This window comes from Lepidochelys olivacea (genome assembly GCF_965140295.1).
Source record: "Lepidochelys olivacea isolate rLepOli2 genome assembly, chromosome: 6".
Taxonomy (NCBI): Eukaryota; Metazoa; Chordata; order Testudines; family Cheloniidae; genus Lepidochelys; species Lepidochelys olivacea.
Window position 1 is genome coordinate 64476922 of NC_140416.1, and position 288358 is coordinate 64765279.

At 43.8% G+C, this 288358-nt stretch overlaps 6 protein-coding genes and 1 long non-coding RNA gene across 15 annotated transcripts; 4 read left to right on the plus strand and 3 right to left on the minus strand.

Annotated features, from left to right (window-relative positions):
* Window positions 1-252: 252 nt before the first annotated feature.
* HEATR4 (HEAT repeat containing 4) lies at window positions 253-68924 on the minus strand (the record flags this gene model as incomplete). The annotated part of the gene is made up of 17 exons (XM_084629921.1): window positions 253-1798; window positions 8115-8173; window positions 10981-11152; window positions 14284-14362; window positions 15855-16044; window positions 18763-18832; window positions 22227-22407; window positions 23535-23653; window positions 28141-28245; window positions 30605-30765; window positions 38169-38351; window positions 39095-39238; window positions 39612-39812; window positions 46686-46829; window positions 48247-48434; window positions 50947-51919; window positions 68840-68924. The coding sequence occupies 17 exons, from the start codon at window positions 68922-68924 to the stop codon at window positions 1697-1699; spliced, it is 3156 nt and encodes a 1051-aa protein (XP_084486047.1). The 3' UTR covers window positions 253-1696.
* RIOX1 (ribosomal oxygenase 1) lies at window positions 5711-8237 on the plus strand. The gene has a single exon (XM_084629922.1). The coding sequence runs from the start codon at window positions 6288-6290 to the stop codon at window positions 8040-8042; it is 1755 nt and encodes a 584-aa protein (XP_084486048.1). The 5' UTR covers window positions 5711-6287; the 3' UTR covers window positions 8043-8237.
* Window positions 68918-79517, plus strand: LOC311521557 (acyl-coenzyme A thioesterase 1-like; the record flags this gene model as incomplete). The annotated part of the gene is made up of 3 exons (XM_084629923.1): window positions 68918-69515; window positions 75445-75647; window positions 78404-79517. 3 exons carry the CDS (start codon window positions 68918-68920, stop codon window positions 79019-79021), a joined length of 1419 nt encoding a protein of 472 aa, XP_084486049.1. The 3' UTR covers window positions 79022-79517.
* Window positions 72967-82913, minus strand: LOC311521558. 2 transcript variants are annotated; one of them, XR_014711910.1, is made up of 4 exons: window positions 82681-82913; window positions 81825-82038; window positions 74080-74174; window positions 72967-73491 (listed from the first exon to the last, which is right to left on the minus strand). It is a non-coding gene; the product is annotated as an uncharacterized lncRNA (long non-coding RNA). The 2 variants fall into 2 exon arrangements; XR_014711911.1 differs by having other exon boundaries at window positions 81825-82913.
* A 298-nt stretch (window positions 82914-83211) lies between these two features.
* Window positions 83212-121013, plus strand: LOC311522827 (dynein axonemal light chain 1). 3 transcript variants are annotated; one of them, XM_084632348.1, is made up of 10 exons: window positions 83212-83838; window positions 87875-88077; window positions 88525-88977; window positions 102091-102129; window positions 112053-112162; window positions 113222-113277; window positions 115265-115320; window positions 116831-116957; window positions 117396-117542; window positions 119281-121013. In XM_084632348.1, the coding sequence occupies exons 1-10, from the start codon at window positions 83283-83285 to the stop codon at window positions 119325-119327; spliced, it is 1794 nt and encodes a 597-aa protein (XP_084488474.1). In that variant the 5' UTR covers window positions 83212-83282; the 3' UTR covers window positions 119328-121013. The 3 variants fall into 3 exon arrangements, with proteins under 3 accessions (XP_084488474.1, XP_084488472.1, XP_084488473.1); XM_084632346.1 differs by lacking the exons at window positions 83212-83838; window positions 87875-88077; window positions 88525-88977 and adding an exon at window positions 98347-98416; XM_084632347.1 differs by lacking the exons at window positions 83212-83838; window positions 87875-88077; window positions 88525-88977 and adding an exon at window positions 98862-98988.
* An 8640-nt stretch (window positions 121014-129653) lies between these two features.
* On the minus strand, window positions 129654-219859 carry MIDEAS (mitotic deacetylase associated SANT domain protein). Of its 2 annotated transcripts, none has more exons than XM_084631447.1 (13): window positions 219774-219859; window positions 156723-158413; window positions 153951-154271; window positions 151988-152333; window positions 151413-151479; window positions 149910-150052; window positions 146379-146482; window positions 145030-145105; window positions 143901-143989; window positions 140153-140302; window positions 139362-139520; window positions 138736-138947; window positions 129654-137319 (listed from the first exon to the last, which is right to left on the minus strand). In XM_084631447.1, the coding sequence occupies exons 2-13, from the start codon at window positions 158178-158180 to the stop codon at window positions 137106-137108; spliced, it is 3339 nt and encodes a 1112-aa protein (XP_084487573.1). In that variant the 5' UTR covers window positions 158181-158413; window positions 219774-219859; the 3' UTR covers window positions 129654-137105. The 2 variants fall into 2 exon arrangements, with proteins under 2 accessions (XP_084487573.1, XP_084487574.1); XM_084631448.1 differs by lacking the exon at window positions 219774-219859 and adding an exon at window positions 183796-184259.
* Window positions 219860-240752: 20893 nt separating this feature from the next.
* On the plus strand, window positions 240753-275733 carry PTGR2 (prostaglandin reductase 2). 5 transcript variants are annotated; one of them, XM_084631964.1, is made up of 11 exons: window positions 240753-241582; window positions 250883-250921; window positions 261871-261947; window positions 264469-264587; window positions 266542-266733; window positions 267838-268008; window positions 269151-269360; window positions 270894-271015; window positions 273554-273641; window positions 274575-274614; window positions 275604-275733. In XM_084631964.1, the coding sequence occupies exons 3-11, from the start codon at window positions 261911-261913 to the stop codon at window positions 275666-275668; spliced, it is 1044 nt and encodes a 347-aa protein (XP_084488090.1). In that variant the 5' UTR covers window positions 240753-241582; window positions 250883-250921; window positions 261871-261910; the 3' UTR covers window positions 275669-275733. The 5 variants fall into 5 exon arrangements, with proteins under 5 accessions (XP_084488090.1, XP_084488089.1, XP_084488092.1 ...); XM_084631963.1 differs by lacking the exon at window positions 250883-250921 and having other exon boundaries at window positions 240755-241582; XM_084631966.1 differs by lacking the exons at window positions 240753-241582; window positions 250883-250921 and adding an exon at window positions 243884-244578.
* Window positions 275734-288358: the final 12625 nt, after the last annotated feature.

Here is a 288358-nt window from a genome sequence, read left to right on the forward strand (position 1 = left end):
ATTTGAGTTATGAATCTCTCTGCCACAGAATGTTTCAGCATGCCAAATTGAGTAGGGCTTCTGTGGTGTGGAACAATGGAGCCTATATCAGGCCTGCTAATTGTATTTAGATCCAAAATTGCACTGAGCTCTTCAAAAATACCAACCTAGTGCATTTGTCCTCTGCCTCACTGAGCTCCTCAAGAAACTGTTCTCGTAATAAAAATATGCCAGAGGGGTATTCTAATATTGAAATTTATTATTGACCAGAAGGGCTTTAATGATTCAGCAGAGTAACACTGAAATTTATTAAACTTGTTAGCCTTTTCCATCTGCAGTGAGTCTTGATGGCTGAAATAACAATTGAATTGGAGGATAAGAGAGTAAAGTTCCCTTAGCATAGAATTAACTTTGTGTAATTGACATTTCAGAACAGGCAGTATTCCCTAAACTTGTGTAAGTTTACAGTCATTTATATCATCATTCTGGGAGACCTGAAGTCCTTGGAGAGAATAGACAAGGATGAGTGGGGATGGGGGTACTTTAGTACATTTGGCATAAAATGCTATGCAAGTCCACAGTTTTTGGCTCTTGGAATTCCTTAAGAAGATATAGCTTGTCACCTGGTGTCTCCCATCTCCATTATAAGTAGAAGTTTGGGTCTGAATAGAAATATACTGGAACTTGGATCCTACCCAACTGAAATTCCATTCCTAGTGTAATATAACCTTGTAATGTAAGTCTGCCCACATCGGGCTCTGTTTGGATACAAAATAACTCAGCACAGCCCAAAATAACACCTGATGATACTTTGACAAACCTTTTGTAGAGCTCTTTGTAGCACATTAATAGGAAGGTGGTTCCCAGCCAGTGAATATATACTCCTTAAATACCTGAGATTGAGTCAAGTTTATGACTCATCTGCCTTAGCCTCTGTCTCTTAAATACCTTCCTCTGTTTTACATTATTGGTGGAGGTTATGGTAAGACATTACCCAAGATCAGACATGAAACCATACAAGGCACTATAAGCATAACAATTAGAATCTCTGTGTGATGCCCCATCGATTAAAGGGACCCATAAGTAGAAATGCAGTCATTCCAGCTACATACCAAGATGTTAGTATTCCTGGAAATCTTGTGTCTGGTGTTATATTAGGCTGATGATGTGCTTTTAATATTTTCCTGCTGAGCCTAATGCCACCTATCCATTTTAATTAAGACATATGCAGAAACGTAGCCCTTTTCATTCTCAAAGAAGGGTACTTGGTAGGTAATAATTCCTTTACACTGGACCACCATATTTTCAGATGAAAAAGGTTTGAGCAAATCTTTTTAGCTCCAAAGTTTGTGTCTTATATATATGTAAAAATCATTTGTTGGTCCAATATGAAATATCCCATTGTGTACCATCTCCAATGAGATGGGCACTGATAGCAGTAGTAAAAGAAAGTGTGTATATACTTCAACTGCAGAGCAGGGTTACTTTACAGATAAACTAGTCATTGAAAAAAAATTCCTGTTACTGAGACAGATTTCACGCTTCCAGCCAAAGGTCATACACAGCTCCCAAAGTCTAACAGGATGTCAGAATTCCTGTATCTTCTTCCCCACAAGGCATACGTGAGGTTAAGCTAAGTAATAATCTGGTCTCTTGTCACGGGCCAAACAGGTTGGATGGATTCTTCTCCTTGCAAAGTGATCCTTTCCATAGGATTTCACAGTTTATTCATATATGATGACACATCACTGTGGTGAGATCCCAGTGTTGATAAGATGGCTTCTCGTGTCCAGGGCCTTGAAGAGATTTTCACAAATGACTGAAATAAAATAATTGAAGTAAAATTTGAATTTAAGGCAAAGATGAAACCTTGGATAAGGGACTGAGTGGCTGCTTCTTTACACTATCACTTCAGAAGTATTTTAGATCAAATGCCCAGATACATATTTGGTATGAATTAAAGTCTGAGTTGATATAATTTGAGTTGCTCTTTTTACTGGAAAGTAATAACAATATAATAATACAAATAATAATACTTTGCCCTTCTGCAGCACTTTTTATCCGAGAATCTCAAAACACTTTCCATACATTAGATTTTAAGGTCAGAAGGTATCATTATGATCACCTAGTCTCACCTCCTGCATTGCACCAGCCATAGAATTGCACCAAAGTGATTCCTACAGGAGCAGTTTGGGAGCTCGTATCTTCTTTATCAGCTATACCATATATTTTAGAAAAAACATCCAATCTTGATTTAGAGACTTCAAGAATCCACCATGCCTTTAGATAAGTTGCTGCCATGGTTAGTTGCCCTCACTTTTCAAAATTTATGCCTTATTTCTACTCTGAATTTGTCTAGCTTCAGCTTCCAACCATTGGATCTCATTACACCTTTTTCTGCTAGATTAAATCTCTTTCCCAGGGAGAACTTTTAGGCTGTGATCAAGTCTCCTCTTAACCTTCTCTTGGATAAACTAAGTAGACTAAGCTTCTTAAGCCTCCCATTATATGGCATGTTTTCCAGACTTCCAGTCATTCTCGTAGCTCTTTGTTGAATGCTTCCAATCTTTTTAACATACTTTTTGACACAGCATTCCAGAATTGGACACAGTATTCCAGTATTGGTCCCACTAATTCACACGAGAGATCGAACTGAACCCAGTGGGTTTTCTCGTGTGAGTAAGGCAAGTAGGATTTGACCCAGTCATAGCAGAACTTTAAATAGAACCCAGAAGTTCTGATTCCCACTCCCCTACCCTACCCGTTAGATATTCCCAGGGCCGTCCTTACCCATATGCAAAGTACGCAGCTGTGTAGGGCACCAGGAAATTTGGGGCACCAAATTTCCTGATGCCCTGCATGGCTGCGTGCTCCTCCAGCCCCTGCTCCGCCTCTTCCCCATGGCCTCCGCTCCAGCCTGGCCTCTTCCTGCCCCCACTCAGCCCCAGCCCTGCCCCCACTCCACCCTGTTCCCAAATCCCCCACCCCTTCTCCACCTCTTCCTGCCCCTGCTCCACCCCCACTCCCCTGAGGACTGCAGCAGGGCTGGGCCTGCACTCACTGATGGCAGGAAGTGCAGCAGCCCAGCCCCAGCCATGTCGCTGGTGAGCGCTGAGGGGTGGTTCCCCTGTTCCCCAAGCCAGCCCTGCCTCCCCCGCGGAGGCCTGAGTCCCCCCACTTCCGCAGGGAAGCTGCGTAGGGCCCCAGAATAGCTAGGGACGGCCCTGGATATTCCTACCTCCATTCATGACAATAACATGATCTGATTTATTGTTTAGTGTCTTTCATACAAACATATCACAATATACTTCACAGCCAATTACAGTCTTTAGATCAAAGATGGGTAAACTATGGCCTGCGGGACCCTCCTGCCCAGCCCCTGAGCTCCGGGCCTGGGAGGCTAACCCCCGGCCCCTCCCCTGCTGTTCTCCCTCCCCCGCAGCCTCAGCTCACTGTGCTGCCAGCGCAATGCTCTGGGCAGCAGGGCTGCGAGCTCTTGCTGGGCAGCGCAGCTGCAGAGCCATGGCCTGACCCGGTGCTCAGTGCTGCTCAGGTGGCGTGGCTGGCTCCAGCCGGGCAGCACGGCGGCCTGTCCTGGTGCTTTGGGAGGTGCGGCTGTAGCGCTGCCAGCCACCAGTGCTCCGGCAGCGTGGTAAGGGGGCAGGGAGGGCGGGGGGGTTGGACAGAGAGCAGGGGAGTTCGAGGTGGTGGTCAGGGGTGGGGGTGTGGATAGGGATCGGGGCGGTCAGAGGGCGGGGAACAGGGAGGTTGAATGGGGGCAGGGGTTCCGGGAGAGGCAGTCAGGAAGGAAAGGGAGGTTGGATGGGGCAGCGGGGGGCACTCAGGGGCAGGAGTTCCAGGGGCGGTCAGGGAGAAGGGGTGGTTGGATGGGGCAAGGGTCCTGGGGGAGGGGGCAGTCAGGAATGAAAGAGGGGTTGGATGGGGTGGCAGGGAATCCAGGGGCAGTCAGGGGACAGAGAGGGGTGGAAGGGGCAGGGGTCCTGGGGGGGCCATCAGGGGACTGGGGGAGGGGTTGGATGGGGCAGGAGTCTCGGGGGAGGCCATCAGGGAGCGAGAAGCAGAGGAGGTCGGATGGGGACAGGGGCCAGGCCACGCCTGGCTGTTTGGGGAGGCACAGCCTCCCCTAACTGGCCCTCCATACAATTTCAGAAACCTGATGTGGCCCTCAGGCCAAAAAGTTTGCCCGCCCCTGCTTTAGATACTACTGTAAACAAACAATACAGATTTACAACTAGAACTGGTTGAATTATTAATTGAAAAGAACTGATTCAGTACATCCCCCCCCCACCCCCTCCGCTTTATTTTCTTTTTTCCAAATTACCCTAGAACAACACATGCATTTTATAAATTTGTTCACTAACTGCAATTGTTTGATGATTATTTGCTTCTAACAAATTTTAGTCTATGGTTTATTCATGAAGTAGTCACTATAGGTATTCACTAATTCACACTACATTATTGATCTCCTAAGTCACATGGTATTGTTTCCATTCCTCACTCAGCAGTATATCCAGGCTTTGTGGCAATGCCTTCTGTGGTAGTGTGGAAGGTTTCTTGGGTACAGGACAGGGAGTCCCAACCAATGGATACATGACTATGCAAATTTACTGGTCTCTTCTAGTCCCATATGGAGCAGTTGCAGTAGCCATGGATTGGTTCTCCTCATCTTCAGCAGCCCAGGGGAAGGATTCTGTTCCCTTAGCCTATGTGTAGAACCCCTGTTTAAATTAGTTCTGCACAGGAAAAGCTTTGGCCCTTAGTGATATTGTTTTGGTTTGCAAAAAGAAAAGGAGTACTTGTGGCACCTTAGAGACTAACCAATTTATTTGAGCATAAGCTTTCATGAGCTACAGCTCACTTCACAGACTAACACGACTGTTACTCTGAAACCTGTTTTGGTTTGTTTCCTCTAATCATAGAAGAATAGCGCCTCAAGTTAAAGGCTGCAAGTTTTCTTCACAGTTAGTATAACTAGAAATTTAATTTTCTTCAGTGACAATTTAGATTTTAGGGAAAGCAGTAAATTCATGGAAAGACTCTAAACCCACAGGATTTCTGGATTATTGTCCCTGCCCATGAGTGTAGGTGGGATTAATCATGCCTCACAGGCAGATCATTTTCAACTAATCACTTTCCTCTGCAGCACTGGGCACAGGTCACTTGGTAAGGTTATCTCATGTATTAATTCCCTGCCATTGCAAGGGCCTCAGACATTGATGCACCTTGGTCACTCCTGTTATTTGCCTGTGGCAGACAATAGTTTCATTTCCTGAGGACTTTACTACTTTGGTCTGTTTCTGGTTATTGGCTTGGTGCCTGGCCTGTGATATACAGGTGAGACTAGATGAACTAGGAGTCCCTTCTGGCCTTAAACTCCATGCCTCTGCATAAAGACATAATATTCCAGGCTAGAATTACAATAGGATTCACAAAGTGTTCACAATTCACAAGTAATGGTGTGCAAAAATGACAACCATTATACTGAAAAATTTCACAAAATAATGTTGGCCTACTAGTTCTGCACACTATTTCCCTGCTGCAGCAACACACTCTTGGGGGCCACCTCCCCCTCCCTTACCTGGGCTGGGCCTGCACCCCTCAGTGCCTACGGTCACAGGCTGACCAAGGCCAGCCACACCACCTGTTTTGTGTGGCTGCCTGAAGTTCAGATTTCAGAGCCACACAAACACACCCGGAGACGGCTGAGCTTTTCATATGGGCCATGCAGGTTCCGGGGCGGCGGAGGAGGCGGGATGTGCTACTCAGCTTCCAGGGTGCAGCAGTGACGTGCCCGGTCGGCCAGGGGCGATCCCTGAGGAAGCTGGCAGGTTTCAGAGGCGCACCCATGTTGTTCTGCATCCGCAAAAAGAACAGGAGGACTTGTGGCACCTTAGAAACTAACGAGTTTATTTGAGCATGAGCTTCCGCGAGCTGCAGCTCACTTCACCGGAGTAACGCACCCCGCCTCCTCGGCCGCCCCGCAATCTGCATGGTGCATAATAAGCAAAACTTCCAGGGGACGCCCCGCCCCGCCTCACCCCCGGCCGGGCCAAGCGGCAAAGCCCCACATGCAGCGGAGCTGGAAAAACAAGCCCCCGAGCCCGCGACGCTGCGGCATGCGAAGCCGCGTTTCAGCAAACCCCGCGATGCCGCTTCGCGCCGGGGCACTCGGAGCCCCGGGGGGCGGGGCCGGAGACCCGGCTCCCGGGCGCGGGCTGGAGCGGGGGCGGTGACGTTTCTGGCACGAGCGCGCGCAGGGCGACGGGAGAGGCGGCGGCAGCAGCAGCATGGAGGCCGCCGCACGTGTCTCCGCGCTCTGGGTCTATCGCTCCGCGGCGGGCCCCGGGCCCTCGGTCTCCCTGCGGAGCAGGCGCATAAAGAAGCGGCCTAAGCAGAGCAAGACGGGGGTGCCTGGGGATTGTCCCGCTCCAGCGGGGCCCGGGAAGGGGGAGCAGCTCGGAGCCCCTCTACCCGGCCGGGGCGCAGCAGGAGGAAAGCTGGGAAGGAGCCGGAAGGGGAAGCAGAGAGAGGGGTACTTGGCCCCCATGCAAAGCCAAACTTCGGGGCTGCAGGGAATCCCCAGACCGCAGCTGGCAGGGGTGGCACCAATGGGAGCAGTGAGGGGAACTAGCAGCCCAAGGCCCCAGGAGCCCATCACTGGCCCCTCTCTGCATGGCCTTCTCCAGGAGCTGGGTCGGGTCCAGCACAGCAGGCAGCGGGCAGCCAAGCTGTTTGAGTGGCTGATTGCACCCATCTCCCCACAGCAGTTCTTTGAGCAGAGCTGGGAAAAGAAACCTCTCCTGATCCAGAGACACAACCCAGGATACTACCAGGGGCTCTTCTCCACAGCCACCTTCGATGCAATCCTGCGGGACAATGATGTCCTGTTTGGGGTCAACTTGGATGTAACAAGCTATGTGGATGGGACAAGGGAAACCCACAATCCTGCTGGCAGAGCGCTGCCCGCTGTCGTATGGGATTTCTACAGGAATGGCTGTTCCCTGCGGATGCTGAACCCACAGGCCTTCTCCACCACAGTTTGGCACTTCCTCTCCATCCTTCAGGAGCAATTTGGGAGCATGGCTGGAGCAAACACATATCTGACACCCGCGGGCACACAGGGCTTTGCTCCACACTACGATGACATTGAAGCTTTTGTGATCCAGCTTGAAGGGAAGAAGCATTGGCGGGTTTATGGTCCTAGGAATGATACAGAGGTGTTGCCCCAGTTCTCGAGCTGTAACTTTGCTCAGGAGGTGATTGGAGAGCCCATTCTGGAGACAATACTCGAAGCTGGGGACCTGCTTTATTTCCCCCGTGGATTTATCCATCAGGGGGACTGTCTTCCTGATGCACACTCACTCCACATAACTGTTTCTTCATACCAGAGGAACTCCTGGGGAGATCTGCTGGAGAAACTCCTCCCAACGACCTTGCAGATGGCCATAGAGGAGGATGTGGAGTACAGGCAAGGGCTCCCTATAGATTACTTAGAATATATGGGGGTCCTGAACTCAGATGTGGTTGATTCTCGCCGAGGTGCTTTTATAGAGAGAGTACAGAATTTGATAAAGAAACTGGTGGACTATGCACCAATTGATGCTGCGGTGGATCAGAAAGCTAAGTTGTTTCTTCATGACTGCCTCCCTCCCATGCTAACTGAACATGAAAGGGCACTGAGTATACATGGTGTTCCAGCCAGGTGGGAAGATGGAGATGTTCGTGATGCTGATATACCGATAAAGAAAGGGACTCAGGTACGGCTGCTCCGTCAGGGCATCATTAGGTTGTGTAATGAAGGAAATGGTTTGCTGCTGTATTACACAACAGAAAACTCAAGAGTGTACCACAAGGAGGAGCCCAAGTACTTGGAGATAGATCCTGAGTTTACAGATGGTATTGAATTTCTGCTTTCTTCGTATCCAAAGTATGTCTGCGTGGAGACCCTTCCATGTGACACCTTGGATGATAAAATCTCCTTAGCTACCTTCTTGTTTGAAAAGGGCCTGCTGATTACCAAGAAACCTCTGGTGCCTATATAATTGTTAAATTATGATCAAAATAAATATATTGATTGTTTAGAAAAATTCTGTTGTTTGCTACCTTACACTTACTGGTAAATTTGAATCAGGGGTCCAGATCGGAGAATCCATCCTGGTGGAACAGCTTTGACCTGGGTAGACAGATTAAACACTTTCTAAAGGATACGTACACAAGAAGTAGGTATATAGCCTGTCCACAATAGCACAGAATTAAACTTTGTTTTCCCAGCCATATTAGTGCCTCTGTACGTTAGTTTTATATGTTCTTTACCTTTTATGCGATAAAATAAGGTGTAGCAGCCTATGATTCCTTTATAGCAGGGGTGGCCAAACCGTGGCTTGCGAGCCACATGAAGCTCTTACAGTTAAAGTAACGCTTGTGGAGCTCCCCCCTCCCATTCTCCGCCTACCAGACTGGGGTCAGGGGGAGCTCATGGCTTCTGCAGTGGGGTGGTGGGGCTAGGGGACAACTAGAGACAACTGGTGCTTCTCTCCCCACAACAGCTTGAGTCACACCCCTCCGTGCAACTTCCAGGTGTTAGCTCCGCATGGAGAGGCAGTGACAAACAGCTGGGAGCTGCAGGGAGGGGCCGCTGCTTTAGCTGCATGGGGAGAGGCAGCCGCTATTTTGCTGCAGCTCTCCGTGCAGCTCCCAGCTGTTTGCCCCTGCCTCTCCGTAGGATCCAGGATCCTCGCTTGCCAGCTCCAGCAGCTGCCATGCAGGGAGGGGGTCTGGCAGCAGCATGTGACCAAGTGGGGCCAGCAAACCCTGGTAAAAATCTGGGGTCACATTCCCCCCCCCAAACATGTTGCTTCTGGCTTCTGCCTAGTGTGGGGGGGAGGGTCTCGGCGCTGCAAGAAGTTTGCCGTATTGGATTACATATATTTTTACACCGACTTAGTCTCATTTACATCTACTGATTGACTTATGCATTCATCATCACATTACAAAGGACCTCTGAATTTCTCCTATGGTGTGTAGCAGACTATACTAAATATGCACAAGCTTGTAATCTTAGATGTTAGCCGGTAAGAGTAAGAAGATACTATTAGCTTTTTATTTTAGTCTTACTCTGCGTTATCTGTAAAACCTTACAAATTTGAAAAGTAACACCCTTGTTCCTGGTATCTCTCCTTTTTCTATTTAGTAAAGAAACACTCCTCTTCTCCCCCACACCATCGCTAAGAGTGGAGAATTTTTTCACATGGTAGCATCATCACTGATGTTTGTGTAGTACTGGAAATAAAGTAGCTGCTGCAACACCAGTAGAAAGTGCTCAAATATTTTGCTGGTGCTAAGACAATGATGGGTTCTGGAAATGACAGAAATTAATTTTGTGATGATGAAATATTTTGTAGCTTTTTTTTTTTTAATGATTAAGCATTTTGAATCCAGATAAACCTCCCCATTAGTTCAAATGTGGAGCCCAAAGTACTACACAGTTTATAAATTTCCTATTGTTGGGTGAATTGGTTAACCAATGTTTGCATCTAGCAAATGTGAGTGCAGTCAAATCTATTTCACATAAGGTAGAATTGAAACAGCTTAACATAAGCATTAATGTAATGTAAACACCTAGAACGTGCTGTTGATTATGATAATTTTAGTACTGAAATGACAAAGACCAATCCAAATTTTTCTCTCACTGTACTGCTGGTATTGTCCCAGCGTAATTCAGAGCACAGGGACACCCCGCATTTATCCAAATTTCATCTTTGTTTGCCCTCTAGCCCCCACATAAAGACTGTGTAAAGTGGGAGTGACAGGTTTCTCTGACTGATAGGTTTCTGGGTTCTGTTGATCTTGTAGTCAGTACTCTAATGGCAAGCCTAATACGATCATTGTAGGGAAAAGGGTCATTGGGATAGGGGAAGGAACCCACTTTTTATTGACTTGTTAGCACCATGAAAATTGTGGGACTTTGAGTTTGTCTCCTTCATGGTAGCACATCACTTGGGTCTTATCAGATGGCCTGATCCCTCTGACCATTCCCTGTCCACGCTGTCAACCTTGTCCTAATCCTCAAACCCACTTACTCAGCAATACTCAGATATGAGTGAGGGAACTCTTGACAGATCTGGGTTCTGTTCCAGCTTCTGTAAAGTGGGTGGATAGTGAAGAAGCCTCACTGTCAGCAACTTTTTTCTATAAAGAAGAGATTTATATGGATGGCTCCTTGTCTCCCTTCCTAATGACACTGGCAGTTTCCCTTCCACACACCAGAATCTTTTTACTCAGCACACGCTACTCTCCTGACTGAGAAGTGCTTCTGTATGTGTTCTACCCAACACTGCACTAACGAGTTGTAGTAGGAAGTCAGTGTTCTTGCACCAGTGGGTAGGGAAACAGCCGTGGGTCTCCACGCCTCTAGCTCCAGGTCTCTGTATGGAAACTGAACACTTCTGAATGACACCCGTTCCGTTGCAGATCCTTAATCCTTGGCCACAAGAAAGTTAGACTCGCAGGCAACCTACTCCTACTTGCACCACTGGGACAAGCTCCAGAACAGACTTCATGCCAGTGTGGAGTATCGTTCCCTGTCCATGCCAGAACATACCCGGGCATCCCCTATCACACCAAGGGTTGGATTGTGGGGAGCAGCTAGTGTAGTGTAGCTAGGAGGTGACGGAGAGTTTTCCCTATGCAAGGAGAATTCTCTACTGACTAGCTCCAGCCATTTGAAAGCCAAGCAGTGCAAGGTAGCCTTAGCAGCCCAGAGAATTTTTTAATGACTGAAATCAAGTTTTATATCCTTTGCATCTACAACTCTCCTATCCTTTGAATGATATGCAGTATCTTCTGGGAGAGCTATTGAATGCTATAACCTCCTCCCACCGAATAAGTAACTCAAAAGACTGGTATGATCTCTTCTGAAAGGAAGTGATCCATGTAACACATCCCTTCTAATCCATACACACACACACACACACACATTACCAGAGAAAGTGGATCCAAGGACAGCTATGAGGTTCTGCAGTATATCCTTGTGGGCAGAGCTATGCTCCTTTGCATGATAGATTCGGTTGGCTTCCTGCCACAAATGACCTATAATCTCTTCGAGTTTCAGCAGTTTCCGGGTCACCAAGTCCTTTTGGCTTAGCCTGGAAATCTGGATAAAAAATGCGGAACAGGAGACCAGTTAGTCTGATGATAAGTCTTCAAATTCTTAATTGCAAAATTCAACTCGAGTGGCATGAGCAATTTTGGGGGGGCAGGCAAATAGCAATTAGTTTTTTCCATTATAAATCATGGTAAAGGGGTGAACAAGCATATTTTTTGTCTGGACTGTTGAATCTTGCAAGGTTATTTTCATTAAGTCCTGGAGCCAGCAGCTTGTGAGTAAGCACAGTGGATAGTTCTGAGTATCTTTTGTGAAAGTGTGAGCGCCACATTTTCTTGCCCATAAGAAACTCAGTTGCTCAATCAGAAAAATAAAAGTGTATTAAATATGGGACAGAGGGCTGCTATAGTTGCCACTCCCTACAAGGAAAATCCACGAATGATACGTTTTTTGCTCGTTTGGATGGAAAAGCTAATTATGTAAGGCTTCATATATTGCACAGGAAACTAGATAAAAGTTTTGGCACACTGGGCCGCAGACTGGAATTTCTGGAGCAGCTCCAGATTAAATTAACAAGAATGTCCATTCAAAACATAACATGAAAATAAATGAAAACACATTGCTGTCATCCTTCTATTGTTTAGATATTAATTTCAGTTTTTTGCTTGGTCCTTAATTTTTCAATATGCAAATAGTGTTTGTATTGCCAAAGCACAGCTGCTTTGTAGAAGTTGTTAGGGGAAGCTGTGTATGGGACAACTGGGGTTTTTGACACTTTGGAGATTATGGAATAAGCACACTGGCACTTCTGCAATAACATCCTGCTAGACTGTGATACACTAAGGCTATCTCTACACTGGCACTTTTGTTAGTAAAACTTTTGTTGGTCGGGGTGTGAAAAAACACACACCCCTGACCAACAAAAGTTTCATGATAAAAGTGCCGGTGTGGACAGCCCTGTAACAGAATATCTCAATGGCTAGCGCACCCTCCTGAAACATGTGGCAGACTCCTGTTCAAATCCTCTCTCCTCTGGCGGAGGTGGGAAATGAACCTGGGTTTCCTACATCCCCGGAGAGTGCTCTAACTACTACTGGGCTGTTATAAGATGGACACCACCATTGCTGCCTACCGGATCAAAGCCCACAGGGGAGATATGCATTCCTCTGCCTATCTGGTTAGCTAGGAGATAGGATGCCTAGTGAGGTAGCAGTGTGCACGCCCAAAGACAGCTGGGGAACTTTTACAATGAGTTTAGATGCATACAGGGTTAGGCAGCAGCTGAGCAGGAGTTTGGTGGATCACGGTGGCACCAAAAACTGAGACTTAGGTGCCTAAATCTGGGGTTTAGGTGCCAAGTCCCTTCATGGATCTGGGCATTACTCCCCACTTAGTCTTGTTGACTTCTATAGACCTACTTATGCTGTAAGTGCAAGGTACTGTTCAGCATGGGTAAATTTATCACAATCTGGCCCAAACCGATCAGCAGTGAAACAGCCAAAAAAATGGTCATTTAAATGGTCAGCTTGAGGTTTCAGAGTCAATACCCTAATGAGATGAATGGGGCAGCTCAGATTTTTCTTAGAGCTATTTGTACAGGATGACTACAGACCCAGGAAGACAACACTGCATTGGGTACGTTCAGTAGATGTTTGAAAGGTTTTCATTGCAAGTTCAGATTTTAGAACACATCTGCAGAATACAGCAGTGCTGTAGCTAGGAGTGGAAATCTGGGTGGGCCCCAACTTTCGGGTGCACAGGCAATGACACACTGTGCTAGCTCAGCTTCTCCCCTGACACCACGCCCTCTTCCTAGCCCTGGTGCCCCCAGACACAGGCCTTCACCTGCCGAGCTGGGCACGCGCATGAGGCGGCTCAGAAAATGGCAAGGCAGAGCTGCCGAAGCGTAGATTTCTGAAGGGCGGGCGCATAGCTCTGTCCTGGATTTCAGGTGTCCATGTGACTCTCTGGACCGCTGTGGCAGCACTACACCCCTACTCAGATTTGGGTGGGCCTGGATGCTGAGTGGGTGGGCCGTGGCTCACCTAGCCCCACCTGTGGCTATGCCCCAGGGGGAAAAGATGGAATGATGAAGTACAGCCACATATTACACAGGGCCCTGAATATATGCTGGACTACATATAACTAGGAGAAAGCATTATTTGACAATTTAAAAAGAATCCCCATTTTTAAGGAGGAAAATGAGAAATATTTTATATTCAGTTCTTTCTGAATGTGGTTGTGCCTAATGTTAGATAGAATACTGTATAATGCACATAGTATGAGTGATCACATGCACCTGGGACAGAGACTTGAAATTCTTCTCTGTGCTGACTTCTCCCTGAAGCAATACTTAATATTCCAATTCTGAGAAGCGGTCAGTAAATTAATCCAAGGCTGCAGTGTGATATGATGATAAAAAAAGGCCAATGCAGTCTTGAGCTGCAGATGCTCATTATGTCACAGTGAGACTTTATCCACGTTAGATCTTATTCCCCCACCTAAGTGATGTCATTTACTATCTCTTGACCAAGCTCTAATGCAGGAGTGGCCAACCTGAGCCTGAGAAGGAGCCAGAATTCACCAATGTACATTGCCAAAGAGCCACAGTAATATGTCAGCAGCCCCCTAACTGCTCCCCCAACCCGCCCCCAGTGCCTCCCACCCACTGGCAGCCCCATTGATCAGCGCCTCCCTCTCCCTCCCCGCACCTCCCAATCAGCTGTCTCGTGGCATGCAGGAGGCTCGGGGGGAGGGGGGAAGAAAGAGGGGGAAGAAGCGAGGGCACTGCAGACTCAGGGAAGGGGGTGGGAAGGGGTGGAGTGGGGGCAGGGCCTGTGGCAGAGCCAGGGGTTGAGCAGTGAGCCCCCCCTGGCAAATTGGAAAGTTGGCGCCTGTAGCTCTAGCCCCAGAGTCGGTGCCTATACAAGGAGCCGCATATTAACTTCTGAAGAGCCGCATGTGGCTCCGGAGCCACAGGTTGGCCACCCCATGGAACATCCATCCTCTAGCTGAGATGGTGACACCTCCTTCCCCTCAAATTTATTAGCTCTGTGTGTGGGGGAGAGAGATCAGTTGCCTTCTAACCATCTCTAAATATGAAGTTGTATTCCCCTATCTTCCAACCAAAAGCCCTGAGCACATTTCCTCTATGAGCTGGGCTCTCAATGTCTCTTCACCTCATTCTTGATCTTCTGAATCATTTCCTGTTCCTCTGTATGTTGAAAATTGAGAACCTTCACAGCTTTATTCATTTCCCTAAACAGAAGTGATAAAAGACTTGTTACTTATGCACAGCAGAAGCTTGAAGAAAAAGCAAGAGCCACAAAAAGCAATGAAGTTCACATGCTACCTGGGAACCAGCCAAGTCTTCCAATCTGTGCTGCCTTCTCTCATTTGCCTCACATATACATGTGAAGCGGTACAAGCAGCAGCTATCACTGTGACCTGATGAAGGAAGGGATAGTGTTCCCACATTGGCATGGGTTGGCCCACCAGTTGGTCCGGGCTTCAGAGGATTGGCGGGGGAGTGAGTACAGAATTGCATAGAGGTAGTAGATGAGTGAGGGGAGCAAGGTGGTAAGATAACCAGCGTTAATGATTTGTTAAGTGCTGCTAGAAGCAGTGTTAGTAACTCAATACATATATATTTAAAAATGTGATTTAACAAACATATTTAAGGATCCCCCCTTTCTTTGCATTGGTACTGAAGCAAAGCCGTAGCATGTTAGGGGACATGATGCTGGGGCACACTTTCAGATGAGAAGTAAAACTGATGATCTTGACCACTTGTGGCCCTGATCTCAGTTACATAGGTATAGCTATGGTGTAACTATTGAAGCCAACAGAGTCACACTAATGTAAAACTGGCATCAATGAAAACAGAATAGGACCCTGGTCTTTAATGATCTGATAGCATCTTTTGTCAGCACAACTTAATAGAGAGATTTTCCTATACTTACCTTCCTGTTTGGGCCCTCAGAATATACCAGTGACTACTGTGACAATCATTTATATGAAAAAAAAATCAATATTGGGAAAATCTTTTTTGCTTCATTTAATGTTGGACAAAGACAATAGCTGACACCATATGACTTGCCAACTCTCCCCAAACCACTAGCAAGTGCTCCATGGACCACAGTTCAAGAATCATGGAATTGGAGTATTGATAGTCTGTCTCCCTTGAGAAGTTATGTTCAAATAGAAAAGTCTGCCCAATCCTCCCTACTTTAGTAAGACATCCAACATCAAGTGTGGAATGGGCTGGACAAGCTGAGTGAGAGGAGGGATTTAATTATGGTACCCATGGAACTATCTCCAGAAGTCTTGGCAGATATTGAGTCTAAGAGCTTCATGAAGTGGGTACGGGGAGTTGGAATAGTGGTGTGACAGAACACTTGTGCCTCCTTCAATCTTCCCCCAACCCCAGCTGACAAATGTCAGCTGCTTTGAAAGGTAGGTTTTAGAGACAGTAAGAGAAGGGTTAATGTGTGGGTCACTAAATTAGTCTTTAGAAACCCCTTAGCAATTGACTAAAGGAGCATCTTGGGAGGAAATTATATGTTGCACCATCCCTGCTATGTTGTGAGCATGCAGGGTTTATTAGGAAAGAAAGCAGCATCCCTCAGAAGGAAGGAGAGCACACTGCATATGCTTGGAGCCCTGGGGAGTATCCACTGACAAAACCATAATGAGAGAGGGGCTTTATTTTGCCCTGAGCATGTTTTCCTTTTGAAGCCTAGCTACTTACTCTCTGACCATCTCATTTGGCTCCAGAATCAACCTCTCCAATAAGATGGCCCGAACACTTTCATCCTGCAGCTGGAGGGTGACGATGCTACGACAGGCCTCTCTTCGTACTCCAGGTTCCTCCTCATGATGAACAGCCCAAAGAAGATGATGTTTCAGCTGGGGGGTCACATGGCCTATTTGGCCCAGTGCTGCCATAAAAGGGGAAATCAAGTGCTTTTCTTTGTTTTAATTTTTTCATGCCGGGGTTTGGTTGTGTTAACGGATGCGCTTCTCTCTATTTATTGGGATTGCTAATGGCTTCCTGCTTGTGGAATCTTAGGAACAGAGCATTTGTCAAACAGGGCAGAAGAAACCTCCAACAAGTAGCTAATAGATTGTGCTACAGACAAACATTAAAAAACAAAAACAAAAAAAACCCCAATGTGCTTTGTCAATTGTGCAGTGTTGCTTGGGAAAGGGGAAGAGGTGGGGACTCTTTGCTTACCTCTGTAACAACCAGCTTATATCCTGAAGCATGGAATTTGATTACACCTATTTTAGCCTTACACCCACCTACAAATATCACCATCATAATGTTATCCCATTCTTTTTAGAAATCCAGTCACAGTTTGATGTGTTCACATTCTATGGTTTCAAAATCTCCAAGAATCTAGGGTGCTGAAAGTAATATTTAAAAACATTTGTTCTAAATTTATTGCTTTCTAATTTTAAATTGAGTGGCTGCCTATGAGAAGGAAGTTCTAAGACAATAATACAATATGTAAATAATAGGCTGCCGAGATACAGAAAAATGAGGTGTTCAGGGATATGTAAAATACACCATTTTGACATTGAGTATAGTGGTCAAAAGGCTCAGCATCCTCCGTGTCTAAAAATTGCATCTAGTTGAAGCATAACATCATAGCTGTGTTATGTATTTCCCAGAGAGGAAGGATTTTCCAGTGGTTAGGGCACTAGACTGGGATTCAGGAGATCTGGGTTCAATTGCTTGCTCTGCCACAGACTTTGTGTCTAACTTTGAGCAAGATACTTAGCCTCTCTGTGTCTGTGTTGTGAGGATAAATACATTCAATATTGTGAGGCACTCAGACACTACGGTAATGGGGGATCACTACTTAGGACAGACAGATGTATGCACCCCAAATCACCACCAGCCCATGGAAAAACCCAAAGTTATCCTGGAATTGTCCTCTCTGGTTTGAAGGATTGTACATTTTTGTTCCCTCACAACTCTATGGATCTGGGGGGGGGGGCACATAAGGAAGGGACCCTGTTTCAGTGTGAAAATAGGAGGAGTTTGCCTGCAGGGTCTGCTGCTGCTGCTCTTCTGGCTCCCTCTCCCTGGCAGCTGCCATTGCCCCAGGGTGATATGCTTTTGATGGCTGGAGTTAGATAATCTGCAGCATTGAAGATTAACTGAAGTGTTGTTGGTTTTTTTAAAGGGTTGTGGGCTCATCTTGTATCTAACTGTAGTGACCTGCAGTAAATCCAACTTGCACTCTACATCACACAAATGTATGTATCATCATGGCCAAAGGATTGGGTGCAATCTTCTAACTAGCCTGAGGTGGAAGAAGGCATTTTTTGCAGCTGTAGCTCTTTGAGCCTCTGGTATCAATAAGGAGCCCAAGGCTGCAAACTGATTTGACAATCTAGTGGCAGACAGCCTCAATAGAGGGGGATGGGATACTAACTCTTCAAAATGTTTCCTTCTTCCATGCAATATCACCTCCATCGTGCCTGGGTTCAGCTTCAGCCAGCTGCCTTTTAGCCAGGCACTGGGATAGGTTGGTGTTATTTGCATCCAGGTGAAGGAGATGTAGAGCATGATTCTTTCTGTGTATTGTTGGCATTTGAGACCTGAGACATAGATCCTCATGCTTCCCCTCTTGGCTTCATGTAATGATGAAAAAAGAGAGGAGTGGGGAATAGAACTCTGAGGAACCCGACAGGTGAGCATTCTAGAAATGGAGGAATAATCACACATCACCATTTTCTGGGAGGTGTCTGGAACAAAAGGAAGCCACATAAGCTCTCTTTGTCTGTTTCCCCATCTACAATATGGAGATAGTACTTGCCGTAGGGTTGCAAGACTTAATGAATGTTTGTTGTGTACATTAAGGATTTGGGCCTTAAAGGTATTTAAGTTCCTAACTTCCATTGACTTTGATGGAAGTTAGGAGCCTAACTACCTTTGAGGATCTGGGCCAAAGCTCCACAGAGGAAAGCGGAGATAAAAGTATGAAGGATACTATCATTCATATGATTTTTTTTAGACTAATGCTTTCTGGCCCTGGCACATGCACAGTTTAGAATTCTCAGCCAGCAATAATATTGCTTCCTCAAGTCAATGTATTTTTAAAAACCAAAATAAATCTACCCAAGTCTTCTTCTGATGTTCTAAACCACTTAAAAACTTTCACAGAAGGGAGAGAGGGAGGATGCAAAGCAGACTGAGTTCATTTACTGAACTGGACCCTGATACTTAAATATTGGTTATTAAGGAATTTGGAGAATTGGAAGGATTGTTCCTCTTAGTGGATTGAGAAGTTTGGGGGTACCACTGTGCCCCATTTGCAAATCCACCAGTGAAGAAGCTTTTTCTCCTGGTATGGGATCCCTGGAAGTAGTTACATTTAAAATGTTAAAAGCTACTATTTGCTGGCCATGTAGCAGAGGTTCAGAATTTGTGTACTTTGTTAGACTAATATTCTATTTCAAAGATACTGCTGTAGTATTTCTATTACCGTTAGAATTGTTGTCTGTTCACATGTGCCATGTCTGACATTAAAGTTGCAAATTTTGAAACCTTAAATATTATTTAAAAAACTAAAATATTAAAATCCTCACAATAAACAAAAAATATCCTATTAAAGCAACAAGTCTTCACCAACTAACTACAATACCTTTGATGGCAAAAGCCTTGATTTTCCAGTGAGGGTCAGTCTGCATCATCTTAAAGAGGCACGTTAGCACCTGAGGTGGAAGGATATAGCTGTTAGGAGATATTATCATCATGCTTTATTATTTATATAGGATCATATAAATGTGTGATACTATATAGGATGTGACCCACACCAAATAATGAACAAGTCACTGTCCTAAAGAGCTAACAGCCTAAAGGCACAAGTGAAAACAATACCGGACAGAACACACATACAGTCATACAGGGTAGAGATGGTGATTTGGAGAGAAGAGCCAGAAGACCCCTCCAAATGGGTTGTATTCCAGGGGCATACCAGGTTTGTGTTCATGAGGGATGGCGAACAGTGTGACCTCATGAGTGTTTTAATTTCTACAGGCAGTCACTTATTCTAGTAAAAGCCTGCATGGCCCTCCAGATCCGGCACTGCTTCCTGCAGAATCCAGTACCTGCCTGAATAGTGCTAGAATTATCAGTCTGGTTTATTTTCCGTTTTAATTTGCAACTGAAGGACATCACCTGCATTTGACTTTACAGCGGGGCACACACATACTGTACCGAGAGCCTCACTTCCAGGCTTCTGCACCAGGTTCTAACCAGGGATTGCAGAAGTGAATGCAAACCTGAAAAAATGATGATTCTAAAAGTTAATCAAACTCTTCCAAGCCTTGAAGAAGTTCCTGTTTGATTAGTGTTCTGGGTGAAGGTTTGTGTAGGTGGGGTGAGAGGAGGCAGTTCTTTTTGGCACAAAGAGATTCATTGTCCACTAGATCCATTTTATGTACCTGTGGGCAGATTCCCAGCATGCATGTTCAGAACCAATATTTTGGAGATACATGGTTTCTCTATTCCATATGGGAGGAAATATTCACAACCCACAATAATTTGACTCTTCAGCACCCTCAGTCCCCATCATTTTGTAAGCTAGAAGCCTGCATCCCAAGAAAGTGGAAAAAATTCAAAGGCAGGAGTTGGAGACAAAGCTGGATGAGCAAGCATCTCAGAGAGGTGATTAAGAAAAAGCTGAAAGCATACAGGGAGTGGAAGATGGGAGGGATCAGCAAGGAAAGCTACCTTATTGAGGTCAGAACATGTAGGGATAAAGTGAGACAGGCTAAAAGTCAAGGAGAGTTGGACCTTGCAAAGGGAATTAAAACCAATAGTAAAAGGTTCTATAGCCATATAAATAAGAAGAAAACAAAGAAAGAAGAAGTGGGACCACTAAACACTGAGGATGGAGTGGAGGTTAAGGATAATCTAGGCATGGCCCAATATCTAAACAAATACTTTGCCTCAGTCTTTAACAAGGCTAATGAGGAGCTTAGGGATAATGGTAGGATGACAAATGGGAGTGAGGATATGGAGGTAGATATTACCACATCCGAGGTAGAAGCCAAACTTGAACAGCTTAATGGGACTAAATCGGGGGGCCTGGATAATCTTCATCCAAGAATGTTAAAGGAACTGGCTCATGAAATTGCAAGCCCATTAGCAAGAATTTTTAATGAATCTGTAAACTCAGGGGTTGTACCGTATGATTGGAGAATTGCTAACATAGTTCCTATTTTTAAGAAACGGGAAAAAAAGTGATCTGGGTAACTACAGGCCTGTTAGTTTGACATCTGTAGTATGCAAGGTCTTGGAAAAAATTTTGAAGGAGAAAGTAGTTAAGGACATTGAGGTCAACTGTAAATGGGACAAAATACAACATGGTTTTACAAAAGGTAGATCATGCCAAACCAACCTGATCTCCTTCTTTGAGAAAGTAACAGATTTTTTAGACAAAGGAAATATGGTGAACCTAATTTACCTAGATTTCAGTAAGGCATTTGATACTGTGCCACATGGGGAATTATTAGTTAAATTGGAAAAGATGGAGATCAATATGAAAATTGAAAGGTGGATAAGGAATTGGTTAACAGGGAGACTACAGCAGGTCATATTGAAAGGTGAACTGTCAGGCTGGAGGGAGGTTACCAGTGGAGTTCCTCAGGGATTGTTTTTGGGACCAATCTTATTTAATCTTTTTATTACTGACCTTGGCACAAAAAGTGGGAAGTGCGCTAATAAAGTTTGCGGACGATACAAAGCTGGGAGGTATTGCCAATTTAGAGAAGGACCGGGATATCATACAGGAGGATCTGAATGACCTTGTAAATTGGAGTAATAGTAATAGGATGAAATTTAATAGTAAGAAGTGTAAGGTCATGCATTTAGGGATTAATAACAAGAATTTTAGTTATAAACTGGGGACGCATCAATTAGAAGTAACGGAGGAGGAAAAGGATCTTGGAGTATTGGCTGATCACAGGATGACTATGAGCCGCCAGTGTGATGTGGCCGTGAAAAAAGCTAATGCAGTCTTGGGATGCATTAGGTGAGCTATTTCCAGTAGAGATAAGGAGGTTTTAGTATGGTTATACAAGGCACTGGTGAGACTTCACCTGGAATACTGTGTGTAGTTCTGGTCTCCCATGTTTAAGAAGGATGAATTCAAACTGGAACAGGCACAGAGAAGGGCTACTAGGATGATCCGAGGAATGGAAAACCTGTCTTATGAAAGGAGACTCAAGGAGCTTGGCTTGTTTAGCCTAACCAAAAGAAGGTTGCGGGGAGATATGATTGCTCTTTATAAATATATCAGAGAGATAAATACTGGAGAGAGAGAGGAATTATTTAAGCTCAGTACCAATGTGGACACAAGAACAAATGGATATAAACTGGTCTCGGGAAGTTTAGACTTGAAATTAGATGAAGGTTTCTAACCATCAGAGGAGTTAAGTTTTGGAATAGCCTTCCAAGGGAAGCAGTGGGGGCAAAAGATCTATCTGGCTTTAAGATTAGACTCAATAAGTTTATGGAGGAGATGGTATGATGGGATAACACGATTTTGGCAATTAATTGATCTTTAAATATTCATGGTAAATAGGCCCAATGGCCTGTGATGGGATGTTAGATGGGGTGGGATCTGAGTTACTACAGAGTGAATCTTGCCCATATGCTCAGGGTTCAGTTGATCGCCATATTTGGGGTCGGGAAGGAATTTTCCTCCAGGGCAGATTGGAAGAGGCCCTGAAGGTTTTCCGCCTTCCTCTGTAGCATGGGGCACGGGTCACTTGCTGGAGGATTCTCTGCTCCTTGAAGTCTTTAAGCCATGATTTGAGGACTTCAATAGCTCAGACATAGGTTAGAGGTTTATTGCAGGAGTGGGTGGGTGAGACTCTGTGGCCTGCATTATGCAGGAGGTCAGACTAGATGACCATAATGGTCCCTTCTGACCTTAATATCTATGAATCAAAAGTGAGTGATGCACGTAAGTACATCCCATCTTGAACAAGGGAACACAGAAATTAGAATTAGCATTAATAAAGGAAAGAAATCTTTTTTTCCTTTGGGTTCAGGATCTTTATCAGGCTTTTATTTTTATTTTTAAACACTCCTACTTACCATTTCATCTTTGATCCTGAGTGCTCCAGCGGTAAGGCAAGCTTCTCTCCGGACTGCAACAAAGTCATTGGAAAAGCAGTGAAGGAAGCCCGGAAGCAACTTCGCTGTCATAAGCCGTAGCCAGCCAATCAATGAGAGCGCTTCCACCTTCATCCGGCAATCTCCTCTGTTCAGCTTCACCCTGAGAGCGCAAAGGAGTTTTAAATAAGCAACTGCTGGGCCTGGTCTGCATGGTCCAGACGGATGCACACAAAAATGGGAGGATTATCCTGACTGGGCAAAGCCCCTGAGACTCATTACATCCCTATTCAAAGGTTCCTCTCCTGTTCACTGCTCATTTAAAAAAAAAAAAAAAAGACTCAGCCCTTTAGTCCCACTGTAATGAGTCCCAAAACTCCAGGGGTCACTCCATGTAACAGACCTATATTTAAACACTTCACATAGAATCAGGCCTGTTGTAGCATTGGTTATGCCCAGTGTGAGCATTCACAGGCTCCTTACTTCTGGCAAGTGTATTCTCTGAGTATAGAAGATCTGCCTGTGAATACTTACCAATATATTCACGTATAACCCACACATAAACTGGACAGAGCCCATCATTTTGTAAGATAGAATCTAACAAAAGTGAGTGATTCATGTTAGTGGGCTCCACAAAACTTGCCCACAAAACTTGCTCCTCTCTCTTTTCAGCTGCTGACCCATGACTTGTCTGACTTTCAATGTAGCCTTGGGTCCCATAGTTTTCTTTTCAGCCACTGGATTGGTTATTCCCCAACTCTACCATCACCTTGCTCTCTCATGCTTACCGATCAGGGTGGTAAGTGGATCAATGTAACTGATCTACAGTGCTAGGCCCCATTATAGGCTGAACCCATGTTAGTGGGCTGAAATTTTAATGTAAATATCTTATGCACAAGTATATACAGTAACTGCTTTCCCATGACAGTTTCTAGGTAAAGTCAGGAACAGATGTACACATGCAAAAGGATGCACTTGCAATTATTATGGCTGTAATTGTAAATAAAGAAGACCCTAAATACAGTATGTATTTGAAAGCCTGGTTACAGTCATAGATTAGGACTACAGAATATGCCATAATTCCAAATTATACAGTGCTGTATCAGCCCTGAGGGTAGTCCATTGCTAATCTAGTGTCTAACTAGGTTCCACCATTTAGCAAAGGAAATACTAGTGCAATTGTTGCTAGGTAGTGCTACACTGATGGCACAAGTGACCAAGAAATTTGGGTGATAATAATTCAGAACTCCACTTCCCCATAGCAAAGCTACCAAGATGGTTAACTCTTACCTGAGCTGGTCATGGACTTCTTTCCCAAGCTTCATCTGCCCCAGTGCCAGGGCAGCTGCCTGGCGCACCTCCATGTTCCAGTCATTCCACATCAGCTGCGCAAGCTTGTTCTTCAGGTCCTATACACAAGATCATCACAAGGGCTGAGGTTGACTCACTGCAGCATTAATCAACCATTTGCTTTGATTCCAAAGACACTACTTGAGGATGGAATTTTCCAAAGGGCTCGGCACGGACCTAATTCTGCTGCCATTGAAGTGAATGGTGGAACTCATATTGGCCTAACTTTGTTCCCATTGAAGTCAGTGGGAATTTTACCCTTGACTTCAGTGGAAGCAAAATTAGGCCAACACTGGGTACTTTACAAATCCCACCCTTAATGCACTGCCTTCCAACAGTATGTGGTGAAGTCTGAGTCTATCCATGCTCACACTGGCCAAGAACCCAAGGGCCACACTTGGAACTCAGTCTTGCAGGGTGGTGAATGTCCAGTTCCTATTGACATCAGCATTAGGTCTCAAGTTTGATTGTGTCAAAAATAAAACCCCAATATGTTGGGAAACATTAGGAAAGGAATAGACAATAAGATAGAAAATATCATATTGCCTCTATATAAATCCACAGTATGCCCACATCTTGAATATTGTATGCAGATCTGGTCGCCCGATCTCAAAAAAGATATTGGAATTGGAAAAGGTACAGAAAAGGGCAACAAAAATTATTAGGGGTATAGAACAGCTTCCATATGAGAAGAGATTAATAAGACTGAGACTTTTCAGCTTGGAAAAGAGACGACTAAGGAGGGATATGACAGAGGTCTATAAAATACTGACTGGTGTGGAGAAAGTAAATAAGTGTTATTTACTCCTTCTCATAACACAAGAATTAGGGGTCACCAAAGGAAATGAATAGGCAGCAGGTTTAAAACAAACAAAAAGGAAGTATTTCTTTACACAATGCACAGTCAACCTGTGGAACTCTTTGCCAGAGGATGTTGTGAAGGCCAAGACTAACTGGGTTAAAAAAAGAACAGGATAAGTTTATGGAGGATAGAGCCCATCAACAGCAATTAGCTAGGATAGACAGGGATGCAAAACCATGCTCTGAAGTGTCCCTAGTCCCTGTTTTCCAGAAGCTGGGAAGGGTGACAGGGGGATCACTTGATAATTATCTGTTCTGTTCATCCCCTCTGAATCATCTGGCATTGGCCACTGTCGGAAAACACAATACTGCTCTACATGGACCTTTGGTCTGATGTAGTATGCCCATTCGTATATTTGCTAGCACTTGGTTGATGACTAGAAACTTCTGGTTAAATTCCATTCCCCGCCCTGCCTCAAAAAACAAAAACAAACCCTCTGCAGTTGATTGCCTTGTTCTCAATTATACAGGCAGAATGGGTCCCTGGCCACATTTTATTTATCAATTTTGAAACTTGTGCCTACCACATAAGTCCCTAGGCATTGAGTAAAAGACGTAACAGCACTTTAACTAAGCTCCTGAAAATAGACTGTGCACACCTTTAACATTCGCTATAGCTGGTCAGAAATTTTCCAGCAGAACGTTGTTTAAATCTATAAGTAAACAGACTATTATTATTGAAAAAGCCATTATAACTTGCTTTAGCAACACAAGTCACTGTGTACCAAACACTGAAGAATTAATCACCATTCCTGTTATAATGAACATACTTTTATAAAATTAAATCTGAGTTATTCTAGTCAATGGATTGCATAAAAAATAAAAAGGGTTGGATGTACACATAGCTGTACCGGCTCAGGATGGAATAATTATTTATTTGTATTACCCTAGTGCCTAGGAGGCTTAGTCATGGACTAGGACCCCATTGTGCTAGGTGCTGTACAGATACAGATCTCTATTCCTTCATGCTAATGCAATCATTCAGTGCAGAACTGAAAAGCCTTTCTTATGCAATTAGTCCCGAAGTTGGAGGAAAAAACATCAACACTTTTTGTGAAGTTGTGTTGATGAAAGTCATAACAAGAAATGATGCCTATTTCATAACAAACAAGGAAAAAAATTGTTGGGTTGTTTTTTTGGGTGCTTCTGTTGCAGATTTTTTTGTCTTTGTTTTAAAATGCCAACAACAGTTTCTGAGCGGAAAACAGCATCCATATCTTGGCAATGAAGTAGGTGTTTTCCCTCCATATTTGATAACAGTAGCAAATTGGGTGTTGTTGGTTTGGCATCAGACATGTTGGCTTGTTGCCTGAATACACTAGGTGAGGTGATCCTTTAACAAGAGATAACATCACCATCATTTTGCTTAGATTAAAACACAATTTAGTTGATATTTTCTACTCTGCTATGTTTCAGAGTAGCAGCCGTGTTAGTCTGTATTCGCAAAAAGAAAAGGAGGACTTGTGGCACCTTAGAGACTAACCAATTTATTAGAGCATAAGCTTTCGTGAGCTACAGCTCACTTCCTCAGATGCATATCGTGGAAACTGCAGCAGGCTTTATATATACACAGAGAATATGAAACAATACCTATTCCCACCCCACTGTCCTGCTGGTAATAGCTTATCTAAAGTGATTTCCAGCACAAATCCAGGTTTTCTCACCCTCCACCCCCCCACACAAATTCACTCTCCTGCTGGTGATAGCCCATCCAAAGTGACAACTCTTTACACAATGTGCATGACAATCAAGCTGGGCTATTTCCTGCATAAATCCAGGTTCTCACATCCCCCCACCCCTCTCTGCTATGTAAACTCTTCCATTTATAGAACATAAAGAGAAAGCTGCTTCCTTTAGCAGCAGCTGTCATGAAGAGCAGCATCCTGACTGAACTGTGTTAGCTGCCGCTGAGAAGAAACTACTAGAAGCATGGGCAGTAAAAAGGCCCAGTCCTGCCCCTACTGAAGTCAGTGGGAGTCTTGCCACTGACTTTAAAAGGGAGCAGGATCAAGGCCATAAAAATCTGTGAGTAGTCAGTACAGGAGAGTCACGAGTGTGTATCTTTAACTTGCCCAGAAGGTGTCATTACAGGACAACTTCACGTTTGTGGAAGGTCAAAAAAAGGATCCATTTTTTCTATATCTAAAATACACTCTGGTCATAGCAAGCCAGTTCCATTAGGACCCAATCATGCAAGATATTGTGCACCTCTTGAGAGCAGCTGAGCACCCTCCACTTGACTGACTTCAGTAGGAGTGGAGGGCGCTCAGCCTCTTCCAGGATCAGCCCCTTCAAACCACCAGGAAGAATTAAACTTTCCTTTTTCTTCCAAAGATCTTTGGACAAAGGAATTATCTAATTTTATTTGATGTTCATATTTGTATATCCCGCATTCTAAGTCTTCTATGGAATCAACTGTACCCAACAATGGTGTGTTTTTAGTGAAACACAATGAGGAAGACGGCCCCAGGGAAAATATTGATCAGGAAAAAATATTAATTTGGTTGGGTTCAGCTATTTCCATTAACATGCCTTTCTCAAGCCTTCTAGGCCAATATGGAGATCCCCTCTTCCAGGTTACGGAGGACTAACTGGAGCTTCATAGATACTGTCCTTTGTGTGTGTGGTGTTGGCAGGGGTTGCAAAAGAAGGTATCAATGTGTATTTGGATAATCAGGAAGGCGCTTAATCAGGATAGGTCGTCCACTGGACCCTCCTGATTAGAGGCAAATCCAGCCCTTCTTCCATGAGTGTGGAGGGCTCCCAGGCTGTAGCGAAGCACGGCTGTGCAAGAGAGGGCTGGATGCACTGGCGGGGGGAGAGGTGTTGGAGGCACAACTGCCCCGCAGGAGCTCGGGGGGGTGGGGGGAGAGGTGTTGGAGGCACAACTGCCCCGCAGGAGCTCCCTGCATTCCAGCATAATGTGTAGTTATGTGTAGGAGGGGATGGGGCATGAGAAGCATGAGAAGCCCAGTGAAGTAGTAGAGTTGGAAGACCCACTACTACAAGATCCTTCCATTCCACCCTGGCAGAGCTGCATAAAAGGGTCAGAATCTACTGCACAGAATGTCTGTAGAGTTGTTCTGCAGACTGGGGAAGAGGAACCTTCTCCCCAGCTCCACATCTCACAGCAGCCACCTGTGTGTGAGAGGCCCCAGAAACAGGAATGGCCCAAATCTGGAGATAGTCCACGTGCATGAGGAGGCAGATTTAAGCACTAATGTTAACTCTTAGAGTTTGGAATTTTTTGTCTTGTGAGTCCTTGATTTCTTGTCCCTAATACTAGTTTTTGCATATAATTTAAGTTATAGATCAGCAGAGAGAGAAGCTGATCTGATTGGTTGAAATACATAACAAGTCTGTTCTCTCAGCTTAGTTCTAAGGGAAAAGCTGAGCCCTCACCTTGCTGCACTGAGTTCTTGATCTCCACAGCACAAGATTTGCAACACCCCAGTGTCTGAGGCCTCTTTGGAGACAGGTATTTGCTTCAGAAATTGACACTGTTACACAGATATAGGAGGCAGCCTCTCCAGCTTCTGAAGGGCAATTTGGGAAAGGCTTAGCCAGGTTGCTACTAGGAGGCACATTTTGTTGATGGAAAGGAGAGGAACTACTTTGAACAGCTGAAATATGCTAACAGACTTTGAAAGTCACTTATGTCTAGGGAGCTTGAGGCAAGACTTACCTGGCTTACATACCCACGGATACGAGAGAGCGCCCTGCAAGCCAAAATCCGATCTTTCCACTGGCAGCTGTTCAGTTTGGCTGCCAGTAGGGAGTAAACCAAGCTCTGGAAGAGGGGTAGGTTGTTTACAAACAGTGCAGGGTAAAACAAACACAGTATGAACTGGCATATCATCCAGATCACAAAGGAAGAGCTAGTGGCAAGGGCTCAGGCTCACCCAGAAGGGTCAAGGGTTGCCCACAGTATTTTATAGAAATGTTGCCTTATGCTACTTTGCCTAAGACTTTTGACTGACCCTTGGTTGGCTAGAGAGGGAAGGTTTTTATCATACACTGTATGGAAAAATCACCTAATAAAAAACCCCAATAAAGCCATCATGACAGATGAGAAGAGGATTTTGGCTTCTTTAGAAAGACCAAAGTGAGGGTGATGATAGAGGGTTAGAACTCTGCTAGAATCTCTTTTATTGTAAAGGAAGCATCATGGCCATGGCTCACAGACAGTTGGGGAAAGGAAATGATGAACCTTTGTACCTTTTAAGGCCTGGGAAATGAAAGCAGCAGAAACTTTTGCTGCGGGGAGTGACAGATGGATAAAGAACAAAATTGGTTTTTCAATTTAATTTACTTTTATTTTATTTTTTACTATATTTTCCTATCCAATAATAAATTACATTAAACGCAGAACCAAGAGACAAGTTGCTCCTGCTCTCAAATGACTGAGGCTATGTTCTACACTGCACACCTCTGCCTGCCCTCAGCCAGAGCCTTTCCCTGCTGCCAAAGTCTTTCACTATGGCAGGGAAAGGCTCTGACAGCTTCCTGGGTGGAGAAAGACTCAAGAAGTGGGAGATAGCAGGACACTACATTGCTAAAAATAGCAATGTAGACAGGGGAGGCACTCCTTGGGCAAGTAGAGAGCCCTGTAGGATACATACCCGGGAACTTACTTATAGGGTTCAGGTGTGTCTTTACTCGCCTAAACAGTGCCTCAGCATCTACACTGCTATTTATACTGGGGTGGATTTGATTTAAATTACTAGTCAGGAAGATTCGATTTAATCATGGATTTCTACACAAAACTGCATTCTTGTTGGTTGTTATAACCTTAATCCATATTCTTCACAACTCAGAGATAGATGTAGGCTTCATTTTTAGAAGATACACACTATACATTTTTAAACAGTGATTTATTTTGAAAACTTTTCAGATTAGTTCTACAGCTATATCAGAAAATAAATGACTGTTTGGTTATTTCATTTACCAAAGGTAATTGAAGCAGATATTATGAAGTCATTGGGAGGTGAACTATCTCCAATTCAACAGGTTAATCATTAATATTTGGAGGATTTTCTTGCCATGCTGTATTAGGAGGAGAACATCACCAGATAGACATTTAAATTGTTTTATTTAACTAAAACAACAACGTTAAGTATTCTGGATTTTTTCTTCAACAGCAAACATATAATATTTTAACAAAACAAGCATATGTCCCTCGCTTCTCACATTTATCTCCAGACTTCTTCTCCTTGTCCAGATCTATTCCGCCCCAACAATCTTCTATTCATTGAACTTTTTGAAACTTTGCACTTTTAGAGAGAGGTAAGGGATTGACTCTGTGTACACAAATTTGCAGAGGGACAATAGAGTTGAGGTGTGTTATTTCTCACCTCTATATAGTATTTATTTATTTTAAAACTTTTTTGCTGTTAACAAGCATGTTACCTCTGGAGACACAAATCCACAGTTTGAGAATGGCAAAACTAAGCATCTCTGATGGTATTTTCTAGACTGAGCACTGAGTCCCATTGGGTAGATAGAAAGATTAACCTAAATAATAATAACCTATACAGAAGCCTGTGGAACCCCATAAGATTGGGTCCCTAATCCATGAACTATTGGAACTAATTTACAAAACTTTTCTTAAACATTACATGAATATATTGTCTCATATTATAGAATTAGAATTTATAATCCCTATTCCATGATGAGATATCTTTGAGCTAAAGTGTATCTTAGTTTTTTCCTCAAAAAGTATTTTATCAAAAAAATCTGATTTAAATTAAAAAAAAATCCGATTATTAAAAAAAAATAATTGACTTTTATCCACCCTTATTTATACCCACGCTTGGGGAGGGCATGCAGCGCTTGTATTCTACACACCGCTGAAAGGAGCATGCAGTGTAGACATACCCTGAGAAGACCTGAGATAGAGCTTTGAATAAAGAAAGAAATAAACCATAGCAGAACAGACTCTGCCCAGTCATTTCTTGTTGAGTGTGAAAGTCAACCCTGTGCAGAGGTTCAGGACAAGGGGTTAAGTGGTGCACAGGTCTTGTGCTGGACCTCTGTATGGGGTGAATTTTACCCAGGGAGATAGAGCCAGAAGGCAGGGCTGATCCCAGCCACACAGATCCTTCCTGTCTTTCTGTGGTGCTTCTCTCCTCTCCAGCAATGGTACCTACCGAGCATTCACTGAGCTGAGTTAATAGAAGACATGCCTGCTCCTCTGTGGTGCTGTCATTCTTATCAAACATCTGGGAAAGGATCTTCTTTACTACAGGGAAAGTGGCAATGCCCTCCAATGCCAGGCACTGTGCTGCTGCCCAGCTGTCTGCAGAATTACCTACCAACAAGGGGAAAGAGAGAGAGGAAGTTATTGTACAGCAGGATATATGAAGTCAATGCTCTTCCCGTGGTGCTTTCTTTAGTACATCTCAAAGCACTGAGAGTTCAACCCCCCGCCTCCCCCTCAATGTTCCAAACTGCCTTGTACACCAAGTTTGGGCAAAGCCCCAGGCTCTCACAGCCCAGGTTCTGCGGAGCTGGCAAGCAAGTAGTGATGAGGACAGAGATAGCTTATGCCACTCAACAGTGACCCCTGAGGCTGACTAAGCAACTCTGATGTGCTCCCAAGGGAGATATGCCCCATGAGGTACAGTAAAGTGAGGCCTCTTATTGGGTGGCAGGAAGTGTCACTGGGGTTACAAAAAGTTGTGGTGTGGGTGAATTGTATGGGATCCTTTGTGACCCTGTTTCTGATGTGAAAGCTTACAGTAGGAGGGAGGGAAGGAGGGAATTAGGGCACTCAGCGTAAGGCCTGGTCTACACTACGAGTTTAGTACCTGGTCTACACTACGAGTTTAGGTCAAATTTAGCAGCATTATCTTGATTTAACCCTGCACCCGTCCACACGACGAAGCCCTTTTTTTTTTTTTTTTTACTTAAAGGGCTCTTAAAAATCGATTTCTTTACTCCACCCCCGACGAGGGGATTAGCACTGAAATCAGCCTTGCCAGGTCGAATTTGGGTACTGTGGATGCAATTCGATGGTATTGGCCTCCGGGAGCTATCCCAGAGTGCTCAGTTGTGACCGCTCTGGACAGCGCTCTCAACTCAGATGCACTGGCCAGGTATACAGGAAAAGGCCCACAAACTTTTGAATCTCATTTCCTGTTTGGCCAGCGTGGCGAGCTCACCTGCACAGGTCACCATGCAGAGCTCATCATCACAGGAGACCATGCTGCCCCAGAATCGCCAAAGAGCTCCAGCATAGACCAAACAGGAGATACGGGATCTGATCGCTGTATGGGGAGATAAATCTGTGCTGACAGAACTCCGTTCGAAAAGACGAAATGCCAAAATATTTGAAAAAAACTCCAATGGCATGAAGGACAGACACTATAACAGGGACCTGCAGCAGTGCCGCGTGAAAATTAAGGAGCTCAGGCAAGCCTCCTATAAAACCAGAGAGGCAAAAGCCGCTCCGCTTCAGAGCCCTAGACATGCCACTTCTATGATGAGCCGCATGCCATTCTAGGGGGTGTAGCCACCACTATGCTAACCCTGTGCTTTGACTCCGTCCAAGGAGTGGGAGGCAACACGGAAGAGGGTTTTGGGGGCGAGGAAGATGAGGAGGAGGAGGAGGAGGTTGTAGATAGCTCACAGCAAGGAAGCAAAGAAACTGGTTTCTCCAGCAGCCAGGATCTGTTTATCACCCTGGACCTAGACTCAGTAGCCCCTCAAACCCACCCAAGGCGGAGAAGGGACCTCTGGTGAGTGTACCTTTGTAAATATTATACACGGTTTAAAAGCAAGCGTGTTTAATGATTAATTTGCCCTGGCATTCACGGCCAGTACAGCTACTGGAAAAGTCTGTTAATGTGTCTGGGGATGGAGCAGAAATATGGAGCTCCATAAAGCTCTCCTGAATGTACTCCCAAAGCCTTTGCAAAAGGTTTCTGGGGAGGGCAGCCTTATTCCATCCTCCATAGTAGGACACTTTACCACGCCAGGCCAGTAGTACGTAGTCGGGAATCATTGCAGAACAAAGCATTGCAGCGTATGATCCCAGTGTTTGCTGGCATTCAAACAACATCCGTTCTTTCTCTCTCTGTGTAACCCTCAGGAGAGTGATATCATTCATGGTCACCTGGTTGAAATAGGGTGGTTGTAATAAGCGGACATTCAGAGGTGCCCATTCCTGCTGGGCTGTTTTCCTGTGGCTGAACAGAAATCTTCCCCACTGTTAGCCATGCAGTGGGGGGAGGGGTGAAGCCATCATCCCAGAGAATTGTGCGGGGGGAGGGGTAGTTGGGTTTCTGCTGCATGTGAACCCAGAAACTGCAGCCCCTCCTTTTAAATTGCCAAACTATTTTTAAATGGCCAACCCAACGGCTATTTCGTATGGGAAATGAGGGCGCTGCTGTTTGATGCCATTCCCACATGTTATGAAGGTTAAAAAAGCCAAAAGACTGTGGCTTACTATGGCTGCCTGCAAACCGAATTCTGTTGCCTGGCCCTGCGTGAGTGATCTCTCACACCAAACTGGCATATCCTCAATAAGAGGCAAAATGCAACCTTGTAATGAAAGCACATGTGCTATGTAATGTTAACAGCAAGGTTTACCGTAAAAGAGTGTACCCATTGTTCTATAAAATGTGTCTTTTTAACTACCACTCTCCCTTTTTTCCCCCCTCCACCAGCTGCATATGTTTCTCCTTCCCAGAGGCTAGTGAAGATTAGAAGGTGAAAAAAACAGCAGTCGTGATGAAATGTTCTCTGACCTCATGCTGTCCTCCCACACTGACAGAGCACAGCAAAATACATGGAGGCAGACAATCTCAGAGTGCAGGAAAACACAATATGACCGCGAGGAGAGGTGGCGGGCTGAAGATGGTAGGCGGCGTCAGCTTGCTGAAAGAAGGCAGGAGTCAATGCTCAGGCTGCTGGAAGATTAAACTCATATGCTCCAGCGTATGGTTGAGCTGCAGAAAAGGCAACAGGAGCACAGACCACTGCTACCACCCCTGTGTAACCAACCGCCCTCCTCCCCAAGTTCCATAGCCTCCTCACCCAGACGCCCAGGAACGCGGTGGAGGGGCCTCCGGCCACCCAGCCACTCCACCCCAGAGGATTGCCCAAGCAACAGAAGGCTGGCATTCAATAAGTTTTAAAGTGCTGTGTGGCCTTGTCCTTCCCTCCTCCACCACCCCTCCTGGGCTACCTTGGCAGTTATCCCCCTATTTGTGTGATGAATAAATAAAGAATGCATGAATGTGAAGCAACAATGACTTTATTGCCTCTGCAAGCGGTGATGGAAGAGAGGAGAGGAGGGTGCTTAGCTTACAGGAAAGTAGAGTGAACCCAGGTGGGGGGGGGGAATTTCCATCAAGGAGAAACAAACAGAACTTTCACACCGTAGCCTGGCCATTCCTGAAACTGGTTTTCAAAGCTTCGCTGATGCGCACCACGCCCTCCTGTACTCTTCTAACTGCCTTGGTGTCTGGCTGCGTGTAATCAGCGGCCAGGCGATTTGCCTCAACCTCCCACCCCATCATAAATGTCTCCCCCTTACTCTCAAAGATATTGTGGAGCACACAGCAAGCAGTAATAACAATGGGAATATTGGTTTCGCTGAGGTCTAACTGAGTCAGTAAACTGCGCCAGCGCACTTTTAAATGCCCAAATGCACATTCTACCACAATTCTGCACTTGCTCAGCCTATAGTTGAACAGCTTCTGACTACTGTCCAGGTTGGCTGTGAAGGGTTCATGAGCCATGGCATTAAGGGGTAGGCTGGGTCCCCAAGGATAATTATAGGCATTTCAACATCCCCAATGGTTATTTTCTGGTCTGGAAAGTAAGTCCCTTCCTGCAGCTTTTGAAACAGACCAGAGTTCCTGAAGATGCGAGCGTCATGTACCTTTCCCGGCCATCCCACGTTGATGTTGGTGAAATGTCCCTTGTGATCCACCAGTGCTTGCAGCACCATTGAAAAGTACCCCTTTCGGTTTATGTACTCGCTGCCTTGGTGCTCCGGTGCCAAGATAGGGATATGGGTTCCGTCTATGGCCCCACCACAGTTAGGGAGTCCCATTGCAGCAAAGCCATCCACTGTGACCTGCACATTTCCCAGAGTCACTACCCTTGATATCAGCAGCTCAGTGGTAATGTTGGCTACTTGCATCACAGCAGCCCCCAGAGTAGATTTGCCCACTCCAAACTGATTCCCAACTGACTGGTAGCTGTCTGGCGTTGCAAGCTTCCACAGGGCTATCGCCACTCACTTCTCAACTGTGAGGGCTGCTCTTGTCTTGGTATTCTTGTGCTTCAGGGCAGGGGAAAGCAAGTCAAAAAGTTCCATGAAAGTGCCCTTACGCACGCAAAAGTTTCGCAGCCACTGGGAATCGTCCCAGACCTGCAACACTTTGCGGTCCCACCACTCTGTGCTTGTTTCCCAGGCCCAGAATCATCGTTCTACACCATGAACCTGCCCAATTGACACCATGATGTGCACATTGCAGGGGCCCGTTCTTTGTGAGAAGTCTGTGTCCATGTCCTCATCACTCTCGTCACCGTGCTGCAGTCGCCTCCTCCTCGCCTGGTTTCACTTTTCTTGCAGGTTATGGTTCTGCATATCCTGCTGGATAATGCGCGCGGTATTTATAGTGCTCATAATTGCCACGGTGATCTGAGCGGGCTCCATGTTCCCAGTGCTATGGCGTCTGCACTGAAAAAAGGCGTGAAACAATTGTCTGCCGTTGCTCTGATAGAGGGAGGGGCAACTGACAACATGGCTTACAGGGTTGACTAACAGGGAATTAAAATCAACAAAGGGGGTGGCTTTGCATCAAGGAGAAACAGAATGGCTCCCTCAAGGATAGAACTCAAAACTCTGGGTTTAGCAGGCCATTGATTTCACGGAGGGAGGGAGGAAGGGGGGAGAAAATGAATACAAAACAAATCTGTTCTATTTTTTGTTTTGATCCACTTCATCTATCTTTATACATCTTGCTGGCAGCAGATGGTGCAGTACGACTGCTAGCCATCGTCGTCTCCTGGCTGCTCATTAGAAGACAGTGCAGTACGACTGCCAGCAGGACTGAATCACCATGAGACGAAACTTAAAAGGGAAATGACCTGGTTGAGTCACTCCCATGTTTGCCCAGGCACCCCGACCGGCCTCACTGAGGTTGGCTAAAAGAGCACCCTGGAGTATGGCAATGATGGCTACCAGTCATACTGCACTGTCTGCTGCCAAAAGGCAATGAGCTGCTGCTGTGTAGCAATGCAGCACCGCGTCTGCCAGCACCCAGGAGACATACGGTGATGATGAGCAGAGCAGGCTCCATGCTTGCCATGGTATGGCATCTGCACTGGTAACCCAGGAAAAAAGGAGCGAAACGATTGTTTGCTGTTGCTTTCACGGAGGGAGGGAGGCAGGGAAGGGGGGGGCCTGACGCGCAACAATGTTTTTGCCCCATCAGGCATTGGGATTTCTACCCCGAATTCAAATGGGCGGCAGAGACTGTGGGAACTGTGGGATAGCTACAATGCTCCGGAAATCGACAGTTGCCTCAGTACTGTGGACGCACTTCGCCGACTAAATGCACTTACAACATTTGTGTGGGAACACACACAATCGACTATATAAAAACGCTTTCTACAAAACTGACTTCTATAAATTTGACCTAATTTTGTAGTGAAGACATAGCCTAAGTCTAGCCTTCTAGCAGTGATGTCATGATTCCCAAGGTTAATCAGGACAAACTTTGAATGAATCCTTGTTGCTAAATTCTGTTGCAAATGATCAGTCCAGTAGTAGGTCTACATGTTAGGCCCATACACTAAGTCTCCCATCAATGTCAGGTGGTAAGCAGCATTAATGTTTAGTGGGGGAGATGCCTAATTCCTCTGCTCAGCACCAGGAAGGAGTGTTTAATGACTGCACTAGGGAACTGGTAGCCAGGATTTCCCATTTGTATTGCTGACTCTGCCAGTAACTTGGTCTGGGCCCTTGTACTCGATGATTAAGTTATGTGCCTCTGTTTACTCTTAAATAAAATGGGACTGATACTTACCAACCTCAGAGGGTATTGTAAACCGTAGTTCATTAATGTTTGTAAAGCACTGGGAGATCTTATGATTAAAGATACTAGGTAAATGCAAAGAGTTGCTATGGATTGGGCTAAATCTTCTTATGGGTCAGGCACTGCTGCTGCCTTCCATTCAGAATAAATGTACAGAAGCCATTGTAACCTGGTAACTGAAACAACAGCAGTAGCATCCAAAACACAGGCACACGGAAACACTAAGGAGAAGCTGAATCATGTAACCTAAGGATCTTAAAATGCCAGGATTAGGCTTTGATTGGTGAAATCGTATGTGTGCGTGCGCACATGCACACCAGAGCGAGACTCAAGATGAACTGAAGCAAGACAGACTGGGAGAGACAGAGACTGCATGGACAAGCACAATGTATGACCCTGGAAGAAGCCAGAGAGGGGGCTCCTGAGTCTGAGCAAAGAAACCATCTCCTTTAGTTTTTGGTTCTTCACATAGTCACCAACTCCATGGGTGCTCCAGGATTGGAGCACCCATGGAAAAAAATTAGTGGGTGCTTAGCACCCACCGGCAACCAGCTCCCCCCGCCCTAGCACCTACTGTCCGCCAGTCCCCACCGATCAACTCCTTCCCCTCCCTCCAAACGCCTCCTGCTCGCCACGATCAGCTGTTCCTCGGGGGGGCACCTTTGGGGGAGGGGGCAGAACTGGGTGGGAAAAGGTGGGGCCAGGAAGAGGTGGCATAGGGGTGGGGGCAGGGCCTGAGGCAGAGCGGGCAAGTTACCTGCCCTCTCTTTGCCTGTGTGCACCCTTGGGGCCTGGAGGAAGCCAGCGCCTGTGGTTCCTCGTCTGTTTGGAGAAGCAATTTCTACTCCCAAGTGGAACATCCTCAAGGCTCCAAACTGTGACTCATGCTTGGGTCAACAGAATTATGAATAAAACAGTCCAGAAAATGGCACCAAGCGAGTGCCACTGCTTCAACTAAGCCTCTTAGAAATGACAGAGCATTAACCACAATGTTGCCTTTGAAATGTGACATGTGTGATGCACCCAGGCTCCTGAGATAGCTAATTTAAAAGGAGGTTCCTCTTTTCGTAGAGCAAAACTAATAAATACCAGACACCTGTTTCTCTTCATAGGAAAGTCACAGAAAATATCTGCAGTTAGTTGCTGGGGCCACAAACTTCTTTCCAAAGTATCACTGCAGGGTGTCAGCTGGACACAGTATTCTTCACTTCCTGCCTAAAATGTAATGCAGTATTGCTGTGCACAGCTGAACAGCTGAGAAGCCCCAGCCCAGGAGGAACTGAATGTCTTTCAAGGATCAACCAGATCACCTCCCTTCGGTCTTGAATCAGAATGATATGAAATGGGTGCGTGGAAGCACTGGTGGTTTAGCACATTACACTATTTACAGAGGTTATCAGCTCCAGTACCAGGCTCCTTGGGGCTGGCAGGGCATGTAATTTTCAGAGGCAGCACACTCCAGACTGGGACAGGCCCCCTTCCCTCGCTTTCCAGTGACCCACTCTGCTACTAAACTGAATGGCTCTGGCTGGTTCTAGAGGGAGCTGCATCTAGCCGTCTCAGGCTGAAGTGTGTAGCTGCAAAGCAGGGATTTTGAAGTTGATGAAGGTGTAGGAGAAAAGTAAACAACAGAGGGAAGCAGCAGTAAAGCCCTTACCATGTACCAGAGCTTCCTTCATGATCATTTGTGCCTCATCGTTCCACATCCCTACGGTGTAGTGGCACACGGCAGCCGCCATTCTCACATGGGCATTCTCATCCCTCAGAGTCTTTCTAAGCAAAGGCTGTAGTTCCACAGGCACATCCTGAATAAGTGGGGCCTTTCCAATGCCATGTAGTCCTACAACTCAGGAAATAATGAGCTCTGAATAAGACAGCAGCTTCTCTCTCTCTACCTCTATTACCCATACAGAAACAGCAACATATTTTCTATGCATTTGCCATATGGAATGTTTGACTAAATGTTCAATTTACAAATATACTGCAGCAACAATACTCTGCCCTTCTCATACACACACCCTCCCCCCCCCCCGAGGATCTCAAAGCATTTCACACCAATAATGAATTAAGCTTCACAAGCCACGGAACGGTAGCAAAGCATGATCATCCCCATTTTACAGACAGACACACAGGCAAAGAGAGGGCATGTAACTTGCCCAAAGACACATCAAGAAGTCTGTGGCAAACCTGGGGAAGCAATCTCATCTCCTCACTCCCACCCATGTGCATTAACCACGAGACCATGGCGCCTCTCATATTTCAATATATGCAGGATATCACACCTGGAGCTGAGGGGATGTGTTCAGAATTCACATATATTTGAAAATAAGATTAATCAAATCATTTGAATTTAGGGTACTTAAAACATGGCATTTATGAAATGGCTTTAAAAAGACTAGGCCCAAATGGAGCGTTCTTATTGGCTGCCAGTGATGTCATATAACACTGCTTCCAATAATATTCAGTAACTTCAGAGGTCAGGCCAGTCCCCTTGTTTTCATCCATAAACTATATTTCATAACAACAATATGATTCCTCACATTAACAGTGTAAGTCAACAATGTCAAATTAGGCTTCTCTCACCTGACTCCTTACTGTCACTGTCTAGTCTGGGTCGCTCCAACACTGCAGTGGCACAGGTTATTAGAGCTGTGACCCGAATGACATCATGTATATCTGTAAGGGCCCTCATTAAGCCTTCAATAGTTGCATTCTGCCACCGGGGAGCTGAGCAGTAGAAAGGAAGGAGACAGAAGAAAATGTGTTCTGATAACAAAGAACGGGAATCTTTAACAGATCTATCAACTGTGAAAAAGTCTCCCAGGGGAATTGGTGGAAGCCTCACCTCTGGATTCATTTTAAACTGGACAGAGCATTGGAGAATACACAGGAGAGAACAATCCTACACTGAGGGGACTGGACTACATGACCTCTTGGAATCAAAGATATTATTTATTGTTAACCTATGAATAGGAAAGAGTTTTAGAGAGGTGATCAGAGACTGCCAGTTCTTCTTGCATGACCCACCAAGCAGACTAATGGCTACCTTCAACCACTATAGACTAGAAAGACTGGAATTTCAATAAACACATCTACTCACTCAGCTTCCAGGCGTTCTTCCATTGCTCCAGCATAGTTTTGAGGATATGTACATGCTGAGGCAGGACTTCTTTAGGTTCCTTGTGCTCATTTCTCCCTCTCCTGGCCTTTGCAGGAGATGACTCCTGGCCCCTTTGTGCAAAGTCATCAGCAAGGGTAGGCAGAGCAATCCAACGGAAGGCTCCCCTCACAGGCCTCCGAGCTGCTCAGGCAACATTATTAGAAACAGATTAGCACCAACCCACTTTATCCCTTGCCCAAAACAATCAGCTAAGAAAGACCACAAACCTCAGTGCTTTTGAAACAAGTTGTACAATCCACTTCTTGTACCTAGCCTTCTCTCAGTAGCCTCACTGACATTAAATATTTTAAAAACAAAAAAATCCCCTTCAGAATAGGGGGGAGGGGGAGAAAGAGAGAGATCTTGTGTTCACTTCAGTAAATCTGTAGGGTGATGAGACAAAAATCTAAGTGGATGGAGAGATATAAAGGCAGGACACGGGATACTTTAACACAGGAAATTTAAGGGTGGATGAAGACTTGGAAGTTGCCCCCTTTGAGTAGAATTAAGAGTTATATCTCAAACAGTGTGTTTTCCAAAAACATAGATAAGGCATTTTTCTAAGCAAAGAAAAGAAAAAGATGAATTTAGGGTTTGTTCAATAACTTGGAAGACTGAAGCTTCCATACACTCATAGAACAGGTGCAGCACAGGTCGAAGCAGTGCAAGGGATACTCATGTGATTAGAGAGATGTTTCCTCTGTCCCCATGAAACCTTGTCCATATTTGACCAAGTTTCAAGCCCCAGAAAATTGCCAGTTGCATATGTTTAGTAGACCTTGTTCAACACTTGTCCTTAATTTTATGAACATTCCAATTGCACTACTTGTGCTTCCAGGCTCCAATGAGCCTCATGCATCATTCTGGAGGGGTCTCAAAACACTATCTCCCTCCAAATACGACAGAAAAAAAAAACGGACCCTCCTCCTTCTCCTTTTACTATTTGTCCCCCTTGAAATATTCTTTGACATAGGAGAGGATACACTGAACTGTCCAGAACACCATAAGTTCTAGATCCACCTCTTCTACTGACTGATGTTAATAATTTTTCAAACTTCAGTTTTTACTGAGTATGGCCTCATACCTCTACTGTAAGAGAGAAGTCTGTATCAGTACCTTTTCATTTTACAGAGGGAATGTAAAAAATTGCAAAAGGTCACACAGCAGGGAAGGAATGGAACCCAGGTTTCTAATATGCAGATCCAAGTCACATCTACTTAGTCACACTGCCTCTCTGAAAGAATCTGCCAAATCTGCGTACTTGGGTATGCTGGCTGTAACAGGGAGCTATTTCTGCATATATAAACCATTCTTTCAGTGTGCTTAAATATCCTCCTCAAGTGGCTATTTCATGGAGGATAAAAGTCTACTGCTGTTTCCAGCTAAGGAGTTATTCCTTTAGCTCCAATTGTAGAGATCTAAAGTTCCTAGGGTCCAAAGTCTGCTGATGACTCTTGCGGGGATCATTACAGTTGCACATAATATAATTTATTGTGGGTTCCTCCTCCATCCTTTTTATTATTACATTAAAAGAACATTATTAAGGTTGCAAATTTAAGCACTCAAAAGTTAGGAAGTGTCTATGTAACCTTAATTCTGCCCCTTTGTGGGTGTGCATACAATTTTCAATTACACGATAACATATGATTACAGGACTTGATACAGGGACGGGGGTCTTGCTGTAAAACAGTGGATGAGTAAAAAACTCTTGCTGAAAGGAACCCTCCACTTCAACAGACTCTGGCTACAGAAAGCCAAATTCTCTGCTCAAAAGACTGTCACGGCAGGAATCTATATTTGACCTGTGGAGGTTCCTCAAAAATCAAATGGAGTTGAGAAGTCTAACCTACAGCAGGAGTACTCATCCTCTTTCATACCTTGATCCCACATTCAGCTCCTCTCAACTAATACTTCTCAAATGTACCCTAGAATCCTTGGCACTAGCTCGTCTGGCACTTCAAAGGCTATACCACAAAAGTCACCACATTGCTTTCTGTGGTACTGCTTAGGAGGACTCAGCCCTGGTCTACACTAGGACTTTAGGTCGAATTTAGCAGCATTAAATTGATGTAAACCTGCACCCGTCCACACGATGAAGCCCTTTATTTCGACTTAGAGGGCTCTTAAAATCGATTTCCTTACTCCACCCCTGACAAGTGGATTAGCGCTTAAATCGGCCTTGCCGGTTCAAATTTGGGGTACTGTGGACACAATTCGACGGTATTGGCCTCCAGGAGCTATCCCAGAGTGCTCCATTGTGACCGCTCTGGACAGCACTCTCAACTCAGATGCACTGGCCAGGTAGACAGGAAAAGAACCGCAAACTTTTGAATCTCATTTCCTGTTTGGCCAGCGTGGCAAGCTGCAGGTGACCATGCAGAGCTCATCAGCAGAGGTGATCATGATGGAGTCCCAGAATTGCAAAAGAGCTCCAGCATGGACCGAACGGGAGATACGGGATCTGATCGCTGTATGGGGAGAGGAATCCATGCTATCAGAACTCCGTTCCAGTTTTCAAAATGCCAAAACCTTTGTCAAAATCTCCCAGGGCATGAAGGACAGAGGCCATAACAGGGACCTGAAGCAGTGCCGCGTGAAACTGAAGGAGCTGAGGCAAGCCTACCAGAAAACCAGAGAGGCGAACGGCCGCTCCGGATCAGAGCCCCAAACATGCTGCTTCTATGATGAGCTGCATGCCATTTTAGGGGGTTCAGCCACCACTACCCCAGCCGTGTTGTTTGACTCCTTCAATGGAGATGGAGGCAATACGGAAGCAGGTTTTGGGGACGAAGAAGATGATGAGGAGGAGGAGGTTGTAGATAACTCACAGCAAGCAAGCAGAGAAACTGGTTTTCCCGACAGCCAGGAACTGTTTCTCACCCTGGACCTGGAGCCAGTACCCCCCGAACCCACCCAAGGCTGCCTCCTGGACCCAGCAGGCGGAGAAGGGACCTCCGGTGAGTGTACCTTTTAAAATACTATACATGGTTTAAAAGCAAGCATGTGAAAGGATTACTTTGCTCTGGCATTCGCGGTTCTCCTGGATGTACTCCCAAAGCCTTTGCAAAAGGTTTCTGGGGAGGGCAGCCTTACTGCGTCCTTCATGGTAGGACACTTTACCACTCCAGGCCAGTAACACGTACTCGGGAATCATTGTACAACAAAGCATTGCAGTGTATGTTTGCTGGTGTTCAAACAACATCCGTTCTTTATCTCTCTGTGTTATCCTCAGGAGAGTGAGATATAATTCATGGTCACCTGGTTGAAATAGACTGCTTTTCTTCAGGGGACACTCAGAGGAGCCCGTTCCTGCTGGGCTGTTTGCCTGTGGCTAAACAGAAATGTTCCCCGCTGTTAGCCACAGGGAGGGGGGAAGGTTGAGGGGGTAGCCACGCGGTGGGGGGAGGCAAAATGCAACCTTGTAACGAAAGCACATGTGCTATGTATGTAATGTTAACAGCAAGGATTACCCTGAAAGAGTGTAGCCACTGTTTTATAAAATGTGTCTTTTTAAATACCGCTGTCCCTTTTTTTTTCTCCACCAGCTGCATGTGTTTCAATGATCACAGGATCTTCTCCTTCCCAGAGGCTAGTGAAGCTTAGAAAGAAAAAAAAACACACTCGCGATGAAATGTTCTCCGAGCTCATGCTGTCCTCCCACACTGACAGAGCACAGACGAATGCGTGGAGGCAAATAATGTCAGAGTGCAGGAAAGCACAAAATGACCGGGAGGAGAGGTGGCGGGCTGAAGAGAGTAAGTGGTGGGCTGAAGAGAGTAAGTGGCGGGCTGAAGACAGGGCTGAAGCTCAAATGTGGCGGCAGCGTGATGAGAGGAGGCAGGATTCAATGCTGAGGCAGCTGGAGGACCAAACCAGTATGCTCCAGTGTATGGTTGAACTGCAGCAAAGGCAGCTGGAGCACAGACTGCCACTACAGCCCCTGTGTAACCAACCGCCCTCCTCCCCAAGTTCCATAGCCTCCACACCCAGACGCCCAAGAACGCGGTGGGGGGCCTCCGGCCAACCAGCCACTCCACCACAGAGGATTGCCCAAAAAAAAGAAGGCTGTCATTCAATAAATTTTAAAGTTGTAAACTTTTAAAGTGCTGTGTGGCATTTTCCTTCCCTCCTCCACCACCCCTCCTGGGCTACCTTGGTAGTCATCCCCCTATTTGTGTGATGAATGAATAAAGAATGCATGAATGTGAAGCAACAATGACTTTATTGCCTCTGCAAGCAGTGATTGAAGGGAGGAGGGGCGGGTGGTTAGCTTACAGGGAAGCAGAGTGAACCAAGGGGCGGGGGGTTTCATCAAGGAGAAACAAACAGAACTTTCACACCGTAGCCTGGCCAGTCATGAAATTGGTTTTCAAAGCTTCTCTGATGTGTACCGCGCCCTCCTGTGCTCTTCTAACCGCCCTGGTGTCTGGCTGCGCGTAACCAGCAGCCAGGCGATTTGCCTCAACCTCCCACCCCGCCATAAACGTTTCCCCCTTATTCTCACAGATATTGTGGAGCACACAGCAAGCAGTAATAACAATGGGAATATTGGTTTCGCTGAGGTCTAAGTGAGTCAGTAAACTGCACCAGCGCGCCTTTAAACGTCCAAATGCACATTCTACCAACATTCTGCACTTGGTCAGCCTGTAGTTGAACAGCTCCTGACTACTGTCCAGGCTGCCTGTGTACGGCTTCATGAGCCATGGCATTAAGGGGTAGGCTGGGTCCCCAAGGATACATATAGGCATTTCAACATCCCCAACAGTTATTTTCTGGTCTGGGAATAAAGTCCCTTCCTGCAGCTTTTGAAACAGACCAGAGTTCCTGAAGATGCGAGCGTCATGTACCTTTCCGGCCATCCCACGTTGATGTTGGTGAAACGTCCCTTGTGATCCACCAGAGCTTGCAGCACTATTGAAAAGTACCCCTTGCGGTTTATGTACTCGGCGGCTTGGTGCTCCGGTGCCAAGATAGGGATATGGGTTCCGTCTATGGCCCCACCACAGTTAGGGAGTCCCATTGCAGCAAAGCCATCCACTGTGACCTGCACATTTCCCAGGGTCACTACCCTTGATATCAGCAGATCTTTGATTGCGTGGGCTACTTGCAACACAGCAGCCCCCACAGTAGATTTGCCCACTCCAAATTGATTCCCAACTGACCGGTAGCTGTCTGGCATTGCAAGCTTCCACAGGGCTATCGCCACTCGCTTCTCAACTGTGAGGGCTGCTCTCATCTTGGTATTCATGTGCCTCAGGGCAGGGGAAAGCAAGTCACAAAGTTCCATGAAAGTGCCCTTACGCATGCGAAAGTTTCGCAGCCACTGGGAATCGTCCCAGACCTGCAACACTATGTGGTCCCACCAGTCTGTGCTTGTTTCCCGAGCCCAGAATCGGCGTTCCACAGCATGAACCTGCCCCATTAGCACCATGATGCATGCATTGGCAGGGCCCATGCTTTCAGAAAAATCTGTGTCCATATCCTGATCACTCACGTGACCGCGCTGACGTCGCCTCCTCGCCCGGTATCGCTTTGCCAGGTTCTGGTGCTGCATATACTGCTGGATAATGCGTGTGGTGTTTAATGTGCTCCTAATTGCCAAAGTGAGCTGAGCGGCCTCCATGCTTGCCTTGGTATGGCGTCCGCACAGAAAAAAGGCGCAGAACGATTGTCTGCCGTTGCTCTGACGGAGGGAGGGGCGACTGAGGACACGGCTTACAGGGTTGGCTTCAGGGAGCTAAAATAAACAAAGGGGGTGTCTTTACATCAAGGAGTATTTCAGGCAGGACTTCACGGAGGGTTCCAATAAGAAATGGTGCACCTAACTTATTGTTCTTATTGGAACAAGGAGGTTAGCCTGGCCTCTGATTGATACATGGCTAGATTTACCTCGCTGCACCTTCTCTGTGAGTGATTGCAGTGTGACCTAGAGGAATGAGTCCCCTAGACGGGGGAGGGAGGGGAAGCAAATGAATACAGAACAAATCTGGTCTATTTCTTGTTTTGATCCACTCCATCTATCTTTTACATCTTTGCCTGGCAGCAGACGGTGCAGAAGGACTGCATGCCATCCACATCTCATGGCTGCTCGGCAGAAGATGGTACAGTACGACTGCTAGCCATCCTCATCTCTTGCCTGCCCGGCAGAAGATGGTACAGTAAGACTGCTAGCAATCCATATCGCCTGCCTGCTCACCATAAGACGGTTCAATAGGACTGACTGCAGGACTAAAGAGAATGACCTGGTCAAGTCACTCCAAATTTAGTCCCAGCGCCCATGTCTGCCCAGGCGCTCCCAGCCGACGTGGCCAGGAGCACCTCGGACATGACGATGATGGCTACCAGTTGCACTGTACCGTCTGCTGCCACAAGGTAATGGGTTGCTGCTACTGTGTAGCAATGCCGTACCATGTCTGCCAGCACCCAGGAGACATACGGTGACGGTTACCTGAGCGGGATCCATGCTTGCCGTGGTATGGTGTCTGCACAGGTAACTCAGAAAAAAAGGCGCGAAACGATTGTCTGCCCTTGCTTTCACGGAGGGAGGGAGGGAACGGGGGCCTGACGATATGTACCCAGAACCACCCACGACAATGTTTTAGCCCCATCAGGCATTGGGATCTCAACCCAGAATTCCAATGGGCAGCGGAGACTGCGGGAACTGTGGGATAGCTATCACAGTGCAATGCTCCAGAAGTCGACTCTAGCCTCGGTACTGTGGAAGCACTCCGCCGAGTTAATGCACTTAATGCACTTAGAGCATTTTCTGTGGGGACACACACACTCCAATATATAAAACCGATTTCTAAAAAAACGACTTCTATAAATTCGACCTTATTCCGTAGTGTAGACATACCCTCAGTTACAAGTAACCATGCAAGTCTACTTCAATAGAAAGCCAGAGACAAGAAATGGGAGTGATTGCCCCTAAACAATCTCCTTTGAGAGTCATGGTCTATTTGTTAAGAAGCAGTTCTCTATTCAGTGTCCCCCAGACTGGCACAGGTCTCTTACCTGCCCCTTTCTGTGCCTTGAAACTCCAATGCTCTGGAGGTCTCGGGAAGTGCTGCTGGAGGTGTTTGTAGTACTCATCATGATTCTCCAGGATAAAGTGATCCTTCCCCCTGTCATCTACCTGATGGACAATCTTGACTGTCCCTAAATGTACACAGGCACAAATAACTACATCAGAGAGCTTCACTGTCAGGCTTTGTAGATTAGAAACATATAGCAAGAGAGGGATAAATCCATTATTTCTCCCAGTACTTCTGAGAATGCTCTGGAACAGCTATTGTTGCTGCTGAGAGGGCCCTCACAATGTAGCCTAGGAAGAGTTGTAGGAATCAAATACAATGTAGCTGTGGCTTTGGAGCTGTTGGGTCCATTTCAGCAATGAATTTTACAACTTTGACCAGCATATCAACTTTGCAACAAAGCCAGTTCAGAGGTCAGTTGACCAGGGGTCACTCCTGAAGCTAGATCTCTCTCCAGCAACACACAACCGGTAGGCTAGCTACCCACTATTTTGTCTCCTTTAAATATGGATGAAGGTCTTTTCCCACTGAATTCTTTTATCCCATGGATGATGGGGCAGATCACAACTTTGCAGGGTCTACACAGATAAGAGCATAGGGCTCATATGTTAGCAATACCAAAAATAGTTTCAGGGACTGCCCCAGTGCCCCGCCCTCGCCAATTTCTTTGGCTTTACAACCACATTTTTCTTGTTTCTTTAAAATGCTTTTCTCCCCTCTGTAGCCGTGTGAAAGACCCATACAAGCTGCAGGGGGAAACTGACTAAACATCCTGAGGAAACAGTGGATCGGACTATTCACAAAATGCTGCCAAATACACACAGTGAACAAACTGAAGAGAGAAAACATTTTCTTTAATCTCTTTTTGTTATAGTGGTCTTCAGTATTACTTGTGACCATAATAGAGAGATTTTGGACAGAAGTCTGGTTAAATTGATGGTGCCCCTTTAATAACTTCCTACCTCAAGCTCTAGGCACTTGTTCAATTATTTAAAATTCACACAAGGACAAATAAACATCCAAACAAACAACTTGTCCATTCAAATCTGCCTCAATTGCCAAATGATAGAATACCAAGGAATATAAGATTATCCAGATTCTTAATACTTTCTTCTCCCATCCCCATAAGCCCAGGAAAATAGACAGACCTTTCAATGTATCCCAAAAAAGTCATCTGTAGGACCAATGAAGCATGTGAGTTCCAGAGTCAAGGATCCCTCACGGTGCAGAGAGCTCTCTGCGTGCAGCAGCAAACAAGCAGGCTGCAGCATTCTGCACTAACGAGTTTTCCAGATGGGCTCTAGCTGTGGCCCACATAGAGTGCACTTCATTATGAGGCACTAGTCCTTTGGAATTAAAAGTGTTAATATAGTTAAATCAAGAAACTCCTATAGATTTTACAACAGTTGCCCATATTTCTTAGTTCATAACACTTGATTCAAAGTCACTAATCTTGTGGTTCCAGGCTGCTTCCTGTGTACTCGGGCCTGGCCAGATCATCCATCCACCATATAAAACCATGCACAGGAATTGGACATTACCAAAGTAGAGCTCCTGCTCAAAGGCGTTCTTAGTGGTATAGAAGTATTTCCCAACATGGGAGTTCAGCTGTTCCTGGTTCTTCAAAAGAGATGTTGGTCTGAGACACTTCTTTCCTATTATATGAGCTGTACTGTTTGTACCAACTGGGTCATCTGTCCAAAGCACCCTCGGGCAGTAAGCTGGTACCCTGACAGAAAAGAAACATGCTGTTAGCCTAGCATAGGCTTATAGTGGGAGCAATTAGTGGGAAAAGGGGACCATATGGGCAAGAGTGCCCTTTTGCTGTATTTATCAAAAATTGCATTTAATATCGATTGTATGCTGTTCTAAAAATATTCAAATAGCTCTCAACTCAGCATTCCAGGAATATTTACATTACCTATCTCATCTTGATATGCTGCTTCATTACATAAACACTCTTTTTTGCCACAGCACACCTCCCCTGTGCTTCATTCAGCACAGTTTGGCTGGTGTGCAACAATCTGATATTTTTTGCTCACTGTTTAATGTGTGTTCCACAACCTCATTCCCTGCACTCACTTCCTTGCCTTCTCACAAAGAAAAAAAAAGTCGCTGATGTCTTGGGAGGAGAGATGGGGATACATTTATCTTTGTGCGCACTTCACAATTTTGGGAGATGCTCAGATAGGTGATAGGCATCATATCAAATATAAGGCCATGCTAGCCACTCTGTGGGGAACAAAGAGATCTCTTTAAGATGAATTTTAAATTGAATACTTACCAGGATACCTATGCATGTCAGGGGGGTGGGGATGGGAAATGATCACCATAAACAGCTGGTCAGGATGGCTTCTTGTGAGTGTGCATGGTCACTACACCAGATGAAAGGCCATCTTGTCTCAAAGACCAAGAGTATCGCTTTAAACATTTCTGTTCCCTGGAGCAATTTGAAGATCATCTGCATCACTCCATTGGCTATCTGCCATCATAGCACTTTAGCATCATCTGGGTGGGTAGAATCAGTGAATCCATTTCCCTCTGCAGAGTACCTCTGCATGGAACTGCCAGCCAGGCTGAAAGCACCTCTCGGAGGAGGCTAGCTGAGCATCTGTAACAGACCTGGTCCTCAGTAAGCCACCCAAACCCACTAGAATTATGTGTGTCAGAGCAATAACCAAGTTATATGATTCACCTGAGACCCCATTCCTTGACTGAGGATCTATGGAGTAGCACTTATATAATGGCATCAGAAGAAGCCATGTTTTACCCCTCCATCTCCCAAAGCAAGGAAAGATACTGTGCTGGCAGTCACTATTAAATGAGAAGTCTTGCATCTCAGTTATTGCAACATGCTCTTCTCTGGCCTGGACAAATGAAAACTTCCCCTGCTCATATCCATTCAGAATGCTGCTATAAAGATCATTTTCCTAACCTGTCACTTTGACCACATCACCCCTCTCTTTGCATCCCTACACTGGCTCCCCCTTCTCTATTGAATCAAACATAAGCTACTTGTCCTCACTTTCAAAGCCCTTCAGTCAATCCCACCCTTTCTATCATCTCTTATTCATTATTGAGATGTTGATGCTTGCTTCCGATTGGCCTGTGAAGCCAGCCTCCACTGCCCACTTATTAAATTTTCAAACAAACATCTTTGTGCTTTTTCCCATGCTGCCCCTCACATCTGGAAGAAACTCCCCATCAACATCTGCAAAATTCTCTCATTGTCATCTGTCAAGACTCTCCTCAAAACTTTCCTTTGCCACAATGCTTACAAAAAAACTTGCCCGCAGGTAGGCTGTTGGTGTGCTGAGACCACTGCCTACCATGCTGGCCAATATTGTCTTATTGTTTCCTCACAGTCCTCCTTCCCCCCTGCCCTCATCTGTCTATATCTATCTGTTGTCTCTTGTCTTATATTTAGATTATAAGCTCTTTGGGATGGGGCTCATCTTTATGTTCTGTGTTTGTGCAGTGCCTAGCACAACAGGTCTCGGTGCATGACTGGGGCTCCTAGGCGCTATGGCAATATAAATAATAACATAAGGATAATGTTAGTCTGACAATGAAAGATGTGGGTATTAGCTCACCTTGAAAAGCCTATGTAGAGCTGACTGGGAATTTTCCAGTGGAACATTTTTCTGTCAAAAAATGCTGATTTATCAAAACATTTTGTGGAAATGTGTCAATTTTGATGAAACTTTCCCAGAAATCTGTCTGTTCCCTCCCAGCTAGCCTGCCTCCCTGGTTCCTGGACAGTCTAACTGGATGACAGTTGGGCAGCCTGGGCTCCTAAAGTCCTTGGCTTTGCAGCAGCCTGCTTGGTGGCTGCCAGACAGACAGACAAATTCCAGGGCTTTCAGGACTTCCTGGCTCCTGGACAGTCCCCCAAGCAGGCAGCTGTGGAGCTGGGAAGCCCTGGGAGCCTTGGCTACCAAGCTCCCAGGTGCCTTGGCAGCTTACTTGGTAGACTGCCACAAAGCCACAGCTCCCAGGGAGCTTGGGGAACATATTTCGTTTCGGAAAAACCAATACATTCCTGTTTCAGTGTTTCTGAAACAAAACAAAATGCACTCCCAGTTCCTCAAAGAATTTCTTGGTTTTGGATCTTCAAAGCATTTTCCAAAACCTTGTATGTTTTCCTACAGAACTGGGAATGTATTTGCCACGCAGTTCTAAGCCAAAAGAGGGAATTGCATGTACTGCGCTATTACACCTGTTGAATGAGTCCTTCTCACCTGTAATAAACTGGAAGCAGAGTCTCTGGTTTCTTCTCCACATGGCTCTGGGGACTGACTTCCACGACATCTTCTTCTGCTTGAATTGCATCCAATAATCTCAACTCGCTTTCAGAAGAGAGTTCATCCCTGATTCTGTTCCAGTCAAACTTTTGTTTCTTGAAGCCATGGACATTCCCCTGAATCCAACCACCCCAGGCAGACTGCTGATTCACAATCCACTGAGCTGTGGACCTATTCAGCTTCTCCAACAGCATTTGCTCCCATCCCCGGGCCTCGCTCTTTGATGCTTGAATGTTATCCATGGGTACTCTCTTTGCCTGTCTTCTGGTCATGGAGGATGATAACATTTCATAGGATTCTGTCAGGAATGTCTGTGTGGCAGGAGATTCACAAGGAAGAGAAGGAGAAATAGGTGGCAGAGATGACTCTTTGAGTGAGCTGTCCAGTTTGGTTCTCTGCAGTCTCTCTTCCATGGGGACTTTAACCCTGGTGTCCTTAGGTGAGGAAAAATCCAATTTCATATGGCGAGGTGGTTGCTTCAGAGGGCTAAGCTTGAATGGTTGTTGCCCTACTTTCTTAGCAATGGGTTCTTTCCTTTTTGGCTTTTGGATGATGTCAGAAGCATTGTAGAGATCCTTGAAATCATACTCTTTATATGGCAGGCTTTGCAGTCCTCTGTGCTTCACAACTTCCTTGGAGAATCTCAGGTCTGTGGCTATCTTCAAGAAGTACTTTTTCTGGTAGAGCTTATAGTGCTGCTTGGAAAGGCAAAAGTCTTGCAAGGGCGTGGAGGCCTTTGTAGTCTGACAGCTCACAGTAGAGCCGCTGCGCAACACCAAGCGCCCGGCTGGATCATTGCTGTCCTCAGAAACTGTGACCCTCAGTTCAGCATCAAGAGGGAATGGATTATTGCTGTTGTAAAAGGCTGATATTTTCATCCTGCCAGCAACAGTGAAACACCTCAGTGCGGCTGCAGACAAAACACTTTAAAACATAAAGATCAGTTTGAAGAGCTATGTTAATACATCAGCGTCTCATGGTTCTCCAAGGGATTGCTGGAGTCCATCAAAATAATGAATGTTACAAAGAAGAAGGTCACCCCAGTTTATCCCATTCCATCATGCAGGAAAGGGGAGCTCCACCATAGCAACTTCCCCTATTGCTAGTTGAAGCATCTTTTAACACTGAAGATGCATTCAGTTTGCATTTCTAGAAGACACACTTCCCTAGCACCAGCTGGTGTGAAACTGATTTGGCATGGGAATAGGACAGCAGGTCAGCAATGGTGCTGACAGAGCTGGTACAATTAACTCCTTACCCAGGTTCAGCGAAGCAATTAAATACATGCTTAAACTCCACTGAAAAGGGACTTAAGCATGTGCTTAAGTGCTTTGTTGAACTGAAGCCTACATTTCTGTGAATGGTAAAGGAAGGACAAAGGAGAAAAAGAATGGAGAATGGGACAAAGAGTGAGAAAGAGAAAAAGAAAATAAGCAAAGATCCACTCTCTTTCCCATTAACTTGTTCTCTTTATTCTTTGATACAGCCATTCCACACCACAGGCAAAGCATAGGCAGATGAAATTCACACTACTCCCACATCATCCTACCCTGACAGAGAGGAGCGCCCATCTACGAGTGAAAAAGACTAGTTCTATTTACTTTATTCATTCAGTCCTACCATATTTTATCACCCTTCCTTCCGTTCCACCCCTCAATCAATACTGCTCTTCCATGCTGTAAGAGTCACACAGATATATCTTTTGACCTTTTTAGACCTTTTATAGGGAGTTGTTCCTGCTTACAAAAGTTGCTGGATTGATAGCCTTGGAAAATGAAGGGCTCCCTTTGTCCAGAGAACAGGTGGGAGTCATGGAAGCTTTCCCACCCCATCAGGATGCCTCACCCAGACCTGAAGGGACCTTTAAGTATCCCTACTCTGTCAGCCTTTCTGCCTATACTTCCATTTAGAAAGGTGGTTTTGTAACAGACAGTTGTCCAATAGGATCTCTGGCCTCCAAATTCATTTAATAAAGTTCACTTCATCCACCCAGTGGGAACAACAACTTTTGTTCACTACTACTCTCAGCGGGATTTGAACCAGAAACATTGAGATGAAACACTCAGTGCATAACCAATTCCCTGAACCATCATATCCCACCTAATTTACTTTTCCTATCAGTCAGCACTTGCTGTTTGGCTCATATGATGTCGGATTCCACTGATATTATATATGAACTCTACTGAAGCTAGCAAAAAACAAAAAATCACCACCTAGAAAGGCAGGAAAGACTTTGTATTTACCTTACAGACTGGATCCTACAAGTCTTGGTCTTGTACAAACAGGCACAATCAACTATTCCTTGCATGCTAAATCTCAGTTTCTTTGGATCTCAAAGGCCCAACCCCAAACTGTTTACAGTAGTTGCCTGGCAACTGGTGATGTACCTCAATTCCACCAAGTGTCATTTGTCCCTATAGACAATCAGTAATTCATTTTTAAATAAAGCTCCCTATTTTTAAATAACGGCAACACTTACTTATGATTGAGAGCTACCTCATTTTGTTAGGGATTTTTTTTTAAATCTTCAATTTTACATTATCTTTTATTAATTGCTGTTAGAGCCTTTTATGCAACACTATATAAGGTCTAATCAGCATTCCTACATAAATCTGATTTTTTATGGGACAAATATTTGTGCTTAGCATAAACACAGTGTAGAAGTTTTCATTCAGAGAACATTATTTTTTGCTCCCCACAGTATTGTGTTAAATTTTGATCCTATGATAGATTGTGAGTTCTTCAGGGGAGAGATTTCTTATATTATGTATCTTGTGTAGTGCTGAACATGTTGTCAGCCCTTAACAAGTGAAAAAATAAGATAGGAATAACTTTGAATTTTTTTAGACTAATTTCAAAATGGGCCTACTTTATTTTACAACAAAACTTGCCTCACTTTTGTTATTACTTCTTATTTGTGAAGTTTCAACAATTTGCAAACATTTACAAATAGAGATAGTCCCCTGCCTTAAGTAGGTTACAGTCCAAAAGATGAACAGAAAGAAGACAAAAGCACATTGGGAAACCCAGAGGACAGCAATAACTTATCTAAGAGAGATAATACTGGAAGAGATTTGTCCAGAATGAATACAACTATATAATCCCCTTTCATTGCAAAGGCGCTGACCTCTCACTTACACGCTTATTGCAATTGCAATGGCCTGACAGTCCGTTCACTGTCTGTAAATAGCCTGAGAACAACATGCTCCAGTAACAGCCCCAGTATGCCCCACTTCACACGCCCAACACACACTAGGCTTGTGGAGGTATCAGCACAGAGATATTCTAGCAGATCTACTCAAATCAGGCAACCTCCTTATGCCGGTTTCTGCTCCCTTTATGCCACCCAAGAAGTGTAAAGGGGGATGGGGCAGAACAGAGAATCAGGCCTTCAACCTTCAAATCTTTCCTTTAAAAAGCACATTTCTTTCAATTAGCTGACCTCCACTTCAGTGCTATTCATTTCTCCTTCTTTGCCTTGCCTTGTTCTCCAGCGTAAAAATGTGTTCATTCATTCAAAACATTTCACCTTGTTTGTTGGTACTTTCACTCCTTCCTTCATTTGTTCTTCTTCTTTGTCTGTTGTAATTTAATTTAGGCTGTAAGATCTTTGGGACATGAACAGTGACTTTACTTCTGGAGAGCACCATGCAAGCTTTTGTAGTGCTATATAGATATTTCATCCTCCTCATGCAGGCTGACTAGCTCTGTTTCTAATAGAGCAATGAATACATAGCACCAGGAAATCTCTTCCCCACCTTAACCTGGGCCCCAGTCTACAAGAGATTTATTTTCAGCCATGATCAACTGGAAGAAGTTTGCTTGAGCAGAATACAGTAAGGATAGAGCCAGGGTGGAAAGGAGAACAAGGCAATTAATGCCTTCCTACACACTCTACCCTCCCAGGGAAACTCTGAGGGCTTGTCTACATGGTCAGTTAGGTCAGTTTGCCATGCACTGTAATTTACAGTGTGTTGCAGGCTAGAGCACTATGTCGCCATGTGAACCCTGCTACTCACACTAAAAGTTCTAGTGTGCTTTGATCAACAGCTGCTTTACACAGTAGTACATCAAAGTGCACTGAGGAACTTTTAGTGCACACCCTGCCTTGGTGCGTACTAAGTTCCTGTGTGGACAAGCTCTGAGTTTTTCTAACTCAGCAGTCCTTCCTGTGTTTTTCCCAATCTGATGTGGTGAAGGGCTCCTTCCCAGTGTAATACAACCACTAATCTACCAATCAACAACAAGATGTTTATTTGCCATTTTAGTTTCTTTATTAAGCCTATTGGTAAGTGCTTTGGAAACAACCTGTTTCAAAACCATCAGGACACTGCAGTCTACAATTAACTCAATTGTTTTATAAACTTTGGTCCAATACTTGCCAATATGGAAACGAACCCAGAAATGGGTCGGGCAAGCTACAACCTCTTCAGCATATGCAAGAGGAAGCATGGTTTACAGTATCTAAATTTTGATAGTGTTCCACAATTTCAATCAGCATTTTGTTTTGTTTCTGAACAGGAAAGAAAGACAGCATTCTTCTTAGCAGCCCATGCACGTGTCTAAACCCAGTTTGAAAGTCAACCCCCCCGGTTATCACCACATAAGAGATGCAGAGCCTTGAGGTAGGTATTTGGAGACTAGAGCTGCTCCCGCTCACTGAGTACATTGAGGGTATGTTTACACTGCAATTAAAAACCTGCAGTTGGCCCATGTCAGCTGACTCAGGCTCGTGAGGCTTGGGCTAAGGGGCTGTTTAATTGCAGTTTAGATGTTCAGGCTTGAGCTGAAGCCTGAGGTCTGCGTCCCTCCCCCCTTGCGGGGTCCTAGAGCTCTGGCCTGAACATCTACACAGCTGTTACAAAGCAAGTCCAACTTGACCCCTGTAGCCCTAGGCAGGATCATGCTTAGTCATTCTGTGGGGATGGTGCAAGCGCAGTACGGTCACACTTAGGATATAGAGGAGGGGTGTGAGAGGATATGTGAGAGGATATAGAGCATGCTCAGTGGGGATGGGATTTTAGGAGATTTAGCTGCTAAATCTCTAAGAAATCTCTACTGAGCATATGCAAACTGATTTTTTCAAAGGCTGTTAACATGACCAAAGTGAGGCAGATTTTCACAGCAAAAGACCCATCCCCGATAAAAAGGCCATCCATCCCCTTACCACAGGGGTTCTGAAACAGGGGGTCCCCTCATGGGGTAGCAAGGTTCCTACGTGGAGGGGGGGGTCACAAACTGTCATCCTCCACTCCAAGTCTCGCCTTGCCGCCATCATTTATAATGGTGCTAAATATATTAAAAAGTGTTTTTAATATATAAGGGGGGTTGCACTCAGAAGCTTGCTATGCGAAAGGATCACCAGTACCAAAGTTTGAAAACCACTCTGCCTTTTCAGATTTCATGTTCCTGCTCCAAAGACTGGAGGCACTAGAGCTTTTCAAGGAAAGGTCACTACAATATTTTAACATGGGCAAAACAACATATTTTTTCCCTAGTCCAGTTCTTTAAAAAAAACTGACTTCTTTTGGCTTAAATTAAAAAAAAAATTCAGCCTGATGGAGACATTTGGCATGGAAAATTTTAACCCAAATGCTGAACGCTGGATAAAGTTATAAGCAACTGAAAACAGAGTCTTATAATGGGAAGTCTCTGGCATCCTTCATAATAGGCAGTGCTCCCAGCCCCACCTATAATATTTGATGCGGTATAATATTTGAGCCCTTCTTTACACAACATGGAGAAGCCCAATATCCCGATGATTAGTGCACTCACATACGATGTGGGAGATTGGGGTTCAAGTCCCCATGTAGAATTAGGCAGAATGGGTAATTGACTGGGTCTCCCACAGCCTGGTGAGCATTCAGACTGTTGAGCGTAAGCAGATGCACCTCTCAGAGCCAGCAGGTCTTGGATAGCTTTATGCAGAGCCACCAGCATAAAAGTTGGCACTTACGAGGTTAGATGGGTGTTTTGAGGATCTAAACTTTTGAGAAGGTTCCTTCTCCACTCTGAATTCTAGGGTACAGATGTGGGGATCCGCATGATAGACCCCCTAAGCCTATTTCTACCAATATAGGTTAAAACTTCCCCAAAGCACAAAGTCTTTGCCCTTGGATTAGGTAAAACGCTGCCACCACCAAGTGATTTAACGATCAGGGAAAGGACCACTTGGAGTTCCTATTTCCCCAAAGTATCCCCCCAAGCCGTTACACCCCCTTTCCTGGGGAGATGTGAGAATAAACAAGATGAGCACAAACCAGCCTTGGATTTTTAAGACCCAAAAAACCCAGTCAGATTCTTAAAAAACAGAACTTTGTTAGAAGAACAAAAAAAGATAAGAGAACAACTCTGTAAGATCAGAATGGAAGATAATCTTACAGGCAATCAGATTCAAAACATAGAGAATCCCTCTAGGCAAAACCTTAAGTTACAAAAAGACACAAAAACAGGAATACACATTTCCTCCACCACAACGAATTTACAAGCCAAAACAAAGAAAACCTAACGCATTTTCTAGCTAGATTACTTACTAACTTTACAGGAATTGGAGGGCTTACATCCTTGATCTGTTCCCAGCAAAGGTATCGCACAGCCAGACAAAAGCCTTTTTCCCCCCCTCCAGATTTGAAAGTATCTTGTCTCCTCATTGGTCATTTTGGGTCAGGTGCCAGCCAGGTTACCTTAGCTTCTTAACCCTTTACAGATGAAAGGATTTTGCCTCTGGCCAGGAGGGATTTTATAGCACTGTATACAGAAAGGTGGTTACCCTTCCCTTTATATTTATGACAACTTAGGTACCTGACCCCCTTTGTGGTTCTAGCCCTGAGTGTCTTTCACTGAGTTCATGAAGATTTAAGGAACCGTGTAGCTATTTCTTAAAATTGTACAAGGTGAATTGAAATGGTGAATTTGAAAGGGATAATTTTAAAGTAAGGCTTCCTTTGATATCTTTATGAACTAGCCCATTTTCTGAGATCACCAATACATATGGGACTGATGAGGGCCTATCTGAATGTAAAGCAAGTCTGCTGGCCAATCATGGCTCTGTCATGTCAGTTCTGGCTTATTAGGGCTATAAAGAGCTCCCTAAAGATATAATTGAATTCAACTTGGAGTATTCTGAAGAAGCTGTAAACTACATGCCGTGACACACACAGATAGGTTGTTCATTGATGTTCCCTTTTACACAGAGAGCTTTCATTATAAGGCTGTTGTAGAGCTGGGATTCCAAACACAATCACCATACAAAAATAGCCGACTAAACTACTTGTTCCCACCTAACTCAGTCCCATGTTAGCAATTATCCATGACTGGCTATTTGATCTTTTTCTCTCTGAAAATCCCACACCTTTGTGATGACCTAATGATCCACAGCCGTCCATCCAGGCTTCCTATTCTGGCAGGAGCAGCAAAGCTATATGAAATCAATGTTTTTGAAACAAATATCTGAGAAGGAAACCTATAGAAATTATTAGAAGCCCAGTAGACTGACACTTGAGTCCTTAAACCAAATTTGGAAGGGACATAAACGGTAGTTTAGGTTGCTTGCACTTCAGAAATAGGCTAGCCAGCAAACATGTTTAAGTGGCAAAGAAGTGTAACATGCTCTGATTTTGCATTCAGTGAGTGTACCAAATGGATGCAACTTTCACAGACTTAGTATTTCCAAGAACTAAACTCAGGCCCTGGTGGAAGTGGTACAAATCTCACTGCATTGAATGGGAATTGTGGGTATTTATAACAGGGTGAATTTAGCTCTGGAATATTTGTGACGATGCAATATGTAGGAGGATGTGGGAGAATTCCATTTTTTACTTAGACTCTCAATTTTTTTCTGCTATACCCTCTTTCCCGTTCAGGATGAAAGTTACATTAATTAGACCAAGCCCTATCCCCATCAAAGTCAATGAGAGTTTTGCAATGGACTTCAATTATATACGGATTTCACTGGTTTTGCACTCCTATGGAATGCCAGATCATTGCAAATTGTACTACTTTATCCCTAACATGTTATGTAAAATTTACAACACTGCTTGCATAACAGATTATTGTGGCCCAAAGGTTTCACCCTTACACCAAGTTGAATTTGGCTTCCAGGGCAGATCCAAGCCTTTTTCCACAAACACCTCAAAGGCAAACAGGGGGAACACACTGAAAGCAGAAACATGATGCATTGCTGAGTCTGTCTGGTTTGGGTTTTGTACATAAAGTGTCAAATTCTGCTCTCTGCTATGCTGGCTCAACCACACTGAAGGTCCTGTGTTTGCACAGCCATATCTGAGCAGCAGGTGGTTCAATTAATTTGCATTGTCAGGGGATTATTTTCTTTTAAAAATCTAAGAGAGGGGCTAGGAGGTACTTCTGGAGAAAGTGACTGGCAAATCCTAACACTGATTTTATTTTACAGGAAAATAACTTTATTTCTGCCTTGATGGTTAAACCACTTGTTCACAGCCTAATTGCCTCCTTCCCAAATTAATACAACACTTGCTCTCATGAATTTTTTATACATGCATCACCACCTTCCATTCTGCCCCAAATTCTACAGCTATAATCATCTTCCTTGGCCAATCCTCGGATCCTGCTCCCTATTGGCTCCCTTTTGCCACCCATATCAAATTCAACTGTTTTGTTCTCACCTTTGAGGCCTTACACCACTGTGCCCCAGACTACATTTCTGATCTCATTGCTGACCATGTTTTTTCCACCTCCTCTGCTCCGTCAATTACAGTAGTTTCAACATCTCTTTGGCATTCTTATCCCACAGCCTTCTCTGCCCCTTTCTCTATGCTGCCTCCCATGCATGAAACACTCTCCCAATCAGTTCACCTGGTCACCGAGCTCCTCATTCAAAATGCTCCTAAAAAGTCACTTCTGCCATGTTACCTGCAGTGAGTTAATTCAAACATGCACAAACAAAAGAAAATCCATCATTACATATGTGTAGAGTGGAACTATGCAGATGTGCACATGCCAACACTGAGCAACGGTGTGATTTTTATGTCACCTTTCTCCCACTCCCTTCATTATTAGTTTATCATAACTTGCCACAGAACTTCTATACATTGAGTAAAGTACCTATCACTTTAAAAGTAGCACTGAAAAAATGTGTTTGTTAGGCTCCATATAGTGCATATGAATCTAATAGCTAACAATTTTCCATACTGCATTTTCAGTGTTCCCACTTTCTTTCACGGTGACCAGTCATAGGAAAATGGATGAGAGGAGTGCCCATTAGAACTAGCCCAAACTTAATCTTCATATAATTAGCCACACAGTACAGGAGGGAAATGCAGTAAGTCGAGTTATTTACAGAAGCGATGCTCTGATAGCCTTAGAAGAAAAAGATCATAAGGATATACACTGGAAAGATATGGATCCAAAACTTTAGTTCCTTATTTTTTTTTTTAAAAAAAGGGTTAGCTCCCTGATCTCAGCAAACAACTTAAAAAAATTCCCCCAAAATTTCTCTTAGCAAATTTCAGACTAGAATAGGATCTCATGAGAAAGATGAGGACTATGTCCATTTTAAATAAAAGGTATCTGGATTTGGATCATTTACATGTTGAAAGAAATCAGGGAGAGGGATGACTTTGAAATGGCTCACTGGAAGAGCTATTACATACCACACTGATTTCATATGAAACCTCCCTGAGAGAACCCTCAGTCTGGCAAAAGATGCACTAGACGTGTGCTTTACTTGCCCTGTAAAAAGGGACAAACCTCTGTGGCGTATTGAGAAAATAAAACAGTGGATGGAGCAACATCTGCTGTGTAGATAAAGAGAATTAGGGGTAGATTTAGACCTTCCCTCACGATACTCTGAGGATTCTAATGATCCTACAACAATAACCCTATACACCTTCACCCTTCACATGGGAAAAAGGAAGCACATCCACAGCCAGCATCCTCACACACTCTCTGGTCTGTTTTACAGCCACAGCATTCATAGATTTTCCCACTCTGACCATACTTCACTATGCTCTGTGATGCTGCTGGACTGAGCTGACAAAGTCATGAAAAGCGTTGGTGGTGTCACACTCAACCTTTGCTCTGTAGTACACTCAGGACCTGTTTCCACACGGTTGATCTGGGCGCGGTGGCATTGGGGATCAGTGAGCTCCTTTATGGGTTCAGTCATCTCTTAGTCCTGTGACCCTGGACAAGGGGAGAGTCTTGCCCATATGGGGTTCAAGCAAAAGCTCTTCAAAATTCTTCTTGGTCCTGTGACCTTGGCTGAGGTCAGAGGCTGCCTGAGGGGGCTTGGCCAGCTCTTCTAAGTTCTGTGGCCCTGGATGAGGAGAGTGTATTTCTGCAGGGGCTCAGCAAGCTCTGGGGATCCACTGTCCCACATAGTGACCTCAGTTTTATATATCCTGATTTCAGGACTCATTGGAAGGGGCCACCGTCTGATTTCTCAGTTGCTTCTTTCAATATTGAGTAGATGGCAAGTTTCTTTGATGCTTCTTTTAGTCAGACTTTTAATTCATTTCATGGATTGTATTTCGGAATTAGCTCCAATTATTAATTGAAATGCCCCCGTAGAAGCATATTATCTTAATATTCCAAAGTTATACCCTGGCTAGGTGCTTATATCTTTCAATGTTCCTTTTTGTGCCACAGAATACTTATGGTTTCTAAAGTGCAACAGTCATTTTAGAAAGAAAACAAACAAAATCTCATATAAGTAGGTCAAATAACCTAGTTGGCACCTGACCAGAAGGACCAATGAGGAAAGAAGATACTTTCAATCTGGGGGGGAAGGTTTTACACCTACTCCTACTCCAATATACAAAACTTATTTATAATACTCATAACACCCTTAAATAGACTCGAGAAAGCATCCCTTTGTATCCCTTATTAACTCAATTCATTGGTTACATTAATACAACAGTCCCATATAGTCTTTAGAGGGAGTGCTTCCTCCCTCAGCTACTCATGACCAAATGAGCAATGTCAGTCTATTCACTGGTCAATATGGGCAACCACCGAAAGGAGAGCCTGTTACCAATGTAGTCCCACACAGTTGCCCTAGTTGAACCTATGTCAATGGCACAGTCCAGAGGAGCTCACTCAAGACTGCCTCTCAGAGAGACTTCTGGTCTGTAGGTGGGTGCCAGGCCATATGCTACTGCTTACTCAATTCTATCTGGTATCGAGTTCTCATGTCACAATATACCCTTTTAACATTTAAAGGAAAATGACTAGTCAATTGTATTTCAGTCTTACTCCACAAGAAGGCATCCACACCCTTTGTATTCAAGCTCATAGAATCAACACTCAAAAGAAGACGTAAACAAAAGGCAGAAACAGAAGACAGAAAATGCTATGCTCCAAGTAAATTACGGTCTGACACTTTGTCTTGCTAAGGGTCAGAGGGTAACAATGATTCTATCTTTGGACTTTTAGTGAAGGTGGGCTTTGAACCTTCCTTTTACACACAAGATGGTTTCTGTGTTCTCTTGCGCTCCACACTGGGTGCCAAATCTGTAGCCCAATCTGTAGTTTAAAGTTAACTTTAAATTGGCATGTAGTGGTCTGAAAGGGTTCAACCCCCAGATCAGCTACAGCAGTGAAATTGTCATTAGAATGAGGACCCCCAGAAGCACATGAGAAACAAAAACAATACCTTTATTCTTATTAGCAAGACAAACAACAGCATACACACTGCAATATGGCAAAGGAGAGAGAAGATAATACAGAACATCCAGCATTAGCATTAACCGCTAATACAGCTGGGACTAGAGCTGCTTGGAGAATGAAATGTCTACCCCACAAAGAATTTCTAGGTCTCAGGAAAAAAAAAAATTGTTCTCATTTGGGATGAAAAGAAAAAAACCCACATTTTTTACCTGGGATAGAAATTTCAAATTTCATTTGGGGTCTTGGGGAGAATCAAAATGGGATTTTTCAGTTTCCCAGCTGCCTGACTCAAAGACTCATCAATTTCATTTTTGCCATGCTTGCAGAAAGAAAAATGGACAAGAGCCTTCCAGGCAGGCTACCAGATGCCCAGTGTCCAGCATCTGGAGAGGCTGGAAGCTCAGCCCCCTCAAACACTCAGCCCACCCAGTTGCCTGCCTGGAAGGCTCTTGTCAATTTCACTTTCTCTGGCAGGGAGAAGATAACATTTACTAGAGCCTTCCAGGTGGGTAACTCCTCTGCTGTCATTTCAATTTTCCTGACAGAAACTAGAATTTTTTGGAAAAATTTACATTTTTGCAAAAAGGACATTTCCCATTAGAAAATCATTCCAGTGGAAGATTCCCAACTAGCTCTCTCAAGACACTCATCTAAGTCTCCACTATGTTCAAAATAGAAGCTGAACCGGTATTTGCCAGCATCAATGCTGCTGTTTCCCCTTCCTCTTACATTCCAAAGGTTAGTTCTAAGCAATTAATTATATTGACTCAACAGGGAATAGTTATGAGGCTGTCTCAGATTTTATATATACTTGTGCAGTACAATCTTCAGGTCAAGGACTGTCTTCGTCTGTGTTTGGAAAGAACCCACACATGTTGGGCACTACTACAATTTAAATAATTTAGAAAATAGTTATAATGAGCTGCATTTAGCCAACATCAAACTTCTTATCATCCCCATGCTATGTAACCTGCAGGACTCCAGAAGATGCTGCAGATTAACATATCCTAGATGCCTCTAGCATGATGATTCTTAGAGAACTTAACTGCACTTTGTTGGCAATGATGACACACTTTTCTCATATACTATCTGACAATTTGGAGATTGATCTCCCACACTAAATTAGTCTGGAGTCCAGGGTTTAGGATGTTGTAACTGTGAGATGCTAAGTGAAAAGTTGCTAAACTGTGTGGTAACACTATGGATATCACAAGAGGTAAGTGAATCTACTTCCGAGCTTCCTGATAGCATCCAGTCATTTGCAAAAACTTTCAGTTTTGCAACACTGGAAGGACTAACACTAATTGCATATTAACATATCTTCCAGGACACTTAAGCCATCAAATGACCTCATGGGCCAATAAAAAGGGAAATTTCCAATTCTGTAGTGAAAGTTCAGATAGAGAGAGAAGCTTGCAAGACCCACCATGGGTCTGACCATGGAATTGTGATTGTCAAAATCTAGAGAATTTCTAGTATTAGAGCTAGGATCCCTTTTGCTTTTGGAGAAATCAGAATACTTTTGACCAATGTAGAACCCAAGAACCTTCTCTCAGACATTGTTTACACCTCAATTATGTATAGTTGCCAGACAAAGTCACAGATTGACAGCAATGATAAAGAGGTAGCTAAGAAGAATCACACACCGCAAATGAAAAAAGAATTTCAACTTCTCAGTGTCATCCAGCTACCTTCTTTATACATAGGAATTCTGAGAACATTTTTTCTATCTCCTTAAGAATACATCCAGGGATATTCAGTGGCACCATATCAAACCAATAATTTATCTTGGCATTATGGTCATTTCTACAGTGTTAACAAATCCCCACAGAAAAAGGTTTGAAAATGTTTACGTATTTTGAAAGAGTCTCACGCTACATCTAACGTCAGTATAGTTTGTGGGGTAGAAAGGGGTGGTTTAAATTGTTGAGCCAAGTAATTTTATGCCTAAAAAAATTATAATCTAAAGAGACAGAAAATGGTTAGACAAATCTTAATAATTACCTCTCAATGTCCATTTAGGGAGGTGATGTACTCTGTTTTAGTAATGAAAAAGCAAAAGGATCTCAATTTAACTATCTTCTTGTTAAAGAACAAAAAGAAAATAAAAACAAACAAACAATGGCTACTTTGGTTACAACATCTTTTGTAAATCTCTCTGTGGAGAGCTTTTAACAGAGACTACTCAGAGACTTTTGACAGTGAGCCCACCTTTGGTAGAGGTGTTCCTCCCTAGATAAATTAAGACCAAAGTATATTATTTCCAAAATGAGTAACGAGCCCTGCTTTATCACAAATAACTAAAATAGTTCATAGATGCAGAAGGACATTTCATTTAATGGTAGGTGAGTCTTGTTTGGTTTATCATGGATAACCTAAATAGTTCATTAATGAGCAAAGGTGAGTGATCTTAACTGAGTCTTTTGAAACAAAGATGATATTTAAATTCAGTTACTTAAAGGAAACCATTCCAGGATCCACCTTGAGACAGGCAAGTTAAAGGATATTAAGAATCTTCATATTAAAATTAGATCCACTATTTCTTTGGCTATGTCTATATCACAGCTGTACCGTTGCAGCTGCACCACTGTAAGGTCTTCCGTGTAGCTACTATATGCCAAGGGGAGAGAGCTCTCCTGTCAGCATAATTAAACCATCCCCAACGAGCAGCGGCAGTATGTCGGTGACAGAGCATCTCCCTTCTACATAGCACTGTCCACACTGGCTCTTCTTTCGGTGAAACTTATGTCGGTCAGGGGTGTGCTTATTTCACACCCTGACTGACAAAAGTGCTAGTGTAGACCTAGGCTTTGTTTACAAAGATTAGCAAATGTCTCCTTTTCAGCAATATATTCTGGTGTTTTAAATCACAATAGCATTTCAATATCCTACTTATATCATTACAAGAAAATTTATAAACTGCATTCCAGTCTATAATTGAACTTGGAAAAGATAACTTATTGGCAAGGAAGAGGTATTCTCCCTGAAGTTTCTGTACCTGTCACTTATTGGGAGAAAGAGGACATTTTCTGTTTCTCTAATTAGCCTGAATATTTCATTTAATAAATCAAGTAACTAAGACAAATATGTAAGCTATTATTCTTCAAGTACCATGTATATACAAATATTTAAGTATTTAAATTTTAATAAAGGCACAGGCAAGTTTATAAAAACTTAACATAAGACTTCATTACAACAATTTTATTAATAACCATTTTTGCATCAATATTAGGAATCAACCCCTACAAATTACTATAATTTTCATCAGTATAAATGAGATCAAACTCTAGCCCAGTGGTCTGATATTGCAGATTTTACACTGAGGGTGTGTTGACACAGCAATTAAACACCCACAGCTGGCCTTGGTCAGCTGACTCGGGCTCATGGTTGGGCTGCAGAGCTGTAAAATTGCTGTCCAGACATTCGGGCTCAGGCTGGAGCCCGATCTGTGGGATTGTCCCAGAGTCCAGGCTCTAGCCCAGGGATCTCAAACTCAAATCACCACGAGGGCCACATGAGGACTAGTACATTGGCCCGAGGGCCACATCACTGAAACCTTTTCATACAACGATACGAAAGTATCGTCAAAAATGAAAAAAATGAAGAGTAATATAGTATGCTGTTAAAAGTCAATGTATTAACTTTTTTAAAAACTGTAATGCGAAGAGGGGTTTTAATAAAATATAAGCACTCAGTAATGCACCTCACTCAAATGACAAAACACACATTTACTTTTAGAATTACTTTGGTTAAAGCCCCCTCCTCTGCCCCGGCCCCGCCCCCACTTCACCCCTTTGATGAGGCCCCGCCCCTGCCTCACCTCTTCCCACCCCCATTCCAATCCTGTCCCCAAAGTCCCTGCCCCAACTCCGCCCCGCCCCTCCACCCTCTCCCTTCCCCAAATCTCCGCCCCAGACCCACCTCTTCTCTGCCTCCTCCCAGGAGCGTGCTGTGTCCCTGCTCCTCTCCCCTCCCTCCTGGAAAGTCCTAAGCGCTGGGAGGTAGGCGGAGGAGAGGGGGTAGCAGGGTGGGAGGGGAGCTTGGCTGCCATTGGAGTCAGCGCCTATGGCGGGCCGCAGAAAATAACTCCATGGGCTGCGTGTTTGAGACCCCTGCATTAGCCCAAGCCCAATTTTTAGCCCTATAGCCCAAGCCCCGTGAGCCTGAGTTAGCTGACCCCGGCCTGCAGCAGCCATGCTGCAGGTCTTTTAGTCCAGTGTAGGTGTACCATGAAAAGCCTCAGGTCAAATATCTTATGTATTGTTTTTATAGTTATGTATGTTAATAGGCCATGTTCAGTTCTGGTGTAAATGGTTGTGATTCCACTGAAGTCCACAGAGTTGCACTTGCTTGAATTTGGTCCCAGTGTTGTCTTTGGAGTTATTCGGATTTTGTTTATCTGGCAGATATATAAGTTAAAAGTGGGACTGCTTAGTTGAGGTAGTTATACGGTGTAAGACTGTAGATTTCTGGGTATATGTTTAATAGTTTGTTATGTTATGTGGAATCCAATACTCCAGACTTTTTATCTTGACTGCACTTTACGTTTGGTTTATACTCTATTCCAGAGGTTCTCAAACTGTGGGTCAGGACCCCGAAGTGGGTCATGAGCCCGTTTTAAAGGGGTCACCAGGGCTGGGGCCCAAGACCAAAGCCCAAACCCGAGGGCTTTAGCCCTGGGCAGCAGGGCTCAGGTTACAGGCCACATGATTGGGGCTGAAGCTGGGCTTTGGTTTTATCCCCCACCCCCACCCGGGGTGGCAGAGCTTGGGCGGGCTCAGGCTTCGGTCCCCCCTCATGGGGTCCTGTAGTAATTTTTGTTGGGAGAAGGGAGTCATGATGCAATGAAGTTTGAGAACCCCTGCTATAGTCTATTTGGTCCACATAAGAAGGATGTACTAAGGCTAATGACTCTGTGCTCTTGGCCAATTTCTGGCCAAACCATCCTGTAAATCATTTTGATGGAATGGTAGGTTGATACTTCTTCAATCATAGCTTACCACAATAATGCAGTGCCTTATTGCTATTTTTCCATTTGAGGCAAAAAATATAAAATAAAATGAATCTGTGACCATACTGCGGATCATGGGTTTTAATTACTATATTTAGATTTGTTGGTAGTATTTCTGTTAAAAGGTCTAGTCTCATTGTCTCAGAAATACTGTGTTACCCCAACTACTGTATTGCCATGAGCTTCACATAGGCCTGGTCAAACTCAAGAGTTTGCAGATTGGGAGAGATTATCAAAATTGACCTTGCTGATGCCAAACCTGGCCCCTCTCTCACATGCAACAAGTTCTGGAACTTTTTAAAACTTTTTAGTGACCCTTCTGTTAAGGTCGATTCCTAGACACCCGGGAGCCCCTGACAAAATCCTCATCAGGACTGAATTGCTTGCTGGAGAGTGTCACCCTGGAATAACATATGTAGGTGGGTGTTAACTCTTGGGATGTATGCTGGAGAGCACACCTGCACCCCAGACAAAAAAGTCTGAATTTTCAGATACAGACAGAACAGCTACTGGGCAAACTACAGAGATAGTTATTTGAGGTATTGGAAACAAAGAAATATATATATACAATTTTTAAAAATTCAAAGCAGACCATCCTGACACTTTTTCAGTATTTCCATAACCACAAATGCAGGTGGACTCTCTCAGGAGAAACTGTCTCTATTGATCTTTCCCCAGGAAGCTCTCACAATTTGGAATGCATCAGAGGGGCAAGAAAGAATGAGGTGTAGTTACTTACTACATTATATAAAGACCTTTTCAAAGGACAGATTTAATTCAGTGTTTAAACTACTTATGTTAATTCATTTTAATACTATAACACACTTTAAAACAAAACTTTTTACACGTGTTAAAGAAAGAAAATAATGCAATGTAATTCAGAACAGATCAGAATGACATGGTGCCACAACAACCGGAAGAGAAATAAATAACAGTCCACCGAACAGCCAAGGGTGGCACGGGGCCCAGTTGTAAAAGAAAGATCCTGTTGTGACCAACCAAAAACCTCCTCCATGCTGGCTCTTCCACAGCGGAGACTGGTCCTGCTTTGAGCGGGGGGTTGGACTAGATGACCTCCTGAGGTCTCTTCCAACCCTGATATTCTATGAGAGGAAGGAGTCTGACGTCCCTGCTGTACTAGAGCCAGTCCCCGCCCCACCCACCAGCACTCACCCAAGCACCGCCCCTGCGCGGAAAGTGGTCGGGGAGTCAGTCCTCTCGCGCTGCCGGCGGGGCGGCCTGACATTAGCCATGGCATTAGCCGCCCGGCGCACGCTGCGCGGCGCTGGGACGTTGTGCGCGCAAGGGATGCTGCAGAGTGTGCTGCACCGATCCTGCCACCACGTGCTCAGGCGCAGCCTAGCCCAGGCACTGGGAGCCGCCACCACCATGGCGCCCAGTGTTCAGTTCTCGCCCGCCCCACGCAGCCTGTTCGATGAGCCGCTGGCTATCACCGTGCACGGGCTGTGCCCGCAGCAGGAGGTCACTCTCCGTCTGTCTCTGCAGGACGAGGGGGGCGAGCTCTTCCAGTCCTGCGCCCTCTACCAGGCAGAGAGCAGCGGGGAGCTGGAGCTCACCCGCTCCCCAGCGCTGCCGGGAGGCAGCTTCTCCGGCCTGGACCCCATGGGGCTGCTCTGGTCCCTGCAGCCCCAGAACCCCTTCAAACGGCTGGTGAAGCGGGATGTGCAAAGCCCCTTCTGCCTGGAGCTGGAGGTATTCGAGGGCCACGGGCCTCTCCCCAGCCGGCTGCTGGCCAGGGGTGCCCACGAGCGGAGCTTCCTGCGGGAAGGAGTGAGGAGGATCCCGGTGCGAGAGGGGAGGATCCGGGCCACACTCTTCCTGCCTCCTGGTGAGTAACCGAGTACTGCCCCTACACCTCCCTCCTCGGGGCTTCCACCGGCAGCCGGGCAGGGCGCGGCCCCTCAGCCTGCTGAGTCCCACGCTCCACAGGACGTCGGGATTTCCCGCCTAATTTCCAGACAGAGTCCCGGGGAGCCCCTCTCCCCCCTGCTGAATGTTCCAAACAACCCTGCCCCCCGCCAGAAGCGAGTGGCCCAGAGCCATCCAAAAACATGCTTCGCGTTAAAGTGCCGCCCCAAAGCAGCCCCCTCCCGCGTCCAGAAGCAGAGCCCCAGCCCCCCCACCCCCGCAAAGCCGCACATAATGTCACTCTACTAGAGTATAAACACCACACGCGCAGGAGTTTTCAGCAGCCAGCTTCCAAAATAAAATGTTTATACTGATGTGGAATGGACGGTAGAGGTCTAGTCGGCTTCACTCACTCCATACTGTGAGCATGGCTAACGCCATACAAAACAACGGGGAAAGGAGGTGGCAGGGGCATCTGCAGTGGTCTCCTTCATAAATCTTTATCCTGTGGTTACCTATGATGTGGGAGACCCTGGTTCAGTTCACCCTTCTGCCTGATAAGGGATTTCAATGGGGAATCTGTCATCTCTCCAATGAGCGTCCTAACCACTGACTATGGCAGAGGTCCTCAAAGTGTGGGGCACTTTACCTTTACTACAACCTTCGCTGGTGACTGTAATGTTTTGCACCAAGGAGGGCTGCCCCAGCTGGGCAGGACATCCCGGCAGGGGACAGGCGGGTGGAGGTGTTCACGAGGTTAGTGAGGAAGTATGGGGGATAAAGAGGGTTGAGCTATGTCTTCAATAACTAGTTTTCTATATATTTACATCTCTTTTTGACTTGTTAGTTTGGTGAAGTATCCTAGGCCATGATTAACAAAGACTGTGGCAAAGATGAGGGATGGACTGAAACTCAATCCAGCCAAGATGGTGCCAGAAATTATATTAGTACCCTTGACGGGTGGGGTCTCACTCTTTATTTCTCAGATTCTTAACTTTGGGGTCTTTCTGAGGTCTACAGTTGCTCTTCACATGCCATGGGAAGTCCACTTTTTAATCATTTATACTTGATGAGGAGACTGCATCCTTTTCTTTTGCACGCAGACCTCTCCAGTGATATCCAGAAATTTATCTAACATAAAAATTATCTGAATACAGCAGGTCTTTCTGTGTAAGGCTGTACTTAATGGTTTGGGATATAGAGTATATAAGATACCAACTCTTCCCATGTCGTACCATGGCCACTGCTGGAATGTGTTGTGTGTTCGAATTTAATAATTTGAGATTGTCAAATAGGCTCAAATGGAATTATTTAATCAAAGATTATAAATCAGATTAGTACAGCACTACACAGAATACAGGAAGACGTACTTTACCACCCCACAGATGGTGAAGAGAAGGTAATTTGGTCCCTTCCTGTGTACTCAGTGGAATGCTGGCATTGTTAGTTCCCAATCCAAGTCCCCAAACATCTGTCATTTTATGGAGTGTGAGACAAAAACTCCTTTTTGGAGGAAAAATACTTTTCCACAATTAATTGCACTATGCGTTCTGTTTTGACATTTTCATTGTACCTAATTACTTATGAGCTTTCTTTTATGGTATCTTTAGGTTACATGATCAGTAAGCCAAAGGGAATTCTAATTCAGTCATTATTACTGAGAGCTGTGACAACCAGCAGTTCTTACTAAGTTTATAAACGTCTTTCAGTGGATCCTTATTTCCTCCATTACATGAAACATGTGCAATAACAAATATCCCTTATCAATCATCCAGTTTTGTTTATAACCTACTTCTGTAGACACTTAGTAGTTTGAGGGCTATTTTCCCTGGACACCTGGACTATATTAGTAAAGGCAGGGTAAAAACTAGTGTTAAAAGATTACACACATTCCATTATAAAGTTCATTTTCCCTTCATCCATTATGTTTAATTGAAGGACAAAGAACTTTTTAATTTAAATATATGTAGGGCAATAAATAGATACCCAGAATAAAAATGCATATAATAGAATTAAGTGTTTAACATACAAAAATGATAAAAGTTAATATTTAATAACACATGAGGGACTCCAGCTAACACTCACCACCTGATTATAAAAGGGAGGTAATGGCATGTTCTCAGTGAAGTCCAAGTCTCTGAAACCTGTCTTCTGTCTTGGTGTACTAGATCTTGGATTTGATTACCCATTGCAAGAACCATCTGTTTCTGAGGCCTTTTCTAAGGATGGGGCAAAGGGGTGTCAACTAAGGGTATGTCTACACCATGAAATTTATAGAAGTAGTTTTTTTAGAAATCGTTTTTAAATACTCGATTGTGTGTGTCCCCACACAAAATGCTCTAAGTGCATTAACTCGGCGGAGTGCTTCCACAGTACCGAGGCTAGCGTCGACTTCTGGAGTGTTGCACTGTGGGTAGCTATCCCACAGTTCCTGCAGTCTCCACTGCCCATTGGAGTTCTGGGTTGAGATCCCAATGCCTGATGGGGCAAAAAACGTTGTCGCGGGTGGTTCTGGGTCTCCTCCCCTCCCTCCCTCTGTGAAAGCAACGACAGACAGGCCCTCCTTCCCTCCCTCCCTCTGTGAAAGCAACGACAGACAATCGTTCCGCGCCTTTTTTCTGTGCAGACGCCATACCACGGCAAGCATGGAGCCCGCTCAGATCACTCTGGCAATTAGGAGCACATTAAACACCACACGCATTATCCAGCAGTATATGCAGCACCAGAACCTGGCAAAGCGAAACCGGGCGAGTAGGCGATGTCAGCACGGTGACGAGAGTGATGAGGACATGGACACAGACTTCTCTCAAAGCATGGGCCCTGGCAATGCAGGCATCATGGTGCTAATGGGGCAGGTTCATGCCGTGGAATGCCAATTCTGGGCCTGGCAAGCACAAGACTGGTGGGACCGTGTAGTGTTGCAGGTCTGGGACGATCCCCGGTGGCTGCGAAACTTTCGCATGCGTAAGGGCACTTTCATGGAACTTTGTGACTTGCTTTCCCCTGCCTTGAAGCACAAGAATACCAAGATGAGAGCAGCCCTCATAGTTGAGAAGCGAGTGGCGATAGCCCTGTGGAAGCTTGCAACGCCAGACAGCTACCGGTCAGTTGGGAATCAATTTGGAGTGGGCAAATCTACTGTGGGGGCTGCTGTGATGCAAGTAGCCCATGCAATGAAAGATCTGCTGAAATCAAGGGTAGTGACCCTGGGAAATGTGCAGCCTCATAGTGGATGGCTTTGCTATAATAGGATTCCCTAACTGTGGTGGGGCCATAGACAGAACCCATATCCCTATCTTGGCACCGGAGCACCAAGCCGGCGAGTACATAAACTGCAAGGGGTACTTTTCAATAGTGCTGCAAGCACTGGTGGATCACAAGGGTAGCCTGGGAGGGGTGGTGGAGGAGGGAAGGACAAAGACACACCGCGCTTTAAAAGTTTAAAATTTTAAAACTTATTGAATGCCAGCCTTTTGTTGCTTGGGCAATCCTCTGGGGTGGAGTTGCTGGGTGGCCGGAGGCCCCCCACCGCGTTCTTGGGCGTCTGGGTGAGGAGGCTATGGAACTTGGGGAGGAGGGCGGTTGGTTACACAGGGGCTGTAGCGGCGGTCTGTGCTCCTGCTGCCTTTCCTGCAGCTCAGCCATATGCTGGAGCGCATTAGTTTGATCCTCCAGAAGCCTCAGCATTGAATCCTGCCTCCTCTCATCATGCTGCCACCACCTTTCAGCTTCAGCCCTCCACTTACTCTCTTCAGCCCACCACCTCTCCTCCCGGTCATTTTGTGCTTTCCTGCACTCTGACATTGTCTGCCTCCACGCATTCGTCTGTGCTCTGTCAGTGTGGGAGGACAGCATGAGCTCAGAGAACATTTAATCACAAGTGTGTTTTTTTTGCCTTCTCATCTTCACTAGCCTCTGGGAAGGAGAAGATCCTGTGATCCTTGAAACACATGCAGCTGGTGGAGGAAAAAAAAAGGGACAGTGGTATTTAAAAAGACACATTTTATAGAACAATCGGTACACTCTTTCACGGTAAACCTTGCTGTTAACATTACATACACAGCACATGTGCTTTCGTTCCAAGGTCGCATTTTGCCTCCCCCCCCACCACGTGGCTAGCCCCTCGCCCTTCCCCCCTCCCCATGGCTAAGAGCGGGGAACATTTCTGTTCAGCCACAGGCAAACAGCCCACCACGAATGGGCACCTCTGAATGTCCCCTTAAGAAAAGCACCCTATTTCAACCAGGTGACCATGAATGATATCACATTGCTGAGGATAACACAGAGAGATAAAGAATGGATGTTGTTTGAACGCCAGCAAAAATACACTGCAGTGCTTTGTTCTACGATGATTCCCGAGTATGTGCTACTGGCCTGGTGTGGTAAAGTGTCCTGCCATGGTGGACGGAATAAGCTGCCCTCCTCAGAAACCTTTTGCAAAGGCTTTGGGAGTACATCCAGGAGAGCCGCAAATGCCAGGGCAAATTAATCATTAAACATGCTTGCTTTTAAACCATGTATAGTATTTTAAAAGGTACACTCACCAGAGGTCCCTTCTCCGCCTGGCGGGTCCGGGAGGCAGCCTTGGGTGGGTTCGGGGGGTACTGGCTCCAGGTCCAGGGTGAGAAACAGTTTCTGGCTGTCGGGAAAACCGGTTTCTCCGTTTGCTTGCTGTGAGCTATCTACAACTTCATCATCATCATCTTCCTCGTCCCCAAAACCTGCTTTCGTGTTGCCTCCATCTCCATTGAAGGAGTCAAACAACACGGCTGGGGTAGTGGTGGCTGAACCCCCTAAAATGGCATGCAGCTCATCATAGAAGCAGCATGTTTGGGGCTCTGACCCGGAGTGGCCGTTCGCCTCTCTGGTTTTCTGGTAGGCTTGCCTCAGCTCCTTACATTTCACATGGCACTGCTTCAGGTCCCTGTTATGGCCTCTGTCCTTCATGCCCTGGGAGATTTTGACAAATGTTTTGGCATTTTGAAAACTGGAACGGAGTTCTGATAGCACGGATTCCTCTCCCCATACAGCGATCAGATCCCATACCTCCCGTTCAGTCCATGCTGGGGCTCTTTTGTGATTCTGGGACTCCATCATGGTCACCTCTGCTGATGAGCTCTGGCCAGCGTGGAAAGCTGCAGGTGACCATGCAAACAGGAAATTGAAATTCAAAAGTTTGCGGGCTTTTTCCTGTCTACCTGGCCAGTGCATCTGAGTTGAGAGTGCTGGCCAGAGCGGTCACAATAGAGCACTCTGGGATAGCTCCCGGAGGCCAATACTGTCTAATTGCATCCACAGTACCCCAAATTCGACCCGGCAAGGCCGATTTAAGCGCTAATCCCCTTGTCAGAGGTGGAGTAAGGAAATCGATTTTAAGAGCCCTTTAAGTTAAAAAAAAAGGGCTTCATCGTCTGGACGAGTGCAGGGTTAAATCGATTTAACGCTGCTAAATTTGACCTCAACTCCTAGTGTAGACCAGGGCCTAGAGACAAATGAAGGTTTAAAGGAATTGGAGACTTGTGTCTGCGATATGGTTGATTTTTTTTTTCGGTAATTTTATTGAATAATAAAGATTTCTGGTTTTTAACAATGTATGGCACCTAAATCATAGGATAGACATGTGGGGGAAATCACAATCAGTAATGGCTTTTGTCAAATAATCCTTGGTTTCTTCAGTAATTGCAAGAATATGTATTATTATCCAGACCTGCACATGACATAGCAGGCTTTCTATTATAATCTCTGAAGTATTTAGTAGTTTATGGAGAACCTAGTGAACCTTAATCTTCTAGCTTTCTTTTAAAAAAAATAAAAAATTTTAGAGCAAGGTAAAGACCAAATGGTATGAAATTTGAAATGTAAAGGAAGAATTTTGAGCTAATTACATCCCTTTATTTGGTCTCCTACAGAAGATGGTCCCTTTCCTGGAATCATTGACCTATATGGTACTGGGGGCGGGCTTCCTGAATATCGGGCAAGCCTTCTGGCCAATCATGGCTTTGCCACACTGGCTCTGGCTTACTATGGCTATGAAGATCTCCCCAAAGATATGAAGGAATTCCATCTAGAGTATTTTGAGGAAGCTGTGAACTATATGTTGCAACACTCACAGGTCAGTTTATTCATGGGTGTCCCCATGATACAGGGAGCGCTCATCATAAGACTGTTGTAAAGCAATATATGATACATAACTGCTGTGCTTAAAATCTCAGCTCTATCAAAGTCCATTGTAAACAACTTGTATTGGTAATCCTCTATGACTGGTCAGTTTGAACTTTGCATTTTAAGCTGGTACCATTTCCTGGAGGGTGTCTTACTGACGCCCACCCCCCAACTCACCCACCCACACGTTGATATCAAATTCTACTGAAGTTGTGTCTGTTTCTTTTGAGGGCTGTTGCCAGAGATTCTCAAGCTTCCAAAAGGAGTTTAATTTTTATTTTTTTGTAGATTGGCCATGACACAGTGTTTTTATGCATGGCAAGCTTCTGTGATCCCAGTTCAAGGAAGTCCACAAACACCAAGTTATTGCCTTTTAGTTTAAGAAGCTGTTACGGTCACTACTAAATGTTAAAATTTTGTATTCTGGGACTGCATTTGTTTCCAGTACCTGGTGATTGATATTTTGAGGCCTTGTCTTTGTACGATTCATAATAGCCACAACCACTAGAGCCATTCTAATCTACCCAGTCTATTGGTGAAATCCCATTTCTCTCCCACCATACTGAGCACAGGATGCTCCACCCTCTTTGAATACCGTCAGTGCCTTCCTCCCCCATTATATTTTCTATCATGTTAAAATTCCATGCCCTTCATCTTTTGAAGGCCCTGCATAATTTAACCCCTTCCTCCAGTTCGTTGAAACCAGTGGAGTTGCGGCCAGTTATGCTGGTGGTGAAACAGGTGGTGAAGGAGCGTAATCTTAGTAAACTATGGCACAGTCTTTAGTTAAGGGTTCATATTTGAGTGTCTTACACTTGATGACCACTCTGGAATCATTATGGAGTTAGATTAAACCTTTTACAAATATTTTAACCAGGATGGCTATCTTCCAAGATCATGCTGTTTTTTACTCTTGTGAATTTGCATTTATAAATGGAAAAGTTTATATAGGAAAGTACCCTAGAAGCACCAGTTACAGTTCCATAATTATGGTTGAGTATTTTGCACTAAAAGCAGGAATTCAGCTATTCTAAAGAAAATTGCAGTGTATCCTTTCCAAAATTACAGCACTTATTCTTTGAGTAAATTCTCATAAATTTCTTTCTTTACAAGTACATTGTGAGTAGTTTGAGATAAAAATTAATTACAAATGGGCCATTTTAAGAATTTTTTTTCTGTGCCAAATTATCTTAATGGAATAATGCGGATTCTTCAAACTTCCTGAGTAGTTAAAACTCACTGAAATCTTGTGCATCAGCTACAGTTGAAGAAACATTCTTGGGATTAATGTTCATTTTTAGCATTATTATTAACTGAACATTTCTCCTTCAGAAGCAGTAGAATAATAATGATGTTCTACAGAGAATTCCATGAAAAACTGGCCCCTTTTAAAATGGCTGCCATCTCTCATTTTCCCAATGAGAGTGAAGCCAAGCTGCCTTCAGCAGTCACCTTGCTGGCCAGGACGGAAAACATTTTTGGTGCCTTCTCCCAAGCAGCTGTGAAAGGAGGGGGGGGAAAAAGGCCAACCAATCAGCAAAGCAAAAATGGCCAACCAGTTGGAATGGAGGGGGGAAAAAAGCCAATCTGTGCCAGCACCCCCGGAAGAAGGTGCCTAGGGCAACTGCCCTTCCTACCCACCCCTAGAACCAGTCATGGGTGGCTTCCACCAATGACACTATGAGGGAGGACAAATTGAATGTACAGTATCTTTAAAAATCTCATCTGGGGCTGCAAACCCTATTGTACACTAATTATAATTGTATGGTTATTGTATTGCATCAATATAGACTGGAGTTAAAGTTGATTGGGTGCCTAACTGTGTTTTACTTTTTCTTAATATGTTTGGATTTCTTTAAGTAGAACCCTAACTCTGAATTTCCTGGGCTTGTAATACTTGGTGTGAGGATAATTAGGGTGACAATTGCCATCTTGCTTGACACCAGGATTCAACTAGGGACCTCCAGAGTTCTAAGTACAAATCTATCTACCGATTGAGCGAAAGAGCCAGGTTCCATAGCTGGGAGTTGTAAACAACTTGCATCCTCTTTCCCTTAGGCACAGTGTGGGACGTATAACACACATGTCCAGTGGGTTACAACAGTATCTCTGAAATGTATTTTCTTTAAAATACCAATATGTACTCAGTCTTAACATCACTTTATCATAGTTTTTATCTGGGAATTAATATTCAGTATAGATGTCCTCCTCTTCCCCAACACACTAGATCTGAAGAAAACCTAGAATATAGTTGTATGTGTTTTTTGTTTTTTGATGGTAAGCTCAAACCCAGCTAAAATGCAAGGGACCCCCTCTACCTTAGAAGTGAGGTTGAAGCCATTCCTCAAGCTGTGGTGATCTCATAAACTATGCTGAATTGGGTTGAGCTAATACTTGGATGGAAGAATTATAATGAAAACCTAGGCTACTACAGGAAAGAGTATTGCTGATTCAATAAGTGACTTTTCTCCTGGGAGTTAATATTAATTAGTTATCTGTAATATCATCACTTTGCAATGTAAAAACAGTCACTCTACCCCACTCCAGATGTGGCAGCATTCACTAGAGGGTGAGTAGATTTCTATGAAGTTCATACAGTTATCAGAGTTTGAGTCCTTAGAGATCCAAATGGATATAGGTGCTATAGAAATGTAAGATTATTAATTTCCATTCAGTGCTAATGACCTCTCTTTCTCTCCCACTCAGGTTAAAGGTCCTGGAATTGGGTTACTTGGAATCTCCAAAGGTGGTGACCTATGTATCTCCATGGCTTCCTTCTTAAAAGGCATTACTGCCACTGTCACCATCAATGGCTCTGTGGCCAATGTGGGTGCAGTGCTTCGTTACAAGGATATCACCATTCCACCTCTTGGCGTCAATCCGAAACGCATTAAGTTTGATAAGTCTGGGATTGCAGATATTGTGGATGTCTTGAATAACCCACTAGAGGGGCCTGACCGTCAAAGCTTCATCCCACTGGAGAAAGCTGAGGGGCACTTCTTGTTCATTGTTGGCAAGGATGATCATAACTGGAAGAGCGAATTCTTAGCTACTGAAGCCTCCAATCGTTTGCAGGCTCATGGAAAGGAAAAGCCTGAGATAGTCTGTTACCCTGGAGCAGGGCATTATATTGAACCCCCCTTTTCCCCAATGTGCTCAGCCTCAATGCACCTGTTGGTTGGCAGTCCTGTGATCTGGGGAGGTGAGCCCAAAGCTCATTCTGTGGCACAAGTGGATGCTTGGCAGCAAATCCAAGCCTTCTTCCACAAACATCTCAATGGTAAACAAGGTGTAACAACCAAGCTGGGAGATCCAAGGCTATAAGGTGCATTTTACAGATAAAATTACTAGTTGTTAAAGTTTACTTGGGTAAAAGAATCTTTCAGTGAGTATGAAAGGGAATTTGAGTGAATAAATCTTTAAGCTGAATTTTTTTGTTCCTCCTCTCCACTGCCCAAGTTGCTGCTGGACCTTCGGGGACCAGAGGGTTTTCTGTTTTCTCAGTCCATTGGACATGACCCCCTTGTAAGTCACATCCCACCAGTTGAGGATTAGTGCACAGTAGAGTTAACTTTCAGCCTACTCTGTGGGGATTTAGCCATTATATATGATTCTCATTATAGTCTCATGGCTTGGATTATAAGAAACTGAATTGAAATATTGTCACTGTTGCTTCTGAATTAAATTTACTTAAACTGTTCGTTAGTTTGATAAATTTCAAAATCCAGTGCCTTGCAAATCCAAGCTAAAATTGACTGTAAGACCAACTTAGTGTTTTATGGAGATTTTTTTCATTATCATTAAAATTAAATAAAACATGTTTGAGGATTTTTGTGCAATTGTATTATAGGAAGTGCTGGCAGCAACATAGGTTAAGGTTGCCAAATATATTCCATTATAAGGCCCTATATTCAACAGATTGTAACTTTGCCAGACTTAAACTGTTTGGGCTGAAATTTTCTGTGCCAGTCATCTGCCTCAGTCTGATTTTTTGTTTTGGGGTTTTTTTTGTTTCAGCTAAAATGAATCAGCCATTTCCAAGAAAAAGAGTAGTGAAATTTTTGTTTTTCCTGTGTTAAAATATTACAACTACTTTATTCAGAAGTTGTAGTGCCTCAGTGGTTTGGAGCAGGGACTCAAAATTTGGCAGGTGGATCACCTTAGTATTGGGGATATGACTCTTGTTGATTTGTATATATCTGCCCAAATTTAGCTAAATTATAAGCCTCTAGAAATTGAAGTTTGCACATGTTCATTAGAGGTTTGTTAGAGGCTGACAGTATTAATATTTAAAGATTCCATCTGCAATGAGCACACTCCTACCCCATACAGCTCCTGGTGCTGACCAGACTGAGCATGATCCATTCCAAGATTGCATGGGTTGAGCAGGACTTTTCCTAAAATTGCTCCTCCTACCTGCTGTAGCACTAAACACCAGAACAGAGAGCAGGGAGTTTCTGTCCTTGGATTTCAGGAACCCCACTGCTGGGGCTTTGGCTGTGTAGAGGGAAAGGAAGGTTCAGCCTGAGTTGCTCAAATGCAGAGGGATGAGAAGAGAACACAAACAGTCTGTGGGAGGACATGGAAGCAGGGGAGATAGAAACAGAAGGGGTCAGGCTGGGGGAGATGGAGCAGAAGGGTCTATAACCATTAGAGAGACACTCATTTCCAGAACATAGAATACAGTCCAGAATTCCCGAGTCCCAACAAAACTCTGCTGTCACCAAATAGCTGTCAAACCCATTAACAAAGAGTGTGTTTCATGCACCTCTAGTGATTGGTCCACCTACAGGATAATAGCCTACTACTGCAACCAGTTAATTAGTGCAAGTGATAGAGATCTGTGCTGTGGTGGATCTAAAAGTTATAATCCTGTTGATGACCTATGTTTGGGTCAATATGGCTTCACATGATGGATTTTTTTGTTTTAGTACTTTGCTTTAAAAAAAACCTCAGGAAATTATATAGGAAAAACACCACATTACAAGAACATTAAGGCTGCAAGATGGAGCACTCGGAAGTTATAAAATGTCAGAAGTAGTGTTGCCCATGCATAGATTATGATCATACTGTTTTTTCTTCTGGACTTCTGCCTCATTTCCTAACTTCTGAGTGCTTGACTTTGCGACTTATTACTCTATTAATGTCATCTTATATGTAAGTTTGTATTCAGTGTAGTAAGCTGTTATATTAAATGACATGAGGGGCCTATCAGTCCCTTAACAAACAAGCAGCACAAGCAAGATGCACTCCCTCAAAAAGCCTGTACATAGAAATAGATAAAAAGGAGCTGGAGAAAAGATTCACTCACATGTGTCAGTCCAAGTTAGCATGAATCCTGAGCATATTTGCTTCTTAGGGTACATCTACGTAGCAAAAAAACCCAACAAGACAGTAGTGAGTCTCTGAGCTCTGGTCAACTGACTTGGGTTCATGCTATGGGGCTAAAAATAATAGTGTGGGTATTTGGGCTTGGATTGGAGCCTGGGCTTTGAAACCTGGCATGAGGGGAAGGACTCAGAGCCTGGGCTCCAACACAAGCAGGAATGTCTATGTTGGTATTTTTAGTCCCATAGCGTGAAACTAAGTCAGTTGAACCGGGCTCTGAGCCTTGCTGCCACTGGGGTTTTTTGCTGTATGTACCCCTACTGTTTCTTTTGAGGTGCCTGTCTCACATTCACTCCCATTACTGTGGCTGCAAATACCACCACTGTCTTCAAATGGGCCCAATCATCTGCAGAACTTGGAGATGTGTTGAAAATCAGGAAAAACTATTAAAGGTGACCTGGCTGGATATGGGCTTTGCTCCTGTGAGAGCTTGAAGTATATGCTGAGAATGGACCATGTGAAGTTTAAATGTGGGCAGTCTGGTTGGTAGTAATCTCTTCTAGCCTATCCATCGCCATTCTTAAATATTAATATTGTCTACTAATCAGCAGGCAAAGCTTTGTCAGTCAGCTGCAATATTTAAGCCTCGATCTGCCCTCTTTCCCTCAGAGATTTTCTAAGCAGGACAGAGTGGAACAAGTAAAGAGAGGAATAAACAACCTAGTTTAAATGAAACTCCCTGAGGGGAAATGGAAGGCATGTAGGTGGAAGCAGAGAGAACTAGAACAAACTGGTATACCTGTTTGTGATCTTCCAGTGGTTGCAGATGTCTTGGAGTGAGCAGCCGAAAACTTGGGAGAAGGGCTTAACCTGTAGTGGAGTTTGGAGGGCTGCTCTTCCAAATCTGTGGCAGACCCAAGTAAAGGTGCTGGATGAGTATGAGAAGGAAGGTCCAATAGTTCCTAAATAGTTCAATGCTCCAGTGGTGAAAGAATGCATATGTCCAAATGGCTCTGGAGTCAAAGTTCATGGAGAAGTTAAACATTTAAAAACAATTACACACTTAACCAAGATTTTTTTCTGCTTTTTCTAAATCTTAGAAATATCAGGAATATCAAGTCTGGGATTCTCCTTAGGGTGCTGTCCCTGGACCGTGCATGTAAGCACCATCTTTCATAATAGCCTCCAGCTATTTCTAAAAGTTCATACACCTGTCTTCCCTCTTAATGAGACACCGGAGCCAAAGATTATAGGCTGAAAGTGAGAGAAAAGATGGCTCAAGGCCTCTCCCTACATTAGATTTCCTCCTTTTGCCCTATTTCCACTTCCTACAATATGAAAGTTGAGTTTTGTTCACATCCTTATATATTTGGTTATTTACAGATATAAACTGAGTTCTTAAAATATTGGTAAGGTAAGACCTTTCTCCATCCTAAATTGTCTGCTATGCTGATCACTGGGTTTTTGGATTTCAGTGCTGAACGTTTCTAGGTGTCAGTTCCTTCTAAGAGGAATATTCTTTTTCTTAGAAACCTAAGCAGCTCAACTGCTTCCCTCTCAGCGCTCCGGGTGAGGACGCGCACTGCCAACACAGGGAGCCAATAGTGCACACTCACAAGTGATGTAATAACTGCGGCAGCTGTATACTGGCCTACCTTAGGTCAACATAGTCTTCTAGTGTAGCCATGACCTAAGAAGGTTTTGCCTGAGCAGTGCTTAATTTGTAATTAAACAGGTGCTGGCCCTCAAGCAATTTTTTACTTTAATAGCTGACATGGCAAGCTTGGAGGTACCAGAGCACCTAGAGGTGCCTGGGCTCAGCCCGGGCACAAATTAAGCGCTGTTCCCTAAGCTCCTAGCAGTTGTGGAGGAGGTGGGCTACTCTGGGCGCCTGGCTGGGGGCTTTTTTTCCCCCCTTCCCTCTTCTTCAACCCCCCCACAAAGATCTTCCCGCCCCATCCGGCGGGTTATCCAGGCTGCGGCTCCCCCCCGCCCTCTCCTCATTCCAGGGGCTGGGCGCGACCGCGCCCCCCGGCTGCACGAAGCGGCTTTCCGGGCCGGCAGAAGGGAGCGGCGTCCCTGGAAGGGCCTCTCTGGCGGGCCGGAGGCGGCGCTGTGTCTCTGCGATCGATTGAGGCTGCCTTGGAGGTCTCCGGGCCCGGCCGGGGCGCGAGCTGGTGTGTAGTGGCCGGCTCCGAGCCGCCCAGTGGCTGGGGGAGCGGAGAGGGGCGGCGAGCGGGGTTGCCCGTACCCCGCCATGTGGCGCGTGGCCCGGGCCTGGACCGCCTGCTTGCGGCCTCCCAGGCAGTGCCGCCCCCCGGGGCCGCGCTCTGGCACCAGGGGGGCGGCGACCGTGGCGGTGGAGCCCGCGGCGGGGCTGGCGGACGAGCCGGTGGCGACCAAGGTGCTGGGGCTCGCCCCGGGGCAGCGGGTGACGCTGAGGGGACTCGTGGCGAACGAGCAGGGCTGCCTCTTCGACTCCTGCGCCCACTACCTGGCGGACAGCCTCGGGGAGCTGGACCTATCCAGGGACACTGCCCAGGGAGGGGACTACACTGGGGTGGAGCCCATGGGGCTGTTCTGGAGCCTCTCCCCCGCCGGCATGGAGAGACCCTACCAGAGGCTCGTGCCGAAGCAGATTAAGACCCCCATGAAGGTGGAGGTATCAGTTCACCAAGGGCACAGTCAGCCTGGCAGCATCCCAGGGCAGGTCCTCGCCAAGGCCAATGTAGAGAGATGGTTCACTGCCCCCGGGGTGCGAAGGATTAGGCTGAAAGAGGGCAGCGTGAGGGGGAGCCTGTTCCTACCCTCAGGTGAGTGAGGGAAGCTCTGCCTTTTGGGGGCTGACGCATTGAATCTCCGGTGGCTTCCCTTTTCCTACATGTAAGGTGTGATGGTGACAATCACTTGCCTCTGTAAAGGGCTTTGGCAGAAGCCACTGACAGAAGGTGCCTATAAGTGCAAAGTGTTATGCACAGTACTGTCTCATCTGATTAGTGCATATAGGGAAGAATGAAAGCATATTTCTTCTGTCAATGGAAGTTTATAAGATTGGGCCCTTTCATTGTGTAAAAATAAATACTCTAGAAATTGCCCTAAAGCCTTTACGGTTATTCCAAAAAGCTGCTTTAAATAATTGGAAGAGACGATATAAGTGCAAAATATAATTTATTATCTGAACACAATCACACAGGATTTCTGCTTGCAGAAAACAAGACTGAAAAATAGTCCATGTCCTCCCACACATATTGCAGCAAGTTTTTTTGTTTTTTTTAAAGTTCACAAGAATAAGATGAATGCTGAAAATGAAAAGGCCTAACCCATGGTATATACTACTATAAATAATCCTGCTGTGTATCTTAGAAGTTTATTATAAGACAGTGGTAAAAGCAAAAGATGACAATTTATTAATGCATAACAGAGCAAGAGAAAGGCAGTTGTTATAGATCAGCTCATCACTCCGTCTGCATCTGGGATTCCCCATAACTCTGAAGTAAGGTAAAGTGTGGTGGAGTTTCCAAAATTTGTAGAAGGGTGACTGAATTAGTGAGAAGTCATATTTTCTTCTTAACAGGAGATAGTTATGGGCCCAATTCTTTTACCATGCTAAACAGGGGGAAATCCCCCATGGATTCCAGTGGGAGTAGGATTGTGCCCTATCGGACACTTTCTCTTCATCAAATGCATATAAATATGCAGGCCATCTGAAGAGATTATAGCAAATACATGCATACCAACTCTCTCTCATATATCTCAGAACCAAAACTACTCATGAGTTTTATACTATAAAGGAAGTATTTTGCTAGATTGAGGCCTAAATCATGATCTCTGGTTAATTTAGAGGGCGATCCAAGGTCCCTTGAAGTCGGCAGAAAGCCTCAGATTGATCTGAATGGACTTTGGAGGCCCTTAGTCAGCACTCTTGATTCACCATTATTGAAGCCAGGGTATTTTGCTAAGAGCTACATCCACTTTACAGGCATGTACAGGGTTTTCACTGAACTTAGTGGTATCCACAAGTCTGCAACCTAGAACTAAATTTGTCTCTTTAAACATTCCTGTTTTTTGATGCTACCATATGTAGCCTAGATAGTACCTTTGCTTGAATTACATAGTGGCCTCAGTCACAAGCAGTGGAGATGGTGTATCTTATTCATATACTCAGAACTTCAAGAGTTTCCAAAATTTATAATAAAAAACATAATGCATCTAAAATGTTTGTTTTACTATATCCTTCATCTTCCCCCCCTCCCACACACACAATAGGAATATTCTGTTATATTTCACAAGACACACTTCATCTTTAACTTCTGTTTTTATTAAATTTGTCATTAGTACCATTGTGGAATAGAAAAAAATCTTGCATTTAACAGTTGTTCACAGAAGCAAAGTGTTTGCCAGCCCTCCTGAAAACTGCATCCAAATGTACAGGTTTACTATTCTATTTTGATTCCTCATTTTCTGCACCCAGATGGAGCAAGGAAGTCAGATATACATTTTATAAAAAGGTCTGCCTCTCCTGCAATTTGTCCTGCTGTTGTCAATGTTGTCAATTCCTTAAAGCACCAATTTTGCCCATTGAAATAATTATGATTTTTTTGCCATTGAATTCAATTTGAGCAAGATCAGGACCTAAGATCCTTGTTTTTTTCTCCTGTATTTTCTGCAGTCTGTATGTGGCAAATTGGCAATTCTTTAACTGAAGAAGAGCTATGTTTCTTTGCTGCTATCAATAAAATTGGAGATAAATATATTTTGTTTTAAGTTGTGTTCCATTCAGTTTGGTACACAACCCAATCTAATGACACATATCAGGGCCAAAGCAGATTCCATCTGCAACCTGTGCTTTCTTTAAAGAAATCCATGGCCAAGATTTTCATTAACTGATGCCTGAATTTAGGCTCCTAATTCCATACTTAAGTACCTATATGGGGGCTTGGCTACACAGGCAAATTGACTGACAGAATTCCCTGTGTGGGCACCGTTATGGAATAAAAGTCACTTTATTCCAGAATAATTAGGGTGTATCCAAATCAGTGTAATAAATTTTGGAATCAAAACACTTTTATTCCGGAATAGAGAGTGTCCACACAGGGAGCTATGCTGGAATAGCTGTTCTGGTCCATTTCCTTAAGTGGCCTAACTTTCAAAAGAACTGAGCACTCAGAAGCTCCCATTAAAGTTACAGTAAAATTGATGTTTGAGTCAGAGAGCTGCTTCGTGCTCAGTGTTTCAGAAAGTCAGGACGTTTATATAGGCCTCAGAAGCCTCAGTTTTGGCTCCCATTTATGAAAATCTTGGCCTGTAATTTTGGGCCAGAAGCTATGTAAATTTGCCATTATGCTGCTGCATTCCTCTCATGCAGCCTACAAAAAAAAATAATGTTCCTTTTGGTTAGACAGAAGCCACCTAAAACTTACTCACCAAAAAAAAAAAAAAAAAAAAGGTTTCTGTTAAGGCTTCTGTGATTACCCATGGCTTGCACTGTGAGAATCCCAGAGGAGTTGGACAGAATACGTGACCTTAAAATGAATTAGACTTCTGTTAGAAGGCTAAATTTACTGGCAAGAGGCTACTATAAAACACAGGGGGGAGGTTCAGGGGGAAAACATCTGTAGAGCCTTAGCTGTTTATAGTTTCCTCAAGTAGTGCCATGGTGAAATTTACATAATACTTGTCTGTTTCACAGCTGCTCAAAAGGGCTGTTAGTAGCAGCAATGAAACTGTTCAGTGATTTCCATTTCAATCTGCTGCTTTCATTAATAACTTTATTGCTGAGGAAAAATGAGGACTGTTAGAATCACAGAAGTTGGAAATGAAAGAGAGAACTAGCTGATCTAGTCCATCCCTTGCACTGCCTGATTTTTCCTTACAATATATTTTCAAAAACAACAAAGAGTCCTTGTGGCACCTTAGAGACACATCTTTTCATGTATTTATACCTGCTCCTGTATTTTCCACTCCATGCATCTGCTAAAGTGGGTTCTAGCCCACGAAAGCTTATGCCCAACTAAATTTATTAGTCTCTAAGGTGCCACAAGGACTCCTCATTGTTTTTGCTGATATAGACTAACACGGCTACCACTCTGAAATATATTTTCAGTGCTTTGTCTAATTTTAACCGTTCCAAGCAATGGAGCTTCACTGTTCAGTAGTCTAACGAGTCTTGCTCAGAGCTTCCATTTCCAAAAATCCCTTAAGCGCCAAGACTTCCATCAGTGCATTATGTGTAACTCTTATTAATGTTAAGGTACATTCACATGAGAATAGACCTTTCCCTCTCCCAATTGCAGATCATTGCAGCTACCTGGATTTGAATGGATCAGCCATGCCATCTGATGGTCAGTCAGAAAAATAACAAGATTGCTTGTGCTTCTCACAGACCTAGAGGACAGTATTCTCAAACCCTAGGTCAAAGTCCAAACTCATCAGGTATCCACTCTCTGCCATACTGGCAACATACCACTGTGCAGTAATTGTGACCCAGATCCACAAAGGCATTCAGACTCCTAACTTCCATTGATTGCCTTTTACTTTTGAGGATCTGGGCCAAAATGAGACTGGCTGCAACAACACATTGGTTTAACGTATGATCTGCTTCTTCAGGATGAGAAGGCAAAGCGTTTGGAAAGCATATTGGGTGCAGTTAAAAAGTATGTTTACTTGTTTGAGCAGGTGTTCCATATAGCTGTAATGGGAAATATTACTAGTACTGATAATATCTTGCCAGTGAAAACGTAATAAGTTTTCTAGTAATCATGCCTACTGTATGTTGCAGTTCATTTTTTACTATATTACCTCTAATATCTTGGCCTGATAACAATATTATTCTTTTTCTCATTTTTGTAGGGGACGGCCCCTTTCCAGGAGTGATCGACATGTTTGGTGATGAAGGTGGATTGATGGAGTTCAGATCCAGTCTCCTAGCAACCCGTGGCTTTGCTGCTCTTTCTCTGCCCTATTTTGACTTTGAGGATCTGCCCACGGTCATGAAGGATTTGCATCTCGAATACTTTGAGGAGGCAGCTAGATTTCTACAGCGTCACCCAAAAGTGAGTGTAATGAGATAAATTCATGCAGACACATTCCTTTGGATGTGGGGATTGGAGAGAAGACTCATCAACAGTTCTGTGTTGGTGGCAATGTGCGGGGGGGGGGCGGAGGGGGAACAATAGTACATTAGTTTCCTTGGTACTCTAGGAAATAGCAATTTCTGCTAGCCAGGTCTGAATGGTTGTATTATAGAGTGCAAGAGTTCACAATATTTTACATGAGTTGGCACCTTTTGTGTTCTCTGAAAAATCGGACAAACAGGGGAAACAGAATTATGATCCTGGTCTGCATTAAGAGTTCCCATTTGTAATTTTCCAAGAGGAAAATAATTTTGTACAATGTTCCTGGAAGAATCCACTCCAAATATATATGATGTCAGTGTCTCATTAACACATGTGCTTCTCTTTGCCTCCACTCCCTTTCTCCCTCTCTTTGTTCATCTGCAGGTGAAAGGGCCAGGGATTGGAGTGATTGGGACAGGAAAAGGGGCAGAATTGGCATTTTCCATGATTACTTTCCTGCCACAGGTGGTAGCTGCTGTCTGTATCTCTGGCTGCAGCTCCAATACGATCACTGCTCTTCACTATGGTGAGCTAACTCTGCCTGGGCTGCACTTTGACATGAGCAAGATCAGCATTTCTGAGACTGGTGTGTTTGATATTTTTGATGCTCTGGATGACCCAATGGATCCAGCTAATTCCCACTGCCTCATCCCCATAGAAGAAGCAGAAGGTAATTTTCTCTTGGTGGTAGGAGAAGATGATCGCAATTGGAAGAGCTCTTTATTCGCCAAGATGGCAATTGAACGCTTGCGCCAACATGGGAAGGACAACTTTAAACTCTTGAGTTATCCAGGAGCAGGCCACCGAATCGATCCACCCTTTTTGCCATTTTGCTCAGTAGCCCTGGACCGTGTCCTAGGGTTGCCCGTTCTGGGTGGTGGGGAGAGAAGAGCACATGCCCATGCACAGGAACACTCCTGGGGGAAGATCCAGGAGTTTCTGCGGTTTCATTTGGGATGAACACCTCACTACCTGAAAGCTGCCACTAAATTGCAGGGAGCTGAGAGATGAGCCACCCAAGGGAGTAGAGGACTGGAGGGACTGACTTAGAAAGATGGAAAAGTTAAATATGCATTTCTTGATCAAATGACAACTCAGTGGCAGGTGTAAATACTGAGGAGGGTGAGGATTTGTTAACAGTGGTGGAAGGGGCTTTAGGTAGGAGTATTGGGGAGAAATGGAACAATGGAAAACTTCAGGGTTCATGTTAGTAAAGGTTTCCTGATGCCAAGATCACTTTAGACTGGAAAATAATCACCCAAGGAAGGTGGTAGAAGTCCCCTCGCTTACAGCATGTGAAGGAGCCCAGCAACCTGGCCAGGCCTGCAGAGAATGGCAGTCAAGGAGCCTGGCCTGCACCTAGTGGAATGATGGCAGCCCAAGATGATAAGATTTTGAAACAGCTATGCCCTGTGAGCTGGACATGTTTGGCTCACTCTTTGGGACTTGAATCCAGCTAGTTCAGCCCAGATGTCTTCCACTAGTGTCCACCCCCACCCCACAGAGCATTCTATTTTAAAGCTGTGACTGTTTGCTGTGCCTACTTTGGAAATCTTTCTATTTGAACTTTATCTGGGATGCATACATGTGTCTGACATCTTGATGTTGGTTATCAGCTTTCAGCAAGCACAGCCAATGGTTCCTTACACTGCCAGTCAGTTGCAGAGAAGAAAGATCAAGTGTTTTCAATGCCTGCTAATGGAGAGGGGTAGTGCCGGCAGTGATTTACTAGTGGGGTATTCAAGAGGGACTCATTTCTATCTGTGGTGTCACAGGCTGGCAGCTAATACTTGGTTAGTGTATATTACAGTTCCACTGGATAGCTTGGTTAAATGCAGTTTTGTTATATGCATTGATATATTTCCTTCTTTCTTCCTGCAGTTAAGTCTAATTGCCTGTTTTTAAAGTAGTAATGATAGTTAAATGAAGGTTGTGAGGAACTGAGTTTTTGGAATTGCCTAGTAATGGATAGTGACCATCAGTAGCCATTGGATACTGAATGGCTTATACTGAATGGCTTATACTGATAGCCACTATTGAGGGAGCAGAGGAGCAGATGGGTGATTTGAAAGGGAGGGAGCCTGGCCAACAGGAGGCAGTAGAGTCATACATTAAATGGCTGTCGTAAACAGCGACCAGCTTAAGTATCAGACAATTAAAAACGAAAAAAATCCTGGGATAATTCTCCCATAGGTGTCCAGGAATGAGGGAGCAACTGTGCCCACAGCTGCCAGGGGATTGTTTCCATTCTGATTAATTGTAGGCTAGTGCCTCCCCTCTTGCCTGCTTAGGAGACCTGCTCCCTCCCATCATCTTGAGGGAAAGGAATCACAATTTCTTCTTTAATATTTCAGACTTCAGCTAGTTCTCTGAAACAGCGATAGTGCTGGAAGCCTGGTTCCCAAGTGCCACTGTGAACATAATTCCCTTTCCAGGGTTCCTGTTGTCAGAGCATCTTAAAAGAGCTGCCCAGGAGGAAATGGAGCTTTGGCTTGTGACCTTGACTTTTATTTAGTGTTATGGAAACTCCTGGTCAACGTGCTGGTGCTTGATGCTCATTAACTTCATGTCATCAAACGTGCTCCGGGCACGTCGTCAGTGCCAGTCTCATTCATGCTCAGTCCACAGACATCATCCAACCATACTCCACAACAGACAACTTCACTTGGGTTCACTTCCCCCATACCACCTACACAACTGGCATGTCACTCTCTCCCAAGTTGGTTATGGTTGAATGGGTCCTGGAGGGGGTTCTGGTGCCTAAACCTTCCCTGAAAATAGATAACAGTAATACAGGCCTGCAGCTAGCTTTGATAAGCACAGTAGTGCTTCCTGCACCTATGTTACTTCCTCTTCACCAAAGCTACTCCAGGTTGTGACCAGAGAAGGAGAGGCTGGCCATTAGTTTCCCCGTTTGCACTTTCTAACCCTCCTTCTCGCATGTACCTCCACCAATTTGAGCCAGATGCCTGAGTGCCTTAGGTTGGGCAGTGCTTCCTACCAACCTGTTTTTTTGCCCTCTCAGCATTGCCTACTGAATCTCCATTGTGTTGTCTTACCTCTGCAGATCCACTACTGCAAGTTCCTCGGACAGGTTTCTAAAATCCAGTGCAATTCTAGTCAAACTGGGCCAGTTAGAGGTACAAGTCCAATCAAACTTCTGGGTTCATGTATAAATAGATTCTGAATGTAGATTGTTAGATTTCTCTAATTTTAAATATCACATTTTTCATTAATTACCCAAAAGGCAATGTCAACAGTTGTAAAACAAAAACCAAAACCAGGTGGTTTAAAATGCCCTCACTTTATTCATAAAGCAAAATCCTTTAACATTTCATTTTAAAAACAAAAAATGGGCAGGAAAACTGTTTATTAAAACATTTAATATTGTGTAGAAAATTGGCTGCTGCTTTGTTTTTTTAAAAATGGTTCAGATTTTTCAAAATGGAGAGAGAAAAAACCTAAAAGCACTTAATACTGCAATCTGATTGTGTAAATACATCTCACACTCAGAAGATACTAATGACCAAAGAAAACACACACAATGATCTGTAGCAAATTGGTTGTTTATATAATTAAATATTAATTAACAACAACTCAAATTCTAAAATGCATCTTATTTACACTGCTGATGGAATACCATTATAAACATGCAGTATGCCTTAAAACAGAGTGCCTGGTTGTGGACATATTTAAGGTCTTATTTTTAGGCCGAGTCTACATTCTTTACTCAGAAAAAACTCTCGAAGAATTTCAGTGGAAGTAGTGTCTGAGTAATGAATGCATGATCAGAGATTTTGGGATCCCCAGATCAAGGTAAAATTAGTACTGGTGTTGCAGAATTGTTTCAGAAATTCGTTCTGTGCAAGAGTGGCTATGGTTCAACCTTTGCACTAGGCTGATAATGCCATAAGTATAACTTCAGCAGAGCTGAAGCAGGAGTGGCCAAATTCCTATTGACTTCAAAAGGGAGCAAGATCAATCCCAAAGTGTCATATCAGCTCAGCTGATGGTTATGCAGTCCATGACAAATAAATGACATTGTTCCAAAAAGGAAGTTTGTTCTGCAAATTAATAGCAATATATACGTTTGCAAGTGGGATGATGGAGCTAGTTTGTGTGAACTGACTTTATTTGCAATATTTTATCCTTTTGCCTGTTTTCATGAATAGCTTACAATAAATTTCTAAAATGTGTTGCTAATTTTTTTTTTCCCTTTTAAAACACAGGTTTGTGGGGAGGAGGCAGTGAAGGTACTCTGCTCATGATCCTATACCAAATAGGTTTCTGCTAAAAAGGTCAGCAGTGAAATAGTTAAATGTGACATTAATTTTGCCCCCACAAGGCTTCAGAGATGAATGAAGCAGTTTATACTTCTTGGAGCTTTTGCATTTCTCTTGTCAGTCTCCAGACCAAGATAACACTACCTCAGTTACAGTTCTGTTCCCTTTTGCGAGATTTTCCACTTTCCAGTTTCTTCCAAACTTACACAAATCCATCTTGCTTTCTGCCTCAGAAGATTCTGTGGGATCCAAGCAAAGGTCCCTAGTTTCTGTACTACTTCATCTGTGTTACAATGGCTGATTTTTATGGAGATGAGTTTTACTCTTGCCAGTGTAAGATATCCCTTTACTGTTAGATGTCTGTAAAGTGCTTTAAACATGAAATGTGCTGTAAGTATAACCACTACAGAGAAAGAAAAGGAGTACTTGTGGCACCTTAGAGACTAACCAATTTATTTGGGCATGAGCTTTCGTGAGCTACAGCTCACTTCATCGGATGCATGTAGCTCACGAAAGCTCATGCCCAAATAAATTGGTTAGTCTCTAAGGTGCCACAAGTACTCCTTTTCTTTTTGCGAATACAGACTAACACGGCTGTTACTCTGAAACCTGTCACTACAGAGAAAGCGTAACTTGCATGACAATAGGATACTCTATTTACTTTGAAGTGATGACACGCAGAGGGAATGTCACCAGACCATCAAATTCTGCTGCAGCAAAAGAGCTGAAGTAGAGCCTTGCATGTCTCCCCCACTAAAGAAACCAGAAGTCAACCAAATGAGTCATTCTGTCACGGGCAGCACATGTATTATGGGACAGACAACCTTGTTCTCTCCTTTCTACCCGCTGTAAGACATAGCGCCTGAAACTGCTGCCAACCCAACGGCCGTACCTGCTAGCATGCCATCTTGGCCACTAGACACGGTAGCGATGTCAGCTAAGCTGGGTGGGGGTCGCTGGCCTGTCCCCCAGAGCAGCTGCAAGTGTCAGACTGAAGGGGGCCCAGCAAAGTGCACAGGGCCTGTCAGGATGGGCAGATAGCAGCCCTCTGACACCTACTGCACACTCACCACGGATCACAGCAGAGAACTGGAAAGACAATACCCGGTATCCCACAATGCACTGACCATGACTGGAGAGCATTGCCAAGTCTCACAAGAAAAAAAAGTGGCACTACATTTCAAAACAAGCCCAACCCATTTCAGAGGGAGTGTTTTTATACAAATGCCATGATTTTTTTTTTAAGTAATAATGTAAGAACACACAAATGTATGTAACCCTTGTACCAGGTGGAGTCGGCAGCAACCAGGGCCAGGTTCAGTATGTAGGGGTTTTTCCTTTAACAATACAACACAAAAGTGGCTCAAGCCCTCACCCAGTACCTGGGACAATTGCAGGCTGCTGCTCCTGATGCGGTGTTACCTTGGTTTGGAGATAGAGAAGAGAGATGCAAAAGCTTAAACAAAGTAAAGTAACTGGAGAAGTAGCAAAAAGAAAATGCGCTAAACTCTCCCTTACATTAATATGAACTGTAATCAGTTAAAATAGTAGGCAAACAATTTTCAGAAAAAGTTTTTTTTTTAAGTTCATAATGCCCCTTTAAATGTGTTTGTTAAAAAATAAAACCAAACTCTTCTCTTGGGAATACTAACAGTAAGCGAGTATGAATGTGAATCTTGTGTTATCTTAACAGGGAGATTTGTGAAGGGGGATGAGGGGTGAGTGTATGACTAAGCAGTTGTCTGTGTTTAACCAGCTATGCTATGGCAAGGAAGAGAGTATCTCTAACTTTGAGATTGTGGGAAATAGCTGTTCGTCTGTGCAGAAAAGCAGTTTTTATATAGAAGGAATTTCTGAATGTCCAGCTAATATCTCAGAAGTGAATGTGGAATTAGATGAAGCACAGGAAGAACTCATTGCTCAGGAAAATGTTTCTTTAGATCAGATTAAAGTTAATAGTCAGGTTAAAGCCCTAATTGAGGAAGGGAAGAGCAGATTTTTTGTGGGTGGTGGATTGCTGACAAGTAAAGTTTGTGCAAGTAAGCCAGAACAAAATAGAAGCAATTCACTTAAAGTAGCTCAGTATGATGAGCCACTGTTTGTGGTAAACAGCTGTTTACCTGTTGAGGGAGAAACTGTAGCCAATTGTTTGTCTGTTGGGAGTGGCAACTTGCCTGTTAAGGAACCCTTCCTACTCTCCCAGTATTTGTCTGTAGTCAGCCAGGGGTGCTGGGATAAGGAAGAAAATTTAGGCGAGTCTAGGCAGCCTTGTGAGCCAATGGCTTTGGGCATGGCTACACTTCGATGTAGAGCGCTTTGAGTTAAACCAGCCTTCATAGAGCGCAGTAGGGAAAGTGCTGCAATCTCTCCACACTGACAGCCACATTAGCAGCTCTTGCAGTGGCCACAGAGAGCAGTGTATTGTGGTAGCTATCCCAGCATGCAAGTGGATGCAACGTGCTTCTCAAATGGGGGTGGTGAGAGACAGGGAGTGTGTTGTGTGTATGTGTGGGGAGAGAGAGTGGGGTTTTCTTTGGGGGGGGGGGTCTGAGAGCATGTCAGCATGGTGTCTTCTAAGTTCAGACAGCAGCAGGACCCCCCCCCCAGCATTCTACAGTAATGATTGCTTTGTCTCAGAGCAGATAAGCATGCCAGATGTCAGAAACAGAGCTTTCAAAGGGCATATCCGCATTCCTCCAGCAAGTTCAAAACAATGGGAAGAGTGGCCACTTGACTTAAGGGGATTTTGGGACGTTTCCAGAGGCTGATCAGAGCACAGTAATGCAACACCTCGTTCACACCGATGCCTAGGTTTTTCAGCCAACGCGCAACAAGTGTTAATCTTCTCACCGAGGTGGAGTACCAGAAGCGCTCTAGCCATCGAGTCAGAGCACTCTACGTGCCTTGCCTGTGTGGATGCGTAGTGAGTGAGGGCATCCGGGGCTGCTTTAATGTGCTCTAACTCGCAAGTGTAGCTTGAGTCTAATCAGCAGTTTGGGAAGGCAAGGTTAGTGAAACATGAGTATCTCTATGCCTTACCTGTTACCATTGTGAAGAGTTGTGACCATGAAGGAAATGTTCTCGTGTCTGTTAGTGGTAATGACTCGCCTATGGAGGGAGCTACCCCAATCTCCAAGCAGTTATCTGTGAACTGCCAAGTGTGCTGGGACAAGGGAAAGGAAATCCAAAATTGTTTGTCTGTTGAGAATAGCAGCATGTTTGTCTCCATCCAGTCTTTTGTTTGTGGAGTAGACAGAAAGTGCCTCTCAGCTTATGTTGGTTGTGGAGTTGTCAGTTGTCCCAGAGTTGGTTCTGGACTTAAATGTCTACTTCCCTCCTGGGTTTCAATTGCCTGTGGTCCCAGAATTGGTTCTGGACATAACTGAAGCACAGAAAGATCCTTAACAGCAACATTCTTTTAGAGAGGGAAGATTTGGTAGCTAGTTTTGCAGAGCAGAGCAGTCTTATTTTTGAACCCTCAAGAATACAGGGCAGAGAAGCCAGAATCTCATCTCTAGATCCTTTGCGTATGTCCTGTAGTACCCTAGTGGGCTCAGGCACAGCTGTTCCTATGTGGAACCAAGAGTTGAAAGTGGGGAATAAGCAGAATTCTGATTCTGGCTTGTTGGTAGGAATTGAATTGAATTACATTACGTTCCTGTAAAACGGAGTCCAGTCCCTAAGCTCATGGTGGATCCAAAAGCAAGCATGGGGGTGAGGTGGGGTGGGGGGGGAGAGGAAGGGAAATTACATCTGCGTTGTGCCACACCAGTCCTCTCGGGAAGAAATAAAAAAGAATCACAATCCTGGGGGTGGGAAAGGGACTGGGAGAGGGTGCTACTCAATGTCATCATGGGGGAAGGAGAGATGTAGGCTGCTCCCAGCCTCCCCACTCCTTGATGCTATCCTGGTATTGGGCATGGGGCAATTGATCCCCCACACACACAGCAGGACTATGGTGGAACAGCACTGGGGTGGGTAGAGAACAGCCCCTCCCCCACAGTGCAGCAAGGAGCCTAGTGCCATGCGTGTGTCAAGGCAGACACCCCCTGCCAGAATCCCAGACGGGGGGGGGAAGCATAGGGGACCCCCATCATGCCAGGGGACAGCAGACCCATGGAGGAGATGTGCAGGAGACTAAGACAAGGAGTTGATGCTAATGAAAAACCCTGTGAAAATGTGTAACATGCCTGATTTTTGGAGAAAAAAATTGTACATGTTAGGGATGGTGACAAGACAATCCCACAAGCATGTTGCTTTTCAGCTTACACCTGTAAACAATCTGGAAGCTTGGCACAGCAGCAAAAAGCATAACAGGCCTACACTGCTGTGTGGAAGGGAAAACTGAGGCACATCGCCTCATGGCATTGGTGGCTAAATACCAAGACACCTACACTTTAACAGATATTGCTATCCGCATTCTGTTAGCAATGCTACACCCCAGCACATTTTCAGGCACCTGGGGATCAGGAACCCAGAACTTTGCAAGTACCCCTACGTACAGCATTATAGTGTTTAAGAACGTTGGATAGGGGTATGACCACAGCTGAACCGGAACTGGCAGTAAGTTCAGGAGGAGGGTGTGATGTTGCACTCCAGATGCTTTATGGAAATATGCTTATGAATGACATAACTGGAATATGCTTTATGCTAAATACCCCTTGCATGGTGTCATTAGAAAGCCTGTAATCTACTAAGTGTGTTCATCCTATTTGCTTGCATGTATTATTTCTATATCTGTAGTTAAGAGAATAAGATATAAACTTGTATCACTGATGTAAACATATTAGGTGGAGGCCATTAAAGATGCTCCAGAAACAATCAGTTGTAAATGGCCTTAGTTACTTGAAAACCTTCCTTTGTATGTGTGGGCCAGGCCATGGGGAATGGAGACTAGGAGTCTTGCACTGACATGTGACCATGTCACCTGATAATGAAATCCAACTTAAACCTGGCACTTTTCCACTTAGAAGGAAGGGCGGGGACAAGGACAGACAAAAGATTCCCACCTTGTGCCAAAGCTATAAAAGGGGGTGGAGCAGGCCAAAGGGGGCTGCCAGTCATGAGAAGACCCCTGTTTACCACCCCAGATGTCTGCTGGAACTAACATGGACTATACCAGGGGAAAGGATTGGGCCCAGACTAGGGAAGAGTCCCACAAAGTGTCCCACAATGCCCTCCCTGGTCAGCGTAGCAGGGCACGATCCGCCCAAAGCCCTGCCCCCCCCGGCCCCCAGCAGCGCAGGCATGCAGCCCCAAACCAGCGCCCAGCCGTGCCGCCCCGCCTGCTGCAGCAGAGCAGTTCCCCTCCCCTCACAAATCCTAAACCAGACGGCAATCGACCAACAAACACAACCGTGCTGCCCCACACCCACAACCGCCCCCCCAGCCGTGCCGCTGCTCCCCGCACAGCCCCGGGACGGGGGGCGCCGCCGCCTCAGGGTGGGGCGGCTGTCACGCGGCCCTCCACGAACCCCCACAGTCCCTCCTGCAGCCCCCAACCCAGCTGTGCCGCTTCACACAACCCCCCTCCCCACGCCATGTTGTCCCCCCTCGCGGCGCCCAGCTATGCCGCTGCCCCTCATAGCCCCCATCCGTGCCATCGGCCCCTCCGCCACTGCACACACAGACCCCTCCACCTCCCAGCTGCGCCACCCGCCCCCGGCGTAGCACCACACACGGAGCCGCGGTCACCGACCGTGCCGTGCCGTGCCGTGCCGTGCGTGCGGCGCCCAGTCCGCGAGAGACAGAGACCCCGGCCATGTCCTCCAGGGCACCGCTGCGCTCAGCGACACAGCGGCGCTCTGCCCAGCGGACGAGAAGAAGAGTGAGCGAGGAGTGGGCGGGAAAGGTCACGTGATTTCCGGGCTCGGGACTGTCTAGTTGCCGTGGTGTCTCTATGATCCCCGGCTCCTCGCCTTTACTGCAGCTGAGCATGCGCAGGAGACTTGCGTGCCATAGCAACCGGATCAGCGACAGTAGCAACCGTAATGGTGAGTCTGTTCAAAGGCGAAGCGGGGAGCTGGGGGAGGGGGCGGTGAGGGGCTGGGGGTAAGGGGAGAGGCGGGACCTGGCCGGCTGGGGTGACTGAAGGGGAGAGGAGGTGACTCTGCTGGCGGGGGCAGCAAGGCGGGATTGAGGAGACCTGGTTGGGGGGGGGGAGGAGCTGGGGGACCTAGTGGGCCCCCCTGGCTGTGGGAAAGGGAGGGAAAGGGGCCTGGGGAGCCTGGCTTGGCCATTGGAGCATATTTCACTGAACGTGGCAAAGTTGGGCCCGACTCTCCGTGTTTCTCGACACAGAGAGGAGGAGCCTTTGCCCCTCCTATGTTCTGAGCCCTGCGAGGAACCCATCTGGCCCCCAGCATAAGTTAGAGCAGCCTCAGGGTTGTTCTAACTGGCTCTCAGCTGCAACAGCATCCTAGAGGGTGTTTTGCAGTCCAGAATAGCCAGAGAGCAACTTGCTGTCCTTGTTCCCCCTTTCTCCTTGACAGGCCCCTACAACGGGAGCTGCAAGGGGTGTTGGTGTGGAGTGAACTGCTTGGTAGCAGAGCCAACTCCTGGAGAGGTATAAATGGTGGGCCACAGGGCAACACATAAACTGGCCTGCTATCTAGGGCCCTGGGGTTATTTCCTGCAATTGTGAATGGTTGTTATAAAGAAACAAATAAACCAGAAAAAGGTTGTGTCTTGGAAAGAGAATTATTCCAGGGCTAGATCAGAATAGCAGGAGCAAATGATCTTATGCCTCCTCCTGGAGCTGCTTGAGTGCCAGGAATCACCATCATTAAAATGCTGAATTAATAGATGTTTTGAAGACTAGTAAATACACAGTCTATTTTAACTAGCCTGATTACAGCTCCCTTTCCTGTGAAATTCCATGTGGTTTTATTTGACTGAAACGACCAAGAAGAATTAAATGCATAAAAATGAGGATGAACCGCACTTATCTATTTTTCCCCTGGGAACATTGCTGTATGTGTTGAATTTTTGTAAATGTTCTGTAACGATCCCTTGTAAGAAATGATTCCATTGAGGGGGCAGAGCATGGATTATTTAATATTTTTCTATTATATTTTACCAATCTTCTGTGTGTGCAGATTTCTATTTTTTCCTTAGATTATTTGTTGTTGTTCTTGTTCCTGTAACATCAATGTGAGCTGTCAAGGGTGACATTTTCAGCCCTTGATCATTTGGCATAATCAGCAGCAACATTTTGATTACTTGTCATTCCTTTCAGCAATCTAATCTCCTTTAACCTGAGTCACTCTGGGAAAGCAGCCAGTTCCCAGGTGAAGGAAGCCTAGTATTGGGCTGGTTCATGTGAGATTTATAGCAAGGCTAGTTGGTGCACCATGCGTGGGATCAGTGAAGCCTTCCAGTAGGAAGAAGGCAGGCCATATTGGTATTCTTGCTGGAGTGAATTTGAACCCACTCCAAGAAACCCTGATCTCTGATCTGTGCTACCCAGGTGACCTATTTCCCTGTTTCTGGTTTTCATCCTCACCATCAGCATCAAGCCAGGTGTCAGCAGTGGGAGAGGCAGGATGGTTAGGGGTGCAAATCTGAAGAAGTCAGGAAAGAAACTGGTCACTATATTTAAATTATATCACATGGATTATTTAAATTTAAAATGCAGTCAGCTTTTAGGCTAGAGTATGGGAAAGAAACTGTACTAGTCATCTTTTTGTTTAATGGTGAGTGATACAGATCAAGAGTTCAGGCTGATTTGATTATATCTGTCACCTCCCTTTGAACCAGTTATTTAATATTTATTATTGCAGTTGCATTTGAATGCTGCAGTCAAGTTGGGCCCATTGTGTTAGGCATCGAACAAGCATATAATAAATGACAGATCATGTCCCAAAGAGCTGAAAATCTAAAAGACATGTACTTTTGTTGGCTCATCTGTGGTCCTTCACAGGGACTGATAGAGTTGTGAGAGTTAGTGAGGGAGGGATGCAGTGTTCTTAATTCAGGAATGATTCTCAGCTCTATGATGCTCTTGGTGTTTGATTCAGCTAGTGTGGTGGAACAAATTACCAAATGTCTTTTAGGTGATTAGACATTGATAAAGGCTAGATGGCAGTAGCTTAATCTCGATAAGATTGTGTTGATGGTGGTAGGTTGGGGAAGCAACTGGAAGAATTGGTGAAGTTTATATCTGCATCCCCAAATGAAGGAACATACCTGCCAGTTGAGACACAGGTTCACAAGTTTGGAATTTTGTTAGATTCTGGATCACTTTGACCACTCAGCAGTTTTAGCCATGCATATGTTCTGTAGTCTGACAAAAAGCGCATGTACTTTCCTTTTGTATCTAGAGCTGCTGCTGCTGTTGTTGTTGTTATTGTTATCATTATTAGTTATTTGTATTACCATAATGCCTAGGAGTCCTAATCATGACAGGGACCTTGTTGTGCAAGGCTCTGTACAAACACAGAACAAAAAGATGGATCTTGACCCAAGGGTCTTAAAATCTAATCTTTCTACTATTATAGATGCTTTGCACTAGCATAATTATAGAGCATAATAATAGCATACTATTATAGAGATTGCATTAGCATAATATGCTCTACATGAGGGTTACATGATGAGACCATTCAGAAACTAAAGTTAGTGAGAATGGGATGCCTGTTGCTGAGTGGAGCATTGGACATAAAGTACATAACATTAGTGTTCTCTGATCTGTTCAGCTACCAGAAAATCTCTCCCTGTGCTGTACTGTACAGTTAAGATTAGCAGAGGTGTTCAAGCTGGAGTCCTCTTGATTTTTAAAGTGAGGAAGCAGTTGACAGGTTGTTTTCTCTGAGAGATCCTTGACTCTGAAACATTTCTCCCTCCTTTGTCCTTTAGAGCCTTGATTTTTTTAAACTTTTTGGGCATGCTACCTTTCTTCACTGGCATTAGGATAGAAATAGGTAGAGGATTTAGTGGGGTTTTGCAATGGGCCTCAATATGGTGGTTGGGGTATTTCAGTCAGGTATACCAAGTTTCTGCTGTTATTGTGGGTCAGTCCATTAAATGAATATTGTATGGTAGCTTTCACACTTCTTTTTTTAATTGAACACAGTGTGACTTCCAATAATTTGAGGTGCCTAGAAGCATAGGATAGTTGATGGAGAAATAAAAATAAAATAAGAAAATCCCACAGGCTACACCTGACCCTGTGCAGAAAGGACAAAGTATTCCTTAGTATGTTTCAAAAAGGCTTAGCAAATTTCCACATGGGAAAGCTCTGTGATAAGTGTGATCTCCTAAGGCATTAAGCCAAATTCATCAGCAGAAACTTGGTATACCTTACTGCAATACCCCAACCACTTTGGCTTCAGTAGAGATTCACCAGAGATGCAGAGAACTTGGTCCTGTATTCCAAGCCCTGTACTACCCATGCCTACAGAGAGCAGGCAAGATCAAGAAGATGATGTGCTTGGTCTCCTGGGGAAATTGTGCATGTATGTTCAAACTTATTGCACCACTTCTAAAATTGCTATTGAACGACTCACTGAATGAAATGAAAAGTAGCTTTTGGAAGGGGGTTCTTCATTTCTGCTTCTTAGGATCAGTTGTAGGAAGAGAGACCATGGAACTTAAGGGGAAAAAACTAGCTCTGCAATGAACAATTCAGCCAAACAAAATTATAATGATTCTTCTTTTGATTTTTGTTTAGGCAAAAGCAACAACTATTAAAGAAGCTCTAGCCAGATGGGTAAGTACAAGAGAAGTATCTGTGGTTGTCTCAGTAGTACTCTGTGGTTTGGATCTCAGTTGTAAATAGGATGGTTTCATCCAGTTTGATAAATTCATTACAATAATGTAGAAAAGGTAATTTCCTTGAAACATCTGCCACTAAAAGAAGCTTCATGAAACAACATTATTTTATTAGTGTCTCACTGAAATCAATTTCATATGAACCCATGTGTGCTATTCCTATTAAATTGTCCTGACCATGAAAACTGTATTTTAGTATCTGGCCTAACACTGCCAGATTGTACATTGACAGAAGATCTGATACTACAAAGAGGTTTTTCTCTGCAGTATGTCTTTTGATTTTCTCTGTCTAATTATACTCTGTTCAATTTTGATCACCTAATTAGAATTTACCCCTAGCACAAAATAATCAAGGATGAAAACCTGGCCCCATTTAAGTCAATTGGAGTTTTGCCATTGACATAGTTGAGCCAAGATTTTATCTGAACAGTGCATGAAGCAAAAACTCCCATAAGTAACTTTAAAAAAAGTCTGAATTCAAAACTAAGTCTCTGTTTATAATGTTTTAACAGTGTAAAGGTTAAAGATGACTTACATCAGTATCATCCATAAGTGTTTTTCCCCATGCATGCAGATCCACTGCATTATCCGCTCTGCAAAGTCTAAATGAGCAACAAGTTTATTATATATTATTCTTTTTCTATTAGACTTAGTATAGATCTCCATTTCGTGGGATGTGCCTATGGACTAAGTGCCTTCACACTAAGCCAGGAACCCTCTAGAAAGTTCTGTTTGTTGGAGATCACACAGTTGTGATATCAGACAATGGTATGGAAAATAGTCCAGAGACCTGATCCAAAATCCATGGGAATTTTTGCACTGACCTCAATGTGGAAATCATGGGTGTGACACACATGCTCAATTCCTTCCAGATACTAGAGAAGTTATTTATACTGTTTTACTTTCTAGAACAGTGGTTTTCAAACTTTTTTTCTGACCCAGTTGAAGAAAATTGTTGATGCCCGCGACCCAACGGAGCTGGGGATGAGGGGTTTGGGATGTGGGAGGGGCTCAGGGCTGGGGCACAAGTTCGGAGTGTGGGGGTGAGGGCTGCAGAGTGGGGCTGGTAATGAGGGCTTCAGGGTTTGGGGGGGCTCTGGGCTGAGCAGGGGGTTGGGATGCAGGAGGGGGTCAGGGCTCTGGGCTGGGGTGCAGGCTCTGGGGTGGGGCTGGGGATGAGGGGTTTGGGGTACAGGAAGGGGCTCTGGGTTGGGGGGGCTCAAGGCTGGGGCAGGGAATTGGGGCACGGGGTTGGAGTGCAGGTTTAACTTGGGCAGCTCCCTGTCAGCAGCGCAGTGTGGGGGTTAAGGCAGGCTTCCTGCCTGTTCTGGCACTGCAGACCATGCTGCGCCCCAGAAGTGGCCAGCAGCAGGTCCAGCTCCTAGGCGGAGGCTCACAAGCGGCTCCGCGCTTCTCTCACCCCCCAGGCACTGCCCCCTTTAGCTCCCATTGGCCAGTTCCCGGCCAGTGGGAGTGTGGAGCCGGTGCTTGGGGCGGGGACACCACGCGGAGCCTCATGGCCCCCTCACTTTGGAGCCAGACCTGCTGCTGGCCGCTTCTGGGGCACAGCGTGGTGTCAGAACAGGTAGGAACTAGACTGCCTTACCCAGGCAGCACCGCCAAAAGGACTTTTAACGGCCTGGTTGGTGGTGCTGACCAGAGTCACCGTGACCCAGTGCTTTACATTCCGTGACCAAATACTGGGTCATGACCCACCGCTTGAAAACCATTGTTCTAGAAGGTTCAGGGCTTGGTGTGGAGTGTATAGGCACAACCTAAGAGTAGGATAGTAGAGCTTTGTTACCATGTTTGGATTTTCAGTTCAGGATACTCCTTTTTCTTAACTATTCTTCTCTCTACTCCCAATCTATGTCCTTGGGAGATGTGATAGAATCTGACTGAGTCCCTCCTGGTTTCAACCTGTTTCTCCTTCTATATGCAAGTTTATTTTGTTTACAGTATAAACTCTTCAGAACAGGGACACTGTCAAAATAATAGCTAAGCACATGAACGTTCTGATACTGGGCTAACATCACCATAGTAGCAACAGCAGAGACCTTTTACAGCAAACACCCAGCTAGAGCAGTAGAAGGAGGGAAAAAGAGACAGCCTGGGTTTTCTCACACCCGAGGACCTGGCATGTGGACCAAGTGGCCAATATACCTTTCTGGAGGCACCCATGAGAGAGGAAACATGCCAGGCTCCCCCCTCCATACATGCTTACCCAGCAGCCCTAGCACATGGCCCAGCATCCCTTTCCAACCTCTCAGGGCACTACATGGACCTGGAGCTCCCCACAACTCCTGGAGGAGAGTGGTGGGAGAGAGCTGGGTTAGTCTATCCTCTGTCTGCTCCCCTTGACCTACCCCCAAGACCTAGTACTTGGACCCAGTGGTCCTTCTTCCTCTGGAATAAATGCCTTCTCCTGCTTCTAGTATGTAGTTAGTTCAGTAAGTCAAGTGGTGAAGGTCTGTGATTCAAATCGTGATGCTGATGGCATTTATAACTTCTTGTTGCATATAATTAAACTTGATTTTACCTTTTCCCTAATACCCCCACCCATTACCACCACCACCAAACCCTAGGAAATTACATAGAAAAAAATTACATTAGAGGAACATTACTTTGGTTGCAAAGTCAAGCACTTGAAAGTTAGGAAATACCAGTTTTTTATGGTTGCCTACACAGCCTAAATCCAGCCCCCTTCTTCATATGCTTTAAGATAGTCTTTAATGATGTGATCACATACTATTTTCTCAAAGACCCCTGCCTTATTTAGTGCACAGGATCAGACCTCCCAATAGTCTTGGGTGTCATGGGACCTAATTTCCCTCTAAGCTGTGCGGCCGTGCAGCAGGCTATAAAGGACCGCGCAACTGCACAGCCACAGGGGTGTGGAGAGGGGAGCAAGTTGGGGCATGCAGGGCTGCCTCAGGGAAAGGAGCCTCTCCCCTGGCCCCGTAGCTCCTGCTGGTGGGGAGAAGCATCTCTCTCCAAGAGCTGCTGCCGGTGGAGAGAGGGCTGGGGCGAGTCCTCTGGCCCCAGCCCCGGGGCAGCCTCCAACCCAAACTCCTCATCCCCGGCCCCGCCCCAGAGCCCTAACCCCCAGCTGGAGCCCTCACCCCTGCACCCCAACCCTCTGCCCCAGTCCTGAGCCCCCTCCCACACCTCAAACCCCTCAACCTCAACCCAGAACCCTCATCCCCCTGTACTCCAACTCTCTGCCCCAGTCCTGAGCCCCTCCACACACACTCTGAACCCCTCGGGCCCACCCCCGCTACATGTCACCTTCATATGGGTGCACATAACAAAATTAATTCGGCACATGGATATAAAAATTAGAGGGAACACTGCATGGGACTGCCCTGCTTTGACCCCCCCAAACTCACAGACCTGGTTGAAATGGCTCCTGTCCCATAGGGCTGGCTGGGCTTGGCACCCCTCTCTGATTTGGGCCATCTGATCCTCTGTCTCCATCTACAGTGGGTCAGACAGGCCAAACCTGAACGGTGCTGCAACCTCAAGCACCAGGGACCAGGTCACAACACCAAGAGCAGGGAGCCAAGCCCAGGCAGCCCCATGAGACAGGAGTCACTGCTGCAGGGTGAATGCTGGGCAGGCTCACTCTGCAACACACACCCTGGGCCCCTCCTCTCCTTTCCCCCCTTCTCCCCAGGGCAGCACCTGTCCTATGTTAGCTATTTCAAATGCTGGGAGATACACGAGGTGGATGCAGAAGGAAGCAGAATTAAGTCTACAGAAGCATTCATAAATCTGGCATTTCCTAACTTTTGAGTGCTTGTCTTCATTGTAAATAATGACAGGTTTCAGAGTAGCAGCTGTGTTAGTCTGTATTCGCAAAAAGAAAAGGAGTACTTGTGGCACCTTAGAGACTAACCAATTTATTTGAGCATAAGGTTTCGTGAGCTACAGCTCACTTCATCGGATACATAAAGTGAAAAGTACAGTGAGGAGATTTTATATAAACACAGACCATGAAAAAATATACATTGTAAGGAGAGTGATCACTTAAGATGAGCTATTACCAGCAGGAGAGTGGGGTGGGGAGAGAGAAAACCTTTTGAAGTGATAATCAAGGTGGGCCATTTCCAGCACATTTCCAGGAGTTAACAAGAATGTCTGAGGGTATGTCTACACTACGAAATTAGGTCGAATTTATAGAAGTCGGTTTTTTTGAAATCGGTTTTATATATTCGAGTGTGTGTGTCCCCACAGAAAATGCTCTAAGTGCATTAAGTGCATTAACTCGGCGGAGCGCTTCCACAGTACCGAGGCAAGCGTCGACTTCCGGAGCGTTGCACTGTGGGTAGCTATCCCACAGTTCCCGCAGTCTCCGCTGCCCATTGGAATTCTGGGTTGATATCCCAATGCCTGATGGGGCTAAAACATTGTCGCGGGTGGTTCTGGGTACATATCGTCAGGACCCCGTTCCCACCCTCCCTCCCCCCGTGAAAGCAAGGGCAGACAATCATTTCGCGCCTTTTTTGTCTGCTGCCAGCCAAAGATGTAAAGGATAGATGGAGTGGGTCAGAACAAGAAATAGACCAGATTTGTTTTGTACTCATTTTCCTCCTCCCCTGTCTAGATCACACTGCAGTCAGTCACAGAGAAGGCGCAGCGAGGTTAATCTAGCCATGTATCAATCAGAGGCCAGGCTAACCTCCTTGTTCCAATAACAACGATAACTTTGGTGCACCATTTCTTATTGGAACCCTCCGTGCAGTCCTGCCTGAAATACTCCTTGATGTACAGGCACACCCTTTGTTGATTTTAGCTCCCTGAAGCCAACCCTGTAAGCCGTGTCGTCAGTCGCCCCTCCCTCCGTCAGAGCAACGGCAGACAATCGTTCCGCGCCTTTTTTCTGTGCGGACGCCATACCAAGGCAAGCATGGAGGCCGCTGAGCTCATTTTGGCAATTAGGAGCACATCAACCACCACACGCATTATCCAGCAGTATATGCAGCACCAGAACATGGCAACGCGATACCGGGCGAGGAGGCGACGTCAGCGCGGTCCCGTGAGCGATCAGGACATGGACACAGATTTCTCTGAAAGCATGGGCCCTGCCAATGCATGCATCATGGTGCTAATGGGGCAGGTTCATGCTGTGGAACGCCGATTCTGGGCTCGGGAAACAAGCACAGACTGGTGGGACCGCATAGTGTTGCAGGTCTGGGACGATTCCCAGTGGCTGCGAAACTTTCGCATGCGTAAGGGCACTTTCATGGAACTTTGTGACTTGCTTTCCCCTGCCCTGAAGCGCATGAATACCAGGATGAGAGCAGCCCTCACAGTTGAGAAGCGAGTGGCGATAGCCCTGTGGAAGCTTGCAACGCCAGACAGCTACCGGTCAGTTGGGAATCAATTTGGAGTGGGCAAATCTACTGTGGGGGCTGCTGTGATGCAAGTAGCTCACGCAATCAAAGATCTGCTGATATCAAGGGTAGTGACCCTGGGAAATGTGCAGGTCATAGTGGATGGCTTTGCTGCAATGGGATTCCCTAACTGTGGTGGGGCTATAGACGGAACCCATATCCCTATCTTGGCACCGGAGCACCAAGCCGGCGAGTACATAAACCGCAAGGGGTACTTTTCGATAGTGCTGCAAGCTCTGGTGGATCACAAGGGACGTTTCACCAACATCAACGTGGGATGGCCGGGAAAGGTGCATGACGCTTGCATCTTCAGGAACTCTGGTCTGTTTCAAAAGCTGCAGGAAGGGACTTTCTTCCCAGACCAGAAAATAACTGTTGGGGATGTTGAAATGCCTATATGTATCCTTGGGGACCCAGCCTACCCCTTAATGCCATGGCTCATGAAGCCGTACACTGGCAGCCTGGACAGTGGTCAGGAGCTATTCAACTACAGGCTGAGCAAGTGCAGAATGGTGGTAGAATGTGCATTTGGACGTTTAAAGGCGCGCTGGCGCAGTTTACTGACTCGCTTAGACCTCAGCGAAACCAATATTCCCACTGTTATTACTGCTTGCTGTGTGCTCCACAATATCTGTGAGAGTAAGGGGGAGACGTTTATGGCGGGGTGGGAGGTTGAGGCAAATCGCCTAGCTGCTGGTTACGCGCAGCCAGACACCAGGGCGGTTAGAAGAGCTCAGGAGGGCGCGGTACGCATCAGAGAAGCTTTGAAAACCAGTTTCATGACTGGCCAGGCTACAGTGTGAAAGTTCTGTTTGTTTCTCCTTGATGAAACCCCCCGCCCCTTGGTTCACTCTACTTCCCTATAAGCTAACCACCCTCCCCTCCTCCCTTTAATCACCGCTTGCAGAGGCAATAAAGTCATTGCTGCTTCACAGTCATGCATTCGTTATTCATTCATCACACAAATAGGGAGATGACTACCAAGGTATCCCAGGAGGGGTGGTGGAGGAGGGAAGGAAAATGCCACACAGCACTTTAAGCACAGCACTTTAAAAGTTTACAACTTTAAAATTTATTGAATGACAGCCTTCTTTTTTTTGGGCAATCCTCTGTTGTGGAGTGGCTGGTTGGCTGGAGGCCCCCCCACCGCGTTCTTGGGCGTCTGGGTGTGGAGGCTATGGAACTTGGGGAGGAGGGCGGTTGGTTACAGAGGGGCAGCAGTGGCAGTCTGTGCTCCAGCTGCCTTTGCTGCAGCTCAACCATACACTGGAGCATTCTGGTTTGGTCCTGCAGCAGCCTCAGCATTGAATCCTGCCTCCTCTCATCACGCTGCCGCCACATTTCAGCTTCAGCCCTGTCTTCAGCCCGCCACTTACTCTCTTCAGCCCTCCACCTCTCCTCCCGGTCATTTTGTGCTTTCCTGCACTCTGACATTATTTGCCTCCACGCATTCGTCTGTGCTCTGTCAGTGTGGGAGGACAGCATGAGCTCGGAGAACATTTCATCGCGAGTGCGTTTTTTTTTCTTTCTAAGCTTCACTAGCCTCTGGGAAGGAGAAGATCCTGTGATCATTGAAACACATGCAGCTGGTGGAGAAAAAAAAAGGGACAGCGGTATTTAAAAAGACACATTTTATAAAACAGTCGCTACACTCTTTCAGGGTAAACCTTGCTGTTAACATTACATACATAGCACATGTGCTTTCGTTACAAGGTCGCATTTTGCCTCCTCCCACCGCGTGACTACCCCCTCAACCTTCCCCCCTCCCTGTGGCTAACAGCGGGGAACATTTCTGTTCAGCCACAGGCAAACAGCCCAGCAGGAATGGGCTATACTGAGTGTCCCTGAAGAAAAGCACCCTATTTCAACCAGGTGACCATGAATTATATCTCACTCTCCTGAGGATAACACAGAGAGAGAAAGAACGGATTTTGGTTGAATGCCAGCAAACATACACTGCAATGCTTTGTTCTACAGTGATTCCCGAGTATGTGTTACTGGCCTGGAGTGATAAAAGTGTCCTACCATGAAGGACGAAATAAGGCTGCCCTCCCCAGAAACCTTTTGCAAAGGCTTTAGGACTACATCTAGGAGAACCGCAAATGCCAGGGCAAAGTAATCCTTTCACATGCTTGCTTTTAAACCATGTATAGCATTTTAAAAGGTACACTCACCAGAGGTCCCTTCTCCGCCTGCTGGGTCCAGGAGGCAGCTTTGGGTGGGTTCGGGGGGTACTGGCTCCAGGTCTAGGGTGAGAAACAGTTCCTGGCTGTCGGGAAAACCGGTTTCTCCGCTTGCTTGCTGTGAGCTATCTACAACCTCCTCCTCATCATCATCTTCTTCGTCCCCAAAACCTGCTTCCGTATTGCCTCCATCTCCATTGAAGGAGTCAAACAACACGGCTGGGGTAGTGGTGGCTGAACCCCCTAAAATGGCATGCAGCTCATCATAGAAGCGGCATGTTTGGGGCTCTGACCCAGAGCGGCTGTTCGCCTCTCTGGTTTTCTGTTGCCTCAGCTCCTTCAGTTTTACGTGGCAGTGCTTCGGGTCCCTGTTATGGCCTCTGTCCTTCATGCCCTGGGAGATTTTCACAAAGGTTTTGGCATTTCGAAAACTGGAACGGAGTTCTGATAGCACGGATTCCTCTCCCCAAACAGCGATCAGATCCCGTACCTCCCGTTCGGTCCATGCTGGAGCTCTTTTGCGATTCTGGGACTCCATCATGGTCACCTGTGCTGATGAGCTCTGCATGGTCACCTGCAGCTTGCCACGCTGGCCAAACAGGAAATGAGATTCAAAAGTTCGCGGTTCTTTTCCTGTCTACCTGGCCAGTGCATCTGAGTTGAGAGTGCTGTCCAGAGCGGTCAGAATGGAGCACTCTGGGATAGCTCCCGGAGGCCAATACCATCGAATTGTGTCCACAGTACCCCAAATTCGAGCTGGGAACGTCGATTTAAGCGCTAATCCACTTGTCAGGGGTGGAGTAAGGAAATCGATTTTAAGAGCCCTTTAAGTCGAAATAAAGGGCTTCACTGTGTGGACGGGTGCAGGTTTAAATCGATTTAACGTTGCTAAATTCGACCTAAAGTCCTAGTGTAGACCAGGGCTGAGGAACAGTTGGAGGGGGGGTGGGGGTGGGGAGGAATAAACAAGGGGAAATAGTTTCACTTAGTATAATGACTCAACCACTCCCAGTCCCCATTCAAGACTAAATTAATTGTATCCAATTTGCAAATTAATTCCAATTCAGCAGTCTCTCGTTGGAGTCTGTTTTCGAAGTTTTTTTGTTGAAGGATAGTCACTCTGAGGTCAGAAATCGAGTGACCAGAGAGATTGAAGTGTTCTCCGACTGGTTTATGAATGTTATAATTCTTGACATCTGATTTTTGTCCATTTATTCTTTTACGTAGAGACTGTCCAGTTTGCCCAATGTACATGGCAGAGGGGCATTGCTGGCACATGATGGCATATATCACATTGGTAAATGTGCAGGTGAACGAGCCTCTGATAGTGTGGCTGATGTGATTAGGCCCTATGATGGTGTCCCCTGAATAGATATGTGGGCACAGTTGAATATTCCTTTAACACTGGGGGGGTTTTTTGTTTAATTTTTTTTAGTACCAAAAGTGAATGTTCTTCAGTTTACTGTTTAACAATTTCATCTATGCTTTGAGACTTACTGATTTCAGATTGTGATATGAGACTTTTGTGCCTTACACCTAGACCTTTTGGTAGCTGATTTGTCACTGATCTGGAAATATGCATTCCTCAGAACTATGACAGGTTTCAGAGTAGCAGCCATATTAGTCTGTATTCACAAAAAGAAAAGGAGTACTTGTGGCACCTTAGAGACTAACAAATTTATTTGAGCATAAGCTTCGTGAGCTTTCTTTTTTCAGAACTATGAGGAGCCCAGATCAATAATACAGTTTAAGTCTGAGTTCCCCTGAAACTGATGTAGTGGGAAGTAGGTTTTCTACAACCTAGCGCTATTGTTAGGTATATATTTTTGCTGTGTCTGGCCCCTAATTCAGACTGAGATGAGTAGGTGTAAAGGGCAGAGAGGAAGAATAGATGCTAAGGGAAACAACTGAGTTTGCTGGAGACTTAAAATCCTGAATCTGATCTAGGGATCCTCCCTGTAAATTTTTTTAAAAATACATGCATTGATAAGCATTTTTATATCCTGGAAATAAGCCAGTCTTCTCTCTTTTTTTTCTTTAAATTAAAGGGTTTTTGTGTGTGTGTCTGTTCTCATCCCTGTTAATTACACAGTTGAGTGAGGGTCTGGGTTGCTGGAAGTGAGGTGTAATTCAGATGAACCACAACACCAGGAAATACAAACAAGATTTTAAACCCTTTTTCTTCTGTTTTCTTGAAGATTAGGAATAATTTTTATAACAACTGCAGATTCCAATCAGTGTCTCATTTTTTGCCCTTCCTTTTCATTCTTTGTTTTCTTCAGGAAGAAAAAAATGGCCAGAAGGCATCGGAGGCCAAGGAGGTGAAACTATATGCCCAGATTCCTCCTGTAGAGAAGATGGATGCATCTCTGTCCACACTTGTTAACTGCGAGTAAGTTCTGTTAAACAAACAAACAAACCTGGAAACAGTCAATTTTTAATCATCACTTCTGGTTTTTTTAAGTCTAGGTTTTCTCTCCTCTACCTCTACTACCTCTAGTTGTGAGCAAAATATCTCTTCAGTCCAACACCGCTCCTTTCTCCTAAGCTCTCTTCTTTCTCCCACAGAAACATGGATCTGTTCTTCTGCTTAGTAATATCATTGCCACTTACTTGAGAAGGCAGAACCTAGTTCTCTCAGACATTAATGCGAACTCAGCATTAATATCAGTCCATTGAATGGCTGGTAGATGGCATTGAAGTGAATAATTTCTGTCCCATGTCTGGAGTCTATCAGGCCATGGACAATCATGTGGTCCCTTTGAAGACTCCTGAACTGTTGTGGCTGCATAACCTTTTTGTGTGAAATTGTGAGCCAAAGTCTACACTACCACATCCAGATGCTCAGGCTTTCTCTAGGAACTGCTGTTCAGAAATAGAAGTCTTGAGATTCAATCTCATATGGTAATAGTACCGGAATTCATTTGCTGCAGTATTACCTTCTTAACAGCTTAATGACTGACTTGTGCTGAGGTCCTGGTTCTCCAAAGGAGTAGGAATCCTAGTATTAAGGCCTAGAGCATCCATGACAGCTCATAGTGCTGCTGCTCCTGGCATTGCTCTTGACCAAAATATGTCCAAGAGAAACATTTGACTCCATATGAATGAGGAAGGAGGAGGACAAAATAGAGCTAATTGGTAGCGTCAGAAAGAAAAATTTGGGAAATATTGTAACCTGTCTTTGGTTTGAGTCAGGCACACAAAGGAGGATGCCACACATATGGTATAAAAATGGTGGTGGAATCCCAAAAAAGTGAAATTTAAATCTTCTAGAGATGGATGATTTGAGGAGAACAGGATTGTGCTTGTATCCAGTGGTTTATTACATAATAAGAGAAGAGTAAAATGTGATTTCATTCGAACAAGTGTTATTTGTAAGAGGGCCTTCTTCTGATCCAGTGATTCCTGTTGCTCTGTTAATATAAGCTGTTAATTATTCTTGCTTTTAAAGGAAGTTGTCTCTGTCTACAAACTGCATTGAAAAAATCGCCAACCTGAACGGCCTAAGTAAGTGATATGTCAATGACTGATTGTGCTTATATTCTAACTGCTTGGATTAGATATGTTCCATAGCTTGTGACACATGGCCAACTGTTGACATCCTGTTCTGATATCACCTTTCATTACCCCGCTTCCAAATGAAATAAATAAATAAAGGGGACTCACCAGGAAGGTGGGAGACCTTGGTTCCAGTCCCCATTTCACATCAGGCAAAATGGGGATTTGAACCCACATCTTCCCACGTCCTGGTTGAGTGCTTTAACCAATGGGCCACTGGCTATAGGGAGGCACTGTTGCCTCCATTTTCCTTAAGAAAGTGCCAACCTGGCTGAGGCACCTAACTCTATGGGAGAGTTCAGGACTGTACATCCTGAGTGGTGGGGAGTTGCCTCCCTCCAGCCTGGACTTAGGTGCCTAGCTCCCTTTGAGGGATGAGGCTTAGGCCAGGTTGAATCATTTAATTGTGTTTTACTTAATGTCAATATTACATTGGGGAAAATCTTGCTTCCTGCAACGTTTGGGATTTCTGAGTACAAGAATATTTAAGGAGTAATATTTTCCCCAGTTGGACGTCATTTCAGGTAACATCAGTTCACCAATTTTATATTTTAAGGTTTATAATAACTGAAGAGATACTCAAAAGGTCAATGTTAAGTGCTTTTGGAAAACATACCCATAGTTTTTCATCGTGGTTTCAGAGAAGATGAGGATAATTTGGCTAGATCTAGAGTCTTTTTCCATGGGATGGGGAGTTTGGGAAATTCAAGGTAACATGGTTCCAATAGGCTTCAGGTTTGCTGTATTATGAGTGGCATTTACTTTTTCCCTTCCAAAGACGTCACCTAACCACCTTTTGACATTACACCCTATCGTATTCTTCTCACAGAAAGTAATATGTCCAGAATTTGTACAGATCCTGGGATTTCATTAAGAATTCCAGTTGCACCTGGATTTCTTCATGAAAGCCCATCTATTTCCCCTTTTCTTCCACCTCCTGTATATAGGCCTTCTGTCATCACAACCTTCCTTTACTTACAGGTGTGGCTGGCCAGGACAGGTCACTGTTGACCAACCCAAAGCCCATCCCAACCACTCTAAACAACTGCTGTGCTTTCTCTGCAGCAGCCATTGGTACATGAGTGGAATATTCATTTGCCTCGTCATTGAATAGTACATACTGTACTTCTCATCATTGAATAGTACTTCTCATCATTGTGCAAACAGGAGAAAAACAAGATCATTAGGTAATTAATGCCTAGTTCAAATGCACATTGTGAGAAAGGGCTTGAACTAGCTGTGGAAACCATTGATTAGAGGTTAACCTAACTAGACACTATAGAATGTTTTTGTGCATATCTGGAAGAACAGCTGGAAATTAAGTTTCATGAAAAAGACTCTTTGTTTTTGATAGCTTCAGGTGTTCTGGCACATCACAAGAACAATTTGTGACTGAACAAGAATAGGCAATTTGAAAATAAATCTCATCAGAGTGGCTGTATTACTACTAGAATCTCACGGGCCAAAATAGTTGACCTCTTTCTAATCAGACACAAGTTGCTATAAAGTAACACCAGGTATTGCCTCCTATTCAGGAATTGAGTCTGCCTCCTTAGTAGTGGTCCCAATCCCTCCTGGCCTGGGAAGTAAGATCAGGACCAAAAATTTAATCTTGCTTCACGCACATGAGCACTAGAACACCAGAATGGCAGCCTGTTTTGTTCAATCCCTACCTGGACTGGATGTGAACAGGCAGCCTACAGATGAGACTTTCTAATACCCATACTTGAGCCATCCACTCCACCCATTCATTACAATCTATATATAGAACAGTATGTAGTTTGCTTCTGATATGTCATTCTTCCTTAATATAGCCTGTTCAGAATACAAACCTCTCTTGTCTGTGGTATACAGGATGTTGTCAGATTTCCAACCGCTCTTTATATTTTAAGTACCAGTCATTTGTTAATAAGAAGCTGTTCTCCCTCCATTGCAGAAAACTTGCGGATTCTTTCATTGGGGAGAAACAACATAAAGAATCTGAATGGGCTGGTATGTCCCTTTTTGTAGTTTACATTTATTAAATTGAGCAATGAAGTGCTACGTAATTCTTGCATCAAGGCATAGGGGAAGAGTGATTTCCCTACCCTTGCATCTCTCTTCACATAATTCAACCTTAGTGCCTAACCATTTATTTTGTTTTACTTACTTACTACATGTTGCTGATAATGCGTGGAGCAATCTTTCATTTCCCTTGTGCCAGTCAACCACCCTCTCTTCATTGAAATCTCTCCTTAAAATGCCCTCCCTCTTTACAGACTTTAAATGCTAATCCACCAAATAAAACATTTAAATCCCCCAATAAGCTTAAGAGGAACATTTTTCATTTTAAATATGCATTATCTGCTACCTATATTGTCTCAATCAGCCAACTTTCCCAGACCCCTTTGCTGTTGCTTTTGCTGTTTTTCTAACCTGTGATATGATCCTGTAAGGCCCTCTACACACATTTCCCATAACATGAGATTCTGCAGACAAGAGCGGGCCCTTAGATTGTAAGATCCATTGGTAGAGAGTCTGCATTTTCTATCTATGTGTAAAGCACCATAAACTCCAGTGGCATTATATGAATTATAACTTCTGCTCCCTTTGCTTATATGAATCTCATCTTCTGACAGAAGGTGCTTTTGGTATCGTGGTCAAACACTGCACACATTGGCCTGCCTGTAAATCACATTGTGACTCTACCTATCACAGGGGTGTTTGGCACGCTGAACAATGGGATAAAAGGCATGTGGCAGAGAGGCAAGGGTAGAAATATAGATAACAAGGCAAAGATCTAGAGAAGAGGAAGCATATCAGAGTCAATTTTATTACCTCTGTGCTAAGATGTCTGTATAATTAAAACCAAAGAAATAAAGGAACGAGTTTGTTCTTCAAGAGCCTCTGTGCATTCCTGCTTGCAGGATATGGCTTTTCAAGGCAGTTCCTCCACTCAACACCAGGGCTGCTGTATCCCACAGGTGTGAATGCACAGAGGCGACTCTGAAGGAACAACAGTTATGGTAAGTAACCTCTCTTTCTCCTCTTGCTGGAGGATTGTTGAGGACAGAAAGTGAAATTTGAAACCTGCAGATATAAGCATGCACTTGTCTGAAACTATGCAATCCCTTATATTACATACTAAACCCTCTAAAACGGTTGATGAACTGCAGTCATCTAGCACTACAGAACTCTCCACATGCAGCTAAAATAGCTCCTTTCTCTCCATATGCCTTGAGTAGAACTCTGCTCTGCTCAGATGTTCAATATATCTTGCTAGTGTCTTGATTTATTTTTCTAAACAAGCTGAGAGATTTATTTCAAAACTTGGGATTTTCTTTCCTTGAAGCTTTGTCATCCAGAATTAGGAACCTGCTTAAAAGAAAACAAGGAATATTGAAAGATCTGGTTCTGTTTGTTGTGTGACATAGTATCTGGAGGGGAGAAAGGGAGCAGAGATAATCTGGGAAATATAGGAAGACTTACTCTCACTTTTCTGAGAGGTGTTATAATTTTCCAGGAGGCAGTTGGAGATACATTAGAGGAGCTGTGGATCTCATACAACTTAATTGAGAAGCTGAAGGGCATCCATGTCATGAAGAAGCTGAAGATTCTCTATATGTCCAATAATTCGGTGAAAGATTGGGGTAAGCCTGGGCCCCTAGGTTCTCTTCTGAAATTTTTTACTGAGTATGGTGAGTGTGCATCAGCTGAGACAGCTTGGGTCAAAGTGGGGAAACTGGCTTCTAAAGTTCTGAATGGGCAAGTTTAGCATGGAGCCTGCAGAGATGAACAAGCTGTTCAGATTGCCTGCTCATACAAGAGAATTAAAAAAATATTGAGAAAGTCTGTTTATTCAACTTCTGTGTCATGGGTTTGTTCTTTGAACAATCTATCTGACCCATTGCTTTTGTCATCTGTCATCTGCATTCTTCAGCCTGGTACCCAATTCGTACCCAATAAATCCATATCCTTCCTCACCTAAAACATCCTGGCTGTATCTGTGCAGGTATTGAAAAGCAGCCTTGGTGCAGATGTGCTTTTTGTGTTCCGCAGTCTATTTCTAACATCTTTTGTGATTGCAGGAGAGTTTGTGAGACTGGCAGACTTGCCATTCCTGGAGGATCTGGTGTTTGTGGGCAATCCACTGGAAGAGAAATACTCTGCCGATCAGCAGAGCAGCTGGGTCGAGGAAGCAACCAAACGAGTGCCCAGGCTGAAAAAACTAGATGGTGAGCTTTAAGCAGCAGCTGGGTGGCATTTATTGTACAAGATCTTTTGCTTAGTGTAATGAGAACAGTCAGGTATTGGCTCAGCACCACAAAAGTACAACTGTAAGATCTGGAGGAGGGGTGGGAACCAACTCAATGAGCAGCGTTCTTTATTTTTCCTTTCAACACTTACTTCACTCTGTGTTCACCTCTGCACAAGCTAAATTGTTCAGCCATAGCCTCAACTTCTTCTGAGAGTGGATTTTCGAGTGTTTGAAAGAGGGTGAGTGCTGTGGAGCTCCTCTGAATTGGCTTCAGCCTTCATAGTGACTTCATGTACAACAAAAGCTGTTTCAAATTAGACCTGTCACTTTGCATCACTACAGCTTCAGAGAGGGTCTTGCTCTGATGTGTTGAACTAGTATCCAGTCAAAGTACTCATAACAGCATAACTTAGAGGTGAACTGAAATGTGTTTTGATTTTTTGAGAGACAATATCTGTTAAGATTTTAAATCTCTTGTAGAATTCACATGTTGACTTAATGATGAGACCCCAATAATGTAAGTGGATTTATCTCCTAACGCCCATGTTCAGAATTCTGGGTTTTCCCACAAGAGATGGTGAGAGGGAAAACACCTAGATCATAGCAACGCGGTATGTTCTTTACCTTGATTCTAGGGCTAGGGATGTCATCAGCTCTTTCAGGGGAAACACAGAATTCCAAGCTCTTGTCCTGGCAGGTAATAAAAGGGGAAATGATTTTCAAATATTGTGTTTTGTTTTTAAACATATTTAATGTTTTGTTAATGGCTGATGATCATAAATCTTTCTGGTATTTATTTAAAAAGCAGCTCACTTCTCCTTTAAGGCAAATCTAAAGAGCTTCTCTGTTTGAATGGCTTCTAAAGGATGGAGGGTTGGTTGGGTAATAGTGGACAGCACGAGGGAAAAGTGGGCAGGGTGGGTAGCAGCTGGGAGGTGAGTGGTGGGGAGAAAGCAGCAGTAGGAGAGGCAGGCAAATGGGTGAAGAATAGAGTATCAGTGTAGGGAGCAAGAGCAGAGGATGAGAAGTCAGAGCCTGAATTATTGAAGAGGTGGGAGGAAAGAGGACACTGAGACATGGCTAGAGAGAAATGTTGATATGAAGAATGGGCTGGAGCAACAGGTGCTGTGTGAGAAGAGTAGACAGCTAAATAGAGAAGCTGGTGTGAGGCATGTATTTGTATGATCAAAGGGGTAACTGTTGTTTACATAACGACACCAGTGCACTGTTAGAATGGCACACACCAAGGTTTAAGAGTTAATCAGTGTTCCTCATACCCTGTCAGCACGAGATCATGTACCTCCAAGAAGAACGTGTGCAGCTCTCCTCTTGGGATGGTTGCACTGTGGTGTCTCAGCACAAACACTGTGACCCAGTTGGGCAGAACGCTGACCACTCATTATTGGTAGGCCATGCTCTAATATACTGTAGTCCCTGCTACTCAAGAAATGGAAGCAACAGCGTAGAAGAGAGCTCTTAAGCTGAAGCTTGGGGTAGTGAAGGAAGAACCAATAGTTAGAATCAGGACAGGAGGAAGATACTCAGATGCATGGGAAGCTTGATTTGTTGTCTTCAGTTAAAAAGCAGTAGCAAAAGCCTTTTTTGCTGGTGGCAGCTTAAACTCGTTCTTGCTTCTCCTCTGCACTCCTAGTTGACTAGCATTAGTGGATACTGCATCAGTGATTCTTATCAGGCCTTTTCTCTTTCTGTTTTAGGTGTCCCAGTTATTAAACAAGAAGATGGTGACGAAGGAGAAAACTAACACAACTCTTTCTTGTGTGGTATTATATTATTTAAGTTTCTTCAGAGCAATTCAGCACACAAAGCTTTTGTATAAATGTTTGTTTCAAAGAAAATATTTGGGTAATTTTTTTTAACTAACTCATCTCCATACTCTCCTTTCCTCACCCAAAGAGTTAATTACCAAAATATGGGGATACTGACTTTGTACATTTCACGTGCTCTTCTGTGAGGACTATTGAAAGTGAGATTGTCTGTCTGATTAATTTAACGAGAGACCTTAACTAAAACTACGTACTGATTTTTATCCTGTTTAGTGATGCTTGTAGATCTGTCTTTCCAGTTATGCTAGAACAGGTTTTCTTGTTAACGGTCTGTGCAGCTGAACTTTTTTTTTCTTTAATCGTTTGAAACATGGAGACCAGAACAACAGTGTTTTGTTTTACAGACTCTTTGCAGGCTAGGCTTTTCGTTATTTTTTTAATACTGTCACAGGTAGAAACAGTTACTAACTGTAACTGGCTCTTCAAGATGTGATGCAGATGTGTGTGCACGCCCCGCACAGAGCCTTTTGCCTAGCAGTACCTGTAGAGAGGCAGCACTCATGTCTTGTGGGCCCTCCCCTGGCTATCTGAGGCGGAGCCACCCTGACGCCACTCAGTTTCTTCACACCAAAAGCCTATGAGAGGAGACTCTGACGCAGAGGGAATAGAGGGTCGGTCGTAGAATACATGTCTGTATCACATCTCGAAGAGCCACACTTACAGTAATTAACCATTTCTTTTTCTTCAAGTGGATGCAGACATGGATTCTGCTCTGGTGATTTCTAAGCAAGCACCTCAATCTGGGAAGCGGGGCTTGGAGTCTACTGCAGTAGGGATTGTTTTTAAATCTTCCGCCCTTCCCAGGCCTTTGTTCCCTTTGGAAGATATAGTAGTAGCATAATGGTCCATAAATGTATGTGTGGACAACCACATGGCCGCCCTGCAAATGTCCACTATGGAAATGTCACTGAGGAACGCTATGGACATCACTTGTACCCTCTTGGAGTGAGCCCATATCCACAGAGGAGGCGTAGCCGAAGCTATCTCATACTCAGTCTTGATACAGGATGTTATCCATCTAGAGATGGTCTGTGTAGAGACCACTTGCCCCTTCATGAAGGCTGCATGTGACATGAACAGGCGAGGCGAAGCATGAACCGGTAGTCCTGTCAAGATAAAAGGCTAGACATCACCTGACATCCAGAGTACGGAGACGCAGTTTTTCTGGGGACGAGTGCGACTTAGGGAAAACACAGACCGTGAGAGGGAACTGAGGGGGTTGGGGCGGCGCCACCTCATATAGTTAGGGCAGGGGCCACAGCCACAAGGCGCATGCACTGCCCCTCTACAAGTACGGCTAGGCAGAAGTCTCTGGTCCAGCATGCTAAGCACACACCCACCGAAGTGGAATACACATCTGCATCTACTGGAAGAAGAATCACTGCCTGCTCAACACTTCAAGAACATGTGAGGCTGTCTTTTCTGCCCTTCTGAGCTCTGCCAGTTATCTGTACCTCAGTAGGCCCAGTAGTTGTCATGGGCTCATGTTAGAAAAGACAGTGAATAGTCTAATGATCTCCTGTTGTTAGCAGGTTTCAGAGTAACAGCCGTGTTAGTCTGTATTCGCAAAAAGAAAAGGAGGACTTGTGGCACCTTAGAGACGAACCAATTTATTTGAGCATGAGCTTTCGTGAGCTACAGCTCACTTCATCGGATGCATACTGTGGAAAGTGTAGAAAATCTTTTTATATACACACAAAGCATGAAAAAATACCTCCTCTCACCCCACTCTCCTGCTGGTAATAGCTTATCTAAAGTGATCACTCTCCTTACAATGTGTGTGATAATCAAGTTGGGCCATTTCCAGCACAAATCCAGGTTTTCTCACCCCATCCCCCCCCCCACACACAAACCCACTCTCCTGCTGGTAATAGCTTATCTAAAGTGACCACTCTCCTTACAATGTGTGTGATAATCAAGGTGGGCCATTTCCAGCACAAATCCAGGGTTTAACAAGAACGTCTGGGGGGGTTAGGAAAAAACAAGGGGAAATAGGTTACCTTGCATAATGACTTAGCCACTCCCAGTCTCTATTCAAGCCTAAGTTAATTGTATCAAATTTGCAAATGAATTCCAATTCAACAGTTTCTTGCTGGAGTCTGGATTTGAAGTTTTTTTGTTGTAATATCACAACTTTCATGTCTGTAATCGCGTGACCAGAGAGATTGTAATGTTCTCCGACTGGTTTATGAATGTTATAATTCTTGACATCTGATTTGTGTCCATTTATTCTTTTACGTAGAGACTGTCCAGTTTGACCAATGTACATGGCAGAGGGGCATTGCTGGCACATGATGGCATATATCACATTGGTGGGTGTGCAGGTGAACGAGCCTCTGATAGTGTGGCTGATGTTATTAGGCCCTGTGATGGTGTCCCCTGAATAGATATATGGGCACAGTTGGCAACGGGCTTTGTTGCAAGGATAGGTTCCTGGGTTAGTGGTTCTGTTGTGTGGTATGTGGTTGCTGGTGAGTATTTGCTTCAGGTTGGGAGGCTGTCTGTAGGCAAGGACTGGCCTGTCTCCCAAGATTTGTGAGAGTGTTGGGTCATCCTTCAGGATAGGTTGTAGATCCTTAATAATGCATTGGAGGGGTTTTAGTTGGGGGCTGAAGGTGACGGCTTCACCTTCAGTGGCGTTCTGTTATTTTCTTTGTTAGGCCTGTCCGGTAGTAGGAGACTTCTGGGAACTCTTCTGGCTCTATCAATCTGTTTCTTCACTTCCGCAGGTGGGTACTGTAGTTGTAAGAATGCCTGATAGAGATCTTGTAGGTGTTTGTCTCTGTCTGAGGGGTTGGAGCAACACTCTCACCCCCCCCCCCAGACGTTCTTGTTAAACCCTGGATTTGTGCTGGAAATGGCCCACCTTGATTATCATACACATTGTAAGGAGAGTGGTCACTTTAGATAAGCTATTACCAGCAGGAGAGTGGGGTGGAGGAGGTATTTTTTCATGCTTTGTGTGTATATAAAAAGATCTTCTACACTTTCCACAGTATGCATCCAATGAAGTGAGCTGTAGCTCACGAAAGCTTATGCTCAAATAAATTGGTTAGTCTCTAAGGTGCCACAAGTACTCCTTTTCTGTTGTTAGCAGTGGACCTATAACTAATCATCTTGAACTGCACTGGAACTCAAAACTTCATTACTGAGAAGGCCATGATATATGTATTTGTTTTTAAATGTAGCAATGGAAACTCTTTGCATAGTTTTTGGTGGAATTTAAGTACTTATTGGCTTTTTCTTTACATTGTTATAAGAAATTAGGCACTTTAGATTTGAATACATAGACTTTTACTAGCCAGTAGCTAGCTTGTGGTACTAGCCTGAGCATGACTTTCTTTTTAGCTGAGTGATTAATGTAGTTCTTCACAGCTCTGGAATATACTACTAAACTAAGGAGGTTGAGAGCTGTTCAGAAAAAAACAAATGTCCAAAAGACCTGGACTTGAGGGTACTTTTATAAGCTTTGATTGCAGGGTATTCATTTGTTGTTTCTAAAGCACAGACCTAGGCAGCCAACTAAAAGGTTTAGATAGCTGCTGGGGAAAGGACAGAAGAGATTAGAAGTAGGACCTGGAAAATAAATATTGATAAAGAGCTAAATTGCTTTGCCACACGGTGACATCTTAGTGAAGTCCCCAGATATGACAAGTAAATATTTTTTAAACGAAATGCATGAAATGATGATTCGAGAAAGCACCACGGACCCCTAGAAAATGGATAAAATGACCTAAACAACTCAGATTGCTAAAGTTCTGGGTTTACTTTCCGATTCCTGGTACTAATTCAGTTTAATCAAATTAAAATGGCAGCAATGAGCATATTGCTGTATGACAGAGGTGGGCAAACTATGGCTCGCGGGCCACATCCAATCCACGGGACCCTCCTGCCCGGCCCCTCCCCTGCTGTTCCCCCTCTCCTGCAGGCTCAGCGTGCCACCGGCACTACGCTCTGGGCAGCTGGGCAGCACAGTTGCAGAGCCGCGGCCTGACCCGGTGCTCTGGGTGGTGCGGCTATTGCGCAGCCAGCCACCTGTGCTCCAGGCAGCACGATAAGGTTGCAGGGGGGGGTTGGATATTGGACAAGGGAGTTCGGGGGTATGGCTAGGGGTCAGGGCGGTCAGAGGGTAGGGAACAGGGGGGTTGGATGGGGCAGGGATCCCAGGGGGGCAGTCAGGGGGTTAGATGGGGCAGTCAGGGGTGGAGGGTCCAGGGGTGGTCAGGGGACAGAGAGCAGGGGGTGGTGGATGGGGCAGCAGTCCCAGCAGGGGGGGCTGTCAGGGGATAGGGAAGGTTGGCTGGGGCAGGAGTCCCAGGGGAGTCGTCAGGGGGCGAGAAGCAGGGCGGGTCAGATAGGAGGCAGGGGCTGGGCCACGCCTAGCTGTTTGGGGAGACACAACCTCCCCTAACCGGCCCTCCATACAATTTTGGAAACCTGATGTGGCCCTCAGGCCAAAAAGTTTGCCCCGCCCCTGCTGTACGAGGAGCAGAATGAGTGTGGGAGAGAAGCAGAACCTCACTCGTAATTAGTCTTGTGTTCCTAAAGCTGAAGTTGTGGTTGTGTTTTTAGAATCCATGGTCAAAGATAGGAAAGTGATGATGCAGTTGGCCCCAGGCAACAGCAGTAGTCAGCTCCTGTTATGCTAGGCAGTACCATTACTTTCCCCTAGTCTAACTTTGGTCGAATTCCAGCTCTGACAATCAATTGTTAAGTGACCAGTGTGAAGTAGAAGACTATAGGCAAAGCAATTCAATGCTATTAACTTCTTTATAGCTACTCTCTACATTCCCACAGGAATAATGTATGCCATATTTGCCCAGTCATTGCAGGTAAGACTCAAATCTAATTTTAGGGTCTTTTCTTCCTTTTTAAGGAACAGATGCAGAGAGTCCTCTACCTTTGACATTCTTCACCTAATATAAAACTTTCCCAGACAGCCTGATGTGCTGTCTTGAATGCAATCTGACTCTATTTTCAGTGGTCCTGTTGGTCATCTTATAGCCAACTTGCCATTCAATAGTAATTTTCTAGGATTGCAGTCTTTACTGGTGATCAGGACAAGACAGCACTGGCCACAGACAATACTGTTGGGAGATGGGCGAAGTTGGGAACTTTGTAGACAGCTAACTGTTGTTACCAGGCTTGTCGTTTTGGTCCCTTTCAGCACTAAATTCATTAAGAGTTAGTAATTAACAATTCTTTGGACAGGAGGTGGCTTTACACATTATTTTTAAACCCTATATTGATGATATACTCAGCCTCTGCTGCCGTCAACTCTTTTGTACAAGAACAGTAGGCTAGATTTGTGCCCTTGAATACTATAGTTAAAATATTAGCATTTCTCCGTGCAAGGCAAAGCCTGGGTGAGTATGAAACCTGACTTCTAAATACTGCTAGCAAGTAGAATTACCAAGTAGGAACAGTCCTCTTCACATATTTTACAAACTCCTAGGGAGGGCTGAGGAGGATTTTCAAAGTAATCTCTTAAGGAAAGCATCAGTCAGTGGGGACCTACTTTAAATTGATTCACTCCTAGTTGCTGAAATGAATTCCCTTCAAAAGTCTTGGTGTCCAGGTTTCCTAAAGTAACACATTCTGAAACTGTTTGCACATGTGTAACTTCAGTGCTAGCAGTATGAGGTGGTTAACTGTAGTTTCTGTAATTCCTTTAGAGCGCTGCACAGCATGTCCAGTTTGGGTTGTTTGCTGCAGAGCCATGACCAGAGCACAGCTAGCAAAGGTGACTCTGTCAGAGAAATATGCCCTCAGGCACACTGAGCTTTAAGGCTGCCACTGGTGTATTCATGTAATGCTATTGCCCTCTGCTTTCCTCCTCCTTCTACCCATAGTGCATTCTCTGGCAATAGGTGGGAAGGAGGGGAAAATAGCAATTCCAAATAGTTGACAACAGCTCTAATACACATTTGAGAAGAATATGCTATCATGTAGCCTGTAAGTATGGCCATCCTCAGAACAGTGGGCACAGAAGTAGCCATTTGGCTTTGTCATTTTAGTTAAGAATTCACCAATGGCATTAAATTAGCTGTAGCCTCTTAACTTCCTTTTTTGTGGATGAAGGGCAGGTATGAAAAACACTTTCCGATGCTACCCACAGTCCTGCTGGTTGATTTATCTCCATGTAGAGTTGTCGTTGTGTGCAAGTACACAGGCAGAATTTCCCAAGGCAGCGACAACATTTGAGAACAGACTAGAAAAGTGCAAGAGTGGGGATTAGCACAAAACAGCGATACATTGAAAAGATTTGCAGGATAATCCAGGGTGATGTTTACAGAACAAAGTGCAATTCCTGCTGCCTCTGTCTTAAACATTAACAGAAGCTGTACAGCAAAGTCCAAGAGCAGCTCTTACAACCATTAAGGAATTGGTAGAATTGTGCTGACCTTTTTGTGTTGCTGCTTGTGAATACAATGAAAATTCACATTGATGGGGTTGGGCATCCAATCTCATTGACATTAAAGTACATTTTGTAACATAAAATTTATCCTGTAATAAATGTGAAATGGTAATTTAGCTAGAGTGGGGACGGGAGGGGGATTAACATCCTTTCTGACAAGACAAGAACTGAAATGTCAGACTTATTTGAGTGTTTGCTAAGGAACGCACCGAATGGGTTTCCTTTACTGTCAGCTGAAAAAGTGCTTACCAAAATCTGATATTTTTTCCTAACAGTTGGCAGGAAAGCACAGCTAAAGTCTTGCCTTGCCTAATGGATTATGGTTACTCTTATGAACAAATCAAAAGCAGCCCACTCACCAAACTTTACTTTTGCAAAATAAACTGAAGGGGGTTGATTTTTTTTTTTTTTAAAGAAGATTTGCACTTTAAAAATTATGCACTGGATGTTGGTGAAAAGTACTTGCAGTACGGCAGATATGTAGCCGTAAGGAGTAGGGCCTATCAGTTAGGAGCCTGAGTACCTTTCAGGATCTGGGCCTAGCAGAGCAGGTTGTTGAAAGGATTTCCTTACTCTCTGATCTGCCATGTCTCACCACATCCATTCTGATCCCTAGCACCTAGTGATTTGATCATGGGTGAAAGGAGCACCTATGTAAAATTCTCAAGCCATGTGGAATCCTGCTCTCCCCCACTGCAAACATAGTGGGGTCTCTCCCCACACCTCCCCCCTTTTCTTCTTATAGAAATTTGTTACATTAAAATGGAGTGTCAGTAAATGGATGGGTGTTTCCATGCTTGCCAACATATTGTCAGTCTCCAAGCAGCCAATGCATTCAGTGATTACACTGAAAACTGTTGCTAGAATGAGAGAAGGGAATTTAAAGCCAGCAGTGCTCAGTCTATGTGTGGCTCACTCAGGTTACACGAGGGGTACTCGTGACTAGCCCAAGCTGCTGTACATGCCAGCACAGCCACACTGCTATTTTTAGCATGCTAGCGTGAGCTAAGATAGCACCGCTATCTAGTTGCACTGGGAAGCATGCACCCAGGTGCAGTGCAGACACATGAGAAGTCTCCAGTTCTAGAACAAACTCCAAGTGGGAGAGCAGTTTTAACACCTAGTTTGTTGGTAACCTTTTATATACAAGTAATTTTGTAGTATGACAAAATTGTTAAACTTGCTGTGTATTAAGTTATTTAGGCCTAAATTCTAAATGTTACTTTGTGAATTGTGTTTATAAATAGTAATAAATGTTATTTTATGAAGAAAAAGTGCCTCGCTGTTGTGTGTGATGATAAGCAATAGTTTGGCTTAAGGACAATGTATAGAACCTTATCTCTTATCCTCCATTTTTGCTCACATCCCTGTCTTAACTTTACAGCATAAGGCTTTAGTGAAATGGTCTTACTCTTAATCCTCCTTATCCCTTTACCTTTTGTAATAGAAAATGTGACTTTGGCCCAATCCCACTAACCCATCACCACTTCCCCTCTCACAGAAAAATCCTGTTTAATATTCTGAAAAGATTGTAAAATGGTCTGTAAAGCGTACGGAGCCTTGGTTTATTTCTTTAAGTTTATACTGCCTTACTGGCTCTTGCAAAGCCAAACTTCACACTCCTCCATTACCTCAAATTTCCTTCTAAGGTCTTGTCTACATTAGAAAAGGTTTGCTAGGATAGCTATGGCAATAAATTGTCCTACTGAGGACACAGCTTATACCAGTTCCCTGAATGAACTAAGGTCTACTAGCAAAAACATGTTTTTGCCAGTATAACACCTCCTAAACTCTGGGTGTTGATGGTATAAAAATGTCACTACCCAACATTACTGGATTGACAATATTTTTAAGCACGGCCCTGGCATTAGTAACCAGCCTAAGTATGGAAAAATACACAAATTAGGTGGGGAAAAGAGAGTGGGAATGGTTGATTTAACCAGTTGCTTCCTTTTCCTAAAGGAAGTGGGTCCCATTTTGAGACTTCAAAATTTGATCTTTATGATGCTTTGTAATGGTCCAAACTTAGCTAAATAAAAAAATCTGCATGGTTTAAGCATTTCAGGGCTACACAGTCTACTTTTCAAGGCCGACACTGGACCCATTCTAATGTAGGTCTAATTTTGACAAATGTCCCTCAGACTTTGACTATATTGTTTTAAAAGCCACACTGTTTAAGTAAGCACTTTGTTTTGGGATCAATAGCAATTCTGCTCCCTGTAAAACAACAGTTAAACAAAATATCACAGGTGCTTCTTTAACCGCTGCCTTGGATTAGAAGCTTGCCTCATTTAGACCCCATCTACATTGCAGCTGTAGAGCCGTGTCTAAGCTATGTTGTAGATAAACTTTCTTCTAACCCAGCTTGGCCATCTGCCATGGAAAAAAGGTTTTAGGTAGCTACACATTTACTATACAAGCCACAGGGGAAAGTAATTTAAGTGTAACTGTGTGAGGCACCCTTGTTTACTCAGTTTATTTATTTATTAGCGTGCCAGCAAGACACTGACTGTATAACATTTTAAAGATGCACCTGTTTTGGTGACAGTTGATTTTAAATTGAATCCAGGCACTTAGATGCAATTACAATGAGCATTATATAAATCACTAACTAACTACAGTAACTAAAGACTTTTTTTTTAAGTCACAGGAATTATTATATTTATGAGGCATCACAGCTAAGATGAAACCAGCTACAAGCAAAGCTGTGCTGCTTCATCAAGTAAACAAGATCAAAGTCCTTCAAAGAGACATAATGATGTAATTTCCGGATAAAAGATCACGTGTTTATTTCCAAGTGGTTATTTGCCAAAATGGAAAAGTTAAAAAATACAAAAAAACCCCCAAACCTGACATTAATGTAAACAAACAAATTATGGGTCAATATGTAGTTTGCAGCTGTAATAACTCAAGCATCAAACATGGGAGATGTGTTTCTGTTAGCTCAAGTTATTCTAGCATGTTTTTTCCGATGCTACCAATTTACTGATCTTTCCTGGATTGCACCTGTCACTGAAATGGAGTCAAGCCACCACCATTTTGTCTCCCCTAGCACTTGGCACGTAGCTGTGGTTTTAGGTGCTTGTAATGCCGGAAGTAGAATCCTATCACTTATTTACATCTTGGGAGTTGACCTGGAACCACTTTTCATGGGCTTCTGTAACTGCACTAGGCTTTCTACTTTGCATACATAAACTGAAAGCCTATAATTTAGAATACCAGAACTGGCATCTTTGAAAAGGGTGGGAAAGAACAGCAAACTCCTAGGACCAGTGCTGTGTTAACCAGACAGAGAATCTGAATCTGAAACGGATTTGGTTCTTCTCTCCCATGCTTGGAGGATGTTTAGTCTGCCCTGAAGAACAGAATTTTGAATTGCTTTACTGCAACCCTTCCGGCAGCTTCAGGAGCAGTACTGTAGACAAAATTCTCACTGTTAATTGCTTTCCTGGATGTGATGAAGTTGCTCCAGGTCAATGTATTGTCTTGGGAAAAACGTGTATAGAGAAAAATGGAGACAAGCTCTTGAGGATTCCTTGGAGTGACTGGGACTGGCAAGAGCTAATGTGCATTTTTGGGTCACTGATCATACAAGGCAAAGGAGACTGGTAACATGAACCAGAACTGTTGTCTTTGTGTTACATGGACCACATTTAAGGATGCTTAAGACACCATAACAACTGAGATACAGCCCTTTCCACCTTCTATCTTAAAATACTCAACCAAAACAACAGAAACGTCATCTATAAAACTTATTTTTAAACCTTATTTAATAAAAGGTTTTAAAAGATACAGAGGGACATTAAGTAAATAAGTTACATGGGTACATTACAATCACATCAGCAAGATTTCCTTTAGTGTATTAATATTTTATAAAAAGAGCACAAAAAATAAATTCAGTCTGGTCTATCACAACTGTACAGCAAAAAAAAGGTAAATATTTTATATAGATATGTACACTATTTTAATATGTAACAGTCTTTTTAAAAGGTGCCCTAAGCAGCAAACACACAAAAAGGCAGTGTCTGCTCATTTGTTAAAATAAAAGTAATATACTTTTTATAATAAAGCATTTATACAGTAATTACAAAGGCTGAGACTGTTCCTGTACAGTACATCACCAAATGTAAAACAGAACAAAAAAGGTAAAATGCACAAAAAAACCCCTATTTGTATCAAATCTAAGCTACAAGGGAAAAATAATACACTTTGAGAAGCTGGAGAACATGGAAAGAGGTTTTTAAAAATATGCAATTACATTTTATAAAAATATATGCCTTCTCCCAAACTTAAGGAGCTGGGATTTTCCAGGCTCAGCTGTTGATGGAATCCCCTGTTCCAGAAAGAATTTTTATTTTTACTTTTTTTTGGACAGCTGGGGATTAGAATTTTGTATTTCTCCCAACAACTGACACTGGAAAGAATGCGGGTGAATGAAGCAGCTGAACCCAAATGGAAAATTTACAAAAAAACCCACACTACTGACGCAAAACAAAGCTGGCAATATAGACACTGCTTCCTATTCTCTGGGAAACTTAATAAACTTCAAAAGTGTACACTGGAAGATAATAAAGGAGACTACAGTTTGTGTGGGCATGTTAGGAAAAGAGTGCATGGGAAAATGTTCTAGCTTTTAACTGACAGGATTAATCAGTAAATTATAGAATTTTGCTTAGAAGACACTATCATGGGGCTAGAACGTTGTCATAACATCAGGTTCCCCTGTTCTAGACAAATACTGAAAGGAGACTAAGACCTTTATGGATGAAATCTCCACAACTTTTTAAAAGCAGGAGACTTTTATATCATCATGATTTTCTAGATCGGTGACTGGTAGAATGGGTACACCAGGTAACAGGCAGAGACATTTGTAAAAAGGTGCATTCTGTTTGGCTTAGGAAACACTTGTTTTTGCGTGTCAGCCATTTTATTCTTAATCTTAGCGTACTATAACTAAAAGCTTCATCCAATTAAATTCTTAAAGTCAATAAATAACGATCAGCCACCCAGAAATCTGGTTAGCTAACTTTAATTTCACATTTCATCATCATCATAGGGATGAATAGATATTTTTAACAGAGACTTTAGGTTCAGATTTCAAAGCTACCCTTTACCTGCTGTCAAATAGCTGTATTTCTACTAGTCTCTAGCTATCAAAATGCCATGCTAGTAAACATATTTACCCCTGCATAGCCATTCAAAACACTATATGCCATTGTAGGCTTTTTTGATTGTTATTATTTTGTAGCATCTTGGTAGACTTGAGATACATTTACCTCAGAGCTAAGTTCTCTCAGATCAGTTTTACCTGTTCAGTCCAGCCTGAAATAACTGTGCTGAATAAATAAAAATGTGGAATTGCAGCTACATTGCCACATACCAGAGCGACAGTAGATTTGCATCTCCTTATATAACTACAGGTATAGAAACAAACACAACTGCTACAAAACTGAAATGCTGTCCCTATGCAGATCACACCAGACAGCAGGTGTAATACTGAGTGCTTATAAAGCCAGGAATAGTACAGGAAGGCAAGAGAGATTTCCCACACGCACCCTGTCAGTACATCTCAATGGCATCCAGTGTCTGGTAGATTCAAATGTGTAATGTTTAAAATATGGCCAAAAGGCAAGTAGGTTTACATTCTCACTTGACCTCCAACAGTGAAAAGGCTAGTACACTATGTTTGCACATGCAGAATTGCAATCTGCAAGGGGATTTTGTTTAAACATTGCATTTGTTCCCATAGAAAAGGTCCTCTCTGTTAAGCAACCCCCACCAAATGTGCTAATTCTACCTATTCCACCGCCACACATACTGAATTAGAACAGACTGTCAAACTGCAAAAGATTAGGAGAGAAGAAATCTGCATGGATGAAAAAACAACCAATGCTTGATTCATTAATATCTAATACATCCACTAATTTTGCGCATTTTTAAAACAAACAAAACAACCCTTTCTACAGAGCAAAATCAATCAGCACCCATGTCTAGATGGATGTCCCCTGGGATAAGAGGTAAAGGAGATCTAAGAAAGGAGCTAGTCTACTGGCTCCTAGAAGTAGACAGTATCAGTGCAAGAACTTGCTATCAATCCCATAAGGAAGACTAAGTCAATGCATAGAGCAATTGCATGATCTTGTTGTTTCACCCTGTACTTCCTCACCCCTTCCCCTCCCGACTGACCGCGATCACCATTTGCCATGTATATAGCTACAACTAGACTGTAGGTTCTTCGTAGCAGTGACTAGACTTTATTTGTTCTTTAAAGCATCAAGCACACTTTGGGAGCACTTTAAAAATACTAAATCATTTTACTCAGTGCATAATCAGGAAAGGAAAGTAAGAGACAAAGAACTGTATTTAACTTCTGTTCAGAAAGGGAGAACAGGCATTTTGGGGGCACATTAAATGGTGTGTCCCAGAATCCCTGTCCTATATGGAGGATTTTCCGCAGCAGAGCAGATTCACAATCCATTTAGTTTGGCTTCTTTACCTAGCTTCAGGGGAAGGTAAAGAACCACTCAGCTAGCTAACTCTGCACTGTTCTCATTGGGAAAGCAAAAGAACCTTTATTTTCTGACCCATACAATTTAATTAGCCGTATCTTAGTTTTCCTACCTGAGAATTCTAGAGGTTTTGATCTTATATAGCCCTTTCTGAAATCCTCCCAAGGTATCTGACGTCATGATTTCCAGAGTGGCTACATGCTGTAGTATTTCTTTGTTATTTGTTCTAACTGCACTGCCCTTGAATTTAAGGGACTCCCCCTTGTTCCATTATTATGGAATAAAGGAGAGAGACTGTTAAGTTTCCACTTATAATTTTGAATACCGCAGTCCAGCCTCCTCTCCAACACAATGATCCTAGTGACTGCTCACTCTCTCAGCCCATATAAGTCCAGGTGTATCTTCACTTATCTTTGCTGCTTATTTCTGGGCCTTTTTGATCTCCACTTTATAACAGGACAGAGTATTCCAGGTGTTCAATATGATGGTATAATATGTTCTGCATTATTTTCAATCCCTTTTAAAATGCACCTAAATCATCCTATTTGCTTTTTAAACTGCTGCATTACTCTATAATTCCCAGGGTCTGCCACTTATTAGTGACTTTCCAATCTTCTGGAAAGAACTGCCATTTTAAGGCTTAACTGCATTGTAACCTTTTACTTGATTTTATGTCCAACTCTGAAAATGGATCATTAGCAGATGTGAAGAATTCGGAAGTGACTTCTTTAGAGTAGAACATAATACACAGTTACTTTGACTTTTTACTCCCCTTGACAGGAGCACTCCAAATATTCAGTTATTTACAGCACTGCTGGAATAGCGAAGAACATGCAATTTTAAAATGAAAATAATCTTTATTAATATTTAAATTCTTAAGATTTGCTGCTTGAACTTTTCTTGTGAAAATTATTTGCTTTTGATTCTCTGCAGTTTGCTAATGAATAATTAATAGCAGGTGACAGGCCATCTGCTTCCACATTCCAGTCCCAACCAGTTCACACGGTGACAAATGGATTTTATATGATTGCAAACGGAGATCTGGATTCTGGACTGGAAGCTGGCTTTCTGATTCCCAAACTGGCATGAGCCCAGGCTAGTTACAGAAGCTAAATATGCTGGTGAAAGGAGAGGGGCATTTCTTGTAAGTTAAAATGATTAACATTAAAAAAAAAATAGTAGCCAATTAACAATATTTTATTTTTATTATAAAGAAGAATCCTTCCTAACTAAAGAAAAGGAGCTGTGCGGAGATGAACAGCTTAAAGAGTAGGGTACCAAATATATGGCTTGAGGACTTAATTAGGCAGTGAAACAATTGTAGCTGCCAAAAAAGGAGATGGTCCCAAGGTCTGTGGAGGAAGCTCTGGTGCCATGGGGCAAAAGAGCCAGGCCAGGCAGGTGACAGGCTGGAATCTGACCTATATTAGATTGTAGTTGAACAAGCACAAAGGCATGAACAAGCACAAAGGCATGCTTACCTGAAACTTATCCGGCAGCTTGGAGAGCCTATTGCAAGTCAGCCAGATCAGGGACAGCCTGCTGCCATTAGCTGGAACTAGCTAAACAGCACCGCTCAGGAATGCACAGGCAATTAACTTATCTGACCACCAGATGCCACTACAGAACTGCAGTCGATCTGATGTGCATTTCACTGGCACCAGAAAACTGGCAATTCCCTGCCACATTTAAACATTTTATTACTAACTATGGCTCTTTGCTCATGCAGTTAAGTGCCACATAAATATCAGCACATGATGTTCCTCCAGAGGTGGGAGTGAGAATTGGCTGCCTGCATGTACAAATGCTCTACAGTACTACGGATGCTTCACTGCAGAGAGTGTTGTTGCCACTAAATCCCATTTGCCTCTTCAGTTATTTTCACTGGCTCCTGCCAATCTCCCCATTTCTTCACCCTATACTTATAAGGCAGAGGCCACGAAAGGAGCCAATTAACACTCTTGCGCAATGGATACAGCACAAGGAAACAACTGGATTCTTTATAGAGACAAGGTGGGTGAGGTACCATCTTGCATTGGACCAACTTCTGTTAGCGAGACAAGCTTTTGACCCACACAGAGCTCTTCAGAAAAAGAAGAGCTCTGTATGGCTGAAAAGCAGTGGTGCAAGTAGAAATAATTTCTTGCCAGTACTGCATTCATGGGAGGGACACAAGGAGAGGCACATGATCTCCCCAAGTGACTCCTCCCCGCCCCCCCCCCATCACCCCACTTTGTATATACAAACATCAACAGCTTAACTACTCACTTTCCCACCAAATATGTAGTATTCAGTCTGTACGGGAGTTGGGTGAGGAGCCATTTCAGCCTATGTATGGCTTATTAAAAGACAAAATTTAACTGCTTTATGGTACCCAAACATTGCATTTCAATGGGGGATTCAACTTCCTTTAAAAGAACAGACTCCTGAAACTTTTATCAGCCCACAAAAGAGGTCCATAGTCATGCAAATAGTCCCATTGTCTTCAGTGGGGCTGATGAAATGATTAAGGGTTTACAGGATTAGGTTCCAAGTTTGTAAATTCTTCCGGATGAAACTGAAAATGCCTGAGCTGCCAGATCAGAAGGAACTTCATTCGAATAACGGTGGGCAAATGTGTGATAAGTCTTAGCTCCGTTGCTAAGAGGAGGAACATATTTTCAGCAAAGTTTTTGGCAGACTCCAGAGGCAGCTGACTGGTTTAAGGCTGTCAATGTCCAGCATTATAATCTTCACTTATAGTTCTATCACCCACAAAGCTAGAAAATGAGGCATTTGTTTTCTTTGTTTTGCTGCTCCAGTTCCAATTAACAAAATGTATGTTAGACTAGTTTGGCTACAAAGAAGAATTCTAGGTACACTGGGGACAACACCTGATTCCCTTCAGGCTACAGAACTGGGCTGACATTAGAATCCAAACAATCACTCTAATGATTTGGACTTGTTGTGATGCAGTATGGATGTCATGGATAATTTAGACCAATGGGGAGAAACAGAATCAAAAACACTGTTTAAACACCTTTTGTCCCCCCACCCCTCCTCTCTTGAGGACTCCTGACCAAGGTAACAGCACAATACATATGCTAACAAACTTAAACAAAGGCTTTGTTTAAGTTTGTTAGCATATGTATTGTGCTGTTAAAGCCATATAAAGAATGAATGTCCTCCCTAGCTGCGTTCTGCTTCTTTAAGGAGCAGAGTGCAGCTTCTCCCCGCCCCCCAGGAGGGGAAAGTAGTCCCAAGTCTTTCCGGTACCCCATACCCACTAAAAATCTCTTGCTGGTACTACGTACTGGAGGGTACAGCTCTACTTGCAGCCCTGCTTGAAAGCTTGTCTCTCCCACCAACAGAAGCTGGTCCAATACAAGATAGAACCTCACCCACCTTGTCTAATATCCTGGGACCAACACAGCTGCAACTACACTGGATTCTTTACAGTTTTATGAAATAAAGGTATGTGAACAATATGTATATATGTACAGACAGATTCTGTGTAATTTTAGCATTCAGCTGACCGATTTTTGCTTTCTTTTAACACTTTGCTTTAATACCAGGCCTAGCTGTCTGGACTTTTGGCTAATGGAGCGATTTCAATGCCAGCTTTGCATGAAGAGTACATTTTACTGGTAAGGGGGCCATGATGGGATAGCCAAGTATTCTGTGCTGTCCAATCACATCAAAGGAATGAATGGAAGGACACACAGCTTCTTCACTGTAACTCTTGTAGGTGGCCATTTAAAGGGATTGGTAAAGGCCAATAGGGAAACAGGCATCCCCCTGCATAATGGCCATTTGGGGAAGGGAGTGAAGAAGCCTGAGGAAGAGACCCGAGTCCACCCTTCCCATCTCTGTGAGGCGTGCACAGTCCAAAAACGGTGTCTTGGGTCAAGTCTCATTGACCACCTTGCTCCCTTTTGTAATGAGTTAAAGCCAGATGTGATCGTTAGAGGCCTTTCAAATTGTACTTGTGAGGGGGCAAATTCTTCTAAAAGTGACCCAATAACTACTTCGCTTCCTGTACACAATATAGCCAGATCTTTAAGGTTTGTGGCTACTCTTATTGCAAGGGAGGATATATGTCCACTACTGAACTCTTAATGGCACAGGAAATATCAGGCATCCCCTTGCTACAGAAAAATAGAAATCTCCTCTCAGAGGAGAGGGGTGGGCTGAGTGTTCTTCACCCCTCTCCCTCACACTTCAGTCATACCCAAAGTATGTCTCATATTTCCACAGAACTTGCTAAGAGCCTGGATAGTGCACAGAGAGGAAAGCAGGAAGGGCATTGACAGGAATCTGCTATGGAAAGAAATCATTACAAAACACTGGTGTCACAGTAACTAGATGCAGACAGTCTCAGGGCAGAGCATCTTTTTCTTGCTCAGATCTGGAAGCCTTTACACTCAAGAGTCTCATTGCCATTAGTCTTGGCAAGCACAAGGAGAAAGCCCTGACTGATCTGCAGGAGAACTAAATTCCGCTCCTGATGACATTGTTCTATTACGTACCTCAGGTGCCTTTATAAATAAAACAGAAATCTGGTTTGTAAAAAAGAATATCCAGGTTCACACAAATCTCTTTATCCACTGATTTGGCTCAGTCTATACTGGCAGGGTGAGATGCAGAATGTGGGGTGAGGAAATGGCAGCAATGGACAGAAGCCTAGTAGAACTCAGCCCAGATAAGGAAAGTGCAGGAATGGAGGCAAACACACCGAGAGAGGGGCGGGGTCCAGCCTTGCTGCTCCCTCGACTTCCCCTGGGCTATGGCTAAATCTCCCCATCCTCATCCGAGCTGCTACTGTCGCTGCTGTCGCTGCTGCTGCTGCTGCTCCCCACGTCGCTGCTCTCCTCCTGCTGCGCTGCTGCTGCGGCTGCCGCGGCCGCCGCCTCCTTCTCTCGCTGTTTCAGTGCTGCCGCCTTCTTCTCCTGTTCCGCGTGGCTCTTCATGTGAGCGCTGCGGCTTTTTACCTTGGAGAAGATCCTGAGGAAGAACACATACGTGAACCTGTCTGTTCAGTCTCTCCATACCTCCTCTTCCCGTCCTTGCCAAAGGGGCGGCTGCATCTCTGGTTTGAAGTCAACAGACGACAGAGGAGGACCCTGTACCACCACCAAGATGGGACTACTGCAGCTACGACTGCTCTCACTCCCATTCCATACGCAGCCGTGTGGTGCAGTAGATGGGGCACTAACTTAGGACTCAGGAGACCTAGGCTCTGTTTTTGGCAGACAATAATGTGCTGCATGACCTTGGAGCAGTCATTTCACCTCTCTAGGCCTTGGTTTTCCCTCCCACCCTTTATCTGTCATGTCCATTTAGATTCTAAGCTCTTGGAGGCAGGCTCAATCTCTCACTATGGATCTGTACACCGCTGTGCAATAAAGGCCCCCAATTTTTTAGGCACTACTGTAAAACAAATAAATAAGCAAGCAAACGATGACCAGTGCCCTCTTTTTGCACTTCTTCCCCCAGGGTCAAAGGTTTTTGGCTTTTGCCCTTTGTGGTTTCCATTCCCTCTCTATCCTCTTCCCCCGCGGAATACATTTCTCAATTTTAGTTGCACCAAATAGACTTGAACGTCATTAAGATTTTCCTCCTGCTTCTGCCCTGTGAGCGTCCAGGCTAGAAATACAGCAGTGTGACTTCTCAAAGCTGTGCTACTTCATGGTCTAGTGGAGAGGTGTCCTGCCACTGCCACACCATGGAAACCTGTCACCACCACTGAATTAGACAAAGATGTCATTCCTTCTGGTTCTCCCCATCTCCTCACCATCCCGCTTCTATATGTAAAATGGTGAGAAACTCCTGGTATTATGAGGCTAGTTATTCTTTGGGATTAAGCAATTTAGGCAGCAAACTGAACTTTCTTGGCTGGAGCCACAGAGGGAAAGTAATACATCTACGATGCGCACAAGAGACGAGTAAATTTTATCAAACCATTTGTTCACCCCTTCCCTGGCACCTGCTGCTATAGTAACAATAATGCCCTACATGCCTATAGTATTAGTCATCTGAAAAGTTCTTAAAGTGCTTTTTCCACTATACAGGAATCTCTCAACACACCAGTGAAATGTAAACACTGCTGAGGTGGACCATACAGCTGTTCAGCAGTGCACAGCAACATTAAAGAATACATGGGGGGTGCAGAATATAATCATCCAAGTTGTAATCTGTACAGGGTACTTGGGTTAGTATGCCTATGATTATGAAAACTTCTATGGCAACTGTTTTAAAAATCTAATCTGAAAGACAGCACCAGTGGTGGTAAACTGTTCATATTATTGCCAGCATTTCCAACAATTTATTGTATAATATCTCCACAAAAACTGCTTTTCAAGCTAATGTTCCTTTTGTACAACATTCCTGTGATTCTCATTGTCAATGCGTTTCTCTTACCTGCCACATTTTTTACATGGAAACGTGTTCTCCTGGTTCTGAGCTTTACTGGTTGTGTCTGGTTTTGGCTTTGGTTTCCGTCTCCTCCTCTGTACTGGGGGAGGAGTCTTCTGAGACTTCACTGCTGCCTCCTTAGGCTTCCTTACAGTCCTAGTGTTGGCTTCCCCTGCAGCATTAGACTCCTTGCTTCTTGAAATAAGGACCTCATTGACCTACATGGCAAAGAGACAGTTGTTAAAGCAAAGTGAAAATGAAGCATCTCTGAAATAAAGGCTCCTGGCTGAACTCTCACCCCATAGTATTCCAATTCAAGCTATCACTAATGAGAAACTCTCTCTGGTATTTCTAACACCACTTGTACTCCTCTCCGAGCATCAGTCCCAGGGAATTCATCACATTCCCAGTCACCACCTCTCCCCGCCCATCAAGTCTCATAGGACACCATCTTGATGCTGGTAATACTCAGAGTTATTCCAGTTCCAGCTCCTTACACCAGGAAAAGTTAAAGATGAAGACACTTTGTCTGAAATTGTCTATTTTTATTCAACATTTTCCAAACTGTTAACCGGGGGCGGGGTGGGAAGGACTGGTGGGGGGAAGTACATGCAGCTCAGTGCATCACTGACCACTTCGTTGGCTTGTAGTGTCTGTGTGGCCTTGAGAGGCACTGTGCTCTTCCTGTCATCCAACTCTTCCTCCTTCTCAGCCACCTCCTCCACGTGTGTATGTTCCTCACTGTAATTCTCCTTTCTGGGAGGAAGAACACGTGCAAACCTATGGGAACTCTTCACATGAAGAAATGGTAAAGGGACAGAGTTAATATTTTCTTCTTTGAGCTTCAGCTCTACAGCAAGTTGAAGTAATTATGTGAAAAAGGATGGGAGGCTGGGCCTAGTGAACTTCAGCCTGACTTGTCTCTGCTGGTAACGGCAGCAGGTCAGAGAGACTTAGGCCATGTCTACACTTACAAGCTTACAGTGGCGCAGCTGAGCCGCTGTAAGAGCGCTTGTGTAGCCACGTTATGCTGCCTGCAGAGAGCTCTTCTGTCGACACAATAAAACCAGCTCAACAAGCCGCGATAGCTATGTCGGCGGGAGAGCATCTCTCACTGACATATCGTTGTGAACACCAGCACTGATGCTGGCAAAACTTATGTCATTCAAGGGGCTGTTTTTTCCATACCCCTAAGCAACAAAAGTTTTGCTGAAATAAGTGACAGTGTAGACATGGCCTTAGAAACACAAGAGTTTCTAATCAGACAGTTACTTACGGAATCTATGCAATCGTTAGGACCATATTTATTATTTATTGTATATATGTAGCAACAGTAAAATTAGAAAGAGTGAACTGTGATTCAGTCCATGAAGTTCGCATTTGGCACCAAAGCCAAAAGCAAGAAAGGGAGTTGGGCGGTTACCTTGATATCAACCTCAGCTTCATCTTTCATAGACTTCTCATTAGTGGCATCAACATCCCCAAAGATTAAGGTCCCATTCCGACCAATTTTCACTTGTTTTTTGTATGTGTAGTAAAACTCTACACACTGGGCCACCGTCTTGGTTTTTATCTAGTGTTAAAAAAAAAAAAAGAAAAGAAAAGGCAAACTCCTTTTAAAAGGTGTATTAATATTCAGTAAAAGTGTAATTACAAGTCACTTTACATTGTAATTTTCTTTTCCAACAATATCTTTCTATTATATGAAAACTGTTTTAAGTTCTTTACACGTTGTTATGTTTCCCACAAACATTTTCTTTAGCCTCCACTGGAATTTCTCAGGGCTAGATTCCGGCACCTTTACTCACACTGAGCAGCACTTTAGGCTGAATACTCCCATAAGTTTCAATGGAGCTACTTGCACAATATGGTACTAGTCAACACCAGGATGGCAGAACTGGCACTGGGGCCTGGTCTACACTAGGAAATTAGGTTGGTATAACTATGTCGCTCTGGGGGTTGAAAAATCTACACCCGAGTGACCAGGGCCAGATTAAGGCAGGGGCTTTAGAGGCTGCAGCCCTGGGCCCCAGCTCAAGGGGGGCCCCACAAAAATAAATCACAGGCAGCGATCTCTAACTCCAGGCCGCTAAGAGTCCCGCGGCGCAGTGGGGCGCTCAGGCAGGCTGTCTGCATGCTGTGACCCCATGCCACTCCTGGAAGCAGCCGGCTGCTAGCACGTCCCTGTGACCCCTGGTGGGGGGCGGGTTCCCAGTCAATGGGAGCTGTGGGCGTGAGCACTACACAGAGACATGCTGTCCCCCTCCCCGCAGGGGTCGCAGAGACATGTTAGCTGCCAGCTGCTTCCGGGAGCAGTGTGGAGCCACAGCATGCAGGCAGCCTGCCTGAGCCCTGCAGGCCGGGAGCTGCCTGTGATAAGCGCCTCCTGGCCGGAGCCTACACTTCACACCCCCTCCTCTACCCCAACCGACTGCCCCAGATCAGAACCCCCTTCTGAACCCAAACTCCCTCTCAGACCCTGCGCCTTCTTGCACACCAATCCCCTGCCCCAGCCCCCTCCTGCACCAACCTCCCTCCCAGGAAAAATACGTGCATACGGGGGGGCCCCCACAAAATGTAATAGCCCCTGTCCCACAGAAGAGTTAATCCAGCCCTGTGAGTGACACAGTTAAACCAACCTATCCCCTGGTTTAGACGGCATTAAGTTGATGGGAGAATTCTCCTGTCAACCTACCTATCACCTCTCAGGGAAGTGGAGTCCCTATGCAGATAGGGGAACCCCTCCGATCAACACAGATAGTGTCTTCACTGAAGTGCTATAGCAGTGCAGCTGGAGCAGTGCCACTGTAGGGGTTTATGTGTAGACAAGCCTGAGGATATGCCTACGCTGCAGGTAAGGGTGTCTCTCTCAGCACAGGTGGACACACGCTCTAGCAAGCATGCTAAAAATAGTAGCGTGGATGTTGTGGCTCAGGCTGGAGCTTGGGCTCTCAGGCTCATGCGTTCCCCAAGACTTAAAAGCCTGAGCTGCAGACTGAGCTGAAACGACCAGGCTGCTATTTTGAGCTCATTAAGCTCAAGCCCTGGTAGTGAGAGTCTGTCTACTCAGCTTGGGAGGCTTGCAACCAGCTGCAGTGTAGACATACAAAGAGAAATGTGCACTCCATAAGGGTATCTGCAACATTGCAAATGAGTTGTCAGGTCTCAGAGCAGACTTACAGCTTCCTGGGAGGTATTTAATTTCCAACAACATATTCGCTAAGGAACAACCAAAAAGCAAGTCTAACAGATAGGGAGGAAGGCATGCAGAACTTTTCAGTTCTGTACCCATCTGGGAACACCTGATCATCAGCAGACCCAAGGACAATTACACATGTTCTATCTGTGATGTATTTGAGAGTTTGGAGGCAGTGTATTAGCTTTTGTTAATGCCTAGGCTTTCACAAGTTAATACAAAGTTTTGCACATTTGTTATTTATTCATGAGAAATTTGAAAACTACTCCTGCCTTTCTTTTTTTCTGTAGCTTTACCTCCAATGAAAACATCTTCATGATAGGTTAAAATGGATAGAAGGCATTTACTAAGAGGACATTTTCACTGTCTCTAATTTTTATAGAACACTGGAAGTAAAACTACTAAATATTTCACCAATCCATTTATTACTCCTGGGGGGATTCTGCACCAAAAAATTAAAAAACGTGTGCCAAAAAATTAAATGTTCAGCAAAATTCTGCATATTTTATTTGTCAAAATAATACAATATAATCACACCAGTTTCACTTGTTTTGTTAATTTATTTAAACTACAATACAGAAAAAAGTCACAATAACTATTCAGCATTTCCTAAACACGTGAAAGTTAAGTTACAAACACTTGGTAACTAATACCCTGCATTCCAGTTATAATCCTGGATTTTCATTTAAATTACATTACAGAACACCAAACAGCAGCAGCAGCAGCAACAAAAAGTAGGATGTCATTTTAAATTGCTCAGAGACTTTCACACATAAAAGCCATACAGTTTTGCTAATCATTATCCTGGACCTGGCTGGATACTTTGGGAAGTGCTTGCTTCTGATTGTCCTGACCTTTAACTGACTGCTTGATAAATGTTTTATTTGCCCTCAAACTCTTTTTTTTCAAATGGGTAAGTAAAATAAATCCTGAGCCGTAATAAAACCCCATTGTGACACTTTGGCACAGGAAAAAAGTGAGAAAGCACATAGATCTTCTTAGCTGATTCCCTTACTGTCATTTATAATAAGGCTCCTTTACATCACTCTGGCAATGTAGGGGCCTTAAACCTTTTACAGGTTTTATCCTCCTGGGGGAATTGACTGAGAACAGAAACAGTTAACCAACAACAGGAACATTAACAATGTTACTATGCAGGCAGGCTGCTACATTTCTGCCTCAGAGAATGAGATCAATTAAGTAGCAGGCAGGCTGCTACATTTCTGCCTGTGGGAAAGAGCCTTCCTCATGCATAATAAAAAGACCTATCCCTCCACACCCCTGGTGAGCCACAATAGCAAGCAAGACGGACAGAGTCTCTCTCACTTGTTGGCAGGCACACACACCCAGCCCCGCCCCCTGATGGTGAGCAACATCTCTCCTCCAGGCACGCACACCCAGCCCCTCTCCCCCTGCAGCGATTTGCATCTCAGAGGCTGCTCCAGGGCCAGGCACATTGGAATTCACACACTGCCTGGGCTACCGGGGTAGAGGCATATGTCCCCCAGCAAATTTCTTTTGCATTTTTCTTCACAGGGGCACAGAAATATGCGGGCCGGGGGTGCAGAATTCTGTCAGGAGTAATTTATGGGACATTTTACCACAATGGGAATTTTTCTTATTCAGGTTTGTAACTGGGCTACTTGAGTGTTACTGGAGCACTCCCATCACTTTATAAATATATTCTGTGTAATTGATCTGTGTCCTGGGCTAAATGAGGGAGATTGGATTGATTAATGTGGGGGGAAGGGAAATCAATAAGTAGCACTATGTTTTCAATTTTTTTTTAAGTTTAATCACTCAAAGGAAATTTGGGGAGTCTGGGGAAAGGAAGAAAAAACAAACACACAAAACCCCACAGCACCCAAGAGGGAATGCAGTATATTTTGTGTTGATGGTATCACTGTCAGCACCAACTGCATCAGCTCAGGTCAACCCTTCCACAGTGCATTAAGTAACTGACGGAATAACTTACAAGTTTCTGGACCAGGAAAAAGTCTTTCTTGTAGATTGCAATGCCTTTGTTGAAAAGTTTCTTCTCATCAACTTTCCACCTGTCCGATCCTATAAGTAAAGAAGTTTGAACTGAAACCTATTTCATTTCAAGCTTTTATTCGTCTAGTTGTATTTTCTTTAGGTTTCCTTTAAATAAAACCAGCCCAAACTATATGCAGTTCATTACACATCTGAAGTAGTCTTAGTACAATAACACTCTTGCACCTCCAACAAGAAAACACACAATCCAGAATGTCCCTTAGCTCTCCCACATTCTTTCTTTATCCACACTACCAGAGTACATTCCACTGTGGCTGTGTCAAAGAGCCGTTGTACTTGTAATGTGAACAGACGTGTAATTTTTGTGCACTAGAGATGGAGCTATTGAGCTTCTCTCTACCCTCACCAGACCAAGGTCTCCCAGGGTTGCCTAGGGCCATCCTGGGTCACGAAAGTCACTATCTTGCAATTGGTTATATATTGAGTGAGGGTACAGACAGACATAGCTCATCCGACATTGCAGTTTTCCTTCCATAGAGGAAACAATGAGATGCAATAACCTGCTAGTGTCTGTACTCTCTAACATCCTACTGTAAGCAGCATAGGTTACTAGCGACTGGAAATTCTCCCACTAATACTCTCTCTCAATTCCCTGCTATGAATTCATGCCACAGAGATTGCATTCCTGAGATTTGGACAGTCCTTCCACCACCCATAAGCCTCCCTTCTGTGATTGCTCTCTGTGAAGACATCTAGTCCCTTGACAAGCCTGTGTATACAAAAGAGTGGCTCAGTGACTAATGGACTTGTGGTGCGTGCAGCACACTAGCCAATCCTAAGTGTCATGACAGCTGCAGGCAAGAATCCCTGAAATTCGCCACTGCACTCATCCGGGCAAGGGATGACGACTGATTCCTATAAAGCTTCCGGGGGGGGGAAGGATGACACTATATCAATATTAAAAGAGCAGCAACAACCACCATCACCTGCTGTGCAAAAGGGTGAAGGAGGATCAGGAAAAAATTCCCTATCTGCAGCTAGGGCTGCCACCTACAAAGGAAACAGAGGCAGCCGCGCTGAGTTTATCTGTTGCCTTCCCCTTGGTATACCTGTGTAGTGATAGTCTGCCAGTGGGTGGTATGGCGATCGCATTGGCCTCTTCAGCAGCAATTTGGTCAAAGTAGCCTAAGAGACAGTACAACAACAGAATTAGCTTCATGTAGGACACTAACTTATACAGATATTACAACAAAGAACATCAGGCAATCCCCTTAGTATCATCCTCTACCAGAAGGTTAATCATATTAAAAGCTCTCTTTCCCACCCTATGCTCTAGCATTTGGAACAGTGAAATGTGAGTCAAGACACAAGCTTTCTGTTCTTGACTCTCTGGTACCTTGTGCAAGTGCCCTCACCTCTCCATGCCTCCACTTTTCCATCTGTAAATTGGATAAAATACTACTCACCTACTCTAGCTCATAAAAGGTGTTGAGAGACAGGATTATTACTCCCACAGATGAAAGGCCCTATAGAAGTATTATCTTGTGTAGTGATGATCCCATGTAGCATGTGCTCTCTTATAAAGCCACTTCTCACTGGCCTCCACTCCTTTGCAGATCCAGGACACCAGTGAAATGTGTTTAGAAATCTCAGCTCACTTGAGTAAACAATATTCCGAAATAAAATGGAAGGATCACTTCAGCGGAAGAAATTTATCTCAGAGACTATAAAGCCACTCAATTGTAGCCACTTTTTATTTGCACTTAAACTATAGCTACCATTTGTGCTGAAGTTAGAGAAGATTATGAAAGGTGGATGCACTAAACAGCTACACTTTGCAATTTTACAGCATTTACCAGAGAAATCAGTGTTTTATAAACATAAATGGTTACATACTGCTGCAAGGTAAGTAAATATACCCATTTCACAGATAGGCAAAGAGAGGTTAAGTGACTTGCCTAGGGTCACAAAGAGAGTCAATGACAGAGGCAAGAATTGAACCCAGGAGTCCTAACTCCCAGTCCCATGCTGTAAAACCAGTAGACACTGCTCCCTCACATGAGACTTGGCTTCCAATTCAGAGGGCAAGTGAATTTAGTTTAGCAATCTCAGCCACTTGATCCCTGCAAGCTAAAAACAGAAACCACATACAGTCTGCTGCAGTTCGACATTTTTAGCAGTCTCTGCTTAGGAGAGGCCAAAGACTGAAATAGCAAGGATGGTGCAGGACAAAATAGAGGTGCAATCAGCAGAGCTGTGCGGGGCCATGTTTGGAATAGTGACAGCAAGAGGTGATGAGCATTAGGATTCAGATGTATTGGCAGAACTGTGTAGTGCTTTGCAAGCTTCCTTCTTTCAAATAAGCTTCTTGCTGGTGCAATCAGTCCTTGATTATAGTGAGCATTAAGGTCTCTTCCCACAATCCCAAAAGACAGACAGAAGATTGAAGAGGACTCACCAGAATGTTTCCCTTTGCTTCATGCAAGACGTGCAGCGCCAGCTCCTGATTGGTACCAGCCCCAGGAAAAATACTTGAACAGGAGGCAGTTAGCAGATTTTCCACTATTACCAGGAAAGTGCCATCAAACCAAAAAAAAAAAAGGGATGGGGTGGAAGAAGCAAAAGATCAGATTAAGAAATAGAAAAGTAGTTGCTATTTTTCCCCATATTCAATGAGTCTGGCTGGTGAGGGTCTCTCAGAAGAGTTTTCGATGAGCGAGTGTCCACGTATATCTTGGGCAACAGTAGGATTTGCATTATTTTATCCTAATTGATCCTTTCTAGTCAAAACTAGAGAAACTAGCAAAGAACACAAGATTGAATGATCACAGAACTTGAACTCCCTCTCACATTAAGAAAGGATGGTGATGTTCAGATAAGATATAATAATGCAGGACTAAGGGGAAGGGAAGAGAGCCAAGACTGAATGAACCTCAGTGTTTGAATTTCCCTCTTTCTCGGGGGGAAGGGAGAAGATATTTCCTCTCTAGGTTAGCATTTAAGAACACTATGGGACCAAGGTGAGAAAATACAAATCTGAATGAACGTGCAAATACCATTTCCTTCTTTTTCCAGAAAAGGGTGGTCAAGAGCTACTGCTTCAGTAAGTGAACAAACCCAGAATTCAGGCCAGCTCTACCCTACATAGTTGTGTTGGCACAATTCTGTTGGCCAGGAGCGGGGGGGGGGGAAGGGGTCCACATCCCCTAGCTTGCACAGCTATGCCAGAAAAACCTCTAATACAGGCCCAGCTATGTCAAAAAAGGCATTTTTCAAAATTCTTTGGCGAATCAAAAACGAACTTTTTTGTTTCCAATTTCCAGCATTTTGACAAAAGTAAAGGAAAGGTCAGGCTTGACAAAGCCCTGGCTGGGATGATTTAATTGGGGATCGGTCCTGCTTTGAGCAGGGGGTTGGACTAGATGACCTCCTGAGGTCCCTTCCAACCCTGATAGTCTATGATTCTATGACTAGGCTGACAAAATGGATGGGAGAAAAAGTGGTGGTACCACCACCTCCCTTATAACTTTAGCCCACTTGTTGAGGCACTCACCTGGGATGTGGGACCCTGAGACTACACTACAAGCGCTACAGCTACACCGTTGTAGTGTACACACTTGCTACAGCGATGGAATTACTATTCAAGAGACAGTAGCTAGGTCAACAGAAGAATTCTTCCATTGAGCTATGCAATCTCTATACTGGGGCTTAGGTTGGCTTAACTAGGTCTCTCATACCCCGGAGCAATGTAGGGTCAATCTAAGTTTTAGTTGTAGACCTGTCCCTAGATGCAATTTCCCCCTCTGCCTGATGCAGAAATGGGATTTGAACTTGAGCCTCCCCACACGGCAAGAGAGTGCCCTAGCCACTAGGGTATGTGATATTCTGGTGTGGGGCGCTCTCAATTTCTCCACTTGTTCCACTTTTTAGAAATAGTCATTGGAGCAGGAACTTGAACCTGGCTCTCCCACCTCTGAGGTGAGTGCCCTAACCACACTGTAGTCATTCTCATTATTTCTTTGGCCAAACGACTATCCATTGTCATCATGAATGACTACGAATTGCCACTGTGAATGACAATGGATAGCCATTTGGCCAGAGAAATAATGAAAATGATTCTACAGTCTGGTAGTTAGAGCATTCCCCTGGGAGATGGGAAACTTGCCCCATGCCAGGGGCTGTGTCTCCCCCCTCAGACACTAATGTCCTCAAGTCTCCCCTTCATGCCAGGTGCTCTATGTAAGCCCCATTCCCCCATTTTATTCCTTTTCCCTTCCCTCTCCCTGGGAGAGAAGTAATTTAGGTGTCAATATTTTTAAATTGTACTGGGAGGATGCGCAGAGCTGAGATGGGGGCTACTGTTATGCTGGAAGGTGTCAATGGCTGCCATCAACTGGTTCTTTGATCTTCAGACCATTGAACAGGTGGTTGAAGCTGCTGGGTGCTAATCAGATGCTAGAACTCCTTGTATCCCCCCTTTCCCTCTTTCAGTTTTTCCACTTTTCACCAAAATCTATAGGGTTCTCCCCACTGATGCCTAGAACATTCCCTGAAATTTTGGAATGTATCTGATACAATGTACAAAAATTATATTACAGACAAAGAAATGCCACAGAATTGAAGAATACCTTTTATTCTGTTGGTGGAACAACAGATGCAAAACTTGCAGACGTATCTCCACTGCTATGATGATCAATACTACCCACAACACACTTTTCAAGATTCATGGGTCCTACACATGCTCATTTTAACACCTAGCATACCTCATCCAGTGCATCAAATGCCCTAACAACGTTGGTGAAACCAGAAAATCACTATGCTCTCAAATGAACTCACACAGAAAAATGATAAAAGACAAATCACCTGTGGGCAAACTCTTTTCACAAAAAGAAAAGGAGGACTTGCGGCACCTTAGAGACTAACAAAGGTATTTAGTCTCTAAGGTGCCACAAGTCCTCTTTTTCTTTTTGCGGATACAGACTAACACGGCTGCTACTCTGAACTCTTTTCACAAAGTGATCACTTCATATTTGACCTTTCAGTGTTAGTACAGGCTTCCCTTGAGGAGAACACCTTCAAAAAGTGAGACTGGAAACTTAAATTCTTAACTCTGGTAGACACCAAAAGCCACGGACTTAACAGGGACACTGGTTTTATGTCTCATTACAATTTGTAACGCTACCCTTAATTGCCCACTTCAAACCCTTTATGCATAACAACCTAACTCCCCATTGCCCACTTCATTTCAAGTGACTGTCTCCCATGTTACCTCTTCCATTTAACAATCTCTCCCAACTTGTAATTAGCTCAGGCCTGGTCCTCACTAGCAAATTAGACTGGTATAACTAGGTCGTGCACGGGTGCAAAAAATCCACACCCCTGAGTGATAAAACAGGTTTAAACAGGCCTAAACCCCCACTGTAGAAAGAATTCTCTGGACAACCTAGCTACGGCCTCTCTAGGAGGTGGATTATTTGTGCTGAAGGGAGAGAACCCCTCCTGTCAGCATAGGCAGCGTCTTCACTGAAGCACTACAGCAGTGCAATTGCATTGCTGTAGCATTTTAAGAGTAGACAAGCCCTGAGACATTCTACTTCCTTCCCCAGGCCTGAAGGCTCTCTGTAGCTCAAAAGCTCGTACCTTCCACCAACAGAAGTTGGTCCAATAAAAGATATTACCTCTCCTACCTTTTCTCTCTCATATCCTGGGACCGACACAGCTATACCACCACTGCAAAAACAGAGCTGAATGTAATGCCTTGCTTCACTCAGCCAATGATCTAATTTGTCCCTTCTGGCCTTTCAGGTCTATGAATCCTTGTTCTCCATAATCTTCCACAAGAAGTTTTCAGCAACACTTAGTGAAACTTGACACCTGATCAGTAGTGTGAAGCTATTTAAAATGGAGCCTAACATAGAGGACACAGCTACCCTACCAAAGCTGCTACTTTTTGTCTGAGGTCCATTTACCAATCTCTCCAGAACCTTACCATTCTCTTGAGTAGTTTTGTTAATTTCCAGGTCCCCCCATGGCTGCCACACCACATCCGCCTTATGCTTGTCAGCTGATGCCAAAGATCTGTCTTGGAGCACAGGGATTTCTGCTTGAAACCGGGATCCCACATTGATTCGCCTGGGAAATGGAGAACAAATAATGACAATAACCACCTCACAATATCTAGAAGGCACCTCTCTTCTAAAAACACAATCGATCCCAAAGAGATCAAAACATAGGCCACATGATAGCCACAGGCAAGAACAACATTCAGTAACTACTACTACTTGAGTCAGACCTAAGATGGTGACCTAGAGGTGAAAGGCTTAATGCCCGCTTACCTATTTCTAGTGTTGTTTTACTAATTATGTTGTTCTATTTAACGAGTGGGTCCCTTAGAACTGCTGAACTTCAACTCAGTCTCTAATCAGAGGTCTGATTGCTTACAAAGCACTCAGCTCTAATACAAATCAAGAACATTCAAGCGGTATGTTAGGTTCTATTAGTTTTCTCTTGGTTCTCCTAGCTGACCAATGTGCAGGACAGAAGCGGTGCTATCCAGACTCGAAATCAACAAAGAGATTTGATTACAGGAGGAAAGGAGAAGAAAATCCACAACCAGCCCCACTGAGCACAGCTGCACACTGTACTATTTCATGAGTCCAAATATGAGCACAACCTTTGACTACCCTCTTTTCCACTCCATATCTCTGCCATCAGTTGACTTACTGAGCAACATTAACAGATGGCTTGAGATAGAATGAGCAACTGAACCACAGAAAGGCAACTCAAAACGAAGTATAGGGAAGTATGAACTATGGTCAGCACCAGTTGCTATAAGCTGTAGAATCACCTGATAGTAGCAAGATAAAGTAGGGAGAAAATGATTAATGCAATTTATATTTTTAGGGTTAAAGACTCCCCTTTGTTTTGCTAACTCAGTTACCATTATTTAAAAGAAAAGAAAGCTCTGTGAATTTGGAGCAAACGCTCCAGTTACCTTTGTTCCTGAAGCAGCTTACATTCTGAAAATTAACTATGTTTGTCCATTCTCTGCTTTGCCTTCCCTTTAAGAAGCAATATTTCCTAACTCTTAAAAAAAAGTATACAACATGCATAATAATGTTTATGCATGGCGGAATGACACAGTGACCCTGCCACCTTTAGCTAACTACAGTAGTTCAAATTCAGCCCAGCAACTGAAGAGTAGTGATGGAAAATAGTTACCACTGTGGCAACTGTTCAGTGGACCATAAGAAATTATTTAGTGCATGGATCATCAATAAATTTACTCTGCCTCAATCTAGAAAAAAAGAAAACCCTACACACTTTTAATAAAGACAGTCATAGGAGTGAGTCTGTAAATTTCTAAAAGATAAACCAACAAAAGGGGACCCTGCGGCACTTTCCTATCCTCCTAAATCTGTAAGCGGGGTAAGGAATATATGTTTGCCATCAAGCAAAGAGGTGGATTTTGTACGATTGTATTGATACTTACGGTTCAATGCTGACTGGGGTGGCCTCCCCCATTACTGAAAGGATGGGAGGGGTGACTTCTGAACTATCTGTAAGACAAGCAACAGACTTGATCAAAACTCATTAATTTTATGTTTGGGGCAGATGTGTAAGTGTGTGAACACCACATTGGAGCACAGACTTTCCATCACCCAAAACAGGCACTCAACTGCCAAAGAACAGTAAGCTGAAGAGGGATTTTTGAATTTTCACCCACCACTTCATTCTGGTCCACTATTTTCGTCACAGTATCCCAATCCTTAAAGCAAACTCTTTCTCATATTTCAGCTAAACTAATCCCATGCTTGAGAGAACTAACTCTTTCAAGACTAAATCTTTTCTTTCGGAAGTTAGTAGGGGGTGCAGGAGATCAATGGTGGGTTCATCCTAAGTAACATCTCCAAATATGGCAGCATCAATTCTGCTACATCACATTTCCCCAAGTTTCCCAACAGGAAGCTCCACATCCAGCTATCCATAACTGTCTAAGAGAGCCATGATTTTGTTCGCGTTGGCACTCAGCCTCCCACTCCCAACAGGACAAAGAAGGGAACTTACTAGATCTGAGCAGAGTTCTGTGAGTACTTTTAGGGGTCATTGGAGGTGGAATTGAGTGACCGCTAGCAGAGAGTATAGCATTGAAATACAGCCCAGAACCTTCTCTCACTGGGCTGAGAATTGGTGGAGGTGTGTAAGGAGGTAGCTCAAAGTTCCTATCTGAAGGGTGATCTGCAAGGCGCACAGGTGAGCGTAAGTGGCTCTGATATGGAGTGATGGTGGAATAGACTGGAGGGACAATGAAGGTGCCTGCTTTTGGTGGTATGAAGAGTGGCTCAGGTCTTGGGCGCTGCTTTGGTTTCCGGGCAAAGCCCTCCGATTCCTCCTTTGGAGCAGCATCTTCATGCTACAAAAAGAAAACAAATCCTTTTAATACAACTTTCTAAACCAGGGTTCTCAAAGTGTGGGTCACGACCTCATTTTGATGGGGTCACCAGGGCAGAAAGCCCCAGCCCAGAGGTCCATGGGCAAAGAAGGGAAGCTGAAACCCTAGATAGCCTGCCCACCTCTCCGCAGGCACCCGTGGGGGCTGAAGCACTGAAAAAAACAAATGAATACAGGTCCCCTCTCACTGCTGAAGATGACTTCCGCCTTTATCTCAGCCACACAGAGCCCCACTCAAGGATTTGTGTTCATCAATGCAAGCTCACCCCTCCCATTTGGTGCCTATTTATTTTCATTTTTTAATTACTGGATATAAAGATTGTCTTGTGATTGTATTGTGCATTAAAATATTTAGTGGCTACTTTTCATTGATACGGCCGTGTAATGCATTTTTTATTTAAAACACTAACTATTCTGAGTAACACAGGGCACGGGGATCATGCAGTAATTTTTCTTGTCAGAAGCGGGTCACGGAGCAATGAAGTTTGAGAAACGCTGATCTAAACACTAAATTGTATTTTAATGATGCCTTCAGATTGTTTAAAAAATCTCAGTGAGATGACAGGCTCAGTGCACTGCAGGATAGGAGCTGGCTAGGGCTGCTTAAGAGGCACTGCATGCAGCCCTAATGGGGAGTGTGGGGGGGCATGCTATTATTCAGCGACAACACTTCTGGTAGATTATAAAGTTGCATTTACAGGCTCCAGACAGAGATCCAGTCTGATGCTGGGTTAGAAAGATGGCAATTGTAACATGGTGGTCATGAAGGGGGAAGATGGGATTTTAACAGAACTCTGACACACACAGATGACCCCACAGGGTGAGAGGAGGAATTAGTCACTTTGAATGATAGAACAGAGGAAAATCCAAGGTCTTTTCTCAAAAGTCTGCAGTTGCTTAGGAACTATATACTATTTGTCATCTCTCCAGACAGCAAAATTATCCACTATAATCCTTTATCTCAATCTCTCTCTTCTGGCTAGATGCAATATTCAAATAAACAAATAAATAAAAAGTAGCTATTGAGGGAACCCCAACAAGGGATTCTTATAACATCATGGTAGCCATGTGAACAAAGATCCAGTTTGGGACTTAGAACCCAAAGATAGGTGCATAGTTTTACAATTCAAAGTTACCTGTTCATGAATGGTAAAAATGCCCCTTATTTAAAGCATAGCTCTGCTAAATGAAGATCACTTGAATAGAGCAAGCTTCCAACAGCAAACACATTATTTACTCAGAGACACACTGTCTACCTTCATTTCCTCTATCCTCCAGACTTCTAGTGGGCATTACTTGGCTATTTTAGTACCAACAATAGGCCTCAAAAAGCCAGTGGTGTTCCACAGATTAACCATCAGATGGCAGGGGTGCACATAAAAAAAAACCCCAACCCTCTACATACAGGACTAAGATATGGTCTCTGGATCAAATTCAGCGAAAGACAAGGTGCCCCTTTCAAGTTTAGGAGACTCAAACTACTCATTCACAATTAAAAGTTGTTTCAACAGAAAGGATAAAGCTGGGCACATAGATTTAGCAGACTTCAGTCTCCCTAGGTCTATTAATGTGACCATACCTGGACTGAGGTTTCCATGTTGGAGCTGCGATTGGACCTTCTTCGGGTGACTATCACAGAGGGCTTGCGTTCAGAAAGACCTCGATCATTTGCTAGCACTCTCTGGAGTTTCCCTTCCTCACCCTTTTCCTTCCCAATAGCTTGCAAGTCAAATTTCCTCACTGGCACAGACACAGGCATGATTAGAGGCACGAGGCTGCTATCTTCCCGGGGTCTCTTGGAGGGTTGTGGAGAACTGGCAAATTCCAAAACACTTTTGGCTGCTGCAGGTGCTGCAACCACCACATTCTTCTTCTTTTTCTCTTCTGAAGTATCCAATTCCTGAAGACAAGATGAAAAAAATCCCACATGTACCTTAAAAGTTTTAAATCACCCACCTTTTAATCAGACAATATGTCACTTTCAATCTAAATCTCTTATTTCAGGGTTCCATGGTATTCTCAACAAATCATTCTCTTAGCTGGAAAGTACTCAGAACTACAATATCTGGGGAAAAGGATACTTTATCTGAACTATCTTCCATAAGTTGGCAAAACTATTTTAGAGTTGTCCCATTTATTTCAACTGGCGTTAGAAACAGTACCAACTACTCTCTTGATCCTTCAGTCCCCCACCCATAGTTTTACATTTTGTGTTCCAGATTGACTTATGCCCTACACATAACTTCCCCAATACCTCCCCATAAGCACATGGGTAGGTATTTTCATTATTTTGGGAACATCTGTATATTGCAGTTCCAAGTATCTGACTTTTGATCCAAATTGCTGAACTGTAACATACTTGCTTTCCCTGGTTTTCCCTCTTCTTTGAGAGCTCATATAATTGAATTTCTTGACCAAAGAACTAAACTGACTTTTGTACTATACTTTAGCCAATGGAAATGTACCTTACTAAAATGAATAAATAAACCTCTTTCATCAGCTCCGTGGTCCTCTACTCTTCTTATATATGTTCTTTGCATAAGCTACAATAATCAGGTAGGTGCCTTTTAGATTTGTGCTCAGTAGGTTTTCTGATCAGCGGAAAGGAGTCAACAGTGGAAGCAGCATCTTGTATTGTGGGACAGAAAACCACTGGACTAAGGAGAGTGGGGGAGCAGACCACACTCCCACAAACAAACATATGACTTTTCTCTCTCTCACACGCATCCACCCAGTGATCCACTGTAGTTAACCCCTTAAAAATGTAGGCTTCATTAGCCCCAGACTGATCATTTTATACATTCAAGATGAGATTTTCAAAGCTATTTAGAAGAGTGGGGTGTACAGAATCCTTTCCATTTGGGCCACTGTGGAATCAAACCCTTTTCACTGCTCACTGGGAAGAACAGACAGAATCGGTCATAAATATTGCTTCCTTTTGTCCTCAAGTTGCTAACCATGGCAATATGCTTGCACGACTAGGGGTGAAATGTCTTGTTTCAACTGTCAAATTCGATTTGATCTCCCCCAAGCCTTTTCTTAAATACACAACCAGATCTCTCTAACTGTACTCACTGTGCTGATGATCAGATTTTGTGTAATGCAGCTCTACTTGGATAAGTATAAGCATGTTGCGGGTGGGAGGGCAATAGATAAGCAAGAGTACATATTTCACATTGCTAACTACTCCCCAGTTTTCTACCAAGTGTGCTAACAATTAACTTGCTCAATAGGAATGGCGCAGCAAGGAAAAGGTGATCATGTTAACAAGGTCGATTAACTAATTGACGAAGGTTTTTGTTGGTCTTCTGTGGAACAGATGAAGCACTGTGTGTGCACTTCCTCTGACTGCTCACAAAAACTGAATAAACTACACGTCCCTGTATAGAGCGGATAGGCAAAGCAACCACTGAGCAAGCAGGAGATCAAGGGGGGGAATGTCAAAAAGGAAATGTTTTTATTTTCCTTGTCACTGTTCTCCAATGCACTGTTGCAAAGATAGTTATATATCCTGACATGCACGCTTTGTTCCCCACCACCTCCACCCCACTCAGCAATGAAGTCTTCAGAGAAAAGGATCTTTTGCCTTCCCACGTGAGGGATTCACTGTGAGACCAGCCAAAGAAAGGTTGGAAGAGAACATAGTTCTCAGTTACGCCCCTTAGTTCTTGGCCTATTTCCTCATCTCACCATGTGACATGATATGATTCAGCTTATGGCTATGGAACACTAGAGGGAGCAATGGAGTGATTGCTCTGATCTCTTATTCACCAAGAGATAGCATGTCTTCCCCAATAAGCCCTACAAAGGCTCCTACAGGCCTTTGTCCTATAGGTTAGACAGATTTCTTCATGGCTGTCTCAATTTGGAATTTTAAAAATTTATTTCATGTTTTAAAAATATTTTAAAATGATTTGTTAAAGATGTCATCCTTCATGTTTTGACTGTGAGGATTAGTCAAGAGAGGCAGATTTTAAGAAAGAGGTCAGGTGAAACAGGCCATAAGAAACCAAGATTTACACCTGTTATTCTAAATTCTTCATCAGCTTGAATAGCTAGCTATATTTTATTTTGAGGGGCCGGGTTAGGAGTTTTATTCAATACCACTGGAGTAAATTAAACTGCTCAGGTAGCCTCACTGCACTCTGAGGAGATCATACATATAACAGTTTCTGTAACCAGGTCCCGCCCCCGCTACCATTCCAGAGCTGACTCTGCAGTAGTATACTCTGTCTCTCTTCAGTTAGGTTGACTTCCCACACGTTTTTTCTCTGAGAGATGTATTTTTAGGATGCGATACAGTATGGGGGCTATTTTAGAAATGCTATATTGGTCAGGATGTATCCCTTACCTTGTCATTTTGAAGAGAAGCCAGTTCAACAGCTTTTTGTGCCAGAGTTAGCAGGTTGACCTCTTGAGAAACACACCGTTTTCTTCGGGTGCTCTGGATCACACCACCTCTCACCCCCACAAAGTCATTAGTTCTCTGAGTGCTTTCTTCGGTCATTGCCACTTGCTTCTCCCCATCTCTGCCATTATAGGATGTGGCCTGCCTCTCTGTGTCAGGCTGGTTCAAGTCATCACTACTCAGGGTCTCCTTTTGTCCCAGATGTGTTCTTGTGGGCTGTGGATAGCTACCCTTGTGGCTCAGAGCTTCAGTCTCATGCTGAAACTGAAGTCCTTGCTGCTGTGGTTGCCAGTGATGCAGGAAAAGATTGCTAGGTTGTTCCTCTACTTGTTTAGAAGCCAGTGTTTCTCCTGAAGAAGCAGATGGCAAAATACCTTCCTTGGAGAGTCTCCTTGACCTCCTTGGAAAGGGTATCTGGGTCTGAGGTAGCACAGTCTGTTGGTTTTGCTCTGTTAGGGCTTTCAAGAGTTCCTGGTTCCTCTCCGGTTGCTGGTACTGGTGGGCCACCATATGATGCTGGGGTGCTGTTGCTGCCACATGGGGATGTGCTATAGAGGCAGCTTGCTGGAGGTTGAAGGCTTGTGTGGCGGCCTGTTGCTGCTGTTGTGGGTAGAAGTTTTCAAACAGTTGCAGCTGGGGAAGAGACTGTTGTTTCTGCTGGGTAGTAAAGACTGGGTTGGAGGAAGCTGGGGCTTGTTGAAAGACATGTAACAATTCAGGAAGGCCTTGCTTCTGGCCTTGGTGACCGAATGCAAGCTGGAAAGGCTGTAAAGGTAGAGTCTGATTCTGCTGTTGTTGCTTCTGCATCTGGTGATACGAATTCATTTGAGCTTGCTGCCTGATTAGTGCTTGTTGTTCCAGCTGAACCTTCTGGGCCATCATCTGCTGAACAGCAGCATCTCCATATATTTCTAGCTGGGGCACCTCCATTTCTTTTTCCTGGCTTCTTTTCAGAGCTTCAGGATGGCCATAGAAACCTGGAGCACTGGAATTGTGGTGGACCCCTTTCTGATTGCCCCCAAAGACCACACTGTGGTTCCATGCCGCAGGTGAAGGCTGCCAACTGGAATCAATCCTGTCAGGCAACCTGCTCCCCATCAATGAGTTCTGCCATTTGACAGCAGCCAGCTGCTGAGACATCATCATGGAGTCCCCCCTATCTTGAGTGTAAACAACAGAGTTCATCAAGGCAACATTGTTGGGAGCACCAGTTAAACTCCCTGCTTTAGAAAGCTCCATAGTTTGTGAAGCAGGTATTTCCCCTCCATGTCCATAGTACTGTCCTTCCTTCAGCTGCTGTTGCAGTTCTTTCGATGGCACAGCTACATCCTGCTCATTAAAATATGCAATCCGTTTCCCAGCCCTCTTGTTTGAAGACTTTTGTTGAGCCTGAAGATTCATGGTTCAGTCTATTCCCAGTTACACATACAGATTTACAATCCACCCATCTCAGAGACTGGGGGAAGAAAAGACACCAAATGGTTCACTTTCCCATCCAGTTCCAGTCATAAGTTTCATACAAGTCCAGATGGAAGTGCCTCCACCTCCTTTTCCTCTGTGCACCCTTCCCTTTCTTCTTTTTGCTCTTCTTCTCTGCAGTTCAGAGGATGCTGGAGTCCACTTGATCACAATGCCTGAAACAGAGAATGAACATCAATGACTCACAAGTAAGGAGCACAAAACAGCAATAGGACATCAGATGGCATATACACCCTCAGAATCAGCAAACAGTAAGGTGTGTGCCTGTCCCTCCTTCCAAAGAAATCATGACCAGGAAAATCTTGTCCAGTGGGGAATGGAGTGGAGGAAGATAAAATAGATCTGATCCTATGTAGAGTCTAACTGATTTATCCCTCTCAAAAAGAAATAAAAAATATCAGAGTACTTTTGCACAACAAGAACAGCAGTTGCAAACAGCACTTCTGATTTCAATAATGAACTCTCTAGCTCAGGGCTGCCCCAGCTTATGGCACGCAGGCTGCACACGGCCCACCACAACATTTCATAAGGCCCGCGTCCTCCTTCAACACAATATATTATCGGCCAATTCATCAGTATTTTTTCATCATGTTTTCATCATTTTAGTTTATCCAAGTATATAAATAGACAATACTGTACTTAGAAACGATCTAAATATACATGAAACAAGATGAACTTAAAATATAAATCAAGACAGGTGACCAATTCTTATTAAAATATGTAGGATCTGTTTGACCCACACGAGATTGCATTTAGGTTTATGTGGCCGTCCTGTGTAAGAAAATCGGGCACCACTGCATTAGCCCACTCTGAAGCCTTTTCTGTTCAACATTCCCACCTTCCTCACTTCTCTCCCATCAAGCCATTGATTTTTATTTAATTTCTTTCTCGTAAGCTGAATGATCTGCTTTTAATTCAAACCCTGAAAAAATAACAATGACTTGCTAAAACTAAAAAAGGCAAACAATTTAAATTATCTCAGGATTCCCTAATTTCCTCTCTGAGATGGTAAAAACAAAAAAAACAAACAAACAAACGCCACCAAAATCTTCAGCTGAACATGAAGGAAAGGTGCTCCATTCAACAATGGAGGAGGAAGGGAAGTAGCCAGTAGCTGTATTGTGGAGAAATCATCTTGCTTCTGCAGCAGCCTATCAGCCAAGAAATCCCTTAACAGCTCACCAAGTTCCCTATGACTACAGGCAGGACCTGCCCAACCTGCTGTACTTTCAATGTCTTTTGCAGCAGTTAGAAGTTAGGGTGACCAGATGTCCCGATTTTATAGGGACAGTCCCGATATTTGGGGCTTTTTCTTATATAGGCTCCTATTACCTCCCACCCCCGTCCCAATTTTTCACACTTGCTGTCTGGTCACCCTATTGGAAGTTGCTATTTCTACGAAGGGATTTCACACTGAATAGTGATTCATGAAGAGTCTGGAAGAACCTTTAACGATCTTCAGAGATCGGTCAGTATACAACAGGAAAAGAAGATCCCTCAAGCACATGAATACACATAATCAAGGATGAAAAGCCACAATAAAGGAAGCCATCTTCTATGGCACATACTCCAGAAGGCTCATGGAATGGTCATTACTAGCACACATTTTAAGAGAACGTGCGCTATTAATGACAGTGATGCACCTTAACCCTTGAATAGGCATCTTATTATCTTAAATTTAAATACATAAAAATACCAGCTCCCATGTAATGAGGCTATCCCAAACCTAGATATCATGCCATGTCTACAGTATTCTCATAGACTCATCCAGTAAGTCACATTTTACAGAAGAATTATTTCTGAAATGTTTTAGATTTAAAATAATAAACAAATAAATAATATTTGTCTCTATCCACCTACAAAGCCAGTCTCTCTTAGCAAACAATCTAACTGTTCGGACCTCAGAGGGAGAGAAAATACAATAAATGTTATAATCTCTAAAATGATCTAGAACAAGTTAAAAATGCCATGATTCCAAGGTTTAAAAAAAAAAAAACCTTGGGACCTACCAGGACAAGAAGTGCCATAGATCCCATTGGAAAGCTAGGAAACTTCACATTGCAATAAGAAATATCAACCCATTTCTAGTTCTCATGAGTCCAAGACTTTGGATGTTAAACTTGTCACTTGCCCAAACCTGAATATCACCTAACCTAAGATTTGGGTAAAAGTAACTAAGTCTCTTTCCTCCTCTTTTTTTTTTTTTTGGGTGTGGTGGGGAATGGACAGGAAGCATGGAAGAGATGAGGAAATTCTGCATTTGGAAGGGAAAAGAACAATGATGGCTAATGGTGTAAACATTAAAAAAACTAAAAATTTAAAGTATTCAAAATGGCAGCTGTTTGAAACTTAGTTTTGGAATTTTACTCGTAGTCCTGGGAAGATGGGATTAGTGGGCAAAATGCGAGAGGCAGTGAAAGACGGTCGGAAAAAACCTATCGGGTGGATATTACTACTACATATGGGATATGATGGTGCTTTTACTGTATTTCTTTTTTAAATTATTATACACACTATTTTTATAAATGATTCTTATCTATCCTGTATTTTTAAATGATTTAAATCAGATTTTAAATTTAAATATTTCCTTTTTAAAAATAAACCTGTCAAAATTAAATTAGAATTCATGACTACCGAGATGAGGTCTAAATTTACTATCATTTATTAAAATAATTTTAACAAATTAAAAATAAGCAGAATCAATGAGCCCTCCTCAATTTTAGTAATGAATTAGTAAGAAATTAGTTAAAGTCTGCTTTTTTTATACATAAAATCAGAGGAAAGTGTTTAACTTTCAAGGTCAAGCTTTATAAATATGGTATATAATATGACATATACTACATTAGCTATGTACATCACCTTCAATCTTTAGAACTGAAGTCAGTACTGGTATTTACTTTTCCCCAAAGGACAGTATTTTCAGTGTCTGTTGCTTAAATGGAAAATACAATAGCTTAAATAAATACTCTGTCATTATTTATGTTAAATGGAAGGAAGAGGCCCCAGGAAGAGTGTAAATTTGGACCATATCCTTTGTGTATGCTCAGTCTATTTGCAGGATGGTGGGGACTCCACCTGCTTATACAGTCTACTGTACATCACACAAACACCAGTGAACAACATATGGCCAACTCATGGTTTGCGCAGTACATGTAAGCATACAGAACCCAAGTCCTAGATTCCAGGTCAGCCTCTCATTCCTGGCCTGTGCTGCAGAGGGTTGACCTGCTGTTTAACAGTTTTGAGGACAAATACATGGAGTCTCTTTGGGGTAGAAATATTTATTTGCAGTTGCTCTTTACATTTCCCCACCTCCTTTCCCATTGTGAAAAGTCTGAATGACAACCCACAAACTGACTCTACTATCTGGCTTGCACAGTGACCACAACCTTCCTTTTACTATCAAAGAAAAATGAATGATGATTGCAGCAAGTTGAGAACTGTGCTCAGTTTGGTTTTGGGTGGTGGATTTTTTTGTTTGGTTGTTTTTGGGCATTGCTAAAATAAGATTCACCAAAGTTCAAAGCTCCCACCTGTGGAGCTGAACTGGTTGTAGAAACAGTGAGGAAGAGCAGGAAGCATAGATGCAGACTAGGAGGCCACAATTCCCATAAAATAATGAGACTGGAAAAAAGCACAGAGGGCTTGGGAGAAAACACCATTAAAGAGTTTGTTTCTTCACTAACATGCTTCCAAGCTCAATAATATTTAACATTTAAATGGTGTGTTTAATTCCAGAGAATCACAAAGCGCTTTACAAACCAACACACAACTTATACTCCATCCAGGATCACTCCAACCATTACAGAAAAGCAGCCTTCTTTGGGGTGGCAAGAAAGCAAATGACACACACACACACATTGTGCTGTGTAAGGGAATTCTTGAGCAAGGAAAACACGGCCATCTCTTATGGAGTCTGCCATGGGATTTTGAAAACCCACACAGAGCAGACAAGACATTTTCATTATTATTATTAAAGACCCCAACAACAAGGTGCAATAAAATATTTTATATATTAAAAATAGAAGTTAAACTGGACGTTTCCCTCTGCCCAAGGTCCTGTAACTTGAATCTCCTCAAACCTCACATGGCTGCAGAGTAGATTTTAAAACTGGGAAAGGGGGAGGCAGGCACGGGGTTTATGCAACTTCTACCTTCAATCTAGACCAAGCCTGGCTTCCCTGAAAGTGGAATCATGGCTTGCTGTTTCAGTGAGAACTGACTCACTTCCTCTGCCTGTTTTATTGCTGTTCTCTTCCCTCCTCCTCCTTCACCCTGGCCATAAGCAATGGAACTCTGCCACAGAGTATGACAGAGGCCAGGGCGTTCCTCCCTTCACTGAGCACAAACTCTCTCAGCTCATTTTCCAATCCCCTTTGGACAGCACAAAAATAACTCCAAAAGAAATGAGAGACACAGGAGATGGAACAAAATCTCTTTTTAAAATGCTATCAACACACAATGTAACTAGCCAAACATGTTCAGTGAAACCCTGAAAATGCATATCCCACAAGGTAAGAGATGCTTTAAAATGGAACCCAGGCTGCAAATATGAACAGCTCTTGGACAAAAGTAATAAACGTACATTGCTTAAGAGTATTAGTGTTATTTTCCCCTTTGCTTTCTGCAGAATTGCTACAAATTTAGCAGCACTGTTTAACTACAGTGTGTAAGGCTATACAAATAATAGTGCCTTATGATACTACTATACCTTCCAGAGCAGTTGCAAAATGTTTGTTTGGAAAAAAAAATTAAATTCTTTTGCAGTTTTCCTTCCTTTATCCTTTTTGAATTCCTATAGTACTGACTATTCAAATCTAGCATATTGTTATCTGTATGAATTCATCTAAAACCTTAGCAGTTTCCTGTCCTCTTGCTAGTGTTCAACAGACTGTTCTCAAACCAGATACCTGCCTCCTCTACTTGTTCCCTGGTTTAGAATCTCTTGTAGAATTTCTCTTTCTGACTTGCACTTACTTTAGTTAAAACATCTAGAAAAACCCTTCCTATTTCTTTTTCACCTGCTTCAGAAACCATCTATCAAGTGTATTAGTTATTTTTAAGCAATAAATGATGAAAATCCTTCAGATCTCAGGTTCTCTTACAACGTGATCAAGGCATGAGGTTTTAAAAGATCTGTTGCTGACTGCAACAGATTTCAAAGCTTGAGGACCTCAATCTTGGAAGACAAAGGGGGTGCTGCAGTGAAAGAGAGAGGGGAAAAAACCCGAACACCATTGTTCAGCTTTGCATCATCTTCCCAATGATTCCTCCAGTCATGCAATACCAGTGAAGTGAGAAACTGAAGGAAACATAGCTGGCTAAAACCCAATCCAGAGGGAATACTGATGTGCAAGGCAAGTCTTTTTTTGGAGACAGATAAAAATTTGTTCTCACCCAACACTGAAGGCATCTGACTAAAATACGGTCGGGTACTCTGGGTTCCATACAGCTCCTCACTACTTCTAAAGGCCCTGAAAGCTGCTATGATCAGAAATGCCCTATACCTTCTTAAACTAGCCAAACTTCTACTAATGGACTACTACCACAAACCCAAGGGGCCACCTGGAACATCACATCCTCCTCAACAGGGTCAACCAAAGGAAACACATCCACTCTACTGGTCCACATTCTGCATAACTGCCAGTCAAATTTTGTTTTCAGTTCAAGATCCTTGGCCTTTTCCAAGCCCTGTATGCATAACACACACACACCCGCCGCAGTTTATCTCACGGACTGCCTCTCCCTCCCCCTGGCTCTCTTGACCCAGCCTTGCGTTAGTATGCCCAGTTTGGGACAGTTGTCCTACAGTCATTGTTCAACTAAGAAAGACTCCTCAAGTCCCACTTTCCTGGAGGCTCCCAAGGGTGGGAATCTATACTGACAGTACTCAAAATAGAAAGATTTATTTGGCATTGGAGCTTATAGATCACTGCAGATACACAATCCCGACGCTCCATCCCCCTTTCTTTGGAGTCTATATTACAGACTATAATTTGAGAAAGTGGTAGGAATTGAGGGCTTGCAGGGCCTTTATAAAGGCTTGCATTGCTCAGGTTACAGTTTCCTCTTTTCCTCCAGGGAATTAACATGCCTTGTCTAAGGTGCTCTAAAAACCTGGCAGTATGAGACTGGGGTTCTCAGTGAAGCACAAAACAGTACCACCAAGCCAGCTTCCCATTTGCAAGTCTGAACCTTAAACATACTGAGCTCACATATCTCCTGTGCTTTGGAGACGGCCATAAGAAAGACTACCCACAAACTGACAGACACCGAAAGACTGTTTAAGTTGTATCTTCCCAAAAGAAAGTTGACCCTGTACTTGCAAAGTGTGGCTCCAATCTGCATCTACCATACAAACGCATTTAATATAGTGGCCCACTATGCATACACAGAGTAATGAGACCTTCAAAAATAGCTGTCTCAGATAAGCAAAAAAGGCCTCTATTAATGTACATGGGTAACTCTCCAACTCTCTACTTGCCCAGGCCTTGGCTTCTGTTTTTCCATTGTTGGATGAGGCCCTGGTGTATGCAGAATGTAACAGTAAGTGGTCTGGAGATGTACTTAGCTGGAAAAGAGGAGCAAACAAACATCAAAATGGTAATACAACAATTATGAAAGAAGGTCAAAGGTGACCGGTAAAGGGGAAAAAAGGACTTGTATCTTTGTATTGTTCAAAGAGGGACTGAAAGGTTGTCAGAAAAGTTCTCACGCACACCCACACACATGCGCGCGGGTGTATATATAAGAAATTTAGGTCTTGTCTACTTTGGAAGACCATGGTGACTGGAGAACTAGTGAAGTTACAACATCACAAAAATCAAAATACTGAAATTGAGTTATTAAGAAAGGAAGGAAATTGTTAAAAAAACAAAGTTTTAAATAAAGACAGACATACTTGGGAGAAAGAAATCTATCTGCTAAAGATTAAACACCCTGTACCTTCAATTAAGGTACGAGAGCTCACAGATCACATTCAAGATTCCTCCAGGAAAAACAACAAAGAACTAGATTTTATATTCCTAACATTTCTGAAGTTAAAAACAAACAATACATAAATAAATCTTACAGGCCTTTTATATACACAATAAAGCAGCACAAAAGATCCTTTGCAGGCCATCTTTAAAATAATAATAATAATAATAATCTATAGCTTAAGATGAAGCATGTCTATGTTCAGACTGTAGCATCATTGCTCCCAACTGGCAGCTTCCACTGCTGAGCTCTGTTGCCCCAGTGACTAAGCAGGCTCCCCTCCCTGATGTCTGGGGATGACCTCATATCATTATCATGCTCAGTTAACCTTTTTTTTTTTTTTTTAAAACATTTCTCCACAAGAGTCATCCTGCAGTTGCATTAGGGCAGGTTTCTGCAACATATTGTTAAGTATACTAGTCCTCTGAGCAGCAGCATAGAATGCCTCTGGCTGGTAACTGCTGTGGCATGCAGCATATGCAGGAACCAGGCCCCAATGCCATGCTCCCTCACCTCTTAGCGTCTGAGAGTGCTATGTACTACTGTTTGTACAAAGGGTGGAGAAAAGTCAGGATTTAAAGTTAGTGAAATTAAGTCAAAGATTGTCAGCTCCTGAAACATCTGGGTCAACTATTCCACATACTAGTGGCCCCTCCAGGTGAAAAATACCCTTTACAAAGCCTTTCTTCAGAGGACTTCTTTTCTATAACACGTTAGTCTTGTACTTCCCATTATATTTTTATTAGTATTTTAAACTTCTAAACACATTTTTCTTGCTACAGGATCCCCCACCAAGGAACTGTGCACTATATAAATACATAGCACCAATGAAACACTGCAACTTTTGGAGTGGTAAACAACCAGGATACAGCATAGTATTGGGGATAGGGAAGAATTTTAGTCAAAGACTGTCCATCAACTCATTGTGAGCTGAATTCCTCCCTCCCATACCCAAAATACAAGGACAAAGAATATCGTATGCACCCTCTCAAGAAGAGCTCAAGAACCCCCTGTACCTGATATGGGCAGAAAGGACAGAGGAAGGTTATGTGATCAAACAACAAAATACATAACGAGTTAGCTAAGAGGGAATAATTTAGCTTCTGTTACTTGGTAAATAATTGTGCTTTTCTATGAGTAGCGGGACAACAGACAAGCATAAGAGGGGAAAACTAAGATTGACATAGAATTACAGAATATTTCTAGACTTTAACAATTAGATTTTTTGAACTACAACCTCATTATTTAATGTCCATATTTTTATTCTAATTAAAAGGCTTCTTCATAATTTTCTTCTTTAAAAGTACACCATTCTAATAATAATATTTCACATAAATAGACCTTTACTTCCAACATGAATTCTATTTTGGAAGGTTTTGCCTGGAAATTTACTATTGCACCCAAGTTCCTCTTAATTTCTTTAAATACTGTTTTCCATTTAACAGTATCTCTCTCTACCATTTAATATGCCAAGTTCCTGACCTCACATTTTGTAATGCCATGAAACTCTATTCTCCAGCTCTTCTGTTGAGAGCCTCCCTGCAGTTTTATGGTCTCCTCAGTTTCACCTGCTGTTCCACCCATATTTGGCATCATAAGGAAATTTAAATTCTATGCATCATTGATCCGCTTTAAGATGTTTTGCATACAACTATTAGATTAGTGGTTTTCAAACTTTTTAGGCTGCATACCCCTTTCTAAATAATTTAGTCTACTGCATACACCCATCTGAGATAGGGTCATAATATACCTATGAAAAAAAGGTCTATAAAGATATAACACGATCCATTGTCTGCCATTACAGGATTTTTCTCACGTACCCCCCGACGAGAGCTCGTGTACCTCTAGAGGTATGTGTGCCCAGTTTGAAAACCACTGTGTTAGATAGAAGACCCCAATACTGAGCTATGAGAGATGCTGCACGGCTTCTCTTCAGAAAAGTGGATGAAATATAGGGTGCAGAAAATTACAATAAATAGTTGTAGGTCATCCTCTATTTCCCCACTAACACAGAGTCCAAGCTCCTCCATTTTACAAAGTATTTCATATAGTACTTCATCAAAAGCCTTGCTGGGATCTAGCTAAAATGCCTCCATTGCCTTATCCACATCAATTTTCTTTGTCAGACCCTTAAAGAAACTCTATCAGATTAGTCTGATGAGATTGGTTTCTCATTAAATCCCCTTGCTGGCAGCTGCTGAGCTTACTGCTCTCCTCTTTAAGAAGTTCAATTTCTTTGTCTCTAGTGAATGAATTTTTAAATTGTTCCTGGAATCAAAATCAGATGTATCAGGCTACACAGTTCTTTACTTCCCTCCTAAGACAGAGTGGTTGTCTCAGATACAACCTTCCTCCAGCCTTAATAATTAGCACTTCAAAATGCTTTTTATTAGGGGATCCCAAGGCATTTATGACATGTGGGTAAAGTATCATGACCCACATTTTACTGGATGAGAAACTAAAGACAGAGGGGTTAAGAGAGATCACTGGCAGAATCATGAACAGAACAAAGTCCTGACTATTAATCCCCTGCTCTATATACTATAAAACACTCCCTAAATTTACATACATGGCTAAGTATTGAAATAATTCTAAAAGACAATAAAAAACAATGTGATTTTTATTTAAGCCACTTTTATAGAATCATAGAAATATAGGGCTGGAAGGGACCTTGAGAAGTTATCTAGTCCAGCTCCCTGCACTGAGGCAGGACCATATAAATCCAGACCGTCCCTGACAGCATTCATCCAGCCTGGTCTTAAAAACCTCCAATGACAGGGATTCCGTGACCTCCCTTGGAAGCCTATTCCAGAGCTTTTAGTTTCAAAGTTTCTCCCAATATCTAACTTAAATCTTCCTTGCTGCAGATTAAGTCCATTACTTCTTGTCCTACCTTCAGTGGACATGGAGAAAAACTGATCACCGTCCTCTTTATAACAGCTCTTAATATATTTGAAGAGTGTTATCGGATCCTTCCCCCACCCCCCCCGGTCTTCTTTTCTCAAGAAGAAACAACATGCCCAGGGTTTTGTTTTTTTTTAACCTTTTCTCATAGGTAGGGTTTTCCCAAACTTTTTATCATTTTTGTTGTTCTTCTCTGGACTCTCTCCAATTTGTCCACATCTTTCCTAAAGTGAGGCACCCAGAATTGGACACAGTTCTCCAGTTGAGGCCTTCCCAGTGCCCACTAAAGCAGAACAATTACCTCCTGGATCATATGTACGACACTCCAGTTAATACACCCCAGCTATATAATATTGTATAGCTGAGCAATGAGCCTTAAGTGATTGGGGTGGGGCTGTTTACACAAAGCAGATAAGCTACTTTTATATTGGTGTTGAAGGGGAATAATAGACTTTAATTCCTCTGACATACAGAGAAAATGGACTGATCCAGGAGCTAACAACAAAAAGTCACAATACAGTTCATATCCATTGCCTAGTGATTGCGCTCCATGCCACTATGTGGAAGACAAAAGGTCAGATATTTGGTTCAGATTTCTCCTTTCATGGTCCAGAACCACAAGCATTTGGAGGAACGCAGTAAGAGAGAAAGAAAAGAGGGAATTTTTGTATCTGCTGTTCCCTCTAGCCAGCAAAGGAAATTTAGGTATTTCTGAAAGAAGATCCTTCCAGTCCTCAGGTGCAAAGTTTGTGGCTATGATGTAGGTACAAAGGACTAGGAAGCACAGCAAGGGAATACATGACATTCTAAGAGCTCCTATATGAGCTATATTTATATATATAAATTACCGTATATACTCATTCATAAGCCAAATATTTTTGGTAAAAAAGTGACGCATCAAAGAGCAGCAGTCGGCTTATAAACGGGTCTACACCAAAATTTGATGATTTTAAACTCTATGGAATCATTGAATCGAATATCTAATACATTGTCATTTTGTTTACCTGGAGCATCTGCAGGCATGAGCCCCTCAGCTCCCTGTGGCCGCGGTTCGCTGTTCCCAGCCAGTGCGCCACTTCCTGCAGCTCTCAAGATGACGGGCTAGGAGCCAAAGTTTGCCAACCCCTGAAATATAGGGTTGGCTTATGAAAGGGTCATACAGTTTTTGCTATTTTTACCTATCCATCTTGGGTGGGTCAGCTTATAAACGAATGGGCTAATGAACGTGTATATACGGTAACTCTGAGGGGGTGGGACACACAGACAATACCTATCAAGCTACCAGCTGCAAAGATGAAGGGAACAAGGTCAACTCCATAAACACACAAGCAGAGTGGAAGAAAAAAATTTAATCTTCCCATTTTGAAACGGGAACGATTCCTTCATCCACCAACATGAGGGCGAGCGTAGATGCAAAATGTGGCACACTGGTGTTAATTCAATAGCTTTTCATCACTGGAGATTTAGGATAGGTCATAAGCCGGAAAAATGTTCTCATCTCAGCCTGCTGGAGGTTTGTTATCATTAAATCACCATCTATTGTGACATACTTGGATAAGAAGTGATGAAGGCAGGCATGGGAAGAATGAATTCTGCAGAGCTTATGGCACACCTAGCCATGAAATGATGGCCTCACAATCACTAAAATTCTACTCCAAAAAACTCTCACATTTTCAAGTGTTCCCCTTCAAGCAGTCGGTCAACACCAACAGAATTCCTGCAGACTGAACTCACCCAGCCTTTCCTCCCACTCACCACCCTCAGACTCCTGAAAGCAGGAAGGACAGCAACACAGCATTCTTTCATATCAGGAAGAGGAGAGGAAAAAATAAATCATCATTGTAAGCTGTGTAAAGTGATCTGGAAGAGAGCTGGGTCTATCTTATCCACCCAAGGTGTGGAGCAAGAAGGCTTGCCGGGGCAATCAGGCACTGAAAATCATATCCTTGTCCAGAAAGCAAAAGAAATTAAATCCTGCACTAAATTATGCCATCCTTCCAAATGCCTCTTCTCACCTTACTGCAGGCAACAAACCTTTCCAACAAATATTTAAAAGGCTTCAGTCTAAAGAGATATGTTTTTCAGGTGCCCAGTGCAACAGAGTAGAGACAACTTAAACTCAAAGTGAAAAAGAAACACTGACTGGCAAGACTGCTTCTAGCTTTCTAAGGGCCTAGTGCAGATAAAATACACAGGAGTAATGTAGGCCTATGGCTGCCATTCCTGACTGAAAAGAATAATTTAGGCAACTGCATTAGGTGAGTCCTGGAAATCAATAAGGCATTTTGAAAGACATGGATCAAAGAGAGCCACCTTGGGAAAATTCTGCACAGCACAGAAGGAACTCTCCAGTGCATGCATATGTTTGGAGGATGATGGTGTAAGGGGAAACAGTTTATGAGAGACAGGCAACAGTGAAGGGGAGGAATTAGCATCCAGGAAGTTTAACTGCTGCAGCACTGCTGTACATAACGGCTACCTGGCCCCAATAACAAAAAATCCAAAATGTATCCCCAATGTTGTTTTTCATGTACCTGACACATCCTTACTGAAGAAAGTAATGATGCAGTAACTTCTCAAGCTGCCAGAACAGCCACCTGGTGCACCTATGAGGCACATTTTGAAAGATACTATTACCACCCTTCTCATTTCTCCAATCTCACTCACAGCCTGGTAATAAATCAATAAAACCCCATTAAGCAGATGTACCAATCAGGGTCTTTAGAGTGAAGTTCAGCAGCTCTGTGACGAAAGACAGAGTGAGCAGAAAGCTATGGTACAGCAATCTACCTACCCATTTGATATAGGATCTTCAGGAAATCAGAGATTTAAACATCAAGAATATTGCTATAAATGACCAAAATGAAAGTGAATTTCAGTGGGGAATTACTGTTTTGAAACAGGAAGTAAAAGTGATTAAAAATCAATGCAAAGAAAAATAAGGAGCAAGGATATACTTCTCTTTGATAAAAATGAATCTGAGTATGGAGAAGTTAATATCCTTCTTATTTCTTTTGTTTACATCACATCATGACCCCTTCACTTTTGCCCTCTACCAGCAAATGGTGGTGGTGAAGAGAAAGGAAAGCAATGAAAAGGAATTATAAAACATCTGTTTTAATTAGGCTGGTTTCTTTTGTTTACATGCAGCTTTAAAAAAAAAAATCACAATTCCACCCAAACATGCACTCCAATTGCCATTTTGGCCTATCATTTAACTCTGTGAATATGCTTTTATTTACCCATTAACTTCACTGACATCTTCCTCATTCCCTCCAAATATTTTGATACATTCTAGCAAAGGGCATGTTATAAAGAGAGAATGCCTCATGGGGTTGGAGGGTCAGAAAAGCAGCAGCTGCACCTCAGAGCAGGCTTTCAGACAACAGCTCTATACAGAAAACATTCTGTACTTTAAAAGGACGTGTCAATGTGCCCTACTGTCATAGTTTTTCTTATACCTTTTTGTAAACTCTGAAATTATTCAAGGTTTGCTTTCCAAAATGCTTCTAGGTTTTATTTTGGTTTTTGGAGGAAGGAAAGCAACAGGAGATGGATTTTAAGAAAGCAGTGCTACAGTGTACCAGGTTCTGAGCTCAACCCACAACAGCAAACCAACATAGGAAGCTCTGCATTTGTGACTCACCCCACTAGAACAAAATCAGCAGGCAAGCAAAGGAAAACAAATTATGTTAGGGAAACATTTGTGTTTCAAGCTTATTACAAACAATGATGAGGGAGAAAAAAAAGATTTTAGGAGTGACAATGTCCTTTCTAGCAGCTGCAGACAATTTAGAACAATTAGCAAAAACCAGATCCTCAGTTTAACTTTCTAAGTGATGTTTCCAAAATAACTAAATTGAAATTTTGCCAAATCTCGCAAGATAATAACAACAACAACAAAGGAGACTGCTGCAAAGCATCAGTTTCTTATCTCATAAATAGGGCCCTATCAATTACAATTGATAGGGCCCTATTTATGAGATCATGAAAAACACATCACGGATCATGAAATCTGGTCTTTTGTGTGCTTGTACCCTAGATTATACCGATTTAATGGGGGGAGACCAGGGTTTCTTAAATTAGGAGTCCTGACCCAAAAGGGAGTTACAGGAGGGTCACAAATTTATTTTAGGGAGGGATCGCGGTATTACCACCCTTACTTATATGCTACCTTCAGAGCTGGGCAGCCAGAGAGTGGCGGCTGCTGACTGAGGAACCAGCTCTGCAGGCAGCAGCACAGAAGTAAGGGTGGCAATACCAGACCATGCCAACAACCCCCTTCTGCGCTGCTGCTGGCAGCGGGTCTGCCTTCAGAGCTGGGCTCCTGGCCAGCCACCGCTGCTCTCCAGCTGCCCAGCTCTGCAGGCAGAACTGCCACCACCAGCAGTGCAGAAGTAAGGGTGCCAATATCATACCATGCCACCTTACTTCTGCACTGCTGCCTTCAGAGCTGGGCAGCCAGAGAGTGGTGGCTGTTGACTGAGAGCCCAGCTCTGCACACAGCAGCGCAGAAGTAAGGATGGCAATACCATACCATGCCATCTTTACTTCTGCATGCATGAGCATGCAACATTTGGCATAGAACAGAAGCCAGCACATAAACTGGGTTACTGTGGGCAGGAAAGGGGTAAGAGGGAAGGCACAGCCATTTATATGTATGGGAGAATACCACAGTGCAGCATTACACTTCAGTAAAAGTAGGTTTCTGCCATTTGTTTCCTCTAATTAGCTAATGTTTGTAAATTGTATTGAAGTTGAAAAGTGCTGTCAGTGCCAAATAGTATTATCTGTCATCGTAAGAAATAACATGATGTGAACAAGATTGTGAAGCCTGTGGTGGGGCATGCACACGTAGAAGCAAAGCGCTTAAGAGCACTGTATGTTCTGAGACTACATGAAGTTAGAAAGCTCTTTGCTATTCTTTTCCTGTGGAAATGGGTTAACACGTCTGCTAATTGTAAGGGCTTAGAGCTATTTTAGGCTCTTCTGTTTGGAATTGTCAGGAAAGGCAGTTGCTAGCAACAGAGAGAAATGTTTACTCCAGCGTGCAGGATTTGCAGATAGCTCTACAGTCAGAATGGCACAGAGCTGGCCAAAATGCTCTCCTTACGCTTGCACTCACATAGCTGACATAGCCATACTTCTTTCACTCAGAGTTTCTTCCCAACCGCAAATAAGTCAGCTGTGGAATTGGACATGCCCAGCAGATATGACCAAGTCACTGTGCCTTTTTCCACTGAGAAAAATACATGCCTGACTTTGCAGGACTGCAGCAGGAAGATATACTGCAGGGTAAATCTTTGTCCCTTCTTGACCTTTCCTGTCATCTGGGTCAAGAGTAAGAAGCAAGACAGACCTGGGTGTCCACACTGCATGGAGGATCACAGTTTGACTGCTGATCAGATTCCTTCCCCACATAGGGCTTTGTGGAGGTGACAGAATGTCCTCTGAGGGGTGAGGAGGGAAAGCTGGGGTAACTGTATTTACCATTACTATGAGAGTCCTACTCATTGATATGGATCCAAAATTTCATAGCTGTTAGTCCACAGTAGAGACACTCTTCCAATCATCAGGTAGGCATTAGTAGTTGTTGTGTGGGACTGAGGTTAGGGCAATGGCTGCATAGCTAAAAGCACAGAACAGGTGTCAAGAGATCTGGACTCTATTCCCAGCCCTGCCACAGACTGTAATCTCAAGTAATCATTTCAACTCCACTCCTCCACTGGTAAAACAGAGATAATACCTGTCTCACATGGATGTTGTGAACCTAAATACATTTATGTTTATAAAGTGCTTTGAAATCCCCAGTTGAAAGGGGCTATTATTTTTTATAGCACCCACAAGTATGCTAGGCACTTTATAGTATAGACAGGGATTATTCCCCAGAGTTTACAGTCTAATTTTAGATGTGATGCAACAAGTTGGGGGTAATCAAACAATAGGGAATAGACAGGTGGAAGGACAAAGGTTACACTAGTAAGATCAAACAGGTGCTCATTAGTCATATGTGTATCTTACACCAGGTCTACACTAGAAAATCATATGGTTTCAGCAATTGGTTTAGCTGAACCAACACTGGACACAGTTTGTCTGTGCCTACACTTACAGATAGATAGCGGCCACCACTAATTCAGCCATCATTTAGCAAACAATTGCTAAAATTGGTGCTGTTTCCAAGAGTAGAAAAGGTTGTAGTGGTTCAGTTGCATTTTCTAAAACTGTTACATAAATAGTGTAACTTTTTAAAAGTACTGTGGGAAAAAAGTCTGAAGGGATTTAGCTGACATGAGGGTAGTTGCTGGTAGACTAGAATGTTTGTGAGAAATGTAGACAAAGGATTTTCAAAGCTGTCACCTTTAGTAGAGCAAAGGAGTGAGCGAGTGATGCAGTAAGGGGCAAGGTCAGGTAGTTATGTAGAATATTGAATTGGGCAGTGCCTATGATGTGGTCAGGTCAACAGATAAGAAACATTGTTTCAGTAATTACATTTTAAAAGCTGTGTTTTAGATGGGCAACTAGCACTGTAGAGGGCAGATTATTAAGAAGTGAATGCTACAAGTTTTAAGCCTTGAAGGTATCTTCCTGGCTATAGATTCAGAATTCCCCACTTCCTCAACACCCAAAACAACCCCCTTCCCCCAAACAACCCCATTCCCCCAACGCACACACCTTAAGGTGGGGAGGGAGTGCACTAGAGAAAGAAAAGAGCAGGTCGTTGGAACCAAAACTATCAAAAGCAAAGCAAAATTTTTGACCTATTCTGTCGCAGCTAATTTGTGTCCTTATTAAACCACATTCTGAATCAACACACCAAAAACTGTGCAAAGGCAATATCGGCCTCAAACTTATTCAGAAAGTCAGAAGTTTCCTGCAAAATGGACTTACACAAGTGCCAGCAGAAAAAGAAACCACTTGCCCTGCACTTACCAATATTTCAGGAAAGAGTAACATTCTTTACAATTGCATTTGGAACAAATTTTCTCCTGCGTGCAAGCCTTTGCAAAAAGTTTAAATCAAGTATCAGAGTGGATAAAAATCAATGATTTAAAAAAAAATTTTTTTTAATCAGTTTTTTATTTAAATCGAATTTTTTTGATAAAATGCTTTTTGAGGAAAAAAACCTATCCAAAGATAGTTTTAATTAAGATACACTATAGCTCAAAGATATCTCATCATAGAGTAAGAATTAGAATTTATAATCCCATAGTATGAGAGAATATATTCATGTAATGTTTAAGAAAAGTTTTGTAAATGAGTTCCAATAGTTCATGGATTAGAGACCCAATCTTATGTGGTTCCAGATGTGGCTTCTATATAGATTATTTAGGTTAATCTTTCTAGCTACCCAATGGAACTCAGTGCTCCGTCTAAAAGATACCATCAGAGATGCTTAGTTTTGCAGTTCTCAAACTGAGATGTGTGTCTCCAGAGATAACATGCTTGTTAACAGCAACAATGTTTTTAAATAAATAAATAAATAATATATAAGAGGTGAGAAATAACGAACCTCAACCCTATTGTCCCACTGCAAATGTGTGTACACAGAGTCAATCCCTTACCTTTCTCTAAAAGTGCAAACTTTCAAAAAGTTCAATGAATAGAAGATTGTTGGGGGTAGAACAGATCCGGACAAGGAGAAGACGTCTGGAGATAAATGTGAGAAGGGAGGGACAGACAGTAGAAACAAAAGTGAAACTGTTTGAATAGCATATTCAAGAAGACTTGAGGTCTTTCTGAATGTAGCCTTCATTGATTTGAGATCTACTAGACACTAGAAAGGAAAACCTATAATGGCAGCAGGCCGTAAAAGAGACCCAGTTTGGGAATATTTTAATGAAGTTCCTCTATCTGTGGATAAGACAGGCATTCGTGCAAAATGCAAACAGTGCAACTAAGAAATGCAAGGCCTGGTGGCCCAAACGAAACAATATCATGAGAAGTGTTCCTTCACAGGAGGAAGCTGCATTGAAGATAATGAAAGGAACTTGTCTGAACTTGCAGGATCTTCAGGTCGGTAAACTTTTTAATTTCGTACTTCTTTCTTAAGGACTAGCTGTCTTCCTTCTGGACTATTCTTGAATTCGCATGTTTGAGCAAAAAATATAGTTGTTTCTCTATGGTACTATCATTTTAGATGCAGTTGTGATAAAAACTAAATAGCTGAAATAGGCAGATCTTCCTTTTACAATTTCACCTTTAAAGTAGTACTGAGTGTCAGTGAACGCAATTAGTAATACTAAATGAACAGTATGGTAATAATAATTAAATAACTGCATTGACTTTATTTGTTTAGGAGAATCCACCCTCAACATACAGGATTGTGAAGAATATCCACCTTCGAGATCACCATCATTTTCTCTAGTTTCAGAGTTATCTGCCAATGATAGCGTTTCAGTCACATCATGTATGTCACATAGCCACAGTATATCACCTGTAGCAAAAAGAAGAAAAAATCTCCATCATCTGGAAACCACCAGAGATAAATTTGTGATAAGAACCAGCAGATTACAAAAAGAGGTAACTGATGAAAAAATTACCTGATTTGTTTATACAACAAACTTTCCTTTCCATATGATTGAGAACCCAAACTTCATTAACATGGTTCAGTCATTAAGACCAGGATACAGTCCACCCAACAGAGCAGATTTCACAGGCAAATTGCTGGATAAAGTGTATGAAAGAGACATTGAGCAGTGTGCAAAAGGTCTAGAGGGTGAAATTGTTAACCTGAGTCTTGATGGGTGGAGCAACGTCCACAATGATCCTGTTGTATGTGCTTGTGTGACAAGAGAAGAATGGAACGTCTTCCTTACGGAAACAACTGATACAACAGGAATTGCACACAGGTGAAATCTTACAAGAAGTAGCAGTAAAAGCTATAACAAACTGTGTAAAAAAAATTCAAATGTCTAGTACGCAGCTTGGTCACAGACAATGCTGCAAATGTATCCAAGATGATAAGACATTTAGAAGAGAGTCCCAAGCTAACAAAATACGGTTGCACTGCTCATCTGATGCACCTCCTAGCCAATTACTTCAGTGTTCCAGAAATAAAGGCTAATGTTGTTGAAATTGCAAAATACTTCTGTAACAACCATTTTGCAGCAGCTGCTCTGAAAAAAGTGGAGGAACCAAGCTAACTGTCCCACAAGACGTGTGATGGAACTCAGTAGTGGACTGTGTTGAGCACTAGATCAAGAACTGGCCTAATCTGATGACACTTTGGGAACAAAATCATGAAAAAAAAATAGATGGCACTGTCACAGCCAAAGTTCTCAACATTGGGCTTAAGAGAAACGTTGAACACATGCTGAGTACCCTGAAGCCTATTTCTGTAGCCTTGAACAAAATGCAGGGAAATAGCTGTTTTATTGCTGACGCTGTTGAAATTTGGAAGGAACTGAGTGAGATCTTAAAAAGAGAAATATGCAATGGCAGAGTTGAAAATCACAAGCATTAAAAAAACCAAATGGGACAAGCACTCTCTCCAGCTCATTTTCTTGCAAATATTCTCAATACTCGGTACCAGGGTCAAACCTTAACTGCTGAAGAAGAGGAGTTGGCTATGACATGGACATCCAGCAATCATCACTCCAGAATGCCAACTATAATAAACTTCAGAGCTAAGGGTGAAGCATTCAAGAAATATATGTTTGCTGATGATGTTTTAAAGAAAGTCAAACAAGTGAAGTGGTGGAAGTCACTTAAGCACTTGGATTCAGAGACTGCTGATGTGATAATCTCACTTTTAAACAGCAGTAGCTTCTTCTGCCGGTGTAGAAAGAATATTTTCTTCCTTTGGACCAATTCATTCCAAATTGAGAAATCATTTGGGACCTGAAAAAGCAGGAGAGCTTGTTTTTCTTTTCCAGATTATGAACAAACAGGAAAATGAAGGTGAAAACGACTGAGTTAGCTGCAGAAGCCAATATTTTAAGTTTTTCATGTTGACCTGGCTGACATAGTCTATTTAATTTTTGTTTTGTTTTTTTTAAATATTATTTCATTTAACTATATTTTAATAAAAACAAACCTGATTTTAAAAAACTTGAATGTTTAACTAAATTCAAAAATTTATATGCTTGTTTTGTTAAAATATTATATTTGCTGTTGAAGGGGAAAAAAATCCAAAATACCTAACGTTGTTGTTTTAGTTAAATAAAACAATTTAAATGTCTCTCTGGTGATGTTCTCCTCCTAATACAGCATGGCAAGAAAATCCTCCAAATATTAATGATTAACCTGTTGAATTGGAGATAGTTCACCTCCCAATGACTTCATAAATATCTGCTTCAATTACCTTTGGTAATTGAAATAACCAAACAATCATTCATTTTCTGATATAGCTGTAAAACTAATCTGAAAAATTTTCAAAAGAAATCACTTCAAAAATGTATAGTGTGTATCTTCTAAAAATGAAACCTACATCTATCTCTGAGTTGTGAAGAATATGTATTAAGGTTATAACAACCAACAAGAATGCACTTTTATGTAGAAATCCATGATTAAATCGAGTCTTCCTATCAATTTGATTTAAATCGAATCCACCCTGTCAAGCATGAGACTCAATTCTGCATATTACCCAAAATTATAACAATATTTTATCACAATCAAACTGGTACAACAGAAAAAAATAAAACATCCACATTCACCTATGTATGAGGGAAATGTTGCAAAGGGTTAATCAGTTCATATTTGTAAAGAGCTCTGACATTTTATTCTGCACTTCCACAGCTCGATCTGTGGATTTTGAAACCATTTACAGACCATTTGTGAATTAATCCCGGCAACATCTTTGTATTGCTACCTCCATATTAGAGATGAAGAAAACTGAAGTACAGAGAAGTCAAGAGCTTGATTTTCCATGGTGCTAACTAAGCACACAATTCCAATTAAAAATCACAGGGAGTCACAGATCCTCCTCACTTGTGAATACCTTAATGACATGGGCAAGATCACAGAGCAGCTTAGTGGACAAGCTGAAAATAGACTCCAGCACCTAGCTCTAATCACTAGACCACTTCCATGTAAAGCGGCTAAGTGTTATTATAATAAAAGTTCTTACATGAAAATTATATCATTTTGCAAACTGTAGACCAAAAAGGGATTAGTCATCCCATAAGGGGCACAAATTCCATTAGGACCTGATCTTGCTTTCACTGACGTCAAAAGGAATTTTGCCAAGACTTCTATAGGAGCAGCAGGAGGCCCCTTTGCTGTCAATATGACCAACAATTTAGCTGAGTTAAAGGGATTTTTCACTAAACTAGATAAATACCCTTCATCTCACACAATATGCTAGTTTCTAGGTTGAACAGAATACTGTGCGTCTTTGGGGGAAAGTGAGCGAAGGGGATGTCCCACAAACACTGTATGAGCACTAATGGATTAAGCCTCACACAACACAATTGAGCAGGTAGGTAAATATTATTAATCCAATTTTTATAATGGGTAAACTGAGGCAGGGTGACTTGACCATTGCTTCATAGTGAGTCAGTGGTAAAGCAGGGATTATAACTCAGGAGTTCCTGGCTCCCAACATCCACTGCTCATTCCTTCAGACCATGTTTGGAAGGCATCAGGAAGAGGAAAAACATCTATACTCTGATCATATGGACTAAAATCTAGAAAATAATATGGAAGCGTACAGTTTAAAAAAAAAAAAAAAACCTAGCAAGTTCATCCCACCCTTGAGAACATAAGAATGGCCATACTGGCCTGAACCAATGGTCCATCTATCCCAGTGTCCCATCTTCTGACAATGGCCAGTGCCAGATGCTTCAGAAGGAATGAACAGAACAGAACAATTATTAAGTAATCCAGCCCATCGTCCAGTTCCAGCTTCTGTCAGTCAGAGGTTTAGTGGAATCCAGAGCATGGCATTGAACCCCTAACCATCTTAACTAATAGCCACTGATGGACCTATCCTCCATGAATTTATCTAATTCTTTTTTGAACCCAGTTGTACTTTTGGCCTTCACCGCATCCATAGCAACAGGTTCCACAGGCTCACACTGTGCTGCGTGAAGTAGTACTTCCTTATGTTTGTTTTAAACGTGCTGCCTATTAATTTCATTGGGTGACCCCCTGATTTGTGTGTTATGTGAAGGAATAAACAACACTTCCTTATTCACCTTCTCCACAGCAGTCAAGATTTTATAGACCTCTATCGTATCTCCCCTTAATCGTTTCTTTTCTACCCTGAACAGTTCCAGTCTTTTTAATCGCTCCTCATAAGGAACTTTTCCATACTTTAACCATTTTTCTTACCCTACTCCAATTCTTTATATCTTTTTGAAGATGGGGCAATCAGAACCTCAAGCAGAATTCAAGTTGTGGGCATACCATGGATTTACATAGTGGCATTATATTTTCTGTCTTATTATATATCCCTTTTCTATGGTTCCTAACATTGTTAGCTTTTTTGACTGCCACTGCACAGTGAGCAGATGTTTTCAGAGAACTATCCACAGTGACTCCAACATCTCTTTTCTTGAGTGGTAAGAGCTAATTTAGACCCCATTATTGTATGTATAGTTGGGATTATATTTTCCAATGTGTATTACTTTGCATTTGTCAAAACAGAATTTCATCTGCCATTTTGTTGCCCAGTCACACAGTTTTGCTAGATCCCTTTATAACTCTTTGCAGTCAGCTTTGGACTTAACTATCTTGAGCAATTCCGTATCATCCACAAACTTTGCCACTTCATTGTTTGCCTCCATCCAGATCATTTATGAATATGCTGAACAGCACTGGTCCCACTACAGATCTTTGGGAGACCCTGCTATTTACCTTTTGTGTAAATAATAGACTATTATGATATCATACTGCTTCAATATAATTGCAACATTTTTCTTAAAAAAAAAAACAAAAACAAAACAAAAAAAAACAAAAACCACACAAGCCTGGCTACTGCTATCTATAGAAAAGCTCTAACCTCATTATGACAGCTCTCTGACCAGTACTTTAGACTCAGACTTTAAGGCCAGTTGGAACCATCATGATCATCTAGTCTAACATCCTGCACATTGCAGGCCACAGAACCTTGCCCGCCCACTCCTGTAATAGACCCATAACCTCTGCCTGGTTACTGACGCCCCCAAACCATGATTTAAATCTTTGCAGGTCTGTTCTTCTATACTCCCTTTGTATTTTTTCCAAAAGCTCCCTCTCTGAAACTGCAGGCTACAGGAAATGGCACCTAAAATTTTTGAGTGAATTTAGTGTTTATAAAACTAACGTTTATCAGGGTGCAGACACAGAGCAGGCTGACTTTTTTGCAACCTTACGTGTTGCTGCACTGCCACTGCACCTCGTTCCTGAACTGTAACATCCACTATTTTAGGTACTTACACAGCCTTCATCACCATTGTATCTGAGCACCTGAATCTTTAATGCATTTATCTTCACAACAGCTATATAGGGTAAGGAAGTGCTATTATTCCCATTTTACAGATGGGAACTTAGGTACAGAACTGCTAATTGACTTGCCTGAGATCACACAGGAAGTTTGCAGTAGAGCAGGGAACTGAATTTAGGTCTCTCAAGATTTAGGTTAGCACCCTAATCAGTAGACCCTCCTTCCTCTGTTATCCAGACTTAGACCTCACCCATAGCTCTGCTAATGTACGACAATGCTGGCTTGCAACACCTTTTCTATTCCAGCCTAGGGCCAGTGTTCAGCAGGGACTGTCACTCGTACTAAACTAAGGATACGGTAACACTGTATTGCAGATGAGACAGGTTTAGAATGGGTACTAGCAATTTCCTTTTGCCACCAATGGACCACAACAGACATACTAGGCTCTTAACAGGAGTAATGTACAGGGCACACACAGAGGAAGTCCTATCACAATCCAGGAACATTAATTAAGTCCACCCCATAGGGCCACAGCTTGTGCACACAGCATTAATTATTCCAGTCTCTCCTCAGCAGGAACTATGCCTTAATTTTGTCTGGGCACCCATATGTTCTATAGACCAATGTCAGATAATCTGACTGAATCCTTGTCATGAATGCATTTACAGTGTAAAGGTGCATTCTCACTTACCTAAAGTTAAAACTAATTTGTTTTATTACATTTAACAGATAGAATCACAGATCAAAACCATTTAGAGTGTAAGAAATGCACTTTGATGTTATTTAAGAAGGGATAAAAAAATTAGTTATAGCAAGATAGTGCTTCTAAGTGACTGATCTAGCTTGATTGTACATTACCCTAAACTTCACCACCTACTTCCCTAAACCACTCCAGAAGACAGAATAGTTTCTCTCTCCCGACCCCACAGTGGAACTGCGATCTTTGAAACACCAAAATACACAAACTAACTTACAGGCCCCCACGGAACTGAGATATGTTAGAGCTGAATGTTTTTAAGAGTCCAGCGGTTCAGAGCCAAATATGTCCACCTCCATAATGAGACACTCTCAAACACAGGCCCTAATCATGTTCCCAAGCAAATGGCAAAATTCCCACTGATTTTAACAGGAACAGCCATCAGAGGAACTAATTTAATATTCTGGGAGTAGGATATCATTGCAGTTACCTAACTTAAGCACTTGTTCACTTTAACCTTCCCTAGCTTGCGTCATATTTCTAACCATAAGTAAACTGACTAGCAACAATTTTTAGGTGGTGGTAAACTGCAGATTATCCCATTGGCTGCTGCTCTGTCCTTATGGGATGCTGAAACCAGGCACCTTACATGCTAGTGTTGAGATCTGAAAGTGATATTAAGTACTGAAATCAGTTTCCTTGCACAATGTATCTAAAATTTGGATACAGGCTTGCAGTTACTGCAATCAAATACCTGGGTGCATGGAAATTTCAGAACCTGAGCCAGAAGCACTGACCTACAGAAAGCACAGAAACCTGTTCCAAGGGACTTGGCTACCGATCAGAAAACAAGCAAGGCATGTCCTAACCTCCATTTATACATGCCAAAACCCACCCAGCTTGTCACACTTAAGAATCTGTACTCAAAAGGTCCAGAATTAGGATAGCAGGGTATATGGCTCAGAATTAAGATAAACGTGGTAAAGACTTGGGAGGCTGGGGATGAGGAAAATCTTGTACAGCTCTTACCTGTACTAACATAAGTCCCTCATGTTTGTTAACACTAAGTTTACTCTAAAATTTTAAGACAAAAAGAGAGGTATTAATTTTAAATTGCTCACAGCAAGACTTCAGCAGCTGTCAAACAACGAACAACAGCAATGCAATTTGAATCACCTCTCTGCTCTCAAACCATACGCAACTCCCCACCCAAAAGGCAATTTACCACATTTCACTAAAATTAATATTAGCCAGAATTCTCTGTACCAAGTTTCCACACTAAAAAGGCAGTCTTCCTGTTGAGGCAGTCCATTAGCAGCGTTGAGCTGCGTAGCTGCACATACGCAGCTTGCATGCGTTATACAGACAAAAAAATAAATAAAAATAAAAAGCAAACAAAGTTACCAAGCATTCAATCTTCCCATTTCCTCCACCCCCTCCCCCCAGCTCCTTGCTGCAAACCTTCAGGCTTGCAAAAACCACAGCCATGATTCAAATAGCTTCTGTGGTGTTGATTCTAGCCTCAATCAGGAGCAAGGTGCAGGAGTGCGCAGGCCCTTTGGACCTTGTAAGAACCCTAGATTTCAATTTACCTCGTCCTAATATGAGACAGACACTGTCAGAATTATGCAACAGAGCGATTCCTCTCTCTCTCTCTCTTCGCTTCACTTCCCAAGAAAAGACAAAAAAGTGTTTTCCAGACCCGATCCTCAGGGCTCCCAGGAAAGAAGCAGGAAGTTCTCTTGCAATCAAGAATATCCCACAAAGTGGTCACTACTCAGCTCCCCTTCTGTGCACAAGCAAAGCGAAGTCCTGCACTGTACTTGGCCGAAATCTACAGCTCCTGTTTTTGATTCTCTCACCTCCAGTCCCACGATGCAGTGTCAGGATTGCATGGCTCTGACTCATCGGCTGAGCTCACAGCTTTAAAAAAACCAACAAGGCGGTGGCGGTGGAGGCAGCAGCGAGGGAGGGTGCTTTCTCCGATCTAAAGGATTGCACAACTCCCAGGCAAGTCAACCAGAAGCACCCGCCTCCTAAACACACATGCACTATACAGAACTGAAACCAGCTCTTCCACTTCATCAGCACAACTGCCTAAGTCAGGAGCCATCTCTCTCCCGCTCCCTCCCTGCTCAAGCAGGCCTGGGCCACTCCCACTTCCCGTTGCCATATAAGGCAGTGAAAGGGTTTTAAAACCACCTAGCAACTCCACAGAGCTGGGGATTTCCAGCATATTTTAGCCCTACATAATAGCTTTCCCTTTCTCTCTCTCACATCTACTGTTTGATTTGCAAAAAGCATCCAGTTAGCATCTCTTCAAACCACACCAGGAGGATGACTTCAGGAGAACATTGTTTTACCCACGAAGACTACACATCCAGTTTATCTTTCCACTGAGGAAACCTCTCTTTGCAATCTGCAATGTTCAAAATAGTTACATATGCATTAAACAGAAATTAAGCTATTACAACTGATAATTGGGGTGCATATCAGAGACAACATATACAGTAGGCCTTCTTCTGGCATGATATTATGCTCACAAAACAATTCTGTTTCCAACCTCTCCCGGTGCAGGTAGGCTAGGCAAGTGAAAAGATGTACATACTTGTGAGACAGATAGAGCATGACGCGGTACCATAGGAAATGGGACAGTGTCAGATCAGAGGTCTCAGCAGCTCTGCTGCTGACTCACTGTTTAAGTGCCAAACCCAAACATTCAAAAACATAAGTTGAGACCCCCAAATAATCGTGATACTGGCTTAAAAATCAAGACAATTTAAAAATAATACAGTACATACATTTTGGGTTGCTAATTTTCATTTGCCCTCTCAGTTTTGAGCTTTTATACTTGGGCACATTTTTAAGCTTTTCTCAGCAACCATGAGGGCCAGAAACTCACTTAAAAAAATACGAAAGCCAAAATTCTCACAATCATTTGTCTCCAGGGGCTGAGGCTTTAAGAAAAAACATTAAATGTAAAATTGTGAACCTTGGCAAAACTGGTTTCCTGCTTTGTAAGACAGGTATATCAATAGACATCTATTTAGAGTGCTTTGAGATTTACACATGAGGAAAGCTAAGTAGTTGTATTACTTAAGAATATGCTTTGAACCTGAAACTACTTTTAACTATTTTTTTGTGATTGATTAGATTGTACAGTGGCTATGACTTTAAATAACTAATTGTTCTCTTTGGTTTTGAGTCCCCATGCCAATTTTTGTGGTTTTCAAAAATACATTTTCTTTTCCCTGTTGCTATGTGAAAAATCCCAAACTACAGGAGAAACTGACTATATAAAGAAAATAGTGCTGTCAAAGACAGCAAATAAAACAATTAAAGAAATATTTGTTTTCTTTAATCTTAGGTGTGTGATTTGCAAGAACATTAGGGGAAAAATTCTGAGAAGAGTAATTTTTAAGTTGACCATGTCCCTTAAAAATCAGATTAGATTTATGCTGCATGGACCATTCCTGAACTACTACCTTGCTAAAACCAGCCTGCTTTCTTTTGTTTAAGCACAGCCCTGGGCCCCAGCTCTGCAAGATGTTCCATGCACATGAACTCCTATGCTTGCATGATGCTCCACAATGGGGTTTTGTGCAGGCTCATGGGCTTCCCTAAAGCAGCTTGCAGACTCAGGGCCCCTATGGCTGAAGAATCTGACATGTTTCCACTACCCCAATGTTTGTTTTGGGTATTTAAAATTTGAGGTCAAGCACAGACAACAGCTCATTTCCACTACTATTGCAATGTGCAAGAAGGCTGCAACCGAAAGCAGAGTGAAATGTCCTAGGATAGAATATTAGAAGGAAGAATGAACTAACTGCCTTGTGAACCTTGAAGTATGCTGGTTTCTGCAAGCACAGTTCATCTTGCACCTGCATTCTCCATTCCCTTTGCACATTCAGGACAACAGTCCAGCATTTATTACCAAATGCCTTTGGTGCCCCAAAGAGATCATGGGAACAGAAATTGTTCCACAAGAGATGGCACAGCCTACCCAGTAACATTCTTCTGAAGTGCATACACTACCACCTACAATTTCAAATGCAATTACAAAAGTATCTCCTCTAATTAATATATTTGCTTCCTTTCTTTGTGTGGCATTATAGAACACCATAAGGGAAAAAAGCATCTCATGGAGTACCCTGTTAGGTACATATTATGATGTGAAGTGCTGTACAAACAGAACAGAAAAATGGTCCCTGCCCTAACCAGCTTACAATCTTAAGTATAAGACAAGAGACAGCAGATGGCTATAGACAGATGGGAAGTACAAAGAAACAACGAGACAGTACTGGTGATAGGCCATGGCCTCTGCACACCAACAACCTAACTGCTATCAAGTTTTTTGTAGGCAACATGGCAAAGAAGAGTTTTGAAGAGGGATTTGAAGGTGGATAGCTTTGTGGATATAGACATCTGTACTGTAACTAAGTGCAATGCAGTTTTTTCTGCAACATACAAGATCAATAAGTAACAACTATGACATGCCGAATGCAGCCATTGGCAGAAAAATACTATTCAACCTTTCAGCAAAGCTGGATAAATTATTTATTTAATGGTAATATTTTGGCTTCCGCCTTGCTGTGAACATTATAGTACGGCCTCATGCACAAAGCTGTGTTTCAAGTGATAGTAAGTAGAGAAGAGGCGGGGACTTTCTCTATTAATGATTATCCATTAATGATTATCTGAAACTTACTCCCCACTTCCAAGAAATTGAGGGTTTGCCCCACCCCTTTTATCTTATTTATAATTATAAATATAATTATATTATAATTTATAAACATTATTTATAATGTTTATTAAAAATAAGAAGTGATGTTTCTTATTAGGTTTTTTAATACTTAGAAACATCAAGAATATCAGTAAACTAAAAAACAAAATTCCTCTTCAATTGCTCAACTTTCATTTCTCAACTCTTGCAATGGCATGATGTTACTAGCGCTCTAGTCAGAGTCTTTGAAAGGAGGAAGACCTGCAATTCTGACACTAAGAAAAAAAGGACCCCTCCACACACACACATAAATATTTCAGGCTTTTTATATATTATAATGAAGCAAAAAAGGGCACAAACTGAACTCCCACTCATCCCTCATGCAAATAACCTTTAACATTCTTTCGCAATTGTTGTACCTTCTGTAAAAACTAAAATCTTGGCCTGTCTCTCTGACATCTTCTTGTGGATGTCTAGTCATCAGCTTAAGCTCAACATGATTAAAACAGGGAACCTAATCTCCCTACCACCATCCAAAACCCTCCCCACTACACTTAAATGGTAGTGTAGACATGACCTATGTTGGCAAAACTTAAGTTGCCCAAGGCTGTGGAAAAAAAAAAATCACACCCCTGAGCGACAGTTTCGAGGGCATAAATGGCAGTGTGCACAGCGCTATGTCAGTGGGAGAGCTTCTCCCGCTGACATAGCTACTGCTGCTTGTGGAGGCGGTTTTACTATGTCAACAGGAGAGCTCTCTCCCATCAGCATAGAGCGGCTACACAAGCGATCTTACAACGGCTCTGCCCCACTATAGCTGTAAGCTCCCTAGTGTAGACATGGCCTTAGATTGTAAGTTCCTTGAGTCGGGGACCATCTTTTTGCTCTGTGCTTGTACAGCACCTGGCACAATGGGGTCCTCATCCTTGCCCAGGGCTCCTAGGCACAACAGCAATACAAATAAACAATAACCATTTAACATTTATTTGGCTTGCTCAGATGAAACAGAAAACTGTTGTTCAGAATCTGGTGTTCAGTGTCTGCTCACTATGAGCACTACCTCTTCTATACAAGAGCCATTTTAATTTTTAAAACATCGTGCATCTCTCTCACACTAAGAACTGCCATACTAGTTCTAAATACTAGCTCTATGGTCCCTACTCCTTGCTTCTCTCTCTGTAATACCATTGGTGACTACTTTAGGGTGGAATGAAGGGTAATCTCCAAAAGCAGTTCACGATTCCTCTCCATGAACTGCCTCCACACAGGCCTGGGTTTTGTTTTTTGTTTGGTTGTTTCATTGTTGTTTGTTTTTTTTAAAAACAAACAAACTGGCTCTGCAAAAAGGATTGGGGAAGAGAAATAGCTAATCCTGAGTCAAGAACTCCTGTACTGGGGCTCTAATTCCCTGAAATGCCTCTCTGCTAGGAGTGGGACATAAAACACCAATCAATGACAGAGCACGTGCTGCAGACCTCAGGATGGGCTGGTCTTATGGTGCTGGCTCCTCCTCCTCGATCCCAGCTACTTCTAAAGGCCTCCAAGGACTTCATTGCCAACAAGAGCCTGGAGAGATTTATAAACAGCTGGAAATGAGATGAAGCTAGCCTGATTGCGTAGCTGCCTCTACTAGGACTTCTGCTTCATGAGGAGGAAGAAACAAGAACTAACCTCAGAGTCCAAAGCCACCAGTGAAACGGAACCATCTAGGAAAGCGGAAAGAGGCAGCCAGGTAGTATGTCCAGATGGGAGAAGAGGACCAAGTAGCTGGTCAACATGTTTAAGGGAACAGGGAAGGAAGTAGCTGGGAAACATATGCAGGTGATGAGGAGGACAAAGGACAACAGAACAGATGACAGGGGGAGACTAAGTGAAGAGCAGAAATAAACAATGGAAAGGAAATAACACTTCTCACTAGATGCAGTTTATAATAAAAATAATACTTCCCTACTATTACTTTTTCCATGTAAACCAGTGTTGCCCCAAACGGTACAGGAGGCACAAGACAGAAGTGACGAGCATTGCAGCTGGGAAAGCTGCAGAACCCCAGATCCATGCTTCTCCAAACATGTTTCTGTTTTGGTTTAAGTGGGACATTCAAAGATCTGTGAAACCCACTTTCCTTCTCTTCCTGCTCCTAAATAGAGCTGGTTGCAGGATCAGTTCACATGGGTAGGCTACTAGTACAAGCTGCTCTGCTCCTGCAGCTTTGGGTGGGACCAGGGGAAGCCTCTCACTCCCAGCAACATGTAGCCTTCTGGTACTTGGAGGAACAGGGAAGGGGACGAAGATGGAATCAAAGGAGAGGAGCAGAAAAACCTATTAAATATTATTACATACTAAACTTACTAAAATAGATATAGAAAAAAATACACAAAAACAAAGTTAAGAAAATAGACAGAAAGGGGCTGAAGAGAGAGAGAGAGGATAGAAGAAATGAAGGCTAGCAGCATCTGGAGGGATGGGGGCTGCAGCACCCAGCCATTAATCTATCCCAAGGACTGGGAGGCTCCAATAAAAAACAGATTGCAAACCAATAACATAAGCAATTTCTGTAGCTGCCACAGGAATGTTATGTGATTGTGGATGGGAGAGAAGGTAGTTCCCAGGAGCAGAGGGCGAAGAGCAGGGAGGGGAGGTGTCCATGAGAATCTCCCTGTGAAGACTCCTCAAACAGATAAACTAAAAGCTGGAATCTAAGTATGGTAAAGATGAAAGATTTTGGACCAAGCAAGGGATTTTATGGTTAAAATATTCTTAAGCTTGCTCCACAATCTTCCTTGTGAATATAGGAGATGGAATCTGTACCTTAATTCCATTTTAAAATATTCTCTATATCTCCTGCAATCAGATCTGTGTGGGTAGGCACCTGCACATGTGCAGCACCTCACTGAAATAAGTGGAGCTTTGCATATACACAGCAGTCTCCCCACATAGATCTGATTGCAGGATCAGTGCCTGTATGTGGTAGCCTAAAGTAACATGAGTTAAGGTAAATTCCCTTAAAAACCACTATGATAGCTAGTCAAAGTTTTTTCAAATGAAATGTGTTTTTAAAGAGATATGGCTTTTTGAAATAAAGAAGAGGTTACTCACTTTGTGGAGTAACTGCAGTTCTTCAAAATGTATTTCCCTATGGGTAATCTACTTCAGGCATCCATGTGCCTCTTGAGCCCATCATTGGAGATTTTTCCATTAGTAGTGCTCATAAAGCCTGCACATGCATACTATGCCTCCTCATGCTAGACACCGAGACTATATAGAGATGCATGGGCCAACTGCACTCAGTTCCTTCTCCACCTGAATGTCTCCACAGAGAACAGCCTGAAGCAGAGGGGAGGAAAGGACGGGTAGTGGAGCACCCATAGGGACACACATCACAAAAAACTGCAGTTACTGCACAAGGTGAGTAACCTCTTCTTTGAGTAGCGTCCCTATGGGTGCTCCACTTCAGGTGACTTCCAAACAGTTTCCCCAGAGGGAGGAGGGAGCTTCAGAACTGCATCCAGAACTGAAGAGAGTATTGCAGTACCCAGAGCCACATCGAATCTGACAGTAGGATTAAAGCATAGTACTTTGAAAATGTACGTATTGAAGCCCATGTAGCAGCCCTACATATCTCAGACGTTGGTATGTTCTTAAGCAATACTGTGGACATCAAGAGCTGAAAATCAATCCCCCCCTTCTCCACTGAAGGAATTATAGCTGTCAGAGTCATCATCCTGAACTTGTGAGGTTTTACGAACTTGTTTACGAGTCTTAGATCTAAGACTGATCTCCATCCTCTGTCCTTCTTTGGTACAAGGAAATTCTTGGAATAAAACCCCTTGCACCAGTGAGGGGGAGGGACTGGGTCTGTTGCTCCTAACTGGAGGAGAGAGTTTACCTTGTGTCTTAATACAAGCGTGTGAGAGGGGTCCTTGAAGAGGGATGGGGAAGGGAAATTGAAGGGAAGGAGTGATGTCAAAGGGATGGTATAGCCCATTATTATGACCCACTTGTCTAAGTGTTCCGTCTCCAGGCATGTTGAAAATGGGAACGGTGGTCTCCAAAGAGAGAATGGTGGGAAAATGGGCATAGCTGTAAAACCAGAGATGCGGGGGGATTCAAACTCTCAATCAGCGCAATGGTTGGGTGGTCTTATAAGGGGGCAGGTAGACAGCCCTCTTTCTCTGAACTTATGTCTTTTACTGGGGGGTTTGGTGGCTATATGAAATCCAGAAGACTAGCAGGATGCAATGACCTACTACACCCAGACGTATATATGCCCAGGGAACATAAAGGGGTCTAGAGTCCTTCAGTGTATGGAAGGACGCATCTACAGTCTCCAGGAAAAGCCTATGACTGTCAAAGGGGAGGTCCTCAACAGTATTCTGTACTTCTCTTGGAAATTCCAAGAGCTGGAGCCATGATGCCCTGTGCATAACTACCGCCATATAGATGGACCTGGTGGCAGTGTCCACTACAACCAACGATGCTTGAAGAGCAGTCCTGGCCAATATTTGACCTTCTGAAACGATGACCTGGAATTGCTCCCTATGTTCATAGGGCAGATGTTCAATAAAAGTCATCCATCTATTGTAGTTTGTAAAACTGTATTTGGCAATGACCACCTGGTAGTTTGCAATCTGGAACTGCAGGGTTACTGACAAATAGGATTTCCGTCCAAATACATCCAGTCTCTTTTGGTCCTGGTCATGTGGAGTAGACCTGGAGAAGTGTTGCCTGCCCTCCTCATTTACCTCATCCACAACTAGGGGTTAGGTGGAGGGTGGGAGAACAAGAAATCAGAGTCTTTACAGGAAGCATATTACTTTTTATCCAGCCTTTTACATGTTGGTAGAATAGTAGCAGGTGTTTGCCACACAGTCTCAGCTGGATCCAGGGACACCTTGTTAATGGGTAACACCATCCTGGAGGATGTTGCTGACTGTAGGATACCCAACTGCTTGTGTTGTGAATCCCTGACCTCTTCAAGTGGAATCTGAAGAATGTCAGCTGCCCTTTTTATGAGGTCCTCAAATGTCAGCCAGGAAAGGTGGTGGAGGCATAACCATTTCATCTGGGGACAAGAATGAGATGGATATTTGAGGGGTGGTCTCTTTATCCATCCTGGCCTCCTATTCCTCAAACGTCTCCTGTGAGGGAGCTAGTTGGGGAGGAAAGGACTGAACAACCTTAGTGTCCCTTAGAGACGGTACTAGTGGTCTGGAGAAATGCTATTGGTAAGCAGTCCAGGGATCCCAGTGTGGCCCTGGGGGGGGCAGCATGCAGGGTTGGTTCCACCACCCTTGATGACAGTGCAATCTTCCCTGTCACTGTCAAAGAACGAGTTCCTGACAAGTTATTTTGGGGAATCCTGGACTGAAACTGAAGACATTGACTAGTAGTCCCATTCATCCTCCTCCTCATCATCCAATGGAAGAGTCTGCATAGAAAAGGGTGGAGAGTCCTGTGGTACCAGGGAATAACAGCAGTCTGGAGACCAAGGTGTCAGTGCCAAGACACGCTTGGTACCCATGAGGAGCGGGGATTCTGGCTCATCCACTATGGACAGGTCCCTCACCCATCTAAACTCTTGCAGTACCAAGCAGGGAAACAGTACCAGTCCAGTAGCCAAGGATGTGGTAGCTGAAGATCATGGTACTGTCGATGGCGGGCATACCATTGTTGGTGCCGATGGAGTCTGGTGCCATCGCTTGCTCTGTACTGAGGGTACTGAATAGGTAGCTGCTGATGACAGGCCTGAGCCTGATGGTACCAGATCAGGTGATTATGCTTGCCCTCCTTGTCCCTGGTAGACAGTACTGAAGCTCTGTCAGAGCCATGTCTCTCCCTTGAGCTCCAGGGATTTCTGGCACTGCCACTACTGTTGGAGGAGTCCTTCAACTCAACGGTTCTGAGCTCAGAGGTCAAGGTTTCGGAAACTGCAGATCTCATAGGGGACCTGGGCTTCTTTGGAGCCCTCTCAGAAGCCTCCAATGATCCTGTTCTTAGGGGAAGCCTGCGCCAAGATGGAAGGGGCACTGAATCTGTCTAAAAAGTGAAAACTTTACTTTTGCTTCCCGCCTTCCCGTTGTCCTGGTATTTAATTGACAAAGTGGAAAGAGGAAAAAGTGGATGCAAGGGGTGTGGGAGGAGTGGGAAAAAAATAAAAAAATTTAAAACCCAAAAGTTTTCCCTAGAAGTTCTTGCAAAACCAGTGTAACAAAAATTACTTCTATTTCCCCCACAAACTTTTTGATCAGCTCATATGTAAGAATACAGAGGTACCCACCCTACCTATCTTAGCTATTAGTTCTTCAGTGACTCACTGCAAACCTAAATTAAAACAAAACATTTGTTCCCTGTCCCAGAGTTATTTATTTCCAGAAACTAGAAAGATAATGGTAATGAAACAAAATAAGTAAGTTCTACTACACTCTTTTATTATTTATATTAATTTCATTACCTATATTATGTTATTTATATAGCATCTTTCCTCTCAAAGCACCCCCAAAGTGCTTCCTGAGCTATATATGTACCACACCAACTGTATGCAGCTGCTTCTGGAGGCTATGCAGGAAGCCAGCTTGCCACATGCTAGACAAAAGTGAAGCAAGAAAGAAACATGGCAAGTGACAAGCAGGCAAACCCTATTCTTCTGAAAAGTACTTGGTCATTAAAGATCTCAATTTAAAGGGGATAAACCCTCTGTTTTTTGTTTCTTTTTAAATAAGGTATCCTCCAAAAGATCCTGCAGGGTAAAACTATATGAAGCTCAAATCTGATGCTTCAAGCACCTAACTACCTCTCAGTCTACACGGTTATCTATTAATGTATGCAATATGTATTAATATTTACTATTTTAAAATAAAGTATTCTTCTAGTCATCCTAGATCTTCTGTACTCATTTCCAGCAATGAGGGAGAATCCACAAATTGCAACCGCTCGGTAAGTAAAATGAACTAGCCCAGTGACACGTTACCAACCAACCAGAAAACTCCATGAACACATTCCAAGATTTTGCAGCCCCAGAGCAACACAGGCCAAATTCATACATAGTGCTCTGCCCTGGCGATAAGTGAGAAAAGCAATGATCCCACAACATCACATTGCATTTGGCCACAGCTATTTTGCACAAGAGAGGAAGGATGCTGGTGGCAAAGGGTGTTTTAAGCAAGGGTCTGTTAGCAACACCTGAAATTGTTGGCTGACCTCTTATCTCTAGAAATATCGTTCAACATATAAGTTATAACTCAAGAAATGCTGGACAGTGGGGGCAGTTTTGCCAAACATTTTTTCTTAAAATTATGCAAAAAACACACTCCCAAAATAACACAACATGAAAACTAACCAAGGCCATTTGAGAGGTGAAGATCTACGTACAGTACCTTTGCAGCCATAAGAAACACTGCAAACTAGGGTAAGACATGGCAAAAATAGCTGCACCATGCACATCTATGACATTATATAATTAATAGGTGTGTATACATGTAGGGTTTGAGAGTAAGTAAGAAAACCTTTCATTTACACTTTTGAGAAACTATTGGAAACAGTGCCAATGAAAAACAGTTACTGAATTTTGAAAATAACTTTCACGTGCAACAGGTGGGTCAGCATTCTAATCACTGTAGCCTCAATTCGTTTCCCCCAGTGATAGTTGATTGAACAGTTAGCTAATGAGAAGAAGAGTGTGAGGAAGTGAGGAATTAACCCTCAGCTGACTAACCTGATAAAAGCCAGGAAGGAAGTATTCCAAGGGGTGGGAAAGATGAGGATGACAATGAGGGGCTAGCGGAGCATAGAATGAAAGACATCCCGAGAGAGGGAGATTGTTTTACCTCCTAGGGCCCTAGTAAAGGCAGGCTGAAAGATGTAGGAATTTAAAATTGGAATGTTGCACTGTACTGGAGTGGGTGGAGACGTTTAGAATAAAATACAGCCTGAACACTACAAGAAAGTGGGTCTGAGCAGTTTTTGGGGCATCAGAGGGCAAGGGACAGAGCATTGTCCCATCATGGGGGGGGGGTGGGAATTTTGCCTGTGTAAGATATGGGAATGTTGAGACACAAATAGATTCAGCTTTGTTTCAAAGTCACTTCCCAGATACTTCTGTAAACCATTAACCAAAGAACAAACATACTCCATGCAAACTCATGTCAGCTCTCCAAACTAGGAATTTAGTCCTGGAAAGGATAAGCTTTCCTCCTCCAACCCTTCCTTACCAACTCCACTGGATGAGTGGTGATAGTTTTGTGTAACAGTCAGCCAGGTGCAGAGTGTTTATAATGGAGAGGGGAGAGTTACTGCAAGAGTCTGCAGTTGTTACTGTCAGTTTTTGACCCTGTTTGCTGTAGTATTCCCAGCCACAGAGTGCAAAGCATGTGGTCGCCAGCCTGAACATCATCAGCACTATGCAGAATACAACTGTGCTTTTGTTCAGACCATGCTTTCCAGCAATCGTTCTCCTTGCCTATTTACACTCAGCATTAATGATATGCAAGGAAATATTAAGGTATCTATGCTTGTTGGAGTAGGCTACACAGCCATGCAGCACCTCTTGCCCTGATCTGATACTGAATACAACCTATAGCTGTTCCCAATAAAGCATACGACCCTCATAAGTGGTTTTGGATCTGCAAAGTTTCCACTCAGCTCATTTTTCCAGATTAATCCCAAATTTAACATGGAGATCTCCAGTCCCACAAACCTATTAATTTAAAATATTCTGAAGTAACTTTTGTTGGCTTCACAGCATCTATACTATGACTTTGCATAAAGATGTTTCCAAAAAATTAATTGAGACTAAAACAAGAACATTTCTGTCATGTAAACCACAGTATTCTTGCCAGCAAGTTAAAGAAGTATGGGCTGGATGAATGGACTATAAGGTGGATAGAAAGCTAGCTCGATCGTCGGGCTCAACGGGTAGTGATTAATGGCTCCATGTCTAGTTGGCAGCGGGTATCAAGCAGAGTGCCCCAAGGGTCAATATCTTCATTAATGATCTGGAGGATGGCATGGACTGCACCCTCAGCAAGTTTGCAGATGACACTAAACTGGGAGGAGTGGTAGATACGCTGGAGGGTAGGGATCGGATAGAGAGGGACCTAGACAAATTAGAGGATTGGGCCAAAAGAAATCTGATGAGGTTCAACAAGGACAAGTGCAGAATCCTGCACTTAGGATGGAAGAATCCCATGCACCGCTACAGACTAGGGATCGAATGACTAGGCAGCAGTTCTGCAGAAAAGGACCTAGAGGTTACAGTGGATGAGAAGCTGGATATGAATCAACAGTGTGCCCTTGTTGCCAAGAAGGCTAACGGCATTTTGGGCTGTCTAAAGTAGGGGCATTGCCAGCAGCTCGAGGGACGTGATCGTTCCCCACAATAGATAGTTGTCGACTCTATTCGGCATTGGTGAGGCTTCATCTGGAGTACTGTGTCCAGTTTTGGGCCCCAAACTACAAGGATGTGAAAAATTGGAAAGCGTCCAGCGGAGGGCAACAAAAATGATTAGGGGACTGCAACACATGACTTATGAGAAGAGGCTGAGGGAACTGGGATTGTTTAGTCTGCAGAAGAGAAGAATGAGGGGGGATTTGATAGCTGCTTTCAACTACCTGAAAGGGGGTTCCAAAGAGGATGGATCTAGACTGTTCTCAGAGGAAGCAGATGACAGAACAAGGAGTAATGGTCTCAAGTTGCAGTGGGGGAGGTTTAGTTTAGATATTACGAAAAACTTTTTCACTAGGAGGGTGGTGAAGCACTGGAATGCGTTACCTAGGGAGGTGGTGGAATCTCCTTCCTTTGAGGTTTTTAAGGTCAGGCTTGACAAAGCCCTGGCTGGAATGATTTAGTTGGGGATTGGTCCTGCTTTGAGCAGGGGGTTGGACTAGATGACCTCCTGAGGTCCCTTCCAACCCTGTTATTCTATGATTCTATGACAAATGGTTAAAACTCCATGGTCTTTCTATTGTTGTCAGGAGGAAAAGGTGACAGAAAACCTTATGCATAGAGATGTATAGTCTTCCAGGCCATTTGCTAAGCATTCATAAAGCATTTGCTAAGATACCCGCATTCACATGATTACACTCCTTCCTTTTGCATAGGGTCACTATGTCCTGCCAATTTATCAACTCCCAAAAATAAACTTGTTGAGTAACTAAAGATGTCAATAGATTTTCACATTCTCCCCATGCAACCCACATTATACAGCGGGCATGATTACTCAAATACAACTAAACATTTCATGCTTATTCATAGTGGAATATTTTTCAAGCAAATTCTGTCATTTTTAAATGTCTCCATTGTAGCTGTCACTAAGAAAAAGTGTTTTTATTTAAATTGTGAAGGGAGGTTTCCTCTGACTTCTTACAAATTTAAGTCACAGTGAACTGTTTTCTTGAATTATTTCTTGAAGTGATTTTAGTGCTTATGAAAACTGACAGACTGACAGTTGTGGACGCTAAAGTCCTGTTCATCCTCAGGGTGGGTATGGCATGGGCAGCTACCAGGGGCGGTGGGTGGAGCCCTGTTCAGGGAGGCTAACCCCCCCCCGGCTCTGCCCCTTCCACCCTAGCCTCCCCCACCTCCCTTGCGGCTGGAGCCCCGAGGCTGCCCCCCCCGTGGAGAGGAGCCCCAGGGCTGGCTGGAGCTGCCCCAGCTGCGCCGCACCTCCCCTCCTGAGACCCCAAGCTGCCCCATGGGAAAAGCTCCTGTCTCTTCCTGAAGAACCTGAGCTTTTGATACGCATCACGGCGGTTCTGAGGCATCTGAGGAGACGGTATGTGCTATTCAGCTTCCTGGGTTCATCAGTAATCTCCCTGGAGACCATGGAGATTACGATGAACCCAGGAAGCTGAATAGCACATACCGCCTCCTCAGACACCTGGAACCTGCATGAGGCATAATAATAAGCAAAAACTTCCCCCATGCAAACGGCCAAAACCCGCAACTGGGCGTCCAGTGGTGGTGGCTGTGCCAAGGGAGGCATAGCATCCCTGGCCTATTATACCCGCTGCCTATGGCGGCTACTGTGCAAATACTCCAGCCACTGTGCCTCAGTGTGGAGCTGGAGGGATCATCCTCTAAGGGATCAATCTCCTTGTTTTTCTCAGTCCTTGACCTTTCTGATGAGGTTGCTAATCTCAGCTCTAGCTGATATCAGTTAAATTGGTGCCATGTAGAAACAGATACTTGTCACTAGGAACTGGACTGAGACCACTAACTCTAGTGATTCCTTCTGTTCACTACCAACCTGGTTTGAATTAGAACCAATGACTTGGCAGTGAAAGCTCTATAGCCGATTATTTGTCTCCCAAATTATATTGTTTTTTCCTCTTTATTATGGCAAATTAATGTATAAAAATATTTTTCACTTAATGTACACAACATCTTCCATCCAAGAATCTCAAATCATTTTACAAGATGCAAGTAAGCCTCACTACAGCTCTGTTAGGTAGGTAATTATCTCCATTTTACAAATGAGGTACCTGAGGCAAGGAGAGGATAAGATTACATGTCAACAGTATAAACAAGCTGTCATAAATATAAAGGGAAGGGTAAACACCTTTAAAATCCCTCCTGGCCAGAGGAAAAATCCTTTCACCTGTAAAGGATTAAGAAGCTAGGATAACCTCGCTGGCACCTGACCAAAATGACCAATGAGGAGACAAGATACTTTCAAAAGTTGGGAGGAGGGAGAAAAGCAAAGGGTCTGTGTGATGCTTTTGCCAGGGACAGAACAGGAATGGAGTCTTAGAATTTAGTAAGTAATCTAGCTAGATATACGTTAGATTATGATTTCTTTAAATGGCTGAGAGATTAAGCTGTGCTGAATAGAATGGATATTCCTGTCTGTGTCTTTTTGTAATTTAAGGTTTTCCCAGAGGGATTCTCTATGTTTTGAATCTAATTACCCTGTAAGGTATTTACCATCCTGATTTTACAGAGGTGATTCTTTTTTACTTTTTACTTCTATTAAAATCCTTCTTTTCAGAAACTGAATGCTTTTTCATTGTTCTTAAGATCCAAGGGTTTGGGTCTGTGGTCACCTATGCAAATTGGTGAGGATTTTTACCAAACCTTCCTCAGGAAGTGGGGTGCAAGGGTGGGGAGGATTTTGGGGGGAAAGACGTTTCCAAACAGCGCTTTCCTAATAAATAAACCCAGATAAACATTCGGTGGTAGCAGTGAAGTTCAAGGGCAAAGGGTAAAATAGTTTGTACCTTGGGGAAGTTTTAACCTAAGCTGGTAAAAGTAAGCTTAGGAGGTTTTCATGCAGGTCCCCACATCTGTACCCTAGAGTTTAGAGTGGGGGAGGAACCTTGACACAAGCAAGTGACAAAGATGGGAATAAAAACACAGAATTCAGTTCCCAATTATGTCCTATAACTACTAGACCATATTCCTTCCTGATATAGTACAGTTGCCTTCTGTACCAATTATATTTCTCTTTTCTCTTAAGTGTAATCCTGTATTTAGTACAAACAGATGGCACATGTAAAAATTACAGGCCTATACTGACCTGTTGGCCAGGGCAAAAGAGGAAAAAAACACCTCTAAGCCCTAAATACACGTTATGCACTTTCACAGGAAATTTTAATTTCAGTATAAGCAGCTCACTGGGTCTCCATACAGACAAAACATCAGTGAAAACAGTGCAGGATAAAACATTCTTCCAGAACAGTTTCAGCAACATAGCACTGATGTTTGAAAACAAAACCACAGCAACACCAAGTGAAGACAGTTGGAGGAAAAGAAAGCACCAGTCAGCTGTTCCTGCACAAATCAGTACTGCTAAGCATGAGGTAAATTCAAAGACAAGGCTGATAGAACATTTTACCAGTCTTCTGTTGAGCTGAAAAGGAGTACATGGAAAATATTTTAGTCCAACAGTTCTCAAACTGTGGTTCAGGACCCCAAAGTGGGTCACGACCCCGTTTTAATGCGGTCGCCAGGGCTGGTATTAGACTTGCTGGGGCCCAGGGCTGAAGGTGAAGCCTGAGCTCCACCATCCCGGGCCAAAGCCAAAACCTGATGGCTTCAGCCCTGGGTGGCAGGTCTCAAGTTACAGGCCTGGGGCCGAAGCCCTTGGGCTTCAGCTTTGCCCCCCACCTAGGGGAGTGGGGCTCGGGCTTTGGCCCCCCACCCCGGGATGGCAGGGCTCACCTGGGCTCAGACTTCAGTCCCCCTCCTGGGATCATGGAGTAATTTTTGTTGTCAGAAGGGGGTTGCGATGCAATGAAGTTTGAGAACCCCTGTTTTAATTCAAGACAAAGATACATGTTTAAGGTTTTATATAACACATCTTTAGAAAGGCTAGGTAAAAATCACTGACTTACTGTGGTCCTGTCTGACTTGGACTTCCTACTGTAATGAATACATTCGGGAAAAAAGTGTGCCTCTCCCTCTAAAACAGAGATAGAATTTAAGCAGTTGGTCCATATAGGAGCTGAGGTCTGCCAGTGCAGACCCAGTTGCTGGATTATTGCCTTAGCTAGCTAGGGTTGCCAACTGTCTAATCACACAAACCCAAACACCCTTGCCCTGCCCCCGACACACCCCTTCCCCAAGGCCCCACCCCTTCTCTGAGGCCTGCCCCACTCGCTCCGTCCCTCCTACCTCCATCGCTCGCTCTTCCCCACCCTCACTCACTTTCACCTGGCTGGGGCAGGGCGTTGGGATGTGGGAGGGGGGGAGGGGTGCAGGCTCCGTCCAGGTAGCGCTTACCTCAGGCAGCTCCCAGTTGGCAGCACAGCAGGGCTAAGGCAGGCTCCCTGCCTGCCCTGGCCCCACGCCGCTCCCGGAAGTGGCCAGCATTTCCCTATGGCCAATGGGAGTTGCGAAGTCAGCACTCAGGGCAGAGTCAGCGCACAGAGACCCCTTGACCCTCCTAGGGGCCACAGGGACATGCCAGCCGCTTCTGGGAGCGGCGCAGAGTCAGGGCAGGCAGAGAGCCTGCCTTAGGCCCGCTGGACTTTTAGGGGCCTAAAATCTCCTGGTTTCGCTTCAGTGGCCTCCAGGAGATAGAGCCTGATTCTGGGAGACTCCTGGCGGAACCAGGAGGGTTGGCAATCCTAACAGATCACTTTGCTGAATCTCCTTTTACCAGAAGAATTACCTATAGATCCCAGAAGCCAAGAGAGCAGCACTTGGTTTAATATATGTTGTTTTAAATTTAAATTGCATTAGAAGTATTAGTAAAACCAGATTGGTTCAGAATCCATAACTGTCTACATGGAGCAGCAGTGCACACTATGGAGGTATGATTTTTGAAGTGCATGAATTGATCCCTGTAGACCCAGCTGAGACACACTAGACATTCCCTACTGCGCTTTAACATAGTACTGTGTTAAAGTGCACTAGTTAATTTATAGTGTGCACCAGCAGGGTCTACGCAGACTAATTAGTGTGCAACATTGCTAATGCATTTTAGAAATCACACCCCTGTAGTGCCCACTGCACTATATAGACAAAGCCTTAATCTAAGTATTGAAATGAAGACATGAGAGACTTTTGCTTAAGAGTTTTATAATGCAAGAGGAGACACATTTCTTCTTCAGTTCTCATGCTACACAGAACAGCAGCATCTTTCCCCAAAGCAAGTTAGGAGTTGAGTGGAAATCATTCAAGTCTCTTTAGTCTACCACCAAAAAGCAACAGAAGATCCCCGAACAGGGACTAGTGAAAGAAAGCTTTAGTCCTATTTCCTTTTTAGAACAAACATTTCTCATCTACAGTCATCATGCTTTGTTTTGAAAAGAGACGCTCCAAGGCTGAAAGGCTACAAAATTAATTTACCCTGAAACTTAGTTTTATGATCCACATATACTATTTTCTGTATCAGATACCAAAACAAAGGCTACAAGATTGCTGAAGAGCTGGACTTGCAGCAGACCACCACGACCAACCAGGGACACTCGTTTTCTTGGGAAGTTTTTCTTTTTTTTTGGGGGGGGTGGGGAGTGTGTTATTTATTTGCTTTGTTTTGTCACCCTGCAACTCTGACAGTCTGCTGTATGTGGAAGTAGGCAGGGCACTATTTACTGTAGTATTTGAATTTTGGGTTCCAACTACATGGCTAGAATGAGAACCAATACCTTGAATCAAGGGAATATTAAAATAGTGGGTCTAAATATTAATCTACATTGATGGCATCTTTCACTATATTCATTTTGCACGTTAATGATTGACACTAACAGACTATCACTATGTTGTATAAGTCCTAAAGAGGCATATCAATAGTAATTTTGTACTCACAAACAATCTAGTTACTCAGGACAGGATTATTTTATTGGTTTAGTCCTGCCATCGAAAGAGAATTTCTGTTTAAAAACACCCAAAAAGCTAATCCAATTTAATCCAAAACCAGTTACATATAGCACATTTCAGAGTATCAGCCGTGTTAGTCTGTACTCGCAAAAAGAAAAGGAGTACTTGTGGCACCTTAGAGACTAACCAATTTATTTGAGCATAAACTTTCGTGAGCTACAGCTCACTTCAGTATGCATCTGATGAAGTGAGCTGTAGCTCACGAAAGCTTATGCTCAAATAAATTGGTTAGTCTCTAAGGTGCCACAAGTACTCCTTTTCATATAGCACATTAATACACATGTATTCCAAGCAAAGAGTGTCTTGTTATTATGGTTTTGTTCTATTATCCATATAAACTATCAGAGTACACTGGTCCTTTAAATAAGATGTCCTCATGCACATGGTCAGCAGTTGTTTATGTTGACAGGTATTTGGGACTGTGCCTTTGGTCTCACACCTGGCTAGCCATGCCTGCGGCGAAAGGCGTTTCGTGGAGAAAACTATCAACTCATAAAAAGCAGCAGCACATCCAGATGCCAAACAAAAAAACCAACCAAACAAACAAAAAAAATAATCTAACTTTGCTCTCCAAAATACCAAGACAAAGATTCCTCTTAATAGTTACGTCTGCTTCTTTACAGAGAGGCTTGGCTGAGTTTCAGGTCTGTTCTATGCTCCTGGGATACGTATGCACAGCACATAAGCAAAATAACTCATCTAACTCATCCTACAATGGCACTACACACTACTCTGGAGGATTTGGTTTCTTTGCTCAGGTAGCTTTATTAATAGTAATTATTTATAAAAGAATCTCAATGCTACAGAAGAACTGTAGGGAGTCAGACCTGGGTTCTTTTCCTGGCTCTATTTTGGCCTAACAATGCGACCATAACTCCTCTGTGCCTTTGTCATAAATATAAAGGGAAGGGTAAACCCCTTTGAAATCCCTCCTGGCCAGGGGAAAGCTTCTCTCACCTGTAAAGGGTTAAGAAGCTAAAGGTAACCTCGCTGCCACCTGACCAAAATGACCAATGAGGAGACAAGATACTTTCAAAAGCTGGGAGGAGGGAGAGAAACAAAGGGTCTGTGTGTCTGTCTATATGCTGGTCTTTACCAGGGATAGACCAGGAATGGAGTCTTAGAACTTTTAGTAAGTAATCTAGCTAGGTATGTGTTACATTATGATTTCTTTAAATGGCTGAGAAAAGAATTGTGCTGAATAGAATAACTATTTCTGTCTGTGTATCTTTTTTGTAACTTAAGGTTTTGCCTAGAGGGGTTCTCTATGTTTTTGAATCTAATTACCCTGTAAGATATCTACCATCCTGATTTTACAGGGGGGATTTCTTTATTTCTATTTACTTCTATTTTTATTAAAAGTCTTCTTGTAAGAAACTGAATGCTTTTTCATTGTTCTCAGATCCAAGGGTTTGGGTCTGTGGTCACCTATGCAAATTGGTGAGGCTTTTTATCCAACATTTCCCAGGAAAGGGGGGGTGCAAGTGTTGGGAGGATTGTTCATTGTTCTTAAGATCCAAGGGTCTGGGTCTGTAGTCACCTAGGCAAATTGGTGAAGCTTTTTACTAAACCTTGTCCAGGAAGTGGGGTGCAAGGTTTTGGGAAGTATTTTGGGGGGAAGGACGCGTCCAAACAGCTCTTCCCCAGTAACCAGTATTAGTTTGGTGGTGGTAGCGGCCAGTCCAAGGACAACGGGTGGAATATTTTGTACCTTGGGGAAGTTTTGACCTAAGCTGGTAAAGATAAGCTTAGGAGGTTTTTCATGCAGGTCCCCACATCTGTACCCTAGAGTTCAGAGTGGGGGAGGAACCTTGACAGCCTTAGTTTATGCTATCTGTAAAACTGAGATCACAATGCCTATTTATTTTTGTAAAGTCTTTTGAGATCAGATGTGAATATTATTAGTTCATCAGAAACATATAAATGAAAGAAAATCCAAAGAAAATGGCATCATCAAGGACTTGATTCAACAGGCACTTCACACTCAGAACTACCAGTGCAGTCAATGAAAGTCCTGTGCACAGAGAAACTGCAGAATCAGGCCCGACAAATTGATCCTACACTGCACCACTACTACCCTGAGTACCCTGGCCAGTTTCCAAAAGAAGATCCTGGAATTCTTCCAGCTGGGGAAAGCACTGTACGTGTCCTGAGCCTCCTTCTGAGAGGGAGTGGGCAGGGCCTGGTCTGCATCAGCAACCAGGTCCACACATTCCACCTCCAGGTCCCATAGAGATTCCTTCATGGTAGTCATAGTCCACCACAGAGTGTGCTGGTGCACATCTTCCTCCACTGGCTTAGAAATAACCAACAGCTATTTTTATCTCCACCCACGGCGTCTGCCCCGAAACCTCTCCAAGTTGCCAGTCGTTTACCAGGACCACTTCAGGACTTGGAAACTAATTTCAGCAGCCATGTTCACAGTGGCCACTGAGGGAAAAGACCACCTCACAGAACCCCTACTATGCAACCCACACCTTTGTGTGCTGGTGGTGGAGTCCCCCTTCATGCACCAAAAGATGGTCCTGGCTGGTGTCATGAGAATCAAAGACCTTCTGGACTACCGCTGGAGGGACTAGGTGGAGCCCATGGTGCATGGCTAGTGCATGGGGTTGCCCACCCTGTCATGTGCTCCAGGAGGTGAGGACAGCCTTGCTCCTGCTTCTCTCACTTTTCTCAAGCAGGCCCTGTGAGAGGGCGCTCCCTGCCCATCAGAGGTCATCACTGGATCCTTGCCTCACGAGTAGTTCTCCACTCCAACACACAATCTGAGTAGGCTGAATGCCATTCAGCCAGTCCATCTCTGAACCGCACACAGAGAACATCTGTACATGCGCATGCTCCATACCACCCACTTCCTTGCCCTTATGTCCCAACCCAACACCAAGTGGCAGGAATAGCTGCCACTTACAGAGGGCAGGGAGCCCAATGGACCAGCTTGTTCACCACCCTGGTCCCACATCCCGGTGAAGATATTAGTTGGTGTCTTCTCCTTGGAGCCATGAGTACGGGTGTGTGGTTGGCACAGTTTATGGATTCCTCTAACAACTTCCCCTTCTACAATGAGAGGGAGACTCTGGCACACACCTATTAGAGTATGTCAGGCTGCAGCCCCTCTTCTGGTTCCTCCAGAACCTCTTGCTGAGGTTCTGGATGCATTTCTGCACACACCTCCTTATATTTACACATCCTATCTGCGGCCCCAAAAAGTTGCAAGATCTCATCAACCTCCTTCTGGCACTGGCCAAGATGGCCATTGATCACACCAGGAGGAGGAAGCTAAATGGAGGGAGTGCTCTATGACTCTGGAGCCTGTTTCCAGTCCTTTGTATTATGTCTTCAGGCAGAGTTCCTCTGGACACTAAATATTTGAATTCCTTTGTGGAACAGTGGGTGATGTCTGGGGTTCTCTGCTTGGTGTCCCCATCTGGACCCCTTGTTTTGGCCCTATGACTCTCACTCCCATTCCTTTTTTTCCCCATCTGTTGTCCCCCATAATCACTTGCAACTGGGCTCAGTAGTTCCTCCCCCTGGACTGAGGAAACGGGCCTCTAGTTGCGGGAAGGCCTAGGCCCCCTCATCCTAGATACACCACACTACAGGTTACCTCCTGGCTGGTATTTCACCAGCCTGGCTGGTTTGTTTATGGATTTGACATTTTCCAGGAAAAATAATTTGATCTGCCAGGTTTTTTATGTGGATCTAAAGATTTGCATTATCATCACAATACACTAGTATATCGAATGTTAAAAGTTTGTGTCCAGCTAAAGATGTTGCAGTGTTCCCACATCTGCAGTGGGAGAACATTATTTTCTTAACATATATAGATAAGTTTAAGTATGTCTCTAGATACTGTAAGTGGCTGTTGAAGGGGATAGAGGGGAGGTTGCAGAGTTGTTTTGTGGTTGGGGTTGTGGCAGGCTTGCCTTGTGGGGAGAGTGGGTGCTGGGTTTTTTGCATCCCAAAGGTGATAACCCTACCACACCACTAGTAGAAAATATTATGTTTTTAAATTTTAGGATAGGCTAGCATAAGCACTATGTTTTCATAGATCATTGTCATCATCTAGTCTGACCTCCTGTATAACTCAGGCCAAAGAACTTTCCCAAAACAATTCCCACAGCATATCTTTCAGATAAAACATTCAATCTTCATTAAAAAGTGGTCAGTGATGGAATATCCACCACAACTCTTGGTATAATGACAAAAATAAACAAAACCAGAGAATACTTCTAAAAATTGCTTTGAAGCTTTTAAGTGGGAAGGTGTTTACAGGTTAGAGGAAAAGCACGTCTAGCACTTTCAAACCCCAGATGAATTAAATACGGAACAAAAACAAGAGCTTTAAGAAATATAGTATCACAATGCAATAAAACACAAATGAATAGGTTAATCAAATCATTCCTCAATTTTTCTAAACTATCAGAATTATAGATATACATTTGAGACTTTCAAGTGAGAGTTTTGTAAACTGGAGCAACAGCCTCTCTTTTATACCTTGTAAAGTTGTCCAATATCATCCACAACATCCAATTTAACTTTTTAGGACTATAAGGAAGCTAAACCTTTTCTAGATTCCAAATCTTCACCTGTTCAGAAAGATGATAAATGAGCAATTGATGTTGAAGAGGGTGATATTTAAATATATTTATTTGCCATTGTTTTGAGTTTATCAGGGTGTGTTAAATGGTTAGGGTTTCTTTTAATTACAGTTGTAACATTCTGTGACAGCCTGAGATAGAATATTTGCAGCTGCTTGAGACATGCATCCTCTGCTATTCGATGCATCAGTTGTGGGGGTTTTACCCACTAAGGGACAAATTGTGATACTGCTCAGTATGAGTAAAGGTACTTTACAAATAGTGCCACTGACTTCAAGGAGATTACTTGGGGAGTATGGAATTGTTCAACATGAGTAAGGGTATCACTCTAAACTTCCTGAGTTTTTACATTTGAATGTTTCTTTGAGTGGGTATTCTTTGTATTTCAAATTCAAACTTAATAAATCAAAAATTGTTTATAGAATATAAACAAAAAATCAAATTCTCACATTTCTTTTCTTGTATGCAGTCACAGCGCCCTAGTCACTGCAGAAAATTTTTCAGTAATCACAAGCAATGTACAGTGCACCAGTAGCAAGATCGTTCTGCAGAATGTTGTTTCTGGGATATTCTGCCTTTGCTGAAAAAGGATGAACATACCAGCACCAAAAGCAGAAGTAAACCCTCACAACAGCCCTCAGACTTCAGGATATATATTTTGGTGCAACAGGAAAGAAAAAAAAAATCAGCTCCTAAGTGCCTCATTCTCACACACAGTTTGGGACTCAGGGAAGTAAAGTTTTTGAATGAAGGCCATTTCAATTCTGAGACTAAACTAAAATGCTGCTTTTTGCACAAATGACACAAAGGCAAATATTATTTATCTGTGATAGCTCCCACTATGTGCAATGTATAGGCCCTATCAAATTCATGGCCATGAAAAACACATCCTGGACCGTGAAATCTGGTCTTGTGTGTGCTTTTACTCTATATGCTACAGATTTCACAGGGGAGACCAGCGTTCCTCAGATATGGGGTCCTGACTCAAAAGGGAGTTGTAAGGGGTTAAGGGGGGGGTCACAAGGTTATTTTAGGGGCATCACGGGATTGCCACCCTTACTTCTGCACTGCCTTCAGAGCTGCTGCCAGAGAGCGGCAAATGTTAGCCGGTGTGGCAAGGCACCTTCTCTGTCTCACCAGCCTCAGCTGTTTTTAGTCTTGATAAGACGGGCTCTTGGGTAAAACAGTCCTTCTAGGATGCACAGGGGCAGTCTGTTCCTTCTCTCAGCCAGTCTCTTGAGCTTGTTTTTCTTCCCTTCTGGGAGGGAATGCAGCCTCCCTCCCCTCCTGGTGAGGCTCGCTGTCTTGCTGCTCCTAGCCTACTGGCAGCTTGACTCCTTCTCTCTTTCTTCCCCCCCAACAGGGGAGGGTTTAAAAAAGTCTCAGGCAGCCCTTAGTTGGAATCAGCTGATCCTAACTGACCTCAGGTAACTCCCACTCAGCTGATCCTAACTGATTCTCTGGTAACCCCTTCTCAGCTGAACCTGATTGATCTATAGTTACCCCTCCCCAGTTGATAGGGAGGAGGGCCTTTTAACCTTCTGGGACCGTTTTCTACCCCATCCCCACCCCACAGCTGTCTGTCCTGAGTTTATCACACCAAGCACCCAGCTCTGAAGGCAACGCCCCACCAGCAGCAGCACAGAAGTAAGGGTGGCAATACTATACCATATCATACCACACCATGCCACCCTTACTTCTGCGCTGCTGCCTTCAGAGCTGGGTGGCCCGAGAGTAGTGGCTGCTGACTGAGGGCCCAACTCTGCAGGCAGCAGCACAGAAGTAAGGGTGACAATACCATACCCTGCCATCCTTACTTCTGCACTGCTGCTGGTGGCGGCTTTGCCTTCAGAACTGGGCTCGCGACCAGTAGCCGCCGCTCTCCAGCTGCTGAGCTCTGAAGACAGCACCGCCGTCAGCAGCAGCGCAGAAGTAAGGGTAGCAATACTGCAACCCCCCTAAGATTGTAGGGATCAGGACCCCTACAATTACAACACCCTAAAACTTCAGATTTAAATAGCTGAAATCCTGAAATTTGCGATTTTAAAAATCCTATGACTGTGAAATTGACCATAATGGACCATGAGTTTGGTAGGGCCTTAGCAATGTACTTGTCAAGCACTGAAAAAGGATCACTTCCGCTTCAAGGATTTCACAGTCTAAGAACAATAAAAGTGCTAGTCCTAAGAATAGTACATTTAATTTCTTAGCATCTTTCATCCAAGCAACTTGAAGCCCTTTACAAGAATTAATTAGTTACGTTTCACAACAACCCTGTGAAGAACCTGAGGCACAGAAAGATTGTGTTACTTGCACAAGATCACAGTGCTATGACTGACTATGTGTAAGAGGTAATGTCTAGAGCTGGTTTGGAAAAAATTCGGACAGTTTTTTAGTCAGAATTTGCCAGTTGGTTTAAATTGCAGCCACTGAGACAATTTGATTTTGACAAAGTTCCAACAGAAGCCAGGCAGAGTTCAAAATCTACTTGTTCTCCTCCCAGCTTCCCTGCTCAACAGCCCAGACTTTCAGGTTCTGTGGCCTTGTCACAGCCCACCAGGCAGACCGCTCCGGAGCTGCAGCTCCATCCCCTTTCGCAGAGAATTTAGAAATGTTTCAGTTTTATTTTGCATTAGAACAAAACCAAATGTAAAACCCTAGAATTGCTCCAAAAGCATTTTCAACCCACAAAATGTCATATACAAAGGTATCTTTCCAACAATTGTGATGAAAAAATGGAGAAACAATAGATCGGTATATTACCAGACTGTGCAAAATGGCCAACTCCTGGGATTATCAAATTTAAAAGACGAACTAATTCATGAAAATTTAGTAATAGGGATGAAAGATGCAGAAGCTCAAATGAGAATGCTAAGAGATCCCACACTAACTCTACCAAGACTTATAAACATATGCAAAGCTAGTGAACAAGCTCACATCAAAACAGAGAGTAAGTGAAGCCAGCAAGCGATAATTAATTCACCAAGTAACAAAGGGAAAGCATGAAAATAAAAGAAAAATACACAGCATCCGCAACTGAACTTGGTGCAAAGTATTACCTTTTCACCACCAACTGCCTCATTACCGTAGACTACTATTCAGACCTCTAGAACCAGATGAACTGTCAGACACTACCATAGGGGCCATTACAGACAAAGCAATGAAGCATTTCAGTAGCATGGTATCCCAAATTGTGTAGTTTCAGACCCCAGTTGACCAACAGTAAATTCATGAATTTTACTGGGAATGGGAATTCAGTCATATCACATCATCACCATACAATAGCCAGTCAAATGAGAAACCTGAACTGGCTGTTAAAAATTGCTAAGAGTCTACGAAAGAAAGCTGCAAAAAAGCAAAGAAAATATATGGCAAACTATTATTGAATTAAGAAACTCCCACAGAAGGCCTTAATAGCAGCCCAGTACAACGTTTGATGTCAAGACATCCATACCTTGCTGCCCATAGCCCCAGCATTACTATACTTGGTAGTGGTGGAAGGAGTAACAGACAAAAAGGAAGAGAGACATGCAAAGGCCAAAACCTGCTATGACTGACAAGCTAAAGACCTTCCAAAACCACAATGGAAGATCCTGCCAAAATCCAATTCTTTCCTCAGGCCACACCATGCAATTGAAAGCAAGCAACATGTACTGAATAGATAAATCTTCATTCATATGACAACAGGGGATGGAGATATATTTAACTGAAACTAAAATACATTCAGTCACTATGAACACAAGACATAGATGTGAAAATAGAGAAATATACACTGCTCTGTGACTTGATCATCAGGAACACAGGCTCACAAGCAACTAACAGATATTGGAAAAGATTCTCAACACACCACATCACCAGAAGAAACAAGTCACACTTGCTCCATCATCAAACAGCCTGCAAGTTATACACAAGACTATGTACAAATATTAAAGCATAAAAAATAAAACAACCCTGCCAAACCCAGAGGTTCATTCCCAAGTAAGTGAAGAGTTAGTCCAAAAATATATTAATATTAAGTTATATATATATATATATGAGACTTTAAGGGAGTATGATATGTTAAATATGTAAATGAGTTATAGTATACATGTACAATTTTTCTTTCTGAAATAAATGTGACAAAAAAGATGGTGTGCCACATAGCTTCCCTATAGGAGCAGCTGTAGTATGATTATGTATAGGGTTATGTCAAGGAACCTAGAGAATTCCACTTTCAGGAAGTACTTCATGAGTGGACAGCATATGTAGAGGAAGGAATGAAGCCTGACTGTTGCACTGTCTTGGCCAGGGGTGGCCAAACTGAGCCTGAGAAGGAGCCAGAATTTACCAATGTACATTTCCAAAGAGCCACAGTAATACGTCAGCAGTGCCCCCATCAGCACCCCCGCTCCACTCCCAGAGCCTCCCACCCCTGCTGATCAGCATCTTCCCCTCCCTCCCTCCCTGCCTGCACCTCCCAATCAGCTGTTTTGTGGCAGGAGGTTGGCGCCTGTAGCTCCAGCCCTGGAGTCGGTGCCAAAACAAGGAGCCGCATATTAATTTCTGAAGAGCCACATGTTGGCTCCAGAGCCACAGGTTGGCCACCCCTGGTCTTGGCTCTCTCTTTTTGTATTCAATCACTGAACGCACATCAAGTCAGTGACAAAGCTAGGAATAGAACCCGGGAGTCCTCGTTCCCAGTTTCCCACTTAGTTTAATCACTAATATTTACATTTAAGCAGTACTGCCACGAATTAAAATTGGAGAACTCAGAATTAACTATCAAAGAACTAAAAATAAAGGATGGGGGAATGCAGAGGAAAAGTGTGTTATTCCATGCTTTTTTATGGGTCTTTCAAAATAGCTTATTTTCACAAGTTCTAAACTCATCTGGGTTCTCCCAGTCTTTATTTTAACTTCATACAAAAAAAAATTACAAGTGTAATTTCATGCTAAACACTAGCTGTCAAAGCAACAACAGGTACCAGTGTAATCTATTAGTACGTATGACTGCTTGTCAGATTCAATGGTGATAAAAAGATATGCAAATTCCACAGTGTGTCAGTATGGCTTATGTAGTATAGAATAAATAAAATAAACCATTATCTATCTGAGTTTGAGGTGTGGAAGAGAGGCAGGTGGTCACAGTTTAATCTAGACAAGATTGAGAATGTTGGCACCTTGGGGGAAAGCAGCCAGAAGAGTTAGCAGAATTGATCTCAGCATCCCTAACTATGTGACCACTGTCTGTAGTAGAGATGTGCAACTTAGGTGTTTGATTAGATCTTAGGCTGCTCCTGGATGTCCAGGTAGTGGTTGAAGTCAAAGCACTTTCTTCATTTCTCCTGGTGAGAACCATTTCTCTCTGATCTTGCCATGATTATCCACACTTTTTTCACCTCAAGATTAGATTGGTGCAATGCACCCTAGGAAGAGCTACAGCTTGGAACCATTCGCAAACAGAAGCTAAGGAGAATGCCATGGTCTGCTTATTAAGCAGTTTCATGGATGGAAACACACTCCATCAGTGCTCCAGGAGATGCACTGACTGCCAGTGAGCTTCCACATGGAATTCAAGGTGTTGGTGTTCAACTGTATAGCTTTAAATGGATTAGCAAAGAAGCCATCTCTCTCCAGGGGTCTCACACATACCACACAGCATGACCTATGCACAACTGACAGACTTCTTGGTTTGGATGCAGGGAATATTAAAGTCATGCTAGAGGGAACACGACACAGAACATAACCAAAACCTCTGCAGCAGACAATCTCCCTTTTCCATATTGCCACAATTCTGTTAAGTGGAGGTGCTGAAGAAGGCAGTCCCTTGCTGCAAATAGAAAAGAAGTGCTGGAGATATGTTCTCTGTGAGAAGTCCTCTGTTTTGGAACTCGCTCCTTGCCCTTGATCTGCCAGAGCCAGAATTTGTTAACCTTCCAGGCATGTGTTGCAAAACTTATCTTTTCTTCACAGCTATGAGGAGAGGTGAATTCACGGTGGTTGGGTTTCTTTTTTTCATATTACTGGAAAGATTTGTGATGTTAAGGCAAGATGAAGAGTCCCTTGCATTTTAATTTATTAGAATTAACACTTATTTTTTATAACTGAATAAATATAGCAGCAAAAAAATCTGTTAAAAACTGCAAAAAAAAAAAAAAGGAAACAAGATATAAAAACTATGTCAAAGTTTACCCTATCCATAAATCATTTTACTCTAACCATTTATTAATTTGATCACCTGGGTAAAAAAAGATATTATGGAACAAATGTCTGTTAGAAGTAAAAAAATATAGTAATGTGTTCAAACACAATTAAGCACTGACTAGTATTGAAAAAAACACCCAAGTGTTTGTTTGGAGTTTATTTCCCCAGGGGATGAGGAGAAGAACTTCAGGTAATGAACTCTGGAAGAGTTGGCTGTATATTCCACCCCCCGCACACACACACTATTTTCATAATTAGGACCTTACCAAATTCACAGTCCATTTTGGTCAATTTCATGGTCATAGGATTTTAAAAATCATAAATTTCATTATTTCAGCTATTTAAATCTGAAATTTCACAGTGTTGTAATTGTAGGGGTTCTGACCAATGTTCCTTCTAATTTTTCCCACACATATGTGGAATGAATTTTGTTGTGTGCACCGCTACACACATCACCTCCATATTGGTGCGCACTTAAAGAAATTCATGTGCTGGGGATGGGGCTGAGGGGTTCGGCGTGTGGGAGGGGTCTCAGGGCTGGGGCAGAGGATTGGAGTGCGGGTGTGTGTGTGAGGGGTGGGGCCCGGGATGAGGGGCTCAGGGCTGGGGCAGAGGGTTGAGGTACAGGGGGGTGCAGGCTCCAGCTGGGGGTGCGGGCTCTGGGGTGGGGCCAGGGATGAAGGGTTTGGGGTGCAGGCTGCCTGGGAGCTACAGCGGGGAAAGAGGACTCCCCTCCAGCTCTCTCTCCCCGCAGCAGCCCCTGGGCTGGGGGGAGGGGCACCTCCCCCCCCACCGGCCAGTCCATGCGGATCCGGTGCAGGGAGGCACCTCCCCCCGGCTGCAGCAGGTCCATGCTGGGGGAGAGGCATCTCTCTCAGCCGCAGCCCTGAGTCCCTGCGCAGGGCTTAATAGGCAGCTGCACGGCCTCACAGCTTAGAGGGAACTTAGGTCCTGACCCAAAAAGGAGTTGTGGGGGGGGTCGCAAGGTTATTGTAGAGGGCGTTGCGGTATTGCTACCCTTTCTTCTACACTGCTGTTGGTGGGAGGGGGCTGCCTTCAGAGCTGGGCAGCTGGAGAGTGGCAGCTGCTGACCAGGATCCCAGCTCTGAAGGCACAGCCGTCACCAGCAGCAGCACAGAAGTAAGGATGGCAGGGTATGGTATTGCCACCCTTACTTCTGCACTGCTGCCTGCAGAGCTGGGCCCTCAGTCAGCAGCTGCCACTCTCTAGTTGCTCAGCTCTGAAGGCAGCAACGCAGAAGTAAGGGTGGCATGGTATGGTATTGCCACCCTTACTTCTGCATGGCTGCTGGCAGGGCGCTGGCCTTCACAGCTGGGCACCCAGCCAACAGCCACCACTCTCCGGCTGCCCAGCTCTGAAGGCAGCGGAGAAGTAAGGGCGGCAATACCCCGATCCCCCTAAAATAACCTTGCAACCCCCCACTGCAACTCCCTTTTGGGTCAGGACCCCCAATTTAAGAAACACTGGTCTGCCCCATGAAATCTGTATAGTATAGGGTAAAAGCACACAAAAGACCAGATTTCAAGGCAGGAGACCAGATTTTATGGTCTGTGATGCGTTTTTCATGGCCATGAATTTATTCGGGCTCTATTCATAATAAAGTCCAATAAAGTTTAATGAAAAAAGCATAATCTTTCTAGAGGTTTCTTGAACTATCCTAGAAAATCTGAATAGACAATTATATCCTTGATATTGATTTGAATAGAATGGTTCAAAAAACCCTACTATTTGCATATGTATTCAAATCTAGTCCCTGATTCTGCAAAGATTTATGCACATGCTTAACTTTATGCATGTGAGGAGTCCACTGGCTCCAACAGACAACTCAGTTGTGTAAACTAAAGCATATAGTTAAGTCTCTGAAGGATCAGGGCCTACCCTCCCAATATTACACACTCTTCTGCATGTAACTATATGCTTATGAGTCATCTCATTGAATATCATGAGATTATTCATGGGAATAAAGCCACTTATCTGTGTAAGGATTTGCAGGAACATGGCCTAAGACTTCTTTCATATGAGTTATAAGAAAACAAAAGATTTCAGTGAGAGCTGATCTTTCTGAATTACAGCATAAGCCACTCAAGGAAACAAGCATTAGTGAGGATTTTTTCGTCTTTCTTTCTGGAAATAATTTTGATGTCAGAACATGTGATTATGGGTCTCACTAAATGAGTCAGACAGGAGAAGCAGAATGAAGAAAAATGCACAAGTACAAAATGGTTCAATCATGCACTGACTAAAATACCTTATTTATTTTATTTTAATGTACTGGTGGTTCACTGAAGGAACACTGGCAATGTTAGTGGGCCTACCATTTACCTACATATTGTGGTTTATAAGTCATTTGCAAAGCTCAAGTAAATTTCTGCTTAAAACAAACAAACTCAGTGCTCTGTTCAAGAGAATTATGTATAACTGTAGATGCACTATTTGCTCGATGATGGGGAAACCTACAGTAATAAACTGATGTGTACATACACATTAAAGGAATTGAATTTCTGATGGCTGAAATCTACCCTAAACTTCCAAGACATTATGATGAAATAACACTTCTCACGTCTATAGTCCCTTTTACCAGGGGAATTTCAAAGCACTTTATAAGCAAAAAGTAAGCCTCACAGCATCCAGAGTAGACAGCATTATCCCCATTTCACAGGTGAGGAAATTGAAGTTGAGTTTAAGGCCAAATTTCTCCAGAAGTGGCCTCTGATCTTGGGTGCTCCAATTTCTGAGTGCTTGAGCCACACTGGATCTGATTTTCGTAAGTGGCAAGCACCCACAACTCCAAATGAAATCTCTGGCAGCTATGGGTGCCCAGCACTTCTGAAAAGCTCTACAGTCTCTCAAGTTGAACACTTAGGAACTTAAACACCCAAAATTACACACCACTTTTCAAAGTCTTAGTCAAAGAGACTTGCCTAAATGTAAGCAGGGGAACAGTCCCGCTACTGTGGGGAACTTTCCTGGCTTCTGCACTACCCCGGTGAAGTGGGCTAGTGAAAGGATCCGAGTCCTCACTCCCATTTCCTTTACCCAGTGGCCTCCCTGCCCTTGAGGACTTCCCTTCCACTCTCCTGTCTGGCAGAATCCTCGTAACCCGAACAAGGCTGGGCCCAGGATTCCTAGGGTCTCAACCCCCAACCCTGCTGCGGTCACCTAGGACAGGGGCTAGGGTGTCCCCACTCTGGGGTACTCTCTCTGCACTGGGCACTTCTCTGATCCACTGACCATTACATACAAGTTAAAGCAAATGCAAGTTATTTAATCAACAATTAATTTTAAAAAGAATAAGGGAAAATGAGAAAGGTTAAAGGAAACACATCAACCCGCTCTGTGGCAGGGAACATCGCAAACAGTGTCTCTGGAATGTCAGGGCAGTTCACAGTCTGTTCCTTGCAAGTCCCAGGCCTTCTTCTCAGGCCTGGCTTTGCTGTAGGGATGCTGTGGGTTGGACACTTGCTCTGGTGGTGGCCACACGCTCTCAGGATCTAAGTGGTAGGACCCTTCTTCCCAGTGTCGCCTCCGCCCTATTGGGGTTATGATCCAAGCCTGGCCTGCAGAGCCTCTTGGCTGAGGCATCTCCCTGTGCTGGGCCCGTTGCCCAGGGTCCCCCTCGCTCTCCTCAGAGGCTCACCACACCCAGCTCTGGACTGCTCCAGCCCCAGCTCCACTACTCGGTCTCAGCGCTGCTGCTGCTGCTCTGCCTCCAGCTCCCTGGGCTGCTTCTTTGGCCCCTCTGGCTCTGGTTGCTACAGCTCTGCTCCCAGGACGGGTCTGCTTTGCAGGCTGCTTCTGTGACTCTGCTCCCAGCACTGACCTGCTTCATGGGCTGCTCTTCTGGCCCCTCTGGCTCTGGTTGCTGCAGCTCTGCTCCCAGGGCAAGTCTGCTCTCTCTGGGCTGTGCCTCTGGCTTTGGGGCTGCGTCTCTGCTCCCAGGACAGGGTCTGCTCTCTCTGGGCTGCTTTTCTGGTTCCTCTGGATCTGGCACAGCTCTGTTCCCCAGCTTAGCTTGGGCCCCTGCTTTCTCCTTAGCTCGGCCCCACTCTGTCTGACCCAGGCAAATCCAGCTCACACGGAGGATGAGGACGGGGCCGCCCTGGCCTCCTGACTCCCTGATTAGCCTGCTTGCCCTGTCATTCAGGATGACCTGGAGCATTGGCCTCTCCCCATTGTTCCTGGGGGCTGTCAGTCTCAGGGTCCTGATTCCCCATCAACCCTTCCCCCTTTTTAGTACTGGGAGCTAGCAACTAAAAAACCCGCACTGAACCTTAGTAAGGGGGCAACAGTCCCCTTACATAAAGTCATACCGCAAGTCAGTGGCACTCAGGAATAGAACCCAGAAATCCTAGTTCCCAATTCCTTGCTCTAAGTATGAGCCAACACTACCTATAGAAAAAAAGAGTTTAAAAATTTATTACTGAAAAAATCAATGTTCCTCTTAAGTTCTGATTTTCCAAAGAATTGCTAGGTTTGCTGTATGGCTCAAACTAGCCATTGCTCTGCCAGTATTGCCTAATCCAAATATTTAAAAAATCATGACTTGGGCCCCTCCAAAAACCATGAAATATCTTTAAAATCATGAGATTTTTTAAAAATAATAAATTTTGGGGGTGGGTTATTTGCCTCTTGGTTTTTGTGCCTTTAGGGTATACTTAGGTCATGTTTTCAAGCTTGTCTGCCTCCAGGAGGGCTAGATTTATTTATTTTTATAAATAAAAAAATAAAAAATAAAAACAAAACAAACAAACAATAATAGGAACAGATTCTCTGTTATCAAAAGATTCCTGGATCTCGGTTTTTAAGAACAACACTGAATATTGCCTGATTCACAATAAAAGCACCAGAGTTGGGAACATCTTGTCTCTATTACCACTCCTCTTCTGAACCTTTTACTTCTTGTGGCAGAACATGCAAACTACCTCTGCCTCTCGCTCTACCAAACAACAAGATAGCAGAATTGCAACCACTTTTTAATTTTAATGCATTTGTTTTTCCTCACTCAGTATACAAGAGACAAGGACCTGACCAGAGTCACAATTGTACAGCAGAAGTTTACACAAAATCCACCAAACTACTAGCAAAACTGACTGCTTAGTATCTGCTGAATTGTCAAAATGCAAGGCCACAGATTCAATGAGCTTTCAAAATCTTTTATAAGTTCAGACATTATTATAGGTATTTTCTGTGAAGTACATCAAATCTAGGACTCCTCTAGTGGCATCAGTTTCCTGTGCAATACTTCCCTTCTCCCATTTCTTTTTCGGTGGGGCAATGTAAACAACTTTATTTTTCTCCCTTCTCTTTAACTCTCAGGTATTTGGTAATATTTCAGGGAGGGATCATCATGATGAGGTCAAAAGCCAAAAAGGAACTCAGCAGCTTAGTAAGGGCTAAATTTTCTTTTTACTATTTGCAATGCAAATCTACTTTTTATTCCATACAGAGGTCTTGCACAATAGCCTGTGTACGCACATTAGTTCCAACAATGCCTTCCTATGCAATCACATTGTAATTATACACTCACAAAGCTGTGGCTGCTATGAACTGAAGTATCACCCTCTAAACAACTAATCTCAGTCTCTGCATTAAGACATTTTTTCTCTGTTTTCCCTTTGCTGTTTGCTCAGTGCTTTGATGCAGAGAACCTTTGCACTACTTACAAACCAGTAAACCTGGATTTAATCAAGTTATTATCCTGTCTATTATAAAATTTTCAGCTATTTGTTTTAAAACAAATGCCAAATAAGTCTACAAAATGCAGTGTGGAAAAAATTCCTGTAGGTTTGCAACCTTGCAAGGCTTTATAAAGCAAAAATAAATCTTTGTTTAAAGTGTATTAGAATAAAGGGCTTGTATTATATAAGACATTCACATATGTGCATGGGTGTACTGTCAGCATTTACTAGTAAACTGCAAAATATCAGTCCTTTGCAGTTACAAGAGAATTGTACAACTCAGAATGCAAAATTGTCAAAAATAAGTTAATATGTTTAAAAAAACCCATCCAAAACTGTTTAAATCTCAGTGATATTTATGATCTTCACAAATCAAGAGCTCCCTTCAGTTTAATTTAGTACTTTAAAAAAATAATTTAGCTTACTTCCTACATGCACAGGAGGCTTAAAGACAGCACTTTCCCCACACTTTACACATTGCAAAGGCTAATAAATATGGAACATTCAAAAATCTTGCACTGATATCCCAATACAGATCAGATGGAAATTTTAACAGGAGAAAAAAAATATGCAAAAGACAGCTTCTTAAGGGGGAGGGGGTCTCAAACCCATATTTAGAGACTTGATGTGGCTTTGGGGGGAAAAAAGAGAGAATGGCTTTGCAGTGCCTTTTTAAAAATTTATTTTAAACGAATTTAATCTTGACTGTTTTCAAACAGAAGAAACAAAAGCTGTGTTTCTCATAAATAAAGGAACTTGTGTCACTGCACTTCTGCTATACTTCAGTTTCTTGCGCCTGGGCCCCCGAAGAGCGAAGTCAGCTGCTCCTGTCATTTGGCAATGCTGAGATGGGGGGTGTCAAGGCCATATAAACGGAAACTTAACAGCAGATCTCCCTCTCTAGTTCTTTTCGTCTCATCTTGCACCAAATAACCACAGGCCAACCCACTGATTTTTTTAAAAAAATACCACTGACACGGAAACAAATTAATACCAAAAATAAAGCTGCAGGAAAGAGGGTGGGGAGTGGAATTTGTTTGCTCACCTTGGAAGCTAAAGGCACTAGCTCTGTTCCCAGCTCTGCTACTCCGAGAAGGGGGGACGAAGATGAAACAATTAACAAACAAAAACTTTGCTCCTTTCTCTCTGGGGCTCACTAAAAGCGTCACTTCCTCATACTGTAAGTGGAGGAGGCTCCCAATGAGTCCCTTTAATTCAACTCCTCCCTCCTGCTCCTCTCACAGAAGCTGCAGTTTAGAGCTCTAGTCGGGAAGCAGCTCCTTCCTCTCTTCCACCCTTGATTATTGAGCAGCTCTGACTAGCTAGCGTGATCCTTGCTGCCCTTCTCACAGATTTGACCGTCTGTGCTTAGTATTTGTTACTTATTTGTAGAAAAGAGGGGAGGGGAAGGCCTCTGCTTCACCAATTTGTGAAGCAAAACCTCACTGTGAAATGCCGCTCTGTGTATATCATACTTTGCAAAACTCCTAGGTTATATAATGTGTCCAGTCCCCAGCCTTCCCGTTAAGCTTGTAGTCTATTTACTTGTTTTTAAAAGGAAAGATTATAATGTGATTTGTTTTAGCAGGCCACTTGCCTCAGAGAATATATTTTCCGGTTCTCTTCCCCGCTCCCCTCCTCAAGCCAATACAGTAAGCTTAAAAGTGGGGAACCATAGAGTTCTGGAAAAAAGGAGTACTTGTGGCACCTTAGAGACTAACAAATTTATTTGAGCATAAGCTTTCGTGCATCCGATGAAGTGAGCTGTAGCTCACGAAAGCTTATGCTCAAATAAATTTGTTAGTCTCTAGGGTGCCACAAATACTCCTTTTCTTTTTGAGAATATAGACTAACACGGCTCCTACTCTGAAACCTGTCATAGAGTTCTGGGTTTCTGAACAATCTTCAGAGCATTTCAATAAATGCTGAACGTTTCAAACATCTGAAACTTTTTAAAAGAATTTTCTTCTTGCTACAGGAAATTGTCCTCTCACCCAGTGGAATATGTACCTCTGGGATTTCTCAATGGTTCACATGCAGTTCTGGAATATAACCCTTTCCGTCGCCCTGGCCTGAGGGAAAAAAATATTGCATGCTCACAAACATGCTCACCCTGCTCCACTTTAGGTCAGGAAGTGAACTTCTTGTTCCATCATCACTCCCCCTTTCATTAACCACAAGCAAAACTTTAAATATATAAAACAATGCTTTGGACAGTGTTAAAATGATCAGGAAAAAAATCATCCTGTGAATCATATTGAAAAAATATACTGACAAGTCAAATCAAAATTAAGATGGCAACATTTTGTGAAAAGACTCCTGTATATCCCTTTTCCTGTCACTTTTGAGCACTTGATGTTCCCACACCCATTTACTTTAGACCCAGGCTTGGGTCTATCCAGCACACAAAGGTTAATACAGAATTACTGTACTCAAACCTGGGGATTTTTCTCATCTCTAGTTTATGTAGGTTTATAATGTACAAATGATACAGGCAAACAACTCTACAGTGGGTTTTTTATTTCTTCTACAGTAATATAACAACATAACAGGTTCCATTAATAGATCTCAAAGTGCTTTACAAAGTAGGTCAATATAATTATCTTCACACTATAGATGTGAGAAACTGAGGCATGGGGAAATGAATTGACTTGCTCAAAATCACACAGCAAGTTAGCTGTAGATCTGGGAACAGTAACCAGGTTTCAGGTGTCCCAGCCCAGTGCTCTGTCTATTACACCACACTGCCTCCCTCTTAGTGCCTGTACAATAATGAGAAACCATGTAATGCAAAGGATGTAATTCTATCCAGGCACGCTGGTGACATATAGTTCCTTACTAAAGACATGGAGTAAAATCCTTGCTCCACTACAGTCAATGGCAAAACTCCCATTAATTTCAATGGAGCCAGAATTTCATCCATGATTTCCTGGTTTAGTGTTACCTATTTTTTTCCAAATAGCAAATAATTTTTTTCTCATTTAAATATTTTTAGTATTTATCTCTTGTTCCAAACCCCACCCCCACTATTGCAACATTGTACCAACAGTAAAATCAAATAGGAGTTAGTTTTCTCTAGCACCATTAATATTTGCTATCCAAAAGTGCTGTATAGATGGAAATGATAGTTCAGTGACTGTAATCCAATGCAGAAGGAATTATGGATGGGATCATGAAGGGATTCATGTGTTGGAATGCTGAGCCTGACAGGTCCTAACTTTTAGGAACCTAAAAAAACCAACAGGAAGTGATCCACAAAGCCAAGTTTCATGTAGGTCACGAAAGCTTATGCTCAAATAAATTTGTTAGTTTCTAAGGTACCACAAGTACTCCTTTTCTTTTTGCGGATATAGACTAACACGGCTGTTACTCTGAAAGCCAAGTTAGATGCCTGGGCTCCCTGCTATACAATCCATGAGGAGAGATAGGTGCCTTAGAACACAATCCACAAAAGCCAGCATGCAAGCCACAGCGCTGCACAAGATAGTAAAAGGGAGATGCCCACCACGGGTCTGTGTGCTAAGCCCAGCTGCCCCGTTAGAGATGAGCACCTAAGTCCAGGCAGCAGTGAGATATCTATCTCTGCTGAGCTATCCACAAAGGAGAACCAGCTGCCTAGAGTCAGGCAGCTTAGGCACTTTTGAGGGAATGGTTAGGCAAACTGCCTGGCTCCGCACAAAAATGGCAAAGAATAGGCTGCTGTTGCAGCCGCCGCCGCTGCCACCACCACTTTATACCTTTTAGCCCAGTGGTTTGAGCACTCACCCAGACTGTGAGAAACCCAGGGTTCAATCTTCTCTCTCTGCTAGAGGGGAAGAAAGGATCTGAAGAAGTGTCTCCAATTTCTCAGGAAAGTGTGCTAACTACTGAGCTATGGGATAGCCTGGTATGGGAGTTCCCTGAGCCTCTCTTGATGAGTTATTGAAGCAAAGCAACTGGACCAGATACTGGGCCTCCCACACAGCTGCCATAGCCACTGGACCACAGTGTCTCTCTAGGATGTGCATGCACCCAACAACTGTTCTACCAGGGATAAATACTTAAGTTAGTCATTGGGTAGGAGAAAGAGCAGAACGATGACTCTGTAGTCCAGTCATTAGAGCATCTACCTAGGAACGTGGGTCAAGTCCCCCTGTTTCAGTTACACTTTCATTATTTAGCCACATTGGAATAGCTTCAGCAAGAGAGAATGAGGGAGAACTCCCATCAGAATTGCTCAGTGATTGGAGCATGCTCCTGACAGGTGGGACACCCTCCTGTTCAAATCCTCTCTCTCTCTCTCTGCTGGCAAGAGGGAAATTGAACTTGGGTCTGTCATATCCCCAGTATGTGCTCTAAGCACTAGGTTAAATGTTACAATGTGGACGGTGCCACAACTTCCTTGTCTGGCCAGATTTTAAATGAGAAATTTAAATCTAAATCCAGCAGGCACACTCAGAGACCACGCACTGGATTGTGCCCTTCATGTAACTTAGGCAGCTAAATGCCTATCTTCACCCAGTTTGTGAATTGCTCTGGAGCATAGGTGAGAGATGGGTGACCAAACACCTATAAGCCAGCAGCACTGTGGATGCTCAGCTGCTGAAACATAGGTGGCCAATTACCAAGGGAACTTTTGGCCTGAAAACTTAAGCACCAATTGAATTTAAGTACCTTCTGGGTTTGGTAGGTGTTTTGTGGATCACAGCAGAGCCAAAACTGAAACTTAGGCACCAAAGTCTAGGGTCTAGGAGCTTAACTACCTTTCTGGGTCTGGGCCTGTGTGCTTAGCAATTGCTCACAGGCCAGTACATAAAGAAGCAAATTCAAACTTGTTGTAAATGTGGTGAACCCAACGGAAGGCAATGGGAGGTGCATGCATTGGCTCCAGGGTTGAATTTGCCCTAATACAAACTAGTAAGGTGTACTGTTGTACACTGGAGTTATTACCTGCTCTTTTGCAAAAGTGTCATAGGATCTAGATCTTTCTTGGAAAATGTGAATGGAGATGGAGAGAACTGATTTAAGTTTAATTCAGCTCATTTGAAAAGCAGTACCTACTAAGCCCTCAAACCACATTGGAAGTGGAACATGACAGAGCACAGCCCTGCCTCCTAGCAAGGATGAGTGAACAGCACTTCACCTGACTGAGTTTAATGAAGTGAAATATTTGCATTGTGAACTTGAATGCAAAACACAACATAGTAATGCAAAAGCAACACTGTGACAGAAATGATATGATCCTGCCTTATATATATTAACATTGCAATGCCCAGAATGTGTGTGTTTTATTCTCTTCTTGCAGGTATTTTAAACACGGCCATCCCCTTAGTACTACACTATCTAAGTCTGAACCTATCACCTGCTGACCCAGAGCCAAGGCAACATAGTAACCATAAGGACAAAGTTCAAAGTCACCATGACATGGATATGTTTATTCACTAGTTACCTTGGTGAACTATATATAAGGCTTTATAAAGTGTTTTGTAAAGGTTTTGCCACTGTGCACTATTACATAGCTCCCCCACTCCTCAGTCTCCACTTTTTACAATATTGTTTTCTCCAAAACCATAGCTATTATAATTTTTCATTGCAGCAGCTGCTGTTACTGTGCTGTCCTCTTTGTTGCTATGATTTGCAAGGTTTGTGTATGTGTCAGACTATGACTCTACCAATATAACAGTAACAAAGCTCAATATGTATGTACTCCCTATTAGATCATTTATTTTATTGCTAAATTAAAACATCTTAGCAAATGAGAACATTTCCTATAAAACATATAAAACCCCTAAGTTCTGAAGCCTGTATAGGCATATCTTGTGCTGTAATGATGTCAGCTCTTATAACCTTAATAAATTATGCTGAGTCAGAATTTGGATGAAAGATTTGCAGCATATACCTGTGTTCTGCAAAAAGTGGAGCTGATATTCAGTAGGTGGCACTCTTTCCTCTGAGTCAGAGCTGAGCCAATGCCTCTGCATTGTGGGAGTGGATATTGTGCTACTAGAGATGCTATCCTTTGAATGACAGGTAAAATAAAGGTCCTGTCCACTTATGATCCCTAAAAACAGTATTACACTCTGCAAGAGAAGTAGTAGTAAACCCTATTGTCCTCACCAAGTTCCAACTCATGTAGTTGCATTCTGACTACCTAAATTTCCCCTGCATTTTCTATTGGATATGATATTGTTCTTCAGTTTCTACCATAAACTGTTGTTTTGGTCATCGCCATGCATTGTTAAATAGTTGTCATGTTCCAACTCACAGGTGTATGGGAGAAGTGTTCCTTCTATTTTCTTTACTTACTTTATAGAGGTGGAGGCTTAATTAAATGATTGTAAACTGCTTTGAGATCCTCAGAGGAAAGGTAATACAGAAATACAAACGATTATTGCATTTCAGAAACTTAGATTTCTGCAAAGTTATTTGGTTTTTAATTTCTGTTTTTAATGTTTAATTTTGAGGTTGATGATTTAGGAACAAATAACACTAAAACACAAAACTTCGGTTAAAATCAGAAATGTTTAGCTTTCTTTTAATCTGCTATTACAACGGAAAATGCTTGTAAGAATATAGTATCTGACAAGATACTTTATTCTTATTACAGAGGAAGCTAGAGTTCCATTACAAGTCCTACATCAACACCTTTCCCCATCTGTATGAGAATTAAACCAATCCACCTACAATTTTACATGTGTGATTTTATGCTAAGATAGAATTTTTCTGGGAATTTTGAAGCAAATCAGCAAAAGGTATTTGGAAATGAGCAGATTCAAAAAAGGAGTTGTTTTCACCTTTTGCAAAGTTTCTTAATATTAATTTTGCTCCTCATATCTCAAAAACAGCTTTAGACAGAAACTCTAAATTTGTTCTGTTGGCTTCAGCAAGGGACAGGAACTTCACTATTTAATTGTAAGAAGCAGTTTATGCAAATCAGAAACAAACTGGCTTCCTAAGAATCATGATGAGACCTTGTTAGATATGAGAGAGGGAATAAACCACACTGACATATGTTAGTCACATCGCTTAATGCACTACTGGAGGTCCCTAGGGATGTCTCTATTTGAACAACTTACTCCTCCGCACCTGATGACTTTCCCGCAGCCCTTAGTTTAAAAAATCCTCTACAACCTTTTTCATTTTGTGTGTCAGCAGTCTGGTTCCATTTTGGTTAAAATGGAGCCCATTCCTCCTGTATAGGCTATTCCTTCCCCAAAAGGTTCTCCAGTTCCTAATAAACCTAAATCCCTCCTTCCTACACCATCATCTCATCCATGCATTTAGACCTTGCAGTTCTGCCTGTCTTACTGGCCCTGTATGTAGAACTGGAGGCATTTCGGAGAATGCTATCATGAAAGTCCTGGGCTTTAATCTCTTACCCAGTAACCTAAATTTGACCTCCAGGACCTCTCTTCTACCTTCCCCTGTGTCATCGGTATGCACATGTACCACAACCACTAGTTCCTCCCCAGCACTACCTATAAGGCTATCTGGATGTCTCTTGAGATCTGCTACCATCGCAGCTGGCAGGCAATTCACCATGTAGTTCTACCAGTCATCACAAACCCAACTATCTATGTTTCTAATAATCAAATCCCTCACTATTATTGCCGGTCTCTTACTAAGAACTGGACACAGTAAGACTATGGTACAAAATATATAGGAATGACAGAGTAGATCATGTAGAGGCAAATAAGGTGAATATCCTATATGAATCAAACTGTACCATAGAATCTGTATGGATAGGAAGTCCACGCTTAAATAGTATGAGTAAAACAGTAGAAATATACTACCGACCACCTAATGGTGATGATGATTGTGAAATGCTAAGGGAAGTCAGAGAGGCTATAAAACCAGAAAACGCAATAATAATGGGTGATTTCAACTATCCTTATATTGACTGGGTAAATGTCACCTCAGGGCTGGATGCAGAGATAAAATTTCTAGACACCATAAATGACTGCTTCTTGGACCAGCTAGTCCTGGAACCCACAATGCACAATGGAAACTCAATGCTTTTTTTGCCTCTGTTTTCACTAACAAGGTCAGCTCCCAGACTGCTGCGCTGGGCATCACAAAATGGGGAAGAGATGGCCAGCCCTCTGTGGAGATAGAGGTGGTTAGGGACTATTTAGAAAAGCTGGACGTGCACAAGTCCATGGGGCCGGACGAGTTGCATCCGAGAGTGCTGAAGGAATTGGTGGCTGTGATTGCAGAGCCATTGGCCATTATCTTTGAAAACTCGTGGCGAACCGGGAAAGTCCCGGATGACTGGAAAAAGGCTAATGTAGTGCCAATCTTTAAAAAAGGGAAGAAGGAGGATCCTGGGAACTACAGGCCAGTCAGCCTCACCTCAGTCCCTGGAAAAATCATGGAGCAGGTCCTCAAAGAATCAATCCTGAAGCACTTGCATGAGAGGAAAGTGATCAGGAACAGCCAGCATGGATTCACCAAGGGAAGGTCATGCCTGACTAATCTAATCACCTTTTATGATGAGATTACTGGTTCTGTGGATGAAGGGAAAGCAGTGGATGTATTGTTTCTTGACTTTAGCAAAGCTTTTGACACGGTCTCCCACAGTATTCTTGTCAGCAAGTTAAGGAAGTATGGGCTGGATGAATGCACTATAAGGTGGGTAGAAAGCTGGCTAGATTGTCGGGCTCAACGGGTAGTGATCAATGGCTCCATGTCTAGTTGGCAGCCGGTATCAAGTGGAGTGCCCCAAGGGTTGGTCCTGGGGCTGGTTTTGTTCAATATCTTCATAAATGATCTGGAGGATGGTGTGGATTGCACTCTCAGCAAATTTGCGGATGATACTAAACTGGGAGGAGTGGTAGATACGCTGGAGGGGAGGGATAGGATACAGAAGGACCTAGACAAATTGGAGGATTGGGCCAAAAGAAATCTGATGAGGTTCAATAAGGATAAGTGCAGGGTCCTGCACTTAGGACGGAAGAACCCAATGCACAGCTACAGACTAGGGACCGAATGGCTAGGCAGCAGTTCTGCGGAAAAGGACCTAGGGGTGACAGTGGACGAGAAGCTGGATATGAGTCAGCAGTGTGCCCTTGTTGCCAAGAAGGCCAATGGCATTTTGGGATGTATAAGTAGGGGCATAGCGAGCAGATCGAGGGACGTGATCGTTCCCCTCTATTCGACATTGGTGAGGCCTCATCTGGAGTACTGTGTCCAGTTTTGGGCCCCACACTACAAGAAGGATGTGGATAAATTGGAGAGAGTCCAGCGAAGGGCAACAAAAATGATTAGGGGACTGGAACACATGAGTTATGAGGAGAGGCTGAGGGAGCTGGGATTGTTTAGCCTGCAGAAGAGAAGAATGAGGGGGGATTTGATAGCTGCTTTCAACTACCTGAAAGGGGGTTCCAAAGAGGATGGCTCTAGACTGTTCTCAATGGTAGCAGATGACAGAACGAGGAGTAATGGTCTCAAGTTGCAGTGGGGGAGGTTTAGATTGGATATTAGGAAAAACTTTTTCACTAAGAGGGTGGTGAAACACTGGAATGAGTTACCTAGGGAGGTGGTAGAATCTCCTTCCTTAGAGGTTTTTAAGGTCAGGCTTGACAAAGCCCTGGCTGGGATGATTTAACTGGGAATTGGTCCTGCTTCGAGCAGGGGGTTAGACTAGATGACCTTCTGGGGTCCCTTCCAACCCTGATATTCTATGATTCTATGACAAGGGGAGAGGGCAGGGCTGTCCTTAGGATTTATGGGGCCCTACACAGTATTATTAAACTAGTGCTCCTATGCCCGATGGCAGTCTGGGCTCACAGCCCAGGGCGGAGGGATAAGGCAGCAAAGGATACCGAGCCACCTGGCTCGCCTCACGGCAGGGGAAAATCACAGTTCTCTGCAGAGAGCCCTGTACCCTCTCCCTCACGCAGAATGTACGGTGTCAACGCATTCGGCTCTGTGAATACAGCCCCTGCCTAAGAAGACTGCAGTGTCCACTGCTGTCATGGGCGGTGGGTGAAGCTGCTGCTTGGAGAAGCTGGCTACCCAGCCCACCTGTGGCCCTGCCCATACTCCACCCCTGCTCTGCCCCAGGCCCCGCCCTCTCCCCACTGTCTCCCTCCTCTCTGATCACCCCTTTCCAGCCAATCCCTGAACCCAAATGAAGCAAATGACATTTGAGAAAAAAAAAAAACTCTTCTGCAATTTCTTTCTAAAGAAAATGGAGCATGTTTTCCACTGCATGCCAGAAGGTGGAAGACTGGACATACAGAAGGTACCTAATTAAAAGCACTAAACTTGGTAATAAAAAAAGTCAGTCACGGGTTTTTTGATATACCCTGAAGTTTGTCAGAGATTTATTTGCAAAAACTTTGTAGTAAAGGCAAGTCAGCTGTCCAGCTGAATACAACATTAAATATTATGGAATACATGATGCAACTCTTCTCTGATTTACATTTTCTGAATCAGTACTTCTAAGCTGATTTTATATTTTAAATGTACTCTTAAGCCTTCATAAAGTAATCATTCCAGATTACTACATAGTTAACGCACTGAAACAAAGACGTTATTTTAAATGAATCAGTCACAGAGGTTTAGTGTGTTCATAACAATGTTCACTGCTTTTAGAAAAAGGGAACACGCATTTACTTTGTGTGATCTCCATGACAACAGACATGTTTATGAAATTTCACCAACTTTAAAAAATATGTTTCCAAAGATTTTAAGCATAACAAAAGATTTTATATCTTACTACGGTACTGATCTTGCTAGAGGGTTCTCTTAAAACTAGATCAAATAGTCAGAAGTAAAGAAAGGGAAACTCGTTTGTCTAGCTATCTGGCAGGAAAGAGGTGTTATCCAGTGATGAGCTGCCAAAATCTTAACAACCAGTTCCCTCCTCACCCCACAAGGGGGTCGTGGCCCACCCCCACCGCCCGGGGACTCCTGCCCCATCCAACCCCTCGCATTCCTCGATGCCGCCCCCGGACCCTTGCCCCAACCACCCCCCATCCCCTGTCTGCCCCCAGAACTGGGCAGGGGTTCCAGGGGTGTGTCTGTGCGGATTTGATCTTGTGCTTTTTCAGGAAGTTTCTGGGCAGGGGGGTCTCATGGGTCACCGTAGTGGGTGTTCACCCCGCCCCTAAGAGCCAAAGGGACCTTCCAGGGGGCGAGGTGGGGAATCCCGGCGGTGCTTACCCGGGGCAGCTCCCAGGAAGCATACGGCAGGTCCCTCTGGCTCCTAGGGGTGGGGGAACAGGGGGAGCAGTCGCTTCCCCCCCCCCGATTCCATCAAAAGTGGCGCCTTAGGCACCAACTCCGTGGGTGTTCCAGGGCTGGAGCACCCAAGGGAAAAATTTGATGGGTGCAGAGCACCCACCGGCAGCTCCCCGCCCTGTGCCCAGCCCCAGCTCACCTCACCTCCACTCCTCCCCTGAATACGCCGCCCCACTCTGCTTCTCCGCCCCCTCCCCTGGCTTCCCGTGAATCAGATGTTTGCGCAGGAAGCCGGGGAGGGCTGAGAAGCAAGCGGCGGCTTTGCACTCAGGCCTAAAGTGCCACTTTTGGCCGGTTGTTAAATTTAGAAGCCCTTTTACAACTGGTTGTCCCATGGTCTTCTAAATTTAACAACCGGTTCTAGCAAACCAGAGCGTACCAGCTCCAGCTCACCACTCTCTTCAAGGAGTTTTTTAGAGATATAATTTTATCATCTTCAGCAACACACTAATGAAGTATTTTTAAAACAAATTTTAAACTAAGGTCCTGTAGACTAACATGTTCTGAGTAAACATTACAGTAATGCACAATTGTTTTTGTCAGTAAATTCAGAAACTGACAGTCTATACCTAGGGATTGGCAAATGCCTGTTAAATCGCTTCATTACCACTTGAATGGCTCTTTAACAGTTTCAATGTTGTGCTAATAGGTCTAGCAGGCTGGAAGGCTTTTTCACTTTTAAGTTACTAGATCCCCTCCAGAGTAACTACAACTACAGCATTTGCTCAAGAAACTTCCTGAAAAAGCACAAGATCAAATCCGCACAGACACACCCCTGGAACCCCGACCTGGGATATTCTATCTACTACCCAAGATCCATAAACCTGGAAATCCTGGGCACCCCATCATCTCAGGCATTGGCACCCTGACAGCAGGATTGTCTGGCTATGTAGACTCCCTCCTCAGGCCCTACGCTACCAGCACTCCCAGCTACCTTCGAGACACCATTGACTTCCTGAGGAAACTTCAATCCATCGGTGATCTTCCTGATAACACCATCCTGGCCACTATGGATGTAGAAGCCCTCTACACCAACATTCCACACAAAGATGGACTACAAGCCGTCAAGAACACTATCCCCGATAATGTCACGGCTAACCTGGTGGCTGAACTTTGTGACTTCGTCCTTACCCATAACTATTTCACATTTGGGGACAATGTATACCTTCAGATCAGCGGCACTGCTATGGGTACCCGCATGGCCCCACAGTATGCCAACATTTTTATGGCTGATTTAGAACAACGCTTCCTCAGCTCTCGTCCCCTAAAGCCCCTACTCTACTTGCGCTATATTGATGACATCTTCATCATCTGGACCCATGGAAAAGAAGCCCTTGAGGAATTCCACCATGATTTCAACAATTTCCATCCCACCACCAACCTCAGCCTGGTCCAGTCCACACAAGAGATCCACTTCCTGGACACTACAGTGCTAATAAACAATGGTCACATAAACACCACCCTATACCGGAAACCTACTGACCGCTATTCCTACCTGCATGCCTCCAGCTTTCACCCTGACCACACCACACGATCCATCGTCTACAGCCAAGCTCTGCGATACAACCGCATTTGCTCCAACCCCTCAGACAGAGACAAACACCTACAAGATCTCTGTCAAGCTTTCTTACAACTACAATACCCACCTGCAGAAGTAAAGAAACAGATTGATAGAGCCAGAGTTCCCAGAAGTTACCTACTACAGGACAGGCCTAACAATGAAAATAACAGAACGCCACTAGCCATCACCTTCAGCCCCCAACTAAAACCCCTCCAACGCATTATTAAGGATCTACAACCTATCCTAAAGGATGACCCAGCACTCTCACAAATCTTGGGAGACAGGCCAGTCCTTGCCTACAGACAGCCCCGCAACCTGAAGCAAATGCTCACCAACAACCACATACCACACAACAGAACCACTAACCCAGGAACTTATCCTTGCAACAAAGCCCGTTGCCAACTGTGTCCACGTATCTATTCAGGGGACACCATCACAGGGCCTAATAACATCAGCCACACTATCAGAGGCTCGTTCACCTGCACATCCACCAACGTGATATATGCCATCATGTGTCAGCAATGCCCCTCTGCCATGTACATTGGTCAAACTGGACAGTCTCTACTTAAAAGAATAAATGGACACAAATCAGATGTCAAGAATTATAACATTCATAAACCAGTCGGAGAACACTTCAATCTCTCTGGTCACGCAATCACAGACATGAAGGTCACTATCTTAAAACAAAAAAACTTCAGCGAGAAACTGCTGAATTGGAATTCATTTGCAAATTGGATACTATTAATTTAGGCTTAAATAGAGACTGGGAGTGGCTAAGTCATTATGCAAGGTAGCCTGTGTCCTCTTGTTTTTTCCTACCCCCCCCCCCCCAGATGTTCTGGTTTAACTTGGATTTAAACTTGGGAGAGTGGTCAGTTTGGATGAGCTATTACCAGCAGGAGAGTGAGTTTGTGTGTGTATGGGGGTGGGGGGGATGTGAGAAAACCTGGATTTGTGCAGGAAATAGCCCAACTTGATTGTCATGCACATTGTGTAAAGAGTTGTCACTTTGGATGGGCTATCACCAGCAGGAGAGTGAATTTGTGGGGGGGGGTGGAGGGTGAGAAAACCTGGATTTGTGCTGGAAATGGCCCACCTGATGATCACTTTAGATAAGCTATTACCAGCAGGACAGTGGGGTGGGAGGATGTATTGTTTCATATTCTCTGTGTATATATAAAGTCTGCTGCAGTTTCCACGGTATGCATCCGATGAAGTGAGCTGTAGCTCACGAAAGCTCATGCTCAAATAAATTGGTTAGTCTCTAAGGTGCCACAAGTACTCCTTTTCTTTTTAGTAAATCTCAGGTACATCCTACAGGCCAGGTGGATGGAAATGTGCAAGTAGGTGTCTTGTAAGTCAAAAGCCACAAACCAGTCCTGAGCCTGAAACGATGGAATAATGGAGGCAAGTTTTATTATCCTGAATCTGAGGTGGCAGTGTATTCCTGTGGAATCTTTTTATGGCTCCTAGATAAAGCAAAAAAATCACTTCATTTGTAAGTGGCTTTTGTGAGAAAGGTCCCTAAGGGGAAATGGGAAAGGGAGACAGGGAGGGGGCAGGCAAAGGAATTGGATGGGGTAGACCTAGGTGACAATGTCCACACCAATTTGTGGCCTGCAATGTCTGCCCATGCTCAGTAGAAGCAGGCAAGGAGATTTCTTAAGGTCAGCTCTGAGGTGGTTGTGGTTTAGCTCTCAACTTCTTGTCAACCTGATGCCTCTGGGAGGGAGGCTGGTGTGCAATGGAGCAGGATGACCAGGGCTTCCTAGGATAACATGGTCCCTTTCTGAGCAGATATTCTGCTTGATGACCATGGGAAAAAGACAGTGTTCTCTGTCTTTGAGATGACTGTAACCAGAAAGGCTTGTAGTACAGCACTGGAGTTTAAATACTCAGGGATCTGAACATGGCCATTGAATCCTTCAGGTCAGGTACTCAATAGCTCCATGCCATGAAAAGCAAATCCTCAGTTCCCATCTGGACTTCTCTAGGAATCTCAGGCTCCTGTAGCAAAGAACCTTGTGCATTATGATCACTATGGCCATGGACCAAGTAGATGTATCAGACTTGCCCATTGCCAGTTGTAGCACTGTTTTGGCAATTATCTACCTTTTCTTCATCATGTCTTTCAGTTTTTCCTTACATTCCCTTTGGGGTCTTCCTGGCGGATCAGGTTCTCTTTTGGACCTCAGACAATGAGCAACAACAGTGCTGGATGCTGTTACGAATTATTCCAGTTAGGACATGTACAGTTCGTTTCTAGGTTGAGGAAACCAAATAAAAACAGACTGCAGAGTGTCAAAGTTTGTAGGTTTATTACGCTCGAGCGTGGTACCGCCTGTTAAACAGAATGGGACCCCAATTACAGGTTACACAAAAATTATATACTGTTGGCAAAACATCCTGCCTGTGTGCCTCGGGGGGCCTAAACCAATAAACAGGCCTTCTCCTTATCTATCACCAATCCCCTGCAGCCACCTTCCCCCTACAAAAAAGCTGAAGTGGCAACTATTTCAGGCATGTCGGCTGGTTCCTGTCTCCTTTGTTTCCCTTATCTTGAAACTGTCCAGCTGTCCACCTTGAAGGATCCTTCCTTGGTACGTGATGTGCTCCCTTCTAGTTAATGGCCGACAGGAAACCCAAAATGGAGTCACATTTGCTAACTAGATTAATTTCCCTTAACAACGCACACAAAAATGTTTGAAACCCTTAGATGGGACTTGGTAGTGCTTTTCCACTTGCTTCAAAGTTGCAAAAAGCGAGGACAGGGTGTGCCACAAACCCTTCAGGAAGACCAGGAGGACTTCACTGATTGGAACAGCAATTCTTGTAGACACCAAGGAGCTGAGGATGTCTGTGACATACCGGGGTATAATCCAGCCCAGTGGAGGCCTGTGTCACCTGTGCTCTGTAAACTGGGGTACCTTACAATTGCAGTTTTCAACCTGGATTTCTCACAACTGGCCAACAGCATGCAGGCCACTCCCAAATGTGTTTGTGTAACTGTAGCCTGCCAGTGAGACCCTGGCTTTCATCAGCTCTTGGTTATATTGCAGGGTGACCCCAATACACACCCAGTCCTGGACTTTTCCCCAGAAATGTATGTCCTGCACTGTCCAGCCTTCTCCTAGACAGTCCAAAAATATTAGGTTTGTTATACCTTTAAGTGAATAATATACACCAAATTCTCATGATAAATGAATAATAATAAATGATAATAATAATAATAATAAATGAAGTTACCCAAACACACTGGATTAGATAAAACAATAAAACAAGTTTATTAAACACAAAGAGAGAGATTTTAAGTGAGTACAAGTAATGCAGCATAAAAGTTAGCAATGGTTACAAAATATAAAGATAGAACACTTATTAGTGCCTAACAAACAATATTAGATTCAAGCAAAATTTCTCACTACATGCTTCCAGCAAAATTACTGACCAAACTGTTCAGATCAGGAATCCAATGGCTATTTTCTTTTGTCTTCCCAGGTGCAAAGAACATGACAGGCAGGGGGAGAGAGATGGCGTTCGCCCTTCCTTTTCATAGTTTCAGTACCTCTTTTGAAAATCATTTTCAGCTGAGAACCAGGAGACAAAGCGTCAATGTAGAAGGATATTCCCTGCTGGCTTCTTTCACTTGTTTGAGCTTTTTTGTTTTCCATTCTTGCTTGATGACTCTGTTTACTGCTTAAATGCAAATTAAGGCAAGCACAAATTTCTTTGTTTAGGAAAGACCTGTTTGCTGACTTCTGCATAGGCAGGGCTGTGGGGCTTGCAATGTATTAATAACATCATACAGGGAAATCTTATAACTTCGTCCACATAGCCACACATTTTATCAGGACAGTACTGACCAGCAAATTATGAGTTTTCAAATGATACCCTACAAGGCATACCTTGTACAACAATTACAATAGTGTGTAGGGTGTGAATATAGGGGTGTATTCTGTCACAATGTCAAAGAGCTTGTATGTGTTCTCTTGGATCACCGTTGTCTCAACGTCAAGGTATCTGTTATCCTCAAGAGCAGCTCCTGTAAGACCATAAATTCGGACAGCTGGTGTTAGGGCGTTAGTGACAGCCTCATCCAGGGACATGGAGGATTCTTTAGGTGGGAAGGGAAATTGGTGTGTCCCTTGAGTCAACTCTGATTTCTCACTGGGAGGCTCCTCAAGCTCCAGTGACAGTGCTCTGCTTGTCAATGATGACAGTAATTGAGCTCTCCTCTTCTGTTTTTGTTTATTTGTTTGGTTCTGAAACACAGACCGCAGTTCTGGGAACCAGGAATATATGGTTCCATGCCCACCTATTGCTGGCTTGCTGTATGGTCTTTGGCAAGTCACAAACACCAGAATAAATAAAAACACATTAATCATTACATCTGATTACAAAGAAGAGTAAATCACAAAGGGCCTGATTCTGCTCCCATTGAAATTAAAGGCAAAACTGTCACTCATGTCAGTGCAAGCAGGATCAAGACTCAAAATATATTTTAATTGTCTTAATTAACAGTAAAACAGGAAGCCACTATCTTCACAATTTCATTTTCCAAATCTATCCAGACAGATGGATAAAAAATAAACATTTAAAATTAATTTAACAGTGGGTGAAAAAATGTTAAAATTAATTCAATTCTTTTTCAAATTACAGAACTCAACCAGCTTTGAAACTTCGATTTCCAATGTTTTCGAATGGGAAAACCAATTCTTTCAGTTCCATATTACTCTACACCAAAAGGGTACATGAACCATTGAACTGTGAAGAATCATTAAAATGATAGCCCTTACTACATACGAATGGACATACCGAGTCAGACTAATGGTCCATCTAGCCCAGTATCCTGTCTTCCAACTGTGGCCAATACCAGACCCTTCAGAGGGAATGAACAGAACAGATAATCATCAAGTGATCTAGTCCGCTGCGCATTCCCAGCTTCTAGCAAACAAAAGCTAGGGACACTTCAGAGCATGGTTTTGCATCCCTGCCCATCCTGTCTAATAGCCATTGTTGGACCTATCCTCCATAAACTTATCTTGTTCTTTTGTGAACCCTGTTATAGTTTTGGCCTTCACAACATCCTCTGGCAAAGAGTTCCACAGGTTGAGAGTGCGTTGTGTGAAAAAATACTTCCTTTTATTTTAAAGCTGCTGCCTATTAATTTCACCACACCAGTCATGATTTTATAGACCTCTATCATATCCCCCCTTGGTCATCTCTTTTCCAAGCTGAAAAGTCCCAGTCTTATTAATTTCTCCTCATATGGAAGCTGTTCTATATTCCTAATGATTTTTGTTGCCTGTTTCTGTACCTTTTCCAATTCCAATACATCTTTATTGAGATGGGGCGACCAGATCTGCATGCAGTATTCACGATGTGGGAAAACCATGGATTTATATAGAGGCAATATGATATTTTCTGTCTTATTATCTATCGCTTTCCTAATGATTCTCAACATTCGCTAGCTTTTTTGACTGCTGCTGCACATCACTGAAAGAAACTACTGTATGACACATATATAATGCAAAAACTCAGTAATGGAGAAACTCAGGCAGTGACAGGTGCTAAAATTCTACAAACTTTTATATAGATATATAAGCCGTGATCTTATAAACACTGTTGCATGTGCTTCAATTTAAGCACGATTAGTCCTACTGAACTTAACAGAACTACTCATGTGCTTAAAGTAAAGTAAGCGCATAAATATTTGTAGGATTGGAGCCATAAATCAGTGTCTCAACTGTAAGTGTGTGTGGGAACATAACAAATAGATGGAGATGATATCCATTTAAGGAATTGCAGAGCCAAGTGATAAACATGTAATCAATGGTATATGAGCAACTGTATGGAGGACATATATTTGCCAAAAAATCTGAGTTATTTTGAACAACATCTAAAAAGGTAATTTTTCACTATTTTTTCAGCAATATGATCCGTGCATCATGTGTTATCTACAGTAATACTTTGTACTTACATAGCACTTAAGCTTCACAACACCCACGTGAGGTAGATACATTTGATTATTTCCATGTTACAGATGGGGAAAATGCAGGCACAAAAAGATGGAATGAGTGACTCATAGACACACACCAAGTTAGTGGTTAAGTCATGGGTAGAACCTACAAGTTTTGACTCTCATTCCTACACTACCACTACTCGCATTTGCTCCACTAAAACTGATTAGAACAAGGCCTATAATGGTGACAAAGGTTTAAGCAATCTAAACCAGATGGACTTTTTATTTTTTAATATACCAAAGACTACCCACGACACCAAGAGGTGACTTTGCATAAAATATATCGTATCTTACCTTTTTGTCCTAAAGACACTAGGTCACATGAGCCTTTTATCCCAGCCTGCTGCCAAGATGAGGAAACTTTGCATCTGTCAGATTATTTGCCAAGCCCTACAGTCACAACTTGATGGCATTGCTCTCTTTGACTATGGACAAAATACCTTGGTACATACTATATCAATCCTACAAAGTGGGACGGGGATAAACTAGATGACACTGAGGACTTGCCTACAATGAACATATAGTTTGAAGAAAGTTGGGGTGTGAATCAGCCCCACACTAGCTTTCTGCAGACTGTGTGGATCCTGCTGATGTGCATTAATAATTTGCTTTAATCTAGTTTTCTTTTAAATGGGACTAGATCAAAGAAAACTAACAAACTGTTAATGTGCATCAGCAAGGTCCACACAGTCTGCAGCAAGCTAGTGTGGGGTAGATTCACACCCAGCCTGTTGCAAACTAATAGTTCATGCAGACAAGCCACCAGTCTTTTCTATTCTATCTCTGACTATAAAATTGATTGTAAGATTATATCCATCCTGCTGCCTACAGACCACATATCCCACACTGCTGAGTGGAGGATACCTGGTACTCACCACTGTGTTGCCAGTTGCCCCTGAACAATGGGCGGATATGGGAATAATAATAGCTTTGAATTCAATCTCCCAAATAGATTGGAAATAATTTACACTTTAATCCCTGAATGCAAAAGAATACAGTTGGGGGCAATGAGTGGATAATCCCAAGAGCCAGGATGTAGTAGATATATTAAAGCACACAACCACCTGTTTTGGACATGATGGGTTACAGTTTATGCGTGATTTCTTAATTTATAACCACATGGATTTTCTCTTGTGAATTGCCATTTCATTCATAAATTTACACAAATATTTGTTTGGTATTTGTTACAGAACAGGTTAAGAGAGATACCACAGCTTCATCCCACTCAATCTTTATATTATTAGAATTACACCAATTTACTTTTTTGATGGTTGGAGCAGCTGAGATATGATGACACCTATTTGTAAACCTATATGCCAGAAACATAGCACATTAGGTAAACTGCACCACCAAGAATGTTCAAGACCCATTATGCAAGTGGTATGGTAAGCCACTCTCCTGAAATGCAACTGAGCAGGATAGATATGTTGCAAGGGATCTCTTAAGCATTGGTGGAATGAAGGTGCTGGTGGAGTGCTGACTAATCTTTTCAGTTACTTAAATATCCTGGGAATTTTGCTGATGTTTGTCATTTACTGTGATTTTTGTGGCGGGAATCCATTTTCCAAAACAGCCCATATTTTCCTTATGAAAATGTAGTATAATTTTAATAAACCTGCTATACTTGCATTATGCTATGTGTTAATACGAGTAATCTATTCTATTTGCTTCAATATAATTGCCCTTAACATTATTTTCTCTAAATTGTAATTGTCCATGTATTTCCCCAAGCAGTGACAAATACAGTTATTATTAAAGATAAGAATGTATGCTTTGGAAGGAGCTCAGATTAATGTGTTGATCTCAGATGAACTAGGAACTGCCAACAGTATAACTCTGAAAGTGCCTCTTGTAAAGATTTCTTTAAAGCTGTCTCAAATGATTTCTAATTTGCTAGTTCTTAAACATGCATTAGATTTTGTTTTCCTCCTTTGAAAATGTGAGGTAGAAAAATGAAAAAAATCATTTCTTTCATGGATTGAAATCAATATACTATTTAATTAAATCCTGTTAACCCTAATGCAGATTTTATAATGTGAACTATATAATAGTTGACCTGGTTACATGAAGAAAGCTACACTGTATATATCATATGCCTTTGTGTGTGTTTCCATTAAAAAAAAAATCCACAAAAGAGTTGTCCTTATCACTGAGTGACAGGATCATTATTTAAATATTTGCATGTACCATATACCTTTGCCTAGTTTAATTTCTATCACCACTAGTCATTGAGATATAGCACCTCCAAATTAATAGAGTGTTTTCCATTAATAGAGATCTCGTAATCTTTTCCTGTTTACTTATACGAGTTGTAACATTGTTTTCTGATATAACAATCGTAATTGTGCCTGCAATAAGAAGCTATACTCTTATTACACAATGAGAAAATTAATTTACTTTATATAGCTCTCCTACTTACATGACATACCAGTTTAATACTATACCAGCATCTCCAGCCCTAAAAAATTCCTTGCACTGTATTAAACTAATTAGCATGCTTGGTTCACATACATTATTCTACATTAAGGTGGCACAAATATAAACTGTTCACTTAGGCCTCAATCCTAATGTCATAGGCAAAACTGGAATAAAGAGCTTTGGCTGCAGCTATGTGAGGGTTGAGGGTGAGAAATCATCAATCCCAAGCTCTATGAAGTCAGGCTATAGCTGCTCTTACAGCCAATGGCATGGTCAATGTTCACTCTGAAGTGGTTGTATAGTCCAATGGGTCTGTGCTTTGCATGAACTCACTGGCCACACCCCTGGTCAGACCACATTTCCCCTAGATAGCGAGCCACTGAAACATATCACTGAATTACAGTGTTATAATGCCTATATGGCATCAATGCTGCTTGAGCCCCCTTGGCATCAAAAACACAATTTTTCAGCAGTTTTTAACCAGAACAGTCAATCAAACACACAATGGGATCACAATCTTTATCTGGATTTGTACAGTGCATAGCATGGCAATGTACCTGACGAGTATGAGGGATACCAACACACCACAAGTGACTTCAACCACAGAAAAGTGATGGCATATAGCATAACTGCACTTCTCAAAATGGTACTTTTATAAAACTTCCTCATTTGTGAGCAGTAGGATGTAATTTTATCCTAGATTATTAGGAGTTGTAGGATATATTATATGCAATTTTCCCTACATTTTGCAATCAGGTTTGACATTTGGTGCATGATCTTGATGTCACAATAATATGGCCATTTTTAATATACCTATTCCTCAAATGGATGCATCCACTCCTTTTGTAGTAATTGGATGATAAATCTCACCTAATGCAGTTACACCCAGTGCTTGCAGTTCTGGAACTGATTTTGTAAAAGTAATAACACATTGCAAGCCGTGAGCCAACACACAAGAATGGCCAGGCTCTTCTGGTGACAGAGGTCACGTCAATGGGCATGCCATTCTCCTGCCCCACAGCACACCCGTGAACGTGGTGCACAGCTGGTAAGTGTAATCACATGGTCGTCCCTCGTGTTTCACTGCCTGCTCAGTGCACACAGTCATGTCTGCGCACAGTAATTATACGCCTTCCCCTGCCATTTTCGTTACAAACTCACCACCCCCTGTCTTTCTCTACAAAAAACTTTCCGTGAGCGTCGGGCGAACACAAATCCTCCCTGCTGGGAGCCGGTTCGCGCCCCCGGCGCGCCGGACACAGAGAGCTACCGGGAACCAGCTCTCTCGCCGCCCCTGCCCAGCCTACGGCAGAATTCGCTGGCCCGGTTTCCAAAGGGGGCTGGGTTTCCACGCGCGCTGGTGACGAAGCGAAGCGAAGTGCTCCCGTACACCCACGCGGGACCGCTCGCCACCATAGCGGCGGTGGAGCTTTCCCCATACTTCAGCCTTAACCCGTCCGCACGAACCCCACTGGGGCACACCCGCCTCGCCCTTTTAAGCAGCCGTGCCCCGCACGGCTCTTTTAAGAAGTACGCGCATGCGTGCGGGGCGTGAGCAAACACAGTCCTTGGTTTAATAAGCCGGCTGTTGATCGCGCGCCTAGGCGGGTGCGCAGGAGACTCGGACCTCGTGAGTACTGGCACCCCCAAACTGCCGGGGCGCGAGGAGTACCACGGCGCGCGGGCGCTGGGGAAGGAGGCGGAGGGGGCTTTTCGGTCCCTAACCGACCTCAGCCGCGCGTTCCCGTAACGGTCAGCGCGCGCAGCCGCGCACGTGTCCTGGGCGGGGAGGAGAGAGGAGGTGGGGTCGGCGGCTGGCGCTCTGCGCACCATTCTTCGTTCCACAGACTGCGGTCGTGACTCCGGACGCCGCGCCGCAGAGCCCGGCTCAGGTGAAGCGGGCTCGGAGCCTGGCGTGGGGGCGGCGTTTCAGTCGGAAATCACCGTCGAGAGGCGACGGGCTGAAAGTGCAGGGGCGGGCCTGGCTGCGCTGCACGTGACAAGGTGGCAGCGCCCTGGTTGTGGTGTAAAGTGACGACGTCACTCCGGCTCGTGGGCGGGGTCAGAGTCCCACCCGCAGTACAGTCTGAGGCCAAGATGGCCCCGATGTGGCTCGGTGCCCTCTGAGCGCTGGGTTGTGTGTTTGTCATGGGCCGTGGGTGTAGAGGGGCCCGATTCACTGCTTCTCTTTATGTTGACTAAATGCTGGTGCGAGCCGCAGTGCGCAGCCCTGTGCCGCCAGGCCTCTGAAGGACTGAGGCCAACAGCTACAGTCTTGTCAAGAATAAACTGAGATGGTGCCAGCCTGATCGCAAACATGGCCACCATCAAAGCTGTTCAAGTCAGAAGGGACTGTTCTGATCATTTTCTCTCACCCATGTGGTCTGTATTACACAGGTATAAATCCAAACTGAGGGTGGGATCCTCAAAGGGACTTAGATGTTACAACACTGAGCATCAGGCCGCCTAGCAAACCGGCCACCTAGCAAACCACAAGAATGACACTGTGACCCACAGAGCTGAGTTGTGTGCCCGTACAATTACTCCTTGGGGAATTTGGTGCCAAAAAATAAAAATTCTGCACACTTTATTTGTCAAAATAACACTACATAATGATGGCACTTTCAATTATTTTGGTAATTTATTTCAAAATACCTGTCAGCAAGTATGTCTTACAGATGCACAAAACACTTCCACCAGGAGTAGAGAGTTCAAGAAACCCCTACAACAACCCAGTTCCTGTTTCTCTGCCTCTCACCCCTGGAACTCAGCTGGGGGCCAGACACCCACAGTCTCTCCCCCCTAAAGCCCAGCCATGCCCCCCCCACCAGTACACCCAAACCCCTTCTCCCCCCACCCCCCCAGAGCCTGGCTGTGCTTCCCCCCGATACCTGCACCTCCTCACCCCTAGAGCCTGGCTGTTGGGGTCCCCTGGCCCAGATACCCACACCCCCTCTCCCCCAGAGCCCAGCCATGCCCCCCACAACCAATACACCCAAACCCCCGCCCAGGGCCTGTGCAACCACTAGATGAGGGTTGGGGCAGTCAGGGGACAGGTAGGGGGTAGGGTCCTAGGGGGGCAGTTAGGGTGTGGGGTCTCAGGAGGGGGCAGTCGGGACAAGGAACAGGGAGGCTTAGGTAGGGGGTGAGGTTCTGGGGGGCAGTTAGGGGTAGGGGTCCCAGGAGGGGGCAGTCTGGGGACAAGGAGCAGGGGGAGGTTGGAGGTTCTGAGGGGGGCAGTCAGGGGGTGGGAAGTGGGAAGGAGTGGATGGTCCTCTTTTTTGATTGTTGAAATATGGTAACCCTATTTGTGGGGGCGCCGGGAGGCAGCCTGGGCTGGGGGCGTGGCTGCTCCCCACTAGTGGCGCTGCCGCCTTTGCAGAGCTGCTGCACCGCGCCGGCTCCTCCATGGCTGGGGCTCACCATTGCTGCAAGCTGGATGCTCTGGCTCTCCAGTGTCTCTGGAAGGCGGCTCCTCCCTGCCAAGCTGCTGCAGTGGCCCAAGCCCGCCAAAGCCAGTGGGCAGGCTGGCCCCTGGGGTCTACAAAGGCTCGTTGGGATTTGCCCCTCAATGAACCAATGTGCAGAGCTGGGGGGGCAAGGTGGAAGGTGGCAAAAAAAAAAAATACCTGGCCCAGATACCCACACCCCCTGCCCTCTAGAGCCCAACTGCAGGGCCCCCTCAGCCCAGACACTCGTCCCCCTACCTCTCAGAGCCCAGGGATCCAGAGTGGGAAATAGCCTGATGTTCAGTCCCAGGCTTGTGTGGAGTTTCCTGCAGGCCACCATCTCTTTCCCCTCAGGGCATGTGGGAAATTGCAGCTGCCTGGAACCCTCTAGCTCCCACCCCCTCCCCTCGGCAGTGTCTTCCATGTGTGAGCTGGGCTAGTGGCCCCAGCACTGCAGCCCATTTTGGGGGGGAGGCGTGGAAGAAATTATGGGCAAAAAATATTAATTTCTGCTAAAATCTGTATTGCACATTGGCACAGAATTCCCCCAGGAGTAATACAATGAATGGGGAGACATAGGTGCTTAAGAATGTGGTCCACAAAACCAGCATCCTAGGCCGAGAGCTGCCTGAGCCAGCCAATGGGAGATGCCAACCATGGGGCGGGGGGGGGTGAGCCCCACCCCTCTCTTGTAGATAGGCACCTAGCTCTGCTAGTGATCCATAAACAGGAGCCCACCACCTAGAGTCAGGTGGCTTTAGGAGCCTGTCTTGCTCCATACAAAATGGGAGGGGGAGGAGAAAGGAGATGCCCACCTTCTAACTTTTAGCACATGGTTAGAACAATCATCTGGGATATGGAGACCCCAGGTTCAATTCTGCCCTCTCTGCCAGAGGGGGAGAAGGGAATTGAACAGGGGTCTCCCTACAGAGTCATTCTCAAACTCTTGCTGGGCCAGAAATAGTATGTGTGAAAATGATTCTATAGTCCAGCGTAAGGGCACCCACCTAGGAGGTGGGAAACCCTGGGTCCAGTCATCTTACTCCAGTCACTCTCTTTCATTATTCATCCTAGTGCAAACAGCTTCAACAGGAGAATATCCCATTGCCCAGTAAATATTTTCTCCCCCCTCTCTGCCGGAAAGGATGGAATTGAACCTGGATTTCCCATGTCCCAGGCAAGTGCTCTAACCACTGTGGTAAAAGTTGTAAAGTAGGTGGTACCATCTCCTCCTCTGGCTGGATTTTGAATAGGACTTGAACCAGTAGGTAGCCTCAAAGCATTGTAGCCCAGAGAGCTAGCATTAGCATTTATTTTATTGAGCAGTAACGCAAGGAGCCTACAGGTCTGTATTTTGTAAGACATTGGCTTCAGCATTTAGCATAAGGCTTTTGAGGCCCATTAACTTTAGCACAGATAAATAGCCCAATGGTCACGCCTAAGTTTTGGGAACTGGGACTAGAGTGTTTAAGGGGGAAGTTTGTACATGACAACATGAGACTATGAGCTAACACCAGCTTTTGGATATTTTAGGATAGGAACATCTGCAGATGTCTGACCACAAAAGTGCCATGGCAATAAAATGACATATGATAATAAGTTGAGATCATTAATATACTAACTTTTAGGAGAAGGCCATCCCAACATTAGTAGGGTGAGGAAATACAAATAAGGAAGAGGGGACAAACCCCTACTGAATATACATTAGGCATAGTGGCATCAGTGTAACATACAAGTTGTATCCCAGCCTGTGTACAGGAGGAGAGAGAGATGTAGACCTTGGGAGGTGCCAGGATGATGGCCACTGGTGATGATGAGGAAGATAATGGCTAACATTTCAGGTTATTCTGCAAGGGATGGTGTGAGTATATGGATGTTCAGATGTACATTCTGTATTATCTCTATCTACCTTGCTTGATTACCGTGTTTGTGACTTTGCTAAATGTATTAATAAACTATTACAAATACAGAAGGGTTCCTAAAGTGTGTGTGTTGCAACTGTGCATATTGAAGTTCCCAGTTATACAGTAATTTTAATAATACTGGGCTTGATCTTGGGACAAGAACTGTCAAACCTTGGAGTGATAACTGGGAATTCTTAAGTAATCAATATAATTTAATACATAATCCATAGATCAAGCTACAGCATCCCTACCAGATCAGGCCCTGCAAACAATTTAGGCAGCTGAATGCCTATCTTCCTCAAGGTTGTGAATCAGCCTGGGGCTTAGGTAGGAGATAGGTAACTGAACTCCTAGAGAGAGGCAGCAGTGCACATGCTGAGGTGCCTAGGGTACTTTTACTTAGAAAACTGAGGTGCCAACTGAGTTTAAGCGCTTACCTGGTTTGGTGGGAGTTTTGTGAATCGCAATTTGAGCCAAAATTGGGATTTAGGTGCCTAAACCCCAAATGGAGGGTAAATGTACACAGGCAGCAGCAGTCTGTGGCAGTGAGCATCTGCGCCTGGGTTGACAGACTTGGAATCGTGGTGCCCATGCTATGGTGCTAAAAATAGCTGTGTAGATAGCACTTTTAATTTGTGTCTCAGGCTTCAGCTCTTGCTCTAAAGCCCACCCCTTCCCTAGGCTTTCAATCCCAAGCTCCAGCCCGAGCCACAACATCTACACAGCTCCATTTAGCACGGTAACTCGAGATCAAATTTGTTGTCTTGGGCTTGGAGGCTTGCTGCTACAGGCTGTATAGATGTACTTTAGGCACCTAAATCTGGGGCTTAGCTGCATACATACTTTTATGGATCTGGGCCTTAGTCCAGCCCACAGTGTCCTCCTTCCCCCAACCAAGTGCTCAAAGAGGGGACCCTCTGCACATGGATCTCCAGGCTCCTGTGCAGAAAGTACTCCATCACCTCTGCAGCACTGCCCCGGTCCAATGTTCCCTCTAATTTTTTCCATCCATGTGCGGAATAAATTTTGTTATGTGCAACAAGGTATATGCGGATATGTGCCACCTCTAGAAACAAAAAAACTAGATATATATTTTTAAAAAGTTACCATAGGGATAATTGCTCCAGACAGGACAGGTTAGGCATTTTAGAACTCACTACTCAAAGAATTAAATTTAAGTGTAAGAGAAATAAAAATTATGAAATGCATAAACCACTCAAAACACTAAAATAATACACTTTGAAAGAATAAAGTTACAGAGAATATATGTGCATTGCAGGAAGTACCAAGAAATAACAACAACAATAATACAAGTATATGTTGGAAGGTGAGTGTGACACAGAAACTGTATGTGTGCTGGTCGCTGAAGAAGTTTCTGAGAGATGCTATGCACTGTCTCTTTAAGGCACTCACTGAAAACTCTCCCACTCTGTCCTGAGCCCTGTCTCCCTTCCCTGGCTCTGCGGAGATGGGGTACATGGGCAGGGGGGAGAGAGTGTGTATGTGTGTGTGAGAGACAGACAGACAGACTGTGTGAGCTGGCTGCTGGGGAGGTCTCAGAGACCGTGTGCTGTCTCTTTAAGAAAGGCACTCACCGGCTGGAAGCACCAGGTGTTCAGACTGCAGAAGTTCTGAGTCCTGAGCCAGGCTGTCCCCTCCCCCCTATTCTATGGAAATGGGGTACAGGGGGAGGGGGGACACCCTGACATCAGCACCCCTTTCCCTCTTCCTGTTCTGCACAGCCAGCAGGAGGGTCTCAGGTACAGCTGCAGGAGCAACTTGGCTGCAAAGCAGTGGGATTCCGGGGCACCTGAATACACACTGCTGGATGTGTGCGCTCTGCTAATCAACTGGGCAGCACTTGAATCCCTCCTGGGCAGCCACCCAACCGCACAGCTTAGAGGGAACATAGTGCCCCGCCCTCCTGCTTGTAGGGCCTATGCAAGGAGATTTCCTTCCTCAGTGTCCCTTCTTGAATTTTTCCATAGGAGGTGATGCTCCAGACCTGTGCTAGCACCTCTCCAGCAAGAACTATGTTTAAGCCTGGTTCTTTGAATAGATACTAATATGTGGCCCAGTTCTACAAACTCTTATTCACATAAGTTGTCCCATTGACTTCAGTAGGGCTACTCAGGTGAGATAGAATTTGTAGGATTAGACTGTGGCTTAAAATGTATAGACAAGGCCTTAATTTCAGTCAAAAAACACCAAACAATTTTCTGCTTATCATTTGTAAAATAAATACATAATTTTTGGAGATTATTTAGTGAGTGTTTCTCAATATATATATTTTGTTACACACACAAAAAAGCTATGTTAAAAGAACTTCACTAAGGTTGCAAAGTCAAGCACTCAGAAATGAGGAAATGCCAGAATGAAAATTGCTTGTACAACTTCAGTTCAGCCTGCTTGTGGCAAATTACAGTATTTAACTGTGTGATTACATACTGTTTTCCCCCTGCCTCATTTAGTGTCCAGGACAGATTGTGCTCTGGGGATGAATAAGGGTTGTGGAATGAAGAATACTGTTGTCTGTAGGATCCCCTGCCTCAGCTGTTGCAGAAGTTGGAAGATGTGGACGTATTGCAGATACTGGGATGGGTGGGCATAGGCCCATCCAAAATTTAAGGCCCACCCCCTCAAATGAGGGGGATGAACCACAGAGTCCAGACAGCAAAAGAGACAAAGAATGAAAAAACAGGGATGGGAGTGAGGGTCATAGGGCCAAAACAAGGGACAATGAGCAGAGAACCCTGGAGAGAGACCACTACAGAAGAACTCTCCCCAGAGACATGACATAACAAGGGGTTGGAAATAAGCCCCACAGTTGCAGAGTACCTTCCCCCACCTCCTTGAGTATCCTCTTCCTGGTCTGATTGATGGCCATCTGCCAGTGCCAGGAGGAGGTTGATATGGAGGTCTCGTGCCTCTGTAGGGCCATGGGTGGGGTGTGCATGTACAAGGAGGTGTAGGGAGAGATGCAGTCAGAACCTCAGCAGGTTCTGGAGGAGCTGGAAGAGGGGCTGCAGCATGACGCTCTCTACATAGATGTGTGCCAGAGTCTCTCTCGGTGCAAAAGGGGCAAGTGTCAGGAGACTCTGTGAAGCACGCCAACCACATGCCCGTGCTCACAGCTCCATAGAGGAGCTACCAGCTGAATTCCCCGGAAGGCTGAGGGACTAATGTAGAATACAAGCTGGGCCACTGGGGCTCCCAGCCTTCTGTAGGTGGCAATAGCTGCTGCCGCTTGGTGTTGGGGCAGGACACAAGAGCAAGGACATGGAGCATGAACCATGGACAAGTATAGATGTTTTCAGGCACAGTTCAGAGATGGACTAGCTGAATGGCATTCAGCCTACTTGGGTGATGCATTGGAGGTCTCTAGTGGACTAGTGGGTTGGAAAATGTGTCGCAAATGAGGCAAGGGATGCCACGATGAGAAAAGATGGTCTCATGGTTAAGGCACTTGAATGTTGGCCTTGAGAATTAGATTCTATCCCTGCCTCTGCCAAAGAGTTCCAGTGTTGCTTGGCAAGTCACTTAAACCAGACTTTTCACTGGTGGTCGCTAATCGTGTGTCCTCAATTTTTTATTGTGTTTTGAGACCCTGGGGTCTTATCTGAAGAAGTGCTGAGCACTGAGCTGCAACTGAAGATTTGGAGCTGTGCTTTGAACATATAAAGTGGTTTATAATGTTAAATATTCTGAAGGAAAAAAACAGGTCCTAGTTGTCTCAAGTTTGACGGTCAAAATTAGTGAATTAATTTTTACTTTAATCTCTGTGTCTCAGGCAACCTTCATTCTGGCATTTCCTAACATTTGAGTGCTTGCCTTTGCAACCTTAATAACATTCTTTTAAATATGGTTTTGTGGGCAATTTACTAGGTTTTTAAAAAGGAAACTGAACAAATAGGAATTCCATCATGTAGCATCATATTGACACCTGCATGGCTTATCAGCAGGGTTGGAACCCGTAGATCCACCACACAGACATTTGCCACTTGAGCTAACTGAATAACTGATAGCAGTAGTAGGTTGTCATCCTCTACGTACACCAGTACTAGATGAAGATGAGACACACACTTTGTTAGTGGGTTGGCACAGACATTTGCTGACAGCAAAGGAATGAGACTCGGGAATCCTGGATTCCATTCCAGGCTCTGGAGGGATGTGTGCTGTAGTGTGCACACAGACTCTTCTGCCCATTTCACCAAAACTTGACCCCTTCTGCTCTGTCCTCCCGAACCTGTCCCTGTCCCATTCTTTTTTCCACCCTGGCTCCTCATCCCAGTTCTATTCTCCTCATCTAGCCAGTCCTTGTCTCCCCCTCAAAACACACCATCCAAATCGCAGTTCCTTGTGCATCTCCCTGAGGCTCTTTGTCCCAATCTATTCCTCCCAACTTGGTCTGGCTCTTGTCCCATCTGCATTCAGATCAGGCACCCTCCTTCTCCTTGCTGCCTAAGCCCAGCAGGGAGAAGCTTTAAGAGCACAGAAGAGACAGGCTCCTACTCTCAGTTCTGGTGCCCAACTCTGGCCCTGGCACTGCCTGCAGCAGCCCAGAGTGGCAATTGCAGGGAATGCTCTGCTCAGCTCCAGTAGGAAGCATGCCTAGAGCAGACAGAATCTTTGGAGACTTTAGCTGTAAAAGTCTAGCACATCTCTAATAAGCATGTGCATTGCTGTTTTTTTTTTTTTCCGAAAAATGGTAACTTGGCCAAATTTGGGTAGATTTTCCCAAGAACAGCAAAAGGCATATACATGATACAAAGACCCATCCTCTGCCAAATGTCAAGCCCCTGCTCCAAAGCAGGAGGCACTAGCAGAGTCACAAAGAAAGAGTTGCCAGAACTTTTTAACATGGGAAACATGCTTCCCCGGTCTTTTTCTTAGAAACAGCTGAACCTTTTTGGCTGAAACTTTCCAGAAAAATTCCGCTTGAGACAGACACCTGGCATATAACATTTCAACCCTAGTGGTTAAATTTTGGCAAAATTATAAGCAACTGAAAGAACCATCTTATAATGGGAAGTGTTAGGAAACCTCAATAATAAATGGTGTTACCAATACACAAATGAAAACAAAAAAGCATTGACTTTTTTTTCCAAAATAAAGCCCACAACATGGTCATCTTCACTAATGTATTTTAGTCCTTTAAAATCCGGGTAACATTTTTAAAAGGGTTGTTGTATGCCTGTTTGCAAAAATGGGAAGAGATGTGGAAAAGTAAAAGTAGGACAGAGAACATAGTTGAGATTCCTCTGGGGATATTGCTGTTACACTCTCTAATGCTGCTGTAGCATGACTCAAATGCTGCTGGCATTCAGTCATGGCTTTTTAACCTTGCTGTAATTTATACCCTGAATGTGATAAAAGAACATTCTCAATTAATACACTCAATCCATTATTATTTGAAAAGTCTAATCTGTTAAAGTGTGCAGCATCTTATCCCAAAGAACTGAACCAATACAATTTTCCTTAGAAATGGCATTCATATTGACATGACACATGTATTCAAGGCAGTAATGTAAATACTCTTTTTTTTCACTTTTTAAAGCAAAATATTTTTCCTTTCAGTCCCTGCAAAAGACTCCCATAATCCAATGGTGCTAAAAGGTGTGACCGTATTTTTTTCTTATGAAGTCTCTATTGCTTTTTAATGTTGGAAGATATTGGTGCTTCATGTTACATTGTGATATTAATGTGTCCAGCATTTTTAACTTGTGTAATGGTTTATTGGCTTGCAGCCTGGAATAAGTGCAGTTGTACTGAGAAATAAATGTCTATCTCCATAATTATCTTTTACTGTGACAGCTGCCATACAGTGACAATTCAATCACCATCTTCCCCCTTACTCTCTCACCACCCACTCACTATATCAGAGAAGGTCTCCAAATGGCATTGCTGTACAAGTTTATCAACCACAGATCAGTAAGCTGAACTCGGATATTAACGGTATTCCTGTCCCCCAAGAACTTCAGACCTTCAAATAAGTAATCTAAAATTTTGCTCCTTAGATGCCCCCCCCTCTCTCTCTCATCTTCCTGTGCACTCCTGCAAATGTGCTGTTTTCTTGTGTTTTAATATTTTTGTTTGTTAATCAGTGATTTTAAAAAATGCGTTGGTGCTAAGGTGGTAAGAATATGTTTAAATAACTTCAACACTCATTAACACACTGGAATTTCCAGATGGAGCTGAGTATTTTGAGGTCTGCACTTACTGCGTGCCACAATACAGAGCAGGTGTTGGGGAGGGTAGAAATACATATATATTTAAGAATTACTAATTGGCCCCTGTTAATACTCTTTCCATTCTCATAATACAATTGCGTATTGACTTCAGAATTACAAAGATTGTCAAAAATATGCACACACAAACGTAATTTCTCTCTCAGGCCCATATTAAAATAACTACATGATGTCTGTGGGTGAAATCCATTACACCTACATAAAACCTGGGAATTTAGGCTTTAAGTGGGTGGAGTGTGGAGAGATTTTTGGAGGTGAAATCCATTCCTTATACCCAAAACCCAGAGCTGTTGAGTGGGGCTGCTGCAGAGACTCCCATGGCTACTATTTCAGCCTATGGGCTATGAAAGTGACAGTTCTTCATACCAGTTGCATGGGATGTTTGGGCCACTGGATCAGCATAAATGTGGATCCCTTGACTCCTCCTTAGTTCATCCCCATTGCAGTCCTTCATAAAGGTTTATGCAGTAGTAAGATGGTGAACTATTCTGCGGTGCCTGGGAACTGTGCATTTACTCTGTCTGCAGACACCCCTTTTCCAATTCTATCTAGGGATTAAATGGTGCAGAGGGCCACATCAAGGCATGTCTGTGGCAGAGTAGGAGTTGAACTGAGCTCTCCCAAGTTCTAGGCTAGTACCCTTGCCACTGGGCTACTGTTCTTCATAGTTTACATCTGTATGTTTAGTTAAGAAACTCTATGGATATTTGAATATTTATGAACCTTCTCTTAAATGTTAATCTCTGTACTTTTAAATGTTTAGATTTTAACTGTAACATTATTTGGTAAACTTGCAGCCATAACAAAAGTTACAAAGTTTTTATGTGTTGTTAACCATACTGTGGTAACTTGGTTTTGTTGTGGAGAGCTGTGTGGGCTACCATATATAGTGTAATTATTCATAGATATGAGTTGGGTATAATACCAGCGGCTGATAAATCAATATACAAGCATTTAAAATAATCTGTAACATTTGTGGTGGCAAATCAGCCACCTCCTTCTTCACCTTCAGAGCAGCCAACTGGCTTTAGTGGATGGATCAGTGGTGACTGGCTTTAGTGGATGGATCAGACTTGAAGAGGAGAGACTCTACGGAGGGCCCATAACAGCAAGCTCACTAAGCTGGTGTTTAAGAATTCCACGTTTCATAGTTTTGCACCACTTGGGAACTGAAATATCAGAAGAAAACCAGATCTCATGTAATTTTATTCTCATAAACAGCATTTGAAAATATAATGGCAAATAAACACAAATATTACACCCCATGCATATATCAAATATAGATGGGAGGCCATGCATTTGGTTTTTTTCCTTTTTGAGAAAGGGAGAGGGACCTGCATATGTTCATTCCTACCCCATTTAGGAGAGGAGATGTGCATATTCTTGTTATGCTCAATCCCCCCCATTTATTTATATATAAAACACACACACACGCTTATTTTACTTTTTGTATTTTCTAACATTCAAGAATAAAGTCTTGAACAAGCACTCCAAACTAAACAGATGAGTCCAGAAAGAAAAAATGATCACTAAATCTGATTAGTTGTTCTCATCAACAAAATAAACATTGTGACAGATATCAGCTATCATGTTTTATTTTTTAATGTCCTTGATGTTAATGGAGGTTAATGTTTATGGAGCATAGCTGAGCAAGAAGTATGTAATCTAGATGTTAGTAAGAGGAACATTTTTATTTTATTCTTAATCCTGGAAGCCCATGAGATTGTAATTTTCTCTTTATTAATTAGGTTTATATCACATCGATCACCATGGCATTTTCAGTAGCAAAGACTCAGTCAGTGCTGGACACAAATGTCCAGTCCTCTATTTCATTCCCCCATTGAAATGCAAGGGGAAACCTCCCAGGAAAACAGTTCTAGTGGTGTAAAATTCTTCCTCACCCTTGACCAGGGGTGAAAATAAAATCCAGCTCTTACTGGTATGGGGCCGCTCTGGCCCGCCCAGAAGGGGCAGGGCCTTGGGTGGAAGGGGCAGGGCTTGGGGGTCAGTGTTTCCCATCTGTGCTCCCTGGCCCGTACCACCGGGGGTTCCAGCCGTGATTCACAGTAGCAGCAGCGGCGGCTGGAGCTCCAGGCCCTTTAAAATTGTGGCCCCAGGGCAGCTGCTACTTTCCTCCTCCCCCACCATCAGCAGCCGGGGGCAAAAAGAACAGTGATAAGTGCTGCCATCACTGCCCCTTCTGCAACCCCCACTGGCAGCCCTGCTGGGTCATCACTGCCCCTTTTGTGCCTCCCCATTGGCGGCCCTGCTGGTAGGGACCCGGCAGGGCTGCCGATGGGGGGCGAGGGGGCGCAAAAGGGGCAGTGACTTTAAAGTCAGTGGTAGGGGCTCGTACTGGCGGCTGCCTTTTACCGGTACGCCGTACCGACCTGTACCCCCTTACTTTCACCCCTGCCCTTGACCCTTCTCAGAAGAAAATGTGCTGCTGAAGCAAAGACCTGATATTTCTTCTCTCCTCTTCATGGAGAGCAATACTTGAGTTGCCTTATATTGCTGTCTCTTACCTCATATTGAAAAACATATCTTAAATGGCAGTCTTTAGTGCAATGTAATTTATTTATTTATTGATGTCACTGTCACTTTTACTTGACTGTGTGAGACCTACATACATCCCTTCACCTTAGGTTGTTCAATGTAATGAGCTGTCTAATCTTATTTCTCTATATTTAGCTATATGTTTGTATGTTGGGGTGTCTGTTTACCCTCCCTTAACATGGATATAAATCCATACTGAAATTAGATTAGGTACCTCAGTGTTTTTCATTTTTTTTAATAGGGACATTAATTAATATGAAAAGGAGTTATGTACATTGGCCAAACTGGACAGTCTCTATGTAAAAGAATAAATGGACACAAATCAGATGTCAAGAACTATAACATTCAAAAACCAGTCAATCTCTCTGGTCACTCGATTATAGACCTAAAAGTGGCAATTCTTCAACAAAAAAACTTCAAAAACAGACTCCAAGGAGAGACTGCTGAATTGGAATTAATTTGCAAACTGGACACCATTAACTTAGGCTTGAATAAAGACTGGGAGTGGATGTGTCATTACACAAAGTAAAACTACTTCCCCATTTTTATTTCCCCCCTCCCCCCCATTTCTCACACATTCTTGTCAACTGCTGGAAATGGCCCACCTTGATTATCACTACAAAAGATTGTGTTGTTTTTTTTCTCCTGCTGGTAATAGCTTACCTTACCTGATCACTCTCGTTATAGTGTGTATGGTAACACCCATTGTTTCATGTTCTCTGTGTATATAAAATCTCCCCACTGTATTTTCCAGTGCATGCATCTGATGAAGCGAGCTGTAGCTCACGAAAGCTTATGCTCAAATAAATTTGTTAGTCTCTAAGGGTATGTCTACACTACGAAATTAGGTCGAATTTATAGAAGTCGGTTTTTTTGAAATCGGTTTTATATATTCGAGTGTGTGTGTCCCCACAGAAAATGCTCTAAGTGCATTAAGTGCATTAACTCGGCGGAGCGCTTCCACAGTACCGAGGCAAGCGTCGACTTCCGGAGCGTTGCACTGTGGGTAGCTATCCCACAATTCCCGCAGTCTCCGCTGCCCATTGGAATTCTGGGTTGATATCCCAATGCCTGATGGGGCTAAAACATTGTCGCGGGTGGTTCTGGGTACATATCGTCAGGCCCCCGTTCCCACCCTCCCTCCCCCCGTGAAAGCAAGGGCAGACAATCATTTCGCGCCTTTTTTCCTGAGTTACCTGTGCAGACGCCATACCACGGCAAGCATGGAGCCCGCTCAGGTAACCGTCACCCTATGTCTCCTGGATGCTGGCAGACGCGGTATGGCATTGCTACACAGTAGCAGCAACCCCTTGCCTTGTGGCAGCAGACGGTACAGTACGACTGGTAGCCGTCATCGTCATGTCTGAGGTGCTCCTGGTCGCCTCTGTGAGGTCGATCAGGAGCGCCTGGGCAGACATGGGCGCAGGGACTAAATTTGGAGTGACTTGACCAGGTCATTCTCTTTAGTCCTGCAGTCAGTCCTATTGAACCGTCTTATGGTGAGCGGGCAGGCGATACGGACTGCTAGCAGTCGTACTGTACCATCTTCTGCCGAGCAGCCATGAGATGTGGATGGCATGCAGTCCTTCTGCACCGTCTGCTGCCAGCCAAAGATGTAAAAGATAGATGGAGTGGATCAAAACAAGAAATAGACCAGATTTGCTTCCCCCCCTCCCCTGTCTAGGGGACTCATTCTTCTAGATCACACTGCAGTCACTTACAGAGAAGGTGCAGCGAGGTAAATCTAGCCATGTATCAATCAGAGGCCAGGCTAACCTCCTTGTTCCAATAACAACGATAACTTAGGTGCACCATTTCTTATTGGAACCCTCCGTGAAGTCCTGCCTGAAATACTCCTTGATGTAAAGCCACCCCCTTTGTTGATTTTAGCTCCCTGAAGCCAACCCTGTAAGCGCCCCTCCCAGCGTCAGAGCAATGGCAAACAATCGGGCATCTGAGAGTGCTGTCCAGAGCACTCACAATGGAGCACTCTGATGGGGCTAAAACATTGTCGCGGGTGGTTCTGGGTACGTGTCGTCAGGCCCCCGTTCCCTCCCTCCCTCCGTGAAAGCAAGGGCAGACAATCGTTTCGTGCCTTTTTTCATGAGTTACCTGTGCAGACACCATACCACGGCAAGCATGGAGCCAGCTCAGGTAACCGTCACCCTATGTCTCCTGGCTGCTGGCAGACGCGGTACGGCTTTGCTGCACAGTAGCAGCAACCCATTGCCTTCTGGCAGCAGACGGTGCAATACGACTGGTAGTCGTCCTCGTCGTGTCCGAGGTGGTCCTGGCCACGTCGGCTGGGAGCGCCTGGGCAGACATGGGCGCAGGGACTAAATTTGGAGTGACTTGACCAGGTCATTCTCTTTAGTCCTGCAGTCCTATTGAACCGTCTTATGGTGAGCGGGCAGGCGATACGGACTGCTAGCAGTCGTACTGTACCATCTTCTGCCAGGCAGGCAAGAGATGAGGATTGCTAGCAGTCGTATTGTACCATCTTATGCCAGGCAGGCAAGAGATGAAGATGGCTAGCAGTCGTACTGTACCATCTTCTGCCAAGCAGCCATGAGATGTGGATGGCATGCAGTCCTTCTGCACCGTCTGCTGCCAGCCAAAGATGTAAAAGATAGATGGAGTGGGTCAGAACAAGAAATAGACCAGATTTGTTTTGTACTCATTTTCCTCCTCCCCTGTCTAGATCACACTGCAGTCACTCACAGAGAAGGCGCAGCGAGGTAAATCTAGCCATGTATCAATCAGAGGCCAGGCTAACCTCCTTGTTCCAATAACAACGATAACTTTGGTGCACCATTTCTTATTGGAACCCTCCGTGCAGTCCTGCCTGAAATACTCCTTGATGTACAGGCACACCCTTTGTTGATTTTAGCTCCCTGAAGCCAACCCTGTAAGCCGTGTCGTCAGTCGCCCCTCCCTCCGTCAGAGCAACGGCAGACAATCGTTCCGCGCCTTTTTTCTGTGCGGACGCCATACCAAGGCAAGCATGGAGACCGCTGAGCTCATTTTGGCAATTAGGAGCACATCAACCACCACACGCATTATCCAGCAGTATATGCAGCACCAGAACATGGCAACGCGATACCGGGCGAGGAGGCGACGTCAGCGCGGTCCCGTGAGTGATCAGGACATGGACACAGATTTCTCTGAAAGCATGGGCCCTGCCAATGCATGCATCATGGTGCTAATGGGGCAGGTTCATGCTGTGGAACGCCGATTCTGGGCTCGGGAAACAAGCACAGACTGGTGGGACCGCATAGTGTTGCAGGTCTGGGACGATTCCCAGTGGCTGCGAAACTTTCGCATGCGTAAGGGCACTTTCATGGAACTTTGTGACTTGCTTTCCCCTGCCCTGAAGCGCATGAATACCAGGATGAGAGCAGCCCTCACAGTTGAGAAGCGAGTGGCGATAGCCCTGTGGAAGCTTGCAACGCCAGACAGCTACCGGTCAGTTGGGAATCAATTTGGAGTGGGCAAATCTACTGTGGGGGCTGCTGTTATGCAAGTAGCTCACGCAATCAAAGATCTGCTGATATCAAGGGTAGTGACCCTGGGAAATGTGCAGGTCATAGTGGATGGCTTTGCTGCAATGGGATTCCCTAACTGTGGTGGGGCTATAGACGGAACCCATATCCCTATCTTGGCACCGGAGCACCAAGCCGCCGAGTACATAAACCGCAAGGGGTACTTTTCGATAGTGCTGCAAGCTCTGGTGGATCACAAGGGACGTTTCACCAACATCAACGTGGGATGGCCGGGAAAGGTGCATGACGCTCGCATCTTCAGGAACTCTGGTCTGTTTCAAAAGCTGCAGGAAGGGACTTTATTCCCAGACCAGAAAATAACTGTTGGGGATGTTGAAATGCCTATATGTATCCTTGGGGACCCAGCCTACCCCTTAATGCCATGGCTCATGAAGCCGTACACAGGCAGCCTGGACAGTAGTCAGGAGCTGTTCAACTACAGGCTGAGTAAGTGCAGAATGGTGGTAGAATGTGCATTTGGACGTTTAAAGGCGCGCTGGCGCAGTTTACTGACTCGCTTAGACCTCAGCGAAACCAATATTCCCACTGTTATTACTGCTTGCTGTGTGCTCCACAATATCTGTGAGAGTAAGGGGGAGACGTTTATGGCGGGGTGGGAGGCTGAGGCAAATCGCCTAGCTGCTGGTTACGCGCAGCCAGACACCAGGGCGGTTAGAAGAGCACAGGAGGGCGCGGTGCGCATCAGAGAAGCTTTGAAAACCAGTTTCATGACTGGCCAGGCTACGGTGTGAAAGTTCTGTTTGTTTCTCCTTGGTGAAACCCCCCGCCCCTTGGTTCACTCTACTTCCCTGTAAGCTAACCACCCTCCCTTCCTCCCTTTAATCACCGCTTGCAGAGGCAATAAAGTCATTGCTGCTTCACATTCATGCATTCTTTATTCATTCATCACACAAATAGGGGGATGACTACCAAGGTATCCCAGGAGGGGTGGTGGAGGAGGGAAGGAAAATGCCACACAGCACTTTAAAAGTTTACAACTTTAAAATTTATTGAATGACAGCCTTCTTTTTTTTGGGCAATCCTCTGTGGTGGAGTGGCTGGTTGGCCGGAGGCCCCCCCACCGCGTTCTTGGGCGTCTGGGTGTGGAGGCTATGGAACTTGGGGAGGAGGGCGGTTGGTTACAGAGGGGCAGCAGTGGCAGTCTGTGCTCCAGCTGCCTTTGCTGCAGCTCAACCATACACTGGAGCATTCTGGTTTGGTCCTGCAGCAGCCTGAGCATTGAATCCTGCCTCCTCTCATCACGCTGCCGCCACATTTGAGCTTCAGCCCTGTCTTCAGCCCGCCACTTACTCTCTTCAGCCCGCCACTTACTCTCTTCAGCCCTCCACCTCTCCTCCCGGTCATTTTGTGCTTTCCTGCACTCTGACATTATTTGCCTCCATGCATTCGTCTGTGCTCTGTCAGTGTGGGAGGACAGCATGAGCTCGGAGAACATTTCATCGCGAGTGCGTTTTTTTTTTCTTTCTAAGCTTCACTAGCCTCTGGGAAGGAGAAGATCCTGTGATCATTGAAACACATGCAGCTGGTGGAGAAAAAAAAAGGGACAGCGGTATTTAAAAAGACACATTTTATAAAACAGTCGCTACACTCTTTCAGGGTAAACCTTGCTGTTAACATTACATACATAGCACATGTGCTTTCGTTACAAGGTCACATTTTGCCTCCTCCCACCGCGTGACTACCCCCTCAACCTTCCCCCCTCCCTGTGGCTAACAGCGGGGAACATTTCTGTTCAGCCACAGGCAAACAGCCCAGCAGGAACGGGCACCTCTGAGTGTCCCTGAAGAAAAGCACTCTATTTCAACCAGGTGACCATGAATTATATCTCACTCTCCTGAGGATAACACAGAGAGATAAAGAACGGATTTTGGTTGAATGCCAGCAAACATACACTGCAATGCTTTGTTCTACAGTGATTCCCGAGTACGTGTTACTGGCCTGGAGTGGTAAAGTGTCCTACCATGAAGGACGAAATAAGGCTGCCCTCCCCAGAAACCTTTTGCAAAGGCTTTAGGACTACATCTAGGAGAACCGCAAATGCCAGGGCAAAGTAATCCTTTCACATGCTTGCTTTTAAACCATGTATAGCATTTTAAAAGGTACACTCACCAGAGGTCCCTTCTCCGCCTGCTGGGTCCAGGAGGCAGCCTTGGGTGGGTTCGGGGGGTACTGGCTCCAGGTCTAGGGTGAGAAACAGTTCCTGGCTGTCGGGAAAACCGGTTTCTCCGCTTGCTTGCTGTGAGCTATCTACAACCTCCTCCTCCTCCTCATCTTCTTCGTCCCCAAAACTTGCTTCCGTATTGCCTCCATCTCCATTGAAGGAGTCAAACAACACGGCTGGGGTAGTGGTGGCTGAACCCCCTAAAATGGCATGCAGCTCATCATAGAAGCGGCATGTTTGGGGCTCTGACCCAGAGCGGCTGTTCGCCTCTCTGGTTTTCTGGTAGGCTTGCCTCAGCTCCTTCAGTTTCACGCGGCACTGCTTCGGGTCCCTGTTATGGCCTCTGTCCTTCATGCCCTGGGAGATTTTCACAAAGGTTTTGGCATTTCGAAAACTGGAACGGAGTTCTGATAGCACGGATTCCTCTCCCCAAACAGCGATCAGATCCCGTACCTCCCGTTCGGTCCATGCTGGAGCTCTTTTGCGATTCTGGGACTCCATCATGGTCACCTGTGCTGATGAGCTCTGCATGGTCACCTGCAGCTTGCCACGCTGGCCAAACAGGAAATGAGATTCAAAAGTTTGCGGTTCTTTTCCTGTCTACCTGGCCAGTGCATCTGAGTTGAGAGTGCTGTCTAGAGCGGTCAGAATGGAGCACTCTGGGATAGCTCCCGGAGGCCAATACTATCGAATTGTGTCCACAGTACCCCAAATTCGAGCCGGGAACGTCGATTTAAGCGCTAATCCACTTGTCAGGGGTGGAGTAAGGAAATCGATTTTAAGAGCCCTTTAAGTCGAAATAAAGGGCTTCACTGTGTGGACGGGTGCAGGTTTAAATCGATTTAACGTTGCTAAATTCGACCTAAAGTCCTAGTGTAGACCAGGGCTAAGGTGCCACAAGTACTCCTTTTCTTTTTGCGGATACAGACTAACACGGCTGCTACTCTGAAATCTGTAATTAATATGAGATATTAAAAAGGGTTTGTGGTTTTTGGATTTTTTAAATAAATCTAATTTGTTTTTCACTTTTATTGCTGTTTAATTGTCCAAACTGAATGAGTGAAGGGTAAAAAGTAAAGCAGATGAGGCTGTTTTACTTCCTGATTTCACATACTGTTACAGTGGTGTTTGGATTTGTGTTGCAATCACTGCAGAGGAATATTTAAATATAAACAAAACCTTTTTCAGTTTTTACAGATAATATATATTTTATAAAACTTATTTCCAAACGCTAATTTTTGGGTCCAAACTACCTGACATTGAGTTGAGTGGGATGATACATGTATGTAAAATTGCATGTGTGTTTTCAGGACTGAGACCTTTAGTTGTCTCCTAAAGCCTTTCCAGAAGATGTCATTGGGCTACGGGGTGAAATCTTGGCTCTATCAAAGTAGATGACAAAATTCCATTAACTTAAATGGGGCCAGACCTTCACAGCTAATCTTTTTTTACTCCCTTTGCTGCTGAAATTTGAATTCAATTTAACAATAGTTTTCTATGGAATGCCAGTTCATGTCAAGAAAAACCAGCTATGCTGAAAGAGAGAGTTTTTTCTAACATATCTGGTATACCTGTCAGCAGAGACAGTTAAGCATGGGCTTCATTTATAAGTTTAAAGGAACTGGGAGTGAAATCATTACCCTACTGAAGTCAGTCATTTTAAAAATAAGTTAATCATTCTGGGTAAATTTTTCTCATTTAGCTCTTTTCCTGCTTCTTTCACACTCTGTATTCCTTAATCAGTTTCCCATCATTATCCTTGCTAACAGAATAGTTGCAGAGCAAAAGTGAAGGATGGCAGGCTTCTCCCACCTCAAGAAGCAAAAGATATGCAGCTGTCTGTAGTCAGTTGTGACTTCAACCGCAGCCACTGTCTGTGAGACCACTTGAATGTTTTGCTCTCCATTGGACCCACATGTGGAATTTAAATTGTTTTTCTCTGAGTTTCAAATTACTGAATACTTCACCCCCAAAATGTTTCTCAGTAAGAAAATTGTATAAATTTGACATGCATTTCAAACAGCTTTTGCTTTACAGGGTTACTGACATATAGCGTGGAATTCCTGCCAAAGTGGTAATGATTATACAAAGAGTGGTGTTGAACTCACGTCCTGGTATGTATTTATTTCTAACAAAAGATCAGTGTATTTTGTATAATTGTGTAATACTCCTAAATGGGGAGGGAAATGGAGGAAAGTAACATGAGATATTGACAGAAAGTAATGTGCAATAGAAAAAGAGGTTTATGATAGAAGTGTAGTTATTGAGCCTGTATATGCAGTCTTCAAACTTTTAGGCAAGAAAAAACACAGTCCATATGTATTATAGAGTTAGGTGTAACATTAGTGACTCAGTGGCAATAGCCAAAGGCACGCTATCATTTACTGTTTTTTAGCTTTAAAATTTGTTCTCATTTTACTCTGCTATTTGTAATTGAGATGATTGAAAATAATATGCTTCTCTGCTGACTTTTGTCCTTTTCTTTTGGCAAATTTTGAATCTCTGCTTCCTCCCATGTTTCTAAAGAGCTTGAAATTTACATGGCTTTTGTTGTTTACTTCTTTGCTTATGCACTTGCATCACTGTAGATGTCAGAACAACTCTTGGAATAGTGTTTATTAGTTTGCTGCTGCAGAACCAGGAAAAATGTTGACATTTTTGGATATTTCTCAGTTTGGAAATAGTTTTTGCAGGTAAAAACGACAGTGGTATCTCCTGTAGATAAGTGTTTCTCTGAAGTGAGTGAAGGATCAATCAATGACCTAAATTTGTTCAGTTAACGCCAGAAATGGCCCCAGTTCTTAGGTCTGGCTGCGGGGCACTTAGCACAGACCCTGGAGAGAAGCTCTCTAATCCTGGGAATTACCACAGCATCTGGACTTTTCTAAGTTAAGCATAGTTGCTTATGGCCCCAAAGGGCTGTTGTGGCAGTGAGGAATATCTAAAGCATACTGGCACTCTGGCCACACTGTCTTTTCTCTGGCAAGACTTCTGTGTCAAGGGAGGCCACAAAAGAAAGTGGTATAGAGTCCATCTGGCCAGACCCACCAGGTTTCTGGAAATGGCACAGAGAGGCTGTACCAGACCAGAGAAACTGGTCCAATGCCACCTCTGTGTGAGGGGCTAATCAGAATTTTGTCGCTACGCAAGTATGTCATTGTCTTTGGAAAATAAGAACAACTCAATTTATATGAGCCAAGTTTGGATTTGATCTCTGCCACATTTTTCTTACCTGCCCTGATAAAACTTTATAGCTCTGGGACTGTTCAGAATTTAGGAGTGGTGTTGAGTTCCTAACCTGACTGTCCAGACTGTGATGCAGTAAAGTGAACTTATCATTATGTGTAAAAAATATTAGCATGAATACATTTTCTGTCCCAAATTATATGTATACCTATCAATTATAATTTCATGTGTCTTTTAATAAACTATGTTAAATGAATAAAATTAGTAAGTGTGTTTGGGTATTGGTTTTTGGTTTTTAATTTTTCTCAATTACGGTTGACACTTCCTAATTTCAGAATGAAAAGTATAAAAACAGCATAATTCTCCCGTTACACAGGTGCAATTCAGTAGTATTGCATGTGTGTAATTTAGAGCAAGATTAGGCACCATGGATCTGATTCCTTTCTCACTTACACCAGTGCAAATCAGGAAAAATTCCGTTGCCATAAGTGAGTTATATTGGTGTAAAGCTAGTATGAGAGCAGAACTGGGACCAGCATTTTTAAAGCGTCTCAAATCCAGCTGTCCTTACTTAAGAGCATTGAAATTGTCCTCTGCATGCATTGATGTTCACATCCCACTTGAGTGAATGGGGTTGGGGAAAACGGTGAATTTACCTTTTCTGCAGTTTGTGGGTGGCTGAAGACCATTCTGCAAGGCAAACTGATTTAGGTTATCAAGACTGTCTTTGCAACAAAAAAAACCTTAAGACATATTCTTTTTGTTTTGCTTCCTATGGAAACTTAGACTAATTTGGAAAATTGATCTAAGAATAAAATGACTACGAATAATTCATTTATTAAGGAGGTTAATTTTTTAGCCCCAATTTGTTAAATGTACCTTCTGTGCAAAGTTATATGCTACATTTTAAAAAGTATTCTTGTTAGCCTTTTTGAATGCTAATATGAGAAAATGCAAAGCTACGTGTTCAGTCCAAAAAAACTATGGCCGTGATCCTGCAAACACTAATGCATGGGTACTCGAACATAAGAAGTGCTGTTTTGTGTCAGAGCAATGGTTCATCTATCCCAGTGTCCTGTCTTCCAACTGTGAAGTTAAGTGCATGCATGGATCAGGGTTAGGGTTCTCACCACCCTGCAAGATGAAGCTGTAAGTCAGTTTCTCCCTTGCTGAAAAGACCCTTGGAAATATTTCCCGGGGTACGTAAAACTCCTTTTATTTCTTTTGTTTCAGAGAAATAAATAATCAAGACATACTATGTAAGAATACTATGTCAAACTGGAATTTTGTGAATTTTAGTCCACTTAAAAAGTTAAATTATTTACTAAAACAGGAAGCAGAACATTTAAATAAAAGGCCTCAATTTTTTAAAAAGAAAGTTAGAGCAAAGGTTTTATTACTGATTTGTTTGGAGGTTGTTTTTTTTGCTTCACTTTAAAATAATTCTAGGTAAAAATGGTGTGCCAGTGGCAGAAAACTTCCGAATAGAAGCAGTCCCCCTACCAGAGAAAATCACAGATGGACAGGTACAAACTCGAACCCTCTACCTCTCTGTGGACCCTTACATGGTAAGTGAAAGAATTGAGGCAATGTCAGGAGATTTTCTAAAAATGATTTTACCTCCATGCCAACCAGGATGTTTAGTGTGAACTACACAAACTATGAGCCAAACTTATCCCTGATATAACTCCATTCACTTCTGTGGAGTTATATTAGGGGGGAATTTGGCATTAATGTGCCTGTGGCTTATATAGGTTTTTATATATAAGAATGGGGTTATATATAGTCATGGGGTGGGGCAGAGGCAAAAATCAAAATTCCCTGATACTCCTAAAAAGTAGTCACCGAGGCCCAGACCCTCAGAGGTATTTAGGTGCTGAACTCCATGGGAAAACAGTGCCTAAATACCTTTGAAGATCTGGACCTTATTTCCAAGCACAAAATTAGTACACTTAAATTCTATTTAGTTATCCAGTTTTTACTTACATATGTGGGGCCAGGTGCTCCTCTGCTCTGGATGGTGTAGGAGGGAGCAAAGAAAAAACAAACACAGCATGTGGAGAGGCCAGTGAGGCTGTCTAATGCTCCCTCACCCTTCTACCAATACCTGCAAAAGCCCATCCATGTGAACAATATATAGCTGGGAGCGCTTTGGATTTGGGGGTGGAACTAGACAGAGCCACCCTTAGCAATTTTTGCATGGGCCTGTAAAATAAAATGTTCAACCTTCATGAAGAAAAGGATACTAGACATACTCTTTTTTTCAGAATATAAAGGAAAAATGAGACAACCCTGACATTTTTAGATTCCCCTAATCATAGAAGGCCCACAGCCATGGACTTTAGGCACTACAGTTTTGCTCTGAAACCGAGTAGCAGCAGCAGCTCTACAGAATAGTCTGCCCTTAATTTGGCAGAAATTCTAATAGAAAATCCAGCAGAGTTAGTACTGCCAGCCCACCACAGAATCTAGCACAACTATCTGGGTTTCAGGATTCACTCCAGCCTGCACTCTTGGCCTAGGTTGTGAGACAGCAAGAGGCCAATGACAGCAACCTGAAGGTCAATCCCACATCTGTGCCATTAAAGGAGTAGCAGCAGCACCAACACCCACCCAGAAGAGGCTGATCAGGAATGATGTGGAGGAAGGAGAGATGGGAGGGAGGTGTGAAAGATGGCATTCCTGTCCCCCAAGAGCCCAGCTACCTTTCCAGCAACAATTTATGATTCAACATCCACTTTCAATGCTCAATTTCTAATGAAAAAAAAAAAATTTAGGGTCCAATAGGGCAGCTTAACTCAAGTGGCCCAGATGTTTTCACAGAAGGAAGAAATAGGAAATCATATTCAAAACATAACCATGACATTTCATATTAAACCCATAATATCTTAAACCAACCATCCTGGGGTCTGGGTTGGTGGCCTACCAATAATGATTTGCATGGTTACATGAGAATAGGGTTGCCAACCCTCCAGGATTCTCCTGGAGTCTTCAATTAAAGACTGTCTTGCGATAAAACCTCCAGGAATATGCCCAACCAAAATTGGTAACCCTACACACAAGAGCCAGCTTTGATTATTGATCCTGGGCTCTTATTCCCTGGGCTGGCAGGAGCTATGATTATGCAAGAGCAGTATTCTTGGCCCCTTCTAGTGGAGGAGTACCCCATGTTTCTGTATAAAGTTCTCTTCATCTGATTAAGTACTGTTGATTGGGTTTGAAGAGAATCTCAAGTCCTCATTGGCTAGAAGTTTCTGTGTGGTATGGTGCTTCAGCATGTGTGTTTGTGGTGACACTATTGTGGAAAATAAAATGTCCTCCCTTTGTATCTATGTGAATGAATGAAAGGAGAAATAAAGAATTAAGAAAAGAAGGTGAAAGTGGAGTTCTTATTGAAAGATTTTTGGAGTAGCCCTTTGTGCTTCGTTGTTAAATGCATTCCACTCCAAGTTACTGAACATGTAAAGAAAACTCATGTACATCATCATGCAAGAATCTCCTCATTAGAGCCTTGTCTTTTAGCGCTGCCGCATGAATGAAGACACAGGTTCTGATTACCTCTTGCCCTGGCAGTTGTCTGAGGTGGCTGATGGTGGGGGCATCGGGGTTGTGGAGGAGAGCAAACATACTAACTTTGCTAAAGGAGATATTGTAACTTCTTTCAACTGGCCCTGGCAGACAAAGGTCATTCTAGATGGAAGACTCCTCCAAAAGGTAACATACTGAACTATAGAAAATTAAGTTAGTGTGTACACTATTTTTCTCCATTTAAAAAAAAATCTTTTGTTTGCATGTGACAATTGATTCTTTTATTTTAGAGATATGTCAAGAACAAAGCAGTGCTAATAAAGCAACCAGTTACTACAAAGCAGATCAAATTATGTTTGGCAAAGTCTACATTAATTTCTCTTTTCCTTGTAAGAAGCAATTAGAATTCCTTTTCCTGCCACTAAACAATCCAATGTTAAATTCATCAGCATCTTTTCTGATGCTGCTGTTAAGGTTGTCCATTAATCATGCAAACTCCAGGTAGAACTTTTGACACCTGATCACCAATATATCTTACTACTATGTTCTTAATTTAATTGGTGTTGGTCCTGCTTTGAGCAGGGGATTGGACTAGATGCCCTCCTGAGGTCTCTTCCAACCCTAATATTCTATGATTCTAACACATTTTGTATTAAATGCAAAAAGCATACATTAGTGAAACCTTGTAAAATCTCAAGCACACCCACAAAGGTAAGGCTATTCAAAGTCACAGTTCTGTAATGGCTATAACTTGACCCCTCTGCACATACAGTATTTATATATTGCATTTTCACAATAGAAAACTTCTGCAACTTGAGGTGGAACTTGGCTTTCTGGAAACATTTGTTTTAGGACTATTTGTGTCATTAACTCAGCACCAGGATATGGCAACCCTGCTGTAGCATCCTTCAGACCATCATGGGTGTAGTTCAACATCGTTAACTATTTTCTGTCTCCGAACTGGTATTTGACCATGGCATAATTTTACATCTTACCATCTAATTGCTAAAAATCGTTACATTTCTTGTGAGTGACTTTTTGTTAAAAGCATTTTGGAAAAAAAATCCTATTTATGTTCCCCTTTTTTGTTACCTTGTTATTGAAGTATTATAGTAGGTCTGACAGCTAGTGCACAGGAGGCTTCTGAATACTGGTTTGTACTTTGTCTGAACTAAACAGCCTGGGTTATTTTGTACTTGTGTTTATTTAAAATGTGGTCATCCTAAAATCTGCAGTCAACAAATAATAATAATCCAAAATGTCACTTAAAATTTTTTTTTTCTTGTGTAGCTTGATCCACAACTTGTTGATGGACACCTCTCCTACTTCCTTGGTGCAGCTGGCATTACTGGGCTGACGTCCTTTCTAGGAATAAAAGAGAAGGGACATGTGTCTTTAGGTGCCAATCAGACAATGGTTGTCAGTGGGGCTGCTGGTGCCTGTGGTTCTCTGGCTGGTCAGGTAAACGGGTTTAAGATTTGCAAGAGAATGAGCTATTACTTCTAAGTTCTGTCTTGTGAGATGTGCATTCTTGTAACTTCACTGATTTCACTGGAATTACACCCACTTGCTTATTTCATCTGTAAATTTGACTCACAGTCAATGGGGGGGGGGTGGTATTTATGTTGAATGTATTTAGGTGTAGAACTTCAGATTCTTGAAACTGGGAGGGGAAAAGTTGAGTGTGATGATTATTTTGTCACTGACTTGAAAGTAAACAAACTGATTTACTGCATAGTAGTCTGCCCCCAACTTCTAATTGCCTACCTGTTTTAGTTAATACAAATATATTGTTTATTGTCCATCTTATGGACTTTGGAACATTATGATAAGGTACATTCTTACCAAATGTTGTGTGCAAGGCTGCTGGAGTATGGATGTGTTCACCCCTGCATTAGGATGATATCGCCAGTGAAAAGCATAGTAAATACTTTCATGTGTTGCTTTGGATGACATTACATAAGAATGGCCAAACTGGGTCAGATCAATGGTCCATCTAGTCCGGTATCCTGTCTTTTGACAGTGGCCGAAGCCAGATGCTTCAGAGAGAATGAATAGAACAGGGCAATTATTGAATTATCCGTCGTCCCCTGTTGTCCAGAGGCTTAGGGACACCGAGAGCATGGCAATCAGAGGCTTAGGGACATCAAGAGCATGGAGTTGTGTCCCTGACCATCCTGGTTAACAGCCGTTGATAGACCTATCCTATCCTTTCCTATCCATTTTTAATATTTTATTGGTATACAGTTCTCTAAAAAGGTAGTAATATTATTTATCCTCCCAAGCTTTCCAGAGTAAGGTATATACACAGCATCCAACAAGTAAACTTAAAACAGGTCCAATTCAAACACGAACTGTTACACCACAGCATTTGAACAAATACATAAAATCAGAGTATATTTACATCTTGATTTTCCAGTCTTTTTACTGGAGACCCAATTACTGGAGGGGAAATGGTGCTTGATATTTGGCAGTCTTAAATTGTATTCAGCCCCTAAAGTACTGGTGTCTGTAATTCTGCTGCTTAAAATTCTAGTGATTACAGGGTACTGAAATGTGGGCAAATTGATGGCCTCACTGTTTTGTTTATGGTGTTTTTGCAGATTGGCCGCCTAGAGGGCTGCTCGAGAGTGGTAGGAATCTGTGGTACAGATGAGAAGTGCTCCATTTTGGTCTCAGAAATGGGGTTTGATGCGGCTATCAATTACAAAAAGGGGAATGTGGCAGAGCAGCTGCATGAACTCTGCCCAGTTGGCGTGGATGTTTACTTTGATAATGTTGGTGGAGACATCAGTGATGCAGTTATAAATCAGGTGCCTATACCAGCTGTCCTGTTTATACCCCTGCCGCCTCCCAAATTCTTCATGCATCTTTTGGAATGAGTGTAATATAAACCAGCCTGCATTAATTGCTGAAAGATAGGAAAACCTTCCCTTCCCACATGTACCTGACATACTGAATGTGATTGAGTCAAACTGTCCAAACATCAGAGACATAAGCCTATCATGCTGGACTGGCCTGATGGCCTCGCAGTAGCCATTTTGCATTGTGATGCAGGAGTCCTGAGTTTAATTTCTACTTCTGGTGTCTTACTCCCCTAACCAGCAGGGACAAGGGAGTACCTTAGCAACGGTGCCTGTCTGAGAGAGCAATTACTGTTGTTTTTCAACTTTGATAATCTCTAGCTGGTTAAGGAGTAACATTGCTGGGCTCTAGCGAGGGTCCTAACCAATCCTCTCTGGTAGTATCACCAGAGTTGGAGGTGGGAAGGGGAGAAAATAGGGACACTTGTCAAGACCTTAGTGAGACAGTCAATGAAACTCTTCTCTCAGGAAAACCCTTATCATGATAATCCAGATCATCAGCTGAATGAGGTTTACTCCGTTTGAGTAATTGGTTATTGTTTTCCCACCTCCTGAAAACATCACTTGGAGTTCCTGGGAAGGGGGGAAATGGATTATCATTCTTACTCAAGCTTTACTACTAGTAGTATTTACTAGAAGAATACTTTCAGAGTATTTGGGCAATCTGAATGCTGCCAGGGTCAATCAAGGAAATAGTTGGGGAGAGTTAATTACAGTTGTTAAATCACTCCTGATATGCAGTAAGGGAACAATGGGTATTATGCATTTCCAGGAATCTGTGACTCCTGTCAGCCCTTGAGAGCAGGTACCCTCTGGGACTTGGTGGGCCAGCAACAGGAGTCAAAGATCTCCCATTTTTTGTTCAGGCTATTCTACTGCTGGAGTAGAGAGCAGGAAAGTGCCTTTTTCGTTTTTAGTTTAAAACTTGGAATGTGGCAAGGGAGTGTAATGTACTGCACTTCACATATATAAGTGGTTGAGGGGACTCATATTTTCATGAGTGAGAGACTACATTGACACTGTCTGTCTTACTCCTATTTCACAAATTAAAAGAATAGAATAGAAAACTCACATTTATTAATTGTGTAAGACTGCAAAACAGATACATGGAATGGTTTTTATTTTTCATTACACAGCTGAGTATTTGCACTGTTTCTCCTTCTACAGTAAACATCCTCACTCAGTAAAGTAACAATCCCTCATATGTTACCCAGTTAACACCTTGTTGAATTGTACATGTACAGTGGTCTTATCCTCCCCACTACTGCACTGTTTTTAAACCATCTGCTATGTCGTTACAAGCTGAATGACCACATGTATACAATTATCCTCCCAATCTCTTCTTCTAAGGAAAATGACTTTGAGCAATATACTTGTTGCCACTTGTTGGTTACCATATATAGTCTAATTAACTTCTAATAGGCTTGTGTCTTTTTGAGGGCAAAGAAAGTAGTATTTCTCATTTTGTGTTGTCTCAAACAGATGAATCAGAACAGCCATATCATCCTATGTGGACAGATTTCCCAGTATAATAAAGATGTACCTTATCCTCCCCCACTGCCTCCTGCAGTAGAAGAAATACAGAAAGCAAGGAATATCACAAGGTATATTTCTCCTTCCCAACCAGCTTCATGGTGCACTGAACACACAAATTCACATGTGTTGAATTTACATTATTAGTATATTTGATCTCAGGAGAGGGACTCTGGATCCACTGTAGGCATTTTTATGGTAACACTGGATTACTGAAACAGAGGGAAGGACTTGGTGATTCTGTGTTTCACAGCTGTTTGTATTATAAACATTTGGTGAGGAGGCCACTAAATGGGCAGAAGGGACACTGAGAATTGTGACTTCAAGTGGTACTAACAGCAGAATAGTACTAATAGCAGAATTAAAAGCATTTTAATTCCTGATATATGCCTTACCTGTGGTCACTTTCTTTATTCTTTGGCTGTCTGTCAGTCTTTTTGATATGGGGAAGGTTCTGTTACCAGATGTTTTGTAGCAAGTGTCTTGTATCTGAGTGTAGTTGTGTGTGAGGAGAGAAAATTAAGTAAAATCCTTCTTGGAAGGTATTGTGATCACTGCATCTTCCACTTTTTAAGTTACTCTTTTTAATACTAATTTTCTTTATTAGGGAAGAGGATATCAAATATGACACAATATATAGAGGAAAAAGATTCCTGAATGTAAATTAATGTGGGCTCTCAGTTAGGCTTACACTAAAATAAGACTGCAAAGACCAAACTCTACTAGTGCTCAAGGTCCCCTCTATACCCACCCCATAATCACAGGAAATTAATAGTGTTTGATATGCCTACCTGATCCTATAGGATGGTCCCTGCTAGGACAATCCAAAACAGATGACGAATGCATCAGGTCTAACGTTTTCAGTCTTTTGTTGACCACTTCCAATTCTTTAACGGATCACCTCCCATCTTATCCCACGAAATCTCCACATTCCTTGAAGCATTCTACACCTGAACAAGCTTCAGAAATACAGTGTATATATTGGTTTGAGATCCACTGCTCTCACCTTAAGCATTAATTACAGTTGTATACTGCACTGAAGTCAGTGCTTTAATGTGGCTGTGTAGTCGCAGCAGCAGCGCTGGGAGAAAGTTCTCCCAGCGCTATAAAAAAACCCACCTCCACAAGGGGAGTAGCTACCAGTGCTGGGAGCACGGCTCCTAGCGCTGGTGCACTGTCTACACTGCCACTTTACAGCGCTGAAACTTGCAGCGGTTGGGGGGGGGTGTTTTTTCACACCCCTGAGTGAGAAAGTTGCAGCAATGTAAAGTGGCAGTGTAGACAAGGCCTAACAAACTTCAGAGTTAAAGGCAGTAGAGAATTGGGCCTTCAGGTAATCCTGTCGGTGTGTCACAGCCAGTCAGCACTGGTATCACTGCTGTTTCTTCTGATTACCACAGCAGCTATGACAAGAGATGCAAAATTGTGGGGGCCAGAAAGCTAATATGACCTCATCATCTAGCTTTTTTGTTTCCACTTGGGATGAGGGGGGAAAAAAAAGTGTAAAAAAAAATTACCTGCATTTTAGTGTCACATATTAAGCTGATCTCTCTAGTACAGAGGTGGGCAAACTTTTTGGCCCGAGGGTCAAGTCTGGATATGGAAATTGTATGGTTGGCCATGAATGCTCACGAAATTGGGGGTTGGGGTACGGGAGGAGGTGAGGGCTCCAGCTGGGGGGTGCAGACTCTGGAGTGGGGCCAGAAATGAGGAGTTCAGGGTGCATGAGGAGGCTCCAGGCTGGGGCAGAGAGTTGGGGTGCAGGGGCGTGGGGGTGAGGGCTTTGGCTGGAGATGCTGGCTCTGGGGTGGGGGTGGGTATAAGGGGGTGGGAGTGCAGGAGGGTGCTCCGGGCTGGGACTGAGGAGTTTGAAGGATGGGAGTGGGTCAGGGGTACAGGCTCTGGGGGGTGCTTACCTCAAGCAGCTCCTGGAAGCAGCAGCATGTCCCATCTCCAGCTCCTACGCAGAGGCACGGCCAGGTGGCTCTGCGCACTCCCACCATCTGCAGATGCCATCCCTGCAGCTCCCATTGGCCTCGGTTCCCAGCCAATGGGAGCTGCGGGGGTCGTGCTAAGGGCAGGGGCAGCATGCAGAATCCCCTGGCTGCTCCTACATGTAGGAGCTGGAGGGGGGAAATGCCGCTGCTTCCAGGAGCCGCACAGAGCGACAGCACGCGCAGAGTGGGGCAAGCCCCTCACCCCGCTCCCTGGCTGGAGTGCTGGAATGGGGCAAGTCCTGGACCTTGCTCCCCGGCGGGAGCTCGGGGCCAGATTAAAATATCTGAAGGGCCGAATACAGCCCGTGGCCCACAGTTTGCCCACCCCTGCTCTAATAGCACTCCTTGGCTTCTAGTCCTCCTTTCAATACTGCTTGAAATACAGGCAGGATTATTTGTCTGAGACCACATTGTTTCATCTAAAGCTTTCATTGTACAGAATTGTATGAGCAAGCTTGCCCAGCAGCTGACTGAACTACATGTAACTATAGATGATGCTACTAAATCTTCTGTTACATTTGCCCATAAAACTGAAAAGATTTCAAAGGCTTTTGAAATATATTGAGCAGCCACTCTAGTTATTAAATCATCATCCATTCTTTTCTTTCACAGGGAGAGGTTTCTGGTATTGAACTATATGGACAAACAAGAAGCTAGTATTCTACAGCTCTGTCAGTGGATCAAAGAGGGGAAACTGAAGGTAGGAACTGAACCTTTATATTTTATTGATAGGCATGAGCCTTCTTTCAGGAAGACTAATTTCTTTGTCCATATCAAAATCACTTTGACTGCAGTGCCTCACTTTGGAGAGGGAAGTGATAACACACTTGAAGGTTTCAGAGGAGCAGCCGTGTTAGTCTGTATGTGCAAAAAGAAAAGGAGTACTTGTGGCACCTTAGAGACTAACAAATGTATTTGAGCATAAGCTTTCGTGAGCTACAGCTCACTTCATCGGATGCATGCAGTGGAAAATACAGTGGGGAGATTTTATATACACAGAGAACATGAAACAATGGGTGTTACCATACACACTGTAACGAGAGTGATCAGGTAAGGTGAGCTATTACCAGCAGGAGAGAAGGCTTTTTTTCATAGCAGCACTGTTTTAGAAAGGGCAATATAGCTACTGAGAATTTAGTTTTACAGCAATAGAACTGGGTCCTTTAGAAGCACACATAACTGATGCCTAGATTCTACCATTCTCAGAGAAAGCCAGATCCTAGTTTTTTGACATGAGGGTCCTAATCCAGACTTGAAAAATCACTCTATTACTTTATGGTGGGTAAGTACCCCCTGTCCAGATCTTTTCTCCTGAGGCCTACTCATGTTATGTGGTCCCCCAACTGATCTGCTCATCCTCCCTGAACTTCACATTCATGTACACCCAGAGGTGCAGTAATGTTCTATCTTTCATTTAAAGGATTTATTCGCCTACAGGTTTAAAATAATCTGCTTGAACAATATAGCTACTTTAATCGTGACCAAAGGGCAAGGTCCAAAAGGGAGCACCTTCCCCTGTGGAGTAAAAGGATGCCTTTAAAATCTTTGGTCAGTACTATGGCAATTTCATGGCCCCTTTCAGATAGACACTGATTTTGGAGGGAAAACTAACAAGACCTATTTTTATTAACAGGTCAAAGAGACTGTGGTAAAAGGCCTGGAAAACATTGGGGGTAAGATGTTGAATTATTTTCTAGCATAATCTTTGCTGAAATATAGTTACAATACAGCTTTCTCTCTCCTTTCCTTTTCCCCCAATTCAGATGTTTGTCTCTCTCCTAGAACATGGTTTTAAAATTATTTGCCTAAAAAGGTCAAAATGTCACTTCAAGAGAGGTAAAATAGCCTGCAGCCAGTGGCTAAAAACCATAAGAAACAGGGGAAAAAAAAACCAAAAGGGGCTTTATATACCCAAGCTATAAAGCTAAAGAACGAGCTCATTCAAAACTTGTGGTTTGAAAACAAGCATTCTTACAGCAGGTAACAGCACAACTTAAGTAATGCTTTAGTCCCGCAGAGTCAGAGGAAAACTCCTGGGAACAAAATATTAGGTAAATCATAAAGGGTGGGTTTAATTTCGAACCATTAGCTTACTGTACTTCATGGATTTGTTTTAAAGGGAGTTGGCTAACTGGACAGCCATATTTAATATTCAGCTTTACTTTTTATGTAAAGTTTTCATGATTATTTCTGAAGCAATAAATATTTTAGAAGCTGCCTCTTCACCCCATGGTCAAAGCTTTAAATAAAAGCCTTTGCTGTAGGCTCGCCAGGTATATGCCCTCCTATTGTGTCTGCACTGCATGTTGTCTGCATGGCATATCCTAACAACAGTGCATACAATAATTAAAAATGAACCGTGATTGTTGTAAACAAAGATCTGATCAGGCATTTTAAATGTTAAAACTAATTTATTAAAGTCTTATTTAAATTGCCTTTGGCAACTTGTTGTGTTCTAACATTATGGTATCTTAACTTCCTGTGTTGTAGGGGAATCTATACGTTAAGTCCAAAATTTGATTTCTCTTTACGTTGTTATAATTCAGTAAGGGAGGCTCTCAGGATCTTATCTAATAGTTTTGCTTTAAAAAAAAATTTACTACATGCATAAATGTTTAATTGGTATTATCCTAATAATATGTATTATTCTTATTCTCTTAAGGGGCTTTCCAGTCCATGATGACCGGAGGCAACACTGGAAAACAGATAGTGCTAATTTCTGAATAAAAATCTTTGCCTCTTCATGTGAGCGTGGCCCAAAAGATAAAATAAACTTGACTCTTTATCTTGAATGCTGAACAAGCATTATTTTATTTAAATTAATCTTCCCTTTTGTTACAGCAGGCACCAACAACTAAACCCCCCCCTAAACTTCGATAGCAGAGATTTTTAGAGGCAAGAGTACATTTGAAAAACTCTTCCACTGAGAAACTTAAATTTGTATCTGAAGCCAGGCTGTATAGTACCTGAAATACTTCCATTTCATAGCCTGAAACACTCTTCCACTGGTCCATTTAGTCCATTTCCTTAGATAGTGGCATTTTACATCATGCATACAAGTCAAGACAACAGAGCATTATTATATGAATCCTAATTTATTCACACAGAAAGTGCCGGCCTTCAGTTTGTACTCTGTGAGGGTTCCCTCCCCACTCTGAACTCTGGGGTACAGATGTGGGGACCTGCATGAAAGCCCCCTAAGCTTATTTCTACCAGCTTAGGTTAAAAACTTCTCAAGGCACAAATCCTTTGTCCTTGGACAGTATGCTGCCACCACCAAGTGATTTAGACAAAGAATCAGGGAAAGGACCACTTAGAGTTCCTATTCCCCCAAAATATCCCCCCCCAAGTCCTTACACCCCTTTTCCTGGGGAGGCTTGAGAATAATCCCAACCAACTGGTTACAGAGTGAGCACAGATCAACCCCCCTGGGTCTTAGGACACTGAAGTTCTTAAAAGAAGAAGAATATAAAGAAAAAAAGTAAAAGAATCACCTCTGTAAAATCAGGATGGAAGATAACTTTACAGGGTAACAAAAGATTCAAAAACACTGCAGAACTCCCTCTAGGCTTAGTTTCAAAGTTACAAAATACAGCAATAAACTTCCCTCTAGCAAAGGGAAAATTCACAAGCTAAAACAAAAGATGATCTAATGCACCTTGCCTTACTTACTTACTTTTTTTGCAATATTGAGATTCATTTTAAGATGGTTTATAGGAGAAGGAGTTTTCTGACCTGATGCTTCTCTGCTTCCCAAGAGAACGCACTCACAAAGCCTTCCTGCCCCCCCCCCCCCAGATTTGAAAGTATTTTCTTTTCCCGTTGGTCCTTTTGGTCAGGTGCCAAACAGGTTATTTGAGCTTCTCAACCCCTTACAGTTAAGGAGGAATTCTAGGCTACCCTTAGCTGTATGGTTATGACATACACCACTGTGAGTTTCATCAGGGATAAATGCAGCCTTAGATTTAACCTTATGCTTAATGTTCATTAACTCCTGTTTGTTTTTCAGGATTAAAAGAGGGAAAAAATAAAAGGCTTCTTATCAGAGTTCTGTATCTCATCATTCAATATGCAGATCAGCAAACTCTACCATTTAGCAATGCTGCCTGCTGTCATAGGGCTGCTTAGACCTAGGAGAAATAGTTAATCAAAGGAGAGGTTGCCTGGCAATGAACTCACCAAGTAGAGGTCTCTGTTCACCTGAGGAGGCTGATCAGGAGGTCATCTGATAGAGGTGCTGGAAGATTATAAAAAGCAGAAGCTGTTCTGTTTGATCTCTCTCTTAAGCCTTCTTCCATCAGTGTAAGTTGAGGGAAACTTCTGCAGGAGCCAGAAAAGGCAAGGAGAGAGGACTCTACCTGCTTGAACACAGATGGTCTCCCATGGAAAGGGTGAGCTAGAGAAAGGGGAAATGCATGTAGGATTTATTTATTTTTCATATAGATCTGTGTAATTCTTGTGATTAAAGAGCAATAATCTGTTAGAACTCTAAGTAAGGTGCCTCTATGTTATATGCTGCACCTACCAAATGCCTCTTGAGAGAGCTAAACTTTGACCCACAAGGCTTACACCTTTGGTGGGATTCTGGGGCCAGGTGTGTTTAAGTTTACTGGGGTATTTTGGAGGGATCAGGACTGGATCTGGATGCCTAGGCAAGTGTATTGAGGGGCTCTACTTCCATAAGAGGGTAACAAACCAAATGGGCGCCCAGGAAATAAGCCAGAGAGGCCAAAGGAGGAAACTGCTACAACCTGGTGAGTCCTAGGGAAGCTTAAAACACTCAGGGATCGATAGGCTTTGATCTCCTTTCACATCAGTCTGATGCATGGCTGGCAGGGGGAGCCCAACCGGATCTATAACATACTGTTATTAATCCTTAAATGTATGATCTGCTTTTTGCTGTACTAGTCACACTAAAGATAGCTGATGGGTTAGGTAGCAGTAGCTGACAATGAGTGATAGGCTTTTCTATGGTGTTCATCTCTATAGTATCTAACCACCTTCCAACCACTAACATACGTTTCCCTTATAACAATCCTGGCCTGAATAACAGGGATACAGATGAGCAATAGACGCTCAGAGATTCTGACTTACCCAAGATCACGTGGGAAGTTTGTGGTAGAGCTAGGAATAGAATGTAGATCTCCTGCATCCTAGTGCAGTGCCTGTACAACAAGGCTGTCCTTCCTTGGAATAGATGTGAGGAGCAGGTCATTGTGCCACCAGCATCACTCTAGATTCACACATGGAGGGGAACTTCTATATGTGCACCTACTCCTTTACCCTCTCCTCTCCCTGCATGGAACAAGTTCAGCTGCTCCCACAGCACCATTCCCCAGGATCCTACTGCAGTTTGGGGATCCATTCAGGGGAAAAGAGCAGCAGTGCGTGGAAAAAACACATACATATCCCTGCCAAGGTTCTCCAGGCTAGGTGGTATAATTGTAAGCACAACCCAAAAGTTGCTGGAGATCATCCTCCTCAGAGCTACTAGCCCCTGCTTCCTGGCAAATGAGATCCCAACTTGCATCGTAGGTTTGCAGTGAGGAGATGGGACCTTCTAAGAGGAAAGAAAAGTCTTATGGGCCAGGAATGTCTCATATTTTATCTGGTTGTAACATCATGGCCCCAGTGGGAAGACGTACAGATCCTAACCTACACTTTAGAAATAACTGCTAGCAATTTCATATTGTCAGTACTGCCCAGTCAAATCCATCTATCCTTCATTCTGCATCACAAAAATGAAGGATGGACTTGACCCTGGAACACTGACAATTTGAAATTTCTAATGGCACATCCTAAAGACCACTGTTCAAGGAATAGGCCTGTATAAGGTTTCCAAAACCTGGTACATTTATTCTAAATAGGCTTTAGAAGTCTCAGTTTAAAAAAAAATCTTTAGAATTCACTATAATATCCATTTGCCAGCAAAACCAGTTATTAGTGTTGCCAAAAACCCAACAACATAAGAATACCATTTTTAATTTGAAAGCCAGAGAGGAAGTGCAACACAATAACAATTTTGTAAACAGAGAATTACAGATAGAAATTGAAAATGAAAACATTTGGGTTGAGTGGGTAGACAGACCTAGAAGCCTTCTCCTACCTGAGGTTTAACAGTGCCACAGATCTTAAAAAAAAACAAGGCAGCAAAGCAGGTAACTTATGCAGTTCTTGAGTCTTGCAGATAGCCAGCTACATTTCCCACTGATACTGTAGCAACCTGCATGGATGGAGGAGATCAGAGTGCAGGAGGAAAGAGTTGGGAGGAGGGCAGGAGACACCAGGAGACCAGCCTGTGTGCACATAGTTGGAATGCTGGCTGCAGTTACAGCATCTCTGCAAATAGTTCTTGTAATAAAGGGCTAATTGAGTTTTAGAAACACAGAGAAACAAGATATTACCCTGCATGTGGTTAATGAAACGGACAGGAGTGAAACTTCCAAAAGAGCACAAATTGGCTTTAATGTACAATATATCTTGCTGAATGGGAATCCTGATTCTTATGGTCAGGACCCAAATCAAATGCCCTGTTCCTATATAAACAAACCCCAATGAATAAATGTGACAGCATGACACCTTAGTCATCAAGTCCTGACCACCAGTAAGAGAAATACCAGAATGTCCCTGCGGGGAAACTGATAGCAGCTGAGGCTAAATAGTAAATGGTCCTGAAAATTGCACCACTACTGCATTTTTTTGCAAGGGCTTTTAATAAATGCTACTAATTTTTGTTACTTTGTTAGTGAGTTAAAATACCCAGTATCAGTTTTTAAATGGAAGTGGAAGGCTGTCTTACATGGTCATTTCTATGTAAGAATTTAGTTTTAGATACATTACTGAGTGACTTCCACTTTTTTTTTTAAGCCATGGGCTTTTCCCATTTCTCCCCATTCTTAAGGATTTGCCTGTTTCTCCACAAATCTTCTAAGGTCCCATATATCAAGTAGACTGCCCTACAAATGAGAATTTTCATAGAATCATAGAATATCAGGGTTGGAAGGGACCTCAGGAGGTCATCTAGTCCAACCCCCTGCTCAAAGCAGGACCAATCCCCAATTAAATCATCCCAGCCAGGGCTTTGTCAAGCCTGACCTTAAAAACTTCTAAGGAAGGAGATTCTACCACCTCCCTAGGTAACGCATTCCAGTGTTTCACCACCCTCCTGGTGAAAACGTTTTTCCTAATATCCAACCTAAACCTCCCCCACTGCAACTTGAGACCATTACTCCTTGTCCTGTCCTCTTCTACCACTGAGAATAGTCTAGAACCATCCTCTCTGGAACCACCTCTCAGGTAGTTGAAAGCAGCTATCACATCCCCCCTCATTCTTCTCTTCTGCAGACTAAACAATCCCAGTTCTCCTCATAAGTCATGTGTTCCAGACCCCTAATCATTTTTGTTGCCCTTCGCTGGACTCTCTCCAATTTATCCACATCCTTCTTGTAGTGTGGGGCCCAAAACTGGACACAGTACTCCAGATGAGGCCTCACCAATGCCGAATAGAGGGGGACGATCACGTCCCTCGATCTGCTTGCTATGCCCCTACTTATACATCCCAAAATGCCATTGGCCTTCTTGGCAACAAGGGCACACTGTTGACTCATATCCAGCTTCTCGTCCACTGTCACCCCTAGGTCCTTTTCCGCAGAACTGCTGCCTAGCCATTTGGTCCCTAGTCTGTAGCGGTGCATTGGGTTCCTCCGTCCTAAGTGCAGGATGCTGCACTTATCCTTATTGAACCTCATCAGATTTCTTTTGGCCCAATCCTCCAATTTGTCTAGGTCCCTCTGTATTCTTTCCCTGCCCTCCAGCGTATCTACCGCTCCTCCTAGTTTAGTATCATCCGCAAATTTGCTGAGAGTGCAATCCACACCATCCTCCAGATCATTTATGAAGATATTGAACAAAACCAATTTTACATCTCTCCCTTCAGACTCATTAGCATTGCCCCTAATTTAGCAACAGGCTTTGCTGCAAAGTCCTTCTTTCTCCTTAAGGCTGAAGATGGGCTGCTTTCACTGCATTCCCAAACTCTGCCAATATGGGATTGAGGAATTCCACACACATACACACACACCCCAGTAGCAAGCTGCCCTATCACCAGTCATCAGATACCCTAATTTATTCAAAATTCCTATTTTATTCAAAAAAGACTTCCACTAAGGAAACTGTCCTTTACATTTCTGTGGTGTAATTGTAGGAGAGAGACAACAATCACAATAAAAACCCAATTGAAATGCCATGAATGTCTTCATTCTGTTTTTCTGCTTCAGAAGTGGAAGGCAAAAATAAATTGTAGCAAAATTATCTCTTTTTCCTGGTTCCAGAGCTGGATTTGTTTGTCCAAAGTACAAGGCTTGTATTTATGAACTATGTTTGCCTTAAGGCTGTTTCCACAGAGTAAGCTGTTTATCTGGCACTGTGTGAGCTGACACATCTTATGGCAATAACATTCCTCTGAGAGTCATTTTTTCCTCACGTGAGATAAAATATAAAACAGAAAGTCCCCTGTACTATATACTTCACAGCAGCTGCTTAGTAATCTACCCAAGTCACCACCCTATCAATGGGTGATGAAGTGAGGGGTGACCCAATGTGAGATCATGCTGCACTACTGAACCTTTCCTTTCCAAAAAGAAGTTTGGATGCAGTAATATTTCTGCAGTCTGCTAACCTGTAAAGATGCTACTAGACACAAATGGCTAAAGAAGGAAAAACCAAAGAAATGGAAGACTGAAGGAAATCTCAACAGGGTACCACAGCTGTCTGTGGGAGCTTGATAAAGAAGCGTGTATATATATATATGTATATATGAATCCTGGTTCTTTTAAACAGTACAAGGAAAAATTATTAAAGAAAGTGTCCTACATTACAAGCTATTAATACAAATCCAGATGTCTTTATTTTAATTGCATATGACTTACTCTATGTGTTTGCAGTATTGTTGTAGCTGTGTTGGCCTACATCTTTTATTAGTCCACCTTTGGTTGGTGAAAGAGACAAGCTTGTAAGCTACACGGAGCTCTTCCTCAGGTCTTTAACTTACATTAACTATGTGATTCTTCAGCAGCCACTTATTTTTGCATAGTCCAATATGGGTCTCAGTTAATAAAGGATGAATTAGCACAGATATATAGGACAAATGCAGGACTCAGAGTTAATAATGGCAAAGGGCTGAGGATTTCTTCCATGTTGGTTTAACTTAGACTGTGGGTGGTGGTCTTTAAGCTCCCACTTAAGAGCAGAGGTATAAATTCAAAGTAGTCCTCTAGTCTGTCCACTACTTGTGAGGATATGTAAATGATTAGGTTTGGGTTTGTTTGTTTGCGCACTCCTTTCCTCCTCCATGTTAGTTCCTTCCTCCTCAGCCCTATTGGTGGCTCTGTAGTGCCAGACAACGTGAGTTCATGACTGGCACAGGAAGCCTGCAGCCTACACAGAGAAACTGTTTCTGCAGCAGGGATTAGCATTTGCCACAAGAGCAAAGATGGTTTTCAAAGAGCTGACCAATACTTTATTCCATACTTAATATTTAAAGTAAGGGGAAGGGCAGATGCAGGATTACAAAGTCTTACCCATTCCTAAATTGCTCTCCTCCATCTCCACTGCCATACTTCTCACATTAGTCAGGTTGTTTTCAAGTTGGGAAGTGGTGCCTTATACAGTCCATAAACAGAAAAACAGCAGCAGCGGGGAAGAAACCTATAAAAATCTATTATTGTTTTACACACAGATAGCATCACACTGCCCAGAAGAAAGGTGACATGAGCCGGTGTAAATTCCATAACCAGGAACTATTTAGCTAAAGGCTACTAGAAAACCTTGCCCTAGCCCAGGTGTGGGCAAACTTTTTGGCCTGAGGGCCACATCGGGGAATAGAAATAGTATGGCGGGCCATGAATGCTCACAAAATTGGGGTTGGAGTGCAGGAGGGGGTGAGGGCTCTGGTTGGGGCTGGGGATGAGGAGTTTGGGGTATAGGAGCGTGCTCTGGGCTGGGACCAAGGGGATTGGAGGGCAGGAGGGGGATCAGGGCTGGGGTGCGGGAAAGGATGCAGATTCTGGCAGAGGGTGCGGGCTCTGGGGTGGGGCTGGGGATAAGAGGTTTGGGGTGCAGGAGGGTGCTCTGGGATGGGATCAAGGGGTTTGGAGAGCAGAAGGGGGATCAGGGCTGGGGCAGGGGCATGAGGAGAGGCTCAGGGGTGCAGGCTCGGAGCAGCACTTACCTCAAGTAGTTCCCCAAAGCAGTGGCATGTCCCTTCTCTGGCTCCTACGCGTGGAGCGGCCCCCGACCCTGCTAGAGCGCTGGAAAAGGGCCATGCGGCTGCTTCCGGGAGCTGCGTGGTGTGGCCCCCGACCCAGTGCACTGGCTGGAGCACCGGAGTGGGACCGAGCCGCATGGTGCAGCCTCCAACCTGGTGCTCTGGAGTGGGGCAAGCCCCAGACCCTGCTCCTCAGCAGGAGCTCGGGGGCTGGCTTAAAATGGCCCACGGGCCGTAGTTCACCCACCCCTGCCCTAGCCAGTTTAGGAAGGTCACAGCTGAGGGGGTTCCTCCTCTCCCATGAACTTGAGTACTGAGATGGGGAGGCCTCTTTGTGTTTCTACCAGTGAGTTTCCCTTCTGTGAACTGCACAAAGACAACAGCAGCTCTTCCTAAACCCTTAGCATCTTCCAAAGTCTGCAGTGACAGAGCAAGGGCTTCACAGGAGCCCTTGGCTCAGCCTCAGCTTCTCTTACAAAGGGTTTGATTCTGCCACCTTCTCACAGGGGCTTTGATTGCGCTATTCAAGGCATATTAGGTGGCAGAATCAGGCGCATAGCAGCTTTCCCTTTTCATCCTACGTACAGAGCCCTTGTTTCACCGATGTCCTCCTTCCCTATGTTTTTTTAAATTTACCTCTAAGTTAACTGTACACATGGTGGAGATGGCCATTCTTCCCAAGCTTTTTGAGAGCATGCACCATTTCAAAGGCTCAGCCATGTAAAACTAAACTAAGTTTTCACTGGAATGCTAACAGGTGAATGCTTCTCAATGAAGGCTATTTCCATTTTGAATTTCAACTTTCACATCCCACACACACACCCCACACTTACTTCAGATGCAGACTTTCTGCCTTTTTTTTTTTTTTAAAATTACACACATTCTGAGCTGAACTACTTCTGCTCAAATTTTCAAAAGAAATCTCTTCTTTTTACTGAGACCAAGGAAAATTTCAGTCAGAAAAGTGAACATTCTGGAAATCTACCAGAAACTGAAAACAGACTATGTTAGAATGGAGACAGTACTGCAGCCTTAACTATAGCCCTAAATACACAAATACTGCTACAAGAGAGATTAGGAAATAAAGAACATGGAACATGTGTGACTGGGTTACATGATTGCCTCATGGATGGTTTTTTAACCAAATTTAACAGCTATAATATAATTCTTTACATAACTCGTATGGGTATCAGGCATCCGTTTTTTGACTGGAACGCCTGGTCGAAAATGAACCCTAGTAGCTCCACCTGGGCCGCTAAAAGTCCAGTTGGCAGTGCAACGGGTCTAAGCCAGGCTCCCTGCCTGCCCTGGCTCCACATGGCTCCCGGAAGTGGCTGGCATGTTCCTGCAGCCGCTAGGCGCAGGGGCAGCTAGGGAGGCTTTGCGCTCTGTCCCTGTCCAAGTGCTGGCTCTGCAGCTCCCATTGCCCGTGGTTCCCGGCCAATGGGAGCAGCACTTGTGGGCGTGGGCAGTGCGCAGAGCCCCCTGGTCCTTCCACCTAGGAGCCAGACATGCTGGCCACTTCCGGGAGCCGCCTGAGGTAAGTGCCACCTAGCCGGATCCTGCACCCGTGAACTCCCTCCCACACCCCAACCCCCTGCCCCAGGTTGGAAGCCGCTCTTGCACTCCAAAACACCGTCATCCCCGGCCCCGCCCCAGAGGCCACACCCCCAGCCAGAGCCTGTACCCTCTCCAGCACCCCGCTTCCCTGCCCGAGCCCCAAGCCCCCTCCCGCACCCAAACTCCAAAGACAGGAAGTTTCAAAGCTGTATTAAATCAATGTTCAGCTGTAAACTTTTGAAAGAACAACCATAACATTTTGTTCAGAGCTATGAACATTTCAGAATTATGAACAATCTCCATTCCCAAGGTGTTCATCACTCTGAGGTTCTACTGTAATGCCATCTGATCTGCTATTTTTATGTGAAGGTTTGTTCACTGAAGAGAGTGGACACCACAGATGACAACTGGTGAAAATGAAAGAAAATTCTGCCCTGCCTTTGGCAGTTAGGCATTGTCTAAACACTAACGTTGTACTACCTGAACTACACCAGTACAGTTCAAGCTGTACAATCCATAGTGTGGATGCAATTATTTCAGTATAAAGATGCCCTGTACAGATATTCCGATAGAGGAAGGGGAATAAATTAAGCTAGTAGAAAGCCCTTTTCTATTGATAGAATGAGTCTACAGTAGGGGTTGTACCTATTTAACTATTACAGTGCAAAAAAGCACACGCACCCCACAGCCAAAATAGTTAAACGTGCATAGAAGATATGCATAGACCAAGCCTTATTCTTATGAAGGGGAGTTTATATTATATTAAAAGATACAGAGTCAAATTGAAAGACACTAACATCTGAAAACGTTGTATCACCTAAGATTACTGAGGCTACTTAGTGAGGAAAATTCTCCATTCGGAGTTTTTGTGCATTTGGCAGAACTTTATCTATAGTCCATTGACCAACAGAAAAGCCCCTTCATAAACAAATGGGAGCAGAAAAACCACCATACACACAGTTTTTAAAGGCCTTTTAAAAAAAAATTCAGGCAATACTATTTAAAAGGTGCTCTCATAAAAAGGATTTTTTTTCAAAAAAAAAGGGTCACTTTGAATTAACATTTTAATCCACAGTTCCAAATGCAAATTAATGATTATAAAGGGCCACGTTACCACCATTCCTCCCTCAGTTATTGTATAAAAATCCACAGTTATTGTATAAAAATCATAGAATATTGCAATTGAAACATTCTCAGGGAAAAATGGGTTTGTCACAGCATGGTATTAACGCCTGCTGGGAATGTGTTAAGTCTTAACAGCATGATTCCATAGTCTGTCCTTTGCTTTGCTCTCTTCCAGTACTTCTGTCCCCTCCTAAAGAACAGCTTGGCAAGGATGTTCTTGACTTCAAAAGACTGTTGTATTCTCATGCCTGCTCCAAAACAGCCAAACAATATTATGTTGAAGGAAAAAAGAACTGTGTGTTACTGTGGCTGTCTATGACCCAACCCCGTCACACAAACAGGGGGTAGAGGACGGAAGTACACTGCCTACGAATCCTCTCCCAGGCTTTCCAGATGACCAGGTCAGGATCTAAAGTTCAAAACACAGGTGATGGCCCCTAGGATTGGGACAGCAATAGAGCCGCCCTTGAGATGCGGGGCAGCGTGGCCTAGCAGCCCAAGTTCAATAGGGCCACCTTGGGCTTCTGGGCAGCGTGGCCGAGCAGCCAGAGTTCAATAGAGCCACCCTTGGGATGCAGGGCAACATGGCCTAGCAGCTGGAGTTCATTTGGGGGGGGAAGGGCGCCCACCAAGGGGTGTGGCGGCCCCAGTAGGGGAGCCCAGGCCCACCCAACTCCACCAGGCCCCGACCCAGGGCCCTAAGAGTCGCGGAGCAATTTGCCACTGACTCAGCATGGGGGCGGGGGTCTTACCAAAACACGCTGAGGTTTCCTAGGTGGGAGGTACCACTTGGTCACCCTCCCTAGGTCACTTCCTATCAGTGTCTGTGTGGCGGTCTCCCATGAGGCTTCAGATTCTCCATGGTCTGTTGTGACGGTCGCCTCCTGTGGCTCCTCCAGTCGCAGGGCTTCAAGCTGGTCTGGGGAGGCTCTAGTTCCCGGCATAGACAAGGGCGGTGGCTGGTCCTTTGCAGGAGCTTCCCAGATAGGTCCTTCCCCTGCAGCCTCCATCCCAGAATGAGCTGGGCTTCCTCTCTTTATACTGCTAGAGCATTTGAAGCATGCCCAGTCCCGCCTGGGAGGTGGGACTTCCGCTGTCAATAATATGGGCTTAATCCTGTCTGGGCTAGTTCGGGGTAAGCAGACCCCGTCACACACCATCCCCCTTAAGAAGGGCCTCCGAGTGTGGTCTGTCTCTTCTTCCTCCCCTTCCTGTCTAGAAAAAAAATCTGTGTTAACGTGGGTCTTACCCGGACGATGAAACACGCACAAGTCGTAGGGTTAGAGTGAGAGGTACCAGCACATAATCTGGGGGTTCATATCCTTCATGCTGTGCATCCACCTGAGGGGGGCATGGTCCGTGATTAATGTGAAGATGTTCCGCAGCAGGTAATAGCGTAGGGCATCAATAGCCCATTTCATGACCAGAGCCTCTTTCTCTATTGTTGAGTAGTGTTGTTCCTGAGGAAATAATTTGCGACTCAGGTACCGTACTGGGTGTTCTTCCCACTCCAGCTCTTCGGAGATTAAGGCCCCTAAGCCCACCTCTGAGGCGTCACTTTGGAGTATGAACTCCTTTGGAAAGTCAGGGTGTCACAAGACAGGTTCCTGTGTCAGTCGCTCTTTCAGAGTCTTGAAGGCCTCATCACACTGGTCAGACCATCGCACCTGTCGCAGCTGAGAGTTCTTCGTCAGGTCCTAAAGGGGGGCGGCTATGGTTGCAAAGTCTGATATGAAACGGCGATAGTACTCGGCCAGTCCCAAAAATTGGCATACGTATTTATTCATCTTGGGCGTGGGTGTATCCATAAGGGCTTGTACCTTATTAATTAGGGGGTGCAATTTCCCTCCCCCTCCTACGTACCCAAGGTATGTCACCTCTTCCTGCCTGAGATGGCACTTCGTCTGGTTGGCAGCGAGGCCGACTTCTCTAAGGGCCTGGAACATCCCAGCGAGGTGTCGCAGGTGGTCCTCCCAATTACTACTTTAGACTATAATGTCATCTATATAGGCCACCGCATACTGATGGTGAGGCATCAAGATCTTATTCATCAGCCGTTAAAAATAGCTGCAGCTCCATGTAGCCCAAACAGCATGGTTACAAAGTGGAAGACACCGAATGGCATCGGAAAGGCCATTTTTTCCCCCGAGAGTTTGGTGTTAGGGAGATTTGCCAGTACCCTTTGGCTAAATCTAGGGTTGACAAATACCTTGATCCCCTGAGTCATTCTATGAGTTCTTCTATATGGGGCATTGGGTACGCATCAAACCGGGAGATAGCGTTGACCTTCTGGAAATCGATACAGAAATGAGTGGTCCCATGAGGGACCAGAACGATTGGGCTTCGCCATTCATTCTTTGACCACCCCCATCTCAATCATTGTATCCACTTCCTGTCATACTGCAGCCCACATCTTCCTGGGTAGCAGTCTGTGGTTGTCCATCACTCTCTGACCAAGTGCTGTCGCG

Excerpts from the sequence above, each read along its gene's own strand:
- RIOX1 (XM_084629922.1), top strand. The coding sequence starts at position 6,288 with ATGGAGGCCGCCGCACGTGTCTCCGCGCTCTGGGTCTATCGCTCCGCG.
- MIDEAS (XM_084631447.1), bottom strand. The coding sequence starts at position 158,180 with ATGAATCTTCAGGCTCAACAAAAGTCTTCAAACAAGAGGGCTGGGAAA. Across the intron at positions 152,334-153,950 it reads ACATGGAAACCTCAGTCCAG|CATGAAGATGCTGCTCCAAA; the intron begins GTATGGTCACAT and ends TTCTTTTTGTAG. Across the intron at positions 146,483-149,909 it reads CAAAACTACTCAAGAGAATG|TGGAAAATCTGCTAACTGCC; the intron begins GTAAGGTTCTGG and ends TCCTGGTAATAG.
- PTGR2 (XM_084631967.1), top strand. The coding sequence starts at position 261,911 with ATGATTATACAAAGAGTGGTGTTGAACTCACGTCCTG. Across the intron at positions 266,734-267,837 it reads ATGGAAGACTCCTCCAAAAG|CTTGATCCACAACTTGTTGA; the intron begins GTAACATACTGA and ends TTTCTTGTGTAG. Across the intron at positions 269,361-270,893 it reads GTGATGCAGTTATAAATCAG|ATGAATCAGAACAGCCATAT; the intron begins GTGCCTATACCA and ends TGTCTCAAACAG.
- LOC311522827 (XM_084632348.1), top strand. The coding sequence starts at position 83,283 with ATGTGGCGCGTGGCCCGGGCCTGGACCGCCTGCTTGCGGCCTCCCAGG. Across the intron at positions 88,978-102,090 it reads CCTTTTTGCCATTTTGCTCA|GCAAAAGCAACAACTATTAA; the intron begins GTAGCCCTGGAC and ends ATTTTTGTTTAG. Across the intron at positions 113,278-115,264 it reads CGCCAACCTGAACGGCCTAA|AAAACTTGCGGATTCTTTCA; the intron begins GTAAGTGATATG and ends CCTCCATTGCAG.